The 288358-nt window shown below is 45.2% G+C and overlaps 4 protein-coding genes and 1 pseudogene across 21 annotated transcripts; 3 read left to right on the top strand and 2 right to left on the bottom strand.

Annotated features, from left to right (window-relative positions):
* Positions 1-54192: 54192 nt before the first annotated feature.
* LYZL4 (lysozyme like 4) lies at positions 54193-195050 on the bottom strand. 5 transcript variants are annotated; one of them, XM_064274748.1, is made up of 6 exons: positions 194013-195050; positions 92078-92317; positions 85128-85361; positions 84866-85015; positions 81565-81643; positions 54193-58368 (listed from the first exon to the last, which is right to left on the bottom strand). In XM_064274748.1, exons 3-6 carry the CDS (start codon positions 85294-85296, stop codon positions 58299-58301), a joined length of 468 nt encoding a protein of 155 aa, XP_064130818.1. In that variant the 5' UTR covers positions 85297-85361; positions 92078-92317; positions 194013-195050; the 3' UTR covers positions 54193-58298. The 5 variants fall into 5 exon arrangements, 4 of the variants coding, with proteins under 4 accessions (XP_064130818.1, XP_064130819.1, XP_064130817.1 ...); XM_064274749.1 differs by lacking the exon at positions 92078-92317; XM_064274747.1 differs by lacking the exon at positions 92078-92317 and having other exon boundaries at positions 85128-85234.
* A 200-nt stretch (positions 195051-195250) lies between these two features.
* Positions 195251-237451, top strand: VIPR1 (vasoactive intestinal peptide receptor 1). Of its 5 annotated transcripts, none has more exons than XM_064274738.1 (13): positions 195251-195384; positions 212438-212545; positions 217730-217853; positions 221751-221857; positions 223316-223419; positions 223885-224017; positions 226468-226621; positions 227166-227226; positions 227484-227550; positions 227927-228018; positions 231314-231443; positions 231680-231721; positions 232368-237451. In XM_064274738.1, exons 1-13 carry the CDS (start codon positions 195316-195318, stop codon positions 232557-232559), a joined length of 1383 nt encoding a protein of 460 aa, XP_064130808.1. In that variant the 5' UTR covers positions 195251-195315; the 3' UTR covers positions 232560-237451. The 5 variants fall into 5 exon arrangements, with proteins under 5 accessions (XP_064130808.1, XP_064130807.1, XP_064130810.1 ...); XM_064274737.1 differs by having other exon boundaries at positions 195252-195384; positions 223313-223419; XM_064274740.1 differs by lacking the exon at positions 217730-217853 and adding an exon at positions 206943-207051 and having other exon boundaries at positions 195254-195384; positions 232368-237449.
* A 3112-nt stretch (positions 237452-240563) lies between these two features.
* LOC100666734 (proliferating cell nuclear antigen-like) lies at positions 240564-243373 on the top strand (annotated as a pseudogene).
* Positions 243374-243465: 92 nt separating this feature from the next.
* SEC22C (SEC22 homolog C, vesicle trafficking protein) lies at positions 243466-275460 on the bottom strand. 8 transcript variants are annotated; one of them, XR_010319031.1, is made up of 9 exons: positions 275339-275460; positions 265270-265478; positions 260701-260864; positions 258033-258212; positions 255411-255529; positions 254063-254128; positions 253217-253364; positions 252786-253096; positions 251433-251540 (listed from the first exon to the last, which is right to left on the bottom strand). XR_010319031.1 is itself a non-coding variant. In XM_003409717.4 (7 exons), exons 2-7 carry the CDS (start codon positions 265449-265451, stop codon positions 251340-251342), a joined length of 912 nt encoding a protein of 303 aa, XP_003409765.1. In that variant the 5' UTR covers positions 265452-265478; positions 275339-275460; the 3' UTR covers positions 243466-251339. The 8 variants fall into 8 exon arrangements, 3 of the variants coding, with proteins under 3 accessions (XP_003409765.1, XP_064130812.1, XP_064130814.1); XR_010319029.1 differs by having other exon boundaries at positions 251427-251540; positions 252794-253364; XR_010319030.1 differs by having other exon boundaries at positions 251429-251540; positions 252790-253364.
* Positions 275461-278807: 3347 nt separating this feature from the next.
* SS18L2 (SS18 like 2) lies at positions 278808-284262 on the top strand. Of its 3 annotated transcripts, XM_064274745.1 has the most exons (5): positions 278808-278977; positions 279544-279620; positions 279971-280017; positions 282497-282543; positions 283709-284262. In XM_064274745.1, exons 1-5 carry the CDS (start codon positions 278909-278911, stop codon positions 283832-283834), a joined length of 366 nt encoding a protein of 121 aa, XP_064130815.1. In that variant the 5' UTR covers positions 278808-278908; the 3' UTR covers positions 283835-284262. The 3 variants fall into 3 exon arrangements, with proteins under 3 accessions (XP_064130815.1, XP_064130816.1, XP_003409979.1); XM_064274746.1 differs by lacking the exon at positions 282497-282543; XM_003409931.4 differs by lacking the exons at positions 279971-280017; positions 282497-282543.
* Positions 284263-288358: the final 4096 nt, after the last annotated feature.

The following is a 288358-nucleotide window of genomic DNA, read 5'->3' as shown; positions in this document are numbered from 1 at the left end:
TTTTTTTTTACCTTGCATGACAAAAAATACCAAAGGTAAAGTCAAAAGACAAACAATACCAACAACCGTGCTCGTAGGTATTTACCCAAATGAGATGAAATGAGTGTCCGCATGAGAACCTTCATATGAAAGTTTATGGTAACTTTATTCTAACTGCCAAAAATTGGAAACAACCAAAATGTTCTTCAGTAGGTGAATGGGTAAACTGGTACATTCATACAATGGAGTATTATTCAGCAATAAAATGAATGATCAAGCTACGAAAAGACATGGAGGTACCTTAAATGTATATCACTAAGTGGACAAAGCCAGTCTGAAAAAGCTACATACAGTATGCTTCCAACTATATGATATTCTGGAAAAGGCAATACTACAGAGGCAGTGAAAAGATAAGTGGTTGCCAGGGATTCAGTAGGGAGGGGAGAGATGAATAGATGGAGCACAGGACATTTTTAGGACAATGAAACTTTTCTGTAATCATAGGCACATGACATTATGCATTTGTCAAAACACATAGGACAGTAAAACACAAATTATGAACTCTAATGAAAACTCCGGACTTCACCAAACCGAAGCCAAACTCTTTACCATCAAGTTGACTCCTACTCATATGGACTCTACAGGACAGAGTAGAACTGTCCCATAGGGTTTCCAAGGCTGTAATCTTTACAGAAGCAGACTGCCACATCTTTCTCCCATGGAGTAGCTGGTGGGTTTGAACCGCCGACCTTTCAGTTAGCAACCAAGCACTTAACCACTGCGCCACCAGGGCTCCTTCTATGTTGCCACTGAGTCAATTCCAACTCATAGCAACCCTATAGGACAGAGTAAAACTGCCCCATAAGGTTTCCTGGGCTGTAATCTTTTCGGAAGCAGACTGCAGCATCGTTCTTCTGTGGACCAGTTGGTGGGTTCCAAACTCTGACCTTTTGGTTAGCAGCTGAGCACTTAACCACTGTGGCACAGGGCTCCTTTAGTTAATAATAATGTTTCAATATTGATTTATCAATTTAATAAATGTACTACAATGTAATACAATAGGATACTAGGATTTGCTGTACTTTCTGCACAATTTTTCTATAAACCTAAAACTGCTCTAAAAAAATCTATTAAAAAGAAAAAGGACACGTGACAAACTAGGGAAAAATTATGACAACTTACATCACATGCAAAGGCTAATCTCCCTAATATTTAGAAGTTCTTAAAACCAATAAAAATTTCAAAAGTCTTGACAGAAAAATGGGCAAATGGGAACAGACGGTTCACAAAAAGAAAATGCAAATGGCCTTTAAATAAATGAAAAAGTATGCAGCTTAATTATAAGAAAAAATGCAAATGAAAACTATCTGAGAAGGTGATTGATGTAAGCAAAAATAGCAGAGTAAAGACCTCCAAAATGTCTCTCATCTGTAAAAGCAACAAGAACACTGGGAAAAAATGGTTGGAGTCAACTTTTTTCAGAACTCTGGAAATTAACCAAAGGCTCGCAGCAATCTGGAGAGTGTTTAGACAAGAAAAATGACTGAACCTTGGTAGGATAGTGAGCTTTGCGGCGTTTTAACGTGCCCTGTTTTCATTCCCTCTCCGTAGCCCCGTGAGAGCCTCCACAAACACAGGGAAAACCTGCAGCCTGGCAGCTGCTGGAGGGGCAGACGGGATTGGAGCTCCTTCACAGCCCCATCCTCAGACTTGATCTGTCTGGTGGTTCCACAGAAGACCCTACTCACAAGGGTGTCTTTATTTGGGCTGACTCAGAGCTCACCCAGTGTGAACAGCCTCCCCCGCCTCTCACCCCCACCTCCCGGGACATTTGTTGCAAAGGAACAGAGGCAATTGTCCAATATCCCAGCTTCCTGAGGTGATTGGATAAAAAAAAAAAAAAAAATAGGCTAACCAAAAAGCTTAAAAGGAAGAGCTGAGCAATGAGATGACATATTCCTGGGAAAGCCCTAAACTCTCACCTCTAGCCAACTAACCTTGAGGCTCTGCACACACAGGAAGTGAAGGCTAAAGCAGAGATATAAACTGTCTGACTGAGCATGTTAAAATATTTTCAGCATTTATTGAAAGATATTTACCCAAGATATTCGGTTAAGCAACAAAAATTTTACAGCCTGTGGGACAAATGGCCAATAAGCACATGAGGACATGTTCAGCATCATTAGCCATCACGGAAATGCACATCAAAACTACAGCAATATAGCACCCACTAGGATGGCTATAATTAAAAAGACAGTATCAAGCTATAATTAAGAAGACAGTATCAAGTCTTGGCAAGGGTGTGGAGAAACTGAAACCCTCAAGCCTTGCTGGAGAGAATGTAAAATGGTGCAGACAATTTGGAAAACAATTTGGCAGTTAGGTCCTCACAAATTTAAATATAGAGTTACCATAACCCATTAACCCCTTGCGGTGGAGTCAATTCTGACTCATAGCGACCCTATATGACCCAGCAGTTCCACTCCCAGGTATATAACCAAGAGAAATGAAAACACAGGTCCACACAAAAACTTGTACATGGATGTTCGTAGCCACATTATTCATAAAAGCCAAAAAGTGGAAACGACTCTAATGTCTATTAACTGATGAGTGGATACCCAAACTGTCGTCTGTCTAAACAATAGAATGTCATTCAGCCAGTAAAAAAAAAAAAAAACACAGTACTGATACATGCTACAAAATGGATGAACATTGAAAACATTACACTAAGGGGAAGAAGTCAGACACAAAGAGCCACATATTGTGTGATTCTAAGTATATGAAGGAGCCCTGGTGGTGAAGTGGTTAAGAGCTATGACTGTTAACCAAACGTCAGCGGTTCAAATCTACCAGCCACTCCTTGGGAACCCTATGAGGCAGTTCTACTCCAATAGCAATTGGTTTTAATTATATGAAATGTCCAGAATAGTTAAATCCGTAGAGATAGAAAGTAGATTAGTGTTTGCCAGGGACTGAAAAAAGCGGGGAATGGGAAGTGCCTGCTAACAACTATCAAGTTTCTTTTTGGGGTGATAAAATGTCCTGGAATTACACAGTGGTGATGGTTGCATAACCTTGTGAATATACTTTAAAAGGATCCATTTTATGGTATGTGAATTATATCTCAATTTAAAAAACTACCCTGAGACACTATTTCTCCCCGCTTACATTGGCAAAACCCCAACAGTTCAATTCTACACTATGTTGGCGAGGCCGTGAAAAATATCACTAGAGGAAAAACAAAGAGGTCCAAACTCTATGAAGGGGACTTTGACAGTAGGTGGCATTTTGCACTCTTCTTTTGAGCCAGCAACTCTACTTCAAGACCCATCTCCACAAATATGAAACAATACATGCATAAATTGTTCTCCACAGTCTTATTTATAGTAGCAAAATATTGGAAACGACCCTAATGTCTGTCAGCTGGAAACTGGTTGGATAAACAATGATGCACCCATAAAGTGGAGTGCTATGTAGTTGTAAAAAGGAATGAAGATGACCTCTACATATTGATATGGAGTTAGTGCCACATAAACTATTAAGTGACAAAGCAAACTACCTTTTGTGTAAGAAAGAGGGGGGAATAAGTGTATATGTAATTTTTTGTTCGGTTTTTTGTCTTTTTCTAAAAGGAAATACTGGAAGGAAAAGTCAGAGGCTAATAAAATATGGTTACCTGTAGTGGAGGGGAGAAAGAGGTTGAGCTGATGCAGACAGAAGGGAGATTTTTCTGAGTGCTTTCTGATACACTTTGGGGGTTTAAACTATGTAAATATTTTCTGTATTAAAAAATGAAATAAAAAAGAAAGAAAAGCAAAAAAAGAAAAAAAAATTTTAAAGAAAGACAAGCAAGCCCTAAAATAAAATAACATGGGCAATTTCAAAAAAAAAAAAAAATTTAAGTACCCAGAAAAGAATTACCAAGTGACTTTTGATCACAGTACTCTGACTGTATGTCTTAGTCAGATACATTATAATAACAAAAAAAGACTACGAAGAAATCTTAAGCGTCATTGAATCATTTCATTGCTAATAGTAAAATTAGCCTTATTTTGAAAGTATTTTCTGTAGAGCACCAGGCCTTGAAGTAATGACATCCCAATAGCAATATGATCCTCCTAGCACCCAGATCTTGATTTCTAAATATCGTTCCTCACCAAAAACAACTGAGACTTTCCATAACCTTCCTTTTCTGTATTATCTCTTACTATTACTCATATTAAATAATGGCACTTCTGCATTAACCTCCATTTCTCAATTTTTCTTTCATAATTCATCTTTCAGTCAGATTGTCCTATATTATGGTAGAATTCCTTTATTTCCCAACTCATTAAATCATTTTTTAGCCATGTTTCTACTCTATTCAGCACTTGTATGTGCTACTTTAAAAAAAAAAAAGACTTTTCTAATTGGCTGTTTTTCTTAATAACTTACTCTTGCCTTGTGTGAAATTCTCTTGTTCATCTGAAGTTTTATTTGGTTGATTACCTTTGCTTCCTCGGGTGTTCATTCTTCTGTCTGTTTCATTAGTGCCTCTATTTTATGATCTTCATTTTCTTTGAGTGTTTTGTAAATTTCGGTCGTGTGTTCATTTTTGCATTTGAGTTTTCCTGAAAGCCTGTCTGTGCATCTGGTATTGTTGATTGTAGCTTATCTCCAGTGACACAGGTAAAGGTGACATGCAGGTGTGTGGGGAGTACTCAGGTTCCTGGATGTGAGGTGTCTAGTCATCTAGTACTGCTATAACAAATACAACAAGTGGATGGCTTTAACAAAGAGAAACTTATTCTCTCACAGTCTAGTAGGCTACGAGTCCAAATTCAGAGCACCGGCTCCAGGGGAAGGCTTTCTCTCTGTCAGCCCTGGAGGAAGGTCCTCATCATCAGCCTTCCCTTTGTCTGGGAGCATCTTAGCACAGGAACCTCAGGTTCAAAGGATATGCTCTGCTTCCGGCACATTCTTGGTGGTATGAAGTCCCCCTGTCTCTCTGCTCACTTCCCTCTTTTCTATCTCAAAGAGATTGACTTAAGACACTATCTAATCTTGTACATCTCATCAATATAACTGCCACTAATCCATCTCATTTCATCATAATGGTAAGATTTACAACACATAGGGAAATCACATAAAATGGTGGACAATCACAAAATACTGGCCCAATAATTGCCCAGCTAAGTTGACAGATAATTTTGGGGGACACAGTTCAAACCATCACATGGGGACTGTTGGTTTCTTCTGGAGTCATCATCCATGAATTGCATTTCCCTGTCTCTGAACCTTATCTTCTACACTTATAGTTCTCACCTGACATCACTGTCACCTATTGCTTGGCATAAGCAGGGGAGGATGGAAGCAGGTGCTAACCCACCTGACTGCTTCTCCTGCCATATCCTGGAACCTATTCAGAGCTCTGTGCCTGCCTCTTCCTCACTTACAGCTACCCCTAAAATACCTCCCTCCTTTGTCCTCTCCTTTTCATGTTTTTGGATTTGATTTCCTCCTTCACTCTTTTCCTATTTGCCTTCTGAGTTTCAGGCATCCCTCATAATTCCTGCTAAGGGCATCCTCATTTAATTCTCAAAATAGTTATAATTTTTAAAGATATGTTTTCTTAAATTTCCAGGGATTTGTAGAGAAGACTTCAGCTGATGCCTTGGTTCTCTTGATCCAGGAGATACATATTTTTAAAGTAACTAGGCAATTAGGGTCACTATGAGTCAAAATCAACTCAAAGGAACACAACAACAATAACAGGCAATTAGGCAACATTGATAGGATGTGTCTAGGATGTCCTTGTGTTCCCAGACCAGAGCTATGGACACTGCAAAATTAGGATCTGGACTGTTTCCCGTTAACAATCCTAACACTTAAAAAAAGGCTCTAGAGAATCATTTTTTTTTTTTAGTTAGAGAATCATGGTGTACTTGAATCTCATTCCCATCAAGGTTCATCTATTATCCCTTGTACTAACAATGACTTGGTCATCATTTGGTGATGTTACTGTTGGCTGGACAAACATTCAGATCCATAGTGCTCAGAAGCAAAATCAATCCCATTGATTGCAAGATGACAAATGATCCTTCAGGCCAAATCCATATGCTTGATAATTGCTACTTTATCAAAGGAAGACTTCTTTAAACAAGCTGTAATAAGAATGTTAAATGTTTTGCAGGTAGGAGCTTGAGAATTACAAATAGCAAGCAGTCATCACTGTGGAAAGAATACTAATTTATGTGCAAACTGATACAGAGCTGCATGATACAGCAGAATTGCACATGAAACGTAGTAGAGGTAACAAGACTATCTACACTGTCCTACCTTCCCTAGCTCTCTAAGAAGGAGCAATGGACACCAACCCCTACTAGCTGTGGGTTCCTCCTGCCTGGTTCTTGACCCTACAGAAAGTAAGAGTGGAAGCTTTAGTTCTTGGGAACTCTTGACTTTGCTAGCTGGTAGTGTTGGGTCTGGGTGAGGCCCAGGGACCTGCATGTTCCTAACCCCTGAAACGTTGGGTTAATCCCAAACTTCTCTTGCCAGGGTGGTTCTCCACAGAGTCCCAGGAAACATGAGAAGTTTTCACATAAAGGTGATGCTTTTATCTGGAGCATCAACTTCTAGAAAAGTTCAGAAACACCATTTTATGTAAATGAAGACACATTATGGAGCCAAAGGCAATGTCAACATCAATTTTTAAGATAAAATATGAGATGTCAAAGAAATGCTAGAATTGTGGACAGTGTCTTTAAGGTTTGCCTCCACACCTTTCATAGTATTTATTTGACTCTTTTCTTACCTTGTTTCTTGAAAGTTTCTCTGGAAGAGCTTGGGAAGGCATTCTTATAGATGAGACACTATAGGCAGATTCTCTCAATACCCACATCCCTCTCCCTCTTCAACTTGCCTTCCTGCCCTATAGCTGCCAGAAAGCTAAAAACTACTTTTCCCAGGCTTCTCTGTAGCTAGGGTTCCTAAGTTTTTTGGAGATGATGTTTTCACTTGAGATGATTTAAAACCAAGGACCAAGGATGTCTGATTGATCTTCCTCTTGTCTGTGAAGTCTCAGGCAGTACCATGATGCCCTTCTGCTTAGCTAAGGACCTTATATTCCCCCTGGGAAGACAGTGGAAAGAACATGGATAAAGACCCAGTTCCCAATATGCCACCAAAATCTCTTTTTGGCCTGACCTACCTTCCTGAGCTTATCTCTTGTCATTCAAGGAAATATCCCAAATCTATTCACTTGGAACCATGTAGACTGTGACTCTGTTGTAGGATCCAAACTAGAGATGGTGAGGGTCCTTGTCTTAGGGTGGGTTCTCTAGAGAAGCAAAACCAGTAAAGTATATAAAAACGTATACAGAGAGAGAGATTCATATCAAGGAAATGGCTCACACGGTCGTAGAGGCTGGAATGTCCCAAGTGCCTGGGTCAGGATAGAGGCTTCTCCTGATGCATGTACCCACAGGGGCTGACGAACCCAAGATCAGCATGTCAGAGAGCAGAGCTCTTGTTCACAGACTGTAAAGACAGATGAATCCCAAAGATCGGCAAGCAAGACTGCAGGTAAGCTGCTACCTCAAGTCCCAAGAATGGGAGATCAGATGAACAGGAGCCAGCTACAGGATCCAGAAACAACAAGAACCTACAAGCCTTGCCAGAATATCAACTTATATTCAGTGCAGGCCACATGCCCAAGGAATCTCCCTTTCAACTGATTGACTACTCATAGCAGATTCCAGCATGGAGGTGATCACATAATATCAAATCTCATCATGGAAGGGATCATACCACCACATGACTATCAAATCACTAAGAATCATTGCCCAGCCAAGCTGACACACAACCTTAACCATTACAGTCCTCATGAACGGTAGTTATCAGATTGAAGAAATTGAGTGGGTTCCAGAGGTGCTCAGGAGACAGAATCAACTGATATGGAAACAAGAGGATGAGGGTCAGGGTGACACCAGGGTTTCTGGACTGGCTGATTCTCAAATCAGGTAATACAGGAAGTGGAATGAGTTTGAGAGAAAATAATAAATTCCACACAGGAAATGTCAAATTGATTTTTGTGAGAAAAATTTCATAATAGAGATGCCTAGTACACCATTGATGCCCAGAGTTTGGGGCAGATATTTGGTCTTGAGAGGTGGATTTGAGAATAATAAGCAAGTTGAAATAATAGGTCCCTTCATGAACATGTCAGTGACTTGGTGTGCGTTTCTAATCTTCATTGTTACATTCATTATGAGTGAATGGTGCTCACTTTGGATTTTCAGGACCCTGAGTGAGTTAACTACTCAGCTGTGTGTGTATATTTTTCTCTTTTAAAGGAAAGAACAATGGTTGCAGACTTTAGGCACCTTCTAAATTGGAGGCTTTCCTCAGAAACCACTCTTTTAAAAGTTAAGCCACCAAAGAAGTATTCCATCCAGAACCTGAAAGGAGCAAAGTAGGAAAATGGAAATGAGAAAAACGCTGTTTCCAGGCAATACTCTACACAGTTTTGATACACTCAAAAGGTAAATTATGGGGCCAGAAAGAAGTGAAGAGGAAGGGGATGAGCATTCATTTAATGTGTCCAGTCTTAAGTGTATGTTCTCAAGCAATCCTCCCCATAACCTGATTCTGCATCTACCATCAATCAATCACTTAATCAATCAGCCAATACTCTTTAACCTCTGAGTCAAGTACTTGGCCATACAGTGCAAGACCAGCCCAGACCACAGGAGTAGACCAGGCTTCACCAGAACTGGTGGAAGTGTCAGCTGTGGTTTGGTTGCTCCTGTTCCTTCTCCAAGTCCTAAGACCTTCAGGAGCAGGTGGAACACTCCAGAAGGCTTCCGGCCCCAAGACAAACACTCCATGACATCCCTAGAATTAGACTAATTGAAAGGTGATGGGAAAGGTATGCTCCTCATAGACCAAAAAACCAAACCCATTGCCATCGAGTCGATTCTGACTCATAGCGAACCTACAGGACCCAGTAGAACTACCCTTCAGGGTTTCCAAGGAGCGCCTGGCGGATTCAAACTGCTGACCTTTTGGTTAGCAGCTATAGCTCTTAACCACTGCGCCACCAAGATTTCCTTAAAAGTGTACTGAGGAGCTCCAATTTCTTTAAGGCTGCTCCCTAGTGTATTGGATGTGACTATGTTCTGAGAATGATTAGTGGAGGTGACAAGTAATGTCTTTAGGGGACTTTACCGTCTCCTCCCCATAACTGTCATTAGCCCCTTACCAGGTCATTCCAAACAAACTAAGTGCCCTTAATATGTATCTTAGTTTCCTAGAGCTGCCACAACATAGTATCACTCAGTGGATGGCTTTAAAGAATGGAAACATTGTCTCACAGTTCTGGAGGCTAGAAGTCCAAATCAGGGCATCCACTGTTTCTATTCCTTCTAGAAGTCCAAATCAGGGTATCAACTGTTTCTATTCCTTTGGAATGTTCTGAGAGAGGAATTGTTCCATGTCTCCCTCCTAGCTTCTAGTAGCTGCTGACATCTGGTATGGCCTATTTAACTTTACTGATAACATTTGTTTAAAAAACCAAAACAAAACCTATTTCCCCAAACAAGATCATATTCACAGGTAAAGGGATTAGGACTTCAATTTATCTTTTGGGGAAACACAGTTCAATCCACAACACTGTGAAAACACACTTCACACACATTTTTTAGCTGCATACACTCCTCCTACATCCCCATGCCAACCACATCACTGCCCCTGCGCCCCCTCATGGACAAATTCTGAAACCACAACAGCAAATGGTTGTTAGGTGCCCTCCAGTCGGTTCCGACTCACAGTGACAACAGAATGAAACACTGCGCGGTCCTGCGCCATCCTTACAATCATTGTTACGCTTGAGCTCATTGTTACAGCCACTGTGTCAATCCACCTCATTGAGGGTCTTTCTCTTTTCCACTGACCTTGTACTTTACCGAGCATGATGTCCTTCTCCAGGGACTGATCCCTCCTGAAAACACGTCCAAAGTATGTAAGACACAGTCTCGCCACCCTTGCTTCTAAGGAGCATCCTGGTTGTACTTCTAAGACAGGTTTGTTCGCTCTTTTGGCAGTCAATATTCTTCGCCAACACCACAATTCAAAGGTGTCAGCTCTTCTTTGGTCTTCCTTATTCATTGTCCAGCTTTCACATGCATATGATGCAATTGAAAATACCATGGCTTGGGTCAGGCGCACCTTAGTCTTCAAGGTGACATCTTTGCTCTTCAACACTTTAAAGAGGTCCTTTGCAGCAGATTTACCCAATGCAATGCGTCTTTTGATTTCTTGACTGCTGCTTCCATGGCTGTTGATTGTGGATCCAAGTAAAATGAAATCCTTCACAACTTCAATCTTTTCTCCATTTATCATGATGTTGCTCATTGGTCCAGTTGTGAGGATTTTTGTTTTCTTTATGTTGAGGTGCAGTCCATACTTCATTAGTAAGTGCTTCAAATCTTTTTCACTTTCAGCAAGCAAGGCTGTGTCATCTGCATACTGCAGGTTGTTAATGAGTCTTCCTCCAATCCTGATGCCCCGTTCTTCACCATATAGTCCAGCTTCTCGGGTTATTTGCTCAGCATACAGATTGAATAATGAATAGGCATGGTGAAAGAATACAACCCTGACACACACCCTTCCTGACTTTAAACCAATCAGTATCCCCTTGTTCTGTCCGAACAACTGCATCTTGATCTATGTAAAGGTTCCTCATGAGCACAATCAAGTGTTCTGAAATTCCCATTCTTCACAATGTTATCCATAATTTCTTATGACCCACACAGTTGAATGCCTTTGCATAGTCAATAAAACACAGGTAAACAACCTTCTGATATTCTCTGCTTCCAGCCAGGATCCATCTGACATCAGCAATGATATCCCTGGTTCTACGTCCTCTTCTGAAACCGGCCTGAATTTCTGGCAGTTCCCTGTCGATATACTGCTGCAGCCATTTTTGAATGATCTTCAGCAAAATTTTGCTTGCATATGGTATTAACGATATTGTTCTATAATTTCCATATTTGATTGGATCATCTTTCTTGGGAATAGGCATAAATATGGATCTCTTCCAGTCAGTTGGCCAGGAAGCTGTCTTCCATATTTCTTGGCATAGATGAGTGAGCACCTCCAGCGCTGCATCTGTTTGTTGAAACACCTCAATTGATATTCCGTCAATTCCTGGAGCCTTGTTTTTCGCCAATGCCTTCAGAGCAGCTTGGACTTCGTCCTTCAGTACCTTTGGTTCCCAATCATATGCCACCTCTTGAAATGGTTGAACACTGACTAATTATTTTTGGTGTAATGACTCAGTGTATTCCTTCCATTTTCTTTTGATGCTTCCTGTGTCGCTTAATATTTTCCCCATAGAATCCTTCACTATTGTAACTCAAGGCTTGTATTTTTTCTTCAGTTCTTTCAGCTTGAGAAATGCCGAGCATGTTCTTCCCTTTCGGTTTTCCATCTCCAGCTCTTTGCACATGCCATTATAATATTTTGTCTTCTCGAGCTGCCCTTTGAAATCTTCTGTTCCGTTCTTTTACTTCATCAATTCTTCCTTTTGCTTTAGCTGCTCGACTTTCAAGACCAAGTTTCAGAGTCTCCTCTGACATCCATCTTGGTCTTTTCTTTCTTTCCTGTCTTTTCAATGACCTCTTGCTTTCTTCATAAATGGTGTCCTTGATGTCATTCCACAACTCGTCTGGTCTTTGGTCACTAGTGTTCAGTGCGTCAAATCTGTTCTTCAGATGGTCTCTAAATTCAGGGGGGATATACTCAAGGTCATATTTTGGCTCTTGTGGACTTGCTCTGATTTTCTTCAGTTTAGTTCGAACTCGCATATGAGTAATTGATGGTCTGTTCCACAGTCGGTCCCGGCCTTGTTCTGACCGATGATACTGAGCTTTTCCATCATTTCTTCCCACAGATGTAGTCAGTTTGATTTCTGTGTGTTCCATCTGGTGAGGTCCATGTGTAGAGTCACCATTTATGTTGGTGAAAGAAGCAAACAGCAAACGGTAGTCGTTAGCAAATTGAAACCACTTATGGTTATTTTGGAAACCCTGGTGGCGTAGTGGTTAAGCGCTACGGCCCCTAACCAAAAGGTTGGCAGCTCAAGTCTGCCAGGTGTGCCTTGGAAGCTCTATGGGGCAGTTCTATTCCGTCCTATAAGGTTGTTGAGTTGGAACTGACTTGATGGCAACAGGTTTGGTTTTGGTTTCCATGGTTATTTTAAGGAGCCCTGGTGGTGCAATGGCTAAGCGCTTAGCTATTAACCAAAAGGTTGGTAGTTCAAACCCTCCCAGCAGCTCCGAGGGAGAAAAGACCTGATGACCTGCTCCCATAAAGATTACAGCCTAGGAAACCCTATGGGACAGTTCACTCTGTCACACTGGGGCCACTGTGAGTCAAAATATACTCCATGCCAACAATAGATGGTTATCTTATTGTTCATTTTCACTTTTCATTATGGAAATTTTTAAAAGTATGCAAAAGTATAGAACATAGTATAACAAATCCTCATTATCTGCCACTCAGTTTCAACAGTTTGATAATGGCTGAACTAGGCTAATCTTGTTTCATCCATCCCTTATTTTGAATCAAATTCCAGAGCGCTTATCACTTCATTAGCAGATTGTTCAGTCTAGATCTGTAAAATGTAAGGGTTACATATTAGAAGCATAAACACAATACCCGTTCCACACCTAAAATTCTCAATAGTTATCTAATATTACCAAATATTATTTGTTTATTTTAATAATTGATCATTTCCTACAAAAACAACATTGCCTTTCCATCTACTTTCTCTTCCCTCCCCTGGCCCAGAAGAAACCCCTATTGCCACAGTAAACCACCCCTCCCCCCAGCTAAGGATCATGTCCTCCTTTATATTCTTCTCTGTATGACTCTGGCCCAGAGAGAGTCCCTTATTCCCTTGCTTGAGTTTGTTTATTACATTTATGGGAAATTCTGAGCTGCTTTCCTTACTCTCAAGCTGGAAGGAAAATAATTATAACAAATTTGAAATTCCAGCCTTGACTTCAAGATCCCTCCAGGGTATTCATTATTTTATTTTTGATGTGGACTTTAACCATTGGGTTCTTTACTTAAAAGACACCCTTGGGTTTCATTTTTATCAACAGCCCGACAAGCAGTTCCAAATGCTGAAATACAAACCTAACACAATTTAGAAGAGCTTGTTAGCAAAAGCCTCCTGCTACCAGGCTGGGAAGCCAGTTGAAAAGAAAATTCTACACAGTGGCCTCAGTTCACTCAATTGAAACTTTCACAGGGCATCAGTGACATGTGTACCTGGTACTGTGCAAGGGCTGTGGAGCAAGTAAGTGTGAGGAAAGTACTTTGAGGGACTTTGTGCTCTAGTCAAGAGATAAGCCATTTCCCCAAACCAGATGACTGACACCCAGGAGCAATCTAGGGGCTCAAGGAGGAGCTTAGCTCAGGCTCTGAGGCCCGGGAAGTTCTCTGGAGGAGATGCCATGGAAATTATGCCTGGAAGGATGGGACCCACCCTGGCAGAAAGAGAAGAGTGGGTTAGAACAAATGCAAGGTGGACCTGGGAGAATGAGCAGGCCTGTCTGGCACGAGTAGAGGCAACATGGGGGACAGGGGACCGGGAGGCTGGTAGAAGCGGTGGTTTCAGACTCTTAGTAGCGATGATTCAAGGGGGCATTGGTAGTTCGGTGGTAGAATTTTCGTCTTCCATGCATGAGACCAGGGTTCAATTCCAATGCACCTCGGGCACAGCCTCCACCCATCTATCAGTGGAGTCTTGTGTGTTGCTGTGATGCTGAACAGGTTTCAGCAGAGCTTCCAGACTAAGACAGACTGGGGAGAAAGGCCTGGTGATCTACTTCTGAAAATCAGCCAGTGAAAGCCCTATGGGTCACAACGACCCCATCTGCAAATGATCACGGGGATGATGCAGGACCAGGGAGTGTTTGGCTCTGTTGTGCTTGGGGTTGCCAAGAGTTGGGTGCCAACTTGATGGCAACTAAGAACAGCAGCTGCAGAAACAGTGGGTGAGTTTTGGTGGAGGACAGCAGAGCTGTCTGGCAGAGCAACCAACTGTTTTGGAAGTCAGATGCCATCTGAATGCTGGCACCAGGTCCAAAGCCAGGGCATGTGGAATTTAGCAATTTAAGGAAACTGGGGCCCACATTTGAGGCCAGGTATAGGAGGGAAGAAATACCTCAGGAGAGGTAGATGGAGGTGCAGGTAGAAACTGCCCCCTCACTCTCTACCCTGCCAGGAACACCCTGCCTATGACAGGCAGCTCTCAGCCAAGGACGAAGCTCTTCCAGTCCTTCCTGCTGCCCTTGAGCTCCACCTGGTCCCAAGGCCATTCAATCCACTGCCTGACCTCTGTTGACAGAGACCTTTGTCCAGGTCTGTCGCTCTTTATATTCTAATGTCCTACCCATTGTTCCCCCTTGATGTGCTGGATGCAAAACCTAACTTCCTTAGAGCTTCCCCCACCTCACTCTCCCACCCTTGACTGACCTTGGGCTCCTTCCTTGCCTCCTGAACTTGGACACATTTCCTTTCTCTCTGTGTTTGCCCTTCTTGAGCTTGACCACTGCCTACTGCCTGTAGCCCTACATCTATCTGCCTCAGACCCGCACTTCTTGACAAACCCAAACTGTGTAATTAAATTTAAAAATGCAACTTCAAATCTGCTCAAAGGGAAATTTTAATAAGATGGTGGTATTTGGCTTAATTAAGAAAATGCAATTGTAGAGTGCTGTGAACATGCCAACCCAAGGCGCCTTTCACAACAAGCCGTGTGGCTCTGGGTGCCTGTGCCACCCTACACTTATCTGGAATAAAATAAGAACTGAAATAATAATATGAAATTAATGTAAGACATTTTCTTTCTTATGTGAAATAATGTCATTACTTCACATAAAAAAGAAAATGTCTTATGTTAAACAAACACAAAGAAAAATTTCAAATGAACAGGAAGGAAAATCTTTTTCTTTTTAATTAACTCAGTTTGTAAAATAAGAGCCCCAAACCAGATAATGTCTTAGGTTTCTTGCAGCTTAAAAATTTACGTTTTTGAACTTGGTTTTGTTAAATTGGATAACTTGAATAAATTTCCCGTAGCTTTTTCAGAAACTAGCAGGGTGTTGTTTAACTTTTTTTCCCCAGATGAAATGCCTCATGGCTTTAATGAATTCACTTACTCTCTCTCTAAATGTCTGAGGCATTTTCAAAAAAAAAAAAAGTGGTATAAATTGGAGCAGCCAGCCCCACTGCAACATCAGCCTGTGGTACAGGGTGGCCTGTGACTCCAAGCCCCAGGACACTACCCTTCCAGCCCTGTTCAGCTCTGAGTGAGGAGCAGGCACAGTAGAGACATTTCTCAGGGCCCAGCACACCTATGCAGAGTAGAACACCTCACCCCCACACTGGGGCTTACGTAGCTAATGAGAAAATTCTGAAAGTCCTGTTCCAGAGTAGAGCTGGATTTGAAACCAAAGTACCAAAAAAAAAAAAAAAAAAAAAATCCATTGCCATTGAGTTAATTATGACTCACAGCAACCCAATAGGATAGAGTAGAACTGCTCCATAGGGTTTCCAAGGAGCAGCTGGTGGATTCAAACTGCTGACCTTTTGGTTCACAGCCAAGCTCTTAACCACTGTGCCACCAGGGCTCCTTTAAGAGCTTCATTGAGATATAATTCAATTCACCATACAATACACCATACCAAAAATTAGCCCATTTAAAGTGCACAAGTTAATGGTTTTTAGTATACTCACAGAGCTATGCAATCAACACAGTCAATTTTAGAATATTTTCATCAATTTTATTGATCTGTGTACCTATCCCTATGCCAGTGCCACACTGTCTTGATTATTACAGCTTTGTAATAAGTTTTGAAATAAGGAAATCTAAGTTCTCTATCTTGTTTTTTTTTTTTTCCTCTTTCAAGATTTCTCTTGCTATGCTAGTTCACTTGAGTTTCCATATGAATTTTATGATCTGTTCGTTAATTTCTTCAAAGAAGTCAGCTGAGATTTTGATAAAGGTTGCATTGAATCTGTAAATATCTTTGAGGAGTATTGCCATCTTAACAATATTAAGTCTTCTTGAGTGAATTTTGTAGTTTGTGTGTTTCTAGAAATTTGTCTGTTTCATCTAGGTTACCTAATTTGTTTCATACAATTGTTCATAATATTTCCTTAGGATTTTTTTTTCTTTCTTTTTTTGGTGGGGGAGGTTAAGGCCAATAGTGTCTTACATACTTTGGTCATGTTATCAGGAGGGACCAGTCCCTGAAGAAGGACATCATGCTTGGTAAAATAGAGTGTCAGCACAAAAGAGGAAAACTCAATGAGATGGATTGACACGGTGGCTGCAACAATGGGCTCAAGCATAACAATGATTGTGAGGATGGTGCAGGACCAGGCAATGTTTCGTTCTGTTGTACATAGGGTTGCTTTGAGTCAGAAGCAACTCCACGGACCTAACAACAAGGTCAGTAGTAATGCCCTCTCTTTCTTTCCTGATTTTAGTACTTTGAGTCTTTTTTTTTCTTGGTCAGCCTAGCTAAAGGTTTGTAGGTTTAAAGCTGCCTAGTTCTGCTTTCTTCCAGCATCTGATGTACCTTCGCTGGCGTATTTCTGAAGACAATCCCTATCCCCCACCCCAATCTCCTGTGAGTTTATGGTCCTGAAATTCCACATAGCCTAGCCAGAGAGTTTAGAGGGAAGACAGGCCAGGGGAGGAAGGACTGGAGAGAGGAGGCGGATCTGGTTTCACAGCATGCTGGCCTTGACCTCTGGGGACCGGAAGGATGGCTTTCTGATCTGGGGCCTGGGGCAGCCCAGCTGAGAGCCAAAGCAGGCAGGTAGAGGATAACAACTTCTGCACTACATGTGTTATACTCACTCCATCTCCACATTTTTCCTCACCAGTCTTCCTGAGCAGCCCCGGGCCTATAGGTCAGCAGTCACAACCAAGAGGTTGCATCCCTTGTATCTTTCCTCTCTTGCCCACCTCCTCACCTGTGTGTGACTTAGTTACATTTTATAAAGTGACCCACAGACCTAGAATATCTCAGCTCTCTTGGACTAAAGAAGGAGCCCTGGTGGAGCAGTAGTTAAAGCAATCAACAGCTAACCAAAAGTCAGTGGTTTGAAACCCCTGGCTGCTCCACAGGAGAAAGATGTGGCAGTCTGCTTCTGTAGAGATGTACAGCCTTGGAAACCCTATGGGGTTGCTGTGAGTTGGACTCAATAGCAGTGGGTGTTTATTTCTTGGACTAAATGCCTTTTTGGAGGTCTATGTACAGCTTTACTCTGAGCATAATGTAAAGTGACAGGGGATGATTGTGGAACTGGGGAGATGACCTGATTGGGGCTGATTTGGAGGTGATGGGTAGAGGTTCAGATACTACCTTGGGCTCTAAGAAGAAATCCAGGATCCCCCACTCTCTCTGGCTTGACTCAGGGCTGGGGGACGCCAGAGGATGGGAATCCCAGATCTCAGCTCCAACATGGAGTGCTGGCTTTAGAGCAGCACTGGTGGAGGGAGGTGCCCAGTAGGTGTGACCGGAATGGTGCTCTTGGGCATCCCTAGGCCACAGGTGCCACCAAAAGAGTATGTGGAAGCACAAAGTAGCCTGGAGCTTGATGGAAGAAACCTCATAATGTGGGAGCCTCCTGATCAGGGGCAATGGCAAGGATCACAGTCATCGGCATCAAGCTCTGCTCTGTGCTCCAAGACCAGATGGGAGCTGCCCTAACTTAATAGACACCAGTGCAGGAAAACAAGCAGCTGGGTGGGGTTGAGGGGCAGCTCAGAGGAGATCCACAGGGGCCCTAGATTTTCCTCTCACCAGAAGAATTTGAGCGCAAGATGTGGTCAATTATATATGTACTGACCAATATTCTGTTGTGATCCATAAGGTCTTCACTGGCTAATTTTTAGAAGCATATTGCCAGGTCAACCTCCCTCAATAAAATAGATTGACACAATAGCTGCACCAATGGGCTCCAACACACCAGTGATCGTGAAGATGGTGCAGGACTGGGCAACATTTTGTTCTCTGTGCATAAGGTCACCATGAGTCAGAGCCAATTAGAAAGTAACAGCAACATATATATGTATGTTTGTGTTTGTGTATATATATCCACCACCTATCTATCAGTTTGTTGCACCGTGGTGGTTTGGATGTTGCTAGGATGCTGGAAGCTATGCCACCGGTATTTCAAATACCAGTAGGCTCACCCATGGTGAACAGGTTGCAGTGGAGTTTCCAGATTAAGACAGACTAGGAAGAACGACTTTGTGATCTGCTTCCAAAAATCAACCAATAAATACCTTCTAGCTCACAACAGTGCCTTGTCTGACTCGCTTGCTTTGGACTTGTGGTCAGGAGGGATCAATGAGTAGAGGAGGAATTCACGTTTGGTGAAATGGAGGGCTAAGAAGGGTATGGGAGACCCTCAGTAAAATGGATTGGCACAGTAGTTACAATGATGGACTCAAACGTGCTGACAATTGTGAGGATGATGCAGGACTGGGCAGTGTTTCATTCTGTTGTGCGTAAGGCCGTCATGAGTTGGAGTCAACTCGAAGACAGCTAACAACAACATATGCGTACATGTGTGTGCACACCCATGCATAATAACAGGAAATTACATTTTATGCATATCTGAGTCTTGGTGGTAAATTTTGGTGCCACTATATTTGACACAAATCATATACCAACCATTGATTATTATACTCTCATTCAAATATCTTATTTACAGAGTAAAACAAAACAAAAGAACTAAGACCCAGAGCTGTGAAGGGTCAGAAATTGGAGACAGGCCTGGGTCTCCTGACTCGACCAGCATGCCTCCCACCACACCACACGCCCAGCCTCTGAGTCCTCAGTGTGCACTCTTCCTGGTTTATGGGATGATTTTGATTCATTTCTAATCACAAGGCAGCAAAAGATACAAAATTGCACAGGAATAAAAGCCCCAGAAGATGACAGAAACAGGGCGATGATAAATGCTAACTCTTGTGGAGGAAAATGTTCCCTGTTTTTCCTCTGTGGATAACCAACTCTCACAGGCCATTGCATGAATGTGCTCTCTGTTATGGGCCTCCAGCCTCATGCATAATGAAGACTGTTCAGGGGCAGAAAGCAGGGACTTTGGCTCCTCCAAAGCAAATCAGTGCTCAGATCAACCACCACCTGTTGTTGGCCCCCGGCTTGGAAGACAGTAAAAATAAATCGGTGATAAGATGCAGACTTATCTTCTGAACCTCAGGTACAGAGGTGAGGCTGCAGGTAGAAACCCCACCCTGGGTTATCACCTCACACTCTACAATCCCCAGGGTTTCTTGGCAAAGGGTAAAGCAACTGCTAAGACAGCCCTACTGTATTTTCTTCTTGGACCTTCATAATCCACGTTAGGATCTTAAAGGTTCTGAGAAGTCCTGCACTTAAAGACCCAAACTTGCTTACTTTTATTTAAGCCAGCTTTTCCAGACTTACCTGCCCACAGAGCACAGTTTTTTTACAGAACACTTGTTAATCATTTACCTGATTTGACTTTTCTATTAGAATATGGCTCTCAGTCTCTTGTGCAGGGGGCAGTCACAATTAGTGGTTGGTCCTTGTGTCAGCTTTAGCGAGTGGGCAGGAAGAGAGGAGTGACCCAGCTCTGACTGTTCCCAGGTGGGTCCTCAAACGATCTGAGCAAAGGAGTGTCAGACTGCTCATTGTCAGGATGACTAAACATCTCGGGTTGCCCAAGACAGTCCCAATTTACACCTGTTTTCCAAGCATAATTGTTAATAACCACTTCCACTCTCAAAAGTGTTCCAGTTTGCATGATGAATTATATAGTCTCCTTGTCATTGTAAGCATTGTGAGTGCCTTTCCAAAGGCTGCCTGCTGATTGAGACCTTCAGGCTGGAAGTGAACTAATGGGATCCCTGGGTGGTACACATGATTATTGCCCTTGGCTGCTAACCAAAAGGTTGGAAGTTCGAGTCCACCCAGAGGGACCTTGGAAGAAAACCCTGGCAATCTATTTCTGAAAAATCACTCACTGGAAACCCTATGGAGCACAGTTTTACTGACACACATGGGGTCGCCATGAGTCTGATTCCATGGCAGTTGGTTTTGGTTTGATAAGGTCTAGAAGGTGTGAGCCCAGAAATTAGGGAGGGGAGCTTCGGAGGGGAGCTTCAGAGGGTATCATGTAGCTCTAAGACAAACCAAAAATATCTGGAAGCCTTGGACAGAGACAGGCAGAAGGAAGAGGCCAGGAAACTGGGGTGGCATCTGTAGGTTGCTCCAAGCAGAAAATCCCAGGACGTCTATACTATATTTTGTGGAGCCCTGGTGGCACAGTGGAGTTCTGGTGGCATAGCAGTTAAGAGCTCGGCTGCTAACAAAAAGGTCGGCAGTTCAAATCCACCAGCAACTCCTTGGAAACCTTATGGGGCAGTTCTGCTCTGTCCTCTAGAGTCGCTATGAGTCAGAATTGACTCGACAGCAGCGGGTTTGGTTTAGTTTGCTTATGCAGTGGTTAAATGTTCGGCTGCTAACCAAAAGATTGGCAGTTCGAATCCACCAGCTACTCCTTTGAAACTCTATGGGGCAGTTCTACCCTGTCCTATATAGGTCACTATGAGTTGGAATCGACTCAATGGCAATGGGTATCAGATTTTAGGATCAAAAATCTGTGCTTGGGAACTTCACTAATTTTTCTTATGGTGGTGTTTTGGGAGGTCATTCTCTTTTTCACCTTTGTTTTTAGTAAAATTATAGAAAACGCCAGTCCGCACTGACTGCAGTTTTGTTAAAAGGGAAAGCTGTTATTATTGATTAGAGTGTTCAAAGGCTAGAAAAGAAGTCCTGGGATCTGGAGCTGTGGGGGATGGGGATTGTGTTGAAAAATTCTCAATGGATGGATGGGTGGGTGACAGCTGGGGAGAGAGGCAGGAACAAGTGAAGTTCACAGCCAGAGGCGACAACTGAGCTGGACGTTGGAAGAGTAGGAGGACTTGTGGAGACGGGGGCAGGAAAGGGAAGGGAGGGTGTCCCAGACAGCGGGGACAGCATAAAGCAAAGGCACCCCATTAGTTTCCAATGGCTGCTGTAACAAATTACCACAAACTTGGTGCTTAAAACAACACAAATTTATTATCTGACAGTTCTGGAGGTGAGGAGTCTGGAGCAAGTTTCGGTGGATTAAAATCAAGGCGTTGGAGGGCCGTGCTTCATTGTGAAGCCTCTAGAATCCATTCCCTTGCTGTTTCCAGCCTCGAAAGGCTGCCTGCTTTCCTTGGCTTGAGACCCCCTTCCATCTTCAAAGCCAGCAATGGCTGGTGAAGCCTGTTCGGTTCTGAAAAGGCAACACTTCAGCGGAGATGGTTGATGGAAGCCAGGTCACATGGTGTCCAGAAAGGGCAAGGGTCTCCAGGGAGACATGGGCGAACCCTGACAGCATCACCTAGAGGTGGGTCTGTCGATGGGTCTGGGGACAGCTCAAGTGTCCATTCTGCCCATTTCTCCATCACCATCCACCAGTGGGGCCTCTGAGCAAGGGTCCCCGAGCACTCCAGGTTCATTGCAAAAGCATCCGGCATTCTGCTCTGCGGTCCACTATTTGTAGGGCACCGTGTCATTTTTGGCTGCCTGGCACCCATGGCCCTCACCATAGCACCATGTTTTTCTGTCATAAAATGACTTCTCCCCAATTCTGTAGGGAGAGCAAAGCCCTTTTCTGAATCACTGTCCCTTGGAGTTTTGAAATGTCCATCTCTGTATGATCAAAAGACATCCAAGTAATCTGGCAAGCTTAATTCCAGAAGCAGCTCAGAGGGGCTGGGCCAGCTTTCTGGCAGAACAGGGAGGTGAACTCCATGCCCTCCGGGAAACCAGCTTGAGTTCCATACCAAAAGCCCATCATTACACCAACTAACTGGGCAGGGGTACTTGAAATGATGATTATGGCATGAATGAAAAATAAAAGATCCTTTTGTTTTTATGCTCATTATGCCTCTTTTTGATGACTACACAAAAAAAGCTCCTGTCAGACAATTTGCTTAATTAGTAGATTATATAAGTCAATGATTTTTCTAGTTCCATTCTAGGCCCCAAGCCAAGTGCCCAGCCATTGATCACAGCTCGGTAAGGATGCACTTGTCCTGGCTGCCTTCCTCCTCCCACCCCACCTCTGTTTTCAGGAATGTGGTACTTGGGCTGGCCTCTGCAGACAGAATGGCAGAGAAGTCCCTGACTTAGCTCATGCCCTAGCAGCCTCTTAGTAGGGCTCATTTTGAGTCTGTGGGGCCCAATTCTTGAGCAACCTTACCTCCTCAAGACAGTAGTCTATTTGTTTGCAGGGAGTGAGGATAGGAGGAAGCCAAACTTCCTAGCCTGAAAAATCAAAGTCCAGCCTACCCTCCTGGTGTATAGGCCCTTCCTGCTAGACAGCACCACACTTCTCTGGCATTGCACATTCCAGATCCTACCTATTCCCTGAGGCCTGTGTGGTTTCTCCAGGAGGCCTTCTTTGGTTCTCTTGAGGCCCTTTGTCTACACTCCTCCCATGACACTCATCACTTAATTTTTAATTTGTTTAATTAAAGAGGCAAAAAAATATATATTATTATAAAACATTAAACAATGCACAATTATATAGAATAAAATGTGGAAGTCTCCCACCAATCCCTCCTCCCTTCCGAACCCCTTCCCAGGGGTAATTACTGGAAACAGTTGTTGTTGTTGTCCTTAGGCACTGTCGAGTCAGTTCCGACTCATAGCAACCCTGTGTACCACAGAACGAAACACTACCCGGTCCTGTGCCATCCTTACAATCATTGCTATGTTTGAGCCCATTGTTGCAGCCACCGTGTCAATCCATCTCATTGAGGGTCTTCCTCTTTTCCACTGACCCTGTACTTTACCAAGCATGATATCCTTCTCCAATGACTGATCCCTCCTGACAACATGTCCAAAGTATGTAAGACACAGTCTCACCATCCTTGCTTCTAAGGAGCATTCTGGTTGTACTTCTTCCAAGACAGATATGTTTTCTTTTGGCAGTCCATGGTGTATTCAATATTCTCCTCCAACACCACAATTCAGAGGCATCAGTTCTTCTGTCTTCCGTATTCATTGTCCAGCTTTCACATGCGTATGAGGTGACTGAAAATGCCATGGCCTGGGTCAGGCTCACCCCGATGGGAAACAGTTGAGGACACTCTAAATGTTGTTCAGCATTTGCTTCTTTCACCTAATATAGCTCCTCTTGGAGTGGTTGGCGCACTGTATGATGTGTTACCAGCCCACACCAGACAGTCCTGGGGTTCTGGGGAATGTGTAGTTAATGGGGTTGAAGTGAAGATGTTTAGGAATGAATTTACTTGTTTTCTTCCTCTTCTTCCTCCCCTTTCCCTCCTCCTTCTCCTTCTTCTTTTCTCCCCCTCCTTTTTCTCCTCCTCCTTCCCCTTCTTCTCCTTCTCTTCCTCCTTCTCAATAAAAATTAGAGGAATTTTTCCAGTTTGAAGGGACTCCCACTGGCCAATTTTGGAACACTTTGAGCATCAAAAAGAATAATGACTGCAATTTACTATAAGACACTGAATTGCCAAAAACCCAAGAGTCCAGAACAATATTTTTTTTAAAAAAAAAAGGGGAGAAAAAAGAAAAAAAACTCAATTGCCACCATTGGAAACAACTATTATGCCAAGCTCTTATTGTGAAAATTGATAATTAAATACAAGAAAGACATTTATCTTGCTTTTTTTTATATAAGAACTATAGCTCATCCCAAGCGGATGAGGGGAAGCGCTTCCTTAGAGCAAAATACCATCCAGCAAATAAAGACTGATGGAAAAGCATCACTTTGCAGCCTCCAATGTAATAATCAATTCAGGCAAAGATTATTCTTGGATGCTAAAATCTTTATGTGAATGGCTATTGGAGAACACACATTCACACAGTGTCAAAGTATTAACCCATATGTTACTTACTAATCACAAAGGGGAGAATGTATTTTTACATTGAAGAAATTTGGTCATAAACTTAACCAAGTGATTAAATATAGTATCCCTTACAGGAGACAACTGACATATGTCTCCTGAAAAGGTGCAACGTGACTGATAATAGCATTTCCCCTGAAAGCCAAGAAGGCTTAAAGTGGATCCATTCAAGTATAAGGACATAACTGGAATCTAGAGGAAATCTAAGGAGGTGGAAGAACAAGTCAACTCAGCCTTGAGGAAGCAATCAGACTAATCCCGAATGTGAAATATTTCACAAGATGACTGAACTAGTTTTTTCAAATATCAATGCTATGGGGAAAAAGTAGGGAATTATTCTAGATTAAAATGTAGTAAAGAGCATAGTTGGATGTAACACATGAAATTTGATTGGATTCTAGTTTACATTTGGGGGACAATTGGAAAAATTTGAATTTGGGCCAAATGTTGGATAATATTAGGGATTAAATTTATTTTAGGAGTTATAAGGGCAATGTGTTTATGTATCAAAACATCCCTAATCTTAGGAGATGCATGCTGAAATAATTAGGAGTAAAGTGCCATGATTTCTGCAATTTACTTTCAGAAAAAAAAAATGCATACACAGAAGTAAAGCAAACACAATAAATGTTGACAATTGTTAAATCGATGTGGTGCATATAGGAGTTTTCATAGGATTATTCTTTCAACTTTTCTGTATATTTGAAAATTTTTGTAATAAAGTGTTGGAATGCATGGTCATAAAAATCAATCATTTTCAGTAAAAACTTCATTTCAGAAGAACCAAATAGCCCCAGCTCCTGAGGAAAAGTATACTAGCAGATGTAGGAGTGGTAGACAGAAAAGGACTATTCATCGTTGTTAGAACTATCAGATGAACGGTTAATAGGGAACTGAACATTGGGATAGTGCTGTAGGAACATCACACAGATTGTTCCTAGTGGGGAATTCAGACCATCATTATCCTTACCCAACAGTCACACTTAGGGTCACTCAGAAAAGTACAGGGAAACACCTCTGCCTTGGTGTCATGGTGAAAAAAATATTCATGCCAGCAAAGCTGGAGCCACAGCTAATCTGAGTCTTGGCAGAACAGTTTGTGATTCTCCTGGAACACAAGACGATGTGAGGCTTGTAAGGCTCTGTCATGAGGCCATCTCCCACTCGCCCCTGCTATGTTCCCTGGGAGGAGGCATGAGAGAGTTTCTCGTTGCCTCCTGAGTACTTCCTGCTCCACCCTTTCCCTCCCCATCTCAGAATAGAGCAGCAGACGCTAAAACGATGGACTAGATATGGCTCCTCAGCAACAAGGTGTTCCACAACTTGCATTGCTGTCATCTGGCCCCTTTTGTTTCTGTGTTATCCTTTTTGATGTGGGGGACAAGAATTATGGGGAGCTAGCAGCTTTGGTGTATTCTTCCTTTCTCTGTGGATGCAAGTAATAAACTATCTTATTAGCACAAACGGTTAAGCGCTCGACTACTAGTCAAAAGGTTGGCACCTCGAACTGATACAGAGGCATCTCAGAGGACAGTCCTGGTGATCTGCTTCCAAAAAAGTCATGAGCTTTGAAAATCCTATGGAGCACAGTTCTATTCTGACACATGTGGGGTTGCTATGAGTCAGATTCAACTCAATGGCAGCTAGAATAATAACAACAGGAAGTGCTTCTGAATTGAGGGTCTTCATGTGTGTCTTCCACCTGTCAACACTTTGACCTGACCCACTGGGAATCTACCCTGCAAGTCTCCAAACTTGGAAGCCTCTATCCATTGCCCAGGACTTGGAGAGCAGAGCTGTGATCACTGAGTAGGGCTGGGGCCGTCTTACCAGAACACAACCCCTGAGTAGCAGTAAGGTGGGGAGACACCAAGCAGAAGCTAGGCTGTTGCTGTGCTGAGTCTCTTCCCCTCTCTCCGCCACATGCTTCACTCTTCATGGCTTTGTTCATGCTGCTCCGACTTCTGTGACCCTTCTCCCTCACTGTCCTTCTCTGCTTTCTTCTTCATCACAGCTCAACTCAAGTGTCATTCTCCAGGTGGAATATTCTCTAATACCTCTCAGGCCAAACTGGTCCATTACTTCCTCAGGTGTCTCCCCTCCTCCAGCCGTGGTCTCCAGAGGGCTTTGTTCATGCCTCCATCCCAGCAGCCAAGCCCGACTTATTTTAGAATTCCTGGTGCATGTGTCTGTCTCCCTCACCGAATTCAGGCCTCAGCTACTAACCTTCCTCATTCTAGTTCCTGGGGCAAGATTGTGTTTATATTAAAACAAAACAAAACAAAAAACAACAGCTGCCCTCAAGTCAATTTGATTCATGGTGACCTCATGTTTTTACAAACCAAAAACAAAAACAACAAAAAAAAATTCGTTGCCATGGAGTCGATTCCGACTCATAGCAACCCCATGTGTTACAGAGTAGAACACCTCCATAAGGTTTTCAATGACTGTAATCTTTACAGAGGCAGATCGCCAGGCCCTTTTTCCGTGGTGCTGCTGGGTATATTTGAGTCGCAAACGTTTAGGTTAGTGGTAGAGTGCAAATCATCTGTGCCACCCAGGGACCTGTCCATATGTTTATTAAAAAACGAAAAACCAAACCCATTGCCATCAAGTCTATTCTGACTCATGGCAACCCCATGTGTTACAGAGTAGAGTTGCTCCATAGAGTTTTCTTGGCTGTAATCTTTATGGAAGCAGATCACCAGGTCTTTCTTCACAGCATTTCTGGGTGGGTTTGAATTGCCAACCTTTAGGTTAGCAGCCGATCGCAAACCACTTGCGTCACTCAGACTCCTCCATATGTTTACAGTAGGTGCTTAACCATCATTTGCTGAGTGAACAAGTGAACAGACAACAGCATGTTATGCACAGCTTAGATGTGGATGTGATGGTCTCATAGCCTTAGCTCCTTATGTCATGGGGATCAGCCCCTTCTAGTGAGCTGTTCACTCTCAGAAATAGTCATTGCTTCTCTAATCCGAGGGCTGAAAAGTTGGTTGCTTCTGTGACCCTAAAAGGTGACCCTCCCCACATATATCTCTAGGGAGCACAGTCCCCTACCAGGATCCCTAGGCTTCTAACAGAGGTTGGCTAGGCTGAGGGTTCAATCTTGTTCCCAAGGAATGTAATAAAAATAAATACAAAGCCTTGATATAACACAGTGTTCTTCTCCCCCATGAAGCAAATATTCAGATCAACAGACATTTATTAAGCACCCACTGTATGCCAGGTACTGGGGATAGAAGGATGAAACTCATAGAACTCCTGTTCCAGAAAGCACACAGTCCACTTGGGTGGATGGGGCGAGGGGGTGGTGAGTGGACACAAAGACCGGGTATTCCAAAAGAGTAAAGTAGAGGCCATCTTGGGGGTGTGATATGCAGAATAATGTCCCTAGAACCTGTGAATATGTAACTGTGAGTGGCAAAGGAGAGATTATCTTGGATTATCTGAGTGAGCGTAATACAATCACAAGGATCCTTATATTTTAAAGAGGGAGGCAGAAGAGTCAAAGAGCGGTGCTGTGTGAAAAAAAAAAAAACTTGACCAGCCATTACTGGCTTTGAAGATGGAGGGGAACCACAAGCCAAGATGGTAGAAAAGGCAAGAGAACAGATTCTCCCCTAGAGCCTCCAGAAGGACCGCAGCCCTGCCCATACCTTGGTGTTAGCTCAGTTAGACTCATGACCTCCAGAACTATAAGATAGTAGGTTAGTGTTGTTTTAAGTCACCAAGTTTGTGGCCTTTTCTTACAGCAGCAATAGGAAACTAATACAATGGAGTGGTGGGAGCACAGAGAATGGCCTCCTAAATCATGCAAAACTTGGAAGGGGGGATGAGTCAGGAACAGATTGTGAGAACTAGCCAGACAAAGGAAGGGTGAAGTTGCTCTGGGCAGAGGAGACAGCTCGAGCAGGGTAAAGGCCCCACATCTGTGGTTGGAGAGGAGTCAGCCAAGCCACCTAGCATTTCTAAGAAACAAAATGCCCAGTGGAAATCCTGGTCTCCCCAGGCAGTAGATGAGGGGCTATCTGAGGCATAATTAAGCTTGTCTGCAGAATGGGGAGTGGCTTTGAATGCCTTCTGGGAGAAGTAGTTCTGGTCTTGGGTCCTGTGATGCACAGCAGCCAGGAGGGTGAACTATGAAGCTACACGTTTTCTGGTTTAAAATTAAATAAATTCTTTAAATTATAAAAGTAATACATTGAAGGAAACTGTCAATGAAACGGATTGACACAGTAGTCACAACAAGGGACACAAACATACCAACAATCATGAAGAAGATGCAGGACTGGGCAATGTTTCGTTCTGGTGTACGTAAGGTCACCATGAGTCAGAACTGACGGCAACTGATAACAACAATACATGTTCATTGTCTCACATTGGAAAATCCAGGAAAGAATGAAGAGAAAACAAAAATCACCTACAATCCCTGAGATCATTAGCAATGACTGATATTTATTGAACTAGGCACAGGGCGTTTCACAGGTCTCATAAGAGCTCTGAGAGGTAGGTATTATTATTAGCCCAGTTTTACAGATGAGGAGACTGAAGCACAGGAAAAGGCAACCAATTCACACAGGGTCACTCATTAGCAAATAAGACAGTCCATATTCAAACACACGTGGCCTGGTTCCAGAACTCTCTTTCCTTACCACTATTAACATTTTGGTTTATAACTGTGATTCCCAAACTATGTGCCAAGGTGCCCCAGGGCACTACAGTAAGCTTACAAGTGCGCCACAGGGTATTTTAAATGGAAGCACAGCAACAGCTGTTGAATGCTGTCGGAGCTACGACTGTTAAGTTGTTTGGACCTGACTACTTATTAAACAAAACTCTGGGATATTGTTTTTTGATGGAGACATGGGGTCAGGGGATAGAAGGTAACCTAGGAAAAAAAAAAAAAAAAAAACCTAGGGGGCTCTGTGAAAAAATTACTAAGACACTGAGGGCTCCATGAGCTGAGAAAATTTGAAAACTCTGGTTTATTACATTCCACGCGGATATATACAATTTTTCTTTTTCATTTTACAAAAATGACTCTTAGTGAATATATGCAACTTGCTTTTTTCCTCCCACAATTTTGAGAATACTTTTGCACGTAATTAAATGGTTTTTAAAAAACTCAACTGATATCTTATAGTTTGAGAGATTTTTTTTTCAAATTTCTCTTTATAAATAATGCTGCTGAAAACTTTGTAAATCAGCACACCGTGTTGCTGGGCCAAAAGGTGTGGATATTTTTAAGACTGCCAGATTGCTTCCCAGAAAGGTCTTCTCTAACTGAATTCCAACCAACAGTGTGTTAAAATACCATCCCTTATCCTATGTATTATCATTTTAAAAATGCTTACCATTTAATAAATTTAAAGTGTGTTCTCATTACTGTTTTAATATATTCGCTCTGTTGCTAATGAATTTGGAAAACTTTTCATTAGTTTATTGGCCGTGTGTGGTTCTTTTGTGAATTGCCTATTCAAGTCCTTTGCCCATTTTTTACTTGGAATGTTTATCTATTTCTTATTGATTTGCAAGAGCCTCCATCTAATTTTAAGGAAAAGTTTAAATCCCTGACACAGCTGTCAGAAATGCTGATGGCTGCAGTTCTCTGCTGATCTAATTGTTTTAATAAGTTCCACTAATGACACAGAGGCTAATGAAGGTGTAGATCTGATTGATGGATCTTTTTAAAAAGCCATGTAATTAGAGACTTCCTCTCCCTATCAAAAGAGCCAACTTTATTTATTAATTCAACTTCCTACTTCTTTCCTATTTTGAAAAACACATTTAAATATATCCCATTGGGTCTTGGCAAGGTGGCAGGGAGGGCATTAGAACAGTGTCTAGTCGTTGTATAACTTTCCAATTAATTTAGGCTTTTAGTTCCTCTCTTAGTTTCATATTTTGTCTTTAAAGGGGAAGCTTTGAATCTCTTTGGTTCATTTCTGCCTCGGCTGCCTCCAGAACCAGGATTAAGGATGTCACCTAGCAACCAGGGCTCTGCTTATAGAATGAGAAGCCTTGGCCCTGGCCAGGGGAGGAAAATCACCAGCTGGAATAAGAAGTTTCGCTTTGAACAAGAGAGCAGCCAAACAAAACCTAATGAGATGCGATAGCCAAGTCTATCCTCCCAAAAGAACTCAGGCTGGTGGAGCACCAGATGCGGAGGTGGATGGGGTGGGGGGGCAGGGGCGCTTCATGTACAATCTTAAGAACCTTTGCTTCCCACCCTGAGAGATGATGAGAAGCCAAGTGCTTTAGCCTGGGACCTAGAAAGGAGGTTCTAACTCCCCTATCCGACAACCCCTGGGTGATCTGAGATTGTTGTTAGTTGCCGACAAGTCAGCTCCAACTCATAGCAAACTTATATGTAACATAATGAAACGCTGCCCAGTTCTGTGCCATCTTCATAATTTGAGTTGTTGTTACTGTTAGGTGCTGTTGTTAGTTATTTTCCACTCATAGCAACCCCATACAATAGAGCAGAACTGCTCCGTAGGGTTTTCTTGGCTGTAATCTTTAGGGAACCAGGTCTTTCTCTGAGGAGCCGCTGGGTGGGTTCGAAACACCAATCTTTCCATTAAGAGCCAACCGCTTAACTGTTAGCGCCCTGCTTAACCTTTAGCATCACCAGGGCGCCTTAATGATCTGAGACAGATGGCCTAAGTTCTTAGCTCCCTGGTGCTCCCCGGTCATCAGTACTGGGGGCCACAGGGCTCAAGGCTTCACCCTAGGATTTCAGCACTAAGAAGGCTGCTCCCCAGGAGTTTAACACAAGAGTATGTAAAACCACTCTAGGCTGGGGGGATGGTATTAACAGCTCCAGGGTGTTCTGGACCCATCAAAACAGGCTATTGCACAGCCTGAGGGAGGGAAACTGGAGTTACTAAGGCTCTGAGGAGAAGGGGCTCTAGCTGACTGGCCTCAAGTATTATAACCTCAGTGGCAAACCTGTCCCAATTTATTATTGCAGTGTCATTCCTTAAGACAACTCCTCCCTCCTACGCACATAAACACACCTCCCCCAACTCATTCTCATGGACTCCCCCTTCTTCTTTATTATTTTTCCTTTTTCCTACATGGGGCTTTCTCTGGCCAGTGGAATGTTACTGAGCGTGGTGGAGCAGAAGCCTTAAATGTTCTTCCGTGGTTTGGGTTACTCTCTCGCTTTTCTGCCTTCTGTTACAGAAAGACAAATCCTAGGTAGCCACTGGTCCAAGGAGATTGAGGAGACACATATTGCAGACCTGAACTTAGCTGGAGCCTGAAGTACAGCCGTCTCAGCCAACCCCCAGGCTCACGAACAAGAAAAATGAAATGTTTGTTCTTGTAAGTCACTAAGATTTGGGGACTTTTGTTAAGCAGCTTTATTGCAGCAACGCCTGACTAATACACTGTTCCTTACTCCCTACCACTCTTTCACACTAGGTGTCCCAGTTTCTGTGTTTTCTGAGACCTGGTTGGTCAGCTTTTCCTTCAATTCTGTGAGCTTTACCATATCCTTCTCATAAATTCCTCTCTTTGCTGAAGTTGGTTGGAACTGATTTTTGTTGTCTGTAGCTCAGAAACTCTATGGAGCAGTTCTACTCTGTCCTATAGGGTCGCTATGAGTCAGAATTGACTTGACAGCACTGGGTTTTACTGGGTCTGGGTAGCTCAGAAGTTCCTTATAAATGACTGGTAGAGCCTGTCTAACAAATCTCATCTACCGAATTACCTTCTCGGCTTGAATTCAGAAGCCCCTTCGTATAATCTGAGGGCTTGTTTCTAGCTTTTGCTCCCACTCCCTTTCTCTTTAGGCAGCCTCTGCTGCATCCAACTGAAACACCTTATCCTCAGAACAGGTTCCCCTTGGCCCTGCTTGGAGAACTTTGCACCCATTTGTTTTGCCTGGAACACTTTCTCGTCATCAGTAACTGCTAAAGTCCTGTGCACCATTCAAGGCTACGTTCAAATGACTCCTCCTCCATGAAGCCTTTCCTGATTCTTCCCTGGGATTCCCCTCTCCCCTCTGCAATACTGGAAGCAGTTGCTTGAAAACCCTATGGAGTAGTTCTACTGTGCACACACAGGGTGGCCATCGATCAAAATCGACTCGTCAACAACTGGTTTGGTTTGGTTTTTTATTATCTTGTTTACCTTGTCCAAGGATGAAGTTGGATCTAGGGTCAGCCACAGACCAAGCAATATTGGAAAACATGCAAATGAAGACCCAACACTTAAAAGTCACTCAGCCCTTCCTGCTATATTTGATGGGACCATGTTAGCCTGTGTCTAAAGGTTCAGTTCATGTAACCCATGAAAAGAGACCAGTGTGGGGAAGCTATAAGCCCAGATTGACACAGATAATAAAGCGAAGAGTGGGAATTAGAAGCTAGATCTCCAGATTGTTAGTCCTCCATCCCGTGAAAAAAGCAGACCAGGGAGCCTCCAGGCTGGGTTTTTCCATCAGGTCTTCTTACACAGACTGTTGATGGGGAAGGCATCACCACCCTTGTGCCAACCTCCACAACCACAGAGGCTGCTATTCTATGACCAGGAGGATTCTTAAAATAAGGCTGCTGCCTGCCTCTGTGGGCTGTAGCCAGCTGTCTCGGTACACTTGGTTCCTGAATTACGATTTCCTGCTCTTTCCTTGTAGTGATAATTGGTGTCACAGTAACTGGTCAGCCATTTCTACTTTTCTCCTAATAGCCAGGGCTTCATCAGACAGGTGAGAAGCCCAGAATGGAAGGAATCAGGTGAGAAGCAAGTGATGGGCCAGGCAGGACTTTAGGAGCCAGAAGATCTAGGTTCAAATCCTGACTCTGCCAATTGCTGGCCTGTGGCCCCCATTTTCTCATCTATAAAGTGGGAGTAATAACAGCACCCACCTCAGAGTGCTGATGTGAGGTGAATACAGTGTGCCATGTAATGGGTTTCTCATATATATATGACATTTCTGGCCCTGAGGTTTATAATTCTGCCAAAAATAATTGGTTGGGCCACAGGCTGCCCTGTGATTGATCTATTTTACGTACCTTGCAGGGATTGGACAATTTACCATATAAAGAAGGTGCATAAAACCCTCACGGGGATTGGTGGATTACTATGTAAATAAGGTGACTGTGGCCTACTAAGGGGATTGGTCAGTTTGTGGTCTTTGTGGGAAGAATATATTTACAAAAGGGCCAATCCCAAGAAGTTGAGGGGGACCTCACTACCATCAAGCAGAAGAGCCTGGAGCAGAGCATGTCCTTTGGACCTGGGGTCCCAGCTTACTGGCAGAATAGGGTGCCTGCAGGTACTTGTTGGCAGAGCCAAAAGAACTGTAAGACCTCCCTGGGCAGGGTAGAGGCTCAGCCTGAGAGGGGCCTGGTGGCAATAGGCCCAATGAGAGGCCCAGTGGCAGTAGGCCTGTGATAAGGCCAGGTGGCAGGCATGGCCAAGAGAAGACCATGCAGTGAGCGCTGCCAAGAAGAAGCTGATACCTGTCTTGGTTGAAAGCTGTCTTGACTGAAGAACTGTATCCTATCTCCTGAGTTGTATTCTGTTACCTTCAAGTTGATCCTGATCCTGAGTTGTAGCCTGTTGCTTCCCTAATAAACCACATAATCACAATTACTGTTTTGTGAGTCCTGTGTTGCCACTGCAATGAATTATTAAACCCAGGAGGGAAGTAGAGAGTGCTGGGGGCGGGGGGGGGGGGAACGGCTGGTGTCAGAAATGGTGAAAAAGTTGGAGGGTGGGGGTATATCTGACCTCCACCTCATAGGAATTGGCTTTGTGTTAACAATGATCTTGATTCTCCTCTCCCGTTGTGAATTTAGACAGCATCTGGTACTACATTACACAGTGCCTGACATATAATGCTGGTGTCTTAGTTTCCTAAGCCAAAAAAACCAAACCCAGTGCAGTCGAGTCGATGCTGACTCATAGCGACCCTATAGGACAGAGTAGAACTGCCCCATACAGTTTCCAAGGAGTGCCTGGAGGATTTGAGCTGCCAACCATTTGGTTAGCAGCCATAGCACTTAACCACTACGACACCAGGGTTTCCCTTAGTTTCCTAGGACTGCCATAACAAATTACCCAAACTTGGTGGCTTAAAAAAACAGAAATGTGTTCTTTCATAGTTCCAAAAGCCAGAAGTCCAAAATCAAGGTGTCAGCCACGCTCTTTCTGAAGGCTCTAGGATCAGCATTACTCCAATCTCTGCCTCCGTCTTCACAGGGCCATCTTCTCTCTGTGTCTTTCCATCCTCTCCTCTTCTTATAAGGACAGTAGTCACCGAATTTGAGGTTCACCCTAAAACCAGCATGATATCATCATAAGATTCTCAACTTAATTACATCTCCAAAGACCCTTTTCCAAATAAGATCATATTTACATGTACCAGAGGTTAGCACTGGACATATATTTTGGGGGATACTCTTCAACCCACTACAGGAAGTTAATGAATGTTATCTATTACTAACTACAATAAGAATGAGAACTGTCTTAGGCTGGGCATACCCAGAAGTAGGCTGTCAAAGAGTTGAGTGCAAGGTGTTTACTTGGGAGGTAATTCTAGGAAACATCATTATAAGAGTAGGGAAGTGAGAAAAGGAAGTGAAGACAGCCAGTGTAGGGTGCTTTAATGTGTAGGTTACCCCTATTGGCGAATGGAGTTAGACACACTGGGGACTGTCTTAGTTATCTAGTGCTGCTGTAACAGAAATGTCACAAGTGGATGGCTTTAACAAACAGAAATTTATTCTTTCATAGCCTAGGCGGCTAGAAGTCTGAATTCAGATTGCCAGCCCATGGGGAAGGCTTTCTCTCTCTGTCGGTTCTGGGGGAGGTCACTGCCATCAATCTTTCCTTGGTCTAGGAGCTTCTCAGCACAGGGGCCCCAGGTCCAAAGAACCCACTGCACTTCCGGTGATACTTTCGGGTGGTATGATGTCCCCCTCCTCTCCGCTCACTTCTCTCTTTTATATCTCAAAAGAGATTGACTCAGGGTACAACCTAATCCTGTAGATTGAGTCCTGCCTTATTAACATAACTGCCTCTAATCCTGCCTCATTAATATCATAGAGGTTAGGATTTATAACACACAGGATAATCACATCAGGTCACAAAATCGTGAATAATCACACAGTTTTGAGAATCATGGCCTAGCCAAGTTGACACACATTTTTGGGGGCACAATTCAATTAATAATAGGGAACTTTGGGAGATTGGGTGAAGCATGTCTCAGAGTAGTCCCCCCACAAAGGACTGAGGAAGTTGGAATATTATTCATGCATTCCCATCTGTTATTGATTGAGGGCTGAAGCGGGGTGGGGTTGAATTACCCAGCACAACTTGCTCCTTGTGCCAGGTCAGTGGGCTTAGGCAGCCAGAAGCAGCCTTCAGGCAGCAAGTTGCAGCTGCTGGGAGTCAGCCATCATGGTGCCCACATGCACGAGAATGGTAAGGGTTGAGCACCCACAGCATCTGCTACAAGGGCTCAAAACGCATTTGAAGAAACCAGACCTGTCATATCAGGTTCAAAGGGTGAACTTGGGCAAGAATTAGGACAGAAGTTCAAAAATCTAGAGCTGGTGTAAGCAGTCCTAGAAGGTGGAGAGTCTGTAATTAGACGAGGGCTCCCAGACATTTGCTATGAGTGGTCCTGGAAGCCCTAAGCCCCATGTTCCTGGGTGCTGGCCATAGTGAGTGGCAAGTCACTTTGGGTCAATGGGTAGAGACGTACCAACCCAAGCAGTTCATTGGGGTCATCAGACAAAGGGGAGTCTAGGGCACTTCTGACAGCTTTCTTTCTGTCTGGATGACCTGGAGCAACTTTGGACCCTGTTGAGAGACTCTCACTCCTTTCAAAACAGAAGGTTCCAGTTTCACACTCACCCAGCACGGAGTACAAGCACTTTAGCATCGGCCCTAGTGTGGGAGAGGAGGAGGGTGTTTAAGGTTGCAGGCAGGCCCTGGGAAGAGAACATGGACAATGACCACTTTCTTATTTCAGAGTGGACTGAGCTGAGCAGCCCACTAAGAAATGGGTAACCCAGAAAAAGTGGAGAACTAATTAAGGAGCCTGGTGAGTGAGAAAGGGGCTGAATTCTGTGTGAATCCTTGCATGGCACAGCCTCCCTTTGAGCCCAACAGATAAGCACATTTGGAGATGTCTTACGCTGCATAAGTCAAGTGACAGAAGTTCCAACCGAATTTGAATTTGAATGGATTACTTGAATTCCCTGAATGCATTGCAGATAAAACCCGTTGCTCTCTAGTCTATTCTAAATCATAGCGACCCTATAGGACAGACGAGAATGGCCCCATAGGGTTTCCAAGGAGCTGCTGGTAGATTTGAACTGCCAAGCTTTTGGTTAGCAGCCGAGATCTTAACCGCTGCGCCACCAGGGTTCCTCACTGAAGATAGAACTACCAAAAAAAAAAAAAGCTAAGCTTTGTGACTTCCAAATGTGTAAGTATAACAAAATACCTCACTATTCTTATGGAAAAATTACGTAAGAAAGAACTTTTAGAAGCTGAGTTCCCATTTGAATTTTCCTTGGGGTTTAAAATACACGTGTGGATAATTGCTATTTTAGTTAAGTACCAGTTCTTGAACACCTCCTGTCCACTGGTCATCTTGCTTTTCCCTTTTTATTGCATTGAAACTTCACAACAATTCAAATATTAGGGAAAAAAAGGCACCAAAATTTCATTGCTTTACAAGTTTGCACAGCAGAGAAAGTGGCAGAGCCAGGGTTCAGAACCAGATTTCCCAAGTTCCAAGGCTCGCCGCCCTTTAAATTCCTCATGCCACAGCCCTGTATCTTTTAGCAGTAAAATATCATTCTTGTAAGTATTGAGGTATGTCCCCAATTTGTCTACTCTTCTTTGTAGTCAGAATTTATCAGACCCCACAGCATCACATGGAACTCATGCTTCTGATGCAACTTTTGGATTTGGCGATGGCTCCACGCTAACCAACTGTCAAGGCTGAAAATTTGTAGATGAGATCCAGCATGCAGATCTGCTTAGATTGACCTTGTTGTTGTTAGTTGTCGTCAAGTCGGTTCCAACTCTTGGCGACCTTATGTATAACAGAACGAAACATTTCCCGGTCCTGCATCAGCCTCACAATCTTTTGTATGTTTGAGCCTGTTGTTACAGCTACCATGTCAATCCATTTCATGGAGTGTTTCCCTCATTTTCACTGACGCTCTACCTTACCAAACATGATGTACTTAAAGATGCAATTGGTCTTTCTTTATGACGTGTCCAAAGTGAACAAGACAAAGTGTTGCCATCCTTGCTTCTAAGGAACTTTCTGGCTGTCTTCCTCCAAGACATGTTTGTTCATTCTTCTGATTAAAAAAAAAAAAAAAAGTTGCCATTGATTCCAACCTATAGAGACACTAGAGCCCTAGTGGGGCAGTGGTTAAGTGATACGGCTGTTAATCAAAAGGTCAGCAGTTCAAATCCACCAGCCACTCCTTGGAAACCCGATGGGGCAGTCGTACTCTGTCCTCTAGGTTCACTAAGGTATTCTTCTGGTATTTCCCAGTATATTCAGTATTCTTTGCCAACTGTTTAAAGTTAATTTGAATTACAACTTGGGAGGTTTTATATCAAAATCAAGATTTCCAATTATTTTTGAAAAATCAGAGGCTCAACGGCACTGAGTAGTGGCTTTACCACAGTCCCCACCTGTACTTAGTGCACCCCTGTCATTGGTGCAAGTGACAGGAGCCATTTAACTTCACACTCTGCACTGCATTTTTTCTTGGAAATAAGGCCTTTATTCCTTCCATTGTTTTTTTCACCTTTCTAGCCTGTTTAGGGATTTGAGATTTTGACACTTGACAATTAACTTTCCTCAGGTCAGTTCTTCGGATGTATCGGTATACATGTACACAGTATAGATAGTATAGATACAGCCTGGATTTTATCTTGTCCTCTCCCCTGTGCCCTTATCCTGCTGAGTAAAAAGAGAACCAACTCAATTTCAGACACACCCTTTAAAATCAGCATCTAACACTGCTATTGTGGTTTCAGGCAATGTCCTCAGCTTCTCCAGCCTCTGTTTCCTCATGGGGAAAAGGACTCCATGTCCCTTTACCTAAAGGCACTTAGCCAAAGGCCAAACCAACTGGCTAGTTCACCCAAAACACTGAGAGCCAGTCTGCCAAATGAGCAATTCATCAAATCATTTTATTCCTTGAAGTATTCTATTTTTGTTACCAGTTTTCATCTTGTCTCCATAACAGGATTTTATGGAATGTTCAACTTGTGTCTATCCCAGCTTGGTGCTGCTGCAGCTGGAGATTGGAGGACCCAGAAGGGAAGGCTGAGGAGGAGAAACAAGGAGACAGGGGACTAAAAGGGGGGGGGGGGGCATTAGGAGAATACATTCATGAGAATATGTTCTTCACTATGAAACATGCTTATAAATATGCTGTTCTTATGAATTAAAAAACATGAATAAAGCCCATGAGGATCCTCCATATTAAAGAATATATTATACTTCTTTCCCTCCATTCCCCCCCTCCACTTTCAGGCACCATTGGCAGCAGGAAGTGGGAGCAAGGACACATTGAAAGTTCTTTTAAAATTCTGTTATAAAGACCAAATAAAAATTGGTCAGTTAAAACTAAATCATTAAGCAAAACAAGTAAACTTAACAAATTTGCCATTCAGCCAATTGGGAAATACACTAGTCCTTTCCTCATAGGCTCGTTGTGAGGATTAAATGAGTAATAGTTGTGAGGACTGTAGGGCAGCACTCCATAAACAGTAGCTACTATTATTTTTAGTAACCTGGTGGATCAATCGTTAAGCTGTTGGCTGTTAAAGAAAAGGTGGGAAGTTCAAAGCCACCTAGCAGCTCCACAGGAGAAAGACCTGGCAGTCTGCTCCCATAAAGATTACAGACTAGAAAACCCTATGGAGCAGTTCTACTCTGTCACATGGGGTCGCTATAAGTCAAATAGACTCGGTGGTACCTAAAAACAATAACTAAATTACTCTGCTCAGAACGGTGCTGCCATCCAACCAGACCCCAAATCTAAAATCTGAGTCCACTTTAACCCTTCTCTCCTCCCCAGCCTCAAGTCCAGTCTAAATCAAGAGCCTATCCCAAGAAAGATCCCCAAGAGTGGAAAGGAAAAAACTAAAGATGTCCTGAAAGTTAAGCCATGAAATGAGCTCATAGCAGAATGAGTATGTAAGTGCAGAAACCCATGGACATGCTCCCAGGTCTGCAATGGGGCCGGATTTGATGACAGACTCAACCATTTGGCAGGGAGAATGGGTGCATCTGAATGAGACCAGAAAACATAAAGGAGAGGCAGAGGTCCCTCACTGATGGGATCTGCCCAAGCTCTGCTCGGGGGTGCTGGAACCATTAAAGTTTACATTACCCAGTGATAGCCCCCCATTCCAAGTTCATGTTCACCAAGCCACCATCAGGTATCTTGGCTTCCCAAGAAGCAGTGCCTCTAGGGATAAAATGTGCTCACCTGGAAAATGTGAACATCCAGGCTGCTTGAAGTTAGTGAACTTTCATCCTGGTTTGTTCTTGACTGTTTCATCAGCTCTGTTTATTCAAGCATCCAACAATTTCTGGGACTTAAAAGATTGAATATCTAAGCTTACGTGGCTGAGAAGGGCCAGGCTCTGACAAGTGACTTATTCTCCAAGGTCAACGTCCTCTGATGGGGCTGCTCTGATTCACCAGTGCCTGGACCCAACAGGGGGGTGGGAACCTGGACCCCAGCCTTTACCTCCTGAATGAGACATCATCCCTAAAGCAGCAGGTAGGAAGCAGTGCTGCTGCAAACGAGATTCGAGTTTAAAGTTCCCCATGAGACACCAGCAAATTTTGTTCTCGATTAGAACTTATGGCCTTTTTTAATATTGTTGGAGAAGGAGAAAGAAAAGTCCTCCTCTTCTTAGTCTTAAAACTGAATTGAAGAAAATTCAGTTCCTAGACAATAGCATTTTAAAGTGCTCAGCAAAAGCAAAGGTTTATAAAGAATTGTCCCCGATCTATGGAACTAAGGAAAATAATAAATCTCCCAAGATTTTTAGCCACACTTACTATATCTCATGCTCAGAAATTGCATTAAGCATGTAGATGAGATGGACTGAAGGCCACAGGATTCTGAAGCAAGAGGACAATTTCCATAGCAGTTTGGCCTTTTGTGGTAACAAGTGTGTCCCCAAGCATGCATCCGGGAGAACGGAGGGGCGAATGGAGATGAGGTATGCATTGAACATACCCAGAATCTACTTTGTCCAGGCACCAGGCTGCTTGCTTTGACTCTATCATCTCCTCTAACCCTTCCTGTGTGCTCATGGGGCAGTTCGTTCACTTGTCTTTTTAAATCCATTATATTAAGTTTCCTTGAGTGGCAAGTGAGAAAAGCCCACTCTGACTAGCTTACACGGCAAGCGGTGTTTGTAGGGCAAATACTACTGTACCCTACAGAGTAAAAGAGAAAAGACTCAGCCCACATAGGAAGACTGCCTTGGAAGAAGCAGCCAGAGGGAAGTTTGAGTCCCAAGACTCAAGTCAGCGCCCACAGTTCTTAGGCCCAAAAAGGCATTTCTAAGCAGTCCCCTCAGAAGAGAACATGGAGACCACATTGTAGCATGCTTTGAAAGTTCAGGATTCCCTCTAGGCTGCCTTGCACCAGCCCTATGAGGTAGGAAAGAGAAGATACTCTCATTTTTAGGATATTTAAAAAAAAAAAAAATCACAGCATAGAGAGAGCAAATAGCTTGCCTTATGTAATCAAAGTAGATTCACCAAACTGACATATAGATCATCTGTATAGAAGAGCAATTAAGAGTAAATGTTTTATCAGACAGACTGATTAAATCCCAGCTCAAATTATTTCATCTCGGTTGAATTTCTTAGACTTTTTGAGCCTCCATTTTCTCATCTGTAAAATGGGGATAATCAAATCTACCTCAAAGAATTGTTGGAAGTGTTAACTATATTCTAGCCTCTCAGCATCCTAAGAGAGATTCTTTTCCCCAGCATCTCAGAAAAAATGTTCAGAATTGAATCTCCCTGACTACCTTGGTGCATGGGTCATCTCTATGGCCATGTGGGTGGAACAGTAAAGGACCGTGCCTGCTGGGGTCAACCTACCAAATCATGGAGGGGACTTAGGATGGAGAAGTCAGTGTTCCCCATGGAAACTATGGGTTCTATCATCAGAAGCCGGAGGGCTGGGTGCTGTGATAGCAGAAACAAAACAACCATGTGCACTACAAAGGGCAAGTCATTTACCAGTGAAAAGAGGTAAGAGCCCAGCTGGCGAGGGAGAGTGGGCCTTGAGCAAGCCATTTTTCCTGGGGTTTCACTGTTTTCATTGTACAGTTGGAGACTCAGAATAGTTGATTCTTAAAGTTCTTTCCAGCTCTAAACATTACTGTTGTAATTATCGAGAAGATTCACCCTGTAAACACTCTGCCTTGCCTATTCCAGGCCGTGAGCTCCTTGGCCTTCGGCCTTGCTCTACTTTGTCCTGTTTCTTCTTTTTAGGTTCGTATTTGGCATTGATCCTTCTCATCTCTTTCCTACTCTGGGACCCCGCTACTTGGAAGTAGGTGACAAGCCATCTAAAGACTCTGAGTTCTCACCGGGGCAAGGACCTCATGCAAAGAGGCCAAGGAGATGTTCTGGGGAGGCTCTGGGTTCTGGGTGAACTTTGCTGGGAGGCTTGGCAGAGAGGTAAACTCAAAATGAGAGCAGGCTGAAGAGAACCAGAAAGGTCACATGTACGTCTAGGAAGATAGGTCAGTATTTCAGATGTGCAACTCTATCTTTCTTGACATGCAGCCTAGCTTGGCTCTGAAACCAGACAGTTGTGCTTTCAAATCCCCACAACACCTCAGACACGGGATTGAATCCTGGCTGCCACTTCCTGTCTGGAAGAAAAGTTTCGGTGTCTTCATCTGTAATATGGGGCTAATAGCTCATAGGTATTTGAGAGGATTAAATGAGGTAATAAATGTCACACTGTAATGTATGTCAAAGTGCTTGGCATAGTGCCTGGCGTGGATTAAGCCCTCAGAAAACGCAAACCCTTATTATCATATTTGTCATCGTTATCACATTTTCGCTTTTTCGAAACGGTACCCAACTTATGCAAAAGATCCCGTCCTTTGCGAGTGTTTTGTTAACAGACATGGTCAACCTTTTTGATGTAGGCCATTTCAGAAGGAGATTATGGGGAAACAGTTAACCCCTTATGGTAAGTTCATGTCTCTCTGAACGTTGGTCATGATTCCCTTGCTGTCAGCGTTACACCTAGGGCAAAGGCCCAGCTAGACCCTGAATTTTTAAGACACTCAGCAAATGCTCTGTGGAGGTTGCCCATTCAGCCACAAAGCAGCCTTCGTAACATGCAAAAGAAGCCCCATGTGCTTGCTTGGGGCCCATTTCCGGATGAATTATTTCCAGTCCCAGGAAATGCGAGCACCAGTAAATTTTCATGAGGCAAGCAGTAGCCAAGTCAATGGGGTTCATTTGCAGACCTCACAAGAAATGAAGGAGTCTGGGAAAAGCTTTGCAGACAGTGTCTTGACAAATGGGATAGGAACAGCTAGCCATGTTCTTTTAGGCTGTAAAGAAAATCACCCCCATATTCTTCCTTAAGGTTATCATTGAAGTCTGGAGGTCTGATGCAGGAAGGGGAATTTTCAAATCTCCTATCTGGAGAATTTGTATCACATTAGGAAAAAAATGTAGTTATATGACTGCATTTTCCTCCTTTCGACCACTGAGCAATTTGAAAGTACTAGGAAGTCCTTTACCAGAGGAGCTTCTGAACAGTTTGAAGCTTCATGAGGGCCAGGACCTCAGCTGTCTTGATCATCATTGTGAGCTCTGCACTTAGGAGGCACTCAGTAAAGATTTATTGAATAAGTAGATCATTATAATGGATAGATACATACATACATACAGAGAGATAGATGAATTGTTACGGCAAATTGTCCCCTTAAAGCATTCTGAAACATTTTAGATTTCCTTGATTATCTTTATCTTAATTATTTTCATTGGTCTATTGTTTTTACTGAGTTTATAAATTGCAACAACTCTGAGGTATAGCACTTGGCCCATTCCAAACCAAAAACCCATTGCCATCGAGTTGATTCCAACTCACAACGATCCTATACTTGATCCATTACAAAAAACTGTTGCAGTTCAGTCAATTCATGCTTGATCCATTGGTGGTGGTGTGGATCCATTAGCACAGGAAAAATCCATGGAAAATGGCCCAGGCAAAGCCTACTCTTTGGCCAGTGTTGGGGGAGGGATCTGTGAGTGGCAAGATGCCTCCAATTAAGAAGTTATCGTGATGTTGCAGGGGGACCACCTCCCCTGACCCACCTCTCCTGGAAACTCCTCAGGACTAGCATTCCCATTCTGTCCCAGAGTTATAGGACAACCCTTAATCACTGGACAACTACGTTCATTCATGGTTGGTGTATGCAATTAGCAAACTGTCTGATGAAGGTCTTGGCCACTGTTGACCAGGATTGCCACACAGAGAGGTTCAGATAGATTAAGAAAAACCTGAGTCAGCTGCTGAGTGGCAAATGGGAGGCCCTCCAGGGAAGCGAAGGAGAAGGGTCGCCAGTCCGGCATGGCAGCCACTGCACCCAACCCATCACATGGGCTTGGCTCCCAAGCCACCTACGGCTGCCCAAGCAGACCCTGGGGAGTCCCCCAATGGTGACTTGCTTCTTCACATGGTCCCTCCAGATCCAGGAGGTCTCCTGGGCTCCTATGCCTACTCACCCTTTCTGCCAGGGCAGCCCTGGTCTTGTCTTGCAGAGGGTTTTTTATTTCTTCAAGCATTGTCTTCCACATCTATTGTTTATGGATAAATCTGACGGCCCACTTCTTCTGAGATTTGCTTATGAATTGCAAAAAAACCTATTTCTTTTCCCCTTAAGAAGCCTGGCTCTCGCAAATGCAAAGCTTCGCCTCTACAGCTATTGCCTTTGAAAAATTCTTGAAGAGTCTAAATTGGAAGAGAGAAGATAAACATTGCCTCTTTTTCTTTATTTGCCCTTCTGCTGAAGCAATTCTAATTTTATAGGAGGAACGTTACACTCAAGGAAATAAGAAAACAAAGGTACGCTTAAATGCTTCAAGATAATTGTGTGACTACATCCGAAATGGCTGAACGTGTCATTCTCTCCATGTGCCAGGCATGGCCAAAGGTGAGTGTCACCAATACCTGGAGAGACTGTCTTCCTGCCTTTCTAGATAACCGCCTTCTGCAGCAGCTCTGGAAGGCCTGCCTGGCTGCCTCTGAGCCCACAGCCCCAGCATCACCAAATTGAGCACATTAAGTTTGCCTCTGGGAAAAGCTACCAGTTTTTTATCTGTTTCTCTTTCTGTCACTGACTTACTTTTCCATCTCAGAGTTGATTCTAATTTCTTTCTTTTTAAGTTGAAACAATTTTTTTTTTTATGTGCAGTAACTATATACGTAACAGATCATTTGCCTTTTCAACATTCTTGCCATGTACATTAGTTCTGTTTATCATGTTGTTTAACCATTACCATGATCCATTTCCAATTTTCCCATCACCCTTAATGGAAGCTCAGTGGCCCCTAAGCAGCAAGTCTCCCTTTTCCCCTCCCCCACTCCCATCTACCCTGGCAGCCACTACTGAACTTTGGTCTCTATACATTTGCCTATCCTAGACATTTCATCTAAGGGGAATCATACAATATTTTTCTTTTAATTTCTTCCAAGACAATACTATAATCTGCCTGGTTAGCTGACATAGAGAAAGGCGTAGCTAATATTGAAATTACAATAAATGCTAAATGAAATAATTTTAGAGAGTTTAAAGAAACAAGGAGAGTTTTGAGGCTTTGAGGGGAAAGATGCATATTGGACATACATAATTACTTTAGCTTCCCCCAAGAGGCCCTAAAAACAACAATACAGAAATTTCTTAAAAGCGTAAACTTCCAAGGACAAGCAGAAGAGAACTTGACAGTAAGCTGGGGGTAAGAAAGCAGATGGGTGTGGGGCAACCGACTCAGCAGGCCTAGACAGTGGACCTTCAACCAGCAGCAAAACAGGCAGGTACAGCCTGAGTTACCCTCAGAGCCCTCAAAAGCTCAGGGAAAGACCAGTAGCAATTATGTCTGCAAATGTGTATGTCTTAGTTACTTAGTGCTGCTGTAACACAAATCCCACGAATGATGGCTTTAAAGAAGAGAAATTTATTTTCTCACAGTTCTGGAGGCTGAAAGGTCAAATCAGGATCTTGGTCTTGTCTATTCTTTCCTCAGAGGTAGCCCCAGGTGCTCCTTGGTGTTCCTCGGCTTGTAGACATTCCTCTCATGGTGTCTGTCTTCCCCCATGTGTGTCTCTGTGTCTATTTGGGCCTTTTTATACCTCAGAAGTGATTAGGTTTAGGGCCCACCCTACTCTGGTATGACCTCATTAACATAACAAAAGAACCCCCCCTCATTTCCAAACAGAGTTATATTTACAGGTACAGAGGTTAGGATTTCAACACATACTTTGGGAGCCCACAATTCAATCCATAACAGTGGGTAAAGGTGGAGCAAATGGTTGACAGTCTACTTAAGAAGCAGTTAGACTCCAATAAATTTGGACTTCCTGAGAGGAGAATCGGACGATTGAGGGAAAGTTTGGGGTTGAGTTCCCTATAAGTACATGGGAAACTAGAAGCCCTGGTGGTGCAAAGGTTAACAATTCACTGCTAAACAAAAGGTTTGGCAGTTCAAACGTGCCCAGTGGTTCCATGGGAGAAAGACCTGGCAATCTGCTTCCTTAAAGACTGCAGCCAAGAAAACCCTATGGGTCAGTTGTACTCTGTCACATGGGGCTGCTATGAATCAGAATCAACTCAATGGCACCTAACAACAACACCAACGTCGGAAACTAAGCCAGTAAACAAGCAAAAACAGACCACGATTCACTAACAAGGAAAAAGTGCTATTTAGGAAAGGAGCTTTTTCAAAGTCATGATGAAAACCAAACGTTAATGTAACCCAAATTATGGTTGGATTATGTTGGTAGGATGCAGGCCATGAAGGATGCCTGTGTGGGTTCAGGACAAGGAACCCAGTGGAAGGTAACCCCCTATTGTACACAAACCAAGAAGTAGAATAAAGGCATATTCTTGTGGAAATTGGTAGTAAGTGCTGAAGGCATCAGCTAAAGGAGTTGAAGGTACAGTTTTCTAAGAGAGAGGTGAGAGAGAGAAGGATGAGGGTGTGCTGATTTTCACAGCAAAGCCTATTTGTTTATATTATGAGCTTACGTAATTTGATGCAAAAATTAATAATTAAAAGAAACAATTAAACTGTATTCACTTAAATGTTTTTTATTGCAATAAGTACTTAACAAATTAACCTAATTAAATCAGGCCTCTCTCAGAATGTGTAGGGTCCTTTTTGTCTCTTTTCAAATAAAGGAAGACATAACGTTATTGACTCAGTGCCATGGGACCATAGAGAGCCTGGATTCAAATCCTACTCGGGCCACTTCCTAGCTGTGTGGACTTAATAGGTTACTGAACTTCTCTGAGCCTCAGTTTCCTCATTTGTAAGATATTGATAACACTGCCTACTTGATTTTGAAGAGTTATAATGTAAAATATCTGTACAGTGCCTGGCACAGAGTAAGCACCCAATAATCTCAAAAAAATGTGTTGCTTTGAGGTCGATTCCGACTCATAGCAACCCTATAGGACAGAGTAGGACTGCCCCATAGGGTTTTCAGGGAGTGGCTGCTGGAGTCAAACTGCCAGCCTTCTGGCTGAAGCCGTGGCACTTACCCATTATACCACCAGGGTTCCCCAATAAATAATAGATATTATACAATATTGACTATGAAACCCAGTAAGATTGTATTAGCTTCCCATGACTGCTGTAACAAATCACCACAAACTTAGTGGCTTAAGAAGGACACACATTTATTATCTCAGAGTTCTAGCAGTCAGAAGTTGGCAGGGCTACATTCATTCTGGGTGCTCAAGGAAAGAAACTGTTTTCCTGCCTTAATCAGCTTCTAGAGGCTGCCTGCATCACTTGGCTTATGGCCACATCACTCTGAGCTCTAGTTATATCACCACAACTCCTTCTCTGACTCTCTCACCCCTGCCTCCCTCTTACAAAGACCCCTGTGATGATCCAAGATAATCTCCCCCATCTCAAGATCCTTAATCACATCTGCCAAGTCCCTTTTGCCATGTAAGGTAACATATCCTTAGGTTTTGGGGATAAGGATGTGGACCTTTTGGGGGGACCGTTATTCTACCTACCACTAAGACTAAGTAGATTTTTAGAAAAAAGGAACAAAAAGTTGGATAATTTTTTTTTATTCTCTCTCATTTAAAAATTCATCCTGAAAAATTGGACAATGAAGTGTGTTCATTTTAAGGGTTTGCTGATAATTTTTTAGCTGTGATCAGGATTTTTTTTTTTAAGTCTTTGTTTTTCACAAGCACATACTGAAATATTCACAGATGAAATGCCGTGGTGTCTTGGATTTGCTTTAAAATGATTTTGCACTGAAGTAATAGGCAGAGATGTAGAAACAAAACTGGCCACAAGTTGATAATAGAGGATGCCAAAAAATGGCTACCTGGAGGTTCACTGTGCTTTGTCTCTGTTTACAATTTTCCATAATAAAAAATTTATAAAATTTGTCTTTACATTTGCACCTTGCCAATCTCTACTAACTTCCTTTGCCCCAAGTCTTAATATTACTCTATTCTATCATTTTATTTTACCCCCATTTCATGTTTTATCTAATCATTTCCTCATCTGTGGATAAAAATAAATAATAATATACTATGCAATATTTTACTTAATCATCACAACAGCCTGGTAATGGATTTTTATTATTATCTATTATTATCTCCATTTTGCAGATGAGGGAAATGAGACTTAGCAAGGTTAAGTACCTTGCCCCAGGTCAGGAACTAACCGAAATCAAAACCAAACCCATTGCCGTTGAGTCGATTCCGACTCATTGCGACGCTATAGGGCAGAGTAGCTCTTAACCATCCAAACACCTACTTCATAAGGTTGTAATGGCGGATTTAAGGAGATAATTTACATAGAACACCTAGCATGGGCTTCATACAAACAGAAAAGTCACCACATGTCAGTTCTTACTAGTATAAAAGAGATGAAGAGAAAATAGTAAATGTATTGCTTCGCATTTATTGTAAGAGCGTGAATTCCCAGTTAAAGGAAAATACAGATCTCATATAGAGTCTCCCAAGACACAGTCCCCAGGGTGAGGTGTCCTTTGGTCTTCACACCCATCTTCCCTTGGTGCTTTTCTTCTTCTTCCCCTCCCCACTTCCACTGATTTCCTTTTAGGCAGGTGCTATGAATTGAACCGTGGCCCCCCCAAAATGTAAGTCAACTTGGCTAGGCCATGATTCTCCGTATAGTGTGGCTGTCCACCATTTTGTGATCTGACCTGATTTTCCTATTTGTTATTATTTGTTATTTTCCTATCTGAAGTGATTTGCCTATTTGTTGTAAATCTTACCTCTATGATGTTAATGAGGCAGGATTAGAGGCAGTTATGTTAATGAGGCAGGACTCAATTCTACAGGATTAGGTTGTATATTGAGTCAATCTTTTTTGAATTATAAAAGACAGGATCAAGCAGAGAGGAGAGGGAACTCATTACCACCAAACAAGAAGAACTAGGAGCGGAGCTCCACCTTTGGACTCGGGGTCCCTATGCTGAGAAGTTCCTAGACCTATGGGAAGATTGATGGCAAGGACCTTCCTCTAGAGCCGACAGAGACAGAAAGCCTTCCCCTGGAGCTGGTGCCCTGAATTCAGATTTCTAGCCTCTTAAACTGTGAGTGAATAAACTTCTCTACATTAAAGTCATCCAATTGTGGTATGATTGTTATAGCAGCACTAGATAACTAGGCAACAGGTGTACAGGAGGGAGCTTTCAAAAAGAATCAAGAGAAAACACGAGGAGCATGAAACTTGTCCAGCTTTCCAAGTTCAGTATCTCTACCTCAGCAACTCAGTAACCTTGATCACCTGTCTACCTGCCTTCTAGATCCTCCTGTATCCAGCCAAGACTACTTCTCCCACTCAGCATGGACCCTTTGTTTTATTCACTCCTGATTCCTGCCTAAAGGGTGAAGTCCCTCTCCAGAGGTTGGTGGACTGATCTCACATAGCCAGGGCTGCCTTTCCTGCCTGTTAATCAAGGCTTTCAGATAACAACAATCCCTGCAACGACACAGTCATCACAATCTCTTAAGACTGTGAGCAGGAGAGTAATTCTCACACACAGTCATTTCCTCATTTCTCCATTTATCTCATGTTCATTCGTCATCCAACAAGTGGGACTCCTTTTCCCAGTAGTTCATTCATGAGAGTGAGTTACCAGAAGAAAATAACAAAGGGGGAGTCATATGTGGGAAACAGCGTGTAGAAGGAACACTTGATGGAACGCCACCCACCTAATTGTGCTCATACTTAACAAGGAAAAGACTGTTTCTGGAGTTTCTACCAGGGGTCAGACACTGTACTAGACACCTCCACAGCCTCACAGTAACCATGCAAACTTGGAATTTTGTCCTGATCTTAAAAGTGAAAAACAACAACAAACAAGCAACAAGCTCCAAGAAGATGAACAACTTGGATGAATGCCTACGGCTGCAAAGTGGCAGCATTAGACACAGATCTGTCTGATGACTCAACCATGCTCCTCCCACCAGACTTGGGGGTTATTCGGAGCTCAGTTTCCCAGTTGTGACTTGTTATTCATCATATGTCTCAGGAAGTGGGATGGGACATGCTGAGGACTCCCTCAGAGAGCCACACATTGTGCAGGCCAGCAGAGGTTAACACTTTTTGAGATTCTCAGCACTGAAGTCTTCCAATGAGCCTAGATAAACTGTCATCAGCAAAATTTTTAAAAATTTACTGAAAAATTATCCAAAATTGCTAAGCAAGTTGTACTGAGCCCTTATTTTTAATGGTTGTACATGTAGATGGATGTAAAAGTAATAATCAGCCCTATTGAGGTTATTTTCAAAACTTAAAATTGAAAATTCCATTCTTCTTTGAAATTAATGACGTGTAACTAATAAAAACACTTTGTGATGACAGCTTCCCTGATGGGAAATTTGGGATGGGTTGGGGACTGGGAAGGGAGGAAGTAGGGAAGACAAGGAATGGGAGATGAGATTGGTGAGGCACCCAGGAGCCCCATCAAAGAGGGCTCTCTATGTGTCTAGCTAAAAAGTTTGGCATTTATCTTAGAGCCACTGGGGGACTGAAAGTCACATAATTGTGTCTAGGCAAAACAATCACATTATTCATTTCAAAGTGCAAATGGCCAGAATATCGTCTATTGGCACTCGGCTCTCCTTGCACCTGCTTCTATGGTCTTCCCTGGGTTGTAGGAGCTGGCGGGCTGGGAGGTACCTGTGCCAACAGGATTGTAGATACAATTTAGGTTTCACCTCTGAGATACATTCATGGAGAACTAGAAGGCAGAAGGGACGTAATAGACATTCTTCTCCAGCTGACAGAGGCAGGTAGTATAATCCATAGGGTTTTCATTGGCTGATTTTCAAAAGTAGATTGCCAGGCCTTTCTTCTTAGTCCATCTTGGTCTGGAAGCTACACTGAAACCTGTTCAGCATCATAGCAACACATAAGCCCTTGCTGACTGATGGGTGGTGGCTGTGCTCAAGCTGCATTAGCCGAGAATCAAATCCAGATCTCCCACACAGGAGGCGAGAATTCTACAGCTGAACCACCACTGTCCTCCTACTGTCCTCCTAGCGTGGGTTAATTTCACACTGTCTTGATTGACTGCATGCTTGTCTCTAGAGTAAATGACCTTTGGCCAATGCCATGGAATGAATTAACTAAAGAAAAATGGTCTTCTATACCCATGGGCCTGTGAGTTGCTTTGGAACAAGATGGATCAGCCTGTCAGCATTTTTCAGGAACAATAATTGGATTTATGGTTTTTACCTGGCTTTGGTGGAGCCTGTGAAGGAGATTTCAATGGTTAAGGCTAACCACACAGCTAGAATGTGTTTACATGACCAGCTCACCATGGAAGACCCCCCCCCGACTAGCCTGGTATCAAGGTACTTTGCACTCAACACCAGTGATGGCGTGCAATCTGGAGACAGTGCGATTTGCATGTGACCCAGCAATGAAGACAAAGAAGCCTGTGCCTGAGGTTTACCAGCCTCTTTAAATTCATATCCTTTCCCTGCCGTCGACGTATCATATGTACAGATGTCTGCTAGACAAGTGGAGATAGAGAACAGGCATTTTTATTCGTGAATTTGGCGTTTGGCGAGGAATATATATATATTTGAAAGTTATTATAACATAGTGATGTTATGTAAAGTCATGGGAGTAGGTGAGTTCAGAGAAGAGGCCTGAACCTAGGTCCCTTCAACATTGACCAAGAAGAGGAGGAGATACCAACAAAGAAGGCAAAGGAGTAGTGAATAGTGAAACGGGAAAAACACAAGGAATATGTATGGTGCTTCAGAAGACAAGCAAATTAAGTGTTTCAAGGAAGGAGTGATCAATTGTGTCAAATGCTGCTAAAAGTAAGATGTGGACTGAGAACTGATCATTGGATTTGGCAGCTGGAGATCATTGGTGACCTTAATAAGAGTGTTTTCAACGGATTAGATTCAAGAGAGAATGGAGGGTAAGGTGGAGAAGAGAGAGAATTTAGACAATCCTTTTGAGGAGTTTTGCTATAAATAAGAGCAGAGACATGGTGGGAAAGGCAAGATCGGAAGAGGGATTTTTTTTTTTTAAATGAGAGATATTACAATATGTTTTTATAATGATGTAAGCAATCAAGTAGGGAAGAAAAAGGCAATAATGCATTGTCACTTGTCTCTACTGAAGTCTAAGAGTTGGCCAAAGTGGATGGGATCCAGGACACAAATGGAGAGGCTGGCCTTAGAAAGAGCATCAACAGTTCATCCATAATCGCAGGAAGGAAGGCAGAGAGTGCAGAGGGGACAGATGTGTAGTGGCAGCATAGGGATGGTCTTATCTGAGGGCTTCCATTTCCTCAGCAAAATAGGAAGCAACATTATCAGCTAAGAGGGAGGAGGCATTGAAGATTCAGAGAGAGAGGAGAAAATGTAAAACATTCATTTAAGAGATTGGAAGTGTAAAGGCCCACTTGATGACGGTTGTCAGGAATTTAAAGTGAGATCCAGTCATCTCGGTACATGTTTTTTTTTTTTTTTTTTTTCCCTCCAAACACGAACAGCTACTTGGGTATAAATGCAGAGTAGGTGGAGATTTGCGTTTAACCAGGGTCAAGTTTTAGCCAGGTGGGTATGTGAAAGAGAGAGAGAAAGGCGAAATGAGGTTGTGTGCATGGTATCATTATAATGATGGTTCTGGAATATAAGCCAGGGAAGGAGACAAGAGAGGATTTGAGGGAGGTGAGGGACAGTGCAAGGGTGATATGGTCAATCATTAGAGATCTCTGGGGAGCCCAATAATTGCTGGAGTTAGAGAATGGTTAGAGGGAGTACAATGGAGAGATACAAGGAGGTGTTCAGAGAGTGGGATACTTAGAATTGAGATTTGGGAGGAGATAGAGATGTTAGTAATAAGAAGGCTAAGGTATGGTCATAGTGGTGGCTGAAGTGAGATAGAGGACAAGATCTTTGCAGGTGATGACACTGAGGAACTAAGATACCAGAGTGCTGGTGGCTTGTCTACACAGATACTGAAGCCACTGAGAATAGCAAGTCCAGTAGTGGTAGAAAAACAGTGAGCCAGGAGCCAAACCCTTCAGTGAATGAGGCACAGGGACCAGGAGAAAGCAAACCAGCCAGAGAAGTTTAGGGAGGAAAAGGAAGCAACAATGAAGAGCAGAGACTGCCTGGCTCACCTGGTCCCAGAGGTAGATAGGGTTTGGATCCTACATCTCCAGCATTTGTGGGGAATTCTGGGAAGCAGTATCCAAGGGTGAGCAAGACACAATCTTCTCACCCTGTAACTCACTTGGCCAAGCAGTGCTGCAGGATACACATGGCTCCCAGGCAGCAAGGGCTGCCCTCCCCCACAAGACTCCCCTGATGGCAGATCTATAGCAGCATCTTCACTCATGGAGAAAGCCAGCACGGCTCTGAAAAACAAGTAGAGGGTCCAGGAATCAGAAGATCTCATCACCCCACTGGCCCCACTGCCCTCAACATCACCACTGTGTGACCAGCGCAGTCTGGGTCATTTAGTCCTGTCTGTTGTTGTTGTTACCAAAAAAAAAAAAAAACCAATGATTGTTGTTAGGTGCAATCAAATCAATTTTTGACTCATATCTACCCCATGTGACAGAGTAGAACTACTCCACAGGGTCTTCTAGGCTTCAATCTTTACAGGAGCAGATGGTCAGGTCTTTCTCTCGTAGAGCCACTGGGTGGGCTTGAACCACCAACCTTTCAGTTAGCAGCCAAGTGCTTAACGTCTCCATAACCAGGGCTCCTTTACTACAGATAGGAAAAATGAGGTTCAGAGAGTTAAGTGGCCCAGCAGTAAGTGGCAGAACCAGGAAAATTCCTATGCCGTCTGACTCTTCCCAGCCTCGTGCTCTTTCCGTTAACCAGTTTTTCCCGTTTCCCAAAGAAAAGATCTTCCCAAAGACCTTTTAAAAAGAGTCTCCAATATACCTGGAGACCTTTTTAAAAATACAGATTCCTGAGACCTGTTCTTTGAGATTTGGATTTAGTAGGCCCAGGGTGTAGGCCTGGAATCAGCTGCCACAGGTGATTTTTATCATGATACAAGTTTGGAAACTCTGCAGGTCACCATACTGCCCTCTCTACTGATTATTTCATGTTGTTAAGATTACTTCATCTCTTGGTGCCTCAATTTCCAGCCTTTGAATTGGGCACTATGTCAATGACCCATGTCCTAAGCTAATTGCCTAACAATCTCTTCCAATACAAAGTCCTAGTTTAAAAGCTGGAGATCAAATTTTCCAGGTAATGAATAGAATGGAAAATTAATACCAATTAATTAATTCTATAGAATTAACACTATATTATATAAATCTATGGAATTAATAATATTAATGTTAATAAACAAATAGGATGGAAAATTAATACCAATACAGTACTATGTGGGGGCTATAGGTTTTGAGAAGAAAACTATCCCATCTCCATAACTTAACAGGCTAGAATAAAGCCAAGTTATTTAGCCTCTCCACCTATAATTACAATTTATATCTACCTTACAATGTTTTACAAGGTTTGGAAATATTATACGTAAAGGTCAATATGCAAAATTTATAAAATTGGAGTCAATATGGTTGTTGTGTTGTTGCTGTCGCTAGGTATCGTCGAGTCATTTCCGACTCATAGTGACCTTATGTATAACAGAACAAAACACTGCCCAGTCCTGTGCCATCCTCACAATTGTTGTTATGCTCAAACCCATTGTTGCAGCCACCGTGTCATTCCATCTCATCTTTTTCACTGACCCTCTATTTTGCCAAGCATGGTGTTCTTCTTCAGGGACTGGTCCCTCCTGATAACATGTCTAAAAATACATGAAAGGAAGTCTTGCCATCCTTGCTTCTAAGGAGCATTCTGCCTGTACTTCTTCGAAGACAGACTTGTTCGTTCTTTTGGCAGTCCATGGTATAGTCAATATTCTTTACCAATGCCATAATTCAAAGGTCTCAATTCTTCTTCAGTTTTCTCTATCATTGTCCAGCTTTCACATGCATATGAGGCCACTGAAAATGTCATGGCTTGGATCAGGCGCACTTTAGTCCTTAAAGTCACAGTCAATACGGTAGTTGCTGGTAATAGAAGTAATAATATTAATAGGAGTCATTGTTGTTGAGATTTCCTAATCTAGCTTTGATCATTCAGGGAGATCTGACCCAGAATGATTGCTCATTGTAAGGGCCATTATCAGTGAGTTTGAGAACACAAAGCCAGGAGCTGATATTGGGAAACCTTAGAGAGGATGTTTCAATCAATACACTAACATTTGCTTTATCCTCAAGCCTCATGCCCATGTTGACACAAGTGGCCATTAGACGACAATGAGCCACAGCAGAAGTAATGGGCTGGAAGGAGGCGGCAGCACACTGGGTTTGGCACTTGAGGAGAGTGTTTTAATCAACTGCAGGTTGTCATTAATGTCTGGGTTAAGGTCAGGATAAGGTCAGGGGCATTATTACACCCAGGCCCACCCTTAGAAAGAGAGCAGGGTTCCAGCTCAATAAGGAAGGTGCTCTATGGTCTCAAAACCTTGTCATCGACCTCAATAGCAAGCACCACGCCAGCAGAAATGTTACTGCCCGATTCATGCTGTGGAGTTGGGAAACATCGAACACAATGTTCTTTAGAGAGGAGGGAAAGTAATGCAAACCCAATGAGGGCTGTCCTCTTTCCCTACTTGCTGAATGTGACAACAATTTCTGCCCTGAAATTCTTTCAGCCATTTCTTCCCCTTTCTGAAAAACAACCAAGTTGTAAACATTGCTTTAGGTCCTACCTGCCTTAAAGTGGCCACTGTTCGCTTAACTTGTTTACTTTGTCCCTGGATTAAAAAAAGTAACAGTAAAGGGTTATATACTGTATAGTTTGTCCATGTAATGGGGTACTGTGCAGTCCTTAAAAATGGTGCTGACAACAGAGAACCCCTGAGGGAGCAGGAGATCAGTGGGATGCAGACCCCAAATTCTCATAAAAAGACCAGACTTAATCGTCTGACTGAGACTAGAAGAATCCCGGCGGTCATGGTCCCCAAACCTTCTGTTGGCCCAGGACAGGAACCATTCCCAAAGACAACTCATCAGACATGGAAGGGACTGGACAATGGGTAGAAAAGAGATGCTGATAAAGAGTGAGCTACTTGTATCAGGTGGACACTTGAGACTGTGTTGGCATCTCCTGTCTGGAGGGGAGATAGGAGGGTAGAGAGGGTTAGAAACTGGCAAAATTGTCATGAAAGGAGACTGGAAGGGCTGACTCATTAGGGGGAGAGTAAGTGGGAGTATGGAGTAAGGTGTATATAAGTTTATATGTGACAGACTGACTTGATTTGTAAACATTCACTTAAAGCTCAATAAAAATTATAAAAAAAAAATGGTGCTGAGATTCTTGTCCTAGACCCAGAAATATTAGACCACAAAATATTAAGTAAAAATAGCAAGACACAAAACGGTACATAAAAAGTAGTCCACATTTATAAGGAAAAAACATGTGCACACACACACCCTGAAGTAGGGCAGGACACACACCAAACCATCAACACTAATGATGCCTGGATCGGGGCTCTCTCAACTCTCTCTGCACAGCAGTGATAGAAGCTTCTGCTCTCAGTGGGAGGGATGGGTGATGAATATTTTTAATTTCCTTCTTTGTGACTATCTATACCCTCTAAGTTTTCTTCATTAAATATATACGGTTTGTTTAATTTTAAAAATGTAAAAGATGACAAGAAGGACAATCCCCCAAAAAAGGGCAGTACAGCATTCCCTGTAACGGTTAAAAACAGGCAATACCTCAAAATCTAACAGTAGGGAAAAATTTAAATAAAACATGGTACATTCATATAATGGAACAAGACTGGTACTAAAACCTCATTGTGAAGGTGCAAACCATTAGCATGCTTGGCTGTTAACCAAAACACTAGAGGTTCGAGTTCACCTAGAGTCACCTCAGAAAAAAGCCCTGTCAATCAACTTCTGAAAAATCAGCCATTGAAAACCCTGTGGAGCACAGTTCTACTCTGACACACATGGGGTCACCATGAGTTGGGATCGACTTGACAGCAACTGGTTACTAGTTAATAACATCATGAGGTGGCAGATGTTGCAGACAGACTTGCTTGACATCAGTTCTTTCCTTCCTTGGACAAGGGGATAGAAAGCTAAGGACTATGGTTTTCCAAACTTCTTCATGGCTTGGGTTTCCACAGGTGACCTGGCTTCTGACAAGCAGCTACCTCTATGCCGTTTCCACTCCTGGGTCTCAGGCAGGTGTGTCCTGGAAGTCCAGGCTGACACCTGCTGCTCCATCCCACACAAGGATTCTGTAAGCCACTAAGCTTTAGAAACAAACCCTTTCCCCCTCAAAATTGGAATACATGCAGGTGAAATGTTTATTACCATGGAATTTTTTCTTCCAATAGAAAGCAATGTATAAAGCTCTGTCTATAGCATCATCACAGCACTGTGGAGAGCGAATGAAAAACCCCTACACAGAAAACAGACCAGAAGGAAATGAGACCAAAGTATAACAGCAGTTGTCTTTAGGTGCTGAGACCATGGGAAGACTCTTCTCCTTTTTTACCTTTCTGTGCTTTTCAAAATTTCTCTAATGTGAGTATTGAGTTATGGAAGTCCTAACCCCTGTACCTGTAAATATGACCCTATTGGGAAATAGAGGGCTTTTGTTATGTTAATGAGGTCATACCAGAGTAGGGTGGGTCCTAAACCTAATCACTTCTAGGTGATGTCTTGTAAAAGGAGCAGAATGGACTCAGAGAAGAAGAGACCATGTGAAGATCCATGTACAAGCCAAGAAACCAAGGAACACCCACGGCTACTAACAAGGAAGGACTATCCCCTAGACCTGAGTCCCTAATTTGGACCACTAGCCTCCAAACTGTGGAACAATAAACTCTGTTATTTAAAGCCATCCACTTGCGGTAATTTTTACTTGGCAGAGCTAAAAAACTAAGACAATGTGTTATTTATAATTTTGAAAACGTAACTTTTAAAGCAAAAGAGTACTGTCACTTGGTTCCCTCCATAGAAATGCAAAGATGATTTTGTGTCTGCTCACTTCCACCTGTGTGTCCCAACATAGGACAGTCCCAACCTTGGGCCTGGAGGCCCTGCTGTGCCAGCCTCTCCTCTTCTGATTCCTCTCCTTCTATGGCACCCTGTCTTTCTTTCCCTATTGACATTCATGGGAACATCTTGTTAACCAAATACTTTCCTTCCCTCAAATCTTCTCCACCATCTGAGATTTAATAATAAGTCATGACACTAATGGTAATGAAACAATCATAATATAGTGGCACAAATGGAGACCTTGGGCCCAGGTTGAGTAACTGGTTGATTTATTCTGCATCCCTAGATGAAGCACACTTTTGTCCTTTTCCTTTTGGAGCTGTCAGAAAGTGAGATAACCAACAGGTTTTGGTGAAGGATGCAGAGAGAAAAGCATCTTCATTCAGAAGATGTGACTGGTGAGTGCTGTGGGCCCACGCAGGCAGCTACAGAATGCATCCATCCAACCACCGTGCCAGCGTGTCGGAGTTCTGGCAGTTCAGGGTCCAGGAAGGCCTGTGGAGAGGAAGGTGGGAAGAATGAATGGGAGGGAGCTCCCTACATCAGGATCTCCAGGGCTCCACAGCCTCCACAGCCTCCTCCTGGCCCATTTACACCCTCCTGCGTGGTCACTGGAACAGCTGAGTTTACCACCCCTGCTGTGCACACGCTTCTGAAGGGTTTGTCATCTCGACTTTGTCTCTCTTCCTCTCATTACATCCTGGCATGAATGCTGGTGCTCCCCACCTCCTCATACCCACTCCACACACCTCTTTCCATAAATCTCTCCCCCAACTCTGAAACGTGTGTATTACTAACTTCTCTGCAATGACTTCTGAGAAGTCCTATGACTTGCCCAGAGTCCCACAGCGAGTCCTTGGCAGACCCTAAACTTGAAATCAGAACACTTGTTCCCTGGCCAGGACACCCCCGCTCCCGTTCACTTTTCCATGTGTCTGCTCCACCCATCACCTTTCAAAATTCCTTGTCACTCCTCAACCCTGCCTAGGTCAGCTGGACCAAGTTTCTCTAGCCTTTTCTACTGGTGTCCCTAAAAGTAATCCCCCAATTCCCAGTCCCTATGGCAGCACCTGGACCCCAGGTCCTCCTACCCAGCCTGGAGGCTATAGGAGTCCCAGGCCAGCTTCAGGCCATTAGATAACCTGTTTATCCAGTCCCACCCCTCAACAGGATAAGCAAGGCTCCATGAGTCTTCCAGGGTAGAGGGTCTCACAGTTGAAGAAGGGGCTGTGGTCTCCTGTACTTTCAGAGCTATAGAGAGGCAGGGGAAACACACACACTCATAAATTTTCAGAAACGGAAAACTAAGGCTCTCCAGGGCCCTGGGCAGACACTGCAGAAGGGACTCTGCAAAGCTGCCTGGTCTAAGCTTTGGAAAAGGCCTGGCTGCCTATTAGCTTAACTAGAGCTCACATTACTGAGAATCCTGAGCAAGTAAAAAAAAAAAAAAAAAATCTTGATCAGCCTGGCCCAGCCATGCAATAAAGATGATTTTAGATCATAAGGGTCAGTGAAGCTTCTAAATAAATTGCAAAGCTGAAATGATGTATGAAAAATATTTCAAATATGGTTAACGTTATTAAAGAGACTTCCACTTCAAAAGCTATTAAATTAGTGAGAGGAATGAATTAATTAATATGTGGTGTTGAGACCAGTAACTAGCCATCCATATAATATAAAGGCTGAATCCCTACCTTACTTTTTATACCAAAATAAATCATAACAGGGGCAAAAATTTTAATGTAAAAGCATGAAACCATAAAAACTATATCTTCTAACTGATTTAACAAGAACTTAATTTTATTCCAGGCACAGTTTCAATATAGAGGAAAATATAATTTTTTTTATTTCTCTAACCTTTTAATTTCTTTACTATCTTGGGAGTAGGGAAGACCTTTGTAACAATGAGACTTCATATAAACCCAGAAGCCACAAAAGAAAAGATAGAAAAATTTGATTCCATAAAAACGTAAAACTCCCATACGACAAAAACACCTTAGCAAAGTCAAAACACAAATAACAAATCTGAAAAAATAGTTTACATAGCTACAATGGATGAAAGCTTATTGGTCCTAATTTATAAAAGACACACATAAAAACAATAAGAAGAAAACATCAATCCAATAGAAAAATAGGCTAAGAATATTTCATGGATTGAATTGTGTCCCCCAAAAAACATGTGTATCAATTTGGCTGGGCCATGATTCCCAGTATTGTGTGGTTGTCCTCCATTTTGTGATTGTAATTTTATGTTAAAGAAGATTAAGGTGGATTGTAACACCCTCACTCAAAGTCGCATCCCTGACCCAATGTAAAGGACATTTCCCTGGGGTGTGGCCTGAACGACCTTTCATCTCTCAAGAGGTAAAAACGAAAGGGAAGCAAGCTGGGGGGGGGGGGGCGGGGAGCATACCACCAAGAAAGCAGTGCCAGGAGCAGGGTGTGTCCTTTGGACCCAGGGTCCCTGTTGGGGAAAGATTAATGAGAAGGCTGACAGAGAGAGAAAGCCTTCCCCTGGAGCTGAGGCCCTGAATTTGGACTTTTACCCAACTTTACTGTGAGGAAATAAATTTCTCTTTGTTAAAACCATCCATTTGTGGTATTTCTGTTATAGCAGCACTACATGACTAAGACAGAATATGAATAAGCAGTTCACAGAAAAAAATGGCCAATAAACATACGAAAAAATGTTCAACGTCCTTTGTAGTTTGGAAATGCAGAGCAAAACAAAATGGTATCATTTTCTACCTCTCAATTTCCAAAAACTGCACGAGTTTGTAACAGCCCAGTCTGATGAGCTGAGGGGCCACAGGCCCCATTGTGCAGTGTGGCAGGAGGTATAAAATGGTGCCCCTTTTTCCAAAGGCAATATGGAAACATTTCTCCAAATTTTCAAATGCACCAAATAAACCTGTTACATCGAGTCAATTCCGACTCATAGTGACACTAGACAACAAAGTAGAACTGCCCCCGTGGGGTTTCCAGGGCTGTAAGTCTTTTGAAAGCAGATTGCCACGTCTTTCTCCCATGAAGCAGCTGGTGGGTTCAAACTGCCAACCTTTCAGTTAGCAGCTGAGTGTTTAACCACTACTTCGCCAGGGCTCTTTAGATGCACCGAATAGTCCCAGCAAACCCACAGCAAGGGATTTCCCTAAGGATACACCTGATAGAACACACCAACTTCTAAGAGCAAGATACACATTGTAGAATTGTTTGAAACAACAAGCGCAGCAACAAAAATGAAAACCACCTAAAGGTTCATCAGTAGGGGACTGGCAGGTAAATCGTCCTGCTTCCATACAGTGCAGCACTAAGCAGCTGTTACAGCCAGGGGGAGATCTTTAGGTAGTGATGTGCCAAGGTTCGCAAGTTCTATCAATAAATGAGAAAAAAGCCACCTCCAGGACAGTGCATACACTCTGGTTCCACATGTGTTTTAAAACAATTGTGCATACATTTCCATCTGATTTATAGGACATGTTAACAGTGGTGACATACACAGGGCTGCTGATAGGAAGGAAAAGTTTTTTTTTTTTAATCTTTATTTTCAAGCATGTGTATATTATTTTTATTTTAAAAACAACAAATAATACATTTTATGGATCAAAGACCTAAATATAAAATCTAAAATGATAAAGATCATGGAAGAAAAAATAGGGACAACGCTAACTGAACCCATTGCCATCAAGAGGATTCCAATTCATAGTGGCCCTACTGGACAGGGTAGAACTGCCCCACAGGGTTTCCAAGGAGTGGCTTGTGGATTCGAATTGCCAACCTTTTGGTTAGCAGCCGAGCTCTTAACCACTATGCCACAAACTCCAAGGAACAATGCTAACCCACTAACGCACTGCCGTCTAGGGGCCCTAATGCATGGTATAAATAGTATACAAACCTTAACTAATGATGCACAAACACCGGAAGATAAGCTAAATAGCTGGAGCTCCTAAAAAACCAAACACTTAGGCTCATCAAAATACTTCATCGAAAGAGTAAAAAGAGAACCTACAGACTGGGCCAAAAAAAAAAATTGGCTACAATTAAACTGATAAGGGTCTAATCTCTAAAATCTACAGGATATGGCAACACCTGAGCAACAAAAAGACAAGTAATGCAATTCAAAAATGGGCAAAGGATATGAACACACTTCACCAAAGAAGACATTCAGGTGGCTAACAGGTACATGAGGAAATGTTCGATATCATTAGCCATTAGAGAAATGCAAATCAAAACTACATTGAGATACCATCTCACCCCAACAATACTTGCACTAATCCAAAAAGCACAAAATAACAAATGTTGGAGAGGTTGTGGGGAGATTGGAAATCTTATGCACTGCTGGTGGGAATGTAAAATGGTACAACCACTTTGGAAAATGATATGGTGCTTCCTTAAAAAGCTAGAAATAAAAATACCATATGATCCAGCAATCCTACTCCCAGGAATATATCCTAGAGAAATAAAAGCCATCACACGAATAGATATATGCAAACCCATGTTCGTTACAGCATTATTCACAATAGCAAGAAGATGGAAACAACTTAAATGCTCATTGACAGGTGAATGGATAAACAAAGTATGGTACATACACACAATGGAATACTATGCAACCATAAAGAACAATGATGAATCCATGAAACATCTCAAAATGTGAACGAATCTGGAGGGCATTATGCTGACTGAAATAAGTCAGTCGCAAAAGGACAAGTATTATATGAGATCACTATTATAAGAGCTCAAGAAAACGTTTACACACAGAAAAAAGCATTCTTTGATGGTTATGAGGGTGGGGAGGAAATCACTAACTAAATAGCAGACAAGTGTTAACTTTGGTGAAGGGAAGGACAATGCACAATATAACAGAAGTCAGCACAACTGAACCAAAGCAAAAGCATAGAAATTTTCTAGACACATCCAAACACTTTGAGAGACTGAGTAGCTGGGGCTGGGCCTGGGAACCATAGTCTCAGGAGACATCTAGGTCAACTGGCATAACTATAAAGACTTGTGTTCTACATCCTGCTTCGGTGAGTCAGGTCTGGGGTCTTAAAAGCCTGTGAGTGGCCATCTAAGATACATCTATTAGTCCCATCCCACCCGGAGCAAAGGAGAATGAAGAAAACCAAAGACACAAGGAAAATATTAGCCCAAAGTACTAAAAGACCACATGAACACAGACTCCATCAGCCGGAGACCAGAAGAACTAGATGGTGCTTGGCTACCACCAATGACCACTCTAACAGGGACCAAAACAGAGATCTCTGGACAGAGCAGGAGAAAAATGTAGAACAGAATTCAAATTCATGTAAAAAGACCGGAATTACTGGTCTGACAGAGACTGGAGAAATCTGGAACTATGGCCCCTGACACTTTGCTAATCCAGAACTGAAACCATTCCTGAAGCCCACTTTTCAGACAAAGATTAGACCGGTCTATAAAACAAAAAATAACATGCATGAGGAACGTGCTTCTTAGTTCAACCAAATGGGTAGCTATTGTCCAAAAGCCGGACAAGAAGGCAGGAAGGGACAGGAACTGGACAAATGGACACGGGGAACCTGGAGTGGAAAGGGGGAGCATGCTGTCACATCGTGGGGATTGCAACCAATGTCACAAAACAATATGTGTATAAATTTTTGAATGAGACATTAACTTGAGCTATAAATTTTCACCTAAAATGCACACACACACACAAAATAGCAATAAGCAATACATCTAAAAAATAGAAGTTTTAAAAATAGCTTCTGGGTCGTGCTCCAAACGCAGCCTCAGTTTTCAACAAACATTTATTGTTGTTGTTAGCTGTCACTGAATCAGCTTTGACTCATGATGACCTTACATACAACAGAACAAAATGTTGCCCCATCCTGTGCCATCTTCATGATCTTTGATATGTTTGAGCACATGTTGTGGCTATTGTCAGTCCAGTTCATTGAGGGTTTCCTTCATTTTTGCTGACTCTCTACCAAATATGATGTCCTTTACAACCAAATATGGTGTCCCTTACAAACATATACAGGACACCTATTATGTGCTAGGAACAGAGCTAGATGCTAGAGACGAAGAGGTAAGAAAAACAGACAAAAATTCCTGGTCAAATCTAGCCCCAAGATACCTATGAAGACACAAAATGAGACAAAAAAGCAGCAATGAAAATTCCTGACCTCTGAGGTGGACACATCCCCCATTGCCAGGTTCTGGACAAGGCCTCCACCGTCTACAGGGCCTATGGATTACAGCAAGGGACACCCACCCAGGCTTCTATCAGTGAAAGTGAGCTGACTTACAGGTCTGAAGCTGATTTGTCCCTCCTCCACTGTCCGAACCTGCTCAGAAACCCTCAGTCCACACCACAGGAGAACTGGACCACTGTCCTTTGCTGCCTTCCATAGGCCAAACCACAGGTCTCTCACGCCAACCATTCCCATCTCTTTGAGTAATCTGGTGAAAGTTCAGGCTTGGGAAAACACAGATCCAGGATCAATCCTAGCTCTGTGGGTCTGGGCAAGTTATTCTATCTCTGTGCCTCAGTTTATTCATTTTTAAAATGGTTATAGGAATATTCACTGAAGAGGAGTTTGTGAGGATTAAATAATGACGAGTATGTAAATGTACAAAACCCACACGCTGTCAAGAAACGGTAGCTCTTATTACACTATTTCTTTTATTGTAAGATGCTTCAATGATTTAATAACAGCTTTTGGGAAAGGACACATTAACTGCAAGATAAGCCCTGATTTCAGAAATATTAAAATGTGAAAAATTGTATGATCTGGAACTAAGGAAATATGATGTTGTTTCTAAATTTATCTGAAGACTTATCTGACTTATCTGCCCAGGCAGAAAATTGTGAGATGTGAAATGAGAAAGAAGGAAGGGCAGAGAAGGCAGGGGAAGGTGGAAATCGGTGGTGGTGGAGCGTCCACTGCTTGGTGTAAGCCCACCACAATAAGTGGTATAGACCAAGGTGGTTGCAGTGCATGCTGGGAATGGGCATTTTTCAGAAAAAACTGGTTCAGTCTATCAAAAAGAACCAGCCACCTATACCAGTATAATCTCCAGATTAGAAATCAGGCTAAGAGATGTACACACCAATCTACCTCAAGATGGATATTTAAGAAGGAGGTCTGACTAGCACCCAAGTAAACAGTAAGCAGAGACAAGGAAAAGACATACAACTCATTTATTGGCAAACACTGGGTATGGGTAAATCTTCCCTCATTCCAAAAAGGGTAAAGAGGATAAAGCTAATATGGGGTCTATGGGAAAACATGATAAGGAGATATCATCATGAAATTCAGAGGAATATTCTTCTGAAAATAATATACTGCAAGATCCGGAAGTAAATTTCACAGAACTAACATCCTCAATAAGGTGCAGCCAGACATGACCTCTGGAGAAAGCCACGGGAGAGAACAGAGATAAAAAGACAACAGTTTACATTTAAAAAGGAAATTGAATAAGATAATGCCCAATTGGAAAGAAACTGGAAATGTAATAACTAAAATTCAACACCAATTCATGATTAAAAAAAATAAAAAGAAGCCCTTTAATAAACTAGATATAGAAAGGAACAGTCTCATTAAGAGTATCTCAGAAAACTTACAGAAAATATCACACTTAATAGTAAAATATTGAACTTCTTACCTGTGAGATTGGGAATAAGACAAGGATGCCACTATCACCACTTCTATTCAACATTTAATGGAGATTCCAACCAATGCAATAAGGCAGGAAAAAAAATAAAATGTATTGTAGAGCCAAATGAGAAAGGTTAAATAATAAAACTTTTAGGAAAAAAAAGAACGTTCGACAAATATTTCTTTAAAATAACCAAATAACCATAAAGGGAAACTAATGATAAATTAGAGTATATTAAGACTAAGAACTTCTGTTTATCAAGACACCATTAAGAAGGTGAAAAGATAACCCAAAGAATGAAGGAAGATATTTGTAATACATGTGTCCAACAAAAAAACTTTTACCCAGAATATATAAATAACTCTTAACAAATTAATAAGAAACACACAAAAGAAAATTTGACAAAACGTTTGAGCAGATACTTCACGAAAAAGGGATATCTAAATGGCCAATAAATATTTGGATAGGTGCTCAACCTTATTAGTCATCAGAGAAATGCAAAGTACAACCACAGCACAATACCACTACCCGGCCACAAGAATAGATTAGAAGATACCAAGCATTGGCAAGAATCTGGAGCAACTGAAACCCATAATTGTTGGTGGTAGTGTAAATTGGTAAAATCTCTTTAGAAAACTGTTTGACAGACTATACCGAATCTGAAAATATGCATATCCTGGGGCCAGCAATTCTATTTCTAGGTACAACCAATGGAAATCTGTTTATATATTCACCAAAAGATAAGTATGGGATGTCATAGCAGCACTGAAAAAAAAGAAAGAAAACTACCCATATGCCACCAACAGAAGAACAGATACATAAATGGTGGTGTATCTGTAGGATGGAATACTATACAGCAATGAGAATGAACAAATTACAGTTACACATGGCAATATGAATGAATCTTACAATTCCACTCTAATGTTGAGCAAAAGAAATTACTTGCAAATTTAGACTCCTTTCCTAAGCAAATATCTGATTTAAAAAAAAAAAATCAGAACTTCAGTTATTTTTGGCAACAAATATACAACAGTTAATATATCTAATATGTAAAGAGCTTTTTCAAATCAATATGGTGACCTTAATTTTAAAAATATGGAAAAGATAGGGACAGAAAACATCACCACGAAAGAATATAAATATATAACAAACACAGGGGGGAAACACCCTCGTGAGATATCATAAAATGCAAAAGAAGATAAGACAAATTGTTATTTACCTTTCAAATGGCAAAGGTTTTGTAATAATATTGGTGGGGGTACAGTAAATAGTGATTTTACTAAATTCTTTTTTTTTTTAATTTTCTTGTGCTTTAGGTGAAATTTTATAGCTCAAGTTAGTTTCTCATTCAAAAATTTATACACATATTTTTTTTTTTTTTTTTATTGTGCTTTAAGTGAAAGTTCACAAATCAAGTCAGTCTCTCACACAAGAATTTATATACACCTTGCTATATAATCCTTGGAAACCCTGGTGGCGAAGTGGTTAAGTGCTACGGCTGCTAACCAAAGGGTTGGCAGTTTGAATCCACCAGGTGCTCCTTGGAAACCCTATGGGGCAGTTCTACTCTGTCCTATAGGGTCCCTGAGTCGGAATCGACTCAACGGCACACGGTTTGGTTTGGTTTTTAGTTATATAATCCTAGTTGCTCTCCCCCTAATGAGACAGCACACTCCTTCCCTCCACTATCTATTTTCATGTCCATCTGGCCAGCTTCTGACTCCCTCTACCCTCTCATCTCCGCTCCAGACAAGAGCTGCCCACATAGTCTCATGGGTCTACTTCATCAAGAAGCTCACTCTTCACCAGTATCATTTTCTATCCCATAATCAAGTCCAATCCCCGTCTGAAGAGTTGGCTTTGGGAATGGTTCCTGTCTTGGGCTAACAGAAGGTCTGAGGACCATGACCTTCGGGGTCCTTCTAGTCTCAGTCAGACCATTAAGTCTGGTCTTTTTATGAGAATTTGAGGTCTGCATTCGACTGCTCTCCTGCGCCCTCAGGGGTTCTCTGTTGTGTTCCCTGTCATCGGTTGTAGCCATCTAGTTCTTCTGGTCTCAGGCTGATGTAGTCTCTGGTTTACGTGGCCCTTTCTGTCTCTTGGGCTCATAATTACCTTGTGTCTTTGGTGTTCTTCGTTCTCGTTGCTCCAGGTGGTTTGAGACCAATTGATGCTTCTTAGATGGCTGCTTGCTAGCTTTTAAGACCCCAGGCACCACTCTCCATAGTGGGATGCAAAATGTTTTCTTAATAGATTTTATTATGCCAATTGACTTAGGTGTCCCCTGAAACCATGCTCCCCAAACCCCAACCCCTGCTACGTTGGCCTTTGAACCATTCGGTTTATTCAGGAGACTTCTTTGCTTTTGGTTTAGTTCAGTTGTGCTGAGCTCACCTGTATTGTGTGTTGTCTTTCCCTTCACCTAAAATAGTTTTTATCTACTATCTAATTAGTGAAAACTCCTCTCCCTCCCTCCCTCCCTCCCTGCCCCCTCTTGTAACCATCAAAGAATATTTTCTTCTCTGTTTAAACTATTTTTTGAGTTCTTACAATAGTGGTCTCATACAATATTTGTCTTTTTGCAACTGACTAATTTCACTCAGCATAATGCCTTCCAGATTCCTCCACATTATAAAATGTTTCACGGATTCATCACTGTTCTTTATCGATGCGTACTATTCCATTGTGTGAATATACCACAATTTACTTATCCATTCATCCATTGATGGGCACCTTGGCTGCTTCCATCTTTTTGCTGTTACACATATTGTTTTTGACATTCACTGTAATCCCTACAATGTGACAGCACTCTTCTTTCCACCCTGGGGTTCCCTGTGTCCATTTATGTGGTTCCTGTCCCTTCCTGTCTTCTTGTCTTGCTTTTAGGCAGGAGTTGCACATTTGGTCTAGTGTATTTGATTAAACTAAGAAGCATGTTCCTCATGTGTTATTTTTTGTTTTATAGACCTGTCTAATCTTTATCTGAAAAACGGGCTTTGGGGGTGCTTTCAGTTCTGAGTTTGCAGAATGTTCAGGGGCCATAGCCTTGGGATTCCTCCAGCCTCTGTCAGACCAGTAAATCTGATCCTTTTGTCATGAATTTGAATTTTGTTCTGCATTTTTCTCCTGCTCTGTCCAGGACTCTCTGTCAGAGCAGTCGCTGGTTGTACCGGGCACCAGCTAGTTCCTCTGGGCTCAAGCTGATGGAAGCTCTGTTCATGTGGTCCTTTAGTCTTTTGGCTAATATTTTCCTTTTGTCTTTGGTTCTCTTCATTCTCTTTTGCTCCAGATGGGACGGAACAAAAAGATGTGCCTTAGATGATGGCTCGCAAGCTTTTAAGACCCCAGACACTACTCACTAAAGCAGGATATAGAACGATTTTCTTTATGAGTTATGTTATTATGCCAATTGACTTAGATGTCCCCCAAGACTATGGTCCCCAGACTTCAGCCACAACAGCTGAGTCCCTCAAGGTGTTTGGATGTGTCTAGGAAACTTCTATGACTTTGCCTTGGTCAAGTTGTGCTGACTTCCTCTATATTGTGTGTCGTCTTCACTTCACCAAAGTTAACACTTGTCTTCTATCTAGTTAGTGATTTCCCTTCTCCCTCCCTCCCTACCCTCATAACCATCAAAGAATATTTTATTTTCTGTGTGTAAATCTTTTCTTGAGTTGTCATTACAGTGGTCTCATACAATATTTGTCCTTTTGTGATTGACTTATTCATTCAGCATACTGCCCTCCAGATTCATCCATGTTGTAAGATGCTTCAAGGGTTCTCCATTGTTCTTTATTGTTGTGTAGTATTTCATTGTGTGTATGTACCGTAATTTGTTTATCCATTCATCTGTTAATGGGCACTTAGGTTGTTTCCATCTTTTCGCTATTGTGAATAGTGCTGCAGTAAACATGGATGTGCATATGTCTATTCATGGGACAGCTTTTATTTCTCCTGGATCGTATAGTATTTCTATTTCTACCTTTTTAAGGAGGCACCATATTGTTTTCCAAAGTGGTTATGCCATTTTACATTCCCACCAGCAGTGTGTAAGAGTTCCAATCTACCTGCAACCTTTCCAATATTTGTTATTTTCTGAGTGTTTGTTCATTTTTAATTAATGCCAGCGTTGTAGTAGAGAGACGGTATCTCACTGTAGTTTTTTTTTTTTATTTACTTTTATTAAGCTTCAAGTCAACGTTTACAAATCCAATCAGTCTGTCACATATAAGTTTACATATATCTCACTCCCTACTCCCACTTGCTCTCCCCCTCTTGAGCCAGCCCTTTCAGTCTTTTCTTTCGTGACAATTTTGCCAGCTTCTCTCTCTCTCTATCCTCCCATCCCCCCTCCAGACAAGAGTTGCCAACACAATCTCAAGTGTCCACCTGATATAATTAGCTCACTCTTCATCAGCGTCTCTCTCCCACCCGCTGACCAGTCCCTTTCATGTCTGATGAGTTGTCTTCGGGGATGGTTCCTGTCCTGTGCCAACAGAAGGTCTGAGGACCATGGCCGCCGGGATTCCTCTAGTCTCAGTCAGACCATTAAGTTTGGTCTTTTTATGAGAATTTGGGGTCTGCATCCCACTGATCTCCTGCTCCCTCAGGGGTCCTCTGCTGTGCTCCCTGTCAGGGCAGTCATCGATTGTGGCCGGGCACCGACTAGTTCTTCTGGTCTCAGGATGATGTAGGTCTCTGGTTCATGTGGCCCTTTCTGTCTCTTGGGCTCTTAGTTGTCGTGTGGCCTTGGTGTTCTTCATTTTCCTTTGCTCCAGGTGGGTTGAGACCAATTGGTGCATCTTAGATGGCCGCTTGTTAGCATTTAAGACCCCAGACGCCACATTTCAAAGTGGGATGCAGAATGATTTCATAATAGAATTATTTTGCCAATTGACTTAGAAGACCCCGCAAACCATGTTCCCCAAACCCCCGCGCTTGCTCCGCTGAGCTTTGAAGCATTCATTTTATCCAGGAAACTTCTTTGCTTTTGGTCCAGTCCAATTGAGCTGACCTTCCTTGTATTGAGTGTTGTCTTTCCCTTCACCTAAAGCAGTTCTTATCTACTGATTAATCAATAAAAAACCCTCTCCCACCCTCCCTCCCTCCCCCCCTCATAACCACAAAAGTATGTGTTCTTCTCAGGTTTACTATTACTCAAGATCTTCTAATAGTGGTCTTATACAATATTTGTCCTTTTGCCTCTGACTAATTTTGCTCAGCATAATGCCTTCCAGATTCCTCCATGTTATGAAATGTTTCACAGATTCGTCACTGTTCTTTATCAATGCGTAGTATTCCATTGTGTGAATATACCACAATTTATTTACCCATTCATCCATTGATGGACATCTTGGTTGCTTCCAACTTTTTGCTATTGTAAACAGAGCTGCAATAAACATGGGTGTGCATATATCTGTTTGTATGAAGGCTCTTGTATCTCTAGGGTATACTCCCAGGAGTGGGATTTCTGGGTTGTATGGTAGTTCTATTTCTAACAGTTTAAGATAACGCCAGATAGATTTCCAAAGTGGTTGTACCATTTTACATTCCCACCAGCAGTGTATAAGAGTTCCAATCTCTCCGCAGCCTCTCCAACATTTATTATTTTGTGTTTTTTGGATTAATGCCAGCCTTGCTGGTGTGAGATGGAATCTCATCGTAGTTTTAATTTGCATTTCTCTAATGGCTAATGATCGTGAGCATTTTCTCATGTATCTGTTGGCTGCCTGAATATCTTCTTTAGTGAAATGTGTGTTCATATCCTTTGCCCACTTTTTGATTGGGTTGTTTGTCTTTTTGTGGTTGAGTTTTGACAGAATCATGTAGATTTTAGAGATCAGGCGCTGGTCGGAGATGTCATAGCTGAAAATTCTTTCCCAGTCTGTAGGTGGTCTTTTTACTCTTTTGGTGAAGTCTTTAGATGAGCATAGGTGTTTGATTTTTAGGAGCTCCCAGTTATCGGGTTTCTCTTCATCATTTTTGGTAATGTTTTGTATTCTGTTTATGCCCTGTATTAGGGCTCCTAGGGTTGTCCCAATTTTTTCTTCCATGATCTTTATCGTTTTAGTCTTTATGTTTAGGTCTTTGATCCACTTGGAGTTAGTTTTTGTGCATGGTGTAAGGTATGGGTCCTGTTTCAGTTTTTTGCAAATGAATATCCAGTTATGCCAGCACCATTTGTTAAAAAGGCTTTCTTTTCCCCAATTAATTGACACTGGTCCTTTGTCAAATATCAGCTGCTCATACGTGGATGGATCTATGTCTGGGTTCTCAATTCTGTTCCATTGGTCTATGTGCCTGTTGTTGTACCAGTACCAGGCTGTTTTGACTACTGTAGCTGTATAATAGGTTCTGAAATCAGGTAAAGTGAGGCCTCCCACTTTCTTCTTCTTTTTCAGTAGTGCTTTGCTTATCCAGGGCTTCTTTCCCTTCCATATGAATTGGTGATTTGTTTCTCTATCCCCTTAAAATATGACATTGGACTTTGGATCGGAAGTGCGTTAAATGTGTAGATGGCTTTTGGTAGAATAGACTTTTTTACTATGTTAAGTCTTCCTATCCATGAGCAAGGTATGTTTTTCCACTTAAGTATGTCCTTTTGAATTTCTTGTAGTAGAGCTTTGTAGTTTTCTTTGTATAGGTCTTTTACATCCTTGGTAAGATTTATTCCTAAGTATCTTATCTTCTTGGGGGCTACTGTGAATGGTATTGATTTGGTTATTTCCTCTTCGGTGTTCTTTTTGTTGATGTAGAGGAATCCAAGTGATTTTTGTATGTTTATTTTATAACCTGAGTCTCTTCCAAACTCTTCTATTAGTTTCAGTAGTTTTCTGGAGGATTCCTTAGGGTTTTCTGTGTATATAATCATGTCATCTGCAAATAGTGATAACTTTACTTCTTCCTTGCCAATCCGGATACCTTTTATTTCTTTGTCTAGCCTAATTGCCCTGGCTAGGACTTCCAGCACGATGTTGAATAAGAGCGGTGATAAAGGGCATCCTTGTCTGGTTCCCGTTCTCAAGGGAAATGCTTTCAGGTTCTCTCCATTTAGAGTGATATTGGCTGTTGGCTTTGCATAGATGCCCTTTATTATGTTGAGGAATTTTCCTTCAATTCCTATTTTGGTAAGAGTTTTTATCATAAATGGGTGTTGGACTTTGTCAAATGCCTTTTCTGCATCAATTGATAAGATCATGTGGTTTTTGTCTTTTGTTTTATTTATGTGATGGATTACATTAATGGTTTTTCTGATATTAAACCAGCCTTGCATACCTGGTATAAATCCCACTTGATCAGGGTGAATTATTTTTTTGATGTGCTGTTGGATTCTATTGCCTAGAATTTTGTTGAGGATTTTTGCATCAATGTTCATGAGGGATATAGGTCTATAATTTTCTTTTTTTGTAATGTCTTTACCTGGTTTTGGTATCAGGGAGATGGTGGCTTCATAGAATGAGCTGGGTAGTATTCCGTCATTTTCTATGCTTTGGAATACCTTCAGAAGTAGTGGTGTTAACTCTTCTCTGAAACATTGGTAGAACTCTGCAGTGAAGCCGTCTGGGCCAGGGCTTTTTTTTGTTGGGAGTTTTTTGATTACCGTTTCAATCTCTTTTTTTGTTATGGGTCTATTTAGTTGTTCTACTTCTGAATGTGTTAGTTTAGGTAGGTAGTGTTTTTCCAGGAATTCATCCATTTCTTCTAGGTTTGCAAATTTGTTAGAGTACAATTTTTCATAATAATCTGAAATGATTCTTTTAATTTCATTTGGTTCTGTTGTGATGTGGTCCTTCTCGTTTCTTATTCGGGTTATTTGTTTCCTTTCCTGTATTTCTTTAGTCAGTCTAGCCAATGGTTTATCAATTTTGTTAATTTTTTCAAAGAACCAGCTTTTGGCTTTGTTAATTCTTTCAATTGTTTTTCTGTTCTCTAATTCATTTAGTTCAGCTCTAATTTGTATTATTTGCTTTCTTCTGGTGCCTGATGGATTCTTTTGTTGCTCAGTTTCTATTTGTTCAAGTTGTAGGGACAGTTCTCTGATTTTGGCTCTTTCTTCTTTTTGTATTTGTGCATTTATCGATATAAATTGGCCTCTGAGCACTGCTTTTGCTGTGTCCCAGAGGTTTTGATAGGAAGTATTTTCATTCTCGTTGCTTTCTAAGAATTTCCTTATTCCCTCCTTGATGTCTTCTTTAACCTAGTCTTTTTTCAGGAGGGTATTGTTCATTTTCCAAGTATTTGATTTCTTTTCCCTAGTTTTTCTGTTATTGATCTCTAGTTTTATTGCCTTGTGGTCTGAGAAGATGCTTTGTAATATTTCGATGTTTTGGACTCTGCAAAGGTTTGTTTTATGACCTAATATGTGGTCTATTCTAGAGAATGTTCCATGTGCGCTAGAAAAAAAAGTATATTTTGCAGCAGTTGGGTGGAGAGTTCTGTATAAGTCAATGAGGTCAAGTTGGTTGATTGTTGTAATTAGATCTTCCGTGTCTCTATTGAGCTTCTTACTGGATGTCCTGTCCTTCTCCGAAAGTGGTGTGTTGAAGTCTCCTACTATAAATGTGGAGGTGTCTATCTCACTTTTCAATTCTGTTAAAATTTGATTTATGTATCTTGCAGCCCTGTCATTGGGTGCGTAAATATTTAATATGGTTATGTCTTCCTGATCAATTGTCCCTTTTATCATTATATAGTGTCCTTCTTTATCCTTGTGGTGGATTTAAGTCTAAAGTCTATTTTGTCAGAAATTAATATTGCTACTCCTCTTCTTTTTTGCTTATTGTTTGCTTGATATATTTTTTTCCATCCTTCGAGTTTTAGTTTGTTTGTGTCTCTAAGTCTAAGGTGTGTCTCTTGTAGGCAGCATATAGATGGATCGTGTTTCTTTATCCACTCTGTGACTCTCTGTCTCTTTATTGGTGCATTTAGTCCATTTACATTCAGGGTAATTATAGATAAATAAGTTTTTAGTGCTGTCATTTTGATGCCTTTTTATGTGTGTCGTTGACAATTTCATTTTTCCACATACTTTTTTGTGCTGAGGCGTTTTTCTTAGTAAATTGTGAGATCCTCCTTTTCATAGTGTTTGACTTTATGCTAGTTGAGTCGTTACGTTTTTCTTGGCTTTTATCTTGAGTTATAGAGTTATTATACCTTTTTGGGGTTACCTTATTATTTACTCCTATTTTTCTAAGTAAAAACCTAACTTGTATTGTTCTATATCGCCTTGTATCACTCTCCATATGGCAGTTCAATGCCTCCTGTATTTAGTCCCTCTTTTTGATTATTGTGATCTTTTACGTATTGACTTCTATGATTCCCTGTTATGTGTATTTTTTTTTAATTAATCTTAATTTGTTTGTTTTTGTGATTTCCCTTTTTGAGCTGATATCAGGACGTTCTGTTTTGTGACCTTGTGTTGTGCTGATATCTGATATTATTGGTTCTCTGACCAAACAATATCCTTTAGTATTTCTTGTAGCTTTGGTTTGGTTTTTGCAAATTCTCTAAACTTGTGTTTATCTGTAAATATCTTAATTTCGCCTTCATATTTCAGAGAGAGTTTTGCTGGATATATGATCCTTGGCTGGCAGTTTTCTCCTTCAGTGTTCTGTATATGTCGTCCCATTCCCTTCTTGCCTGCATGGTTTCTGCTGAGTAGTCAGAACATATTCTTATTGATTCTCCCTTGAAGGAAACCTTTCTTTTCTCCCTGGCTGCTTTTAAAATTTTCTGTTTATCTTTGGTTTTGGTGAGTTTGATGATAATATGTCTTGGTGTTTTTCTTTTTGGATCAATCTTAAACGGGGTTCGATGAGCATCTTGGATAGATATCCTTTCGTCTTTCATGATGTCAGGGAAGTTTTCTGTCAGGAGTTCTTCAACTATTTTCTCTGTGTTTTCTGTCCTCTCTCCCTGTTCTGGGACTCCAATCACACGCAAGTTATCCTTCTTGATAGAGTCCCACATGATTCTTAGGGTTTCTTCATTTTTTTAAATTCTTTTATCTGATTTTTTTTCAGCTATGTTGGTGTTGATTCCCTGGTCCTCCAGATGTCCCAGTCTGCATTCTAATTGCTCGAGTCTGCTCCTCTGACTTCCTAGTGCGTTGTCTAATTCTGTAATTTTATTGTTAATCTTTTGGATTTCTACATGCTGTCTCTCTATGGATTCTTGCAACTTATTAATTTTTCCACTATGTTCTTCAATAATCTTTTTGAGTTCTTCAACACTTTTATCAGTGTGTTCCTTGGCTTTTTCTGCAGTTTGCCTGATTTCATTTGTGATGTCTTGAAGCATTCTGTAAATTAGTTTTTTATATTCTGTATCTGATAATTCCAGGATTGTATCTTCATTTGGGAAAGATTTTGATTCTTTTGTTTGGGGGGTTGGAGAACCTGCCATGGTCTGCTTCTTTAAGTGGTTTGATATGGATTGTTGTCTCCGAGCCATCACTGGGAAACTAGTTTTTCCAGAAAATCCGCTAAAAAAAAATGCAGTCAGATCCCTATCAGAGTTCTCCCTCTGGCTCAGGCTATTCGGATGTTAATGAAGCCGCCTGGGGAGGGTGGAGGAGGGAACAGAGAGATAGGAGAGTAGCACCTCAGAATATAGCCAGAGTTGCTTGTCTTGCTTGGAATGACTATTATATCTGAGATTCCTGCGGGGCGCATCGCCTATGTGTGCTGGCTGTGTGGAGATTGCCCCCGGGGGGTCTGGCCCGCTGGAGTCAAGGTCAGATCCTCCGCTTTCAGCCCCACGCCCAGCGTCAAGGCTCCCCTACTGAGACGGTGCACTCTCAACTCCAAAATCAGTCGCTGCCTCCCGGGGACTTCTCGTCCCTCCAGCCGCGTTGCCGTGCCGCCTCCGCTAACCAGTTGGGCCGCCTCCCGGGGTTAGTTCAGGTGGGTGGAGCAGGTCCTCGTGCTTGTGCCGTGACCGAGTGTCCCGGCTGGGATGCTGTTCTCCCCGCTCCAATACCAGTCGCTGCCTCCCAGGGACTTCTCCTACTGTTTGCTTCCCACGCCGCCCGCGCGACCCAACTGGGCCCCCTCCCGGGGTTAGTTCAGGGGGGTGGAGCAGCTCTCCGTGTTTATGCCGTACCTGCGTGCAGTCCAAATCCCAGCGAGACGGTTCCCCGGCTGGGACGCTGCTCTCCCCGTTCCAAGTCCAGTCACTGCCTCCCAGGGACTTCTTCTACCGGGTGCGTCCCACGCCGCCCGCGGAACCGGCTGGTCCCCCTCCTGGGGTTAGCTCGGGTGGGTGGAGCAGCTCTCTGTGCTTGTGCCGTACCTGACTGGTACGCTGGCTCCAGGCTCTGAAAACAATCGCTGCTTCCCCGTATTAGTTCGTTCTCCGTCTCTAAATCTGTGTTTGTTGTTCAGGGTTCGTAGATTGTTATGTGTGTGATCGATTCACTTGTTTTTCTGTGTCTTTGTTGTAAGAGGGATCCGAGGTAGCGTCTGCCTTGTCCGCCATCTTCTCACTGTAGTTTTTATCTGTATTTCTCTAATGGCTAATGATTGTGAGCATTTCCTCATGTGTCTGTTAGCCCCCCAAATGTCTTCGTTGGTGGAGTGTCTGTTTGCCTATTTCTGAATTGGATTAGTAGTCTTTTTGTTGTTGAGGTGTTGAAGTATTTCTTAGATTTGAGAGATTAGGCCCTTGTCAGATATGTCATAGCCAACATTTTTTTCCCAGTTTGTAGGTGCTCTTTTTGCTCTTTTGGTAAAGTCTTTTGATGAGCATAAGTGTTTAATTTTTAGGAACCCCCAGTTATCTAGTTTATCTTCTGGTGTTTGCACATTGTTAACTATGGAATGAGTTTCATTCATGACGTGTATTATGGCACCTAGCACTGTCCCTAATTTTTCCTCTAGGATCTTTATCTTTTCAGGTTTTGTATTTAGATCTTTGATCCACTGTGAGTTAGTTTTTGTGTATGGTGTGAGGTATGGATCTTGTTTCGTTTTTTTTACAGATGAACATCCAGTTATGTTAGCACCATTTATTAAAGAGACTGTCTTTTCCCCATTTAACAGGCTTTGGCCCTTTGTCAAATATCAGCTGCTCAAAGATGGCTGGATTTGCATCTGATTTCTCAATTCTGTTCCACTGGTCTGTGTGTCTGTTGTTGTACCAGTACCAGGCTGTTTTGACTAGTGTGACCAGGCTGTTTTGACTACCGTGGCTATGTAATAGGTTCTAAGATCAGGACATCATACATGAAGAAAGGAAGAGGTCATTAAAAAGACAGGAAAGAAATAAAAGACTAAAATGGATGTCAGAGGAGACTCTGAAACTTGCTCTTGAACATAGAGTAGCTAAAGTGAATGGAAGAAATGATGAAGTGAAAGAGCCAAAAAGAAAATTTCAAAGGGCAGCTCAAGAACACAAAATAAAATATTATAATGAAATGTGCAAAGACCTGAAGTTGGAACACCAAAAGGGAAGAATACACTCAGCGTTTCTTAAGCTGAAAGAGCTGAAGAAAAAATTCAAGCCTCGAGTTGCAATTTTGAAAGATTCTATGGAGCTCTGGTGGTGCAGTGGTTAAGAGCTATGGCTGCTAACCAAAAGTCAGCAGTTCAAACCCACCAGCCACTCCTGGGAAACCCTATGGGGCAATTCTACTATGTCCCATAGGGTCACTATGAGTCAGAATAGACTCGACAGCAATGGATGGACAAAATACTAAATGATGCAGGAAGCATCAAAAGAAGATGGAAGGAATACACAGAGTCACTTTATCAGAAAGTATTGCTTGACACTCAACTATTTCAGGAGGCAGCATATGATCAAGAACCAATGGTACTGAAGGAAGAAGTTCAAGCTGCACTGAAGGCATTGGTGAAAAACAAGGCTCCAGGAACTGACGAAATACCAATTGAGATATTTCAACAAACAGACGCAGTGCTGGAAGTGCTCACTTGCTTATGCCAAGAAATTTGGAAGACAGTTACCTGGCCAACCAACTGGAAGAGATCCATATTTGTGCCCATTCCAAAGAGAGGTGATCCAACAGAATACAGAAATTATCGAACGATATCATTAATATCATGTGCAAGTAAAATTTTGCTGAAGAACATTCAAAAGCAGTTGCGGTAGTACATCAACAGGGAACTGCCAGAAATTCCAGCCGGATTCAGAAAAAGACATGGATCAAGGGGTATTATTGCTGATGTCAGCTGAACCATGGCTGAAAGCAGAGAATACCAGAAAAATGTTTACCTGTGTTTTATTGACTATGCAAAGGCATTCGATTGTGTGGATCATAACAAATTATGGATAACATTGTCAGAAATTGGAATTCCAGCACTTAATTGTGCTCATGAGGAACCTGTATATAGACCAAGAGGCTGTCATCAAACAGAGCAAGGGGATACTGCCTGGTTTAAAATCAAGAAAGGTGTGTGTCAGAGTTGCATCCTTTCACCATACTTATTCAATCTGTATGCTGAGCAAATAATCCAAGAAGCTGGACTATATGAAGAAGAATGTGGCATAAGGATTGGTGGACATCTCATTAACAATCTTCGATATGCAGATGACACAATCTTGCTTGTTGAAAGCAAAGAGGACTTGACGTACTTACTGATGAAGATCAAAGACTACAGTCTTCAGCATGGATTACACCTCAACATAAAGAAAACAAAAATCCTCACAATTGGACCAAAAAGGAACATTGTGATAAATGAAGGAAAGATTGACGTAGTCAAGGATTTCATTTTACTTGGATCCACAGTCAATACCCATGCAAGCGGCAGTAAAGAAATATTGTATTGTATTGGGCAAATCTGCTGCAAAAGGCCTCTTTAAAATGTTAAAAAGCAAAGGTGTCACTTTGAAGACTACGGTGCACCTGACCCGAGTCATGATATTTTCATATGCATGGGAAAGCTAGACAATGAATAAGGAAGACTGAAAAAGAATTGATGCTTTTGAATTACGGTGTTGGCAAAGAATACTGAATATACCATGGACCTCAAGAAGAATGAACAAGTCTATCTTGAAAGAAATACAGCCAGAGTGGTCCCTGGAAATGAGGCTGGCAAGACTTCATCTAGTGTATTTTGAACATGTTATCAGGAGGGATCAGTCTCTGGAAAAGGACATTGTGCTTGGTAAAGTAGATGGTCAGTGAAAAAGAGAAAGACTCTCAATGAGATGGATTGACACAGTAGCTGCAACAATGGGCTTAAACATAACAATGATTGTGAGGGTGGCGCAGGACTGGGCACGGTTTTGATCTGGTCACTATGAGTCAGAACACACACAATGGCACCTAACAACAACAACAAGATCGGGTAGTGTGAGGCCTCCCATTTTGTTCTTCTTCTTCAATAATGCTTTACTTATCCAGGGCCTCTTCACTTTCCATATAAAGAATGGTGTTGGAATTTGGATCAGGATTGCATTGTATCTGTAGATTGTTTTGGTAGTACTGGTATTTTCACAATGTTGAGTCTTTCTATCCATAAGCATGGTATGTTTTTCCACTTATGTAGGCCCCTTTTGGTTTCTTGCAGTTGCGTTCTTTGTTTTTGTACTGTAGATGAAGGCTTACAGAGCAAACTAGCTTCTTATTAAACAATTAATACACATATTGTTTTGTGACATTGGTTGCCAACCCCACAACATGTCAACATTCTTCTCTTCTCAATCTTAGGCTCCTCATTACCAAGTTTCCTGGCCCCTTTGGCCTTCTCTTCCTTGCCCCTGGGCTGATGTACCCATTTAGTCTCATTTTGTTTTATGGGCCTGTCTAATCTTTGGCTGAAGGGTGAACCTCAGGAGTGACTTCATTACTGAGCCATAAGGATGTCCAGGGGTCATACTCTCTGGGTTTCTTCAGTTTCTGTCATACCAATAAGTCTGGTCTCTTTTTTGTTTGTTGGTTGGTTTGTTTTTTTGCGTTAGTAGGAATCTTTTAATGCTAACTAAAACCAAAACTGTTGCTGTCAAGTCGATTCCAACTCTTAGCAACCCTATGGAACAGAGTAGAACTGCCTCATAGAGTTTCCAAGGAGCACCTGGTGGAGTCAAACTGCCACCAGGGTTTCCTTTTAATGTTAAGTGATCCTTAAATCTAAATAGTGGGTGATGAGTAGTAGGGAGAATATGTATATTGCAGTAGCATTTTGTGGTTTTCCTAGTATAGGTCTTACATCTCTGGTTAGATTTATTCCTAAGTATTTCATCTTCTTGGGGGCTATTGTAAATGGTATTGATTTGTAGTTTTCCTTTTCAAAATTCTCTTTGTTGATATAGAGGAATCCAACTGATTTTGGTACATTAATCTTGAATCCTGCTACTTTGTAGAAATCTTCTATTAGTTCCAGTAGCTTTCTTGTGGATTCTTTAGGATTTTATATGTATAAGATCATATCATCTGCTAATAGGGATAGTTTTACCTCTCTCTTACCAATTTGGATGCAGTTTATTTCTTTTTCTTGCTTTATTGCTCTAGCTAGGACTTCTAGCATGATGCTGAATAAGAGTGGTGATAAAGGGCATACTTGTCTCGTTCTTTTTCTCAGAGGGAATGCTTTCAGTCTCTCACCATTGAGAATGATTTTGGCTGTTGGTTTTGTATAAATATCCTTTATTATGGCTAAACTCTTAATAGAAGTATAAATTGGTATAAGTTTCCTAAAGAGGCATTTCACAACATGCATCAAGAACATTAAAAGTATTCAAACCCTTGTAGGAATTTACATAAAAGAAATAATCAGGAAAAAAAAGTCAGATATATGCAAAGACTTATTTATAAGGATGCTCATCCTAGCATATTATCAAGATTTGAAAAAAAATCTTACCTAGCACCCTAAACAAGATTTAAAAAAATAATCCAAATGTTCAACTAAAGGCAATTTTTCTGATAATTATTCTGTTCCTCCATGACCTTGCAGCTGTGGGACTCCATGGCACAACATTGCTTTATTTGGTGGGTAGGACTCCATCAGTTTGAGATTGCATATGTAGAGTGACCAAGATTAAGATAATGGATGAAAGTCTTTAATACGGTTCTTTTGAAGATGGATCACTTACCATGCTCCCATCCCATCTTTTCCTTGTACAATTTTCTTGGCACATTCAATTGTCTTCTTTAAATCTGGATTCAGTAGAGCTGTGAAGAAAATAAAGTGGAACAATACCATGCCACCATGTGACATCTAAGTTACAGAGTGATGTCAGGGAAGGTAGCAGGTGCTGACACCTAGGAAAGCTCCCACATGTTTCCAAGAATAAATCTATATCTATATTTTTCTTAGACCACACCAGGAGGTAACAGGATGTGGTCATCTTTTACTAAATCCATTGCTTTTTTTTTTTTTCTTATAATTCTTACAATCTTTTTTTCATTATAGATATAGAAAAATATATATCCCTCTATAGATATCTATATAATACTTATTCTGTGCTAGGCACTATGAGAAACAGTGGAGATATAAATGACAAACATGATAAACCAGTTCCTGCCCTCACAGAGCCTGCAGCCTGGAAGAGGGTAGAGTCATAACCATTGCCATTGTGTTGATTCCTACTCACAGTGACCCTGTAGGACAGGGTAGAACTGCCTTATAGGGTTTCCAAGGCTGTAATCTTTACAGATGCAGATCACCACATCTTTTTTCCATGGTGCAGCTGGTGGCTTTGAACTGCCAATCTTTCCGTTAGCAGCGAGCACTTAACCACTGCACCACCAGGGCTCCTTGGTAGAGTTGTAGGCAATTATAATACAAGGGATACCTGGAATGATAGGAATGCAGCATGATGTGGCAGCCCTGTGTAGGGGCATCTAATTCAGACTTGAAGGGTCAGGTTGGTGTCAATGGGCCAAGTGACATCTAAGGAATAGATAAGGAAAGGGAGTTGAGGAAGTCACAGGAGGAAAACTGTTCCAGGCTAAGGGAACAGCATGTGAGAGGGCCCGGCGGTACCAGTGAGGAAACCCTATGAGGCAGTTCTTCACCATTCCTCTTCCATTCCCTTGCACTTGGAACTACACTTTCTCCTTATTTATCAACTATCTCTTTATTTGACATTTTGCATTTATGACAATAGTAAAAAACTACTACCTGACTAATTTGCACATTAATGATATATGTCTGGCAGTAATGAACACCAAGGCGCAAGGCAAAAGTAACACTAAAGGTGATGATTAAGGATATGTGTCAACTTGGCTGGGCCATAATTCTCAGCAGTTTGGCAGTTACATAATGATGTAATTTGGCAGTTATGTAATGGTATAGTCATCCTCCATTTTGTGATCTGATGTGATCACCCTCCATTTTCACATAATGCCATTTTGCATAATGACCTGGTCTTTGGAACCTAACCATATTGAAGTGAAGGGAGGGAGTATTGCAATGCCCTCCTTCTTGTCTACACTACAGTCTCTGTCTTCTCTAATCTAGTGTGATGGCTTTTCCTTAAAACATCACTTCAGTGTCCCCTAGTTGCCTGTAAAACAGAACACCAAATCCTTAGCTTAGCCCAGTTTTGCCCCAGCATGCCTTTTCACTTCTACAACCTTAGTTCCCATTGCTTTCCTCCATGAAGCCATCATTCAAGACATGTCAAGAGGTGGGAGACAAAAGCTGTGCCCACCCCAAAGGTAGCACTCCACCCATGATACCCACAGCTTGGGGATCATATGCAATTCCTCCTCTGCAATTTTGTTCATGCTTATCCCCCAAACCGGGTCTGCTCATTCAAACAGTATAGTCATTCAAAATCTGTCACTGACCACCTAGCCCACTGTCCCCTCTCCCTTCTTCTGAATTCTTTTTAGGCCACTTTGATTCAGTACTTATCTATTATTTACATACATACATACATCCTAGTCTCCATTATCTTGCAAACAATTTGAATGAAGGAAAGCTGCATCCATCAAGCACCAGGCAGTAGCAGGTACTGTGCTCAGCACTTTACATACACTGTTGCATGGAAAACTCATAAAAGCCTTATGAAGTAGGTACTATATCCATTTAACAGTTATAAAAACTGAGGCTCAAATCACACAGCTAGTAAAGGTTAGAGCCAAGATTCAGTCTGGCCTCAAACCTGTGGTCTTTCTGCTCCCTCAGCCTACTGGACAGGGGAAGGCATTTTTACACAAGTAACACACACCTTCTATGTTTGTTTGCCAACCTCATCCTCCACCCACAAGTATTTTCTTAAGCATCTTTATGTCCATTTTTTAACACGTTGCTGTAAAAAAAAAAAAAATAGTATATTGTGCTTACAGAAATACCTCACAGGGCAAGGTACAGTTGGCAAACAAATGTAGAAGGTACGCATTATTTGGGTAAAAAAGTGGTTTATGATACCACTGTACTTCCCACAGTACTTAGTACAGGATCTGACACCTCTTGCTCACTTAACAGAGTCTAGCCCTTTTCGTCATGGTGCTTTGCTTCCTTGTGAATTCTATTGCTTGTAGTTACAAATTTTCAGGGAAGACTGTTTTCCTTCTCTACTTAGAATGTCTTCACTCTCTGGATTTTCTAGTTCATCCCTTTCACTGTAGCTTTTGAGGGGTCTCGGCTTTCTGTGGAAGTCTCCAATAAATCTCCCCATCTTGCTCAGGCCCTCCCTGTCTACACAGTGACAATTAAACCTGTGCATTAGGCTACAAGTATCATCTGATGCTCTCAGGACCATTACTGGCTTCAGGCCTCACTTGCTCCTCTTTTTAGCCTCTAGGGGTTTCTCTTCCTTGCCAGGTACTTTCAAAGATGGCAACGTGACAGCATCTGTTGCCCTTGAAGAAGGAAGTGGTGGCCAAGTATGGGTGAAATCAGGCCCGCCAGAACCCTCTGCTCCCACAGTTCAGGCTCAGATGGGTTTGGGTGACTGCAGCCTCCTCCCTGCCTCCTCTCAACATCCCAACACCATCTCTGCCCGTTTGGATGTGGGTTTCTATCGCTCCATTCCCAAGTTATCATGCCTGACTCACTGCAGCCATTTCTCTCTGTCTATCCTGGCAGTGGTGCAAACAGTTAAGCTCTCAACTATTATCCACAGGTACCTCAGAAGACATGCCTGGTGATCTGCTTCTGAAAGGTCACAGTCTTGAAATCCCTATGGAGTAGTTTACTCTGCACACATGGGGTCACCATGAGTTGGAATCAATCCGATGGTAACTAACAACAACAATCCTGGAAATACCGTGCTCAGGCCTCTCAGGGTTGTACCTTGGATGTGGTTCAGCCCAGATCCTACCATCCCCTCCTCCTTCCCCCTCCAAACTTATAGTTACACTCCAGCCTTTGGAAAGGCAGATCTCTGAGCACAACGCCACAGCCCCCAGTTTCCCAACATGGAACAGAGGGAAGGGACCTACCAGAGCATGACACGTGGCAGCGGTTCTTGCCGTGGTCACACCAGTCATTGTTCCGGATCTGGAAGAGGCCATAGCCAGTGTAGTCACCACGCAAGTTGTCATAGACAGCTGAGGGGTTGAACTTGCTCTCAAAGTAAGCCAGGCACACCCCTGAGATGGAACAGGAAGTTCGAGGCTCTAAGGAAAGTTGGAGTTGGGGATGTCTGGGGAGGGGGTGGAGGGAAAGGTGAGGAAAGAAGGAGAGTGGAAGGGCCCCACTCACAGTTTTCAAGGCTGTAGCCATCAAAGTCACTCAGGCCTCCTTCCTGGAGCTTCTTAGCCACCCTGCAGCGCCCTAAGACCCGAGCGTCACTTGGCACCACCAGGTAACTGAGGAGGGAGAGAACCACAGATGCTTTCATCTTCTCAAGGCTCCTCACAGCTGAGGGCATGAGTGGTCAGGTAAGCAGACGGAGTCACAGATAATTCCTACAAGATCACAGGGTCACCGGGTCCTCTGAAGGAAAAGAAGAGGATGAGGTGAGGCATGTGGAATTCAGTGTGTTCAGAAAAATGGTAGTACTGCCTGGCTTGACCATGATACTTCTCATCCTAATTCTTTTCCTGGTGTTGCTGCAAACCTGGGACTCCTGAGACGACTCCTCTCCTCCTCTTCTTGACCTCCTGTTCCCTAAGAACATCGTTCTCATGAAGGTCTACCTCCTTTCTAACAAAACTCAATGGCCTTTTCTTGGTTTGTCTCTCATTCACTTCTCTTTGACATTAGCTATAGATGCTCAATTCTTCTCTTCCCCTCTATTGTGAAGGTATTACTTGTTCATCAGGTACACATGGGAAAACAGAAGAGAAAAATTCTGCCATGGTCCCACCACTGAAGCACACCCACTACTGTCATATTGATTTCCCACCTCAGGCTTTTATCCTGGAATATATTCAACTTGTAGTCTTACTCCCAAATTTTCTACAAGCCAAACTCCACTGAGCTTTTTCCTTGCTGTTCACACAAGGAAACAAACTCAGGTCCAGTCCAGATATACCACTTACTAGGTGGACAACAACCAACAAGTCACTTAGCCTCACAATTGCTCAGTTTCCTCATCTGTGAAATGGGGATAATTCATGGGGTGCTTCAGAAGACTAACTGAGATTCTGCATGTAGAGACTAGAGTCCATCCACTGCAGGGCAGGTGGTAAGTCCTCACTAATGTTAGTCCTTCTATCTTCTACTATATATAACAATTGTTCTTAATGACTGCCTTATATCCCATTGAGTGGTGTATTGAACCAATATCCTTCTCCTGGGCATTTATACTGTTTTCAATTTTTACTAATTTAAGTGATAAACATCATGGCACATCTTTGATTATTTCTTTAAAACAAACTCTAGGAATGGAACCACCACAGCAAGTATTAAAAAACATGAATATTATGGATCCTCTCAATTCATATTGTCAGTCTGCTTTCTAAAAGGTTGACAATAATCTAACATCCCATGGGCACTGGGTAAAAGTGCCCCTCCCAGGGACACTGGCTTGTCACCAATTAGTTTTATCGTTTTTAATCTTTGCTATTTTGGTAGATTATAAAAGACTAATTATACCTCTTGAATACACTGTGCTGGACTTCCCCCACCTCACCAGTGCTCCTCCGCTGCTTCCTTCCTTCATGAGGCCCTCTTTCCCTGGACCAGCCACTTCGGCCATTTATCCATCTGGCCTCACTCTTTTGGAGAGCACATGCTGTGGTTCCAACTCTAGGGGATTCTGCAGCTCCAGCTTCACCCCTGCCATCCCACTTCCCTTCAGCCCAGTGGACACTTCCCCACATGGCTCCCACCAGTTTGCAAGCACAACGTGCCCACCGGATTCCCAGGCCCTGGGCTGGAGGCCAGGTGATTTGGCAGTTGGCCACCAATCTCCTCAACCTGTGGTTCTTAGACAAGTGTCTGAGCTTCCAATTTCCTGATGTGTTAATTTTAAGTCACTGACATCGTGGGGTTGTTCAAGAATAAACTGTACTAATGTTTTTTTTAATGTGTTTGAGCGCCTCTGTGGAATCTGAAGTGCATAAGTGTAAAAGGTTGTAATTCTTCATTTCTGTTAGTATTCTCACTGCTACTCTGAGCATAGAGCTGGGAGAAGAGAGACACTCACATTTCCTCATAGCTTTTTTCTTTTTTTTCTCCATGCTGAGCAAAGTAAAAAGAAAACCAAACTAGTTGCCATGGAGTTGACTCTGATTCACGGCAACTCCATGTGTACTAGGTGGTTGATGAATCCTCACACCCTTGAGCAAAGATTCTATTCTCCCTATTTATCAGATAAGGGAAATTTTAGATTCAGGGAGGTTAATTGAGTTTGCCACCACCCATCTGTCAGTTTGTCGTACTGTGGTGGCTTATGTGCAGCTATGATCCTGGAAGCTACGCTACTGGTATTTCAAATACTAGCAGGGTCACCCATGGTGCACAGGTTTCAGCAGAGCTTCCAGACTAAGACAGACTAGAAGGAAAGGCCTGTTGATCTATTTCTGAAAATTAGTCAATGAAAATACTATGGATCACAACAGAATATTATCCCATATAGCACTTGAAGATGAGCCCCTTAGGTTGCAAGGTACTGAAAATACACAGTGGCCACAACAATGGACTCAAGCATACCAACAATCACGAAGATGGTAGAAGACCGGGCAACATTTCCTTTTGTTAACATGGGGTCGCCGTGGGTTGGAGCCAACTGTGACAACAACTAACAACCACAATAATTAAGTTTAAGCCTCACATCTGGTAAGACATGGAACTGGTATCTAGACTAAACCCTTTCCACACATCCACAAAACCCAGGAACTGTCTAACTCACCTGGATTCCTCATCTTCTTTAGCCAACCCGTCACAACAGCCTCTGAATCCTCCTTTTGAACAGACACTTGAGTTTATCCTTCATCTTCATTTCTGCTGCCACCACCTGCCCCCTCATTACCCCAAGCATGAGTCTGTTCAACCTCCTGGTCCCCATCTCTCCAGACCAGCTCCTTCAGGTGGCATTTTCTACCATGATTGAGGAATGCCCCCAAAGCATATTCAACATGTCACTTTGTGAACACTGCAAATCCTTGTTCCCTACCACAGCAAACCCACACTTGGTTTTCTAAGCTCTCCGTAATCTGGCCTTACCCTTCCCAGCCCCAGACAGGTAGATCTGGTTTAGTTAACTCCAGATTCTCACAAAGGTCCCTGTTGCGGATTGAATTGTGTCCTCCCCAAAATATGCGTCAACTTGTCTAGGCCATGATTTCCAGTATTGTGCAGGTGTCCTCCATTTTGAGATTTGATGTAATTTTCTAATGTGTTGTAAATCGGTATCTCTGCCTGTGGTTAATGAGGCAAGTTTATGTTAAAGAGGATTAGGGTGGGATACAACACCCTAACTCAGGTCACAGCCTGACCCAACGTAAGGGGAGTTTCCCTTGGGGTGTGGCCTGCATCACTTTTTATCTTGCAAGAGATAAAAGGAGAAAGAAGCAAACAGAGAGATGGGGAACTCATGCCACCAAGAAAGAAAAGCCTGGAGCAGAGTGCATCCTTTAGAGTCTGGGTCCCTGTGCTGACAATCTCCTGAACCAGGGGAAGATTGATGACAAGGACCTTTCCCCACAGCCAACAGAGAGAGAAAGCCTTCCCCTGGAGCTGGCACTCTGAATTCAGACTTCTAGCCTCCTAGACTGTGAGAGAATAAATTTTTATTTGTTAAAGCCATCTACTTGTGGTATTTCTGTTATAGCAGCACTAGACAACTAAGCCAGTCCCTCACTGTGCCTCTCTGCACCACCCAATGCCGCTCCACCAGCACCCAGTCACCTACCAATTCTCACCTTGGTACCTTCACACACAGTCCTCCCTCATCCAAGGCCCCTACTGTGCCTTTCCCCACCCTAATGCCATTCCATCTTCAGGATGCTATTTCCCCAGATGCTACTGCCTTGGAGCCTGATGCAATTCTCCACGAATCTTCCCCCCTGACTCTCTACTGCCCTCACAGTCAATTCCATGACTCCTAGCAGGTGATCGTCCTGTTTTATGCTATTTCCAATGTCCCATTCTCCAGACAACAATGTGCAATTGGAAATTACAACACATCTTCTCCTGGCAGGCCCCACAGCCTCTAATACTCCTTCAATTGACCTATTAATTGTAACTCCCTGTTTGTTGCCATTCACAAGTATATGTGTATTCCTTGGCCTATGTTCACCTACACCAGGGGTTGAGAAACACTTGGCACTATTGACATTTTGGGTCAGATAATCTTTGCCCTTGGGAGCTGTCTTGTACATTGTAGATTATTTAGGAGCATTCTTGGCCTCTACCCATTAGATGTCAGTAGCACTTCCCCCACCCCCAACTTGTGGTAACCCAAAATATCTCCAGACATTGCCAAATGTCCCCTGGGGAACAAAATCATTCCCTGTCAAGAACCACTGTCCTATATTAAACAGAGCCCTGGTGGCACAGTGGTTAAGTGTTTGGCTGCTAACTAAAAGGTTGGCAGTTCAAATCCACCAGATGCTTGGAAGCTCTTTGGGGAAATTCTACTCTGATAGAGTCGCTGTGAGTCAGAATCGACTCAACAGCAACAGGTTTGGTTTTTAATGTACATGTATATATATGCATGATGCAGTGGTTTTCAACTGTCAAAGGAAAGCACCAGGGAACCAAAAGGTCGGCAGTTCATATCTACCAGCCTCTCCTTGGAAACTCTGTACGGCAGTTCTACTCTGTCCTATAGGGTCGCTGTGAGTCAGAATTGACTCAATGGCAATGGACTTGGTTTTTTATGTGCGTAATATATATATATAGGTATATACATATGTTGCAATGACTAATTTTCAGCTGTTAAACAAAAGGTCAGCAGTTCGAATCCACTAGGCACTCCTTGGAAACCCTATGGGGCAGTTGTACGCTGTCCTATAGAGTTGCTATGAGTCAGGATCGACTCAACGACAACGGGGTTTGGTTTTGGTTTTCGTTATGTTTGTATATGCAAATATATACGTAAATTCATGAATTAAGAGAATTGCACTTTCAATTATTTGTTTAAAATCTCAAGCTGCAGAATTACAGACATGACCATGACACCAAATACAGTGTCTATGGGAGCCTAGGGAGTCCCTGGGTGGTGAAAATGGTTAACACGCTAGGCTGCTAACCAAAAGGTTGGAAGTTTGAGTCCACCCAGAGGCTCCTTGAAAAGAAGGCCTGTCAACCCACTTCTGAAAAACCAGCCATTGAAAATCCTATAGAGCACACTTCTGCTATGACACACATGGAGTCTTCACGAGTCACACTGACTCAATGGCAACTGGTAATGGTAATGAGAGCCTAAAGTTTGAGAGCTCAGAATTGGGAATCAGATTGCCTGGATCCAAATCACAGCTTTACCCCTGAGTAGCTGTGTCATCTTAGGCAAGTTACTCAACCTCTCTGTGCCTCAGTTTCCTCATCTATAACAGAGATTAAAATAGTGCTTACCGAATTGTGTTGATTTGCAGATTAAACTAGTTAAATATGCAAAGCTCTTAGAATCATGACTGGCACATGATGGGTGCTATAACATTGTGAGTTATAATTACAGGGTATGACACCCAGGGCAAGCACTGTGGAAGTAATGAACAAGAGCAATCTGAGGTGATTCTAAAGAGAACAATGCGTGCAGCTGGCCTGCCTGGGATAGAAGAATATAAGCAGCGAGCTGAAAGGCACAGTGGTGGGTAAGTCAGGAGACCAAGATGAGGGTGGAGGCTGGGAGCTGGGTGACCTATGTAGCCAGCAGGAATAGCAGGTGGTGTGGATTGGCAGCCAGGTAATTCTGGATGCATTCCAGCCTCCACAATCCCTTTGCCATAGGGTTTGATGGGTCCGTGATACTAGAAACAGAAGCCCACCCTCCAGCTTTTACGCCTTGGTGTCTACACTCCTTCCCTGATCTGCCTGCATCCATTCCTTCCACCATCCTCTCCAGGAAGCCCCTCTTCCCTCTTAGGTCCCTTGTGGACAGTCAGTTTTCTCAGCTCTGGTTGTACCCTGCATCCTTAGCTTAATAACTTATTTTCAATGAGTATAGGAAATAATTCATTTTTTAATTTCCCAACAGAGGAAAAAACATTTTCAGGCAATGTCTGCTCCCTGGAAGGCAGGACCCACCTCAACTCATAAAAGGCATCCTTGAGTCCTCTCTCCTTCCCTCTACTCCAGCAGCCAATTCATTGGGAGTGCCTGCCCTCTGATCCTTCAAAGCATATCCACCTCTCACCATCTCCTCTGCACCTTCCTGGTCAGACCACAATCATCTTTTACTTGGACTTCTCTAGACGTTTCTTAACTATCCTCCATACTACTTTCTTGTTCCGCTAAATCTATTCTCCACACATTCTCTAGAGCCCTGGTGGCACAGTGGTTAAGAGCTCGGCTGCTGACCAAAAGGTCGGCAGTTCAAATCCACCAGCTGCTCCTTGGAAACCCTGTGGAACGGTTCTGCTCTGTCCTATAGGGTCGCCAAGAGTCAGAATTGACTCAACAGCCATGGGATCCAGTCACATTACTTACTTCCGGTGGATTCCCCTTGCACTTTAAATAAGTTCCCAACTCTTTGATCTGGCTGACAAGACCCTTGTTGAAGTAGCCCTGCCCACCTCTCCAGTCTGATTTCATACCACTAGCTCCCTGTTTACCTTCGCCCCACCACATTTCCCTTCTTTCCTTTCCTTGAGTGTGTCAATCTCATTCCCACCTCAGGGCTTTGCACCAGTTTTTCCTTCTGCTTGGAACACAATCTCCCCTACCACCACACAACACAGATTTCTCTTTCTTGTCTTGGTTTTCTACTCACAAAAGATTCTCTGGTCACTGCCCTCAAAGCATAAGATAATGTTAGAAATTACTTTGTTCATTCAGTTGCAATAGATAGACCATAGCCTATCTCCCATACCAGAATGTAAGCACCAGGAATGCAGAAACATTGTCTGTCTTGTTCTCTGCTTTATTACAGAGCCTGGCACACAATATGTGCTCAGTAAAACTTTGTTGAATAAACGAATGAACCTACTCTTTCTAACAGAACTGTTATCAGATGTGCCATGAGTTAGTTTGCCGACGAGAGTCTCCTGCAGCTAGCTATCCTCATGCCTGTTTCAGGTCTTGCCTACCATATACCTACTTACCAGTCAACCAGTCCTTCCACAGGCCCTCTGGTCCTCCCCGAGGGGCAGCCACTGCGGCAGCTTCAACTCTTGCTGCAGGAGAGTTGCTCCGCCAACACTCAGCTCCCTGGATTTTTCAGATTCTACTTCCTTAATAACCCGTTTGCCTTCACTCAACAACTTCTAAGCCATTAGTCCTTCTCCATGCCCTGCTCTTCTAGAATCTTTTCTGTGACATCAGTTGCTATGCACCAGAATATTCTGAAACAATGAGAAGACTGTCATCATTACATTTGTATTAGTTTTCCATTGCTGTTGTAACCACTTGCCAAAAACTTAGACTATAAACTTAGTGACTTAAACAACACAAATTTACGATCTTAGAGTTCTGGAGGTCAGAGTCTGACACAGATCTCACCAGGCTAAAACCAAGGTGTCCACAGGGTTGTGTTCCCTTCTGGAGGTTCTAGGGGAGAATCCACTTCCTTGCTCATTCAGGTTGCTACAGAATTTGGTTCCTTGCAGTTGAAGGACTGAGGTCTCCCCATTTCATTGCTGGCTGTCAGCCAAGGGCCATTTCTACCTTCTAGTGGTTGTCTGCATTCCTTGGCTTGTGCCTTCCTTCCTCCATTTTCAAAGCCATCAAGGCCAGGTCAAAAGCCTCTCACGCTTGGTTACAGAGTTACAATACAATTGCAGGGCTTCATGTTTACTTGACATCATCAACTCTATTTCCTAACTTCCTGGGACAATGTTGACTAAAAGTATTCTAGGACAAGCTGTGCAAACATTCTTAGCAAACATCTTTTAACAAACAACTCCCAGTATTTGCTGAAGTTTTGACCCTTGCTCCTTTCTGTGTTACAAACAGTTAAACTTTTATAAGAGGCTGAATGAGGTCTTTTCAGCAAAAGCAGAAGCTTCTAGGGCAGGCTGCAGTTTGATTCAAAATGGAATTTAACTTAGATCTGAGCCAGCCACCTTAGATCATGCTAAGCACCCCAATTTTAAGGTCCACATACACATAACTTTAATCACATTTACAAAGCCCATTTTGCCACATGAAGCCCCTTTTTCTATATAATCACAGGTTCCTGGCATTAGGGCATAGACATTATTGGGGGTCACTATACTGCTCACCACAGCATTCTTTGGGCCCTCACAGGCCCACTTCCTGTATGGAACAGTGGGGAAAGCCCTTATTTATCTTCTCTGCTCGTGATGGGGTCATGGGCAAGAACTTCTTCTCTTGCGCCTGGACAACCTTATTTGTGGTATGAGGGCATCAGGTTTGGTTACTCTTAAGATTTCTTCTAGCTTCAAAAGGTTAAGAGATGTTGAGATGATTGAGAATAAAATTGGCCTTTTGATAGCACAGTAGAAGTCCTCTGGCTGATTCAATTAGGACTGGTAATTAGTTGATTAATTGAAACTCTGATAAAGTGGGAAATCATTAAAAAATGCACCCATATCATAAACACTGAAACTTAAACCCATAAATGCACATTTGCTCAATAGTCTTTAGTGATGGCCTTTTCTTAAATATGGGGACTGGCTAGACTAAGGCCTAAACTTTTTCGTGTGTGACCTTTATACTGTACTAGGAGCCCTGGTGGCACAACCATTAAGCACTTGGCTGTCAACCAAAAGGTTGGTGGTTCAAACCCACCCGTGGCTCTGTGGGAGAAAGACTTGGAAATCTGCTCCCTTAAAGATTACAGCCTAGAAAACCCTATGGGACAGTTCTATTCTGTCAGATGGGGTCACAATGAGTTAAAATTGACTCAATAGCGCCTAACACCAACAATACTGTGCTATATTCTGTTCCTAGTTTATCTTTAAAGTAGTACAAAAACTTAAAGACCCAGGCAAAGAAATGTCACTGAGGAATCCTCCTAGACTGCCAAGATTTTTCTAAATTTTCTTAGTTATTTTGACCACACTTATTCCTACGGTGAAATGCTTTAGTAATTTGCCTTTATCAAGTCTTTCAAAGTACTCAAGTTATTTTTGACTATTACCTTAAGCTAGAGTGATCAACTTATCACCTCTGGGTGGGTTTGAACCACCTAGTAGTCAAGTGTTTAACCATTTATCGCCCCCAGAGACTCCGTTCCGTAACTCTATACACTTTCAAATAGCTTTTTGAAGATAATCTCAGATTGCAATAGTCCTGCTTCAGGTAATTATTAGTTTAAAGGCAAGGCCATCCCTTGTTATTGTATCTTTACACTCCACCATATTTAAAAGTGTCTGACTTACAGAGATCACTCACTAGTGAAGTGAAGTGTCCAATATCCTTTACTTGAGATTGTACACAACCACTTGAAAATACAGCGAACTTTGCAGAGTTGCCATTAGGTTGATCAGGCTACAGAAAGGCTTCCCCTACCTCTGGCGGAAGGCTTTCTCTCTCTTTTGGCTCTAGGGGACAGTCCTTGCCTCTTTTCAGCTTCTGTTCCTTGCCTCCTTAGTGATCTTCCTGTGGCATGGAATCTGTCTTAACCCATGGTGCTTTCTTCTCTATGACTAATTTGCTCTTTTCATATCTCAGCTGTTAATGGTGTGAAACACACCCTACACTGATATGGTTCATTAACATAACAAAGAAAGTCCTGTTCCCAAATGGGATTATATCCACAGGTATAGGGATTAGGATTTACAACACATTTTCCAGGGACACAAGTCAACCCATAACAATTACCTATTCAAAAAATGAAATGAAGTATTTTAAAAGGTTTCCATGGCACAGAAAGAAGTAGACTAACTGCTCTCATACTGGAAGTTTCCCATACGTATGTACACACACACACACACACACACACACACACACACACACACACACACACACAATGCCCCCACCCATTTTTAAGCAACTTTGCATCATGACTCTAATTAAAACTTTCTAGAAATAATTTATTTTCAAAATTAGGAAAAAGTGCTTAGACCTGCCCAAACAATCAAATGATCCACCTGACAAGTTAGACAATGATTGTGGCCGGACCCTACCCCCGCCCCCGCCCCCGCCCCTGCGCCTATCAAACCACGACATCCTACTTGTATGTTTTTCCATAGTCACTCAATCATTAAAAGACCCTTTATTAAGCACAGACTACCTACTGGGTGCACAGTGGGCTCCAGCGAGGAACCAGACACAGTCTCTGCCCTTCAAGAAACTGCAGGGCTCATAGGGAGACAACCACGAAAAACAAGATGGAGTCAGCTGACGGCACAGGGAGGGAAAGCTCCCTTCGCAGGAAACTAACCGAACCAGCCTCAAGGCTGTGAGCCTGAACTCTAGTGTTAAGGGCTAGGATTGTGCCACTTGTTCCGTGTGGAAAACTGTCTTGCATCTCAGGGACAAATTCATCCCTCTCATTACAGGGACCGCTCTCAACCTCTGTGAGGGGGAGCTTCTAGCCTTCCCTCCGTTGCGGGAACTGCCCAGATTTTCCACCTGGACACCCACCTCGCTCTTTCCTGTGGTCTGCAGGGAGCTCGAGCCATTGCTCCCTGGTGGCGCACATGACCAGGCCTAAACCAATCACCACATTGTATTTTCCTGGGCATAGGGATTGGTTCAGGCATGATGAAATGACCTAAGCTGGACCAATCAAAGAGAAGATTAGATTTTGATAGCAACTACTATAAAAGAAGCGTACCCCAGTGACCTGGAACCTCCAAGTAAGGAACTAGAGCTTTTGAGACCGTTGTGTCACCAGGAACGTCAAGTCTGCAGCTGCCAGATGTCACCGTGACAAGCCAGAGAATGAAGCTGTCTCTGCAGCAGGAAGAGCTAAGAGGCAAAGATAAACTGAGCCCTGGTAACATGGTTTTACCTCTGGATCTGGCGGTGTATGAAGCCAGCCCTATCCCTAGGCTATTCTGTCTCTCTTTGCTTCAGCCAGTTTGAGTTGTTTTAAGATCCCTGGCCCATTCACTCTGAGGAAAGCACAGGACTCTGGAGCTTCGCTAATAAGACAACCCGTTAGGACCATCCTTGTTGTCCTTAATTCCCATGAGAGACCAGAGGGTTCTTTGTGTTTATCTTTCTTTAAAAGCTCCTTATTCTGGTGTATCAATATTGCATTTCATTCCTCTTTCAGCTGACATTTAGGGGAGCCACATAACCTTGGTTGCCTTTTAACTTATCCTAAAATAGAAGGCACTTGGATCACTATTGATTTACCTGATGTTCTTCACACACAAAATTCATTCCAAAATCCAGATTGCAATTTATGTCATCTTGAGTTATCCCAACACATGCCTCTGCCATGGCCTTGGGCTGGTGGAGTAAGTGTGTCTTTATCATGGGGAACCCACATTCCTGTTGCCAGGAGACCTCTACCTTCCAGGAGATGAGTGGCACCAGTCATCTCTGTTGCTGGCTTTCCAGGGGGAATTCTGCATTTGGGTCCTGTGGTCCCTGGAAGCTCTGATGGCATATGGCCCCCCTGGGAATGATGGGTCTACTTCTGTTCCTCATTGACCATAACCTAAACCTAACTTGCAAGAGAAGAGGAAGTTGTGGCCTTAGGAATCAACATCATGTGTGCTTCTTATAATCTGGACATTTTGTATGTGTTGGGGATGGAGGAAATGTCTTTGTTCTGAGGAATGTACACTGCTGAAAGACTTCTCTCTGCAGTCCCGGAGCCCCAATTCCCACAAGGTCTTGAGCCACCCAGGCCTGCCTAACACTCCAGGAGGAACCCTCTTTAAAACATCTACCTCAAGCCGGTCCCGGACAGGCGCTCCCTGCTTACCGCTCTCTGCCCCTTGAGCTCTCTGGAAGCCAGAGAAGTTGTTAATGTGGTCCCATCTCCCACTTTTGCGTGGTACAACTGTCATTCAATGGGCTGATATGGGTATGGGAGAGTATCTCCCTTGGCTTTCTCTGAGAGGACCCTTTCCCTGTTTGGGGGCTTGGAAGGGCCTTGGGCTGGACCTCATTCTTGACAAAAACCTGGCTCTCTCAGCCTCAGGGATCTTTCAGAGAACTCAGATGTAGGTGAGGCACAAGAGAAGGGACAGTGCAAAGACAGCTCCAGGTTCTGGAGACTGGTTGACAGAGACCCAAGGTGCTCTTTACAGAAACAGGTTAATCAAGAAACATCCCATCTGCAGAAACTCCCATGTATGAAAAGCCATACTATCAGAAAAGAAACCCTGCCCCCCAACCCCCATCCGCTACAGTAGACTGTTTGCAAAAACAGCCATGATTCTACTGTCTTCTCTGTATCAATGTCTTCTTTGCACTGTGACTTTTAGCTTTTCTCTTTAAGGAATGGAGTCTATTTCTTCATCCCTTGAATCTGGGTTAGCCTTGTGTCTTGTTTTGACCAATACAATGAAGAGGAATAATGGTGTGCCAGTGCTAAGGCTGGGCCTCAAGATGCATTGCAGCTTCTGCTCACTCTGAACCCTGCCACAACCATGTGTACAATCCTGGCCACATCTTCCAGGGGATGAGTGGAACCAGTTACCCCTGTTGCCCCAGTGGACATCCAGTCCACTGCCAGACATGTATATGAGGCCACTCTAGACTGGCCCCTAGCTGACCATAGATGCAAAAGCAATAACAGCCAAGATCAACCAAGTCCAGTCAGGATAAACAGAACTTTCCAGTTGACCCATGGTCTTGTGAGCAATAAGCTACTAAGTTTTTTTTTGGTGGGGGGGAGTGTAGAGTCATAGTGGGGAGTGGCTTATTACACAGCAATAAATAACTGACAAAGCCCTCAGCCTTGTGCTCCAGGTCTCCAGGCAACAATCTGTCTGGGCCCATGGCATATTGGCCATCTGCTCCAGATTCCTATCAACAAACCACCCTATTAACTGCTTTTGTAGAATTGACTGGTCAAGCTGACATCGCAATCGCAAAACCTCCAGCAAGGGTGTAATTCCCAAAGGGATGGGAATTTCCTTTTCTCCCTGATATGATATTTACCTTACAGAAACATTGACCAGGAAGCCCTCATGATAAGGTACCTCCTTCAGGCAAAGGCACCAAAGAGCTTGCTGTCCCCTCATTTCCCCTGTTATTAAATCATTGGGTACAGCTTGATGGAATGGGTTTTAGGTTACACTGGCTGTGTGCACTGGGGAAACTGGTTGGAATTCGCTCTTTCTTGGGCAATGATTAATGGTTCTGTGCAGCGTTCATTCACCTGCAAATATTTATTAGGCCCTACTATGTACTGGAAACCGTGGTGGTATAGTGGTTAAGAGCTACGGCTGCTAACCGAAAGGTTGGCAGTTTGAATCCACCAGGCGCTTCTTGGAAACCGTATAGGGCAGTTCTACTCTGTCCTGTAGGGTCACTATGAGTCGGAATCTACTCAATGGCAGGGGGTTTGGTTTTGGTTTCTTGTACTATGTACTAGAAACCCTATGGAGCAGTTCTACTCTGTCCTATAGGGTTGCTACGAGTCAGAATAAACTTGATGGCAATGAGCTTGGTTTTTGGTCTTGGACTATGTACTAGGGTCCCTGGGTGGCACAAATGATTAGTGCTCAACTTCTACCCTAAAGATTGGTGGTTCTCCCTGAGAGTATGGCCTCTGGACACCCTTTTAACTCAGTACTGAAGTCACTCCTGAGGTTCACCCTTCAGCCAAAGATTAGGCAGGCCCATAAAACAAAACAAGACTAACTGGGCACATCAGCTCAGGGGCAGGAACAAGAAGGCAGGAGGGAACAGGAAAGCTGGTGACAGGGAACCCAAGGTCGAGAAGGGGACAGCGTTGACATGTCATGGGGGTAGCAACCAATGTCACAAAACAATATGTGTATTAATTGTTTAGTGAGAAACTAATTTGCTCTGTAAACCTTCATCTAAAGTACAATTAAAAAAGAAAAAAGGTTGGTGGTTCAAACCCATCCAGTGGCACCACGGAAAGAAGTCCTGGCAATCTGCTTCTATGAAGATTATAGCCAAGAAAGCCTTATGGAGAAGTTCTATTCTGTAACACATGAGATTGCCATGGGCTGAAATCGACTTGGTGGAAGTGGGTTGGTTTGTTTGTCTGTCTTGGGAGAGATCACTATGTGCAAGTAAAATTTTGCTGAAGATCATTCAAAGACAGCCGCAGCAGTGTATTGACAAGGAACTACCAGAAATTCAAGCCAGATTCAGAAGAGGACATGGAACCAGGGATATCATAGCTCGTGTCAGATGGATCCTGGCTGGAAACAGAGAATACCAGAAAGATGTTTACCTATGTTTTATTGACTATACAAAGGCATTCGACTGTGTGGATCATAACAAATTATGGATAACATTGTGAAGAATGGCAATTCCAGAACACTTAATTGTGCTCATAAGGAACCTGTACATAGATCAAGGACAGTTATTCAAACAGAACAAGGGAATACTGCGTGGTTTAAAGTCAGGAAAGGTGCACATCAGGGTTGTATCCTTTCTCCATACTTATTCAACCTGCTTGTTGAGCAAATAATCCAAGAAGCTGGACTATATGAAGAATGGGGCAGCAGGATTGGACGAAGAATCATTAACAGCCTGCTTTATGCAGATGACACATCCTTGCTTGCTGAAAGCGAAGAGGACTTGAAGCACTTACTGATGAAGGTCAAAGACCACAGCCTTCAGTATGGATCATACCTCAACATAAAGAAAACAAAAATCCTCACAACTGGACCAATAAACAACATCATGATAAACAGAGAAAAGACTGACGTTGTCAAGGATTTTATTTTGCTTGTATCCATGGAAACAGCAGTCAAGAAATCAAAATATGTATTGCACTGGGCAATCTACTCCAAAAGACCTCTTTAAAGTGTTGAAAAGTAAGGATGTCACCTTGAGGACTAAGGTACTCCTGACCCAAGCCATGGTGTTTTCAGTCGCCTCATATGCATGCGAAAGCCGGACAATGAATAAGGAAGACCAAAGAATTGATGCCTTTGAATTGTGGTGTTGGCAAAGAATATTGAATATACCATGGACTGTCAAAAGAATGAACAAATCTGTCTTGGAAGAAGTACAACCAGAGTGCTCCTTAGAAGCAAGGAGGGCAAAACTATGTCTCACATACTTTGGACATATTATCAGGAGGGATCGATTCCTGGAGACGGACATCATGCTTGATAAAGTAGAGGGTCAGCAAAAGGGAGGAAGACCCTCAGCAAGATGGATGGACGCAGTGGCTACAACAATGGGCTCAAGCACAACAACGATTGTGAGGGTGGCACAGAGCCAGTCAGTGTTTCGTTCTGTTGTACACAGGGTCCCTATGGGTCAGAAATGACTCAACGGCACCTAACAGCAAAAACACCATGTGCCAGAAACTAGGCCAAGTCCTGGGGACACCAAGATGAGATCATAGCATGATGGGATATTTAAGCAGGTTAAAAAATAATAATAACTGACAGCACTCTAATAAATGCTCTAGTAGAAGTCTATTTGATGTTCTGGGGGAGGGGCAAAGACAGCCCTAACTTTGCATGGAGTAGAGTGGGATGGGGCAAGGAAGGCTGCACTGAGGAAGAAATTTGGAAGCTGAGTCTTGGAGAATGGGTAAGTGGGTCCTCTCAAGATGGGGGGAGTGTGCTTGAGATCAGCCTCTCTTCAACCTCTTCTTGTTTCTATCTCCTACCCACCAGCACCACCATGCTCAAGTGCTTTTTGAAATATTGAAACTTCTACCTCCTCTAAAATAGTAGCTAGCATTTCTTGAGTCCTGGTAATGTGTCAGGCACTGGAACAAAGGAAATAAATAACATGAACTAGGGAACATGAACTAGGTCATTTACACCCTTTAAGTTCATAAAAGAAGCATGGGGACATTGTCAATATTCCAGGAGTCTACATGAGTGGCTCTTCAAATCTGAGATTATGGATTTTACCATTTGGGACATTTCTGTCCCATTTGGGATCAAAAATATAACCAACATATTAGGCTTTTCCATTGCAAGTAATAGGAAATCAGTGCAAACTAGCTTAAGAGAAAAATGATTTGGTTTAGTCCAAAATAGATCTAGCTTCAGGTGTGAGTGGATCCAAGGATTCAAACGTCATGAGAAATCTGTTTGTCCATTTCTCTCTGCTTTCCTTCCAGGCAGCATTATTCTCAGGCATGTTCTCCCTAAGTGGGGGCACATTTGAACACCAGAGGACCCAGGCTGGCATCCCACTCTCATCGGCCAACCTGGGTTTTATGCCCCATAAACTGTTCACTGCTTTAGTTGGCCAAGTCTTGATCAAACAATGTTCACTGTAACTAGAAAATAATAATTCCAGAATTTGCTTTATTTGTTAGCAAATAAAAACTGCAACCCTGAAAATCTCAAAAGGATTCAGGATCACAAAGAATGGAAGGCTGTGATGAACTGTTTTCGTTGAGGAGACTAAAATTTCATCACAGCCAAAGGCAATGTATAAACCTGACTGGATTCTGGATTGAAACAAAAAATGGCTATAAAGGACATGTGTAGGACAACTGAGGACATTTGACTATGGACTGTGCGTTGGATGATGTAACTGAAATAAAGTTGATTTTCTTAGGAATGATAATGGTATTAAGGTTGGGAAGGCAATTGTCCTTGTTCTTGGGAGACTCAGACTGGAGTATTTAGGAGTAAAATGTCATGGTGTTTGCAGCCAACTTCCAGATGGTTTGGCAAAAGAGAAGTGTGTGTACATGTTGAGAGAAGGAGAGATATGGAACAAGAGTGGTAAGACGTTCACAGCCAACAAACTTACCCAAGGGACATAGAGGTGTTTGTTACACTGCTCTTTCAACAAGAAAAATGAGTTAATATTTTTAAGAGGCTAAAAAAAAGAACTGGGGTTTTAAAGTCAGTCCTTGCTCTACCACTTCCTAGCTATGTGAGCTTAAATACATGATTTATCCTCTCTTACTTCAAATTCTTCACCTATAAAATGGGGATAATAACAGAATCTGCCACATAGATTTTTTTGGGAGAGTTAATTCAATAAGACAAATATATGTAAAATGCTTAACACAATGCCTGGCACATAGTAGGTGCTGCCATTGTGTCAACTCCAACCCATGGCAACCTTATGTGCAACAGAACAAAATGTTACCCAGTCCTGCATCACCCTCACGATCACCAGCATGTTCAAGTCCGTTGTTGCAGCTACTTGCCATCTCAGGTTGTGCCATCCTTACTGTCTGTGAACATCTTACCACTCTTGTTCCAAATCTCTCCATTTCACCGAGGGTCTCCTACACCCTCGTTTGCCCTCTGCTTCGCCAAAAATGATGTCCTTCTTTAGAGATGGATCCTTCCTGATGACGGGCACAGAGCAAATGAGTCTGTCAGTGTTCTGTTGTTACCCATAAGGTTTTCATTAGCTGGTTTCCAAAAGTAGATCACTAGGTCCCCCTTCCTAGTCTGTCTTAGTTTGGAAGCTCCACTGAAACCTGACCACCATGAATGACTCTGCTGGTATTTGAAATACCAGTGACATGGCTTCCAGCATCACAGAAACATGTAAGCCTCCATAGTATGACAGACTGACAGATGGGTGGTGGGCTCAACAAATAGTAGCTTTTAAAATCAAAATAAGAAGAAGGAGGAGAAGGGAAAGATTAGATGGAGGAGGAGAAGGAGAAGAGAAAGATGAGGAGGAGGGCAGGAGGAAGAATGAGAAAAAGGAAGAAGAAGGAAGAGAAAAGAGGGGGAAAGAAGTTGGTTCCCTTCCCCCTCTCCAGCCAGTGGCATTCCATAACACCAGTGCATATGACACAATTTGATCAGGGAAAGAAAAAATAAAAAAAGAGGACAATGCTGCCAGGCAAAGTTTCCTATAGGTGGGAAAATCTATTTGGGGAAATGTTTTTTTCTCAAAGCTCTCAAGGTAAGTCAACTAATATCCTAAATTATAAAGGCAAAACATTTAACAAAGCCTTAAATAAATGCAGCTCAATCGCCACAACACCCAGCTCCCAAATCCCAGAGGGCAGCGTACCACCAGCCATGGGACCACTGGTTGCTTGTCCTCCCCTTCCCAGGTCTGGTGACAAAGGGAAGTCATCAATCATTAACCTCCTTGGTCCCAAGTCCACCAGCACAGCTTAGGGGACCCCTCCTCTCACAAACCCGAATATACATGGAAGTTCCCTTTAGCTTCAGAATGCAGAATGTATTCACAAGAGGACCTTGCCAGGTGTTCCACCACTTTGGTTCTTTAGGGGTCATTTGTCAACCAAAATTCGAAAGTGAGATAGATTTGGATGGTTCAAGTACCAAGTCCCTTAAAGGATCCAGGAGCTCTCAACTGGGTGATATGGGACCAACCCTGAACCTCTGAGTCAGGCTTGCCGTCATGGAGATATGCCTTTCAGTTCTCCCCACCCCTAGCTGGACTTCTCCTAAGTCTTCTCTGACAGACGGATCTCCATCTGCTCTGCAGACATCACCAGATACCATGATCTACGACTACATTTGTATCTGTGTCAATATCTGCATCTATATCTGTACAATGTCTGCAAAAATGCTGAGAGCTGAGAAAAGATGCTGGCTGGCCAATCCTGCAGATACTCAGAAATATCTGAGGTCTCTTTGAAATGATCTAGTTTACCTGTTTTCAGAAGTGTTTCTTGCCATGTACACTTTGATGAAAAGCAATCTCATGCAGAAATCCTCACAGCCTACCCCTCCTTCATTGGTGGCCTATAGAGGCCATGGTGAGGTTTGAGGATGAAGCATTCAGTTTTGTACATCATTCAAACATGAGCAAGACAGTATAACAAGATCAGAAGCAGAACTCAGGGTGTCTTAGTTTCCTAGTGCTTCCGTAATAGAAATACCACAAGGGGGTGGTTTTAATGAACCAAAATTTATTTTCCTACAGTTCTGAAAACCAGAAGTCCAAATCAGGATCTGTTGGCTCCTTGTAGGTAGTCCAAGACATTCCTTGGTTACTTTACTTGTAGACAATCCTTGCATGGTGTCTGTCTTCCCCATGGGTGTGTCTCTGTGTCCATTCTGCTCTTTTTGTAACTCAGAAGTGATTAAATTTAGAGCCCATCCTACTGGGGTATGATCTAATTAACATAACAAAGAAAACCCTATTTCCAGAAATACTGGATACAGGCATAGAGGTTAGGATTTCAACAAACATTTTGGGGAGACACAATTCAATCCATAACACAGTGCTTCTGAATCCCAAGAAGGAAGGACTGGGAAATATACTGTTGGTCACACACTCAAAGCAACTTCTCTCTAAAAGAACCCAAACATTGTTTAGGCGTTGGGCAGAGACCTCTTAATTTCAAAGAAGGTGGAATCTGTCCCTAGCTTATGGGAGAGTGTGTGATCCAGTTCTGCTAGTACAACGTAAGGGAAAATATGCCAGGGAAGGGGCTTCTGGAATGATTTCTTCCTTGATAAGAGAGAGAGGCAAGGGAGGAGAGAGTCTTTGTCCTGGGCTACCCTGCTTCCCCTCTTTGAACTCAGCTGTGCTGAACATGATGATTGAAGTTGCTGCTGCCATCTTTTGACATGAGGGATCCTAGATAAAGGCATTCACACCAATTCAGAGCCTGACATGACTGAGCCCTCAATCACTATCAGCAGCCACAACCACCAGACTTCTTCTTATACAAAAATAAGAAAACTTTCTTGAGTCCCTTTAGTCACGAATTGTTACTTGGTGCTGAAAGCATCCCTAACTGATTCAAGGGATTCGTGTAAATCTGACCCACGTTTATTTTCACAGTCTAACTGTTTTTAGCTTTTGTGTTGCTTGCCTAGTTTAAAAATACTCAACTTCATCTAAAACGGCATCGGAAAGAAAACAGCCCTGCTTTTGTGTATTCATTGAACGGTTGTCTGAAGCAAGGTTAAAGAGGGTGGGAAGTGGAGGTGTTTTCTTTTACAAACACTCTTCTTGCTACCACATCAGGACAAAGCCTCCCTGAGCTACCCACAATGCCCTTAAATGGAAGGAGAAAGACATCAGGCTGTGCCGAGAGAAACACTGTGCAGGAAGCAGGCAGCGGATCCATCACAACCCACAAGCACAGGGATGGTGGGACACAAAACACCACTCTTGATCCCGGGAAGCTTTGGAGCCCACATCACAAAGGGGGTGAGAAAAACCAGCAGGAACCACCCCACACCGAAGGGCCCTCCGTGAAGAAAGAAGGCTAAAAAGCAGGAAGATGTCGGATTCAGAAAAGAGACGGAATTGCCTCAAACATATGTGGTTGTGGTGGGATGTCCAACATCCAGGCTTGGCCAAGATTGAGGGGTTTCATGGGACACAGAGCTTCCAATGTTAAAACCTGGCGAGTCCCAGTTGTGGATCCTCTAAAAGGGAGTTAAATGAATGCATGAGATACACACGAGAGACAGGCCCCAGCTCCCCACTCAAACCCACCCCTACCGTGGAACAAGCTTAGCCTATGGTTTGGAGGATTCAGGCTGATTTGTCTCCAGTCACTGCATAGGTTCTGAGTGAACAGAAGGCAACAAATACATGAATGAGTCCAACTGGGTAATTACTCATATTTACATGACAGTTCCATTTCCAACACAATTGTTTTCCATTGATTAAGGTATAAATTCAATCAATTGACAAACACTAGTGAATCCGTTGCCTCCCTATACTAGGCCCATTGGGGCAAAGGAAGCACATGTGAGGCCATGAATCAAAAAATCACATTCACATATATTTAATCCTCATACCTTCCTGCCTGAAGGAACTTGCTGTCCATTTGAAGAGGTGATGTGAGCACAGGAAAAATGAGAAACCATTCAGAAGTGTGTGCCCAATGCCAAAGAAGAAGGGCCCACGGGAAGTGCCATAGAGAAGCCTTGTGGTGCTGAGATGGTGATAACTTTTCCAGGTCCCAGGTACATGGTTTATGCGGTCATCTCACTTTACACTCCCGACGTCCTGACAACTGGGTACTCTTACCACCCCTGCTTTGCAGAGAGGGTACCTGTTTTAGTTATTTAGCACTGCTATTTTTTTTATAATAGAAATACCACAAGTGGATGGCTTTAACAAACACAAATTTATTCTCTCACCGTCCAGGAGGCTGGAAGTTCGAATTCAGGGTGCCAGCTCCAGGGGAAGGCTTTCTCTCTCTGTAAACTCTGGGGGAAATCCTTGCCATCAATCGTCCCCTGGTCTAGGAAGTTCTCAGCACAGGGACCTCAAAGCCCAAAGGACGTACTCCAGTCCCTGTGTTTTTTTCTTGGTGGTATGAGGTCCCTCCCCTCTCTGCTTCGTTCTCTCTTTTATGTATCAAAAGAGATTGACTCAAAATACAACCTAATCCAGTAGATTGAATCCTGCCTCTTTAGAGTAACTGCCTCTAATCCTGCCTCATTAACATCATAAAGCAAAACCCAGTGCCTTGGAGTCAGGTTAGGATTTACAACACATAAGATAATCACACCAGATCAAAAATGGTGGACAACAACACAATACTGGGAATCATGGCCTAGCCAAGTTGACACATTTTTAGGGAACACAATTCAATCCACAAGAGTACCTAATATTTGTAGGATCTAGGTAACCTGCCCAAGGCCATACAAGTAGAAAGTGATGAAGCCACGTCTGTCTGACTTCAGAGGCCATCCTCTTAAACCCACATGCTGCTGCCTCTTGTGCTCCAAGGACAGAAGATCCAACTCTGCTTCTCAATACCTGTGTGACCTCAGACAAGATACTTCACTCCTCCAAGTTTATTTCTCCATGTGCAAAATGGGGATAGAAGTAGCGCTGACCTCACAGGTTGTGTAGAAAATTTCTGGGCCACAATGAGCTCTCCGTGGCTGGCATCAACAAGGAGAAGAAATGTCAGGAGAGCTGTGTGGAGGTGGGTGATCGGGCCAGAGTGGCAGGTGAGGAGGAGCTAGCAGACAGAGACCCAAGGCTGAGAGGGTCAGCCTGGTGGTTCTCAACCCTGGCTGCTCATCAGAATCACCTGGGGAGTCACACTCCAAATCAGGAAAACCTGAGCATCTAGGAGTGGGACCCAGGCATCAGCATTTCTACCATCCTCGAGGAGACTGCAATGCGCAGCCAGGGTTGAAAGCCACTGGCCTAGCCCTTTGCTATTAATGAACCTTGGAGGTGCACTCACATCACTTGGGAGCTTGTTAGAAATGCAGAACCTCTGTAGCTCAACTGGCATAACAGTTTACAAAGAAAATGTTCTACATTCTACTTTGGTGAGTGGCATTTGGGGTCTTAAAAGCCTGTGAGCAGCCATCTAGGATACTCCCCTAGTCTCACCCCCTTTGGGAGTAAGGAAGAATGAAGGAAACTAAAGATACAAGGGAAAGAGTAGTCCAGAGGACTGGTGGACCACATCTACCACTACTGACGGCTCTGACAGGGATCACAATAGAGAGCTCGAGGCAAAGCTGGAGAAAAACGCAGAACAAAATTCTGACTCAAAAAGAAAGACCACAGACTTGCTGGCCTGACAGAGACTGGAGAAACCTGAGAGTATGGCCCCCAGATACCCTTTCAGCTCAGTAATGAAATCACTCCCGAGGTTCACCCTTCAGCCAAAGATCGGACAGGCCCATAAAACAGAACAAGACTGAAGGGGTGCACCAGCCCTGGAGCAGTGACTGGAAGGCAGAAGGGGACGGGAAAACTGGTAATAGGGAACCCAAGGTTGAGAATGGAAAGCGTTGGCATGTCGTGGGGTTGTTAATTGATGTCATAAAACAATATGTGTACTAACTGTTTAATAAGAAACTAGTTCTGTAAACCTTCATCTAAAGTACAAAAAAGAAAAAAAATCATATATGGACCACCCAAAAAAGAAAAAAAAAAAAAGAAGGTAGACCCTCAGGCCCCACCCCAGACCAGCTGAATGGGAATCTGCATTTTAACAAGATCCCGAGAGGGAGATTCATGCTTGTACACATTAAAGTCTGAGCATCACTGAGCTAGCCTGTGGATCATACAGATGAGAAAAGTAAGCAAAATGCCAAGCAGGCTTTGAACTTGATTAAAATCCAAAGTGCAAGTTGGAGGGGGAAATGAGGGGCAACGATTTATAACTATTGCTCACAGCTAATCTCGTATGACAAATGCAGAAGGCGAGAGCCGTCTCAGTAGTGTTTAAAGTTCGATGATTCTCTGATTGTGGACGCTCAGGAAGTCAGGGATTCTGCCGGCTGGCCAATGTTTGTTCCCCCGCCCCTGTATCGGCTGGAGAACCAACATTATCTGGTGTCAACAATGTACACACTGGGCCCTAACCTGGAATTCTCTGAAAAATATCAGCCTGAATGAGGCCTGGAAATCGTTACAAGGCAATAATTCCCAAAGGGCCTTTCCTCACCCAGAATGAGGAGCTCTCTACCCCTGGGCAAACAGAGGCTGCTGAGGCAGGCTCTGAGGAGAGCAGGTGGCAGCCAGCTCCGCAATGGGGGAATAAGCTTGCTTTCTGTGAATGAAGCCAAAGGCTGAATAATACATTCAGAGCTTTATGGGCTCTTAGAGCAGCGGTTCTCAAACCTATATGCCTCAGAAGCCCCAGGAGGCCTTGTTAAAACACAGATGGCTGGGGCCTCCCCCAGAGTTTCTGATTCAGCAAAGCTGGGGGTATGCCCAACAAGATTCCCACCTGCTACCGATTCTGCTGGTCCAGGGACTCACACCCTAAGAACCACACCTGAAGAGAAGCTGCTGGGATTTGACAAGTAAGGGACACCTTCTCCGCTCCCCTGAGAAAGACTGAAGTTGGATGAGAGAGGGAGAGGGGAGGGGACAAGAAGGAACATGCCCCTACTCTCGTGCTGTGCATTTCTATGTGTGTCCTCTCATTTAACAGTCATGCAAAGTAAGTTTAAATATGTGTTGAATCACGCATGTAACTTATGATCACTTTAAAACAAATCAGAAAATACAAATAAGCAAAAACAGAAAATATTGAATTAAAAATTACTCAAAATTCCTGCTGGGCTGAGGGCTGTGGAGGCCATGGTCTCAGGGAACATCTAGTTCAATTGTCATAACATAGTTTATAAAGAAAATGTTCTACATTCTACTCCGGTGAGTAGTGTCTGGGGTCTTAAAAACCTGTGAGTGACCATCTAATATACTCCACTGGTCTCACCACTTCGGGAGCAAGGAAGAATGAAGAAAACTGAAGATACAAGGGAAAGATTAGTCCAAAGGACTATTGGACCACATCTACCACAGCCTCCACCAGACTGAGTCCAGTACAACTAGATGGTGCCCGGCTACCACCACCAACTGCTCTGACAGGGATCTCAATAGAGGGTCCCAGACAGAGCTGGAGAAAAATGTAGAACAAAATTCTAACTCAAAAAGAAAGACCAGACTTGCTGGCCCGACAGAGACTGGAGAAACCCTGAGAGTATGGCTCTCGGACACGCTTTCAGCTCAGCAATGAAGTCACTGCTGAGGTTCACCCTTCAGCCAAAGACTGGACAGGCCCATAAATCAAAACAAGACTAAAGGGGCACACCAGCCCAGGGGCGAGGACTGGAAGGCAGGAGGGGACAGGAAATCTAGTAATAGGGAACCCAAGTTTGAGAAGGGAGAGTGTTAACATGTCGTAGGGCTGTAAACCAATGTTATAAAACAATATGTGTACTAACTGTTTAATGAGAAACTAGTTTGTTCTGTAAACCTTCATCTAAAGTACAATAAAAATAAATAAAGCACAATTAAAAAAAAATTACCCAAGTTTTCACGATTAGAGATAGACAGTAGAGCAGTAGGATCTTTTTTATTAATTTTGTTATTATTGTGCATTAGTGAAAGTTTACAGAGCAAACTAGGTTCCCATTGGATAGTTTGTACATAAAGTGATTGGGCCTCAAAGATATACATGTCATTTTTTTCAGACCACAGAATATTGATTTCCAGCATGCCAGAGCAGGGAGCGTAGGCTGCTAGCCAGGTCCCAGGGTTAGGTGAATCCCCTACAGCCCTCTGAGAAGGGCTGTGCCTTGCAGTGGAGAGCTTGGTCTCTGCAGCCAGGCAAACCTGAGATCAAATCCCAGGTTCTCTACTTGCTAACTCATACCACTACTGAGTGTCCATTTCCCCATCTGTCAACCCAAAAAACCTAACCTATTGTCATCAAGTCAATTCCAACTCATAGCGACCCCACAGGACAGAGAAGAACTGCCCCATAGGGTGTCCAAGGTTGTAAATCTTTACAGAAGTATACTGTTACATCTTTCTCCCAAGGAGCTCCTGGTAGGTTCGAACCACCAACTTTTCAGTTAGCAGCCTAGCACTTTAACCACTGCACCACCAGGGATTCTCCATCTGTCAAAGTGGGCGTATTAACATCTCTCCTGCAAAGCTTGTAAGAGAATTTGAGGGCTCCACCCTCTCTCTGCAGAGTCCCTCTCTCTGCAGAGGCCAGGCTCAGCTCTTTGTCATCCACTAAAGCAACTCCCTAAGAACCAGGGCCACCCCCACAAAAAAAAGCCTGTTGCCATAGAATGGATTTCAACTTTTAGCGACACTATGTGACAGAGACAAACTGCTCCATAGGGTTTTCTTGGCTGTAATCTTTACAGAAGCAGATGGCCAGGCCTCTGCAGTGCTGCTGGGTGGGTTCTAACTGTCAACCTTTAGGCTATCAGTGGAGCATGAACTGTTTGTGTCATCCAGGGCCCTACTACTAGGGTACCTACTAATTATTTTCAAAATCAGGAAGTAGAAAGAATCAAGCATGTACCATGCTCCTCCTGTACACACTGTAACTCAAGGTAACCAAAAAGTTGATGAGGGAGAGTTTCACTTCATAGAAGAATTTTAGGTAATAAATGAAGAAGGAATAATGGAATTAGAACATCACTAGTTTGCAATCCCTAATGGACTAATGAATTTGGGCATTGAGCATTGATGGCTACTCACATCTCAAAAACAGAGACCACCAGACAGTGTGTGTCTCCTAATGGATGAGCACACTACCACCTGTGAAGTGGTCTTGCAAAAACATTGAGCCAGAATTGGATCAAGCCTCTATCACCAATTTTCAAGAAATGCAGGGGACAGAAGAACATGTTATATGTCACCACACAGATGCAATGAACAAAATCCAGACCAAGGGACATTCTACAGGACGAACAACCCAGTTTCTTCAGCATATAAACAAGAAATAAAAGAGATTTAAAGGGCTTGCAATGTGGGGGCCTTATCTGAATCTTAATTAAAACAAATCAACTGTAAAAGAAATTTAGGGCAATCCGAGAAACCTGAATGCTAACTGTACGTGACAAAGAATTATTAAATTTTACATGCAATAATGGTATTTTTGTTATGTTTTTAATCTTTATCCTTTTTGTTATGGACGGAATTGTGTCCCCCCAAAATATGTGTTGTAAATCCTAATCCCTATACCTGTGGTGAGCCCTGTGGCACAGTGGTTAAGGCATTTGGCTGGTAACCAAAATATCAATGGTTCGAACCCACCAGCTGCTCTGAGGGAGAAAGATGTGGCGGTTTGCTTCCATAAAGGGTTTACAGCCTTGGAAACCCTGTGGGGCAGCTCTACTCTGTCTTATAGGGCTGCTATGAGTCAGAATGGACACTGTGGCAGTGGGTTTTATACCAGAGGATGTAATCCCTGTGGGAAATAGGGTTTTCTCAGTTACGTTAATAAGACCATATCTTCAGTGTAGGGTGTGTCTTAAACCAATCATTTTTGAGATACAAAAGAGCAGATTAGGCACAGAAAAAAGCAGAAGCAGGGGGAAGACCAACCCTATCTGAAGAGCACAGAGGCAGACCAGTGTTCAAGCCCAGGAACTCCAAGGATGGCCGGCTAAAGAAGCCGAGACAAGGATTGTCCCTCAGAACCAACAGAGCGCAAGCCTTCCCTTAGAGCCAGTGCCCTGAATTTGGATTTCTAACCTAAACTCTGTGGTGTAGTGGTTAAGAGCTATGTCTTCTAACCAAAAGGATGGCAGCTCAAATCCACCAGGTGCTCCTTGGAAACTCTGTGGGGCAGTTCTACTCTGTCCTATAGGGTCACTGTGAGTCAGAATCGGCTCCAAGGCAAAAGGTTTGGTTTTGGGGGTTTTTTTTAGCCCAAACTGTGAGAAAATAAATTTCTGTTTGTTAAAGCCACCCACTTGTGGTATTTCTGTTATAGCACCACTAAGAAACTAAGATACATACTAAAATGTTTATGGGTAAAATGAAATAATTTCTGGGGCTCCCTTCAAAATAACCTGGGAAGACAGTGGGTTTGGGATAGAGGTGGTATTGATCTTGACCATCGTCGAACATGGTCAGCATCAACTCGTGGTGCATGTGGGTTCATAATATTATTCTCCCAGATTTATATATGTGTTAAATATTCCATGATCAAAAGTTGAAAAACTTCCAAGCACTGGTGAGTAATATAGATTTTATTGAAGATTTGGAAATAGAATGTGATGGCAAAAGTCATTCAAATGTTCTCACTGCCTCACTCAAGTCTTTTCCTCCCCAACTCTTTGCCTCATTGCCTGGTCGGTTCTCCTCTACCCCCAAACCTATCTCCCAGCCTCCCTCTGTGGTTCAGTGTACTCCAGCTCCTCCTCTCAGCTTCTCTGCCCCACTCAGCAAAACCACAGCCTTCTATGGAGCCCAGCAATGAGCCCCTAGCACTTCTCTCAACTGCTCTTTGGAGCTTCCATTCATCCTGCCACCATTTCAAAGGCCTGGCACATGATGGGCATTCTACAAATGGAGGCTCTTCTCACTGGGGTCTAGCCCTACAGATGCAGAATCATCTGGGAGCTTTTAAAAATAAAGGTTCCAGTGTACACGCCCACATGAACACACACACACATGTTCCCATTCCACTGATTCAGTCTTTGTGGTAGGGTAGGGTTACCTGTATTTTCCCAAAGTTCTCCCAAAATTGATTCTGATACAATCAGTCTAGGCTGAGTCCAGTGTTTGGTGAGGTACATACAATTCAGCAACACATATGGAGAGAGAGAGGAAGTGAAATGGTCAATCATCTATCACTTGGGACCATGGGGCACAGACACAAATCAGGTCTCAGAAAATCAATTCAAGGAATGATCGATTCCCCCCAAATTGTGAAGCAAAGCATTTACACTGGGTCTAGGCCACACAAAAGGAACCCTGGTGGCACAGTGGCTAGGCATTTGGCTGCTAACTGAAAGGTCAGTGGTTCAAACCCACCAACCTCTCTGAGGGAAAAAGATATGGCAGTCTGCTTTGGTAAAGATTACCGCCTTGGAAACCCCATGAGGCAGTTCTACTCTGTCTTATAGGGTCACTCTGAGTCAAAATCGACTCTATGGCAAAGGGTTTGGTTTTTGGAAGACAAATAGTGGTAACTTTTCACTGTAGTACCCTTCTGTCCTTCTGTGTATGTGGAGGAGTAAGAGGGTCAGCTTGTGCCCTGCCCTCTGCCTACCAGTCCTCAGGGTTACAGCCAAGGGGTATCGTGGATGTGGGAGCAAAATTTCTCAGGCTGGGCTGTGAGGTGGGTCTCTTCCTCCCTCCCTCCTCCTCTTCTTCCCTTTCTTCCTCCATCCTTCTCTTTCTCCCTTCTGTCCTTTCCTCCCCTCCTTCTCTCTCAAAGACACACACCCACAATGACTGCTGGAACTCAGAGTGGAGAAGTGGTGATACCCACTCCTCTGAAGGACAAGAGAGCAGGACGCTGTGAGTGTTGTATTATCTTGTATGTCCAGGATTGGTATAAACAACAGGAAAGGTTTCTTTTCCAAAACATTTTTAATCCATTTAAAGTGAAGTACAGACCCTAACCTAGACTCTGTGGCAAGACATCTCCACAGAAATGCCCTCCACTCAATTAAAGCATTTTACTACCAGTCTTTAGGGAATTCATTGATGTCAACTTTTCACTCATCTGTAAAATGGCTGTAACAGTAGTACCTACTTCCTTATCTGTCCAGTCACCATCAAGTTGATTCCAACTCATGGTGACTCCACGTGTGTCAGAGTAGAACTGTGCTCCACAGGGTTTTCAATAACTGATTTTTCAGAAGTAGATCACCAGGCCATTCTCCCTAGGTGCCTCTGGGTGGAATCAAACTGCCAGCCTTTCAGTTAACAGCTGAACTCTAACCATTTGCACCAATCACGGATTCCTACCTACTTTCTTAAAAACCTGTTGCCATTGAGCCACTTCCAACCCATAAAGACTTTATAGGACAGAGTAGAACTGCCCTGTAGTATTTCCAGAAGCAGACTGTCACATCTTTCTCCCAGGGAGTGGCTGATGGGTTCAAACCACTGTCATTTTGGTTAGCAACTGTAATGGTTAAGGTTGCGTGTCAACTTGGCTGGGCCATGATTCTCAGTGATCTGATAGTCATATGATGGTGTGATCACTTCCATGATGAGATTTGATATTATGTGATCACCTCCATGATGGGATCATGGGCTTGTGGCCTGCATTGAATATAAGTAGATATTCTGGCAAGACTTTGTGCTTTTTCTAGTTCTGGATCCTGCAGTTGGCTCCTTTTCATCTGATCTCCAGTTTTGGGGACCTGAGCTAGCAGCTTACCTGCAGTTTTGCCTGCTGGTCTTTGGAATTCGTTGATCTTCACAGCCTGTGAACAAGAGCCTTTCTCTCCAACCTGCCGATCTTGGGTTCACCAGTCCCTGTGGCTATGTGTATCAGGAGAAGCCTCTATCCTGACCCAGGGACTTAGGACATTCCAGCCTATACAATCATGTGAGCCATTTCCTTGATATAAATCTCTCTCTCTCTCTATGTATATAATATACATATATAATATGCTTTACTGGTTTTTGTCTCTAGAGAACCCAGCCTAAGACAGCAGCTGAGCACTTAAACACTGTGCCACCAGGGCCTCTTACTTACTTAACCAAAAAAAAACCAAACCCATTGTCGTCGAGTCAATTCTGACTCACAGCGACCTCACTTCCTTAGGCCTCCAAACTTCTCCTTTCTCAGTCCTTATCCTTATTCCCACCTTAACTTTTCTCCATAGCACTTTTCACCATCTAATATATTATGTATTTTGCTTATTTCTAATTATTGTCTCTCTCAACCCACCCACTAGTGTGTAATTTCCACAAGGGTAATGACTTTTCCGTTTTGCTCACTGTCATTTCCCCAACACTTGGCACAGTGCCTGGTACATGGTAGGGCCTACGTACTTGTTGATTGCACGTCAACTGGAGAGCTGTGAGGATGAAATGAGTCAACATTGATAGTTACAAAAGTGGTCGGTACCAGAGAAGCATTTGGTAAAGATTAGCTGTTCTTAATATTATTCTGACAAATTTCATTTTCAGAGACTGGTCATTCCATGAACCAATTTCCAGAGACTTTGACTGTTTTCCATTCCATCTTACCAACTTTTCCCTGAAATAAACACTTCCTGGACCCTAATGAAGGTTTGAATAGTTCTTCACCAAAGGGGCTGTGTGCTTCTTCCAAAGCCAACTATGTTCTTTGTCCCCACCCATCCCACTCACACCACACAAGGGTTGAGTCTTCCTGGGGTTTCCCATATAGATACTCCCAAGACCCCTGGGTCCTACATGGACCTTCCTTATTGAGAAATTTCCTTTACCTCCTTTCTCCCATCCATTTTCTATCACCTATTCCTTTTATGGAAACTCTGGTGGAGTAGTGGTTAAGTGCTATGGCTGCTAACCAAAAGGTCGGCAGTTCAAATCTACCAGGCGATCCTTGGAAACTCTACGGGGCAGCTCTACTCTGTCCTATAGGGTCACTATGAGTCAGAATCGACTCAACAGCAATGCATTTGATATTTTGGTTTATTCCTTTTATTCCTTTCCCAGCTTTTCCCTTCCCCCATTCACTCCTACCTCTCCTCCCTATAGAAAAGTTTTGTCCTTATGACCCCGTCCTCCAGTGGTGAGCAGAAAGCCACAAACGTTAGCTCTGGAAAGGAGAACACTCTAGCCAGATGTCTCCACTCAAGCCACCATTATTCTCTTCCTGTGAAAACATTAATAATCAGCTCCCTCTCTACTGGGCTGCCACGGCTGTGGTGACCACCTCTGTTTGGCACCCCTCCCGAGATACAGCAATTATTTGTGAGTTTCTGGGGGTCCAGACTGTGGTTCCACCCTCTTTGTGGGCCCTGGTAGGAGCTCAAGGATTGTATGCTGAGTGAATGAATGGACACTTGCTGAACAGACCAGATGGTTTTCAATATCTTACCCAAAACCCACGTTCTGTAACCTCACGCTGTACACTTTGTAGCACTCAGCAGGTCTCATTGGTGTCTGTTTCCCTGTTCCCAGTTTCTAGCTAGGGCAACGAAAAGCCTCACTGTTTTGCTAACAGAGAGATCATGGAGAAATGAGACACATTCATGAGTTTCTCTTCAAAAATATTGGGCAACATCAAGGTGAACACAAGAGTGCAATGGCACTGAGCTTTTCTTCCATTATGGGCAAACGCTGTTATCTCAGACTCAATAGCTCTTACAGATAAATAATGGTAACAGGGAAACAAGAATGACTGCCACATGGAGAGAGAAATAACCACAAGGGAATGAACGAAAGCGAGAAAAGCTTGTTTAAAAAAGACAGGCATCAAACTGGGTGGGGGAAGTGGGAGGGGGGCAGAAATCACAGTAACTCTGGGTTTTCTCAGAAAAATGATGTTGCAATTAAAACAAGTAGGAATGGGTTGGAAAAAACAGCTCTGACAGCTAGAACTAAAGTAGAAATAAGAAAAAAAAAACTATTTGACAATCAAAAGATAGAATATGCTTTACCCAAAAGAAAAGCACAAAGTATATATTCCAATCTATTGAGAAGATTCTGAATTTGGCAAGATGGTGGGCTGGGGAGGGAGGTTTCAGGCTGTCCTAGCAGTGGGATTACCCAGGAGGATTCTGATGAGAACCTGTTGTCTTGTAGAGCAAGCAGGAGATCTTCTGAGTAGATTCATGTCAGATCACCTGGGAGATGTCAGTAAAACGTCCACAGGGGACTGTTCTCATCCCTGCCCCTTCACAGAACACTCCTCCACCTCACATCCACCCAGCTGAGAAATTCTACCTGTGTCTCCCCAGTTTGTTCATTGTGAAGCATAGGACCTTGCCATTCTCTTTCAATCTGTTGTTCACTCTCCTTCATATTGAAGCAAAGGATGATAGATAGAATGTGAGGCTTTGGAGAGGGAGGCTTTAAAAGTCATTGTCAATGTACACACAAATCTCCTAGGAAATCTTACTAAATAAAATACAGATTCTGAATTACTGATCAGTAAAATGCAGGTCTGAAATAGGGCCTGAGGTTCTGCATTTTTTCCTTAAGCTTCCAGGTGATGCCAGTGTTGTTAGCCCTAGGACAACACTTAGGGAGCAAGACTCCAGACCTAGCTGTCCAATATGGTAGCCACTAGCTACAGAAAATGGTCTGGGTGTGAAGGTAGGACCAGCTGAACTCCAGAGAGCAATATAATATGGAAGAGACAACTCCTGGTTCCCTTGAAGGCAATCAAATAGAAACCATAGCGGTTTTCATCTAACAAGATGGCTATTTAAATTTAGATTAATTAAAATTAAATCAACATTCAGTTTCTCTGTTACACTAGCCACATTTCAGGTACTCGATAACTACATGTGGCTTGTGGCTGCCATATTGAAGCAGAAAGCTATATTTAACAGCGCTGATAAACCAACAGTCCTCCGTCAGGAAGAAATTGTTCTCCTCCTTATTGAATGGAGATCCCTGTGGTTTCTGTCTGATTACTTCTGAGGAACCCAGGAGTTGTCACTTCCACAGTATGTTGCCCTCTGGTATTCAGTTGGTCTTACCTTCATGCCCAGCTCATTTTCTGTCTTTGCTGCTCACAACCAGTCACTACTTGTCCTGATTATCTGGTTCTGCTATAACAGAAATACCAAAACTGGATGGCTTTAACAAACAGAAATTTATTCTCTCACAGTCTAGGAGGCTAGAGGTTCGAATTCAGGGTGCCAGCTCCAGGGGAAGTCTTCTTCTCTTTCTTGGCTCTGGGGAAATGTCCTTGTCATCAATCTTCCCCTGGTTGAGGAGCTTCTCCATGCAGGGAGCCCAGGTCCAAAGGACATGCTATTCTACTCGCTCTTGTTTCTTGGTGGCAGGAGGTCCCCCTGACTCTCTGCTTCCTTTTCTCTTTTATATCTCAAAAGAGATTGCTTTAAGACACAACCTGATCTTGTAGATTGAGTCCTGCCTCATTAACATAACTGCCTCTAATCCCACCTCATCAACAACATATAGGATTTACAACACACAGGAAAATCACATCAGATGACAAAACGGTGGACAATCACATAATATTGGGAATAATGGCCTAGCCTAGGTAACAGACATTTCTGGGGGATACAATTCAATCCATGACACTCCCATTTTGAAGGGGTAAATGGGTCCCAGACACTCCATATTATCTAATTCTAAATATTCATTCACATAAGGTAATCTCAGCAACAACATGATGAAAAGGGCTAATTTACTGCCTAGTAATTATGAAAGGCTTCCGAACCCTATGTTATTTGATTCATGGCTCTAAAAACCAAGAAATAAGGAGTTCTTGTTTTATGGGCTTTAGTTCAGGAGCCCTGGCAGTGCAGTGGTTAAGAGCTCGGCTGCTGGCCAAAAGGTCAGCAGTTCGAATGCACCAGCCCCTCTCTGGAAACCCTATGGGGCAGTTTACTCTGTTCTATAGGGTCACAATGAGGTGGAATCGACTCGTCAGCAACAGATTTCTAGTCTTTCACTGGGGAAGCTAAAATAAGAATAACCCCTCACTTGCAAATGACACTTGGTAGTTTACAAAGTCCCAGGCAAATGACTGTGTGGGTCCTGGTTTTATGTTCATGTCATGTTCATTGAAGAAGAAGGGCCTTCCCATTTTTTAAGAAGCGTTGTTAGTTGCCACTGAGTCAATTCGGACTCATGCAACCCCATATGTTTCAGAGTAGAACTGCTCCATAGGGTTTTCTTGGCTGTAATCTTAACAGAAACAGGTTGCTGGGTCTTTTCTTCCACAGTCCCATTGGGTGGGTCAGTTCAAACTACCAACCTTTAGGTTCACAGCAGAGAATACGGGCCTTCTTCTAAGAGGTACATAGAAGATGATCAGTCTTATCACACTACAGAGTAACGCCCTGTATGGTCCTTGCTCCTGAAATGATAGGATCTGCATGTTAGGGGCAGGAATCACGTGCACAAATTCAGGTGGCAAGAAATGTAATTTTCTTCACCATTTTATGACTCATTATAATTTCTATGATACATCTTGTGGTAGGCACGGGATGTGCTTTCCAGATCTCCCTTCAGGAATGAAGAACTTATCGCCCCAGCTGCTAGGGGTACTGCTGGTAGGCAACCCTCAGAACTCTTAGGGGATTGTTCAGCCAAAAGGAGCTGCCTCACCAAAGTTATGCTGCCTTTCCCAGTGGCTGCATCCAATGACTGATCAATGCAAGGGTATACAGCGCAGTCCCTTCACCCCCAACTCAGGACAACTCTGTAAGTCCATCGCATGGGCTTGGCTGAGGCCTCCATTATGATTGCGTTGCAGTTGAACTTCCCCTTTGCCCAATCCTGCTTCTTTCCTCTCCCTGCACAGGTGTTGATTTTGACAGCACTCCATAGTAAACTTCCTGCATGCTAAACATCACCTCAGTGTCTGCTTCCCAGCAAACCTGACCTGTGAAAAGGACCATTCTGCTGTCTTGGTAACCGTGCTTAATTTCCAGGGACCTTCCTAAATCTAAGGCATCCAGGGTAAGTGTAGGATGGTAGGGAGGGTGAAGGGAGCAACGGTGTAGTTTTTGCTATCATCTGTCTACACTGGCATCACTGAGATGCCCAACATCCCATCTGGTCCTCAGAGGTCCTTTCACACTAGTCATTGATGAGTCAGTCTTTGATCCTCCCTGCCAGTCTTTGAGGACAATTCATTATGTGTGTTTCCCATGCTGTAAACATATGGGGACCGCTCCTCTGCTCCCCCACCATGCTGGAGCTCAGGGAAGTCTGTATAAAGCCCCATCATTCTGTGTCCACCACTCAGCCATCTTTTCTTGGAGTCTTGCTGTTTCCCCAGGCTCAACCCCAAGAGTGATAACGATACCACAATACTATTTCGGGATTCCTACATTCTTCCTTTTTCACTGTGGCTTGGCGTGGGAGAAGGAGACAGAACAAAGAGCCCTGTGGCATATTAAAAATGGCTACAAATTCTTTGACACTTCTCCTATCAAGAAGTATGATTTATGTTCCACCCCCCTTAAATGTAGACAGACTCTGTGACTGCTTTGAAAAATAGAATACAGCAGAAGTAATGTTGTATCCATTTCTGGGCCCAGGCCTTAAGAATCTAATAGTTCCCTACCTCTGGAAACACTTTCTGTGGAGGCCCTGAGCCACAAAGTAAGCCTGACTACTGTGAGACCCCTCACATTGAAGAGGCTATGTTTAGGTACACAGGTCAACAGTCCCAGCTAAGCCCAACCTTCCAGCCAAGCCATCCACCAGCTGAATACTATTGACAGTCCTAAGTCAATGCCACTTGGAGCAGAAGAATCACCCAGTTGAGCCCTGCCTGGATTCTTAGCCCACAAAATCGTGGGATATAGTGATTGTTGTTTTAAACTACTTCTGCCCTTTCTCAGGGATAGTCAATGGCTCCTTTCTTTCTCGCCATCTCTATTCCTACTTCCCACATCTCATTCAGTGGATCTTTTCTAGTTTCTTCTAGTTTTCACTTCTAGAACCTCTCTACAGCAAAGCTGCACAGAGCAGGAATCTTTGCTTTTACTGGTCGTGTAATCCTTCAAGTTGCTTAGGCCTAAGTTAAGTAAATAAAGGAGTGCTGGTGGTGCAGTGGTTAAAGCACTCAGCTGCTAACCAAAAGGTCAGTGGCTCAACCCCACCAAATACTCCATGGGAGAAAGATGGGGCAGTCTGCTTCCGTAAAGATTTGCAGCCTTGAAACCCTATGGGGCAATCTTACTCTGTCCTGCAGGGTTGCTATGAGTCAGAATGGGTTTGGTTTGTATTTTTTGTTGTTGTTGTTTTTCAAGTTCTTAAGTTCCTCCCACTCCCCACCAAAGGTTTGGCCTCTAGAATTCAAAAGCCAGGAGTCCATCTTATCTACTTCCTGCTATGTCTTCCCTTCCCTGAGGCAAAGAATGATGAAGGGACTTGCTGGCCAAACCAGGAGTAAGAGTGAGAGAGATCATGAAGAGAACCACAGGGGAAACACAAGGTAACATGTAAATACTATCTTGCCATCTTGCCACCCACAGAATTTTACTGACTTTAGAGATCAAGATCCAAACCATTTATTTACAGACCAGACTTAATGGTCTGACTAAGACTGGAGGAACCCTCGAAGCCATGGCCCTGGATGTTCCTTTAACCAAGAACTAAAACCATCCCTGGAGCCCACTCTTCAGACAAACATTAGACTGGCCTATAAAACATAAAATAATACTCATGAAGAGGGTGCTTCTTAGTTCAAACAGATACACAGGACCAAATTGGCAGCTCCTGTTTGGAGGCAGGATGAGAAGGCAAGAGGGGACAGGAGCTAGTTGAACAGACACGAGAAATACAGGGTGGAAAGGGGGAGCATGCTGTCACATTATAGGGATTGCAACTGGTGTCGCATAACAATATGTGTATAAATTTCTGTATGAGAAATTAACTTGAGCTGTAAACTTTCACCTAAAGCACAATAAAAAGAAAAAAGAAACTAAGGCACAGAAAAACGTGGTGATCACTGTAGTATACAGGGTTGGGTGGCAGGGCTAGAACTTCAGACCCAGAATTCTTACTTCCAACCATCTATCTGCTCATCTGACAAGTTGTCCAAAAATGTGAATGCCCAGGCATGTTTACTTGAGGCTGAATTAGTCATCTTAAAAATGTAATTCACTATCACGTGTTGTTGGTAGAAATGTAAACAGATGTGATGACTTTGGATAGCCATTCTACTCCATACTAGGAGAAATTAGTGCCTATCAAAAAAAGATATATAAAAATGTTCATAGCAACTTTATTCATGATAGCCAAATTCTTTGAAACAAGACAAATATCAAATCAACAGAAGAATAGATAAACAGATCATGATATATTCAAACAATGAAATACTACTCAGCAATAAAAAAGAACGAACCGGAGCCACGCGATGATACAGATGAATCTCACAGGCATCATGTTGAGCAAAAAAAACTGGACACAAAAAAAGTAACTACTGTGTGGTTTCATTTATGTGAAGTTCAAGGACAGGCAAAAGTGATCTATCATGGAATTCAAAACAAGGGTTACCTCTGGGGTGGGAGGATTGACTGGAAAGAGACACCAGGGGACATTCTCAGATGACAGAACTGTTCCAATGCATGACCTGGGTGGTGGTTACCTGAGTGTATACATAGATGAGAATTCATCTAGCTTAATGTCTTAAAATTTTTACTGTATATAGCTTATGCCTCAATTACAAAAAACACAAACTAATATATATGTATGTGTATATATATAGCTATGAGTTGAAATCGACTTGATGGCACTGGGATTTGGGTTATATACCATATATGTAATTTTTTTTTTTATGTACGTATGTTTATACGTATATAAAACAAACATTTCCATTTCTAAATCTAACTCAAGAAATTATTCTTTGGCTACTTTTACTTTCTGGCAAGGTTTTGCTTTTCGTTTTCCTCAAAGTTAGTCCCCTTTTCGTCTCTTTATTTATTTATTTATTTTACTTTATTAGTACAGTTCTATTATTTGCAAAAATGTGCTTTGAGTTTATTATGTTTTCTAAAAAGCTGATTCACCAGGGAGCATATATTTCTACTCTCAAAAGCACCAGGGAACAAGCCCATTCTACCTAGACACACCATGCAACCCTCTTATCTTCAAGGTCTTGCTGCCTCCCCAGGATTTGCCAGGAAGTGGGAAAGGTCCCCTTTGCTCTTAGAGCTCCAGGCTGGTTCAGACCTCCATGATTCACACACGCTCTTCCCTCTGCCTGGAAAACCCTTCCTTCTTCTTATATTTGTCTGAATTCTATACATCCTTCAAAACCCAGCCTTCCTTCTAGGGATCCTTGCCTTACCCCCTTCTGCTTTCCACAGTTTTAGGGATTGAATTGTATCCCTTAAAAATGTGTGTCAACTTCACTAGGCCATGATTCCCGGTATCGTGTGGTTGTCCACCATTTTGTGATCCGATGTGATTTTCCTGTGTGTTGTAAATCCACCTCTATGAACCTCTATGATGTTAATGAGGCAGGATTAGAGGCAGTTATGTTGATGAGACAGGACACAATCTACAGGATTAGGTTGTATTTTGAGTCAATCTCTTTTGAGATATAAAAGAGAGAATGAGCAGAGACGAGGGGGACCTCATACCCCCAAGAAAGAGGAGCCGGGAGTGGAGTGTGTCATTTGGACCTGGGGTCCTTGTGCTGAGAAACTCCTAGATCCAGGGGAAAATTGATGACAAGGACCTTCACCCAGAGCCAACAAAGAGAGAAAGCCTTCCCCTTGAACTCACACCCTGAATTTGGGCTTCTAGCCTCCGAGACTGTGAGAGAGTTAATTTCCTTTGTTGAAACCACCCACTTGTAGTAGTTCTGTTACACCAGCACTAGATAGCTGAGACACATGGCTTCCCCTGTGCTTCCATAGAGCCCTGAGGCTACCTCTGTGACAGCATTCTTCCCACTGACCTCTATTTTCACCTCTGCAAATTCCTCCAGCTCAGGGACACATCTCCATGGGCTTCCATCCCCTTCCTACCATAACCCACTGCCATTGAGTCGACTCTGACTCATAGCCACCCTACAGGACAGAATAGAGCTGCCCAATAGAGTTTCCAAGGATCGCCTGGCAGATTCAAACTGCCGACCTCTTGGTTAGCAGCCATAGCACTTAACCACTACGCCACCAGGGCTTCCTCTTCCTACCATAGTGCCCGGCAAAGAGTGGGGGTTCAATCTGTTAGGAGATGGCCCCCAAATGGGTGGATAATCCTTAGATTTGGTTTCAGCACAGCTGTTTTACAGGGATTTCATAAATGAAAAACTCCAACACTGCAGAAATTAACCTGGAGATTGAGGAAATGAAGTGTTCATAAAAATAAAGTGCTGTGAATGCAGCTGTCTGAACGGGAAGCCTCTCCTTTCTATGGCAACTAATTGCCCCCAACAGGCTGACAAAGAATAACAAGCAATGAAGGATGCCAGAATTATTTATAAAGATTTGGCTCCTGTGGCTTTGATAAATTTATCATGAAATGCCCTACAGAACCTCAACCCCAGCGGGAGCCTATTGCTTCTGTGATCACAACTTGAGATGCATTTAAGACTCTGCCTGAGGCTGGGTTTCAGAAATATCAAATGCCTGAATTTTCCTGTGGATGAGAAAAGTCATGGAATCTTTGAAAAAATGGGGAACCAGCTATTAGGAAATGTATCTGATCAAGCACTGCAAGTCTTTTGAATCCCTATTCCGAATCCCTACTCATTTTCCCTCCCTACAACTCCTGGGTATGTTAGAAAGATACAGGCAGACTTGCTTTTGTGGATTTAAATACAGGCATCCCAAGCTAGGCTGAAATCGGGTAAACATCATTGATTCTTAAAGATAGACAGATATGGAGTAAAATCTCAGTTCCGCTCAAGATTTCTGATCCCAGAGATCTCTCCAATCCATTACCCTCAGCCATGCCACCATCTCCAACCCTCCAGGGCTTCCCTTAAATTTATGAAGTATTTTCAGTTCACAAGATCCTGGGTGGGGCAAACAATTTGCACTTGACTACTAACCTAAATGTTGGTGGCTCAAACCCACTTAGCTGCACCATGGAAGAAAGGCCTGGCTTCTGTAAAGATTATAGCCAAGAAAACCCTATGGAGCTTTTTCACCCTATAACACATGGGATCTCCAGGGGACAGAATCAACTCGATGGCAAAGGGCTTGGATTTTTTGCTGTTGTTGTTTTAGTGAGTAAGTTGAGAGAGGAGGGAGAAGGAAGTTGGATGGTGGTTGTTTGGATCTGAGCAGCTCTGGCCCCTTTCCAGGTAGCTGTGAACAGCCAAAGGTATTAACAGGAGCTGAAAGGAACTTCTTTGCATAAATTCATCGCAAACAGCATCTTGTTAGCTTGTAGTTCTATTCTTCTGTTTTAAAAGGTGGAACTCAGCTCTATGAGTGATAAAGTTTCCGATATTTCCAGGCAACAGGTGCAAGATCTTGAGGCCTATTTAATAAGACGTTAAGTGGGGCTCCTCCAGCCTCAGTACAGTGAAGGTTTGCTGTGATAACCATTGCAAAGCCCAGGAAGTGTGAGACAAGGCTCCCTACACACAGACTTACCAAGGAGTGGGAACCTTCTTAGATCAGGAATGTAAAACCAGATCAGAATGTAACAAAGGGGCAGGGCTGGAGGAAGAATTCTTTGAAGGAAGGTGCGCTTTGCAACTTTCTACCGAATTTAACTCCATCTCAGCTCTACCAACTTTGAGTACTAACACCCTGCAAACAAAATGCCCTCTAGCTACCAGGATCCACACCCTACCCTTTAAAAGGCAGGTTAATAATAAGTCTTTCCAGTTGTTACAGCAAGAATGGGGTTTCTCTATGATGAGGCATGAATGGAGAAGAAACCAGGCAAAATTTGACAGCCAACCATGCCAGGAGACCCAAAGTTTACATGGGCAAGAGAAGGCTAGTGAACCACCAGGGAAATGGCAAATCAATGCCACAATGAGATACCACTTCACACCCACTAAGAGTGCTAGAATCAAAAAGTCAGATAATAACAAGGGTTAATGAGGATGTGGAGAAATTAAAACCATTGTGCTTTGTTGCTGGGAATGTAAAATGATGCAGCCACTTTGGAAAGCATTCTGGCAGTTCCTCAAAAGAATTACCATATGACCCAGCAATTCCAGCAAATACCCAAGGAAATGAAAACACATATCTACACAAAAACTTGGACACAAATGTTCCTATCAGCATTATTCATAACAGCCAAATGTGGAAACAACCCAAATGTCCATCAACCTATAAATAGATAGACAAAATGTATTATAGCCATACAGTGGAATACTACCCAGCAATAAAAAGGAATGAAGTACTGATTCGAGTCACAACATGGACAAACTTTGAAAGCATTATGTTTAGTGAAAAAAGCCAGTTACAAAGGACCACAGACTGTGTGATTTCATATATAGGAAATGTCCTGAAGAGACAAATCTATAGAAACAGAAAGTAGATTAGTGGTTGCCCTAGGCCGGGAAAATTTAAGGAGATGGGAAATAACTGCTAATGGGTATGGAGCTTCTTTTTGGGGTGATGAACATGTTCTGAAATCGCCTATGATGATAGATACACAACTCTATGAATATACTAAAAACCATCTAATTGTACAATTTAAATAAGTGAATTGTATAGTGTGTAAATGGTATCTCAATAAAGTTGTTATTTAAAAAAGAGAGACAGAAGGCCAGCGGGGGTGCTTCACAGTCTTTGAGCCAAGCAGTCCCATGGTGAATGCCAGCTCCACCAGTTACAACCATGTGACTTTGAGCCTCAATTTTCTCATCTATAAAATTGGGATGTAAATACCTACTGCACAGGCTTGTTATGAAGATTAAATAAGATTAAGTGAGCGAACTGCTCCCTATGCTTACCAGAGCACAGGCTTTGTTGTTGTTAGCTGCCATGAAGCCAGCTCCGACTCACTGCCACCTTAGCACAGGATATGTACTCAATGAGTGGATGCTAATAATAATATTGGAGACCCTGAGTGGAGCAAACGGCTAAACACTTAACTATTAGCCAAAAGGTTGGCAGTTCGAACCCACCCAGAGACATCTCAGAAGAAAGGTCTGGCAATCTGTTTACAAAAGGTCACACAGTGTTGAAACCCTATGGAGCAGTTCTACTCTGCACACATGGGGTCGCCATGAGTCAAAATCGACTCAACTCGACAGCAGCTAACAACAATAGCAACATTAATAATAGTAATCAAGGATGTGCCTTTCATCCAGAGGTTCTTTTTCATTTATTCCTTGTTGATTGAAGGAATATGTCGAGTGCCCAAGTGTTCGAGGCACTGGGGATACAGCAGTGAACACGAGAGATGAAATCTCTGCTCTTGTTTGTGAAGCTTACATTCCAGGGGGACATGAAATAATAAACAGACATGACAAATATCAGACAGGGACACACGAGAGCCCCCAGCCTCCTCCTCAGAGCAGCTGGCTTTCATGCTTTGCACATGTGGTTTTTATGTAAGGTTTTGTTTGAACTACAATCCTCATGGCTAACCAAGCCTCTGCCCATTCTATATCCAAGAGATTCCACGCCTCACCCTGGGGCAAACATGGCATGTCAGGCGTAAACGTTCTTTCCAAGTTTGATCCTGATGACAGGACTTCAAGCAGGCCCTCTTCCCGAGCCTGACGAAATTGAATTTCCCCTCACTTTCAGTGAAAACTACGCTTCCTAGTAAACGCCGTTCCAACTAGCCATCCAGAGCCATGCCACTTACAAGGCCTCGTGTCTTTCTGATTCAGTTTGGATCTTTTGAAAAATGCCTTGATTAAATTTGGATCTTCCAAAAATGTCAGTGGCTCTGATTTAGGAAGTGTGAGTTCTGGCAAGTTTGCCAAGTGTAGGACGTATCTCTTCGTCACACATTCACTTTCCTCAGTGACTAAGGCCTGAGCTGTACACGAATGGTTCCATTTTTAGCCTGGTGCTTCGGAAAAACACATGCCAGAATTAAATTCTCATTTCCCTTTGTCTCACAGGTTCACTGTACCACGTAGGTAACATCATGCCCCGGATCCCCTTAGTCTGCTGAACACATCTGCAGAGTCCAGGCTTGAAGCGTTCCAAATTTGCTCCACGGCGATGCTCAGTTAGCAAGACATGGCAGCAATAACTGCCAGAAGGTTTGCTTGGCTGCCACAAAGCACTTCTCAGTTTTTAAAAGTCTCTGTAGCCTCCTCTACCTGCTCATCTCAGTCCTGATCACACGGCAGATGGATGGGCTGGGATTCTCCGAGAAGATGCTCTTGGCTTCAGCTGTCAGAACAGATGCAATGATGCCCTCCCCAACCCCGGAAAGTAGCGCAAAGAGCTGATTGCTGTATTTTCTGACAGATGATAAGGGAGGAGGTACACCTGTCCTTTAATGCCTGACAGCTGTAACAACCACCACCCCCATGGTCATGGAAACGAGAGAAAGGATGGGGTTGGGACGGCAGTAATGACAGGACTGTGGGGAGATTTAAAGGAGGCCTTCCATGTGCTGTTGGAGAAGACTGGGAAACAGTAGCTGCATTTGCTTGTGTGTCCTGCCTCTTCCTGAGCCCCCACAGCTAAGGTTTCCTACCATCCGGGACCCAGGGAAAGGTTGTTACAGCAGGGATGGGAGAACAAAAGGGTCAAAAACCTTGGCTTGAGTGGAATGGACAAGAAAAGACAGAGTGGAGGGAAGGAGGGGGCTGTCTCATTAGGGGGAGAGCAATTAGGAGTATATTGGAAGGTGTATATAAATTTTTGTATGAGAGACTGACTTGATTTGTAAACTTTCACTTAAAGCACAATAAAATTTTTTTTTTAAAAATCTTGGCTTGACCTTTAAATTTCAAAACTCAGTTTTGAGTTGTAAGAGCTTAAAGGACTTGGGGCATGAGCTTTGCAGATAATGAAGAAATGCTGAAGAGCTTGTGACAGGTCAGAGCCAGTTCTTCCTGCCCCGGAGGAAAAGATTCCCAGGGCATAGGAAGGGAAAGCAGAGTCATGTCGCAGCAAGGGAAGGGGACACTGGGAAGTTTCCCTGAAAACAGCCAGGCAGATCCCGCAGCGGGAGGGAGCACAATACAGACCCCAGGTGGGAGTGGGAGCCCTAGGGGAAAAGGTCCCTTGCCTAGGGCTGCCATATAAAATACAATATTTGGGACATTATACTAAAAAATTATTCCTTGCTTATCTGAAATTTAAATTTAACTGAGTGCCCTGTACTCTTATTTGCCAAATCTGGCAATGCTACCCACACTTCAGTTCCTGGGGGTGGAGGAGTGGAGCTTAAAAGTCTCCTCACCACAAGTTCAATGAGGAAGCCAAAGACAAGGAAGGGCAGAGGGGGCCTGGAACAGCCTCAGGGCATCCCCACCCCACAGCCTGGGGCAGGAGAAGAAAAACGTTTGCCCTGCCTCCAAGACAGCCCCAAAATCAGTTTCCTGGAAGGTTTCAGAAGTCAGAAGGAGGAGGACACAGTTGCCATCTCCAGGGTTGGAAGGGTGACGTTCTCCTCAGAGAGCACCAGTATGAATGATGGTGTCTGCCCAGGCCAGATTTCACACACACACCACGTGCCTCTGCACAGAAACGATAGAAGCCCAGTTACTGAGCTATTGGGTCCCTGGGTGGTGCAAACGTCTAAGTACTCAACTACTAATCAAAAACTTGGCAGTTCAGACCAGAGGTGCCTTGGAAGAAAGGCCTGGCGATCTACTTTCAAAAAATAACATCCATTGAAAACCCTATGGAGCTGTTCTATTCTGACACACGTGGGGTCATCATGAACTAGAATCAACTCAACGGCAACTGTTTTTTTGTTTGTTTGTTTTTGTTTTGGAAAACAGTTTTATTTGATCAATTAAAAAAAAAAAAAAAAGTTCAGAGGTGAGCAGGCCACAAAGCTCTGAAAAGCTCTTCCAGATTTCCCTCTGCCGTCACCAGGCATCAAACTTGTGGTCCCAGAGGGCTGCTGGGGCCTCAGACATCACCTCTGCATTTCAAGTAGTGGAAGGAAGAAGGAGGAGAACAGGCAAGCTCCCTCCCTTTTAAACTCCTCCAGGAAGTCATGTACCCTACCTTTTAGTCCTATGGCTTCATTTTGCTGTAAAAGAGGCTGGGGTAAGTAAGTAATCTCTTGGCTGGTTGGCAATATGCCCAGCTACGATCAGGGGAAAAAGGAGAAAATGGCCATTTTTAAGAAGCAATAGTAGTCTCTGCTACGCAATCTCTGGAATTGTAAAGTCCCTGGAACTTTGGAAAACCCTGGTGCTGTAGTGGTTAAGAGCTGCAGCTGCTAACCAAAGAGTCGGCAGTTCAAATTCGCCAGACGCTCCTTGGAAACCCTATGGAGCCGTTCTACTCTTGTCCTGTGGGGTTGTTATGAGTCGGAATAGACTTGACAGCAGTGGGTTTAGTAGATTCGCTGCCACCCAGACACCTTCCCCAGGATCCATCATGGGTGGAGCCAACAAAGCAGTGAGTGTGGCTTCCCAAAGCATTCACAAAAAGCTAAGGAGACTGGAGGCTGTGGTGTGGGAAGCGGTGAGGTGAATCTCCCATCCTCACCCCGAAGCAAGCACTGCTCTGATTTTTTTCATCATAGCTTAGTTTTGCATTTTCTAGGACTTTATAAGTGAGGGCCGTGGTGGTTCAGTGGTAGAATTCTCACCTTCCATGTGGGAGACCTGGGTTCAATTCCTGGCAATGCACTTCATCTGCAGCCACCAGCCACCTGTCATTGGAGGATCATACGCTGCTGTGAGGCTGAACAGGTTTCAGCAGAGCTTCCAGACTAAAACTAGGAAGAAAGGCCTGGAGATCTACTTCTAAATATCAACCAATGAAAATCCCAGGGACCACAAAAGTCCCATTTGTAACCAATCGTGGGGATGATGCGGGAGCAGGCAGTGTTTCATTCTGTTGTGCATGTGGTCGCCATGAGTCGGGGGCTGACTGGACAGCAGCTAACAACGACAATGACAACAACAGAACTTCATTTAAATGGAAATATAGAATCATTCAATATGAACTCTTTTGTGTCTGGGTTCTGTCAGTTAGCATTACGTCTGTGAGACTCACCCGTGTAGTGTGTATCAGGAGTTCATCCTTCTGGCTGAGAGCAGTACTCTGTTATGTGAGTGTACAATTTGTTTACCCACTCACTATTGATGAGCACCAAGCCTGTTTCCAGTTTGGAGCTATTATGAATAAAGTTCTCAGAATATTCTCGTATAAGACTTTTTGTTGACGTTGCTTTTTTCATTGCTCTTGGTGAAATACCTAAATGTGGAATTGCTGAAATAGGATAGATGGACATTTAACTTTCTGTGAAGCTGGCGATTTTCCAGAGCAGTGTAGCATTTCACACTCCTTCAGCCAATCTATGAATGTTCCCGTAGCTCCATATGGCAAGTGGTAGGGAGGAGCTCTAAGGGGTGGTACATTGTCCTCTGGTGGCCCAAAGGCCTGGGATGGGCAAGCCCACCACGAGTAGCTTCAGTGTGGGAAGCTATGGAGGAGGTTCTTCTGCAGGGCAACCACAGGGATGCTGAACTAAGGAATTCCAGAGCAAGAAACCACTGCAACCGGCCAGACTCTGTGATGGGAGGCCAGCATTGGGCAAAAGCCTTCCCAGGACCGCGAGATGGCAAGCCTGGTGCAGAAGTATCTCGGGAGTCTCCTGCTGTCCTTCGTTTTGGCACTGGCCTGCCAGGAATGCAGGGGCCCACAAGGATGTGTGAAGGAGGGTTGTTGTTGTTAGCTGCCGTCAAGTTGGCCCCCAACTCATGGTCACTGCATGCACAGTGGCATAGGACTGTTGTGACCCACAGGGTTTTCATTGGCTGATTTTTGCAAGTACATTGCCAGATCCTTCCTTCTAGTCTGTCTTCGTCTGGAAGCTCTGCTGAAACCTGTTCAGCATCATGGCAACACACAAGCCTCCACTGAAAGATGGGTGGTGGTGGAGCATGGGGCATGCTAGCCAAGGATCGAACCTGGTCTTCCACCTGGAAGGCAAGAATTCTACCACTGAACCACCACTGCCCCCAAAGAGGAATTAGCAGATGCATGTTAGACACTCAGGGTGGGCACAAAAGAGGAGTGATGGCCCCAGAAAAGAGAGCCAGCAATGAAATGACTCCCTCACCAGTCCCAACACACTCTACAAAGTCATGCTCTTTCACCTGGAGTAGAAATATCTTGCAGGGATGTTGGAAGCTGTTTTTCTGGATGCAAAAGCCACTGACCTCTTTGAGAAGACCCTCTCAATGGAGTCTTAGGTTCACAGGTCATGAACTCTGGAAAGTTGACATGGATTTGGGGTGGCCTGATAAAGAGGAAATCAAGAAGCATGTGTTTGTTTTTCTTCTGATTTTGCCATCTTCCTTTTTCCTCAGAAAACACTTAGTCTGCCATGGGCTGTGGCTTGTGGTAACGACAGGAGAGTAGACTGTAACACACATTAGTGTTAGATGTGGCATAGCCTAGTAGTTAGGCAAGAGGGTCTCTGAAGCCAGCCTGCCAGGGTTTGAATCCCAGGTCTGTCTTATATTAGCCGTGTGATCTAGGGCAAGTTACTGAACCTCTCTGTGCCTCAGTTGCCTTGTCTAGAAAATGAGGATGATAATAAGATATGCGTCACAGACTTTTTTGAGAAGTAAATGAGTCAATATATGTAAAGATTTTAGAGAAGACCTGAAAGATAGCAAGCCCTCAATAAATTATGATTCTGGGAGATTTGGGCTTAGCTTGAAAGCTGCTGTGTTGACACAATTAGCTCTGACTCTGAAACATCAACAGTGATGGAATTAATATTGTGTAGGTGAGGAAACTGAAACTGAGGCAAAAATTTAGCCCCTTGTCCAAGCACAAAACAGCTAAGTGGCAAAGCAAGGATTCCCATCTCATCTGGGTGGCTCCAAAGCCCAGGCTCCGCTTCTTATACCCCCTTCCTTTTGTTTATATCAAGTAAACTGACTGGGCTGATTGACCTGCTAAAGAGGCTTTAGGAACATGGCATCGCTGCCACCTGGTGGTCGGGATGCCACATAACCCACGGCTGTGGTTCCTGCTGAAGACACCTAGGCAGGGATGGAGACGTCCTTAGACTGAAGGACAACCAGGGGCCACCTGACCAACGGAATACAACAGGTTCCTAAAGCCTGCGTGGCAACATCATCCCTAGAGGGCTTGGTACTCCCATGGTTAAAGTCTCTTCTTTAGGAAAAGGAGCTTTGAAATCAATGATTGGAAGTTTTGTGTGTGTCACTAATACTTCGATATGTTAATCAGGTTAGCCAGTTCTTGTGAAAAAGACAGACGGGTCAAGGAAATGGGACATAGGACAGGTCATTTTTGATGGGAAAGATGTAATTCAGAAGGATCGAAGCATGGCGTATCACCAAGGAGATCAGATGTGGGTGGGGGCACCGACATGAAAGCCTCTTTATAATTTTGTCTCCACTTGGCCGTTTTTTTTATAACTCCCACACTTGGGTGAAATAATGTGGATGGCACTCCTAACTGAGGAATACAAAGCCCTCCATGTTCTGAATCCTCCTGTGTCCAGCCTCCTGTCTCGCTCTGCCTTGCCTCACATTCCAGGACAGTTCCATACATTTGCTGGACAGTTATTACTTGGACTTCCCCCTCTAACTTATTTTCTGGGAAATACCCTTCACTGCCTACCACTAGGGCCTCTCTTTGCTCAACTCCAAGGGTACCATATACATTGTATTCTATGTGAATAGCATCCCTGGGGCACAGTCCTAAACATTACAACATGAATGGTGCCTTTGGGGACTGTGCAACTTTGCAAAGCCTACCACTATCACTACCATCCACACAGGTACAATGGGTGCAACCATCTTTCATGACAGTGACCTGGTCTCCAGACCATAATCGATTGGTCTGGTATATGCTCCAAAACCTAGTGGCTTAATCAGAGAGCTCCCACCCTCGAAATAAGGAATTGATATGAGAGATTCCAAGCTCAGATTGACTGGGATCTCTAATAAAGGGGGTGTATTAGCCTCAGCGCTAAACTGTGTTGTGGATGCCCTGGCCAATTCCCTTTACCAGGGTGGATGTACCCCCTCCCCAGGTGCTTCGATGTTGCCTGCTAACATTCCAAAGCTACCCCTTCTTTATAAAATTTCCCGCTGCCACAGAAAGCTGCCTTCTCTGGGAGATTTTGTACCACCACCTACCCACCTCTCCCCAGACAGCAGTCAGACTGCCTGACACAGAGGTACAAAAGACCAACCCTAAGACGGGATGACTCTGCACCTCCACCACTCCTGGACAAGGCTTAGCCCTTGCTTAGCCCTGCCAGTTTCCTATCATGCTTTCTTCTCTCCATTACAGGTTTCACCTGAGAGCACTACCCCAACAAATCACCAAATCCCTGTCTCAGGCTCGGCTTCTAGAAAAGCCACCTGTCTTTGTTATCTAGTGCTGCTGTAACAGAAATACCACAAGTGGGTGGCTTTAAAAACAGAAGTTTACTCTCTCACAGTTTAGGAAGCTAGAAGTCTGAGTTCAGGACACCAGTTCCCAGGGAAGCCTTTCTCTCTGTCAGCTCTGTGGGAAGATCCTTGTCATCAATCTTCCCCTGGTCTAGCAGCTTCTCAGTGCAGAGACCCTGGGTCCAAAGGACATACTCCGCTCCTGGCTCTTCTTTCTTGGTGATATGAAGTTCCTCTTTCCTCTGTTCATTTCTCTCTTTTATATCTCAAAAAAGAGTGACTCAACATAGAACCTAATTCTTGTAGATTGAGTCCTGCCTCATTAACATAACTGCCTCTAATCCTGCCTCATTAATATCATAGAGGTAGAATTTACAACATATAGAAAAATCACATTAGATCACAAAATGGTGGACAACCACACAATACTGGGAATCATGGCCTAGCCAAGTTGACTTGTGTCTTTGGGGAGAACACAATTCAATCCATAACACCACCAAAGGAGCCGTGTTCTACCACACAGACTAGAAAGCAAAGGAAGCCAGTCAGTGGGGAGGAATGAAGCAACTATGCAATGGGGAGTCAGGGTGGGAAATGGGGCAGACATTGCCAGTACCCAAGTCCCTGCTTCCAGGTCATTCCAAGGCATTGCTTTCCCCCTGCCCTTAGGCTCCAAGAAATACCTTGTGACCTTGTAATAAATCCCAACATCTTGCTTAAGCTAACTCATGCCAGTTACCGTTAAACCAAAACAAACCAAACCTGCTGCTGTCGAGTCGATGCTGACTCATAGCAACCCTATAGGACAGAGTAGAACTGCCCCATAGAGTTTCCAAGGAGTGCCTGGTATATTCAAACAGCCAGCCCTTTGGTTAGAAGCTGTAGCACTTAACCACTTTGGAGCCAGGGTTTCCCCAGTTACCATCAGTTGCAGCTAATTCAGCCTTCCCTGGTACTTCCTCCTCCTAGGCGGGTTAGGGTACCTTTTTCCTCCCTGTAGTCTACCTGGTTTATGCTCACCCATTTTTTAAAGAAACATAAAAATTGGCTCACTACAGAGAGAGAGCAATGTAATGGACCTGGGGAGAAATATATAAGCTCAGGTAGCCTCTGAGAGGCTGTGATGAAGAGAAAGCTTCCTTATTTGTGGTGTCACTCCAACCCTGGTCACAGACCGAGGAAAACTACTAAAAAGGCAAAAACAAATGTATCCAAAAGACAAAAGGAGTGATATCTTTAGTGTAAAGATACCTTAAAGAGAAAAATAAGCAAAAGCAATAAGCCGACAATTCATAAGAGATACAGTGCTAAGCACTGCAAAAGTGAGGAATTGTTACATGAAATAGTAGAAGGCTTTCTAAGCCATACTAAATGCAAAATTTTGGAATCAAATGACAGACAGTGGAACCATTCTGATTCTTAATACCTTTCCCTCTATAGTAAGGGTAGTGTTATCCATCCTCCTAGGTGGTTAACAGACTTAATATATGTAAAGCCTTAGCAAAATCCCTTCCAGTTGGTCAGTGAAAGATCCTTTTGTTGTTGTTTTTAATTAATGGCTGTGATCTTTCAGAAGTAGACCACCAGGCGTTTTTTCTGATGTGGCTCTAGGTGGATTCAAACTGCCAACCGTTCGGTTAGTAGGCATGTGCTTAACCATGTGCACCAGCCAGGGACTCCTTAGTCAATGAGTGGTGATGAGGTGGGGCTGATTTTTTTTCTACTTCTCAAATGACTCCATTATTTCCACACTTCTCAGCGCCCAAGTCCCCAGCCTTATTTCAGTAGCTTATAACCTCTCCCAGCAATTCCAGGCTGGCAACCCTCTAGCCCAATATTCATAACGACCCAGGGAGAGCTTAATATCACCCAAAGGAAATTGTTAAACAACCTTAATTAAATAAAAAAATATTTACTGTTGCATTCCCTGAGTTCAGAGTAGGGGCGGCAGCACTAAGCTTCCTGCACATCCCTGGTGCTGAGCTGGATCCCCAGCCCTTGGGACTCAGACAGAAGCAGGGTCCCCCACCCCCATCCCTGGAAGACCTGTTTGGAATTGATCCATTACCAAACTGTCATCCAGAGAGTGAGCAACTATTTGAACTTCCACCAGAAGTCTTTTAAATATTGCAATCAAGATATTTGAGGGAGGGTGGATTTCTTTTTTTTAATTCTTTAATAAAAAGTGAAACTAATTCCTAACAATGAATCTGCAGGTCTAGATCTGAGGGTGGCAATTAGATGGGCTTACAAAGCCACTAAGCTGTGGTGGTGCAGTGAGAATGAGCTTAGACTTCTGAACCAGGCACACTGGTTTGAATCCTTCTCAGGCACTTACTAGATGTGGGATCTTAACCCCAATTTCTTCTTCATTAAAGCAGGAATTGCTCAATTTGTTATGTATGCAAAAGGCAGATGGAGCCTGACAAAGGACAGTGGGTTATTATCTACTTAACTAGGTGGTCACTCCAATTTGTCTGCTGTCCCAGATGCCTTTTCTTTCCCAGAGCAAATGAGCGCAATCCTTAGCACCTGGTGTGCAGCTGCTTATCTGGTGAATGGTTTGTTCAGCATTTGCACTGGTAAAGACCGAAAGGAGATGTTTTCTTGTAGCCGGCAGGACTATATACCTTATTCCAGGGATGTACGAACTCTCCAGGCCTCTGTCATTGTTTCCTCTGCAGAGACTGATCACTTCTTTTTTTTTTTTTTTTTTTTATAACTTTTATTAAGCTTCAAGTGAACGTTTACAAATCCAATCAGTCTGTCACATATAAGTTTACATACATCTCACTCCCTACTCCCACTTGCTCTCCCCCTCGAGTCAGCCCTTTCAGTCTCTCCTTTCTTGACAATTTTGCCGGCTTCCCTCTCTCTCTATCCTCCCATCCCCCCTCCAGACAAGAGTTGCCAACACACTCTCAAGTGTCCACCTGATATAATTAGTTCACTCTTCATCAGCATCTCTCTCCCCGCCGCTGACCAGTCCCTTTCATGTCTGATGAGCTGTCTTCGGGGATGGTTCCTGTCCTGTGCCAACAGAAGGTCTGGGGAGCATGGCCGCCGGGATTCCTCTAGTCTCAGTCAGATCATTAAGTTTGGTCTTTTTATGAGAATTTGGGGTCTGCATCCCACTGATCTCCTGCTCCCTCAGGAGTTCTCTGTTGTGCTCCCTGTCAGGGCAGTCATCGATTGTGGCCGGGCACCAACTAGTTCTTCTGGTCTCAGGATGATGTAGGTCTCTGGTTCATGTGGCCCTTTCTGTCTCTTGGGCTCTTAGTTGTCGTGTGGCCTTGGTGTTCTTCATTCTCCTTTGATCCAGGTGGGCTGAGACCAATTGAGGCATCTTAGATGGCCGCTTGTTAGCATTTAAGACCCCAGACGCCACATTTCAAAGTGGGATACAGAATGATTTCATAATAGAATTATTTTGCCAATTGACTTAGAAGTCCCCGCAAACCATGTTCCCCAGACCCCCGCGCTTGCTCCGCTGAGCTTTGAAGCATTCATTTTATCCAGGAAACTTCTTTGCTTTTGGTCCAGTCCAATTGAGCTGACCTTCCATGTATTGAGTGTTGTCTTTCCCTTCACCTAAAGCAGTTCTTTTCTACTGATTAATCAATAAAAAACCCTCTCCCACCCTCCCTCCCTCCCCGCCTCGTAACCACAAAAGTATGTGTTCTTCTCAGGTTTACTATTTCTCAAGATCTTATAATAGTGGTCTTATACAATATTTGTCCTTTTGCCTCTGACTAATTTCGCTCAGCATAATGCCTTCCAGGTTCCTCCATGTTATGAAATGTTTCACAGATTCGTCACTGTTCTTTATCGATGCGTAGTATTCCATTGTGTGAATATACCACAATTTATTTACCCATTCATCCGTTGATGGACACCTTGGTTGCTTCCAACTTTTTGCTATTGTATACAGAGCTGCAATAAACATGGGTGTGCATATATCTGTTTGTATGAAGGCTCTTGTATCTCTAGGGTATATTCCCAGGAGTGGGATTTCTGAGTTGTATGGTAGTTCTATTTCTAACTGTTTAAGATAACGCCAGATAGATTTCCAAAGTGGTTGTACCATTTTACATTCCCACCAGCAGTGTATGAGAGTTCCAATCTCTCCGCAGCCTCTCCAACATTTATTATTTTGTGTTTTTTGGATTAATGCCAGCCTTGCTGGTGTGAGATGTAATCTCATCGTAGTTTTAATTTGCATTTCTCTAATGGCTAATGATCGAGAGCATTTTCTCATGTATCTGTTGGCTGCCTGAATATCTTCTTTAGTGAAATGTGTGTTCATATCCTTTGCCCACTTCTTGATTGGATTGTTTGTCTTTTTGTGGTTGAGTTTTGACAGAATCATGTAGATTTTAGAGATCAGGCGCTGGTCGGAGATGTCATAGCTGAAAATTCTTTCCCAATCTGTAGGTGGTCTTTTTACTCTTTTGGAGAAGTCTTTAGATGAGCATAGGTGTTTGATTTTTAGGAGCTCCCAGTTATCGGGTTTCTCTTCATCATTTCTGGTAATGTTTTGTATTCTGTTTATGCCTTGTATTAGGGTTCCTAGGGTTCTCCCAATTTTTTCTTCCATGATCTTTATCGTTTTAGTCTTTATGTTTAGGTCTTTGATCCACTTGGAGTTAGTTTTTGTGCATGGTGTGAGGTATGGGTCCTGTTTCATTTTTTTGCAAATGGATATCCAGTTATGCCAGCACCATTTGTTAAAAAGGCTATCTTTTCCCCAATTAATTGACACTGGTCCTTTGTCAAATATCAGCTGCTCATATGTGGATGGATCTATGTCTGGGTTCTCAATTCTGTTCCATTGGTCTATGTGTCTGTTGTTGTACCAATACCAGGCTGTTTGGACTACTGTGGCTGTAAAATAGGTTCTGAAGTCAGGTAAGGTGAGGCCTCCCACTTTCTTCTTCTTTTTCAGTAGTGCTTTGCTTATCCGGGGCTTCTTTCCCTTCCATATGAAATTGGTGATTTGTTTCTCTATCCCCTTAAAATATGACATTGGAATTTGGATCGGAAGTGCGTTAAATGTATAGATGGCTTTTGGTAGAATAGACATTTTTACTATGTTAAGTCTTCCTATCCATGAGCAGGGTATGTTTTTCCACTTAAGTATGTCCTTTTGAATTTCTTGTAGTAGAGCTTTGTAGTTTTCTTTGTATAGGTCTTTTACATCTTTGGTAAGATTTATTCCTAAGTATCTTATCTTCTTGGGGGCTACTGTGAATGGTATTGATTTGGTTATTTCCTCTTCGGTGTTCTTTTTGTTGATGTAGAGGAATCCAAGTGATTTTTGTATGTTTATTTTATAACCTGAGACTCTGCCAAACTCTTCTATTAGTTTCAGTAGTTTTCTGGAGGATTCCTTAGGGTTTTCTGTGTATATAATCATATCATCTGCAAATAGTGATAACTTTACTTCTTCCTTGCCAATCCGGATACCTTTTATTTCTTTGTCTAGCCTAATTGCCCTGGCTAGGACTTCCAGCACGATGTTGAATAAGAGCGGTGATAAAGGGCATCCTTGTCTGGTTCCCGTTCTCAAGGGAAATGCTTTCAGGTTCTCTCCATTTAGAGTGATATTGGCTGTTGGCTTTGCATAGATGCCCTTTATTATGTTGAGGAATTTTCCTTCGATTCCTATTTTGGTAAGAGTTTTTATCATAAATGGGTGTTGGACTTTGTCAAATGCCTTTTCTGCATCAATTGATAAGATCATGTGGTTTTTGTCTTTTGTTTTATTTATGTGATGGATTACATTAATGGTTTTTCTGATATTAAACCAGCCTTGCATACCTGGTATAAATCCCACTTGATCAGGGTGAATTATTTTTTTGATGTGTTGTTGGATTCTATTGGCTAGAATTTTGTTGAGGATTTTTGCATCAATGTTCATGAGGGATATAGGTCTATAATTTTCTTTTTTTGTAATGTCTTTACCTGGTTTTGGTATCAGGGAGATGGTGGCTTCATAGAATGAGTTGGGTAGTATTCCGTCATTTTCTATGCTTTGGAATACCTTCAGAAGTAGTGGTGTTAACTCTTCTCTGAAAGTTTGGTAGAACTCTGCAGTGAAGCCGTCCGGGCCAGGGCTTTTTTTTGTTGGGAGTTTTTTGATTACCGTTTCAATCTCTTTTTTTGTTATGGGTCTATTTAGTTGTTCTACTTCTGAATGTGTTAGTTTAGGTAGGTAGTGTTTTTCGAGGAATTCATCCATTTCTTCTAGGTTTTCAAATTTGTTAGAGTACAATTTTTCATAATAATCTGAAATGATTCTTTTAATTTCATTTGGTTGTGTTGTGATATGGTCCTTCTCGTTTCTTATTCGGGTTATTTGTTTCCTTTCCTGTATTTCTTTAGTCAGTCTAGCCAATGGTTTATCAATTTTGTTAATTTTTTCAAAGAACCAGCTTTTGGCTTTGTTAATTCTTTCAATTGTTTTTCTGTTCTCTAATTCATTTAGTTCAGCTCTAATTTTTATTATTTGTTTTCTTCTGGTGCCTGATGGATTCTTTTGTTGCTCAGTTTCTATTTGTTCAAGTTGTAGGGACAGTTCTCTGATTTTGGCTCTTTCTTCTTTTTGTATGTGTGCATTTATTGATATAAATTGGCCTCTGAGCACTGCTTTTGCTGTGTCCCAGAGGTTTTGATACGAAGTATTTTCATTCTCGTTGCTTTCTATGAATTTCCTTATTCCCTCCTTGATGTCTTCTTTAACCCAGTCTTTTTTCAGGAGGGTATTGTTCATTTTCCAAGTATTTGATTTCTTCTCCCTAGTTTTTCTGTTATTGATCTCTAGTTTTATTGCCTTGTGGTCTGAGAAGATGCTTTGTAATATTTCGATGTTTTGGACTCTGCAAAGGTTTGTTTTATGACCTAATATGTGGTCTATTCTAGAGAATGATCCATGTGTGCTAGAAAAAAAAGTATATTTTGCAGCAGTTGGGTGGAGAGTTCTGTATAAGTCAATGAGGTCAAGTTGGTTGATTGTTGTAATTAGATCTTCCGTGTCTCTATTGAGCTTCTTACTGGATGTCCTGTCGTTCTCCGAAAGTGGTGTGTTGAAGTCTCCTACTATAATTGTGGAGGTATCTATCTCGCTTTTCAATTCTGTTAACATTTGATTTATGTATCTTGCAGCCCTGTCATTGGGTGCATAAATATTTAATATGGTTATGTCTTCCTGATCAATTGTCCCTTTTATCATTATATAGTGTCCTTCTTTATCCTTTGTGATGGATTTAAGTCTAAAGTCTATTTTGTCAGAAATTAATATTGCTACTCCTCTTCTTTTTTGCTTATTGTTTGCTTGATATACTTTTTTCCATCCTTTGAGTTTTAGTTTGTTTGTGTCTCTAAGTCTAAGGTGTGTCTCTTGTAGGCAGCATATAGATGGATCGTGTTTCTTTATCCAGTCTGTGACTCTCTGTCTCTTTATTGGTGCATTTAGTCCATTTACATTCAGCGTAATTATCGATAAATAAGTTTTTAGTGCTGTCATTTTGATGCCTTTTTATGTGTGTTGTTGACAATTTCATTTTTCCACATACTTTTTTGTGCTGAGGCGTTTTTCTTAGTAAATTGTGAGATCCTCATTTTCACAGTGTTTGACTTTATGCTAGTTGAGTCGTTACGTTTTTCTTGGCTTTTATCTTGAGTTATAGAGTTGTTATACCTTTTTGTGGTTACCTTATTATTTACCCCTATTTTTCTAAGTAAAAACCTAACTTCTTATGTTCTATATCGCCTTGTATCACTCTCCATATGGCAGTTCAATGCCTCCTGTATTTATTCCCTCTTTTTGATTATTGTGATCTTTTACCTATTGAGTTCCATGATTCCCTGTTATGTGTATTTTTTTTTTTAATTAAGCTTAATTTGTTTGTTTTTGTGATTTCCCTATTTGAGTTGATATCAGGACGTTCTGTTTTGTGACCTTGTGTTGTGTTAATATCTGATATTATTGGTTCTCTGACCAAACAATATCCTTCGGTATTTCTTGTAGCTTTGGTTTGGTTTTTGCAAATTCTCTAAACTTGTGTTTGTCTGTAAATATCTTAATTTCGCCTTCATATTTCAGAGAGAGTTTTGCTGGATATATGATCCTTGGCTGGCAGTTTTTCTCCTTCAGTGTTCTGTATATGTCGTCCCATTCCCTTCTTGCCTGCATGGTTTCTGCTGAGTAGTCTGAACTTATTCTTATTGATTCTCCCTTGAAGGAAACCTTTCTTTTCTCCCTGGCTGCTTTTAAAATTTTCTGTTTATCTTTGGTTTTGGTGAGTTTGATGATAATATGTCTTGGTGTTTTTCTTTTTGGATCAATCTTAAATGGGGTTCGATGAGCATCTTGGATAGATATCCTTTTGTCTTTCATGATGTCAGGGAAGTTTTCTGTCAGGAGTTCTTCAACTATTCTCTCTGTGTTTTCTGTTATCCCTCCCTGTTCTGGGACTCCAATCACCCGCAGGTTATCCTTCTTGATAGAGTCCCACATAATTCTTAGGGTTTCTTCATTTTTTTTAATTCTTTTATCTGATTTTTTTTCAGCTATGTTGGTATTGATTCCCTGGTCCTCCAGATGTCCCAGTCTGCATTCTAATTGCTCGAGTCTGCTCCTCTGACTTCCTAGTGCGTTGTCTAATTCTGTTATTTTATTGTTAATCTTTTGGATTTCTACATGTTGTCTCTCTATGGATTCTTGCAACTTATTAATTTTTCCACTATGTTCTTGAAGAATCTTTTTGAGTTCTTCAACAGTTTTATCGGTGTGTTCCTTGGCTTTTTCTGCAGTTATCCTAATTTCATTTGTGATATCTTTAAGCATTCTGTAAATTAGTTTTTTATATTCTGTATCTGATAATTCCAGGATTGTATCTTCATTTGGGAAAGATTTTGATTCTTTTGTTTGGGGGGTTGGAGAAGCTGTCATGGTCTGCTTCTTTAAGTGATTTGATATGGATTGTTGTCTCCGAGCCATCACTGGGAAAGTAGTTTTTCCAGAAAATCCGCTAAAAAAAAATGCAGTCAGATCCCTATCAGAGTTCTCCCTCTGGCTCAGGCTATTCAGATGTTAATGAAGCCGCCTGGGGAGGGTGGGGGAGGGAACAGAGAGATAGGAGAGTAGCACCTCAGAATATAGCCAGAGTTGCTTGTCTTGCTTGGAATGACTATTATATCTGAAATTCCCGCGGGCGCGTCGCCTACGTGTGCTGGCTGTGTGGAGATTGCCCCTGGGGGGTCTGGCCCACTGGAGTCATGGTCAGATCCTCCGCTTCCAGCCGCACGCCCAGCGTCAAGGCTCCCCTACTGGGACGGTGCACTCTCGACTCCAAAATCAGTCGCTGCCTCCCAGGGACTTCTCGTCCCTCCAGCCACGTGACCGTGCCGCCCCCGATAACCAGTTGGGCCGCCTCCCGGGGTTAGTTCAGATGGGTGGAGCAGCTCCCCGTGCTTGTGCCGTGACCGAGTGTCCCGGCTGGGACGCTGATCTCCCCGCTCCAATACCAGTCGCTGCCTCCCGGGGACTTCTCCTATCGGCTGCGTCCCACGCTGCCCGCGGGACCCGGCTGGGGCCCTTCCCGGGGTTAGTTCAGGGGGGTGGAGCAGTTCTCCATGTTTATGCCATACCTGCGTCCAGTCCAAATCCCGGCGGGACGGTTGCCTGGCTGGGACACTGCTCTTCCTGCTCCGAGACCAGTCACTGCCTCCCGGGGACTTCTCCTACCGGCTGCGTCCCACGCCGCCCGCGGAACCGGCTGGTCCCCCTCCTGGGGTTAGTTCATGGGGGTGGAGCAGCTCTCTGTGCTCATGCCGTACCTGACTGGTGCGCTGCCTCCAGGCTCTGGAAACAATCGCTGCTTCCCCGTATTAGTTCGTTCTCTGTCTCTAAATCTGTGTTTGTTGTTCAGGGTTCGTAGATTGTTATGTATGTGATCGATTCACTTGTTTTTCCATGTCTTTGTTGTAAGAGGGATCCGAGGTAGCGTCTGCCTAGTCCGCCATCTTGGCTCCGCCCCCCACTGATCACTTCTTTGTTTCACAAGATACCACACTGGTCTGCTATGATAGTGATGGTATTGTGCTGACTTGGAGCCCTGGTGGCATAGTGGTTAAGAGCTCAGCTGCTAACCAAGAGGTCAACAGTTCAAACCCACCAGCCACTCCTTGGAAATCCTATGGGGCAGTTCTACTCTGTCCACAGGGTCTCTATGAGTCAGAATCGACTCGACAGCAATGGGTTTGATACTGACTTGGACAGGGTAATCAAGAAGTAGCAACAGTTTTAGACACCTTGGTAAGACACATGTGTACCAGCTGATGGGACATAAACCTACTAAAAATCCATAGGTCTGCTACCTTAACGAAATGTCTAGGAGTCCAGGGCCTGGAGTATGGCGATATGTCCTTTCCTATGTGAAGGACAAGTTGTTGCATCTGTTTGCGCCTACACCGAGAAAGAGGCACCAAGCATAGTGGGCCTCTTTGGATTTTGAAGATAGCATGTACATCATTTGGGCTGCTTTGCTGACCCGTTTTCTGAGTAACCCTAACGACTACCAGTTTCGAATGAAGCCCACAACAACGAAAGCTTCAGGAACAGGTCTCAGGTGCAAGCAAGCTGCTCTGTAACTTGTGCTATAAACCCACCAAATGTGATGGTGTTTGATGCGTCTGTGACAGATGGGGATGCTCCATGGAGCCTTTGGCAGGTGAATCACACAACAGACCTTTAGGGTCAAGGAGCCAAGCCATGCCGTCCTCTGCAAATAACTATTCTCCATTTGAAGAGCAGTGTCTGGCTTCCTCCAGCACCCTAGTAGAGACTGAACACTTGATCATGGTTCTCCCAGTTATATATGACCCGAGTTACCCATCATGAATTAGGTGTTTTCTGACCCAACAAACCATAAAGTTGGGTGTGCAGTGCAACATTCCATCACCAAGTGGAAGGGGTCTATATGAAATTGGTCTCAAGTAGGCCCTGAGGCACAAGTAAGTCACATGAGCAAGGTTCCCACGGCCCCTACCCCTACTGCATTGTGTCTTTTGACTCAATCTGCACCTGTGTCTTCATGGAGAGTTCCCTGTGACTAGTTAATTAAGAAAGAGGCTATTGGGCTATTTTATCCATTGTTCTGCATGATATGCTGGCACCACACAAAACTGGACAACTGTAGCACTACAGTTGCATTTAGTGATGGTTCTAAAGGACAATGGTTAAGGAGAACTCTCCCAGGGGGAAAGAGCTTTGAACAGTTCACCTGCATGTTCCTTTTTCTTGCAAAGAGAGTTATAGGTCTATATTGATTTGTGTCTCCAATAACTGCTTCCTGGATACTTTGGGCTCCTCATATCAGTGAGCCAATAAAGCAAAAGGTCATTAAAAAGACAGGAAATAAAAAAACACCAAATGGATGTCAGAAAAGACTCTGAAACTTGCTCTTGAACTTACAGCAGCTAAAGCAAAAGGAAGAAATGATGACGTAAAAGAGCTGATCAGAACATTCCAAAGGGTGGCTCAAGAGGACAAGGTATTATAATGAAAGACTTGGAGTTAGAAAACTAAAAGGGAAGAAAACACTCAGCATTTCTCAAGCTGAAAGAACTGAAGAAAAAAGCATCAAGTTGCAATATTGAAGGATTCTATGGCAAAATATTGAATGATAAGGAAGCATCAAAAGATGACGGAAGGAACACACAAAGTCACTGTACCAAAAAAAAAAAAATGGTCAGCATTCGGTCATTTCAGGAGGTGGCATATGATCAAAAACCGATTATATTGAAGGTAGAACTCTAAGCTGCACTGAAGGCATTGGCAAAAAAAGAGGCTCCAGGCATTGATGGAATGCCAACTGAGATGTTTCAACAAATGGTTGCAGGGCTGGAGGTTCTTGCTCTTCTATGCCGAGAAATTTGGAAGACAGCTACCTAGCCAACCGACTGGAAGAGATCCATATTTGTGTCCATTTCAAAGAAAGGCGATTCAACAGAATGGAGAAATTATTAAACAATATCATTAATATCACACACACATAAAAGTTTGATGGAGATAATTCAAAAGCTGTTGCAGCACTACATAGAAAGGGAGCTGCCAGAAATTCAAGCTGGATTCAGAAGAGGATGTGGAACCAAGGATATCACTACTGATGTGAGATGCATCTTGTCTGAAAGCAGAGAATACCAGAACGATGTTTACCTGTGTTTTACTGACTTTGCAAGGCATTTGACTGTGTGGCTCATAACAAATTATGGATAACATTACAAAGAATGCAAATTCCAGAACACTTAATTGTGCTCATAAGGAACCTGTACATAGACAAAGAAGCAGTCATTGGAACAGAACAACGGGATATTGTGTGGTTTAAAATCAAGAAAGGTATATGTCACGGTTGCATCCTTTCACTGTATTTATTCATACAATAGGTTGCTGGCTCAAAATCCAAGAACCAGAGGTCAGATGATGATGAGCTGGATGCAGGATCCAGAGCAAGAGAACTTTGCCAGAGCATTCATATATACTGGCTGCAAACTATGCCCTCAAGGAACCTCCCCTTGAGCAAGGCTGTGACTTGAATAAGGATAGTAAGTGTGATGACTGAGGTAAGGGTGGTGATTTGAGCAACACCCTCTAGTAAGGTGGTGACTCAAGATACATCCCACCTAATCCTGCCTCATTAATATTACAGACAACTCACCCACAAATAGGACCATAACCACGAGTACATAGGCTAGGATTTACAACACACCACAGAATGCAGGATCATTCCATCAGATCACAAAATGGAGGACAATTACATCAGACGACAAAATGGAGGATGACTATATCATTACATAACTGCCAAATTACATCAGTATATAACTGTTAGACCACTGAAAATCATGGGGCGGTCAATTCAACACCAAACTTTAACCATCACAGGTTTCATACACCTTATTTGTATCAGCAGGAAGCTGCCCAGTCCCCTTAATGAGCCACAAGCACCTTATTTGCAGAGTTGCACCCAATCATTGTGTGGGAGTCACAAAGACTATGGCTAGAAGGGCCATATTAAGTAATTTACCACAACACCCTACAGTAATACTGACTCACTAACATAACAAAGAAAAACCATTCCCAAACGGGGTTATAACCACAGGTATAGGGTTAGGCTTTACAACACACATTTTTAGGGTGGACACAATTCAATCCATAGCACCATCCTTCCAGTTTTCGAGGGAAAAAATCTTGGATTCATCCTCGTCCTCTGTTTCTTTCACACTTCAACCTTCAGTGCCTCAGGGAATTCTGCTGGCTCTGCCTTGAAAATCTGGGACCATCCCTTGCACACACCACTTTTCCAGCCACCACCCCGTCTCAACCATCATTTCTTATCTGATTATGCCCGTAACCTTCCAACATATCTTCCTTCTTATTACATTTGTCCCCTACACCCCAATTCTTTAAAAGCTGTCACATCAGTTTGCTCCTCTGCTCAGAAGCATAAAATGGCTTTGCATTTCACTCAGATTAAAAGTCAGATTCTTTTCAGTTGCCAGGAAGTTGCCCAGAGCATATGCCCACTGACTCCCATCACGTCTCCCAGATTCCTCTACTATTACTCTCCTATATCTCTTTCTGCTCCCGTCGCGCCAGCCCTTGGCTCTTCCTAAAACATATAAGACATCTTTCCATCTTCTGGCTGTTTCCTCTTTCTGGAACAATCTCTTCCCAAAGATCCCTTGGGTAGCTCTTCACATCCCTTAAGTCTTAGCTCAGCTGTTTCTTTTCACTGAAGCCCACTCTGTATAGCCTAATTAGTGCTGGTTCTTGCATCGTTAGCACTGCCATTACTCTCGATCTTGCTCTGCTTTTAATTTTTCCATTGATTTAATGGTGTGTTGTTGATTGCTGAGTCATCAACCCTAGAGTAGGGAGGTGAGTTTCTCAGTGATATAACCCAATTATATAGAAGACTGTCTTACATATTTTAGCTTATCTGATTTTCTGTTTATTCATTTGAAAGTGTGATACTTTTTTTCCCTTACTAAGCAAGGTTTCACTAGCTAATGTTTTCTAAAAGGATTATTTTACTCCTTACTCTAACTTACTAAACCTGTGTTACTTGCTGCCTATCCCCTTCCCATGCTATATTTTTCGTAGAACAAATCACCACTCAACATTATATATTTATATGTATGAATTTAGTCTTCACACCTGAAGAACTTACGATCCATGTTCATCCAGGTATTCCTGTTTTGTTCACTGCTGTGCCTCCTTTGCCAATATGACGTAGGCTCTGTGTCCGTATCACCTAAATCAATTTTAATAAATGAAGGCAGCCACAGTTAAGAGAAGAAGTCTTGTCTGAGACATGGAGCTCCGTGTTCTATGAATTGAAGAAGATGTTTCACTTGTCTCCTCTCCCTGGTATCCAGCAAGGCTCTAGATCATCCATGGTGTTATTGGAGAATAACAGCAAAAGTGTATGCATATAAACAGAAATGTAGTTGTCAGGAATTTAGGCTTCGAAGGCAAATTGACCTGCATTCTGACCCTGGTATAGCAATGTTCCAGGTGGGCAACATTGAGCATATGGTTAATTGACTCAGCAGCTATGAACCATTTGAAATAATATCGTCTAGGAGAGTCATGAGATGTAAGTGAGCTAGCATGCTGAAAACTTTTTGTAAAACCTTCCACAAATCGTAGTTGCTCAATACATGGGGCATTTATCGTTACTATATTGTATAATGAACATTAGAGTTTTTGATGACTTTAAAATATGTAACCTGGCCCACTACAGCGGAGGAGACTTTTGGATTTTGGCTTTAGCTTGAAGTTTGTTGTGACACCTTCATACCAGGATTGATTAGAGATGACATAGACAGCTCACTTCACCTCTTCCCTGATAAGAGGAGTCTTCTTACCCTAAAGCTGCTCTGTTTTAGCGCGCAAAGCGTACTTTAGCAGCCTTTTGTCTCCTCACTACATGAAGAAAATGGGTTCAGGTAGTCATGGTTGTGTGGCTTCCATGGACTGCAAATGTGAAAGAATTTTGGAGTGGAGCTTCTAGAGGGCTGGTGTGTGAGTTTCCTAGGCTTCATGCGCAATTTAACAGGTAAACAATTTGCACTTCAACCTACTTCCAAAATTAATTCTTTTGTGGTTAAAGTTATGTCGAACAAAACACTTGCCACTTCAACAATGTTTACATGTGTAACTTGGTCACATTGATTACGTTTATCATGCAGTGCAGTTGTTACGAAGCGGGAATCGTAACATTTTCTCAGTCAGCAAACCTAAGGGCCTGCTGTTCTTGTTTCTACAACAATGTTTTTTATAACATTAGACTGTGTTTGTGTGAGGGTACATGAGTTTATGTTTGTTGAGGGGAACAGTAACTAACAATTGGTGTACAGTTGCATCAGGTCTCAAAATTTGAGAATTGTAGGGAGAAATGGATTCTCATGTTTCCTGAGTTCTTTTTAACTTTTATTACCTTTGCCTGTCTCTACGAAACAGAGGATGGCAGAACAACTGAGTTTTTGAAAAACCGTTGGCTAACACGTAAAAGTTCATAATTCTCCAAAACAACATTCTTTTCTCAGCAGGTGGACCTGTCACCTCCTGATCTCCTAGAGTTCAAGAAAATATGACCGGCTCAGGGCCGTGGGTTGCCAGTTTGTTTGGGCGGGCCCCTGGACCTCCCATGGCTGTGAGGAGCAAAAGAAAACACTGCCATTCTGCAGCATTTCCCAGTTGTTTATACCTCATCCTGCCTTCACCCTGTGCTTTATGTGTTGTTGAGTGTTCTCGTGGGTCTTATGGAAGGAGGTCTAATTGCTTGTTCACAAGGAACTGACGATCTGAATTAGAGCATTTATCTAATTCCTGCCATTTTCTGCCTGTTCTAGTCCGTAAAGAAAGAGGGATAAAACTGAACTGGTCACATTCAAACTGTGGAGAGATTATTTCAATGTGTAGGAGTCTGAGAGACAGGATGCAGTCAGTGAGGAAGTAAATGTAGCTAATGAAGCTTTGAGGCTGTTGGCCATACCCTAGAGTAGACCTTGTTAGAACACAGAAACTTGTGTCCAATCCCCATGAATTCTCAGTTCTCCGGGACTGTCAACCTCACCCTTTGCTCTTGTACACATTGGAGTACATGGTTTCTTGCTGATTCAGAATGTGTGGGATGTTTTAGGACTCAGTGGTTGTTGAGGATGTGACCATGGTCTTTAGCCAGGGAAAGTGGTCTTTACTAGATCTTGCCCAGAAGAAACTCTACAGAGATGTGATGATGGAAACCTTCAGCAACCTGGCCTCAATAGGCAAGAAAGCATCATTTATTTATTTATTCATTTAGGGATCAAAAATATTTTACTCATCAACTTTGTTCCAGTGGTGGGCTGAGGAAGGTGAATAAATTGTTAAATAAAACAGGCATGGTCCTTTGGTCTGTGGAGTTCACCTCACATATCCTGGCTTCCCCATGAACATAGAGCTCTATGTATAAAAGCGAGTTTCCATTTATCTTGTGATTAAAAGCCCTGAGACACTTTAGGTGTTGTAAGTATAAGCACGTGTTGGTCAGTTTTTCATACTGTGGGGGCTTACATGTTGCTGTGATGCTGGAAGCTATACCACCAGTATTCAAATACCAGGAGGGTCACCCATGGAGTACAGGTTTCAGCTGGGCTTCCGGACTAAGACAGACTAGGAAGAAGGACCCAGCAGTCTACTTCTGAAAAGCATTAGCCAGTGAAAACCTTATGCATAGCAGCAGGACATTGTCTGATACAGTGCTGGAAGATGAGCCCCCCAGGTTGGAAGGCACCCAAAAGATGACTGGGGAAGAGCTGCCTCCTCAAAGTAGAGTTGACCTTAATAAAGTGGATGGAGTAAAGCTTTCGGGACCTTCATTTGCTGATGTGGCATGACTCAAAATGAGAAGAAACAGCTGCAAACATCCATTAATAATCGGAACCTGGAATGTACGAATTATGAATCCAGGAAAACTGGAAATTGTCCAAAATGAAATGGAACACATAAACATTGATATCCTAGGCATTAGTGAGCTGAAATGGACTGGTATTGGCCATTTTGAATCATTCAATAATATAGTCTACTATGCTGGGAATGACAACTTGAAGAGGAATGGTGTTGCATTCATCATCAAAAAGAACATTTCAAGATCTATCCTGAAGTACAATGCTGTCAATGATAGAACAATATCCATATGCCTACAAGGACGACCAGTTAATACGACTATTATTCAAATATACGGACCAACCACTAGGGCCAAAGATGAAGAAGTACAAGATTTTTATCAGCTGCTGCAGTCTGAAATTGATCGAACATGCAATAAAGGTGCATTGATAATTACTGGTGATTGGAATGCAAAAGTTGGAAACACAGAAGAAGGATCAGTAGTTGGAAAATATGGCCTTGGTAATAGAAACAACGCCAGAGATGGAATGATAGAATTTTGCAAGACCAACGACTTCTTCATTGCAAATACCTTCTTTCACCAACATAAACGGCAACTATACACATGGACCTCGCCAGATGGAACACACAGAAATCAAATTGGCTACATCTGTGGAAAGAAACGATGGAAAAGCTCAGTGTCATTAATCAGAACAAGGCCAGGGGCCGACTGTGGAACAGACCATCAATTGCTCATATGCAAGTTCAAGCTGAAACTGAAGAAAATCAGAGCAAGTCCACGAGAGCCAAAATATGACCTTGAGTTTATTCCACCTGAATTTAGAGACCATCTCAAGAATAGATTTGACGCACTGAACACTAGCAACTGAAGACCAGACAAGTTGTGGAATGACATCAAGGACATCATCTATGAAGAAAGCAAGAGGTCATTGCAAAGACAGGAAAGAAAGAAAAGACCAAGACGGATGTCGGAGGAGACTCTGAAACTTGCTCTCGAACGTCGAGCACCTAAAGCAAAACAAAGAATTGATGAAGTAAAAGAACCAAACAGAAGATTTCAAAGGGCGGCTCGAGAAGACAAAGTAAAGTATTATAATGACACGTGCAAAGAGCTGGAGATGGAAAACCAAAAGGGAAGAACATGTTCGGCATCTCTCAAGCTGAAAGAACTGAAGAGAAAATTCTAGCCTCGAGTTGCAATAGTGAAGGATTCCGTGGGGGGAAATATTAAACGACACAGGAAGCATCAAACGAAGATGGAAGGAATACACTGAGTCATTGTACCAAAAATAATTAGTTGATGTTCAACCATTTCAAGAGGTGACGTATGATCAGGAACCGATGGTACTGAAGGAAGAAGTCCAAGCTGCTCTGAAGGCATTGGCAAAAAACAAGGCTCCAGGAATTGATGGAATATCAATTGAGGTGTTTCAACAAACAGATGCAGCGCTGGAGGCGCTCACTCGTCTATGCCAAGAGATATGGAAGACAGCTTCCTAGACAACTGACTGGAAGAGATCCATATTTATGCCCATTCCCCAGAAAGGTGATCCAACTTAATGTGGAAATTATAGAACAATATCATTAATATCACACACAAGCAAAATTTTGCTGAAGATCATTCAAAAACGGCTGCAGCAGTATATCGACAGGGAACTGCCAGAAATTCAGGCTGGTTTCAGAAGAGGATGTGGAACCAGAGATATCATTGCTGACGTCAGACGGATCCTGGCTGAAAGCAGAGAATACCAGAAGGATGTTTACCTGTGTTTTATTGACTATGCAAAGGCATTCAACTGTGTGGATCATAACAAATTATGGATAACATTGGAAGAATGAGAATTCCAGAACACTTAATTGTGCTCATGAGGAATCTTTACATAGATCAAGAGGCAGTTGTTTGGACAGAACAAGGGGATACTGATTGGTTTAAAGTCAGGAAAGATGTGCGTCAGGGTTGTATTCTTTCACCATACATATTCAATCTGTATGCTGAGAAAATAATCCAAGAAGCTGGGCTACATGAAGAAGAATGGGGCATCAGGATTGGAGGAAGACTCATTAACAACCTGCGTTACGCAGATGACACAACCTTGCTTGCTGAAAGCAAAGAGGATTTGAAGCACTCACTTACTAATGAAGATCAAAGACCACAGCCGTCAGTATGGATTGCACCTCAACATAAAGAAAACAAAAATCCTCACAACTGGACCAATGAGCAACATCATGGTAAACAGAGAAAAGATTGAAGTTGTCAAGGATTTAATTTTACTTGGATCCACAATCAACAGCCATGGAAGCAGCAGCCAAGAAATCAAAAGACGCGTTACATTGGGTAAATCTGCTGCAAAGGACCTCTTTAAGGTGTTGAAGAGCAAAGATGTCACCTTGAAGACTAAGGTGCGCCTGATCCAAGCCATGGTATTTTCAATCGCATCATATGCATATGAAAGCTGGACAATGAATAAGGAAGACTGAAGAAGAATGGACGCCTTTGAATTGTGGTATTGGCAAAGAATATTGAACATACCATGGCCTGCCAAAAACACGAACAAATCTGTCTTGGACGAAGTACAACCAGAATGCTCCTTAGAAGCAAGGGTGGTGAGGCTGCATCTTACATACTTTGGACATGTTGTGAGGAGGGATCAGTCCCTGGAGAAGGACATCATGCTTGGCAGAGTCAGGGGAAAAGAGGAAGACTCTCAGTAAGGTGGTTTGACACAGTGGCTGCAACAATGAGCTCAAGCATAACAACGATTTAAGGATGGCTCAGGACTGGGCAGTGTTTTGTTCTGTTGTGCATGGGGTCGCTATGAGTCGAACCGACTTGACAGCACCTAACAACAACAACAGGTGTATACCCAAAGGAATTGAAAGCAGGAACACAAAAAGGTACTTGTACACCAATGTTGATTGCAGCACTATTCACAATAACTAAAAGATGGAAACAGCCTAAGTGTCCATTAACAGATGAATGGACAAACAAGAGGTGGTACCTACATACAATGAAGTATCACTCTGCTATAAAAAGAAATGCCCACACTTTTTGGTTTACGATGTTAGAAGTCCTTTGAGTTTAGGTGGGAAACCCACTTGGCCAATAGAACTGAAAAATGAGTATTTCAATGGAAACCTATCCATCATTTAGAGCATACTGCTCAGGGTGATCGATTTCTGATTCTACAGGAGCTAATTTGCAACTCTCTAAGTTATACATAACTGAGAGCAATGCAAAATACTTCTTACCTAGAGACTTGTAAATAATTCTGTGCAGTGAAGGGACAGCCTCCCTCACCACCCCCTCCCCCGTGGAAAAGTTCAGTTTTACATCGACTTTATACATTTGTACAAATGCATCTGTTCTTTGGATACTTCTTTGAACTGGTTGTAACATTTTTAATCAGTTTTCTCTTTAATGAGCTAAATAAAATCTTTGACAGATGTTCATTTTAATATCTGTTAATATCTGTATGATAGTGATGACCGTACTGTTTGTTTGTTTCATTATCCCTTAATAGAATATTGGAGTCTCTGGTTTTAATTCACATAATAACAGCTACTGTGAGCTGAATGCTGTGTTATGGGTTTTACATTCATTGTTTCATATAAAGTGAAGATGTCATGGCTTTTGTTCACTACTCTATTCCCAAGCCCCTAGAACAGCCCCTGGCATGTAGCAAGTGCTCAAAAAATTATTTGTAACTAAATGAATAAATCTTCAGGAATGCCAGGCAAAACTGCTATTGTTATCACCATTTTTAAAGATTAGAAAGCTGAGACACATAGCTGGCAGAGTGAAATTTTGAACACTTTGGCTTCTCAAACAAAATTGAGTTAGAAAAAAAAAATCTCACTTCCTCTCCTTTTACAGAAGTACGGAAACTGTTCACAGGGGAACTTCCTGTAGACTCCTCCTCGTTTCTCATTGGCCCAAGTTGTGTCACATGTCCATTTGTGAATCAGTCACTAACAAGGAGAATGAAATAAAGCTTAGACCATCTGGCTCACCCTGGACTTGGTAATGGGGTCAAATCCATGGGGAGGGGTTTGAACAAAACAGGACACTGTTTACAACCAACAGTGTCCACTTCAGGCAGTTTTGCCATTGCCTCTGCCCTGACCCCACTGAGTTTGTCAGCTTATAATCCATTTTATTTTTGTCTTGTTAAATTAACTTTTTATTTTGTCATAATTTTTTATAATTTTAGAATTTACTTTAATAAAATACATCCGTTTTCAGTAAATAGTTCAATAAGACTTGACCCGTGTATAAATCCATGAAGGAATCCCTAGGTGGCAAAAACAGTTAAGTGTTCAACTCATAACGAAACATTTAGCAGTTCCAACCCACCCAGAGGTGTCTCAGGAGAAAGGTCTAGCAATCTGCTTCTGAAAGGCCGCAGCCTTAAAAACCCTATGGAGAGCTGTTCTACTCTGATATACTTGGGGTCTCCAGGAGTCGGAATCGACTCAAGTTGGTTTTTTGGTCTGTTTTTATATACCCATGTAACCACCACCCTAAGCAAAATATGGAACATTTACACCCACAAGAAAGGGCCTTTATGCAGCAATCTAGTCACTCCCATCAAGAGGTAGTCACCGTTCTGGTCTCTATCACCGCAGACTGGATTTGCCCATTCTAGAACTTCACGAAAATGGAATCATAATAATATTTATGCCTGAATTCTTCCATTTAACATAATATTTTGAGGATTCATCTGTGTTTTTCCATTTATCAGCTGTATTTTTTTTTTTTTTTTTTTTTTGCCAAGTAGCATTCCATTGCATGAAATACACCACAATTTGTTTATCCAATCCATAAACATTTTGGTTGTTTTCAGTTTGGTTGGGGCTTATGAATAAAGATGCTAAGAACAATGGTATACGAGACATTTCTGAATCAGTTTTTGAGTTGGTTCCACGGTTCAAGGATCCCAGACCATGGGTGAAATTAGTCTGAGCTCAATATATACAACAGCATTGTCCCAGTGACTCCTAAGTGACTCTTTCCACCAGTAGCCATCTCTGGCCCATGTTCATACCCTGATGGCTGAGATTCCATTCCTGCTTATAGTCTCAGACAAGGCCATAATATCCCAGCTTTACGTTCAACTGTATGACACAGTTGTGGAGGGGCTCAACTCCTTTTCCTGAGAAGCGGTTATATACTCCTCCCCTGAGGTATGCATCTAGTCCATTTCCACCCAGCACCTGCCAAAGGATCACACAGCTTCAACTGCAACTCACCACTGAGACCAGGGGTTCTGGGACCTAGAGTTTTTTTTTTTTTTCTTTAAGCTCAGCTACATATTTTTAAATGTTTGGTATCAACTAGAAAAACTTAGATCTGTTCAGTCATTCACTCACTAAATATTTATAAGGTACTTACTATGTGCCAGGCATTGGGGATGTATACCAGTTGCCTTTAAGCCAATTCCAACTCGTGGGAACCCCATGTGTGTCAAAGAGTAGAACTGGGCTCCACAGGGTTTTCAATGGCTGATTTTTTAAAAGTAGATTGTGGGTTGCCAGGCTTTTCTTCCGAGGTGCCACTGGGTGGACTTGAACCTCTAACCTTTTGGTTAGCAGCTGAGTGCATTAATCATTTGCACCACCCAGGGAATCCATTGGGGACATAAACCAAAAAAACAAGCGAAAAAAAAAACCCATTGCCATTAAGCCACCTTCAACTCATAGCGACCCTATAGGACAGAGTAGAACTGCCCCCATAGGGTTTCCAAGGACCGGATGGTAGATTTGAACCGCAGACATTTTGGTTAGCAGCCAAGCTCTTAAACCCTGTGCCACCAGGGCTCCACTGGGGATACAGCAATAAACAAAAAGACAGGGAAAAAAAAAAAAAAAAGCTACCATCCTGCAGCTCACATTCTAGTGAGGGGGAAATAATAAACAAGATAGTATATTGGATACTGAGAAGCAAAGGGGAAAAAAGCAAAAGAGACCATGGAGATATTAGAAGAGTCAGCGGAGAGCTATATCCTGAGGGGAGAGCGTGCCTGGAATGTTTGAGTAATCACGAGGAGACCAGCTTGAGCTGAGTAGACAGATGGAGGAGGAGAGTAATAGATGAGATGAAAGGGAACTGAAGGGCCAAATGAGGTAGTGTTTCACCGATGTTGTAAGGACTTTAATTTCTACTCTAAATGAGATGGGGAGACATGAGAGGATTGTGAGCAGAGACATGAGAGGATTGTGAGCAGAGACATGACACGATCAGTTTTCATTTCCATTGGATGATTCTGGCTCCTGCATTGAGGATAGGCTGAAGAGCAATGGCAGATGCAATGAGGCAGACAATGTCTACTGAAGACCATGCCTCCCAGCCTCCTTGCAGTTGTTTTGGGGTCATATGACTAGTTCTGACCAATGAAATGTGAGCAAAAACGACATGTTAACACTCCTGGGCTGAAGCTGAAGCAATGAAAATCCCATGCACAATTCTCCAGTCTCTTCCCCTAGCCAGCGGACACCAGCTCCAGTTGCAGCAGCTACAAAATGGTGGTGCTTCAGTTAGACTTGGCTCCTAAGTGACAGTGTAGCAGAGTCCCCATTCCCCTCCCCCCACCCCCAGTCCACCACCAGTATGTCCTGGACTTACGCTGTGTTAAATAACAGATTTCGGTGTGGTTGTTTATCCACAGCCTATCCTGACTAATGCAGAAAATTGGTACCAGAAAGAAGTGCTGTTACAGCAAAAAAACTAGAAAAGGTTAATAGGCAGTGGGCGGCAAGGAAATTGATGCATATGGCTGAAAAGATGGTACACCAAGCAATGCAGTGGAAAAATAGTTAGAAAATTACAACTTGCAATAATTTGGCAGGTAGATCATGTGCCTAATAAACTTGTAGCTCTAGAGAAAGCTTAGAAAACAGAACGATAGTAGTATTAGGTATTGGCTGCACTAGTGAAACATTACTAGAAAAAGAAGCTCTCAGGAAATCAATTGCCATCAGGAATAAAACAGAGTAGAAAGAATTCAGAAAGGTGGAGTCTGCATTAGTTTCCTAGGGCTGTCATAACAATTATCACAAACTGGGTGGCTTAAAACAACAGGAATTTATTCTCCCACAGTTCTGAAGACTAGAATTTGGAAATCAAGATGTAAGCAGGGCCATGCTCCCTCTGAAAGCTCTAGGGAAGAATACTTCATTGCCTTTTCCAGCTTCTGGGGTTGCTGTAACCTTGGTGTTCCTTGGCTTGCAGCTGCATCTCTCCAGTTCTGCTTCCATCTCCACATAGCCTTCCTCCCCCTGTATCTGTCTCTGTGTACCCTCTCCTCTTCTTTAAGAACATGGTTGTTTGATTTAGGGACCACCCTAATCTGGCATGGTTTAATTTTAACTAATTACATCCACAAAGACATTATTTTCAATTAAGGTCACATCCTGAGGTGCCAGGTGGACAAATATTTAGGAAAGACTCTATTCAAAAGGCTTCACATAACCGAAAATGCTAACTTCTTGGGGATCTTTATTACCAGATGATAAAATTGAGAAAGTCTTTCAGTACAAAAAATCACTAAGACTTCTGGCAAAGTAGATCTTTCCCACAGAAGCCTGATGGCCTCAAAGTGGCCCTCTTCAGAACAAGAGAGATTGAGAGAAGAAAGGGGGGGAAAAAGCCAAAAAATACGGTGAATCTGAGAACTAGATCTTGGGAAGAACTGTGTTTGTGGATACAGGCACATGGAACTGATTGGAATCAAACAGACAATAAGTCTACTAAGTTTTGCAAGTTTTGCCAAAGAAATGATACGAGACTAAACAAAACCCGGTACACTGACCCCTGCTCCCCCAAACTTCCTTTAGCAGCATGTAGACTGAGAAATCAATGCATCCTCCAAGGAGAATATATTCCCAGCCCCCACATCATATTAGCCAAGAAGGATAAAAAAAAGACCCTTCTAAAGAGCAGAACCAAGGCATAACCAAGGAGAATTCCTAACCCTACAATAGGGGGGTTCACAATATCTACCCAGTGGAATTTTAGAATTACAGCTGAGACAGTTTAGGAGATCATGGAAGAGTCTTGCTGTAGATACAAATTCAGAAGTCACAAGTATATATAGATAGTATTTGATACCGGAAGTCCAGGTGAGATCGACAAGAGAATGAGCATAGATACAGAAGAGAAGAAGTCCAAATAATGAGCCTAGGAACACACCAAGGTTTAGAAGTCAGGGAGATGAGGACAAACCAGCAAAGGAGCCTGAGAAAGAGGATCCAAAGAGATAGGAGGAAACCAAAAGAGCATACAGGTTTAAAAACCAAATGAATAAAGTGTGCAAAAGAATAACTTAGAGACATGTAGTTTGTGCACAGCTGAAAACGTATTCATATACCAGAGACAGCAACCACATATAAATCATCACTCTAAACAAAGGCAAAGACTGGATTTATAAACCAAACTTACCAGAGAGCATGTGGAGCAGATCCTTGAATTTTGTTCTTGGGGAAGATGGTGAGCTGAAAATGCTCAGGGAGGTGCTCCTGAGAAGGCTGTCAGGGCTAGGAAAGGCACTGTGTTCTTTGTGGAGCATCTGAGAAATCCTGGGATCACTCCTCTGGGCGTATGTGGTGCACCTGCCTCAGCCCTGGCAGCCAGTGTCTCTGCTGGTATCTGCACCTTACTTAAACCAGGTCTCTTTATGCCCCTCACTATGATGTCTCACTCTCCCTTTCAGTCAACCTGAGCTCCCAGAAGGCTGAGAAGGCCACAGGACCACAGCTGGAAGGAGCCGTTGTGGTGCAGATGGTTAAGAACTTGGCTGCTAACCAAAAGGCTGGTGGTTAAAACCTACCCAGTGGCTCTATGGGAGAAAGACCTGCCAGTCTGCTTCCATAAAGATTACAGACTAGAAAACCCTATGGGTCAGTTCTACTCTGTCACATGGGGTTGCTATGAGTTAGAATCAACTTGTCAGCACTCAACAAGAACAACACTGTCAGCTGTATGTCACCTTGGGATAACAGCTGTACAGTAACATTTAAGTACTGGGAGATTAGACAGCAGAGTAAGGCAAGAAAAAGAATACTTGCAAATATCATGATAAAAAAGTAAAACCCACTTGATGTGTAGTTTCCTACACCAAGAGAATAGGCCCCGCAGATAAGTTTGGTCAACATTAAATAACCAAGTGTGCTTTTCTCTCAATTGATTAATTGATTGTTTTACTTCTCCTTAAGTGATTGCCCAGAAAGTAGAAGCTGTATTAACTATTGCACAGACTCCCCTTTGACTGACTAGGCAGTAGTCAAAGGCAGTTCTGTTTCCTAGGACTATTTTAACCAATGAATTTATATAGTGTGCTGTATAGTCTGCTGAGCCCTGAACAGATTGTATTACCCTGAATATGTAACAGGCCCTGCTTCATTTATTTGGGTTACATTGTTGTTGTTGTTGTTGTTGTTGTTAGGTGCCGTTGAGTCAGTTCCAACTCATAGCGACACTATGCACAACAGAATGAAACACTGCCTGGTCCTGAGCCATCCTTAAATCGTTGTTACGCTTGAGCTCACTGTTGCAGCCACTGTGTCAAACCACCTCGTTGAGGGTCTTCCTCTTTTCCGCTGACTCTGTGCTCTGCCAAGCATGATGTCCTTCTCCAGGGACTGAACCCTCCTGACAACATGTCCAAAGTATGTAGGATGCAGTCTCACTATCCTTGCTTCTAAGGAGCATTCTGGTTGTACTTCTTCTAAGACAGATTTGTTCGTTCTTTTGGCAGGCCATGGTATGTTCAATATTCTTCACCAACACCACAATTCAAAGGCGTCCATTCTTCTTCAGTCTTCCTTATTCATTGTCCAGCTTTCATATGCATATGATGCGATTGAAAATACCATGGCTTGGATCAGGCGCACCTTAGTCTTCAAGGTGACATCTTTGCTCTTCAACACCTTAAAGAGGTCCTTTGCGGCAGATTTACCCAATGTAACACGTCTTTTGATTTCTTGGCTGCTGCTTCCATGGCTGTTGATTGTGGATCCAAGTAAAATTAAATCCTTGACAACTTCAATCTTTTCTCCATTTATCATGATGTTGCTCATTGGTCCAGTTGTGAGGATTTTTGTTTTCTTTATGTTGAGGTGCAATCCATACTGAAGGCTGTGGTCTTTGATCTTCATTACAGTCAGGAATAACTGATGGATTCACATAAAATTTAGATAATCACTTTTTATTCTCTATAAAATTTTTACAGTTAAGAGACTTTATAATCCAACTTATTGATTACCTTTGGATGTAGGCAAAGATAAACTAATTCATTTGCTCAGAAAATTTTTTACGTGGAAGAGAAACAAGAGGGAGAAAGAACGTGTATTTAAAACATTACGATATGGGAGGGACGTTCTAGACAATCCAAATTCAATGATCTCCTTCTATGATTTTTATTCTACCTAAAATTTTAACTTTTACATGCATTTTTGGTCCTTTTATACAGTTTTAATACAAACCAGGTAATCTTGCTTAGAGAAACTATAGCTCCCTGTTCTCTATGCCTTGTAAGAGCAATTTCAGTTTGTTAATTCTTTAAATATATGTATCAGAACTTGGCTTAGGTGTGTTGATCTTGACGTAGGACCAGTATTTGGCAAGGTCCTTGGATCTGATATTATACCTCGTCCTTGATCCTGGATCTGGACACAGACCTGAACCTTAGAACAGAACCATGAAACTTGGACTAGGACCTTGGTCATGGCCTCTGAATTTCACACTTGGACCTTGGGTGGAAACTTTGAACCTGATCTTGAGTCCAAGTGTAAACTTCAGACCTTTGACCTTGAAATTGAACCATTGCCTTGAAATGTGGAGCTTCTATCTGGACTTGGACATGAGCTTTGCCCTGGATCTTGAGTCTCTGTTGGATCTTGGACCTTAACCTGGATTTTGTACCTAGATTTGGGCCTTAGATGTGGACACTGGACCTTGACCTTGGACCTACATTTGTCTAGAACCTTGAACCTGGCCTTAGACTTGGACCTTCGTATTGGACCTGGCCTGTGAATCAGAACCATAGACCTGGATCTAAATCAAGAGTTGGATCTTAGAAATGGAATTACAGCCATGGATTTGGCCTTCAAACCTGGACCTCAGCATTGGGCCTGTATATTTGACCTTGATCTGGGGCATGGAACTTTGTTCTAGACTTGGACCATGAAACTGGATTTTGGATCTGGATCTGGACCTAAACTTTAGCATTGGTGCTTAACGTTGCACCTAGGCGTTCTGTACCTCAGACCTGGATACGGATTTTGGACCTGGGCCTTGGACCTTGCTTTGAACTCACATTAGATCTGACCTTCAGCCTGGAACTTGGACTTGGATCTTAAATATGGACCTGGACCATTGAACAGGTGTTATGGATTGAATTGTGTCACCCAAAAATATGTGTTGTACATTCTAACCTCTATGACTGTGGTTACAATCCCACTTGCGAATGAGTTGTCTTTGTTATGTGAATGAGGCAGGATTAGCGTAGGGTGTGTCTTGAGTCAATCTCTTTTGAGATGTAAAAGAGATTAAATAAGCAAGCAAGAGAAGCAGAGATGGAGAAAGACACATGCCAAGTCACATGAAGATTGGCCAGGAGCAGAAGTTCAAATAGAGAAGGACTTTCCTCCAGAGCTGACAGAAACAGAAAGCCTTCCCCTAGAACCTACACTATGAATTCAGTCTTCTGGCCTCCTAAACTGTGAGAAAATAAACTTCTGTTTGTTAAAGTCATCCACTTGTGGTATTTCTTTTACAGCAGAATTAGATAACTAAAACAACAGAAATTTGACCTTCATTCAAGATTCGGAAATGGAATTTGGACCTTGGATTGTAGACTTTAGACATATCTCTCCCTATAAACAACAACAAGAAAAACCCACTCCCTATAGCTTTATGGAATAAACCATAATGAGCATAAGTGTTACCTGAGCAAAAATTTGAAAAACACACATTCCTCTCAACTGCACTGACAAATGTTGGCAGTATTTGTGAAAATGAGCTCAGAGTCACACAGAGCTCTCAAAAGTTTCTGTTGCAAGTTAGAGTGAATTAAAGTGAAATCAAACAGTATTTCTGTAAGAAAGCCCATTATCACATGTTATTGTCAAAAATACTCTCTTATTGCAAGCCAGAGCCATTTAAGATGAATCAGAGCATTTTGGGGAAAAGTGATCAGTATAAGTGTAAATAACCTCCATCTCATACATTTGTTCTCAAAAGCATGTACTCTCTTAGAGTTAGACCAAATCAGTGGTACTTGCACGTAAGAAAGAAAGTAACATAGAATCAAAGTCCAAAATTTAGTTCCAACATCAAAGTCCAGGTCCAAGTTCAAAATCAAAGATCTAGGTCCATGTCTAATTTCCATGTCTTAAAGTAAGGTCTGAGATTCAAGGTCCAAGTCCAAGGCTGAGGTCCAGGTCGGAGGTTAGAGTTCCTTATTCAGTGTCCATAACCAAGGTTCAGGTTCAGTGCAAAAGTCCACGTTCTAGGTCCAAGGTCCAAGGCTGTTGTCCAGTTCCTAGTCCAACTTCTAGGTTTAAGGCCCAAGAAATTAGAAAAATCCAGGTCTAAAGACTTGGTCCAAACATCCATGTCAAGGTCAAGTCCAGATGCATTACCTAGGTCAATGTCTGAGGTCCACATTGATGTTAAAGGCCCAAGATCAAGGTCTAGGTCCAATCCAAGTTTAGCTCTAAAGTCACATCCAACTAACTAGAAAAGTCCAGGTTCAAAGTCAGTGCCTAAAATCAGGTCTAGGTCCAGGCCTGACATTAGACATCAGATCCAAAGTCAAGTTCCAAGGTCCAAGGTAAAGTTCCAAGGACCAGGTCCCGGTCCAGATCCAAGGTCCAGTAAAAATTTACACCCAATTTCATGTTCAATGTTGAGGTACAAATTGGGGTCAATGACATAGGTTTAAGGTTGAAGTCTATGTCCAAGGTCAGATTCTGATTCCAGTATTCCAAGTCCAGGTCCAACATCTAGTTCAAGTTCCAAGATCTAAGGTTCAGTTTGAATTTTAAAGTCAGGTCCAAAATCCAGATTCATGGATCAGGTCAAAGTCTGAGGTCCTGGCTCAAGGTCCAGGCCTAAGTTCAAGTTCTAGGAGTGAAGTCTAGGTCCAATGTCCAAATCCAAGCTCAAATAGCCACATTCAGGGCTGTGTGAAAGTTCTGACTAAAGTCTTTGTCATGGATTGAATTGTGTTCCCCAAAAATATCTGTCAACTTGGCTAGGTCATGATTCCCAATATTGTATGATTGTCTACCATTCTGTCATCTGATGTGATTTCCCTATGTGTTGTAAATCCTATCACTATGATGCAATGAGATGGATTAGTGGCATTGGGTTTTTTTTTATATTGGAAACCCTGGTGGTGTAGTGGTTAAGTGCTACGGCTGCTAACCAAAGGGTCGGCAGTTCAAATCCACCAGGCGCTCCTTGGAAACTCTTGTGGGGCAGTTCTACTCTGTCCTATAGGGTCACTATGAGTCGGAATCAACTCAACGGCACTGGGTTTCGTTTTTTGGGGTTTTTTTATATTGATGTGATCTACAAGATTAGTGTCTTAAGCCAATCTCTTTTGAGATATAAAAGAGAGAAGAGAGCAGAGAGACATGGAAGTAGTGCCGGGAGCAGAATGTGTGCTTTGGACCTGAAGTTCCTGTGTGGAGAAACTTCTAGGCCAAGGGAAGATTGATGACATGGACCTTCCTCCAGAGTTGACAGAGAAAGCCTTCCCCTGGAGCTGATGCCCTAAATTTGGACTTGTAGCCTACTAGACTGTGAGAGAATAAATTTCCCTTTGTTAAAGCCATCCACTTGTGGTATTTCTGTTATAGCAGCACTAGGTAACTAAGATAGTCCTAATCTAAGGTTCAGGTTAAGTTTCAGGTTTAAGGTTCAGGTTAAGTTTCAGGTTTAAAGTTCAAGATTGACTTTAAAGGTTCAATCCAATTCCAAATGGAAGGTCCAGATCCAAATGCAAGTCCAGTACAGAAGTATAAGTTCTGGGTCCCTGTCTAAGATCCAGATGCAATGCAGGTTCAAGGTCCATGTCTAGTTCTAATTTTCACATCTAAATTCAGGTCCAATGTTCAGATCAAATCAATGTCTAAAATCAAGACCTAAAGTCCAGGTCCAATATCTATGTCCAAGATCAGTTCAAAGTCCAGGTGTGCATTCCATATCTGAGGTCCTTGTCCAAGGTCCAAGATGCAGTTCCAAGGTCTAGGTCTTAATACGGGTTCAGCTCAAATCCATGTCAGAAATCCAGTTTCATTATCTACAACCACATCAAAGTACAGGGCTAATCTCCAGTCCATAATCTCGGTCCGGAATCGAGTTCCAAAGTCAAAGTCATGTTCAAAGGAATGAGAAATAGAGAAAATGAAACATAGAATAAAATGGCAAATCACCTATTAATGTAAATACATCAGTAAAAAGACGGATAGCAGCAGAGTGGATTTTTAAAATGATGCAACAATATGCTGTCCACAAGAAACTCACCTGAATTGCAAAGACATAAGTAGGCTGAAAGTATAAGGGTGAAAAAGATACAGCATGCAAACATTAATTCAAAAAAGGCAGAAGTGGCTATATTAACATTAGATAAGTAAGACCCTAGGGCAAAGAAAACTGCTAAAGACAAAGAATGACATTACATAATGATAAAAGGATCAATCCACCAGGAAGACATACTAATCCTAAATATACACACACCAAATAACAGTCTTAGCACCCCACTCGCAATAACTGATAGAACTAAAAAAAAACTACCAGACCAAAAATCAGATTTGATTGAAGAACTGAACAACACAATCAAGAGAATCTAATTGACATATTACTGAACATGTTCAACTAATAACAGCAGAATACACATTCTTTCTAAGTGCTCATGGTACATTCACCAAGCTAGCTCATATCCTGGACCATAAAACAAACCTCAATGAATTTAAAAAATTGAAATCATACGGCGTATGTTCTCTGATCATAACGGAATCAAACTAGAAACCAGTAACAGAAAGATAACAGGAAAATCTTCAAACACTTGGAATTTAAATAACACTCTTCTAAATAAACCATGGGTCAAAGAGAAAGTCTCACAGTGAAAAAAAAAAAAATAGAACTGAATTAAAATTGAAATATAACATGTCAAAATATGTAGGACACTACAGGCTTACATTAGAAAAGAGGAAAAGTCTAAAATTAAAATTAATAATTTAAGCACCCATCTCAAGAAACTAGAAAAAGAAGAGCAGAATAAACCTAAAGCAAGCACCAGGTAAGAAATAATAAAGAGCAAAAATAAAAGCAGGAAAACAATAAAGAAAATCAGTAAGACAAAAAGCTGACTCTTTGGGGAAAAAAAATCAATAAAATATATAAACCTCCAGCAAGACTGAAAAAGATAAAAAGAGAGAATACACAAATCACCAGTATCAGGAATGAAATATTATGAACAAATTTATGCTCATAAATTTGACAATTTAGAAGAAATAAACTGATTCCCTGACAACCAACCAAACTACCAAAACTCAACCAAGATAAAATAGATAATCTGAATAATCTTAAAACTATTAAAGAAATTGAATTTATGAATAAAAATTTCCTGAGAAAGAAACCTTCAGGCCTAGGTGGTTTCACTGGAGAATTCTACCAAACAGTTAAAGAGGAATTGACTCTAATTTTACACAATCTTTTTCAGAAAATAAAAGAGGAGGCAATACAATATTTTCCAAGTTATTTTATGAGGCTGGTATTACCCTATACAAAATCCAAACACATCATAAGAAAAGAAAACTACAAAGCAGTATCTATCATGAACTTGGACACAAAAATCCTCAAAATATTAGCAAATCCAGCAATGTATAAAAAGAATTCTATACTATGATCAAATGTGATTTATTCCAAGTAAACAAGGCTGGTTCAGCTTTCAAAAATCAATTAATGTAATCCACCATATCAATAGGTTAAAAAAGAAAAATTTCACGATCATATCAGTTAACACAGAAAAAGCATTTAACAAAACTCGACACCCTTCATGATAAAACTCAGAAAACTAGGAATAAAGGAGAACATATTCAACCTGATAAAGGACATCTACAAAAAGCCTATAGTTAACATCATACTTAATGATGAAAGGTTGAATGCTTTCCCTATAAAATCAGGAATGAGATGAGGATGTCTGCTCCCACCACTGCTATTCACTATAGTACTGGAATTTCAAGCCAATGCAATAAGGCGAGAAAAAAAAAAAAAAAAAAAAAAGCTGTCTTTATTTACAGATGACATGGTTGTCTACATAGAAAATTCTAGAAAATCTTTCAGAAAAAAATCCTCAAAGTAATAAGTGAGTTTAGCAAGTCGCAGAAGACAAGACTAATAACCAAAAATCAGTCAAATTTCTGTACATTAACAGCAAACACGTGGAAACCAAAACACAATACCATTTATAATCACATCAAAGAAAATATTTGTAGATGGAACAAACATGTACGGGATGTATCCCGAAATTTTTTAAATGCTTGTGGCCTGTGATGTCTGCCCCCGAAAGCCTGCAGTGAGTACACCACTCTGTGCCCAGGGGTTAAGTGATCTCAAACAACGGAAAACCCCATCTTGAAGGATCTCCCCCTGAGCCCTAAGAAAAATCCACCATCTCCATGATCAACCAGGCTATTCTTTGTTTGGGGAATTCCTTATTATTTTCCCAGCCACATGACATGCTGAGTGGTTGTTGTTAGGTGCTGTCAAGTTGATTCTGGCTCATAGCAACCCTATGTACAACAGAATGAAACACTCCCCAGTCCTGCACAACTCTCAAAATTGTTGCTGTGTTTGAGCCCATTGTTGCAGCCATTGTGTCCATCCATCTCACTGAGGGTCTTTCTCTTTTTCACTGACCATCTGCTTTACCAAGCGTAATGTCCTTCTCCAGGGACTGATCCCTCCTGATAACATGTCCAAAGTATGTGAGAAAAAACCTGTCATCCTCACTTCTAAGGAGCATTCTGGCTCTACTTCTTCCAAGACAGATTTGTTCATAATTTCATATTTCTTATTTTTTTTTTTAATTCAAACTCACAAATTTTCCTGACTCAAACTCACACACTAAGATGTGTGAGGAGTTTTACATTGGTCAATGTCTTGGGTCAAATTCCCTAGAAGAAGAGTTTATTGAGGAGGACCTTGGGAGGAGAAAAGTGAGGGAAGTCGCTGGGGCAGGGGAGGGAGCTGAGCAAAGTTGTGGTCTCAGTTGGACTGAGCTTTAGCCTGAGCCCACAGAGCACTCTAGAGCATGAAATGCATCACAGAGTTGGTCCCCCTTTGAGGCAAGGAGAAAGCCATTTTTGTCTTTGGCGCTGGGCTGCCCCTACTCCCAGGGTTGGGTGGGGTGGAGGTTGCATGTTAGCCCCATGAATGAAGTGGTTCCTGTTAGTGGAGAGCAATTCTCCCCACAAAGGGGAAGCCGGGAGCCATTAGCAGCCACACTTACACCAACGGAGATGGGTGTGCCACCTGGTGAAGGTTCTGGATGGGGCACTCCATCAACCACTGCAATGAATTTTCAAAGTCCTTTAATCCTGGATCACAAATCCCTGGGAACACAAAGTCCTGTGGATCCAGGGAAAGGTTAAGCCTGAGGCCATTCACCTCTGGACTTCACACACATCCCTATGACCCTACCCACTTGAGGTCAAGCCACTTTCTTGGGTTCTGCTACCCACACCTCTTAAAAACCTTTTATCAGTCAGGGTTCTCCAGTGATACAGAGCCAATAGGAGAGACAGAGAGAGAGATTTTAAGGAATTGGCTCAGGTGATTGTGGTAGTTGGCAAGTCCCAAATCTGTAGGGCAGGCCAGCAGGCTGGAAATTGGGGCAGGATTTCTCTGTTACAGTCTTGAGGCAGAATTCCTTCTGGAAACCTCAACTCTTACGGCCTTCAACTGGTTGGGTGAGGCCCACCCACATTATCAAAGATAATCTCCTTAAAGTCAACCGATTATAAACGTTAATCACATCTACAAAATACCTTCACCAAAACCAAAAAAACCAAACCCATTGCCATCGAATCAATTCCGACTCACAGTGACCCTATAGGACAGAGTAAAACTGTCCCATAGGGTTTCCAAGGAACGACTGGTGGATTCAAGCTGGTGACCTTTTGGTGAGCAGCTGAGTTCTTACCCACTGCACCACCAGGGCTTCACAAAATACCTTCAGCAAAAAAAAAAAAAAAAAAAAACCTGTTGTCATCCAGTCGATTCCGAGCAACATCTAAACAGTGGTTGACCAAACAACTGGGCACCATAGCCTAGCCAAATGGACACATAAAATTAACCATCACATTCCCCAACCCCTTCTTCTCAGACCCCGGGAATTCAACACTTCCGTGGGATGTGGTCCCCATCCCTAATATCATCCCTCAAAGCAAATTTTCTGTCCCTCTTATTCCTGGACAGTCCAGTTTCATCCTATTTCCTCCAGCGGCCTGGTTTCTGTCTCTCCCAGGCAGCCTCCCTTCTCCCATTCTGGAATACAAAGAGCCTGTGGACTCCTTCCTGGCAGTAAGAAGCACCCAAACCTTGGAACTAGGCTCCCTTCCGGTTGGGTCTTTGGCAACAAGAGACAATAATTTATCCTATGACACACCTGAATCAATCCTGTTGCTTCTAGCTTCTAGCCAGTTCCCTCAGGCTCCAAGGAAGAGAAGTTATGCAACTCAAGCCGGGTGTGGGTGTGGGTGAGAGAGAGAGAAGTGGGTGGTGCTGGATGTCAGGGCAGGTTGGGGCATGTGCCCATTGTCCAGTGAGGACAATCCAGGCCTCAGCCTATGGCCCTGGGAGGAGAACAGGAGCTGGCTACTTTCCAACATGTGGGGGGTCCTGGAAGGAGCTACCATGCTTCGCAGGGGAGGAAACAGTCATATTCCAAGAGCTGATGGAAGGCCCTTGGCCACCTCCTCAAACACAGATTAGCCACCTTTCAGGGCAGCAAGATTTTGTGGGGCTCAAGTCCACTTATAGCTTAAGCGATAGCCCCGTTAAGCAGAACATGGGGTCACCCAAAAGCACCCTACTCTGACTTCAGCAGCAGCAGGGAGAGGCCTGCTTGTGGGAGTCAGGGGCAGGTGCGTATGTCCTGGGCTCCTGTACCTCCAGAGAAGCCAGGGAGCAAAGAACCCTGCGTTCTAGTCCAGCCTCACTCTGTGAGCAGTGTGACTTTGGGATCTTCTTTGTCCTCTCTGACTTAAGCTTTCTCAGAGGCAGGCAGACAATTTCTCGGGCTGTCCAATTTGGGGACTGACTCTTAGCTGTAACAGGTATGCCATCTTTTGGCTCCCCAGGCGTCTGCCTCCAAAGGTGGGGGGGGGGTGATTAAACCCCTCCCCCAAACCACTAGGTGACTTCCAGGGACCTGAAGCTCCTAGCCCTCCCCCAAGCACAGATACCTGGCAACTTCCAGGTAACCGCTCCTCTGTCCTGGAGCTGCCCATCTCTCAGCAGCATCCCACTGCCCAAGGATGGTGCAAAAAGGAGACATTCACACGTGGGGCCTGAAGACTGCAACCTCACAGACCGGGAGTGGGATGGGACTGAGCTCCCCCAGGGGTTCAATTGTCCCCGGTGGGAACGGTCTGTCCACACTCACTATGTGACCTTCCCAGGTCCTTTCCCCTCTCCTGGCCTCAGATTCTTTACCAAATATAATGGACACACACACAGCCCAGGGCTTGGCCTAGACCTTCCTCAGCACTCAGTAAGTAACCCCCAGCAGAGGGTCTGAAGGTCACTGCTCTGCCTAAGCTCTGCTTACTCTCATGCCATGGGGAAAACTGGGCCAGCTGCCCACTTCTTGGGAAGTCCTGGAATTCCACCACTAGACCTGGCCCCTTTACCTCTGAAGACCTGGTCCAACAGGAATTGTGCACCCCTATTCTGAGCCAGGGGGATTTGGTGGTTCAGTGGTAGAATTTTCACTTTCTGTGTGGGACTCCTGGGGTTCAATTCCTGGCCAATGCACCTCAACCACAGCTACCACCCATCTGTCAGTAGAGGCTTGCCTGTTACTATGATCCTGGACATGTTTCAATGGAGCTTCTAGACTAAGAGAAACCAGCATGAAAGGCCTGGCAATCTACTTCCCAAAACATTAGCCAATAAAAACCCTATGGATCACAACGTTCCCAGTGGCAGTCAGTCATGGGGATGGCATTTCGTTCCATTGCACGTGAGGTCGCCGTGAGCTGGAGGTGGACTCCACCGCAGCTAACAACTACAACTACATTCTGAGCCAAAAAAAGGGGAATGGGGCTGAGCAGCCCCTGAATAACGACCATTTCCTTCTTTTATCCCAGTGAGCAGAGAGGCTTTGCTGATTATGAAAAATAAACCCCTGCTGTCAGCTGTTACCTCCAGACCCGGTGCAGGTAGCAACCACCTTACTTCATGGGAAGAACCAGGCTCTCAAAAGATTTGCACTCACAACTCCTTCTGAAAAGACATGTGTGTGCCAGTTTCTGAAAACAAATTGATCGATTTCCATTGATCAACCTAAAAAACGCCCAGTCCTTTCTAACATGTCCTCAGAGCTCTACTCTTGGCTCAATACCAAGCCCTGACCCTGCCTCAGAATCAGCCCTACCCTTGCAGAGGCTGAGAACACAAAAGTCTGGACCCGATGACAGAGAGCTACTCACACAAATATTATTGCAGCGGATGATGAGACAAGCACCACATTGGACATGTTGTCGTTGGGTGCCGTAGAGTCAGCCGCCCATTCGTGGCAACCCTACGCACATGGGACTAAAACGCTGCCCAGTCCTGTGCCACCCCCATGACCAGCTGGGACCGGGCCATTGTGATTTCACGGGGTTCTTATCGACTGATTTTCAGGAGCAGGTCAGCAGGCCTTTCTGCCTAGTCTGTCTTAGTTCGGAAGCTCCACTAAAATCTTTTTGGCGTTACAGCAAAACTGACATGTGGGTGGTGGCTACGCATGAGGCTCCTCGACCAGGAATCTACCCAGGTCTCTCACCTGGAAGGTGAGACTTCCACCACTGAACCACCACTGCCCTCATGTTAAACATAAACCAGTTGCCACTGAGTCAGATCGTGTTCCATAGAGTTTTCAATGGCTGACTTTTCAGAAGTAGATCACTAGGCCTTTCTCCCGAGGTACCTCTGGACGGACTCGAACTTTCAAACTCTCAGTTAGGAGCCAAGCACATTAACCATTTGCAGCACCCAGGGACTCCATATTGAACATACAACCTGGGAATTACGGGCGATGGGGGAGAGATTCTTGGAAATGGAAAACTCAATGGGCTGGACTTTATTATTTGTTTTGTTATCCCCAGAAGACAGCCCAAGGGCTGGCATGGAGTAGGTGCTCAGGAAACATTGGGAGGGAGCAAGGAAGCTGGGTCTTGAAATATAGGAAGAGAGCTTTCCAGACAGAAAGAGCAACATGAGCAGAAATAGAGGGTTGGGACCTATGGCCCTATGACTCCTGCTTCCTGGGGTTGACAGCCTTTTGTAGTTCCCTCCTCTTGGGTATGGGCAGGACTGTGACTTGCTTCTAACCAATAGAATACAGCAAAGGGGATGGATGGATGTCTAGCTGGAGTCTCTCAGACCCTTGCTAACTTTGAGAAAGCAAGCTGCCACGTCGGGAAGGCCCACGGGGTACGGAACTGCAGGCAGCCTCTAGTTGCTGAGGGTGGTCTCCACCTGATAACCAGCAGGAAAATGAGGCCTTTAGTCCTACAACCACAAGGATCTTAATCTTGTCAGCAACTCAACCAGCTTGGCTGACACCCTGATTGCAGCCTTGTGAGATCCTGAAGCAGAGGACCCAGTTGAGCCTGACCCACAGAAAATGTGAGGTAATAAATGTGTACTGTTTTAAGCCACCAAGTTTGTGATAATTGTTACACAGTGTTATGGATTGAATAATGCCACCACCCCCCCCCCCCCAAATATATGTTTTGTAAATCCTAGGCTCTATACCTATGGTTCTAATCCCATTTGGGAATGAGTTGTCTTTGTTATGTGAATGAGGCAGGATGAGTGTAGGGTGTATCTTGAGTCAATCACTTTTTAGATATAAAGGAGATTAAACAAGCAAGCAAGCAGAGATGGGGGAAGAGAGATGCCAAGCCACATGAAGATCACCCAGGAGCAAAAGCTCAAAGAGACAAGGGCCTTCCTCCAGAGCCAACAGAGAAAGAAAGCCTTCCGCTAGAGTCAGCTTCCTGAATTGGGACTTCTAGCCTCCTAAACTGTGAAAAAATAAATTTCTGTTTGTTAAAGTCACCCACTTGTGGTATTTCTGTTATAGCAGCTCTAGATAACTAAGACACACTGCAAGAGATAACTAACACAGGGTCACGCTGAGAAGTCTTTATGGAACTTCAGGTCATTGAGATAGTTGAGGGTAGCTGTTTGGAAACCCTGTTTGGTTAAGTGCTATGACTGCTAACCAAAAAGTCTGCAGTTCAAAGCCACTAGGCACTCTTTGGAAACTCTGTGGGGCAGTTCTACTCTGTCCTATAGGGTTGCTATGAGTCAGAATCAACAGAAACAGGGTTTTTTGTTTGTTTGTTTCTCAGGTGACAAAATAGTGGGCATCAGTGGAGGCGGTGGGGGAAGGAGTAGTATGAAGCAGATAATAATGGTCACATTTTACTGGGCATTAGCTGAATGCCAGGCACTACGCTAAGTGATTTACATGTACAAACTTACTTAATCCTCAGAAATGCTAGGATTTAGGCACTTTTATTACCCCCATTTTACAGATGAAGAGATTGAGGTGCAGAGAAATTAAACACACAGCTGATAAGTGATAAAGCTAGAATTCAAGCTAAGAAGCCCAACTGCATTGCCGCCATTTTGAAGTGCTCTGCCGTACATAGCCCTCAAGAGTGAGGGGGCCGGGATGTCCTTTGAGGAACTGTACTCTTCAGGGAATGGCAGTGGGACAGGGGAGTGACGCAATCCATTGTGTGTTTGGAAGGCCATCTTCCACAGCGCAGTGAGGAGAGTGGGGAGCCAGGCTGTGGGGACGCTTGGTGGATGAGGGAGATTGGGGTGTCTGCAGGATGGGTGAGTCAAGGGGAGACCCAAAGGTAGGCACTGGGGGTAGACCGAGGGAGGTAGAGGACCAAGCGGCAGGGCTGAGATGCTGATAAAAAGCCCCCAGGCCAGCAGACATCCCTGGGGTCAGGGCCAGGTTGAAGTGCACTAGTGGGGCCTGAAGCTTGCTGCCACCCCAGTTCTGCTCTGCAGTCCTGAATCCTGTTCCTCTTCCTCCCAGGAAGCAGAGGGGCTGAGGGACACTCAGTTGCCACCCCAGCCAGTCCCTCTGCAGTTGGTCTTCCTTTCCTCCTCCAAGTCCTCCTGGGAAGTACACTCAAAGGCTAATGTTATGCCAGGCGCATAGAGGCCTGATGGGCACAGCCAAAGCCACCACAGAATTCAGACCCCCGCCCTCCCAGGCACAGTACCCACCACTCTATGAGGCTCAGGCTTGTCCAGGGTCCCATTGAGCCCATCTCTCCAGCCTCAGCATCCCCTACCAGAAATTAAACAAAGCCAGGCATTGACTGGGATAAGCCAGGCTTAGGGCAAACGCTGTAATTCATTTTTTAATCTGGAAATTTACAAACCTCTAAGACATCTGGGGTACTGAGCCTCAAAGCAGCTGATCCCACACTAGCTAATGAGGATAGTGGCTTCCAGCTAGAAGGCCTGGCAGCTGGCACTTCTGGGCAGAACCATCCCGAAGCCAAGAAGTGCACTGGTGGCTGGACCGGCTCTTCAGGTGGCCCCACTGGAGGAAATGCCTGAGGGTTCAGCTGAGGGGACTTGGCGTCCCAGCTTTCCTCTCTGCTAAGTCTCCTCCCCCAGGCCCCGGCCACGCTTACGTCTTTATAGAACTGTCCTATACCTGGGCTCTCCAGCCAGCACCTTAGCTCTTTCTGTGCCTCCTGCCAAGAATGTCCTTATTCTCCTCCACCCAAAACAAACCAAACCAGTTGCCTTCGAGTTGATTCCAACTCATGGGGACCTCGTGCATACAGAGTGGAGCTGTGCTCCACAGGGTTTTCAAGGCTGTGCGACCTTTCAGAAGCAGATCGCCAGGACTCACTTCTGAGGCACCTCTGGGTGGGTTTGAACCACCCACCTTTCGGTAAGTAGTCACGCACTTAACTGTGCCAGCCAGGGACTCCTTACTATCCTCCAAACCCATTGCCATCAAGTCGATTTCGACAAAGTAGGACTGCTCCTTAGGGTTTCCAAGGAATGGCTGGTGTATTTGAACTGCTGACCTCTTGGTTAGTAGCCAAGCTCTTTAACCACTTCGCCATCAGGGCTCCTGTAAATCCCACTTTCACAGGCCAGAGTCTCCGCAACACCCTTATGAATCCCAACAGAGATGCCATTTCCCTTCTCTAAGACCCCCAACACTCCTGCCTCCCTCGGGTGCCCTCACAACATTTTGCCTCATATGATAGTATCTGTATGTTCTTTTCATCCTTGACTGAGCCACCTAGGGCCAGGGCTGGATCTGGCTCATCTTTGCACCGCCCGCCATGCAGGCTACAGAGCTCTACTCAGTGACCCCCGCAAAAGCTGGCACAGGAGTGTATGCTGGTGAGTTGAGGCAGCCTTAGAGGAAGCCAGTGCACAGGGGGAGATTTCTAACAAACTAGCAGGTGTTTTTTCCCATTCTTCTCCAACAGCCTGGGAACCTTGTATCCATCACTCGGGGAGGGGGTTTGGAATGGAGTCTGCCCTACCTATATCTTCTTATCACTCACTTCTCCCCACCCCAAGCATACATGAAAACTTTTTACTGCAAGCACCTGCAATTCCCTGCCCGAGAGCTTTTTTTTTTTTACAGAACTGGTGGTGAGCCAACTTGGCCCAAGGATTTTCACCTCCTGGTATTCACACCCTTGTGTAACTGCCTGCACACTCAGGGACAGTTCACGGCATGGGCCAGAAGTGCTGGGGGTTGTCATCTCTGGGAGCAGCCTTCACCCATGAGAGTGGAGTGATGGGCAGATAGCCTAGCATCCTTGACCTACAGATGAGACAATGCTAAGGTGTATTCTACAGTCTCCCAGGGGTCCCTGTTGGGATTGCACCCCAGATGCCCGCAGTGGTAAACTGTATGGCCTCTCTTCCCTGTCTCACTTTCTCACCTTCCTGCCAGTGTTTCCTAGAATCACCTCCCAAATTAATTCTGGTCTTGGGGTCTGTTTCTAGAGGAATCTAGCAGGGGGCAACAGAATAGAAAGCTGAGAAAAGACCGTGTCATTTTGCTCATGGGAGATAATGCCAGATGCCTCTGAGGGAAGTTTCAAGGCTGATGGGGAAGTGTTAACAGCAAAAAAAAAGTTCTTAGAACTCGAGAGCAAAGTGGCCTGGGCCTGTTCCTCAGACAGAGCCCTAGGGAGGTAGAAAGAGCTCAGGGAGGAATGGCCTTTTGGGGTGAGACTGCCTCTCTCCCAGAGATCTGATTCCGAAGGCAGAGCTGGAAGCCCCAGGTAGGTTCCTGACCCCACAGGCACAGCAAGGAAGCAACCAGGAACCCCAGAACCAGACCACCATGGGGACACGTGAATGCCTGGACCTAGACCAGCTCCCAGAGCTTTGACCCAACCCCCCAAAAAGGCAATAATCCTAGAAAACAGCTGTAGCAGAGCAAGGGCTCAGAATCAGAGACGATTTGGGTAACGGAGTATAAAGTACATTTCCTACACACCTGAGTTTAAGGACCCAGCAGTAGCTGCTAGACTAGCATCTCTTCCTCTTCAGGGTCCTCCCCAGGCCTTCTAGGACCACTGAGGACGCTAGGACCCTAATCCACAGAGTGAGGTCTGAAGTCCAGTGAACCACCTTCTACATATCTCCTCTCCCTTTGGGATCTCCTGGGGCTCAGAGTTTCCCTGACACCATGCCCAAGCCAGCCAGGCCCAGAGCCTGTCAGGAAGCAGTCAGAGGCCAAACCTCTCCATCCATGGGGAGAAAAGCTCCTTCTGGGGGTGTATGGGGTTGTGGGGGCGGGGCGGGGACTCTCCAGTTCCTTCTCAGTAGATGCTCAATACCTCCCAGCTCTGCTTTTCTCCCCGTGCCCACCCTGCCCTTGCCTGAGGGCCATAACATCTTGAGGCTGGAGTTCCCCTCCTGTTCCCCAGTGTCTGGATACTGAACATCTGCCCTGGCCATATACACTGACAGGTCCCCCAGCCTTGTTGGCTCAATAGCACCCAGCCCAACAAGAGAGTCTTCAACTGGGACCACGTGGTCAGAAGGCAACAGACCTCACTTAAGGCTCGCAAAGAAAGGGGCTTCTTAATCCTGATTCACTGACCCCTACAGGATACACAGAAACCAGAGTGTCCATGAACGTGGATTGGAAAAAATGGCATCTGGCACTGTGGTTAAGTGCTCGGCTGCTTACCCTAAGGTCAGTAGTTTGAACCCACCAGCTGCTCTGTGGAAGAAAGATGTGGCAGTTTGCTTCCATAAAGATTACAGCCTTGGAAACCCTGTGGGGCAGTTCTACTCTATCTCGTAGGGTCATTCTGAGTCGGAATCAACTTGACAGCAATGGGTTTGGTTTTTTGGTTTTATTTTCATTAACTTTTAATTGAAATTTAGCATTTTTTTTTTCCATTATGAAAGCAGGCAACAAAGCACAGTGAGTGGAGTCCCTGGGTGGCACTCTAGTACTAACCAAAAGGTTGGCAGTTCAAATCCACCAAGAGGCACCTTAGAAGAAAGACCTGGCTATCTGTTTCCGAACAATCAGCTGTTGAATACCCTATGGACCACAGTTCTATTCTGACACACATGGGGTCACCATGAGTCAGAATCAACTCGACAGCAACTGATTTTTTATCACAGGCTCTGCGACTTCGTCTCCAGTAGAAACCTCAGACATTTGCATCTCACGTTACCACTGGTAATGTCTTGAAATGTCATTGACGATCATCACTACTGTAAAATCATGGCAGTTACCTAGCCCACCGCTAGATCTTAATATCTGATGAACAAATAAAGAAACGCATGCTTCACTATGACACAAATTTGTTTTTCATATTGTTTTGATAACTATATTTCAATTGATTTCCTTTGTAATCCTTCAAGTTTTATATCTCTTGCATTTAAAAACTTCATCCTGAGAAGGGTCTACAGGCTTCACCAGGATGCCAATAAAAAGGTAGTAAAAAGGTCTGAACCCCTGCCAAGGGAAGACCCCTGGGAAGGAGGAAAGGGGTAGCATCCAGTTAAGAAGGGTCTTCATTCAGTCTTCAAATAGGTGACCCAGGAGGTCATAGAAAAAAGTATTCTGGGCCAGGCGTGCTGGCAGCCAGACTCTGGAAAACAATAGCCTAGCAAATGGCTTTATTCCATCTTTTCTACTCTTTTTTTTTTTTTTTTTAAACTTGTTGTATTTATAGCTTCAATTTCTGAACTTTGCCATTGTGCCCAGCATGGAGCTTGGCAGGAGGGGGTTCCTGACATGGTGGAGTGAAAAGTAAGGACCTGAGGAGCACCAGTCTGTGGCCCCCTGGATTAGGGGCTGGGTGGTGGCCAGGGGCCCAGGGGTCAGCCCTCAGTTTCTCATTTGGGGGTTAGGAGTGAAAGAGCGTAAGTTCCAGAGGTTTCCTGGAAACAGCTCATGTTGGCTGTCAGTCAGGGCTGGTGAGACAGAGCCAAAAGTGAGCTCCAGGACCCAAACTGGAGTGAATGAACACTAAGAGCCTGCCCTGGGGAGTCACTGGCTGACAGGACCTCCTCAAGCACTTCAGGTAAAGGGAGAGCAACACTGGCAAGCTAGCTGTGGCAGAGATGTTGGGTGGCTCCCCAGTCATTGTCCTCTGCTTTTCCCTTAGGGTAGCAGATGATTTGGGGGCCCATATCTGATTATAACCATGGTGTGGTGGCCAGTTCTGTGCAGGTTCTCAGCATCCCACCTCAAGAGCATATAAGACTCTCCCTTTACCTGCCTCAGGGCTATCTCTGAAACCACAGCCAAGAGTGAATTTGCCGGAGTCTAACCTGTGGATAAATGCTCCAGCCTCCTGCCCTCAGCACAGATGACTCTGGAAGACCTCCAAGGTCTTGCTGAGTGGATCCCCCATTCTCTACAGCAGAGACCTTGATAATACACTCCCTGCTCTCCTCCTCCAGTCCCCAGGAATCACCTCCCAAATTAACTACCTGCCTGGACCCAGACCCTGTCCCAGGCTCCGCTTTCAGGGAGATCCAAACTAAGACACATAGTAATAGAATTTTTAGTTAGGCACATGACCGCCCTGAATAAAGGCTACGTTTTCCAGTCACCTGTTATAGCTAGATGTAACCATGTGACAAAGTCGTGGCAAATGGGATATGAAAACAGGCGACTGCGCAACTTCCAGGTCACTCAGTTAATAGGAAAGGGCGTGCCCTCTCCTTCCCCTTTTGCCTTTCCCACTAGCTGAAATGCAGAAGTGGTGGTGAGCCAACTTGGCCCAAGGATCTTCATCCCCTGGTACTCACACCCTTCTGTGGGCCTCCCACATTAAATCCCACATTGACCTGTGTGACCAATAGAATATGACAGAAGGGACGGTGTGTGACTTCCAAGGCATTGTAGCTTCCATCTTGGTCTCTTGAATCCCTTGTTCTGGGGAAGCCAGTCACCACATCATCAGGACACTCAAACAGCCTACCACAGAGATCCAGGTGGAGAGGAACTGAGGCCTTCTGTCAATAGTCACGTGAGTGAGCCACCTCAAAAGTGGATCCTCCAACACCAGTCAAGCCTTCGGATGACTGCAGCCCTCACTGACAGCTGATTACAAACACATGAAAATCATCAAGCCAAAACAGTCCAGCCAACTTGTTCCCAAATTCCTGAACCACAGAAACTGTGAGAGGTAATAAGTCACTTATTGAAGCCACTAAACTTCAGGATAATTTGTTACACAGCATTAGATAACCGATACAGGGTAATTAACATCCAAAGGATGGTAGAGAAGCAAGGTAGAAGGATTCCAGGCCCTTAACATCACAGTGCGAGCCCCCATACCAACTCTGGCTTCTATGTGAAAAAGAAACTTCTGTCTCATTTAACCCACTGTCTTTTTTTGGTCTCACATTTTTTTTTTTTTATCACGTTAGCTGAAGCTATATCCCAACTAATACAGCATCTGAAACTGCTCCCCACATGTTCTTTCCTGACAGCATTTACATGGAAATGATCTAAAGAAAGAGAGACCCGTGTTGCCAGTAAGATCCTGTGCAGGCTCTCAGCACACACAGACTCTCAGGATTTCTTCTAGATGGCAAACAGATGGCCTTGGGCTAGAGGAGATGCAGAAAGCCAGCTCAAGACACTCCTCACTACGAAAGAGCAGCAAATGCTAGCAGGACTGAAGGGGATGCCTGGGAAAACCACATTGGCTCCAGTCACTATTAGGAGATGGAGCACAGAATCATATTAAGACAAAAAAGAAAAAGCACCAGACCCAGGAGAAGACTCCACAGGTCAGGAGGTTACCATGAAGATTCATAGGACATGCCTCTCCCTGCATGGGTGGTGCGAATGGTTACTGTGCTCACTGTTAAACAAAAGGTTGGAGGTTCAAGTCCACCCAGAGGTGCCTCGAAAGAAAGGCCTGGCAATCTACTGAAAAAATCAGCCACAGAAAACCCTTAACAAGCACAGTTCTACTCTCACACACATGGGGTCACCACGAGTTAGAATCAACTCAAGGGTAACTGGCTTGGTTTTGGTTTTTGGTCCCAGAACTAAAACAAGCCTTTACTCCTTACTCCTTTCTTATTCCTCCTCAATATGGACTCCTGCACTCTGCTGTCCCAAACAACTTGGAGAGAAGGAGTATCACTGGGGACACAGTATTAGGACTCTCTCCATTTCAAGTGACAGAAAGCCGGCATACACTGGCTTAAGCAAAGCAGGGATTTATAGCTCAGAACCTGGAAAGCACATGGGTAGGCTAGCTTTAGGGGTCCCTGGGTGGCACAAACAGTTTGCTCTCAGCTGCTAACCAAAAGGTTGGCAGTTTAAACCCACCCAGCAGTGACATGGAAGAAAGGCCTGGCAATCTGCTTTTGTGAAGATTACAGCCAAAAAAACCCTACGGAGCAGTTCCCACTGTAACAAATGGAGTCGCCATGAGTCAGAATCAACAGCAACTAATGACAACAACATGATGACATGCTTTAGGCCCAGCTGGATCAAGGGGCTCAAGCAATGTCATCAGGAATCTCTCTCTCACCTTCTCTTGAATCTTATTTCTTATGTATTGTCTCAAATCTCAGGCAGGTAAATATGACCACAGCGGTAGGTGGCTTACATTTTCCTGGCATAATAGCAGAAAAGCATGCTTCTTTTCCCATATTTCAGCAAAAGTTTCAGGGTTAATGCTCATTTGCCCAGCTTGGGGCATGTGACCATCGCCCTGACTCTCACTGGCCAGGCCCAGGGCAAGTACACACCACTGGAGCCAGAGTGAAGGATGACCCTCGCCCAACTACTGGACCTCATAAAGAGTTGTAGTTTCCACCCCAAAATCAAGATGGTGTAAGCAGAAGGGTGCTGGATAACAGACACATTCTACACGGGCGTGTTTTCCACACTGACATCTGGAGGACGAGGGAAGTGGCTCTGACAGCTGAGGAGTGGCCAGCATGTGCCAGGCTAGAGCAGACCTGGCCGTGGTAGGATGTGTCCAGCCCATCCCTGGGGCAGGGAGGCTGAGACCCCAGCTTTAGTCTGACCCCAGATGAAGAGAATCTCAGACCCAAGCTGCCCCATGAATTGGCACTTTCCGTAAACTAGGGGTGGGCCATTCCTTTTATGGACACAGTTCTGTACTTTCCTGGGACGCGACCCTCCTCATAGTCCTGCAGTGGTGCCCAATTGCCCTCAATGTGGCCTAGGCTCCAGTCTGCATGACCTCTGCCTCTGCTTCCTCCCCACCCCCACTAGAGGGGACAAGCGTGCGCGTGCGCACACACACACACACACACACACACACACACACACGAGTCCTCTGCTGCAGCCAGTCCAAGACCTCCTCTCTCTTCAGCACACAGTGCTGCACCCCTCCTCTGATCCGCACCGTCAGAAGTGGCTGAGCCTCACCCTGCAGCCCCCACAGACACCCTACCTCACCCCTGCAGAGAATTCTGGTCTCCCCAGCCAGCCTGGGGCTCTCAGGGCAGGGCCTGAGTTTCCTCCTTGTTCCCCCGGCCCTCTTTTCCTCCCCCTTGGGGAGGACAGAGCTAGGTCTAGACTCAAAGGGGAGGATTTATAATCTCCACTTTGGAGCCCCCACGAGGCAAGAGAAACCGACACCAATCTAGGCAGCTTCCTAGAGGTGGTGGCAGGTGTAAGTGTTCTCCTAGGCGCAGCAGAGCTGCTGAGGCTGTCAGTGCACCTGTTCCCATCCCTCTGGGCCCTGTGCCATCCTAGGTGAGATGAGGCCAAGGGGCAGGGACTGCTGGCAAGTGACTAGGGCCTGGGCAGGATCCAGGCTAGGGAGGAAGTGAGAGAGGCTTGAACAGCTGAGGCTATTTTTACCCAGACCTGTGCAAACAGAGGTGTGGGCTGGTCTGGCCGGTTCTTCCCTCCCCAAGTGTCTGGTCTCAGAGCCCCTTACCAGGACAGACCAGGAAGGCAGCACCCGCTGGGTTGGGAGCCCAAGGGAAGGAGTGGGTGGAGGAAGGGCAGGTGTGAGAACAGCCCCCATGTGCCCCAGAGACTCCCAAACTTGAGGCCCTGGTTCCCTTCTCAGGGTGCTAAACTCAAAGAAGGACACTGCCTGCTAGGTGCCAGCCACACTCTCCCACTCCCCAGAGTGATCCTCACCCCTCTCCTGTGCCCTGTGTGGGGCTGGGGCTGTGATCAAGATTAGGGGTCAGCCTGGGCTCAGAGATCAAGCTGGGTAGAGGCCTATGATCAGGGTTAGGGGTCAGACTGGAGTCAGGGGTCAGGCTGGGCTGGGCCAAGGCCTAGGATCAGGATTAAGGGTCAGCTTGGAATCAGAGGGCACTCTGGGAGGAGGCCTGTGATCAGGTTAGAGGTCAGCCTAGGGTTTGGATCAGCCTAGGGGCAGGGGTCAGGCTTGGCCAAGGATTGGAATCAGAGATAAATCAAAGCTGGCAAAGCCTCCTGGAGGAGCTTCACTAACACTGGCTCTGGGCTTGTCATCCCAGCAGTGGCCCCCAGGCGGCCCCCCAGAGTGGGTGACTGACATGGATCAAAGCCCTGAAGCATGACAGAGGCTTCTCTGGGAATGAATGTGGGGGAAGCATCCTGGCAGAAGGAACGGCCCAAGCAAAGGACCCAGGTAGTGCAGAGCCTCCAAGGCCGGGCTAAGGAAGACCCCAAAGGAGTTTCCCGCAGAGCCAGGTGAGAGGACAGCGTCAGAAACCTGGGGCCGAGGGAGGGACAGCATCAGCTTTGGGTTTTAGGACGATTCATTCATTCGTTCATTCCACAAATATGAGTAGAGGCCTTTCCATATGCCAGGCCCCGTTCTCGGGACATGCTATACATTGACGGACCAAACAGCTACAAATTGCTGCCTTTGTGGAACTTATGTTCTACCCGGTTGAGATAGATAATAAACGTAACAAAGTAAACTCACAAAGAATTAAATGACATACAACTTAGAAGGTGATAAGTCCAGAGTAAGGGGACTCAGGAATTTGAGGGGAGGAGGAGTTCACGGCATTAAACGGGGGGGGCTGGGTAGGCTGCCTTGAGGAGAGAGGGAGGGAGCTTTGGGGATACCTGGGGCAGAGCATTCCTGGTAGAGGGCACAGCCAGTGCAAAGATACTAAACAGAAGGGCAAGTTCTAGGAATAGCAAGGAGGTCATTGTGGCTGGAGTAGATGAGAACAGAGGTAAAGGGGAGGTGATGCGGGAATCGCAGACAGGCCCTGAAAACACCTGAGCCTTTCCCACCAGTGAGCAGCACTTTGAACTAAGAAGCAACAGGATCTCACTTATGTTTTAAAATAATCAGACTTAGAGGAATATGTTCAATAGCACCAAATTCACTGCTATCCAGCCCCACGTGTTACAGAGTAGAACTGCTCTGTAATGTTTTCTTGGCTGTAACCTTTAAGGAAGCAGGTTGCCAGGCCTTCTGCAGTGTGATAGGGTGGGTTCAAACCGCCACCCCGGGACGCAGTCAGTAAACTCAGACAGTGGGAAGCTATTGTACAGGACCAATGACCCAGTTTCTTCAAAGAGAACTTGCAAGGAAAACAGAGACACAGGCAGAGAGATGGAGGGGACCTCCATACTAAATTCTAATGTGTGAACCTTATTTAAACAGACAATTGGTTAAAAAAAATTTTTTTTAAGACATTTTTAAGGCAAGGATTGAAAACTAAATAATGACTAAAACAGAACAAAACCCTTGGCCATCTAGTAGATTCCAACTCATGTTGTTGTTTAGGTGCCATCGAGTCAGTTCCGACTCATAGTGACCCTAAGTACTACAGAACAAAACACTGCCCAGTCCTGTGTCATGCCCACAATCGTTGTTATGCTTGAGCCCATTGTTGCAGCCACTATGTCAATCCATCTCGTTCAGGGTGTCCCTCTTCTTCGCTGACCCTGTACTTTACCAAGCATGATGTCCTTCTCCATGATAACATGATAACATGTCCAAAGTATGTAAGACACAGTCTCGCCACCCTTGCTTCTAAGGAGCATCCTGGTTGCACTTCTTCTAAGATAGAATTGTTTGTTCTTTTGGCAGTCCATGGTATATTCAATATTCTTCACCAAAACCACAATTCAAAGGCGTCAATTCTTCTTCAGTCTTCCTTATTCATTGCCCAGCTTTCACATGCATGTGATGCGATTGAAAATACCATGGCTTGTTTCAGGTGCACCTTAGTCTTCAAGGTGACATCTTTGCTTTTCCACACCTTAAAGAGGTCTTTCACAGCAGATTTGCCTAACGCGATGCTTTTTTTGATTTCTTGACTGCTGCTTCCATGGGTGTTGATTGTGGAGCCAAGTAAAATGAAACCCTTGACAACTTCAATCTTTTCTCCATTTATCATGATGTTGCTTATTGGTCCAGTTGTGAGGATTTGCGTTTTCTTTATGTTGCGGTGTAATCCACACTGAGGAAACCCTGGTGGTATAGTGGTTAAGAGCTGCAGCTGCTAACCAAAAAGTCGGCAGTTCGATCCACCAGGCGCTCCTTGGAAACTCTACGGGGCAGTTCTACTCTGTCCTATAGGGTCGCTATGAGTCAGAATTGACTGGACCGCAATGGGTTTAATCCATACTGAAGGCTATGGTCTTTGATCTTCATCAGTAAGTGCTTGAAGTCCTCTTCATTTTCAGCAAGCAAGGTTGTGTCATCTGCATAACATAGGTTGTTAATGAGTCTTCCTCCAATCCTTTTGCCCCATTCTTCATAGAGTCCAACTTGTTGGATTATTTGCTCAGCATACAGATTGAATAGGTACGGTGAAGGGATACAACCCTGACACACTCCTTTCCTGACTTTAACCCATCCAGTATCCCCTTGTTCTGTTTGAACAACTGCCTCTTGATCTACGTAAAGGTTCCTCATGAGCACAATTAAGTGTTCTGGAATTCCCAGTCTTCGCAATGTTATGATCCACACAGTTGAATTCCTTTGCATAGTCAATAAAACACAGGTAAACATCTTTCAGGTATTCTCTGCTTTCAGCCAGGATCCATCTGACATCAGCAATGATATCCCTGGTTCCACGTCCTCCTCTGAATCCAGCCTGAATTTCTGGCAGTTTTCTGTTGATATACTCCTGCAGCTGCTTTTGAATGACCTTCCGCAAAATTTTACTTGCATGTAATATTAATGGTACTGTTTGATAATTTTTGCCTTTGGTTGGATGACCTTTCCTGGTAATAAGCTTAAATACGGATCTCTTCCAGGCAGCTAGCCAGGTAGCTGTCTTCCAAATTTCTTGGCATAGGTGAGTGGGCACTTCCAGCGCTGCATCAGTTTGTTGAAACATCTCCATTGATATTCCGTCTATTCCTGGAGCCTTGTTTTTCACCAATGCTTCGGTGCAGCTTGGACTTCTTCCTTCAGGACCTCTTGAAATGGCTGAATGTCGGCCAATTCTTTTTGGTATAGTGGCTCTGTGTATTCCTTCCATCTTCTTCTGATGCTTCCTACATAGTTTAATATTTTCCCCATGGAATCCTTCACTATTGCAACTCAAGCCTTGAATTTTTTCTTCAGTTCTTTTGGCTTGAGAAATGCTGAGCATGTTCTTCCCTTTTGGTTTTCTATCTCCAGTTCTTTGCACATGTCTTTACTTTGTCTTCTCGAGCCACCCTTTGAAATTTTCTGTTCAGTTCTTTTACTTCATCATTTCTTCTTTTTGCTTTAGCTACTCGAAGTTCAAGACCAAGTTTTAGAGTCTCTTCTGACATCCATTTTGGTCTTTTCTTTCTTGTCTTTTTAATGACCTCTTGATTTCTTCATGGACGATGTCTTTGATGTCATTCCACAACTCATCTGGACAGAATAGAGCTGGCCATAAGGTTTCCAAGGAGCAGCTGGGAGATTCAAACTGCCAACTTTTTGGTTAGCAGCTGAACTCTTAACCACTATGCCACCAAGGCTCAAAGTGATGACCGATTATTTAGTATTATTAAGGAATTTGGCGGGGGGAGGTTTAGGTGTTATGTGATAATGATATTGTGGTTATTATTTTTAAGAGTCCTTCCTTATCCATTAGATGGGACCCTGGTGGCGCAGTGGCTAAGAGTTCAGCTGCTAACCAAAAGATCGGCAGTTCGAATCTACCAACTGCTCCCTAGAAACCCTATGCAGCAGTTTTACTCTTTCCTATAGGGTTGTTACCAGTCAGAATCAACTGGGCAACAGGCTTGATGCTTGGTCTTTATCCTTTAGCTAAGCAGCCCTGCTGATGCAATGGTTAAGCACTCAGCTGCTAACCGAAAAATCGGATGTTCAAATCCACCCAGCAGTGAAATCACCCAGAAACTCTGTGGGAGAAAAGACCTGGTCACCTGCTCCCATAAAGATTACAGCCTTGGAAACCCTAAGGGGTGGTTCAACTCTGGCCTATAATGTCTCTATGAGTCGGAATCGACTTGACGGCACACAACAACAACATCCTTTAAATATGTACTGAAATATTGACAGATAAAACAAAAATCTGTAATTCAATTCAAATTATCGAAGTCAGGTTGGGGGCACAGAAGAAGCAAGCTAAGTATCGGGTAAGTGGGAGTTCATTATATTACTTTATCTACCGTGTATATTTTGAAGTTCTTCTTAATAGATTAAAAAATAATAATAACACTTAACCTGGCTGCTGAGATTGGGAAGTGGGGGCCAAGAGGCAGCCAGGGATTATGAGAAAGGTACAGCAGTGAGAAGGTGAGCAGGCCAGGGAGGAGATGACCACTCCACGGAGACCTGAGACAGGATGCAAAAGATGGGAGGGAGGGGACAGGAAAGGGCTTGCAAGACAAGGCATCCCTTCCCCCTCCTCACCCCAGCACTGGGTTTCCTCCCCTTCCCTTGCTCAGTCCTTTCTCCCGCCCCCCTTTCCTCCCTCTATCCACTCTTCCTTACCCTCCCTTCCTCACTCCTCCTTCTCTACCTCTCCTTCCGAATCCTTCTTCTCCCCTCTTCTTGCATCTTCCAGACCTGCTTCCCTGCCCTGCCCAGATGATCCCTCGCAACCGGCTTTTTCTCTGTAGCTGGGTTGCCAGGCACCTCCAGCTTGATTTCCTTGGTCACAGACCCTCAGCCTCCTTCTGAGGCCTGCTGTCTCCTCTCTAGGCGTTTCCTCCTCCAAATTTCCTTCCAAGGAGGAAAGCACTTCCCTCCTCAGAGCAGGCACCACCTCAGCCTAAGGCAGCTCTGTCCCAGCCTGTTGGGGAGAAGGACAAGCATGGGGTGACCAGTAGGACCCAACTTTTCAAGGAGAACTTAAGGTGGTCTTGGTGGTTCTTCTCCCTGGAAACAATCCCTTTCCTGGGTAGATCTCTCACTGCAAGGGAAGGCTGAGGCTGGGGAGGAAGTAATTTCCTGGTCAGGCCTTTGTCTGGAGGCCCTGCAGGAGGAGGAGGGAGGATTTCCCTGAGGATCCCCCCCGAGACTTCCTCCCTTGGGCAGCACTGGACTCCCTGCCTGTTCCCACCTCAGGTAGGGTTGCAGTGCGCACAAGGAGGCTGGCTACAAGCCCCCCAAATTAATTCGAATTCTAGGAAATAAAGACAAGCCATGTTTCTTGTAGAAACCCTGGTGGCATAGTGGTTAAGAGCTACTGCTGCTAACCAAAAGGTTGGCAGTTTGATTCCACCAGGCACTCCTTGGAAACCCTAGGGGGCAGTTCTACTCTGTCCTATAGGGTCACTATGAGTCGGAATCGACTCGACAGCAGCTTGTTTAGTTTTTAGCTTAGTATGTTTCTTGTACCTCAGAGTTGGTGGACTGAGATTCCCACCCAAGTCAAAAGAAAGGAAGGGAAAGGGCTTCTGGCTCCAGCAGGGCCTGGGCTTGGCTGTACCACAGCCCAGATTGTAGACCATAGCCCGTACCCAGTGGTGGTGCAACAACCCACCTTGCAACTTATAGGCTGCCATCAAGGTCTCTGCCACTCTCTTGAAGGCCTCAAGACCCTAAAATGACCTATCACAACAGGGAGGGTGACACAGATTCCTGGTGGTGTCAGACAGCAGAGCTGGGGTTCTGATAACCACAGTAATATAGATGATAATAAGAAACATTTTAGTGAATATGGCTTGGCCTGACCCAAGCCATAGTATTTTCATTCGCCTCATCTGCCTTCAAAAGCTTGACATGATAAAGACCAAAGGAGAATTGATGCCTTTGAATTATGGTGTTGGCAAAGAATATTGCATATACCATGGACTGCCAGAAGAACAAACAAATCTGTCTTGGAAGAAGTACAGCCAGAATGCTCCTTAGAAGCATGAATGGCGAGACTTTGTCTCACGTACTTGGGAGATGTTATCAAGAGAGACCAGTCCCTGGAGAAGGACATCATGCTTGGTAAAGTAGAGGGTCAGCCAAAAAGAGGAAGACCTTCAACGAGATGGATTGACATAGTGGCTAAAACGATGGGCTCAAGCACAGCAAGAGTTGTGAGGATGGTACAGGACTTGGCACTGTTTCATTGTGCTGTGTATGGGGTCTTTATGAGTTGGAATCGACTCAACAGAACCTAAAACAAGTGAGTATGGCTGTTTGCCTGTGGGCATGCTCAGGCTGGACAAATCCTGGAGACCATTTTGCTGGACATCTGTGGCCAGGATGAGGGACAGAGGAGGGACCAGAGCTAGGCTCTCTCAGTCTAGCACAGGTCTCTTGTTCTCTCTGCCCAGTCTTCAAGTCACAGCCTGGCCCGAGTCCTGGAGCCCACTTGCAGTCCAGAGCATTACACAGTGGCCACTACGATGCCCTCAGGTCAAAGCCTTGGTCCTCCTGATGGGGAAAAAAGAAGTCAGCTGGATGCTCCCACCCTGTCTGCAAGGTCCAGGATAATAACTGTGCCTGGCATTTCCCATGGCTGGGCTGGGCTCTGCCTTCTCCACCCACGGAAGCCCAGACTTCGGGTTCATCTCTTTCTGCAGACATCTGGTTTATCCAGAGCGGCCTCCGTGTTCCCACCCCAGATCCTTGCCTCCAATCTTGACTTCCATCTGGCAGGAGAGACCGGCCTCTGCAGACACATCTCCTAGGCTCAGGTATCCTAACCTCACAGGCAGTGGCTGGCAGTGATATGCCTGAGGCACATCAGCTATGACTACACCTGCCTCAACCCTGCCCCCTTGGAACAGTCATGGTTTGTCTGGATTGTCTTAGTTCAGGTTCAGGAAGTGAGATATCTCTGTAGTTGGTTGACCTTCATTTGTTGTTGCTTAATAATTTTTGCCTTTATGTTCATACATGAACATCCAATTAAATTAATATATAAATTTATTTATTAATACCATTAAATATTATTATGTGGCATTACAATTTTCTTTATTTGTGCTATTCTGGCCTTGTCTCAGCATTACGATATCTCATAGAGTCTGTTGGGAAACATTCCATCTTCTTTGCCAGTCTGGAGAAGTTTGATTACTTAGGGATTATCAACTCCTTAAAAAAAAAAATTTTTTTTTTTTTTTAAGGTTTATAGAATTCTTATATAAAATCATCTGGGCCCAATATCTTTTTTAGGGGTAAATTTAATAACTATATTTCTCTAGAAAAACATCCGTTTCACCTAGATGTTCAAATTATTGCCATGAAGTTGTACATAGTATTCCCTCACACACACACACAGACACCCACAGATATTGCAGTGAGCATTTGACTAAGAGACTGCAGCTGCTATTGGAGAGTAAACAGGGGGGAAGGGTCCTCCCCTCCAAGACTCACCGCACCATGACCCCCCCTTCAAGCTGCATGATGACAGACTTCTGACCCCCCGGACCAAATGGAGCCCTAGGATGGTGAGGAGAGGAATTCCTTCCCAGGCCATTCCTCTCTGTGTCCCGACAAGGGTTCCCAAAGGCAGGACCCAGGTCTCCTATTCCTCTATCCTCTGGAGAAGGAGCTCTCCTACCACCTTCAATCCCAAGGAGCCATTCTCCATGCCTCAGTTTCCCTTCTATGGTAGCCATAAAGGCACACGGCCCTTCAAGAAAGAACATGCCATTCAGTTATCAGGAATACAGTGAGCTAACAGCCTCTTGCTGCAGTGTCTTTGGGGTGCACCACAGCATCTAAGCCCAGGCTGTCCTCCCTGACAGCCTCAGCCACTGACTGAGCACAGTGGGGCTACTAAGCTTTCTGTGTGCTCTGGGGCTCCCTGTTGGGTTGACAGAGACTATCAGATCAACATTGCAGTCTGAGGCTCTTGCTGCCAATCCAGCTTCCTCCCCCTTTATCTTTCACAAGGTCCCTTCACCCTCCACACTCCCGCACTCCCAGCTCCATCTTAACCCACTGGTTTTGATGGATAAAAGACTTAAAGGTCCAAGTCCCTTTAGCTTAAATGCCCAGAGAGGGCAAAGCTTGCCTACAGCCACACAGCAATGTGGGCAGCTCTGGTAGGGGATCCTGAAGCAGTGATGCTCAGGTCAGATCATTTCCTCACCTCCTGACCCTCGCCACACAGGCTGAGGCCACACTGTGGTCCCCAGCCATCCCTCCCACACCACCACAGAACTTAGCACCTTTGCCTTTCCGAGCTGGGAGCCAAGAAGGCGGTAAATGCACGACTCTGGGAGGTGGGTGAAGGGCTGGGGGAAGCGAGGGTGGATGCCACCCCAGGGATGAGGCAGGCAGCCAGGAAGCCAGGCAAGCTCCCAATGAGTAACTGCCGATTTCCTCCTCACCGTGCCTGTCATCATGGGGGATGGCAAGTGGCTCTGCCTCTCTTCCCCTCCACCTCCTACAGCCTCTGCATCCCTGTGATTCCAGAATCTGAAAAGCGGAGATTGGGCCAGAGGCTGGTTCCAGGGATCTAGGAGAGGAGACCCAGAATATAACACCCCAGTGGGGAACCTGTGCAAGAGGGACATGGGGAAACAAAGATCCTTCCCAAGCCTGGACTGGTGAGGCAAAGACAGACTGCAAAGAGTCTCAGGCTTTGGAATGGGGCAGGGGGGGACATGTAACAGAGCTTCTAAGTCCCTGCTTCCCACCCCACCCCACCCCGCACTGGTAGCCTGCCCGCCTTCCACCTCCTGCTCTGACAGCACTCCCCCCTCCCACAAGCCTTCCCAGACCCCTCCCCACCCCAGCAAAGGAGCCCTTTCTTGTCAGATCCCACAGGACTCAAGAGTGGGCCTGTGGTTGACCCCAGGTGCCACAGGACACAGGACAGGGCATGTGAGAGTGATCAGTAGAGACATGTTCAGATTTAGCCTTGGTTGAATTTTTGTAGGTTTTTTGTTTTGTTTGCTTGTTTTTTGTTTTGTTTTTTTCTTGCTTTACTTTTTGCTTCTGATTGTTCTGTGTGTGTGTGTGTGTGTGCCCTTTGATAGATAAGAAAGGGCGGGTTCCCCAAGGGAACAATTCTGAAAGAACAAAGAGTGATTTTCATTGCAAAGAATCTACAGGGAAACTATTCCCCCTGAGTCAGTCATCCACTCCCTTCCTGGGAGCCTGAGGACTGGAAGGCCCTGTCGGCGCTCTCAACCGTCTCCAGCCTGGCCTTCTAGCCCTCAAGCTGAACAGGGGTTTGAGTGTGGACCACTCTCCAGAGCATGGGGAAGGGCAGCCCATGCTCAGCTGGTAGCCCTAAGATTCCCTCCCCCATGAGCCCTCTCAATCCCTCCACAGACCTCCCTGTACATGGCCTGATGGTCACATGGCAAAATGGAGTCTAGCTTCATCCTGCCCTAATCCTCATCCCCTTCAATACGTTCTCAAGTACCCAAGACCCCTGTCCTCAGAGAGAGCAGGAACTTCAACAGGCCAGGGCTAATGGTGGGATTTCAGCATTCTGCAGCTGGCTAGGTGGGGTGTTGTGTGTCTGTGTGTCTGTGTGTATGCATTGTGGGGTACAGGTGACAAGGGTTTACAATAGCCAAAGCCCATGGATTTGCATTTCATATCCAGGGGCTCCTACGACCCAGGCCAGGAGAGGTGACTCCCAGAATGAGGGAGTCAGTGCCCTGCTGGGGAACTGAGACCTGAAAGTGAGTACAGTCAGGGCCACAAGGAGAGGCAAGGACCTCTGGCTCCTGAATCTAACTTTGGTCCCTGGAGTGGGGGTGGCTGAGGAGGTGTCGACCATTCAAACACTCACTCAACTGCAGGACTGGGAAGAAGCCCCTGAAAGGCCCAGGCAGAGGTGCCACCAGCATTCCCTACCTGGGGAGGGGCCTGTGTCCAGGCTCGTTGATTATATCTGGAGGGGATAGAAGTCGTGGGGAGCAGCCATACACCCTCATGTCCCCCTCTGGTAAGGAGTGCAGCCTGTCTTATTCACCTCTGTGCCCCCAGTGCAGAGTACAGGGCCTGGCACACAGCCATAAAAAAAAAAAAAAAAAAAAAAAAAACCCTTTGCCCTAGACTGGATTCTGACTCATGGCAACCTCATGTGTTACAGAGTAGAACTGAGCTCCATAGGGTTTTCTTGGCTGTAATCTTTACGGAAGCAGATCGCCAGGCTTTTCTTTTGTGGTGCCACAGGGTAGGTTCAAACCGACGGCCTTTAGATTAGCAGCCTAGCGCAAACTGTTGCAGAAGGAAGGAGGGAGAGAAAGGAAGAGAGAGAGGAAAGGATGGAGAAAGAGAGGGAGGGAGAGAGGAGAGGATGGAAGGGAAAACGGGGAGAACAGAAAGCACATGCGGGCACTAGAAATAAGCCGGAGTCAAGAAGGGCACCGAGCAGGGCTCTCATCCCTTCCCCGCTACCCCGCTTTCCCCTGACTCCTTCCAGCCCCACCCCATCCCAGAAGGTCCGCAGCCCAAGTTTTCTGCGCTGTAGCCAGCGAAGCCAGCGGTTCCCCTAGAATCTCGCGCACAAGGACCGGTCAGTCAAGGCTGACACTGGATCTCCTGCCAGGGACCGCACATCCAGCTACCCGCCAGGGGACGCGAAGTCGTCTCGGCTTCTCAAGGCACTGAACATCCCCGCCCCCAACACACACACATTACATCCACCTACCTACTCTCCATCCGGGCAACAACCACCGCCTCCTCCAGTCTGGATCTCACCGGCTCGGGGCCTCCAAAAGAGGCTGAGGCAACCACCTTCGTATGGGCCTCAAAAGACGCTCTCTTGGGTGCGGTGCCGGTGAACCTGCGCCCCATTCTAGTGATAAATAAGCCAAGCTCTGGGGATGGAGGGTGGAGGGAGAATGGCCCGACGTTCCCTAGCGGCCGACCTGCGGAACCTCGGAAGCGTGGCATTAGGCGCAGGAGGCCCGGATCTGACCCCTGTCCGAACCTCAGTTTCCCCTGCTGTAAAACAGGAAGACCGGATGTGGAAGCGGTCTCGGGTTCGTTTTAGGTCCGGCGCGCAGAAACTCAGGCCAGCGCGCGGGGGTCAGAGCTTCCCTTTCCGCGCGGGGGCGCTGGAACTTCGGTCCAGCCCTCCCTCGGGAGATACCCTGGCTGAGACGCGCTAGGGCGCGGACGCGCCATCCTCCCGGGAGCGAGGCCCCGGGGACGTCAAGGGAGGGGCGCCCAGACCGTGCGGAGCGCTCCGCGCCAGGACGCCCCAGAGCAGGCCGGAGTCCGGCCTCTGTCTTGCCCTCGCTTGCTCCAGCCCGGCCTCTTTGGCGCGACAAAAGAGTTGGGAACGTTGGGAATCCTCCAGGGTGCCCTACCTACCCCCAGTCGCTTTCAGCCCAGGGCCCTGCGTGAGCCACAACCCGAAGCCTGGGAAGATAAGTGACACTTCCTGTCGCTTAGTCTGGTCGGTGCACAAGACCCCTCCGAGGCGCGGAAGTGGGAAATAGGGAGGCAGGCGAGGAGGCCTCCTGGAGGTGGTGGCTCCGAAGCTAGACGTAAAGGAAGTCCTTGGGTGGGGCTGAGGGGGCGTGCAAGGATGAGAGACTGCTTCCAAACGCTTGGGACAGTCGTGAACCAAGCAGGAAAGGATGGGGCGTGATGGTAGCGCGAAACTCCTGGTAGAGCGGGCAAAGGGCTATGGATGCCTCCAGGTGGAGGGCAGATGGGGTGGGACTGGCTGAGAGAGCGCGGGGACTCCCAGCCCGTTGGGGTGCCCCCTCAGGCCCGCCCCCTACCTGCGCAGCGGCCCCGCCTCCACCGAGCCATTGGCTAGACCCGCCGCCTATCAGACAAGCCCCCGGGGCCCGCCCCAGCCTGGAGCAGTGCTTCTTAGCGCTGGGGCCACCGCCGCAGAGCCACTCAGCCTGGCGCCCGGCCTTTGCCCGCGCGGTGCACAGCCGGCCCGCCCGCCCATTACCCGCGCGGGGCAGCCTGCTGCAGACTCGGGGCGGACCATGAGCCCGCCGCCCACCACCTGGCTATGCGCCCTGGCCGGCACCCTCGCCTGCGCCCTCAGCCCCGCGGTGAGTGCCCTCCGGGCCGCCAAGAGTCTGGTCAGCTGGGGGTGGAGTGGGGGCGGCGGGACCCGGCCGTCTGAACACGTGTCTATGTAAGGGGAATAAGGGGCACGGAGCACCCCGTCTCGATCCCAGCCCCCGCGCCCAACCCTGGACCTGATCCAGCCACCAGAGGTGGGGTCCCTTCCAGCGCAGCGGAGAGCAGGCTCAGCGCAACGACTTCGGAACACAAGGGGGATAGGGCGGGCCCCGGACTTACCTTCCCTGTAGTGGCTGGCCCTATCCCCCCTGTGCGGGCGGGCGTGTGTGGAATGGGGAGCGCCACGGGTGCAGGTCGGGGACTGTGGTGGATTGAGAGGGAGGGTCCGGTAGACGTGGGTGGGAGAGAGACTGTGAGGGTCCTCCTTGTGTGCTGTGCCCATCTGAAGGTGATGGTGGGGCATCGTGTGTATGTGTGGGGGTGACATCTACTCAGAGCACTCAGCACTGGAGCCTCCAGGCCTTGGAAAGGGGTCATTGGGAGCAGGTGGGGGACAGGCAGACCACTCCCTATGTCATCCCACTGAGCAGAATAGAAAGTCGCTGGAGCTCAAGGGGGAAGGTGGTGGGCAGTGAGGTGTTGGGGAGGCGGGTGGTAGCAGCAGAGGCCAGCATGTGCCAGGAGAGAACTGAGCAGGGAGCCAACAGCAAGCAGTGGCCTCGCTCTTCCTCCCACTTCTGCTTCCTCCCGTCCAGGTATGTGTACGCCCCTGACACATGTGTATTGTTTGCTCCATGAGTGAGCATGCCCTTGTGTGTGTCTGTGTGTGTCTGTGTCTGTGGATGGCTCACCTGGGGTGCAGGTGGCAGACCCTGATCAAGACAGAGAATGCATGGATCATCTCCCTCCAAATATAGGGAAGGCCTCGGGGCTCACTGAGTCCATCTATCCTCACTTCACAGATGGGCAAAGTGGGGACCACACACCCAGAGCTCACTCTTCTCCCAGTCAGACCTGAACTGAGGTTGGTTCCCTCCCCACCCGCACCTTAGTCCTTGAAGAATCTGGGGGTACTGTATGGGCAGGGACTAAAACCTTAGGGGGTTCCAGCATGTGGAACCAGCTCCAGGGGATTGGGTGGGAGGGTGGGGGATCTTGGACATCTGTTCTGTCGCATGATCATCTCCCAATCGTCACTTCCACCAGGGCAGGACCCACTGTGTTTCCTCCATCTAGCTGGTGCCTTGCATACCTTGAGGAAAGGGAGTTCATTGTCCTGAGAACAGGCCTTCTGACAACTGACAGAAGCCCTGATAGCCCTGAGACCCACTTCCCGAGCGCTCAAAGCCTGATCAAGCTCTGTCTCTGGGGTCACAGCTCTGCCACCACTCGCAGCCCCTCGGTGTCACAGAGCCCCCAGTTCTGACGAACAGCCCTGGGCCCTGGCCACTCAAACTCTCTTTGAATGAGCCGGGGACTCCGGGACCACGACTGGCATCCCATCCCCCATCCCTGAAGCTTTTTCAGCCCAGGGGCAGAGGGGTTTCAGTGGGGCCTCACTTCACACCAGGCCACATCTGCCGCCATCTCCTGAGACAGCCCAGGTCTGGGCTTCTCCAATGCCCACCCTCCCCTGTCTTTCCACATCTTACTCATTCAGTGTCTAGCTCCATCTCCTTCTCCAGACTGCCTTCTCTGATTGCTCCAACCCACTCTGTCCCCCCACCCCCACTGACCCCAATCTCCAGCCCCGCTTGCCTCCTAACCAGGCTCTTCTGACCATCCCACCGGGTCGAGGGCTAGAGCCCATGTCCCCCACAGCCCAGTGCAGAACTGGGCCCACAGGACAAGAAGGGACTCAGCCAGGACTAGGTGATGGGAGGCTAGAGTGCGTGGGCCCCAATTTCCCTCTCTGCTCCTCCTTCCTCTCCCACCAGCCACCAGTCATTCCCTCCCAGGATGGACACCAGGCATTCCTGCTCCAGCCGGACTCAGTGAGGGGGGTGGGGGCAGACATTATCAGAGTCATAAAATGTCAGCTGCAAAGTTCAGGTTGAAGGCCCAAGGCCTTATCACTCCTGTTTATGGTGCCCTGGCCTCAGCCTGGGAAAGGGAAATCTCTGAACAGGGAAGCAAAAGAGGGAAAGAAAACCTCCAGTGTCTCAGAGGAGGAAGTCTGCCCCAAGGCCACCCGCTGGGCCTTCCACTGCCCCTGGCTCCCCTTCCGCCCCACCTCCCAGGGACTCCTCACCCCTTGCAGAGCTGCCCAGGCCTGGGGCAGGGTGGGGGTGGTCACAGACCCAGGCTCTGCCTGGAAACACCCCCTAGGCTGGTGGGGGAGACCAGACCCAGTGACTCAGGGCGTTGAGATGGAAAGGTAGAAACCTCCAATGGGAGGCTCCCTCTTTCCAGCTTGGCCTCCCGAAAGCCCTGGGTAGGCCTAACCAAGGTCAACACCTCCCTCTGAGAAGAAGAGACCTGGCCCAGCTCCAGCATGTTACCTAAAGCCTCGGGGCAGCCTGCTGGGAGACCGAGGGGGCTTGGATAGCTGTGGACAGCCACTGCAGAGGTTGGAAGCAGGTGGCAGGGGCACGGTGAGGAAGCAAGGTGAGGTCTTCAGGGGCAGGTGGTCAACAACCTGCATTAAAGAGCCAAACCTCCCCCACCTCTTGGGCCATTCCAGCCTTTAGGGGCAGCTGGAGGCGTCCTGAGCCCTCGTGGTACAGTGGTTAAGCACTCAGCTGCTAACCTAAGGGTTGGTCGTTCAAACCCACCAGCTACTCCACGGGAGAAAGCTGGCAGTCTGCTTCCATAAAGAGTTACAGCCTTGGAAACCCTATGGGGCAGTCCTACTCTGTCCTATAGGGTTGCTATGAGTCGGAATCAACTCAATGGCAATGGGTTTGGTTTGGTTTGAAGGCTTCCTAGTCCTTCTGGGGTCAGGCCTGTTGGTCCTGCCAACAGAGGCTGTTTTGTGGTCTAGGGTGAAAAGTCAGCCCAGTTTAGCCAAACTCTCCCAGGTACTGTCCTGCCTCCTCCAGGGAGCCTTCCCTGACTGCTCCTCTCAGCATTTCCTGCCTCGGTCCTTGGAGGCTGCATCCCACACCCACCTGGGTGATTCCTCTTGGGTAAACACACCTTGGAAGTATTTCAGAGGAAGAAAAGGAAACAGCTTATTCTCTCCACCGTATATATGGTGATTTTTTTTTTACTTTTATTATAAAAATTTTCAGTCATATAAAAAAGTAGAGAGAATAATATAATGAACATGGAAATACCCAATTCCTAGGTTTGACCATTGCTACACTTAATAATTACCTTTTACATCATCTGCTTTTTTGACTGAAGTGCTTTAAATAAGTGAATTACAGGACGTTTAACATTTTACCCCAGATTATTTCAAGATGCATCTCGGAAACCAAAGGACATTTTCCTACATCACCATGATACCATCATCGCACCTAATAAAATTAACAATGATTCCTTAATACCTAATATTCAAATATCCACAACCAGCATTTAATCAAGCACCGCAAGGTACCCATGCAGTGCCCCCAGATTCTTCAAGGGCTGGGGTGGTGATGGGGAGGGAACCAACCTTTGTTCAAGTCTAACTGAGAGGAGTGGGCTCTGGGTGTCTCCGGTCCCCACTTTGCCCATCTGTAAGATGGGCATAGACGGATTCAGTGAATTCTGAGGTCTTCCCTATTTTTTGTGGGAGATGATCCATGCATTCTCTGCCTTGATCCAGCGGAGCCCCGCAGCCCAGGTGGGCCACACACACAAACACACACACACTTGGGACACATGACACACATGTGTCAGGGGCATACATATACCCGGGTGGGGAGGAAGAGGGAGGCCACTCCCTTTGGAGAAAGCATAGCAAAGTGATATTATCAGTGGTTTGGGGGCTTTCATGTCCGTGTCCTGATGAGACTGTACAGCAAGCTGGCAGGGTGGGTGAGGAGAAGAACTGGGTACCCTGACAGTGGGCATCAAGCTGGGCTTCACTGGGCTTGGCCCGTTCTTACATGCGGCTGGTGGCACGAGGATTCATATCTCTCAACCAGTGCCTCCCTACTATCTAACTTGAATCCTTCTCACTGAGCTTTAAAAACAAGTTTTCCTGCACAACAGGTTAGCAAAGGAGGAGAAGAGGTCGCCAATCAACCTCTGTGGAGGGAGGACTCGTAGCTTTGTGGCTCCCTGTGCTGGTGCCCAGTCTTCTGCTGGAGGCCCAAATACCAACATCACCCCCAGACTGTGTATTTGTAAACTGAGTGCTCTGTCCTGAAGGCTTCCTGGGATGACCTTCAAGGGGCAGAGGATTTAGGCTGACTGCTTAGCCTGAGTCCCTGCCGCCCCTCCTTTCCTGGCCAGCACCCCAGGGATCCTCTACAAAGACACCTTTAACTGCTTTGTGTCCCAAAGGAAACCTCCCTAGAAGGAGCCTTCAAGGGGACCAGTCTTAACCCTAGGATGAAAGTCTTTGCTTGGATTCTACTGATAACAAGAGCTCACTCTCTCCAGACACCTCTTTGGAATGTCTTGGCACCACTCTGAGCTCTGGAAAGTTCCTTCCTTGCCCCAAACCCATATCTACATTCCTTTGTCTCCCCCACACAACAGTTCTCATTCTGCCCTCTCATTACCAAAGGCTGAGCTCAGCCTACCCCAAGGTGGGGAGTCCTAGGGGTGGGTTGGCAAATATGGATTTGCAGACAGGGGAGGAGTCCTTTATATGTGATCCTCTTCACCACAACCTTGGAAGTAGGAGGTGCTGTTATTCCCATTGAACAGATGAGGATGGGTAGCATGCCCAGGGTCCCCCAGCCCGGAAGTGGCAGGCAGTCAGATTGCAGGACCTGTGGTCTTTATCAGGCTCTGCTGCTGCCCTGGGACCTGAGAGATGAGATTTTTAAATTAGTAAAATGCACCAATCAGAAGTGATGGCTCAGTGAGTTTTACCACATGGACATCTGTGTAGCCACCACCCAGATCAAGCCATGACACATTCCTATCACCCCGGCAGGCCCCTTCCCAATAAGATGAGGTCTTATTTCAACTTCTTTTAGAGCCTTCTGCAAAGCTAAGAGCATGCTTCGCCTCTCTTTTGTGACTTCTGGATTCCATGATCTAGCTTCCTGCCCCCCGACCTGCCCTACTCTCTTTAACCCCCTTGCCTCCTCAGCTACAAAATCTTCATCCTCTTACCAACTCAAAAGCAAAAGCCAAATGAAGAGGGCAGTCTAGAAAGCTGGGTTGTGGTCCTGTATGCCTGCCTTTGATCAAATGCCTTTCCCTCTGGGCCCTCAGTTTTCCGCTGTGAAAGAGTCTTTTGGCTGCCCCATGCATTCATGGGGGGAGGGAGGACTTAAATCCTCCAAGAAGTGCCTTAAATAAATGGAGGGTTTATTTAAGGCTTTCTGGAGTAATGATGGGGGCAGTAAATGGGACCATCCCTCAGCCCTCTTCCCTCTACTGCCCACACCCTCTGTCTCCTACATCCACCCCAGGCAGGAAAAAGAGGACCTCCTTTGATAGACTTCAGGATCACAAATTATTCACAGTGGCTCCCAATGCTTGGCAGTTTGCAGGCAGGAAGTTCTTTCTCCTGTCTCCTCTAATCCAGCCTGATGCATTTAACACCCTTCTCTGAAACCAGCTGCTCCTCAGAGGGGCTCAGGTTCCCAAGAGCCCACATTGTCTCCCTCAGCTCATCCTGCCATTGTTCTCTGGCTCAGACGAGGCTGGGGGTTCTGATTCCAGGGTGGTAGTGGGGGTCTCAGGCTTCCCATTTGGAGATAGGTATAGCCCACACCTGAGTTGAACTCACGCCGACTTTCAGAGCCCCCAGCATCTAATAGCGCTAGCTTCCAGTATCCTCACATCCTGCACAACCCTAGCCTTTGCCCCAGATCTCAGGAGCCCCAAAGCAGGACTTTCTCCCAAGTACCTCACCAATTTCTGTGCTGGGCTGAGCTCCAAGAGGTGAATTTGCCTGCAAGCTTAAAGTCAGCCTGACCCTGTGGTTGGGGCCAGCCTGGACCCCTCACACCTCTAGGATAGCAGTTCCTGGGCCCAGATGAAGGGCCCCAGGCAAGAGCAGACAGTCTGCAGCATCTCCCATTCCGGCTCCTCTTCCGTACCCCACCGTGGTGTTGGCTACATATGGGAGGTGACTGACAGAGAGCTGGCCAGGGAATCCTGAGTCTCTGGTTGGAGGTGGGGATTAGTCAAGTCTTGTTCATTCCACCTGCTCAGTGGGTCCCTTCCTCTCTATTCCCACTGTCCCTGCCTGAACCCAGGCCTCATCAGTTCCTACCTGGACTGGTGCAATAGCCTTCAGCCCTACTGCCTGCAACCTATCCTCCACATGACCCCAAGGGATCCTTGTAGAATGTGTGGCCCCCATGCTCACTCTCCTATTTCAGATCTTTGATGGTTCCCCATGGCCTCTGGATCAAAGCCCACACTTCAAAACCTGCCATTCAAGGCCCTTTCCAATCCCACCCTGCCTACATCTCCTGACTTGTCTTCCAGTTCTCCCAGGCCCCCAGCTTCAGCTACACCAGGCTTTCCCAAAACATGAATGTATTAGGCATTTTCATTATGCTTCTACACGTTGTTCCTACCTTCTAGAATGCTCTTACTGCATCACTATCTAAATCTTACATAACCTCCAAGACCCACCTCTACTATCCCGTTCTCTAAGAAGCCCACACTCCAGCTATATCCCACCCTGGATCCCTTTCCTGGGATCAGTAATAGGCTTGGCTGTATACTGCCCGGGAATTTTCCAACTCTCTCTATGCATCTGGAGTCCAGAGGGATAACGAGGATGTTAGCATGGGGAAGTAAGTGAGAGAGGAAGTCCAAAGTCTGCCTAAATTCCTCAGTGATAAGGGCTGGAGGGAGCTGCCCTGGCACTGGCTCCCAAAGGGCAATGGTTGACCAAATAGCCCAAGGCAAAGTCATGGAGAGAAATTGATGTAGTCCAGACCTGTGGCCAGAGACCTGGGTTCTATCTGGGCTTGGCTTGGGAATTTGCATTTGCTAGGTGACCTTTGTCCTTCACTGCCTCTTTCTGGGCCTCCATTTCCTCTATCCCTCCTCCAGATAGGGCCCAGCACTCAACTAAACTGTGGTGAGAACAGAGCTAATTTTCTAGATCACCCCTACCTTATTTAGAAATACCCCAGCCTTCCAGGTTACTATGTGGGCTCCTCCCCTCTCTCCTAATGGTCTCTCAGGAAGACCTCTGTGGCTGCGCTGGTGGACGAGCAGCATTAGGTAGGGAAGTTGACCCAATACCTGTCTGCCCTCAGACAGTGGCAGGCAGAAGGTGCCAGAAATCTATGGTGCCCACAGTGATTGGGAAAGAAGTATCTCTTGATAAATCACACAGTCACAGCCCTGGCTTAATTGGTCCCAGCAAGTGATGGCATCCACTGTCCTGTTCTCAGAGTACAGGCTAAACTCTTGGGTACTAGGACAGAAAACTCAATTAGCTGAAGCCATTAAAAAAGGTATTGGCTCAGGTTTCTGGAAGCAGATTGGCTTCAGGCACGGCTGCATTCAGGGGCTCAATGTCAAGAGGACTCGGTTTTTCTCCATCTCTCTATTCTGCCTTCAGCTGTGTAGCCTTCATCATTGAGTTCCATTTGCCAACAAGATGAATCCTTTGAGGTTTCCAATCTCCAAAGGGAAAGAACAAATCTACCTGCTGTCTTAGTTACTTAGTGCTGCCTTAACAGAAATACCACAAGCGGATGGCTTTAACAAAGAAGAGTTTATTTTCTCACAGCAAAGTAGGCTAAAAGTCCAAATTCAGGGTGTCAGCTCCAGAGGAAGGCTTTCTCTCTCTGTCAGCCTTCTCATCAGTCTTCCGCCCAGAGTAGGAGTTTCTCTGCGTAGTGACCCCAGATCCAAAGGACACGCTGTGCTCCCGGCGCTGCTTTCCTGGTGGTATGAGATCCCCCTGTCCCTCTGTTCATTTCTTTCTTTTATATCTCAAGAGATTGCCTCAAGACACAATCCAATCTTGTAGACTGAGTCCTGCCTCACTAACACAACTGCCACCCACCTTCCCTCATTAACATCATAAAGGCCGGATTTACAATGTATAGGAAGATCACACAATACTGGGAATCATGGCCCAGACAAACTGATATACACATTTTTGGCAGGACATAATTCACTCCATGACACTTGCCTAATTGCTTAATTCAAAGTCCCAGGAGTGAGTCTCCTGGCTCTGAGTAGCCTTACTTAGACCATGTGCCAAGCACTGTGGCCAAGAATGGTCTGACTGGCTCAAGTCTTGATTACTTGTAAATCCCCTGGAAAAGGGTTTATTAAAAATCCATGAAGTAAGAGTGAGGAAGGGGGTGTTTTCCCAGATAGAAAAAAGGACATGGGCACCAGAGGAAGGTAAGGGATTCTGGAAAGTAGAAACAACAGATGTCCACTACTATCCCTCCTGCTTTGACACTGCAGTGTGATAGGAGGTAACAATGGACAGGAGAAGAAGGTGAGGCTGAGAAGGGGCCAGAGGACAGGACAGACCCTGTTGGATAACAGGAAGGCGCCATGGGAAGAAGCATGCTCCAAAACAGGCCAATGGTGGGCCACAAGCTGGGGGTGGCCAGCCCCTTAGCTTTTCTCCCAGAGGCCACCTGTAGGATCTAACTGGCCACCTCTCTTCCCATACCTGAGCAGGATAAGCCATCCATAGATTCCTGAAGACAGGGCATCTCAAGCATTTCAGCCTGAGTAACCCTTATAAGGGAGGGAGGGAAGCACATGACCCCAAAAAGGAACCACGGAGTCTTAGTTATCTAGTGCTCCTTTAACAGATATACCACAAGTGGATGGCTTTAACAAGCAGAAATTTATTTTATCACAGTTTCAAAAAACCCGCTGCTGCCGAGTCGATTCTGACTCAAAGTGACCCTATATGACAGAGTAAAAGTGCCCGATAGGGTTTCCAAGGAGCAGTTGGTGGATTTAAACTGCCTACCTTTTGGTTAGCAGCCAAATGCTTAACCACTGCACCACCAGGGCCCTCTCACAGTTTAGGAGGCTAGAAGTCTGAATTTAGGGCGCCAGCTCTTGGGGAGGCTTTCTCTCTCTGTCGGCTCTGGGGGAAGGTCCTTGTCTCTTCAGCTTCTATTCTTTGGCTCCTTGGTGATCTTTCTGCAGTGTGGCATCTCTCTTCCCCCATCTCTGTTCCCTCACTTGCTCGTTTAATCTCTTTTATATCTCGAAAGAGGTTGATTTAAGATGCACCCTACACTAATACTGTCTCATTAACATAAAAAAGAAAACCCATTCCCAAATGGGATTATAACCGCAGGTGTACGGGTTAGGATTTACAACACTGTTTGGGGGGGACACAGTTCAATCATAACACATAGGGACAAGTTTCCTTTAAATCTTATATTTTTTCTTTTAAACAGTCATACAAATTCTGCATCCTGTTCCATAATAGATCTGTGTTCCTTCCAATATGCCAAGTTTTAATGAGTTACCAGCTAATGTCTTACCCCAATTGGCTGATAAAGTTGACAGCCCAATGGAGCCTGGTATTCATTGTGTGACTTCCAGGCCCATGGTACTGGGAGAGTGAGAGCTGGATGCTGGGGCATTCTGGAAGGCATCCTGGACAAGGAGTCCTGCCCTGAGGCCTGGACTGGGTCAGCCTTGGCACTTAGATACAGATGGGAAAGTTGGACTTTGGTGACTTCTTTGACAATAAGCCCCACCAAGGCTCCCAGGAAGGGATAAGGGGGCTAGTGGGGGAGAAGGGACTCAGTTGTGTGGCCGGCCTCTTGGGCACTGAGTTGTCCAGCCTAAGCTTGGATACCACCCTCCCACAGCATGGAGAGCTCACTGCCACTGGGATGCATATCCCTCAATGGAGTCGATTTACTTAAAACAATGGTCAAAGTCACCAGCTTGTACCCACAGGCCAGGCAGGGACCCCCTTAAAGGAAGGAAATAGGGGAAGCCCCCCACCTGTGATCTCCCCATAGCCCCACTGCGGGAAGCCTTTTAAGTCAGCAGGGGAGGTAGTTGAGGCCCATTAGACCTACAGGGAAACTGAGGCCCAAGGAGGTAGGACTTTGTCCTGGGGTGGGAGGAGCAAGTTGGGGGAGACTCTGAGAATCTCTGATTCTGGGTGGTCTTGCTAGACCCTCCCCACAGTCCTCTTGGGAACTGTGGCATTTTCCTACCTAAACTGGCATGAGGTTGCCAGGGACAGCAGCCACTTCCCTAAAACAAAAGACCCAGGCAGAAGCTCCCAGCAGCCCAGTGGTTCTTCTATGGAGGCTTCTGCCTGCCCCTCCCCACCCAACAGTTCCCAAAACTGTTTTTTTCTGGCTGTCTCTAGACAGCCATCACCCCTACTCACATGTCTGCTCCAATGCCAACTTTCCCTGGCACACCTGGTATGGCCCCACCCCGATCCCTGGCCGGGGCACAGGGGAGGGAAGGGAGAACCCTGGGCCTTCCTATCCTTTCTACCCACCTCCTGGAGGCAGAGGTGCCCTGGTGATCCTGGACAGGCCTCTTTGACTTCCTTCAACCTACTGCTGCCCCATTAGACCTAGTATACCTTGAATTATTCAGAAGCTAAGGAGGAAGCAGGTGAGGTCTGGGCACGAAGGACCAGAGGGGTGAGTCCTCTTCCCAGCCTGGTGACCCAGGGGACCCAACATAGGCTTCTGGAATGGGGACAGAGTGTATAAAATACAGCTAGACTCCTGGACTCCTCCTAAGCCTTGCCCTAGGAACTGGAGGATTGGGTCCAGCTCCTTATAACAAGGTAGCACTAACTGCGCCCCACACATCCAAGGAGACAGAGGTGGGATGGAGGACTCCCAACCCAAGCTAGAGAGAGTAGTAGACTCCAGAGGGCCAGCTCTGGGCTCTAAGGAGATGCCCTCTTACCTCTGTCCAGGGTCTCACCACCAATAAAGAGACAAAGTTGTTACAGCCACAGTACTGTTGGGTGAGCCATCTGGTTTTCCCAATTTCCCCCAGCATTTGTTGGGTCAACAAGCCATGACAGAGTCCTCAAGGCATACTCAGCCTTGAGGACAAGTTTTGGGTCAGAACTTGGTCAGGGTCAAGGCTCACTCTGGGGCTAGGATTAGGATTCAGTCCGGGGTTGGGATTGGGACTCAGTCTGGGGGTGGGGTTGGGACTCAGTCTGAGGTTAGGTTTGGGACTCAGTCTGAGGGTAGGGTTGTGGCTCAGTCTGAGGTTGAGATTGGAACTCAGTCTGGGGGTGGGGTTGAGGCTCAGTCTGAGGTTGAGATTGGGACTCAGCCTGGGGGTGGGGTTGGGACTCAGCCTGAGAATGGGGTTGGGGCTCAGTCTGAGGTTGAGATTGAGACTCAGTCTGGGGGTGGGTTTGGAACTCCGTCTGAGTTTGAGGGCAGGGTTCAGTCTAGGGCCAGGATGGTGGCTCAGTTGGAACTTGGAACCTGCTTGACCCCATGCTTCTGGAGTCTGTGTACAAGAGGCAGGCCCTGAAGGAGACTGACAGGTCCCCTCCCATCTCTGTACCCAGGGTGGCCAGGCAGCTGGGCTACAGCGAAAGGAGTGCATGTTTCTGCAGAAGATCGAGATGGACCACAAGCAGTGCCTACAGGAGGCCCAGCTGGAGAATGAGACAGCAGGTGATGCCCCCAAGCTGCAGGAGCTGCAGGCCCCCATTTTTCCTCACATTATGGAACCAGATCCAAGTCACATTCATTCCACATTTGTTGGATGGGGGCCACAGGGAGGGGAGCACTTGGGTGATGAGGAGAGGATGCTGGGAGAAATGGGGAAAGCCAGATGGAATAAGAAAGGGCTTAACATGTTTCCATATTCCCATGACCTATCCCAGATCTGGGGAGCTCTTAGCCATTAGCTAAAGGAAGCATAATAAATTGGGGTTCTGAGAAGTGACTGGAGCCAACTCTGCCTTGGGGGATCCCTATCCTCTTGTCCAGGAAAAGTGGAAATAATGTCCAAGTCTGCCAGCCCACCCAGGGTAGGAAGGCTTAGGGTGCTAGATGGTGGGGGTCTATGGACAATAAAGGCAGTTCACAGAGGAGTTGGGGCAGCTCACTCGTAGGAACACTTCTGGGCCAGCTTTCTCAGCCCCTAAGCTTGGCTGGAGCTGAGGTGGGAAGAACTGGCCTTAAGCCACCACATTCTGGAATTAGACCATTGCACTGTGTTAGGATCTCGGAGGGGAAGCAGGGGACATTTGGTGACAGCATGTGACCCCATGAGGACCACATGGAAGCTCAGAACCATCTTGGAGTCTAGAGAGATTGGACACCAAACTAGTTGGCACAGGTCTGGAATACTTATCACCATGGGGAAGCAAACCTAATCCTTCATCCTAACCTGAGGCTCTGCCAACTACTATGACCCCAGAGAACTGGTTGTGACAACCAAACACACAGGCAGCTAGGACACAGGCATGCACACAGCTTCCCCATCCCAATACATCCTCAGCAGGCAGATGAGCCGTCAGCCCATGATCCTGCTAAATAGACAAGCCAAGGTCAGACCCAGAAGCTGAGCACGTGGAAGCCTGGGGAGGTCTGGGAGAGCTCCCACCTGGCTGTGTGAAGGGTGTGCCAGGGCATCCTGAGGTTATGGCTGCCCATCGGCTCAGACCTGGTGGGGCCATCAGGCCAGGACACCCTCTACTCTTCAGTCCCCACGCCCTACCCCATGTGCCCAGCACCTTGCTCAGCAGCCCTGAAGTAAAAATAGGAGCAATTACAGAGGACTTCCTTCCACAGGTGGTGCTTGAGCCAGACTTGGAAGGATGAGCAGGGTTTGGAGAGGCAGAGAGGCTGGAAAGGTGGGGGGACCAAGACAGGTTGCATGGGAGGGAGGGGTGTCAGGTTCAGGGCTCACTAAGGGGAAGGGGCGGAGCTGACACATAGGGCTGGAGGCTGTGAAGTGGCTGTGCTGGCTCTGGGCCTCCCTCCCAGGTCATCTCCCCAGGCTCTAAGATCAAGTTATGCAACAGCCTCACTCTTCCCAGGAGCGTCTTTGTGTCATCCCCACCCCTCCACCCCATTTTCTGAGACTGACATTTATGTAACCCCTCCTTTTTGGCCCCTTGGCAACCAGTCTCTCTGCCTTCTGCCCCTTAAGTGTTTGTGTGTAGCCTCACGGACAGCTTTTGCCCCCCAGGTCTCAAGGAGGGACGGCCCCCTGACTCCTGGGGCCCTGAAACTGAGGCCTGGGCCAAGGGGTAACCGACCTGCCTGTTGCATGTGCACCCCACCCCCACCCCAGCAAGGCAGAGAGGCAGGGCCAGGCTGCAGGCAGGGCCGGCAGCCCAGGGAGGCCTAGACCCCAGACTCTAGGCCCCAGAGGAGCACCTCCCAGGCCAGGAGCGCAGGCCACCCTCGTGATCCTGGTGAGGTCATTGCTGGCGCAGGGCTCCTGTTGGATGCCAACACAATGTCACCAGACAGCCAACCTGGGATCCAGGGGAGGGCAGGTCTCTGGGCTATGGGCCTGCCCAGGACCTTGATAGGGCTCTGTGTGTGTTCACGTACAGCCAGGTGTGTGCTCCTGGTCCCTGTCTGTCTGGCGTTGTGTCTGTGCCTCTGGGGTCTGTAGCTCTGTGTCTGACTCTGGGTGTCTCTGTGTGTCTGGATGTGTGCTTCTGTCTAAGCCTGGACATGCCTTGGTGTGTGGTGAGCCTGTGTGTGTGTGTGTGTATATGTGTCAGGGGGAATGTCTGTGTCTGTCTGTGCATACCCAGACGTGTCTGTCTGTATGTCTATGAGTTGTGTGTCTCTCTGTGCCTGTGTTGCTGGGGACCGTGACCTTTTCTTGCCAGGTAAGTGTACCTGTATGCATGTGTTAATATGTGTCTAAGGTTCTTTGTGCCTGGGAGTGCTTGTCAGTGTGTGCATCTCTGGGTACACACAAGTCCATAAAATGACACAGCGGAGCCCCCCCCCGGCCTCCCCGCCCCAGGTTCTGTCCAGGTTGGGCTTTCCTGCTGTGGGGTCGCTGCCCCAATGGGCACACAAATCAGCCTGGGCGCTGTGATTCTGTGGGCCTGCTGACACTTGTGATGGGGCCTGCGGGGCCTCCCTGGACAGGCACACAGGGAATACTCCCAGGGCCAAGCCTAGGACAACACACCCTCCAGGTGCCAAGAACTTCCAGGGCTGTCACCCCCTCCTCAGCTTCCTGCTGCCTTGGCAAACCAGCCCCATCTGGCCTCCTGTATGGGGCTTCCCTGACTGCTGGCTCCTATACTGACCACTCTCCCTGGCTCTCTGCCCTGCTTGCTGCCCTGTGGTCCAGCAGCTGCTCAGTTGCACTGAGTCCCAAGAGTAGGGTCGGTCTCCCTCTCCTCTTTCCTACCTCTAGCGAAGCTGAGCTCAGACCCGGAGACCCATTTCCAAATCTAGCCCCTGGCCTGTGCTCACAACTAGAGGTTCACAGAGAGCCCAGAGTCTACAGGGACCAGACACAGTAGCTGGGCCACAAAGCAGGGTGTGCCCCACTCTGTCAGAGAGGGGTAAACAAAGTCCAGCAGCAAAGTTCCCAGAGAAATAAAACAGCCCTTCAGAGCAGGAAGAGTGGGAAAGGCTTGCTGGGGAGGGAGTGTGTGAACAGGCTGTACACTCACCAGCGAAGTGGCCATGGGGCAAGTCACCTGACCTCTCCATGCCTCAGTTTCCTCATCTGTAAAACGAGAGGGTTAAATAAGTGATTTGTTTAAAGAGGTTAGAACAGTGCCTGACACAAGGGCTACATACCAGGGCTACGTAAGTGTTTGCTGAACCCTGAGCAGATTCAACTGACCTGAAGGGCCCCTGCATGGCCTCCACTGAGGCTGGCACAGGAATGAGGGGGCACTGACACCAGTGAGGCCATAGGAGTCCTCAGGACAAGTTGGGGCAAAAGAGGTTGGCGTCCTGGAGGAAAGGAGTCTGTGCTCTCTGGCTGGGCCCCAGGCATCCAGCCTTCAAGCCCCAGCTCCCACCTGGCTGCTGCAATCCTGGAAGGTACCCTCCCTGCTGCTAGCCCACCCCCCACTTAGAGTCCTGTGGCTCTTCCCCACGTGGGGACATCCCTCCACCTCCTCTTCCCAGGCCCTCTTCTTGGGAACTCGTGAACCTTCGGACCTGGGCTGGGCTGGGCTGGGCCGGGCCGGCTGGCGTTGACTTTGGCTCAGGGGTTGGGTTTTCTGAGCAAACCTATGGGACTGGCAGGATTGCAAAGAGACAATTAAACCTCCCTCAGGAGAGCCCAAAATAGCTCTAGTCCCTCAAGGGCACCTGGCCCCTGAACAGGCAGAACCAGGGCGTTTGCATCTGCCTATGAAAGCAGACCCCTAAGACCCGACACGCACCCTTTGCCAGCCAGGCCACTGCAGGGCTGATAGGTGCTTGGAAGAGAAGGCAGCCTGCGATGAGGGGGCACCCCTGAACTCACTCCCTGACACTCTTCCCAAATCACAATTCACAGTTTAACTGAGTTGGGGTACCTGGTGCTTTGTGAGTTTTACAAAGATTCCTCCAGAACTAGCCCAACCTCAGTATACCCATCGCCCCATATACTCAACACCCCTTTTTTATAACAAATATTTTCTAACGCCTCCTTTACTATCCTAAAATAAAACTCAGGATATACACATTCATTTTTTAAAAAAGAAGTTGTTCTACTGTAACATAAAAAAAAAATAAAAAGAAAGCAATTTATAATAAAATACTATGTACATGTCAGGCACAATTGCAATAGAAGATAAGACATAGTCTGAAGGTTGTACCTATAACTACAGACTGGGAAGGTGAGAGCTGTAAAGGTAAATTAAGATATACGGGTAGTTGTTGCATCGGTGACTCAAATATCACAGGCAGTATAGCTACTGGTAACATGATGTTCCAAAACATTGATCAATGTTTATAAAGTTCAGAACAAAACAAAGTATGGTCTCCTCCACCTTTACTCGGTAGTTGTATTCCTGGAAAACTTCATGTCTGTTAAGTCTGTGCGATAGGTACCTTGTGTTATACGTAAAGGTTCCTGGGTGGCGCACACAGTTTGTACTTGATTACTAACCTAAAGGTTGGTGGTTTGAAGCTGTCCAGCTGTGCCATGGAAGAAAGGACTGGTGATCTGCTTCCATAAAAACCAAACCCATTGCCATCAAGTTGATCCCGACTCATAGTGACCCTATAGGACAGAGTAGAACTGCCCACATAGAGTGACCCTATAGGACAGAGTAGAACTGCCCACATAGAGTGACCCTATAGGCAGAGTAGAACTGCCCACATAGAGTTTATAAGGAGTGCCTGGTGGATTCAAACTGCTGACCTTTTGGTTAGCAGCTGTAGCTCTTAACCGCTATGCCACCAAGGTTTCTGCTTCTGTAAAGATTAACCAAAAATCAAGCCTGTTGCCATCAAGTCAATGCCAGCTCATAGCGACTGTAAAGATTATAGCCAAGAAAATCCTGTTGAGCAGTTCTACTCTGTAACACATGGGGTTACTATGAGTTGGCATTGACTCAATGGCAACAGGTTTAGCTTTTTGGGGTTTTGGTTATATGTAAAATGGAGTAAAGAGTCTAGGCTCTGGCCATTACAAAAGGGTTTCACCTACACAAATGTCTGGTGGTTCATTTGAAAGTCATTCGGAACATGAGACAATTCATCATTGTGCAAGACTACCCAGGACGTCTACCTGGCATCCCTGGTGCATGCCCATCAAATGCCAGGTGAGGCCCCCCAATCACTGCAACAAACAAAACACCAACACTGCTTGCAACACCCCTAGGGGGCAGTCTGTCCCTCACTGAGGATCAGGGAGCTAGAGCCATGCCTTCCCTGTTAAGCTAGGGCTGTGCCCCCCCACCACCCCATCCCCCACCTCCCCCCCCCCCCACCTCAGACTGGAGGCTCCTCTAGGTGGGATGTTGGATTTCCCCAGCCTGGCAGGAGAAGAAGGAGAGTGAGTGGCCTCACCAGGCTGGAGGCACCTGGTGATCATGCTGACCCATGTGTCCTCTGCATCACTCCACAGGCTGCAGCAAGATGTGGGATAACCTCACCTGTTGGCCGGCCACCCCTCGGGGCCAGGTGGTCGTCTTGGGCTGTCCCCTCATCTTCACTCTCTTCTCTTCTAGTCGAGGTAAGAGCAATGGGTTGAAGGGAGGGAGCAGGGGTGGTGTGAGTGAGGCCACTGAGGGGTGCGGTGTACTTAGCTCTCAAGGGAATGGGATGGCAAAGGAGCATGGCCAACGGGGGTTGGAGCAATCAGGGGGTACCCTGGTAGAGGCAGTGATAGCATTGGGTCTTTGAAGAACTTGTGGGATTTGATTAGCTCTTCAGGTAGAGATAAGGGCGTGGGAAAGGCTCACTAAATATTTGCTCAGCAATTGATAACTGATTGACTGGCAGGTACTTGATGAAATTATGGCTCCCATGTTCCCATTGTCTTGGACTGGTCGTGATTCCGTATTTGCTGCCTGGAGCTGATGACCTTTTGGCTTCTGTGAAACTGTCACAGGCCTTTGCTTACACACCTTGCCATGTTCTGCTTAAACGAATGTCCACATATAAGACAGAAAAAAGGTGAAGCCTCTTTACAAAGTGGGTTTTCTTGCTCTTGAGTAATTATGGAGGCTTACCGATAACATGTATTCAGTCCTCCTTTCATTTAGTGGGAGCCCTGATGGCATAGTGGTTAAGAGCTCAGCTGCTAACCATAAAGGCCAGCAGTTCAAATCCACCAGCCTCTCCTTGTGTGATAGTCGGAGTTGACTCGAAGGCAACGGGTTTTGGTTCATTTAGTGAGTATTTATTGAGCACCTACTAGTCCGCCGGACGCTAGTAGATAAAGCACTGTAGAGGTGGGGGACAAAACACTCCCCACCCACCACCTGTCTGCCCTCAAGGAGCTGACGTTTTAGTTGAAGAGACGTTTAGCAAGAAAACAAGCAGATACATTATCATAAACAGTAAGAAGTGCTGGGAGGGAGAATAATGGGGGACTATGTAAGTAACACAGGCGTTCATGAACAATCTCTCTGAGGAAGTGGCATTGAGCTGCAATCTGAAGACCTGGGGGTGAGAAGGAGCCATGATCCCAGGGCTCCCCAAAGATGGGGAAGGGGATTGAGAGAGGGTACCAATGACCCACAAATTAGTCATTCAGGGAAACTCAAGGCTGGTGTGGCTGGAGCAGAGAGAGCTGAGGGGTTGGGTGAGGAAGAAACGGGTGGGCAGAAGCTAGACCATGGAGAGGCTTGAGGACAGAGGTGAAGACTTGGGTTCTTTCTAATCTCCGTGAGAAGCTACTGGGGGTTTAAGCAGGGAAACTGATACAGTCTGATTTAGGTTTTTAACTGATAACTCTGGTTTCTGTGAGAAGGATTCTAGGAGTACAAACAGGAAGCCCCGATCACAAGGCAGGTAGGAGATGTTGATGACTGAACTAAGATGTGGACTGTGGTGGAAGAGAGAAGTGGGAGGCTTGCCTATGGAGTGGGTGTGGGGTGAGCCGGGGAAGGGAGGAATACGGCATGCCCCCCACCCAGGTCTTGGTGTAATGAGCTGGGGAAAAGGAAGGAGCAGGATTGGGGTGGAGAGGACTGAGGGAGAAGAATGGGTGAGGAGGACAGATGGGAGCAGGATGGGTACAGAGCACTAGGGAAAAGGTGGACCGGTGGTGAGGACTTAGGGAAGAACAAGGCTTGTGGGGAGGACTAATGAGGAGCAGACATGGGATACAGAAAATTGAGGGAGGAGCAGGAATGGGTGGGGAGGACAGCTGAGGAGCAGAACAGATGGGGGTCATGATGAGGAGCAAGGCCTGAATGAGGATTCAGAGGGTGGGCAGAGGACCATCAAAAAGACTGTTGGGCCTCACTCTAAGTGGCCTTCCCTTTCTGGACCTCAGTCTCCCTGTTTTTTAAGTGGGGGTGGGAGGTAGACCAAATTCTTTGTTTAGGGTGGGCAGTTTTGTTCCCCAGCGCTGTGACCTGAGCCCTGAAGGAAAGACCTAAATGCCCTCCCTGAGGCTTGCCATATTCCAGGCCAGTGTCCCCCTAGCCCCGCCCTCCTCCAGGGGAGCCTAGCAGGCAGGAGATGAGTCAGTCAGGCAAGTCTCGTGACGCGCCCCATTGGCAGAGCCGGACAACCAGCCTTCTCCCAGATCCCAGGGGAAAGAAGACAGGGGAAAGCACCTGTTAATTGCATTCCTCTCTTGCACTCTTCTAATTGGATTCCTCCCTGATGGTTCTTCCTTCTGTCCCTGCTGGAATGTCGCTGCTGGAAGTTTCTTCACTTGAGAACCTGGACTCCAGGCCACCATCTGGCTAACCCAGAGACTGCTGGCCAGAGCCCCTTAAGGAATGGGGATGGGCGATTAGACCAGGATGCTTGAACTGCAGCAGGGCCCGCTCAGGTCAGATTGGGCTCCAGCTGGACCAAACCTGACCTCTCCATTTCTAGGATGTTGGAGTTGTAACGGGGCATGGCAAGCCCATAAGTTGCCTTTATGCAGATGTGAAAAAATGCCCCTTTAGTTAGGGCTGCAATAGATGGACCCTGATAGAATGGGAGAAAAATGTGGAACAGAATCTCAAATTCCTAAAAAGAAAAAACAACCAGATCTACTGGACTAGTTGAAACTGGAGGACTTCCCAAGACTATTGCCCTGAGATACTCTTTGAACCTTGAACCGAAACTAACCCCCGAGGATAAAAAATTGGCTAAAAAAATAATGAATATCACCAGTAAGTACTGTTCTCCTTTAAAAAAAAAATCACTTATTGGCATCTGGGGTCTTAAATGCTAGCAAGCGGCCATCTAAGATTCATCAACTAGTCTCAACTCACCTGGAGCAAAGGAGAATGAAGAACGCCAAAGACACAAGGTAATTATGAGCCCAAGAGACAGAAAGGGCCACATAAACCAGATACTACTTCAGCGTAGAACTAGATGGTGCCCAGCTACAACCAATGACTGCCCTGACAGGGAACACAACAGAGAACCCCTGAGGCAGCAGGAGAGCAGTGGGATGCAGACCTCAAATTCTCGTAAAAAGACCAGACTTAATGGTCTGACTGAAACTAGAAGCACCCCGGTGGTCATGGTCCCCAGACCTTCTGTTAGCCCAAGACGGGAAACATTCCCAAAGCCAACTCTTCAGACGGGCATTGGACTGGACAATGGGATAGAAAATGATATTGGTGAAGAATGAGCTTCTTGGATCAAGTAGACACATGAAACTATGGTGGCATCTCCTGTCCGGAGGGAGATAAGGGGGCAGAGGGGGTCAGATGCTGGCCGAATGGACACGAAAAGAGAGAGTGGAAGGAAGGAGTGTGCTGTCTCATTAGGGTGAGAGCAATTAGGAGTATATAGCAAGGTGTATATAAATTTTTGTATGAGAGACTGACTTTATTTGTAAACTTTCACTTCAAGCACAATAAAAAAAAAATCACTTATATGAGACCAATTGTTCAACAATTACTTTAAAACAAAAATGAGAATGTAAGGCAGGGCAGGGAAACTAGATTAATGGAAATGGAACAACCAGAACAGAAATAATGAAAACATTCACATTGTGAAGAATGTAATCAGTGTTGCTGAATAACTTGTATAGAAATTGTCAAATGGGAATCTAAACTGCTGTGTAAATCTTCACTGAAAACACAATAAAGTATTTAAAAAAAAAAAAGTGCCCCTTCCTCAGGTGAAGTCGACCCCTCACCAGAGCCCACCTAGTGACAACCTGACTGCAAGCTGGATCTCAGCCCCCATGGTCCATGAAGCAGGTCCCTTTGCAGTGAACAACTCCCACGGCCATACTTGGTGACCCTAATCTCTGAAAATGATACAGAGAAACAGGAAGCTGTGGGTCAGGGGCTGGAGACATGGAGGAAAGAGGGTGTGTTCCATGGCCAACTAGATAAGGAAGATGTAAGCAACGGACCTTAAGTTCCAAAGAGGAAAGTTTGCAAGTGAGGGAAGTGCAGGGTAGGAATGAAGCCAACCCAACCCCTGCCCCTTTGGGTAGCAAGACTGGAGAAGGCATGTTGTCTCCGGACACTGGAGGGATTGAGAGAATCAGGAGGGACCTGATTCTTCGGAGAAAGCTTGAAGAAGATAAAGACTCATGGAGGGCTACAAAGAAGTCATCTACCAGACTGGGTAAAATACCTGGGTCAGAATAAGGTGATGGGGCGGGGGGTCTGGGATTGCTCATCATGGTACCAAAATGTTCGTGGCAGCCATTCCTTCAATTCATGGACTGCATATCATTCATTTGTGGTATTTTTACCTTCAAATATTTAAACAGACTTTTTTTTTTTAAAGAATAAAAAAATAGGATAGCTATTTTCATTGGGTAAACTCAACATGGCTTATGCCATGAGTTGGAATCAATTCCAAGGCAACTAACAACAACAAACTCAACATATAGTCTATGTTAACCATGTCTGTGGAGTGTATGAGACACCCCCACCCCTGCCACCTGCATCATGAAGCCATAAATAAGAAAGTCTTAATGTCAGCTCAACAAGTTTGGTCCCCTTGCTGATGGGGCCAGGATACCTTTGACAGGATTTCAGCAGAAGAACACCATTATCAGGTCTGGGTTTCAGAACACGCCCTTCTGCTCTCTTGGGGTAGGGAGTGGGCAGGAAAGCAAGGGAGATCCATCAGGAGGCTCCTACCTAATCCAGGGAAGATGAGATGGTGGCCCAGTCTAGGAAGGTATTGCTGAGGAAAAAGAGGCTGGGACAGGACTCGTGACTGGTAAGGAGATAACAACAACAAAAACAAAACCAAACCTGTTGCCGTCAAGTAAGCGACCCTATAGGACAGAATAGAACTGCCCCATATGATTTCCAAGGAGCGGCTGATGGATTCGAACTGCTAACCTTTTGGTTAGCTCTTAGCCACTGTGCCACCAGAACTTTGGTAGTGGGAGAAGGGGGGATAAAATGACCCCTACTCTGATTTCTGGCTCCAGTCACTATGTGGTGCCATTCAGGCAATGGAGAACCCTGGGAGGAATGGGGGAGTTGACTTCTTTTTGAGACATGGTGAGTGGGAGGAAACTGGGAGAATGTGGGACAAAGTTACTTGCCCGAATCCCCGTCTACACATACAAGGCTTGCTGATGCCCAGACCCAGGCTGGGAAGAGGCTCTTGGCTGCTTCTGAGGGGCCCATGGCTACCACCTTTGAAATCTCCTTGAGAGCAGTTTCCTCTGAGGCCTAGGCCACAGTCCCAGGGCTCTTCAAAGAGGCTGTACAACCCTCTAAAGATGACCTGTTATTTCCTCCTTTCCCCCACCATCCAGGGGGACGAGGGGCTCCAGGCAACAGAGTGCCCCTTCAGTCACTGCTGGGAGCCCAAAAAGATCTGGAGTCAGGCTGACCAGGATCTGCATACCAAGTCTGCTGCTTCCTTGCTTGTAACCACCGGCAAGTCACTTACCCTCTCTTAGCCTTCAGATCCACATCTTTTAGTGGGAGTAACGAAATTCTTCATCCCTAGCCTAATGCATTAATGTTTGCACACCCCACATAAGGTGTGTGAAGTTGCTGTGTAGACACTGATGACCCAGGGTCACTAGCAAAGTTCATGTGGTTGTTGTTTTGTGCCATTGAGTCAATTTCAACTTATAGCCAGCTCCATGTAACAGAGAGGAACTGCCCCATAGGGTTTTCTAGGCTGTAATCTTTACGGAATCAGATCACCAGGTCTTTCTGCTGTGGAGCTGCTAGGTTTCTGGGTGGACTCAAACTGCCAACCTTTCAATTAGCAGCCAACTGCTTAACTGTGGCACAACCAGGGCTCCTTAGCAGAATTTATAGTGATATCAAAAACCAGTTGTGGTAGAGTCAATTCCAACTCATAGCAACCCATGTGTGTCAGAGTAGAATTGTGCTCCATAGGGCTTCAGTGGCTGTTTTTTCAGAAGTAGGTCTCTAGGCCTTCCTTCCAAGGTGCCCCTGGGTGGACTTGAACCCCCAGTCTTTCAATTAGCAGCCAAGCATGTTAACAGTTTATACCACTCAAGGACTCCATAAAGATACTAGGTGCCCACTTTGTCTGTGGGCCTGACCTCATCAAGTCCTGGTTCCTCTGGTGAGTTGGGGGCTCAAAGCTTAAGGCTTTAGTTTCCCAGCTTCAAGGCTGGTTATTTTGGCTTTGCCCCCAGTTTCCTACTCACCCTATCCTGGTGGGGGCAGGTTCCCAAAAAGAATAAGATGCTGAGGGTGGGCGTGGCCTCAGAGTAAGCTAAGTGAACTCCTTTGAACTGAGGATGAGGCAGGGCCTGTAGTTTGGTGAAGGGTGGGTTGAAAGCTCAAGGCCAGGCCCACATTTGGCTGCAACGGTGGGAAGCCAAGGGGGCAGAGTAGGGGAGGCTAAAGACTTTGCACCTAGCAGCATCTTGCAGCAGTATGGTTAGGAGGTGTGGGCAGAGAAGGAGCTGCCAAGGAAGGAAACCAGTGCAGCCCAGTGCCCCTTCCTGCCCTCCTCTGGGGCCACGCAGTGGAAAGAGACCCAGCCCAGGGTCAGATCTCTGTACTGCTCCTTCCTGGCTGTCCCTCCCTCTCCTCCCAACTGTCCCTCAATTCCTCATCCATAAAGTGGGGTGACAAGAACTTCTTTCAAAGGTCACCAGGAGGATTTACGGAAATAATGAACATGGAACCACCTGGTATATTCCAGGTGGCAAAGTTTGGAAACTATTAAATACACATGCACAGTGACCCTCTCTGAGCTCTGCACCTGAACACCTGAAACAAGTCCTCAGGTCACCTCAGTGCAAATGAGGGCCAAGGTTACCGGGGAAGACTCTGGGGACCAGATCTGCTCTACCCTGTCCTCTCTGTGTGGTTTTGGGCAAGTGACTAACCTCTTGGAGCCTCCATTTCTCAACTGTGACATGGGGTTACCTTTGCATTGGGTGGTTGTTGTTGTTAGGTGTCGTCGAGTCAGTTCCAGCTCATAGTGACCCTATGTACAACAGAATGAAACACTGCCCGGTCCTGCGCCATTCTCACAATCCTTGTTATGCTTGAACCCATTGTTGCAGCCACTGTGTCAATCCATCTCGTTGAGGGTCTTACTCTTTTTCACTGACCCTCTACTTTACCAGGCATGATGTCCATCTCCAGGGACTGATCCCTTCTGATAACATGTCCAAAGTGTGTGAGACATAGTCTCACCATCTTTAGTTCTAAGGAGCTGGTTGTTCTTCCAGGACAGATTTGTTTGTTTTTTGGCAGTCCATGGTATATTCAATATTCTTCACCAACACAATTTAAAGGCATCAATTCTTCTTCAGTCTTCCTTATTCCTCGTCCAGGTTTTGCATGCATATGAGGCGACTGAAAACACCATGGCTTTTGTCAGGCACACCTTAGTCTTCAAGGTAACATCTTTGCTTTTCAACACTTCAGAGAGGTCTTTTGTAGAGGATTGGCCTAATGCAATGAGTCTTTTGATTTCTTGACTGCTGCTTCCATGGGTGTTGATTGTGGCTTCAATTTTTTCTCTGTCTATCATGATATTGCTTATTTGTCCAGTCGTGAGGATTTTTGTTTTCTTTATGTTGAGGTGCAATCCATACTGAAGGCTGTGGCCTTTGATCTTCATCAGTAAGTGCTTCAAAGTCCTCTTCACTTTCAGCAACCAATGTTGTGTCATCTGCATAACACAGGTTGTTAATGAGTCTTCCTCCAATGCTGATGCCTCCTACTTCTTCATATAGTCCAGCTTCTGGGATTATTTGCTCAGCATACAAACTGAATAGGTATGGTGAAAGGATACAACCCTGACACACACCTTTCCTGACTTTAAACCATGCGGTATCCCCTTGTTCTGTTCAAACGACTGCCTGTTGATCTATGTACAGGTTCTTCATGAGCGTAATTAAGTGATCTGGAATTCCCATTCTTTGCAATGTTATCCATAACTTGTTATGACCCATACAGTTGAATGCCTTTGGATAGTAGAGGAAATTAAATAAGATAATGTGCATAAAGTGCTTTGTACAGCAGTGACTCATAGAAAGTTCTCGAAACTTGCCTTTGATGAAACTGATAATGATGGTGATGATGGTGATGACGAGTATAGCAGTGATGATGATAATAGTGATGACGGTGGTGCCTGTGAGAGAGGGACTAGAAGGCAGGGCTGTTAGGACCCATCTCCTTCCTCCTTTCTTCCTCATCTCCTCTCTTTCCCTACCTTTCTCTCCCTCTCACTACTTATTCCTCCATTTCCTTCTCTCCTCCTCCTGTCTTCTCCTCCCTCCTGCCCCTTTCCTCCCACTCCTTTCTTTCCCCTTCCTTCCTTCCTTCTGCCTCCCCTCCACACCAGCAAGCCTGGAGGCCATCTTTCTCCTGGACATCTTTCTCCTGCCTCTTTAATGAGTCCTGGGATGGGGGAAGGAAGTTCTTCTCTGGCTCACCGTTGTCCATTCAACCCCTCCTCTCCCTTCAGGGGAGACGACATCTCCCCAGGGCTGGAGAATGGGGGCCTCAGTAGTACCCGTCACCGCACGTACCCCCTTAGCAGTCCTACCCCCTTGCTAGCTCTGCTGTAGAACTGCAGGGAGCATAGCTGCCCTGGAGCCTCAAATAATTTCTTCCCCAGGATTCTGCAGTGCTCTGCAGCTTGACTCCCTTTGCACGCGGTGCCAGGAACCCCCTGCTTCTCCACTGATGAAGATTTCAGATCTGTGCCCTTATCAGGTGGCCTCCCCCACCTGCATCATTCGTTCCTCTCCAGCAACACCTCTGAGCTCCACTGGGTATGGGAGGCAACCCAGGTCCAAGGCCCCAGGCAGGCTGCCCAAGGAGGACTGGGCAGGCCCAGGCTTCACACCACAGTCAAAGGGCTACAGACTGTACTCACAGGACAAAGTAACCCATCTAGGCATCCCATGGCCTGGGTATCTGAGGCCAGGGTCCAGCCCCCATCTGTGACAAGGGTCAGCATTCAGCTAGAGTGTCGGGGTCATTCTGTGACAAGGATCCAGTCTGGGTCTGTGACAAGGGTCAGAATTTATATTGCACCCGGGGTCAGGTTTGGACCGTAACAAGGGGCAGGACTGAACTGAGGAATGTGCTCTGACTCTGTCATCTGTGTCGATGGGTCCCCTCGTGGCCCTGGAGGGACTATGATGCCCTGGTTGTCTGGGTCAGTGCAGCTGGAGCCTGACAGCACCAGGGGTTGGCGGGAGTGGGGCGGAGTTCCCTGACCTGTGTCAAGCAGAGACAGCCAGACCCATGACCTACTCCACAGGCTGGCCCTGCTTCCCATCCCAACCTCTCTCAACCCTTCCTACCCTTGCCCTCCCCCAGGCCTCAACGTGAGCCGAAGCTGCACTGAAGAGGGCTGGACACACCTGGAGCCTGGCCCCTACTCTGTTGCCTGTGGCTTGGATGACCAGGAATTGAGTTTGGATGAGGTGGGCCTCAGCATACCCCCACCTCACCCCCAGAGCATCCTAGCCTGCTAGATTCCTTTCACCCATCTACACGAAGGGATGAGGTTGCTCTCTATGTGGGAGCCAGGATTCCTGGGGTCTGTCTTTCCCAAGGCTCCTCCCTCTCCAGGACTGTGTATCTGGAGGCTTATCCCCTGGCTACTTCCAACAGGGTGTCAGAGGTGGCATTCATAAAGATGACAGACATGTAGAATGGGGTCCCCAGAGCAGAAAAAGCTAAAGCAGCAGCCCCAGGCTGGGCCACCTTGCTGCCTCGTGGGAGCCTCGCTCTAACCTGGAGGTAGCAGGGCAGACAGATTCCATCATGCTGGTAACATCCAGAGGCGACACCTGGGTGCAGATCTTGGAAGGAACCAGCCTCCATTCCCCAAGAACCAGTCAGAGTCAGGGACAGGAATAAGACCCGTTGTCCTCAGTCTCAGGAAGGGATCTGCCCCCAGGGCAGGTGCAGCATAACGGGTCTCTGTAAGGATTTGAGCCCAGGGGCCAGGTAGCGATCTTGATGGGAGGCTGGAGTATAATTGGAGTTCTCAGCGAGGTGCCCCCTCATTGCTCTGGTGTGCAAATGCATGTGTCTGCCTGCCTGTCTGTAATGGCATCTGCCCCACCCTCAGACAGCCTTTTCAGATGGGGCTTCCACTCCTCCCAAGGGGGCAGCAATTTCCTCAGAGGCCTTTGAAGCCCACTGGTGCCTCAGGCCCACATTCCCCTAGAGCCCTCTTAACCACTGGCCTCCAATCAGGCAGGGGTGGGAATTGGAGAGGAGGGAGGGGCTTTGCCCAGTGACTGTCCTCTACTTAAGACCATGAGGAGGGTACCGGGCAAAGGAGTCCAACAAGAGGTCTGTTGGGGCCCAGATTTGTCTGCCTTCCCTGGAAAGGCCAGATTGCCCCCATTCTGCTGCCCTAGCCCCTAAGAGCCCAAAATGGGAAATTACCCCCATGGTGTCTTCTTTAGGCTTTTGCATTCACTGCCTGCGTCTCCTGGCTATACAGCATGAGGACGTTGTGTGGGGGTCTGCAGGGCAAGCAGTCGGTCCCCTAGGCTGCTGAGCCCAGAGCTGGGCACAGAATGGGTAGCTGACTGGAGAATGAATGAATGAATGAACAAATGGAACACCTGAGGTCTTCACTCTTTCTCTCACTGACATATCCCTCCCAAAGGAGCAGTAAGAGGAAGTTGAATTCAATCCCTGCCCCCACCCTGGGAAGCCCCCTGTCCTGTCTATGGACTCTGGGGGGTTAAGTATCAGGGGACTGAAGAGGGCCCCTCAGCTGCTCCTGGGAGACCGGGTCCTCAGCCTCCTTATCTACCCAAGGCACGGATGGGAAGGCAGGGTGTATAGCGCACCCCACCCCTGCCAACACCCCCTAAGGGGGCCCAGCCCCACCAAAGATCCTCACCCCCTCCCTCTAGCAGCAGCAGACCAGGTTCTATAGTTCAGTGAAGACTGGCTACACCATCGGCTACAGCCTGTCCCTTGCAGCCCTTCTGATCGCCATGGCTGTCTTGAGCTTGTTCAGGTGAGGACCAGCCAGAGCAACACGTCTCAAAGCAGATCTGCCCCACGTCACTCTCACCATGGAGCCAGCCTGCCCTGGACATGCTCTGCTCGCTCCACTGTCACCCATCAGACATTACACAGTCCCTGCCACAGCCCCCTGCCAGGCCAGCCACCCCTGGACATGGTAGGGGGCTCTAGAGGTGCCTGCAGCCTAGTCCCCCCCAGGAACAGCCCTGCACGTGCGACGGGGCACTTGGGGGCGGAGCCCACACTGGGGATAAGGCACCAGAGGGTAGTGCTGCACACTGGGATGGAGAACCTGGGGGTGGGGCCCGCATTCTGGGCTGGGACCCCCTTCAGGTGGGGCTTGCTCATGGAGCCTACATCCTGCCCCACCCCACCCTTGCCGAGAGCTCCAGACAGCGTTAGTTGGGGCGGGGGCCCAAGGCCCCTTCAGCCTCCCAGACCTTCCCGCCCCACACAGGAAGCTTCACTGCACAAGGAACTACATCCACATGCACCTCTTCATGTCCTTCATCCTGAGAGCCACCGCTGTCTTCATCAAAGACTTGGCCCTGTTCAACAGTGAGGAGTCAGACCACTGCTCTGCAGGCTCGGTGAGGATCCCGCCTGGCCCACCTCTCTTGGTCTCGGCTTCTTTCACCCCAATCTCCTCTTCTCTCTGTCTCTCCCTCTCCCCTTCTGTCTCCTTTTCTCCCTTTGTCCCTCTCTCCCTCCCTCCCTTTTCCCCCCTCTTCCTTCCTCCCCTTTTCCCGTTTTCTCTCTTTACTCCTTCTTCCTTCCCCCAAGGGTGGCCAAACCCCCACTGACCCCTCCTGGCAGCTTCTCAAATTCCACTCCCTCCCTAGTGGCAGGAGATGCTGCCCAGCCATCAGGGAGCCCACAGGCCTGCCCCTACCGATTTCTCTGCTGGTGGCAAATGGAGTCATGGCCACAGCACAGAGCCCCCGCCCCACCTCTGTTGCTAAATTCCTATGTGACCTTGGAGGACTCCCTGACTCAGCTCCCGCAACTGTGCAAAGACTTCTGAGATTCCATCCAACCCTGCCCTCTGCCATTTGCATACCCAGGGCTCTGCTCACCCTGTCACCATTCCTGCCCCTCCTCCTTTCCGCTTGCCCTCTGGAGTCGTTAAACACACACACAGACCCACATATACAGCCCTCCTCTGTTATTCACCTGCAGTAAGTCCAGTGTGGGCCTTCCCAGGAAAGGGAGATTAAGGGAACTTCTAATGAATTCACTCCCTGTCACTAAGGGGTCCATCTCCAAGTGATTCTGAGCTCATTGAGTGCCCCCAGGTTCCAGCTCCCATACCGAACTAAGGCCAGAGACCAGCCCTGGCTCCCACTCATTCCTTGTGTTCAGTGACTCATTGACCATCCCCAGTAACCCCAGAGGCAGTGCATTGTTTCGGGAGTCAACAGTACCTTCTTCCAAAAGAATGAACCTATGATGGTGGAACCTTAAGCATCTTAACAAGGAGGAGAGGGAACCCAGCAAAGCAACCTTGGCCGTTCCCACAGCTCCTCAGAGGATTCAGCCCAGGATCTGTGAGCCAAATCAGAAGGTGGGGTGTGAGCCCCGGAGCCTAGAAGCAGCCTCCAGCCTCCAGTGCACTTTGATAAGGATAATTCTGGAGATTGGCTTCCTGATTCATTAGCATCTCTGTGAAGATTTTCTAAGGCAAGGAGAAAGCACAGATAATTGGCCTGTTAAAGAGCAGAGTTATTCCTTGTGAAGCAAATGGGGGGAGGGGGAAGGCAAAAAAAAAAAAAAAAAAAAAAGCCTGTATCTGGAGGGACTGAAGTGCAGCCTGAGGAAGGCCTTTCCAGTCACAAGGAGGGTAGAGCAGGCTGCTCTCTGAGGATGTCTCAAAGCCAAGGGCAGTAGAAGTAAGGGTAGGAACCCATGTTCTGGGTACAGGAAGGAGTGGAAGCTAGAAGCTTCCTGGGAGGAGGGTAACTTTAAGCCCTGGCTCACAAGCATCTGAGTTTGATGCAAAATGGAAGACTGTTTCTGAGAGGGCACAAAAGGACCCAGAAGAACTTCTAAGCATTCCAGGTGGGCCACCCAGAGCCCCTAGATTGCTCAGGGTCTCCCTGACTTCTCTATCATCCTCATCTACTCTTCTACTCCTCTGGCGCCTGGGGGGAATGGCCACCCTTCTCTCTCCTTCCCTCCCTCCTTTCCACTTCCCCTTCCCAGTCCCTCTTCTCAGTCCGTCTCTCCTCAACACTTACATCTGGCTCCACTCCAGAGTCCCACACATTCAGGGAACTCTTGGAAACTTGAGCAAGAATTCTCCCTCATACCTCTTCCAGATACCTTCAATTCTAATTGGAATAAGATGAATGACTAGGTGGGCTGGGGGGATGGTTAAGTGGATGGGTAGGTAGGTGGATGGCTGAATAAATGGGTACATGGATGGCTGAATAGGTGGAAGGATAAATGGATAAAGTAAAGAAGATTGTACAGATGATGGGTATAGGTGTAGGTGGGTAGACTGGTGGATGGATGGATGAATGAGTAGACTGATCGGTGGGTGGATAGATGAATGGATGACGAATGGTTAGGTGGGTGGTTGCAAGTATGTGTCTAGTAGATGGGTAAGTAGATGAATAGGGAGATAGGTGGGTGGGTGGATGGATTGATAGATGGGAAGATGAATATATGATGGATGGATGCATGGATGGCAGATGGATAAATAGATGAGTTGGTTGTGGATGTCTGGTGGGTGGGTGGGTAGATAAATGTATAGATGGGTGGATGGGTAGGTGGGTAGACGGACAGATAGATGGGAAGGTGAATAGATGATGAATGGATGGTTGGATAATTAAAATCATCAGCTTATCCCAAAGCATCAGATGATCTAAAATCAGGGATAATGGGAAAACCACTGAGGCATTTTAAAGGAGATAATGTAAAACAACAAAGAGATTAAGATGGCTGTACCAAGATGGTATGTGTCCCCTCAGAGAGAAGTGTGAGCACGCAGGGACCCCAGCTAACCCCAGTGAACCCCTCCTTGCTCCTCTCCCTGCAGGTGGGCTGTAAGGCAGCTGTGGTCTTATTCCAGTACTGTGTCATGGCCAACTTCTTCTGGCTGCTGGTAGAGGGACTCTACCTACACACCCTGCTCGCCATCTCCTTCTTCTCCGAGCGGAAGTACTTCTGGGGGTACATACTCATCGGCTGGGGTATGGTACCAGGGAGGGCTGCCAGGCTGGGGAATAAGGGGGCAGGGCCTGGGGAGCTCACCTGGGGAAGGGTACCAACTCAGCCTGCAGACTAAGTGTCTTGCTGGACTGTAGGTCTTGCCTCTAAGCCTCTCAGCCAATGGTTGATAAAGTCCCCAAATGTCTGAGCCCTGGGCAGGTGCCCTCAGGCTACTGCTGCACCTAGGGCAGATCTGTGGGACAGGCAGGTTCTGTAAGCATCCTTTCATTTCCCCTCAGCCCCTGAAACAAAAGGGGCCATTGCTTGTCTGTAAGGTGCCTTTGTCAAAATTAGAAAGAAAGACTCTCCCTCTAGGTAGACACAGTCCCTCAGGGATACAGCTTTACCCCTCAGCAGAGCATCTCTGCACAACAAACAACCTATGCAGCCATAGGTGGCAGCCCTGGAAACCCACCCTTTTCTCCCTCCTTGTCTCTGGCTCTGTCTTTCTCTTAAATCCCTCACTCCCTCTGTCCCTGCCTCCTGTGCCCTCTCCTCTTTTTCTCTCTCCTTTGGCCCTGACAGGGGTACCCAGCACCTTCACCATGGTGTGGACCATCATCAGGATCCATTTTGAGGATGATGGGTAAGCTGTCACCCCACCCCCTCTCCCCTGGGTAGGATGATAATGCCACACAGGCTTGGCAGGTGGACGAACCACAGCACTTATTCCACGGGGGAGGGCTGCAGCTGAAGGGTGACCTGGGGAACAGCAGACTCTGGGCCCACGGTCTCTGAGGAACTTGGGGCAGAGCTGGGACAATTGGGAGGACTCCTGTCCTGCTGATGCTCTCTCTGGCTGTGGACAACCTCTTTCATTCTCCCCCACCATCCCCTGCCCAGGTGCTGGGACACCATCAACTCCTCATTATGGTGGATCATAAAGGCCCCCATCCTCACCTCCATCTTGGTAAGGCCTCCTCCTACCACTTAGAGATGGGGAAACTGAGACCCACACTAGGGAAGCAACTTACCTCAGGTCATACAGGAAACTAGTGTCTAAGGTCTGAACTAAAACCTAGGCTTCCCAATGCCCATTTCAGGGTTCTCTCCATTCCCTCCCCAACCAGTTCTTCCTCGAGAGGAGAAAAAAACAGGTGGGGAGGCACAGATGTGAGGGAAGTGAATTAGGGTTCCTGGCTGGCTGCCCAGAGAGGGCAGAACCTGGGGGGAGAGATAAGACAGAGGGGCAGCAGGGACCTGAGAAAGGAAACAGGCCATTATCAGCCCAGGGGGCTGGATACTCATCTCCTCTCTGACCTCCTGACCACGGCCCCACCCACCAGGTAAACTTCATCCTGTTCATTTGCATCATCCGAATCCTGGTTCAGAAACTGCGGCCCCCAGATGTCAGGAAGAGTGATAGCAGCCCATACATGTGAGTGTGGGCCCAGCGCCCTGGCTCCCCAGTCCCCGACTCCCAGTCCTCTAATCATGCCGCATACCCTTAAGGCTCCCTACACCAAAACTTCAGAGTGACCAGATTGCCACATTGCTGTTACCCACCTCCACGCCCCCTGACCTGGATAAGCCCAGAAGTGTCCCCTGCCTGGACCCCACCCTCACCAGATTGCCTCAGAGCCCCAAGTTTGCTTCTTCTTGACTCACCTAGCAGGTGATCTGACCCAAGAATGCCACTGCTGCCAGGCTAGGGAGCTTCAGAAAACAGTAGATAACCCGTGTCTTGTTCACACCATGTCCCCAGTGCCTGGCATGGGCCTGGCACAGAGAAAGTACAATAAATCCACAGTGGATGAAGGCCCTGGCGGAGTCCCCAGTCTACCAAAGAGACAGCCATGCTCAGGACTCAGTACTCCTCAGTCATAATAATGATATCTACAGTTGACTGGTGCCAGGCATGGGCTAAGGGGTCTCCACATATCATCTCATTTCACCCACATAATCCCCCTGTTAAAAAAGGAAAAAAAAAACAAACCATTTTACAGATGAGGAAACCGACACACACTTCCTCTTCCTCAACTGACAAAGCCTGCCCACTCTCCATTCCCCATGGGTGGTAGGGGGTGGAAAGGTATAGTGTCCGTGGGACAGTGATCAGGACTCCTTGCTTGGAAAGGTGTGAGTGCTGTTCCCTGTGCTTGGGAGGACTAGAGAAAAAAGTGGGTTTTCATGGGCGCAACAAGGCTTGCAGGGAGAACTAAAAAAACGGAACACAAAAATGTGGAAAGGGTGGTGGCTGTGGGCAGGCGAGTAAGCAGGGCCAGATTACCCAATAAGCAAGGTACACATGGGCCAAATGTGCCTTCCCAACGATCTGCAGCGTACAATTTCACCTGTCCCCTATCACGTCAAATATGTAGTAAAACCCATGTGAAATTACTTACCACAGATTAGCAAGTAAATACAATTAAACCCGTGGGTACCTTGCTCAATGCAAACCAGCGCATACTGTGCATACTGGTTAATCCACCCCTGCCAGTAGGGGTTTGCACGCCCACAGATGGAAACAGGGGCTGATTGACAGGGGTGGCTTATCCAATAAGCAAAGTAAGCACGGGTTTACTTGTGCTTACTAATCTGTAGTGAACAATTTCTCATGGGTTTCACCACATCTTTGACTCTTGTTACAGTTTGCTACTCTGCACCCCTGGGAATCCAGTCTTTACCAAGGCTTACATCTTTGATGTGGTGAAACCCATGTGAAATTGTTCACTACAGATTAGTAAGTAAGCACAAGTAAGCCCGTGCTTACCTTGTTTTCTGGGTCATCCACCTGTCAGCGATTATAAATTTGAAAAAAGGTTTTGATTCTGTAGGAAAGTGCTATGAGGCTGGGAGAGAGACCGATGCCAGCCATACCTAGAAGCAGAATCTTTGATGTGGTAAAAAAAAAAAAAAGACAAAAATGAAAGTGTTCACTACAGATGATCTAGTAAGCAAGATAATCACCGTGCTTACCTTGCCTATTGGATAGTCCACCCCTGCTGACTGATCATCAGGGCTGTGCAGATAAGACAGGCCTGGGGTATCCCACAAGGGCCTTCTAGTCCTGGGATTCTAGAATGTTCTTCTGGGCCTGACTTCTCATTTGGGGAGTTTGTGCTGTGGTTCTAAGATTCCGGGCTAGAATGTCACGAGCTGCTGGATTTAGGATTCTATTCTAGAATCCTGTGATTCTCTCAGATGATACTAAGACTCACGTTCCTGGTGTCACAGAATTCTCTCCTGCTGGATGAGTAGGCGGACCTTCACTTCCTGTTTGAGAAGGGAAGGCCCTGTAGGGGTCTGCTATATACTGAGGGGCAACACACTGGGCTTGCACACTCATCCTTTACTTTGCCTGTCGGACCTTGTTTCCCCCAATGTACAACCACTTGAAAGAGCTTGCATCTGAGGCAGAGGAAGCTGGTCATCGCCAGGTCTGCGTGGGTGAGATGGAAATTGAACAGCTGTCAGCAGGCAGAAGGGGCGGGGGGAGTAGGAGATGGAGCTCCCCGCGGAGGGGGTGTCAGCTCCCACTTTCCACCTCCCTATAAGCATTCAATTTAAAGAAAGCCTCCATCTGTCAGCCTCAGCCATGAGAGACAGGCTTGCAACTGGGGAGGGTTGGGCAGTGCTGGGGATCTTGGTATGGCTGGGAGCCATGTTCAGGATGCAGAGGAGGGCAAGGCCAGCTCCTCTGGCCCCAGCTTATTGTGGGACCTCAGGCCTAGGGCTCAGCCTCCCTGGGCAGACTGCCAAAGCAGGAGAGAAAGAGGCAGAGACACCTTACCCCAGGCCTCTACCAGCAGGAAACCATGGGCTCACACTGCCTGGACCAGCTATGAGGTCAGGTGGGTGGGAGGTCTGAACCATGGTGATCCCTGCTCCACAGGAGAGGGGTGAGTCATTTGGAGTAAATTTGGACTCTGCTGGGCACACAGGCTGGTGAAGGAGGAGCTGGTCCTTTAGAGCATGTTGGGAGTGTGTGTATTGGTATGTGGGAGGGTGCAATCCTGGAGAAGGTAGTAGCCCCTAGAGAAGTGAACACAGCAGAAAAGACAAAGACAGAGGGCTGGACCCTGAATCATCCCTAGTGACCAAGCACCAGGTGGGTACCCACCACCCTCCCAAGTGGCCTTGGGCATATGTAGTCAGCACCCCCGTTAGAAAGGCTTCCTTCTCAGAAGTTCTCATTCCCTGTAGGGAACTGGTGTCTCATGGATACACTGTACTGTACAGCAGTCAAAGCACTAGGGTTTTCAGTGGGCCTTCAATTCTACAGAAATGAAGAAATGACCATGTTAAGTATACATTTACCCCATTATACAGATGGGGCAACCGAGACCAGAGGAAGAGGGACCAGGCTCTCCTGTTGCCTGAGACCATCTACTCAGTAGCTGCTGCAGAGTCAAAAGTCCCACTACTAGGCATCATTTTCAGAGTTCATTACTGGCCTCTACACTCTCTCCTCCAGAGGGGTGAGAATAGAAGTTTCTTTCTCATGCCTCCTTCCAGACCAGGAGGGCCAGCAGGGAACATAAGGGCTGAGTCACTGCAGATACAGCAGAGCAGGCATAGTGTTTCCTGGAGGTAACAGTCTGTCCTCACATGTCCTCCTCATGTCACTGTCTCCATCTTCTAGGCCCCCAGCCGCCCCCCCTACAGCAGGCCCAATCTTATCTGCACATGTGGACACACATACCCACTGACTGCCCCTTCCCTGTCCCTAGGAGGCTGGCCAAGTCCACGCTCCTGCTGATTCCCCTGTTTGGAGTCCACTACATCATGTTTGCCTTCTTCCCTGACAACTTTAAGGCTGAAGTGAAAATGGCCTTTGAGCTCGTCCTGGGGTCTTTCCAGGTATGTACTGTTGGCTTAAGGCTACATTCTTCTTTGGCCATTAAGGGAATTCAACCTGGGGCTTTGGCCCCTTGTTACTGGATTCTAACCTTTTCATTGCAAAAGCATTGATTGAGCACGTATGGTGGGCTGGGCCCTATGCTTAACCGCTTAACCAGAGGAACACAGGGGCTGGGGCAGGGCTGGGAGTTCCTGGGGTCTGTCTACTCCACCTTTCTTGCCCCCTTTCTCCCCAGGGTTTTGTGGTGGCCATCCTCTACTGCTTCCTCAATGGCGAGGTAAGCCCCTCCCAGACCCTGGAGGCCAGGGAACACAGAGCTCCAGTAGACCCAAGGCCCAGAAACCCAGATGGACACATGCAGAGCAAGCCTGGTTAAACCTTGCTACTCCACGAGTGATCCTCAGGCTAGCAGCATCTGCATCACTTAGGATAGTGCTAAAAATGCAGATTTCTGGACCCACCCCAGACCTGCTGACTCAGAATCTGAAATTTAACAAAACCCCCAAGGGATATGTGTGCCTAGTGAGTAGGGAGGGGAGGGCCAGTGAGCAAAAGTTGAGTTGCAGTGCAGACCTGGTTACAAGGCACAAAAATTCAGTTGGATGATGAGCTCAAGTGAGCTGGAGGGTAGAGATTTGAAGAATGGGGGTACAAATACCCCTAGGCAGCATCTTACTTCCACCCTGGACTGCATTCTCTGGTCCTCTCTGCCTTTAGCCTCCCACCAACCCCCACTCCAAGGCCGTGATCTGCCCCTTTCCCTAACCTGGTCCCAACTCTAATTCTCAGTGCAGCATCTGGGTCTCTCAGTTTAGATTCCCAAAGGAGGATATGATTGGCTGGCTCAGTGCCCTAGTCAAGAGCAGCCCAGTCAGCAGCAGAGTAGGCTCTAGGGTGGGCCTGACCACCCTCTCCTCTTCCAGGTGCAGGCTGAGCTGCGAAGGAAATGGCGGCGCTGGCACCAGCAGGGCGTCCTGGGCTCAAACCCCAAATACCAGCACCCTTCTGGAGTCATTAACTGTGCCACGAGCAGCACTCAGGTCTCCATGCTGAGCCGCATCAGCCCAGATGCACGCCGCTCCTCCAGCTTCCAAGCTGAAGTCTCCCTGGTGTGACTGCTGGGCACCCAGGGCGGCCCTTCTGCCCCCACCCCCCCCCAGGTGGCACGGGAAACAGAGGCCTGCCTGGACGCGGCTAGCCCCAGCTGTGGGCATAGAACGTGCTCCGGCCCCCAAGTCACTGTCTGGACTTCCTTGGGGAGTGCAGCCCTTGTGCTTGCCTGGGAAATAGGAGGGTGCATACCTGGGAGAGCCAAAGAAGAGGTGGGAGTGCTTCCCCTGCAGGATGTAGGGTGGAAATCAGTCATCAGACTCCTCCCACAAAGCCCCCCTCTGCCAATCAAGAGCAGGAAATCTGACTTTGACCCCTGATAGCTCTCCTGATCAATCAGAGGAAGGCAGCCCCTCCTCCAACGCTGTTGGTGTGATCTGAGAGGACAATGGTCATGCCCAGAAAGGTCACCCACCCGCCACCAGCCACCACCTCAACGGTGCCTGAAATTCCATCATTACTGTCACATTCCTTTGGGTTAAGCATTGCCACTCACACATCTCTCTGAAGATGCATTTCCCCCTCCCCCAGGGCCTGCTCTGAGCTGCCAGTTCGATACGTGAGTGAGTTTCTCTGCCTCAGGCAGCTGCGGTTGTGATGTTGGGTTTGGGGGGCACAGCTACCTCTGCAGTCCCCTCTGAGATGGAGCTAGGGGCTCCAAGGGCCCTCTCAGACCATGGCTGTGGCTGGAACCATGCACCCTGAGGACCTGAGAACCCTGAAGCTTCTGGGGAGCCTACCCACTCTCCAACCCTGGCAGCTCTACATCCAGCCAAGAGGAAACAGTTCTATTCTTAGGTCAATATGAAGCAGCTGACAGAGCTGCTGGAGGTCCCAGAAATGGTTAAGTATGAGCCTTCCAAAGGCTGAAGTCATTCCAGCAGAGAAGGAATAGATGGAGTGTGAGATGACCATGTCACCCTTGCCTAGGGTTCAGTCAAGAGGAGGTAGATAGAAGAGAGCACAGATGTCACCAAAACAAGTAAACAGAGGCAGTATGACTAATAGAAAAGTTTAGAAACAGGTAGTAGGGTGAAGTAGATGATGTCAGTCAGAAAGAGATGTCTCCATAGTCATTGCCCAAGCTGAGATCTGAGAATTGGAGGGGCTCCTTCTCCAGAGATGAGCTGAGGTGGTAGAAGAGGGGCAGGGAAGGAAGAGAAGCAGAAGCCAGAGGAGCCAACAGATCCTAGAAGCAGGGTGTTTGTAGAGAGGAGGGCAGCACCTTGCCTTCCACTTCCTGTAAACTTGCAAGGAGGCTGTCTTGCTGCCGGAGCAGGAGAGAGATGCCAAGCTGTTAAGAAGAGACCAGAGAGGGCTGGTAAAAGCTCAGATCTACCCACAAAGCTCTTTCAAAGTCTTGTTCTGCTCACTACCATCCCATGACCCATCACCAAATGACAGCCCCAGCCCAGCATCCTGCAGAGGATATGTGTGACTGTGAGCCTGAGGCAGGGGCAGCCCCAGGTAAATACCCTTTCATCAGTTGTCCAGTAGTAGCTAACACCTTCCATCTACATTCATAAACACACCATGCCCTGCCCTGTGCATGGTCAGCTGTACGACAGAGGAGGTGGTACTCCCAGCTTTGGCCTCAAGTACTCCCAGGCCTGCTGGAGAGAGCATTCTCAGCTCCCCCACCCCCAGGCCAACAGTGTCTGCTGACTTCCAGTGAGAGACCTCCAGTTCCAGGAAGGTGCTGATGGTGAAGAGCTGGGCTGGGGACTTGGGGGACCAGGGACTTCCATTCTTCCTGGAGGGTCTCACACTCCTGCTACTCCCAAGGCATGAGGGATAAGAGGAAACAGGCAATGTGTCCATGTGCCTCTCACCCAGCTGGGCATGGCACTCACCCTCTCTGATTTCCCTCCTTCTCTTCCTCCCTCCCTACTCTGTGCTTCCCCAAACTGGTTCCTTGTTCACTCCCATACTTCTCAGAAAGGTCCAGAAGACAGAGCCCAAGTTGTTTAGTCCTGATTCTGCTTCACATTTGTTCTGAGACCATAAGCAGGTCGTGATCTCTGGACCTCAGTTTCTCTATCTGTACAATAGAGGGTGTTGTGTGGGGAGTTCTTCACGTCCTCCTGGCCAAGGCTTTGGTGGCTAACAAGAAGAGGGCTGCCCAGAGCCCTCAGCCACCTGCTCTGCCCTCTGAGCTCAGAAAAGGAGGACAGCAGCTGAAGGGGAAACCTCAAATACTCTGGGGGCCAAGGGCATACACAGAGGATGGAGCCTGTGCAGAGAACTCGGTTTGAGAATTGGAGGGGCTCTTCTAGAGATGAGCTGAGGTGGTAAAGAGGGGCAAGGAAGGAAGGGAAGCAGAAACCAGAGAAGCCAACAGATCCTAGAAGCAGGGTGTATGTAGAGGAAAGGGCAGCACCCTATCTTCCAGATCAGGGATCTCACAGGCTGCCTGAGGTATGTGAAGGCCAAGTGCGGCCCCCAGACCAAGCTGAAGCTGGTCCGTCCACCACAGTGCCTGAAATCCCAACATCAGTGTCATGGCTTCAGGGAAAGGCAGAGAGCCCTGCGTAAGGGAGCAGAGTTACCAGGCAAGAGGGTGTAGAGTGAATGAAACGCATAGAGACTGAAGATACGGGCAACAAAAGGCAGGACAGCTGAGGCCCTCTGACCAGGGAGGGGACAAGAGGTGAAAAGCCCAGTGAAGCCAAAACACAGATGCAGACCAGCAGAGGCTGTAACTGGGCATCCCGACCTGGAAACAGACATGGAGTAGGGGTGACCACGAGCAGCACTCCTCCTCCTTCCCCTCTACCCCCCAGGTCCCAGGGTCCCTATCCTGCTTTGCAGGACACTTGTCAGTCAAGGCCAGTTCATCTCTGTCGCCACCTGGTGGGTGCTTCAAGGATTTCACCAAGGTTAGCTGTAGTGCCCCAAAGACCAGGTTGCGGGCCCCTGCCCAGGAGGCCTAGTGACACAGGGCAGGTCTCTCTCAGCTGCATTTCAGAGTGACAGACAAGAGGGAGGTGGTGAGGCACAGGACTGGTGACCCCAGGGTCAGCCTGGGGATAAGGAAACCCAGGGCCTGGGCCCCATACCCAGGACCCCTGATCTTGGTGAACCCTGGGATCTGTGCCTCAGATCCAGCTGTGACACCTGGCAGAGCCTGCCTCTGGTTAACCACAGGCTAGGCCTTGGCCCGTGTCCAGATTGAAACCTGGCCCCTGGCCCCTGACCCCAGATCCCAGTCTCTGAGGCCAAAGCCCAGTTAACCCAGGTTAGCACCTCCTCGGACGACAAAGACAAGGAAACCTCCCTCCCCAGCACTGAGATCCACCAGTGTGTAGATGTCAGAGCAACCATGTAAATGATTCCTGCCAAGCAGGGACACGGGCTGCCCAAGGACGTTGGCCAGTCTGTCTGCAGTCAGGATAGCGAGCAGCTTCTCAGGTGAGGTAACATCGGGCTGGTCTCTGAGGACTAGGTGGGCTCCCTGGGCCCCACAGGAGCAGGATGAGTAATAGGGACACCTGAAACCAAGTGACTGGCTCCTGGAGCCCTTTCCAGCAGGAACACAGGGGAGGCTTCTTAAATGAGGCCAAAGGGGTGGGGATGGCTACTCTGGCTGCTGTGAAGGGCCCCAGGGGCAGGTCTGGGAGAAGTGGCCAGTCCATTATCCAGGTGAGGGAGGAGGAAGAGCAGGTTTGGGAGATGATGACCTGGTTTTGCACATGCTGAATGCAATGTCTGTGGGACACCTGGTGAGAAGCCCCAAAGCTGTTGGAAATAGGACCTAAAGTGACAGGGCCCAGGCAGGGGCCGAGGAGACCAGGACAGCCCCTGGGTGTGGGAGAGGGGTGCACAGGGAGTCTTTAGCCCAAGGCACCTCCATACGATGTGCTGGGCAGAGGAGGGGTATGGAGTCAGCATCAGCCCCTCTGTTCTCACCCCTCACCAGGGCCTGTTTTAATGAGCAGTGACCCAGCCTCTCCCCACAACCCCCCCCCCCATGTGGGAACAGGAACTGGTCTTATCTCTCCCGGGGGAGGGGGCTGGAGCCACAGCTGGCAGTCATTAAACACCCTCATCACGCCAGGGATGGCCGAGATATTAATAGCCAGGAGCCGATGGCCCTGGAGACAGACACAGGCTCCCAGGAAGAGGGACAGTAACCTCACAGGCCATGGGGATGAAGGGGACGGGTCAGGAAGCCATCCCAGCAATGCCCCAGCCTCCTCCACGCAGGACAGAGAGGGAAACCAATGTCCAGAGAAGGGAAGGAATTGCTCAGGGTCTCCAGCAAGTCACTGACAGAGCCCAGCCTTGAACTGAGTTCTCCAAATTCAAAGCCCTGCTCCGCCCAGTGTGTGGATTGTCACAGGAGAGACTGATTGGGAGTGCCCTGTGGGAGGACACAGGAGGAGCAGACCAGGTTGGGGCTGCTGATCTTGTCTTTACTACTTTTTTAAAAATTGAGGTCAAATTCACATAACAGAAAATTTACCATTTTGAAGTGAACAATTCAGGGGCATTTTGTGCATTCACAGTGTTGTGCAACCACCTCTGTCTAGTTCCAGAACATTTTCATCAGCCCACAAGGAAACCCCATACCTGCTAAGCAGTTGCTCCCATTGCCCCCTCCTCCCCACTCCTGGTAACCACCGATCTGCATCCTGTCTCTATGGGTTTACCTCTTCTGGGTATTTCATATAAACAGAATCGTACAATATGTGACCTTTCACATCTGGCTTCTTTCACTTAGCATAATGTTTTCGAAGTTTATCCACATCGTAGCATGTATCAGTACACTTTAAATTTTTGATATTTTGTTCATTATGTATTTTTGCATTACTTTTGATTTTTTTTAATATTGCATTAAAATATTATTTATCTTGCTTACTGAGTTTTCTGGTGCCCTCTTGTATTTTGCACCTCACCCTGGTTCCAGCTCACCTGGGATTCACCTCACCCTAAACCCTCGTGGCGTAGTGGTTAAGAGCTATGGCTGCTAACCAAAAGGCCACCAGTTCGAATCCACCAGGCGCTCCTTGGAAACCCTACAGGGCAGTTCTGCTCTGTCCTATAGGGTTGCTGAGTTGGAATCAACTCAACGGCAACGGGTTTTTGGTTTAGTCTCAGCTGCTCCCAGAGCCCCAGCACACTTGAGTCCCAGGATGTTGGAACTGGAAAAGACTCTGGAGAACTCTGGACCAGGCTCCATGTTGCTCAGAGGGAAAGGGATAGTGTCAAGATGATAATGTCTATAGGAAATAGGCAGCTCCAGGATTAATTCGGTGGTTCAACAACGTCATCATAGACCTAGGTGTTTTCTACCTGTCCACTCTGCAATCTTCAGTATGTTGAATTTCTTCCTCAAACTTAACTCCTCATGATTGCCAGACGGCTGCCACTGCCCCAAGTTTCATATTCTCACAGAACCCCAACCACTGGCGGGGGAATTTCTCATCATACGTCTCCTTTTATCAGGGAAGATAACCCATCCCAGAACCTATCTCCCTGCATACTTCCCTCAGGTTCCTTGGCCAGGATTAGGTCACATGCCCAAGCCCTAGCTTCAAGAGAAGCCAGGCTTGTATAAGGGAAGTTGATCTGCCAAGAAGAAATGGGGGATGGCTGCTGAGTAAGCAACCAAGAAAGTCTGACTCCCAGTCTGGTTTTGGGATGCTTCTTTGAGTAAATGTGTGGCCTTTCTGTTTCTTTCCATCTAAGCCTGTGGTGTAGCATACAGTGGAGGTATGGGGGTGGGGGGAAATGCAAATTAGTCACGGTTCAGTACAGGGAAGAGAAGACACTTTAGGTATTTCATGCAGAAAGAGAGTTCAAGTAGGAAATTTAATTTAATGGAAGTTAGGACCCACCTCTCCCTTTCATGGTCACACCACCACAGCCGTTACCTTTCAGGAAATTATTGTTAACGTCTCGATGTCGGACTCGAAAGTGGAAGGAACATAATGTCTTGGTGTTGCAAAAACTCGTGCCTGCCAGATTCTACTCATCAACCACCACACCAAGGAAGAATGGCCTTCACCCCGCTTTTGCCTTCCAACTCTGTCATGAGTACAACTCTCTAGCAGAACCTAAGTTGCATCCACATCTCTAGCAGCAAGGGAGTCTGGAAAGGAGGTCTTTAGCCTTCCATTCCCTGCAACACAGAAGAATATGGAACGGGCTTGAGAGGGGTGCCAAGTGCCGAAGTTCCCCAGAAAGCAGAGACTGAGATAAGAGCCTGCAACAGGGAAACAGGAATGGGGAACAGAGAAGAGTGAAACAAGGAAGTAGGGAAAGCCAATATAAGAGTATTGTTGAACTGGTCACTACCGTGGCAACAGGGACTCATTTCCACTAGGACCGTCTGAGGAGCTGGCCTCAGAATTATCCTTCCAAGGGACTGAAGAGGGAGTTTTAACCACTGGCTCCCATTCCCCATAGCTCAAGGTTTTCCCATGTCAACTCCCTCAGACTTCCAGTCTTGGGCATGCATAAGTGCCAAGCGGGTCCCTACGGGCGCTCACACATGGTGTCAGAGGAACTGGGGGCTATGATAGATATGGGTACAATGGGGGTGATGAGCTGTCAGGTTACTCCTGTAGGAACCTGGCAAAGGCAAGTCAATAGGGCATGAGGCATGGGTGGTCTCCTGGTGGCAGAGAAGAGGAGCCTCACACAAAGGTCTTATGCTGCCTTTGCATGAGGGTCTTCATGGGCATTCACTGTACCTGCTGTTGAAGTCTGCGGTTGGCGGACTTGTAGCCTGTTCTCTTGGCTGAGTCGCCAGAGTCTGCCCCACCTTGGCTCACTCTGGTCCCTCAGGTCTCAGCCATGCTTCTATCCAACCTTGGGTGGGAGCCGCCCACAGCATGGCTTCTGTGGCAGGCTCACCTCACCATTCACCATGGCAGCACCACAACAGGGCCACCAGTCCAGCTCAGCACCTTCCTCATGCCATGGAGCACGCAGGAACTTCTGGATCCCTTCCAGGCCTCTGGGAATGGAAGGAGGCTTGGGGTGCTCACTCAGGCCTTCTTGTCCTCAAATCCATAGCCCCACTGTTTTTAACCAGCAAGGCCACCCCCAGTGGGCACAGGCTATCTTCCAAATGCAGAGTGGGACACACACCCAACTCTATTTTCAGCTTTCCGTTCTTTTCCCTCAAGATTTCATCGTGCAGGATTACACCAGAACACATATGTTTGACAGATTCTCCCCCTTCTTTCCACCATTCACTAGCTATGAGGGTGGGCTTCCCTCCCTCCCTCTAATTCCTATCCTCCTCCTTCCTGAAATGACATTCACCCTTCCCAGCCCTTCCCTGGGGTCATAATGGTGGAATGGCTTCACATCATTTCATCAATGAGGGGATGAGAAATACATCCTTTTAATATTTTCAAAGTATTAACATCCTTAAATTCATTCGCCAAATATTTCTGGGGCACTTCCTACGAGCCAGGCACAGTTGTGGGCACGGAGGATACAGTGGTGAACAGGCAGAGTTCCTGCCTTTGTGGTGCTGAACCTCCAAAGGTGGAGACAGATCATAAATCAGGAAAATTATAAAAGAAACAAGCAGGTGAAGAGCGAGTCGGGGTGGTCAGAGGAGGCCTCCCCAACAGAGTGACGGTTATGCAGGAGGAACTTGTTCTCCTGTTTCGATCATCAGAGGGTTTTAAGCCATATGCATCAGAGCTGGGCCCCAGAGACCTTGATCCCAAGTCAAAACACCCAGCCCTCTGCCTCTCCAGAGACAGCCTTAGATGGCTCCCTGCACCTTCACTGGGTAGGGACCCAGACACCCACTGCTGGCCAAGTGATTGGGAGGGGGTGCCTGGCTGGACCTAGAGAAATTGAGGCATGATTCTCAGGCCCATAGATTCCATCTGGGCGTGGGGACCAAGAGGTCCCCCCCCGCCAGGCTCAGTGTCCTCGGTGCCGAGTGACAGAGAACAGGCAGCTCTTAAGAAGACTAATATTTACTCTTCAAATGAGAGCTGGCACAGCCTATTTCCTGCAACTGGTGTCCAACACACCCCATGGGATGGACACAACAGGAGCCACTCCGGGAGTCAGACAAATGTCCCCGCAGACACCAGCACCCAGGACAAGACAATGCCTGCAAGATGGGGACAGTATGTTCCAAGGCCCCATCTACCATGTCTTGTCTTGGCTTGCACACCTCTGTGCTGGAGAGCTCACTACCTCTCCATCCTGGTTGGACTGCTCTGTGAGAGAGTTCATTCTAATGATGGCCCTGTGTCCCCTGCCCTTTGCTCTTGCTCTGATCCCCCGGGCCTCAGAAAATGTGCATAGGACAACCTCTCAGGGCAATGGTGGTTCTGGTCACCTTCTCCCCTCCCATTCCCCACCCCCGCTTTACTTCCTTTAGCTCACACTTTGTGGTCAGAACAGGCTATTCCGGGGTAGGAGGAAGGACTTGCCTTGGGGGCACCTCTGTCCCCCTGCAGCTGTGTTCCTTGTCCTTGTAGAGCCCTTCAGCTGAGTGGCTTGTGTGGGAAAGTCTCTGCCAGGAAACTGCTGGTCAGACAGCCTGAATCTGGGAAGGACAGTCCCTGGGCTCCCATCCTCCCACCTTCCCCTCTGGAGTCCCCTCCTCTCTGTCTCCCCTTCATGGTCCCCCTATGACTTCCAGAAGGCCTCTCTGACCACTGAAGCCCTGACCTCTGCTTTGTTCACCACCCCCAACTCCCCCCAGCCACCAGGTCAGCCCTGGGTGTTCAAACACTCTGGCAGCAGGTGGGGATTTGGAGCTCCCCAAAGGCAGACTTCCCAGCCCCCTGAGTCCAGGGCTGGGCATACCCAAGGTGGAATCTCCCCCAGAGCAAAGTAGGCCCACCTGTTTCTCCCAGGACTCAGACCTGACTGCTGACTCTAGCAAGCCCTCTTTTCTTTTTTTAATAATTCCTTATTGCATCAATTGGTCTCGACCCACCTGGAGCAAAGGAGAATGAAAAACACCAAAGACACAAGGAAATTATGAGCCCAAGAGACAGCAAGGGCCACATAAACCAGAGACTAGATCAGCCTGAGACCAGAAGAACCAGATGGTGCCCGGCTACAACCAATGACTGCCCTGACAGGGAACACAAGAGAGAACTCCTGAGGGAGCAGGCGAGCAGTGGGATGCAGACCTCAGATTCTCGTAAAAAGACCAGAGTTAATGGTCTGAGACTAGAAGGACCGGAGGTCATGGTCCCCAGGCCTTCTGCTGGCCCAAGACAAGAACCATTCCCAAAGCCAACTTTTCAGACAGGGATTGGACTGGACTATGGGATAGAAAATGATACCGGTGAAGAGTGAGCTTCTTGGATCAAGTAGACACATGAGACTATGTGGGCGGCTCCTGTCTGGAGGGGAGATGAGCAGGCAAAAGGGGTCAGAAGCTGGCCAAACAGACATTAAAAATAGAGTGGAGGGAAGGAGTGTGCTGTCTCATTATGGGGAGAGCAGCTAGGAGTATATAGCAAGGTGTATATAAATTTTTGTATAAGAGACTTGATTTGTAAACTTTCACTTAAAGCATAATAAAAATTAAAAAATAATTCCTTATTAACCCTACAGAGTCCCTGCGTGGTATAAATAGTTAAGGTGCTCGTTCGGCTGCTAGCTAAAAGATTGAAGGTTTGAGTCCCCCAGGCATGCCTTGGAAGAAAGGTGATCTACTGAAAAATCAGACACTGAAGACCTTGTGGAGATTAAACAGTTGCAGACACAGCAGACAGGTTGTGGTCCTTCTTGGTCTCAAGCTTTGATGCCACTTGCTCTGATCTTTGTGAGGCCTCGACTGGCTGATCTTCCTCCTTCCCACCTGCCTATAGCACCGTTGTCATGAGTCCACCTCTGTGTTTGAGGCACGCCTGGTCCAGGGCTCCATCCTGAAGAAAGTGCTAGAGGCGCTCAACAATGAGGCCTGCTGGGACATCAGCTGGAGCACTGTGAACCTCCAGAGTATGGACTGGTCCCATGGCTCCTTGGTGCAGCTCACCCTGTGCTGCAAGGACTTCAACGCCTACCACCATGACTGTAAGCTGGCCAAGAGTGTGAATCTCACCAGCATGTCCAAAATACTAAAACCTGCTAGCAACGAAGATGTCACTACACTAAGGGCTGAAGATAATGCGGACCCCTTGGCACTAGTATTTGAAGCACCAAACCAAGAAAAGGTTTCAGACTATGAAATGAAGTTAATGGATTTAGATGTTGAACAACTTGGAATTAGATGCCTTCTAGTGAGTTTGCACTTTTATGCTGAGATCTCAGTCATATTGGACACGCTGTTGTCACTTCCTGTGCAAAAAGATGGAGTGACATTTTCTGCAAGTGGACAACTTGGAAGTGGAAACATTAAATTGTCACAAACATGTACAAGCGATGTTGATGAAGAGGAGGAGGCTGTTCCTGTAGAGGTAAATGAGCCAGCTGGGCTAACTTTTGCACTTAGGCACGTGAACTTCTTTACAAAAGCCACTCCACTGTCTCCTGCAGAAACACTCAGTGTGTCCGCAGATGTACCCTTGTAATAGAGTATAAACTTGCCAGTATGGGACACTTGATGTACTATCTGGCTCCCAAGATCAAGGACGAAGGAGGGTCTTAGGCACACTTAAAATCCAAGAAACTAAAACAAAGCTCTTTTGAGAACTGCTCCTGAGATGGCAGCATGTACTTGTCTTTCTGCTACCAAACTGGCACCTGAGTATATACGCAGATATTGTTTTCTGTAAATAACCTATTTTTTCTCCATTCTCTACAATTTGTTTAAAGAAAAAAGTCCAAAGTCAAATCTGCGCTTGTGAACCTAGAAATACTTCTGCCTTACCTAGAAATACTCTTTATGCTTTTTCTAAAAGGGTCTTCACTCTAAATACAGTTTTAAGAATTTGTTTTCAATGTAAATAAAGTTAAATTGAATTTCAAAAAAAAAAAAAAAACCTTAAGGAGCACAGTTCTATTCTACTCGGACATAGGTGGGGATGCCATGAGTCGGACTCGCTCGACGGCAACCAATTTTATTATCCCTGCACCCCCTGGCCCCTAGTAGGAAACTGTTCTGGATTGAATTGTGTCCCCCAAAAGTGTCTGTCAACTTGGCTAGGCCATGATTCCCAGCATTGTGTGACTGTCCACCATTTTGTCATCAGGTGTGATTATCCTGAGTGTTTCAAAATCCTACCTCTGTGATGTTAATGAGGCAGGATTAGAGGCAGTTACGTTAATGAGGCAGGGCTCAGTCTACACGATTAGATTGTATTTTGAGTCAATCTCAAGATATAAGAGAGAGAAGTGATCAGAGAGACAGGGGGACCTCATTACCATCAAGCAAGAAGGGCCAGGAGTGCGCATCCTTTGGACCTTGGGTCCCTGTGCTGAGACACTCCTAGACCAGGGGGAAGATTGATGACAAGGACTTTTTCCCAGAGCCAACAGAGAGGGAGGCTTCCCCTGGAGCTGGCACCCTGAAATCAGACCTCTAGCCTCCTAAACCATGAGAGAATAAATTTCTGTTTGTAAAAGCCATCCATTTGTGGTATTTCTGTTATAGCAGCACTAGAGAACTAAGACAGAAACCATTCTTGCAAAATATTTTATTATTTTGTGTCCATATATTTTTCATCATATAAATGTTTCTCTCTCAGCTCTATGCTTTGAAGATCTATCTATGTTCTAAATCAGGGTCTCCTGCCTGCTGCATTGTGCTGCAGGGTGAGTGTGCTTACTGTATCTGTCCCCACTGGACACACAGGCTGCCTTCAGCTCTCCACCAACACAAAGAATGTTTCAGGGGATGTCTATCTTCATGCGTGTAAAGAATCTCCCTGGGACTCATGCCCAGGAGTGAATTTCTGCATCATTAAGGTGTGCACACACTTAATATGGGTAGGGAGCGTTGTGCTCCAGATTGGCGGTGCCTGTCTATACTCTCCCAGCAGTGAGCAAGGTCCTGTGTCCCCGCTTATCCTCCGACAGTGTCATCAGCTAAGTTTTGCCAAATGAATAGATAAGGTGACATCTTACTACTGTTTTAGTATGCCTTTCTCATGATTTTAAGTATCTTCATATGCTTACAAGCTTTTGGGGGTTTCTCTTCTGTAAATTGCCCGCTCATTTTTCTACGGGAATTGCTTTCTTGGTGATTTGCAGGAATTGCTTGTATATTAATCCCTTGGTTTCAGACATGGCAAATAACTTTCCCCATTCTTTTAACTTTACCCATGAAATCCTTATTTGCATATATTCAAATTAATCAATCATTATGCCTTAAGGGTTATGCTCGTGCTGTTTTTGTGTTTGTTTTGTTTAAAAAGCATTTTTCCACCCTTAGGTCACAAAGGTATTCTCCTTCATGTTCTTGGATAAACTTTATAGTGTTTGCCTCCCTCATTTGATCCAGTGACATCTGGGAGCCGTCTCAGAGCCATCTCAGCAGAGCCAGGCAGCGCCTCCCAGGCAGCTGCACTCTGATGGCGCCTTCCTCTCTGGCCCCTCCACCGGCACTGCGAGAAGACGCTTGGCTGTGGTCAGGTAGCACTTCTGCTACCTGGGCCCCTTCAGGGGGCTGCAGTTCCAGTTGCCTTTGAGTTGATTCCGTCTCATGGAGATCTCATGTGTTACAGAGTAGAACTGTGCCCCAGAGGGTGTTCAAGGCTATGACCTTTCAGAAGTAGATCGTCAGACCCTTTTTCCCAGGTGACTCTGGGTAAGTTCCCACTGCCGAACTTTCAGTTAATAGTTCAGCACTTAACCATCTGCATCACGTAGGGACCCCCTTCAGCGGGTAAGGCTCAGAAAAAGAGAAGGCAATTCATCAGCCTGAACTTCTCCCTCAGTTCTCCTGGCATAGAAAGGACAGCCTTCATGAGCCAAGGACCCCCTTCACTCTTTGTGGGTACTGCCCAGTGGTGGATAACTCCTTGTACCCAGCCCAGGCAACAGAGCTCTGGACTATACTGTCACTGGCTCCTGGCACAGGCCTCAGTTTCCCCACCTGAGCAATAAGGAGGCTGAACCAGATGCTCTCTGAAGGCTCTGTCAACTCCCAAATCCCAGAACCTAATAACTCGGATGTTTATTTTGGAAGCCTCTGCCTTCCTCCAAAAGATTTCTGACTCGGGACAGATGGCGTAGAGAAGCTTGGAGAGCGCGTTCCCCGATGTGTTCGAGGTGGTCAGGAGGCTGCTATGTTTGTTTCCTTTCTGGGAATTTGATCAGCTGCTGCAGGAACAGCCTCTGCAAAGGGGTGCAGTCCCCTGGGCTGGGAACCCGATGATGTGACTGGCAGCTGCGCCTCCTGGTGGCCATTCCATGACCAGGCTGGTCCTGGGAGATGAAAGTTTCATCACCCTCACAGTACAGACAGGAGTCCAGAACCTGGCACAGGGAAGATGCCTGCCCAGGGGCAAGCAGTGGGTCAGGAGCAGAACCTGGAAGAGAAGGCAGGCCTCCCTGCACCCAGGGAAGCAATGGGACTGCCATTTTGACTTTTCCAAGGTCTTTCCAGGACCCTTGATTGCATTCCAGAATCTGAGAGTTGTTTGCTAGAGAATATTTGAGCCCTTGCACTTAACTTGACTTCACTGGACAAGAGCACTTGAATTTCATTGTCTTGGCACCTCGACCTCCAGCATGCCAGGCCCACATCACATTGTCTAGGGAAAGGGGCCTGCAACTCAGAATTTTTCACACAAGCACAAACACACATGTTAATAAACACCTCAGGTTTATTCTTCCCCCCACTTCTGAAGCCACCTCATTCAACTTATATATACATAGTATATAAACAGCTACACGACATTCTTTACACACATTAACACAAGTTTAGGTTTTACTACTGTGTGAAAGTTTATTAAAACGTACCACCATCTCCTCAAAATAGATCTTTCTTATAACATGAAAAAATAAGTATGTGTAACTGGGACAGCAAGCACTCAAAATGAATACATGGAATGAGTGGACTGACACTGGCTAAATCAGCCTCAATCTTTTTTGCTCTTAGTAGAAAAGTCCTCTAAACAAAATAGAACTCTAAACAAAATCAACTCAGATGAATAACTTACTAAATATTTCTAAACCAACCCTCGAACCATATAAATATATGGGTTAAAGAAGGTCATATGGACCAAGCACAGGTTGAAGGAACAGGAAGGATTCGATCAGTTTGCCTGAAATACAAGGCATTTGTGGGCAACAGCTCTGCCACCGATACACACGGCAGATGTTTCCACATCTGCCCAGGACTAGATTTTACCGATGAGCCGTTCTCCACGGGCTCCCTGCCAATGAGGTTTCCCCAGCAACAGAAGTTTGACATCACTGCTCCCCAATGGGACAATCAGAGATCTCATTTTGGTCAGTGAAGAACCATGACGTTTGTCCTACCAGGAGAACGTGCCTCCTGGAGCCTGGCGCAGACCCTACGGGCAATTCTACTGTCACGTGGGGTCGCTATGAGTCAGAATCGACTCAATGGCATTCAACAACAAAACCCAAACCCATTGCCATCGACTTGATTTTGATTCATAGTGACCCTGTAAGACAGAGAACTGCCCCACAGGGTTTCCAAGGCTGTCATCTTTATGGAAGCAGACTGCCACATCTTTCGACTGCAGAATGGCTGGTGTGTTCGAACCACCGACCTTTCCTTAGCAGCCACCCAGGGCTCCTTTTCAAAAACAACAACATCATCATAAAATACTTGTTTTTAAAAGGCCAGAAGACACAGCCGTGCTGCCTGAAGCATGCTGAAGAACCTCACGTTTCTCCTCCTGCGAACAATGAATGGACACACCCTGCACTTCCCCTGCTTCTGATCTTCAGGGCAGCCTGCCAGGGGGCAGGTAGGTTTTATTACCATATTTTCCACGTGAGGACACTGAGGCCAGAGGGGCAGTGACCCTGACCACTGTCATGCAGGACTTCGTGAAGGAGCCAAGCCTATCTCCAGGTCTTCTGACCGCCTGACCCGTGACCCCTTCCTGCCTCATGGCTCAAGAGCACATCTCCTGTCTCTCCTTCTGCCATTATCAACACAGAGAGCACACAGGCAGAGCTTCCCTGCATCCATGCAGGGCTCTGTGTAGGAACATGTGGAATGTGAGGAATGTCAGGGGGCGTTTACTGGGCACAGCTGGTCGCCGCAAACACCCCCATCCCTGCGTGGCCTCACTTGCACTGCCCTGTGCAAACAGCAGGTTCTCTGAAGGCCACCTGTTCTGCACATTACAATGAGTGGCGACTCCTTCGAGGAACCGCAAACAGCAGCCCTGGCTAAAGGTTTGGCATGTAGCCCCAAGAGCCAAGGAGCAGCTCTGTCTTCTAGCAGCCAGAGAACGCCAGCTCTGCACCTACTTTCTGGGCCCCACAAGCTAGCCTTGCTGCTAGCTGTCATCTGTGATTCTGAGCAGTGCTGGCAACCAAAGTGCTGCTCCCCCCTAGACCCAACTGACAGGTACGCACTGGGGGCTCAGTGCAATCTGCTCCCCCTCTGGAGCTCCTGTACCCACCCTGTCAACTACAGGGTGGCTTTACAGTCTCCCCAGATTCCAGTTTCAGCCTCTGTCCCCAGGGCTGGAGTGTGTGGAAGAGGAGGAGAGGCAGAGAAGACCTGAGGAGCAGGGGCACCTAGGAAGGAACAGAGGGGCTCAGCGAGGTTGAGAAACGATGGTTAAATATTTTCAGTTCAGCACTCCTCCAGATAGCCTTTTCCCACCTCTTAAAGAACTTTAAGACGTTGGACTTTGGTTCACGATGCATGTGAGCAGAGTTCACAAGTAACAGAGGTACGAATCCCAGAAGTAAAACCAGGCACATACCTCCCTCTGCAGGCAGTGAGGCGCTAGCACGACAGGGAATACCACTCCCAATGTACCCCAGCAGGCTCTACCCAGGAATGGTCCTCGTCACAGTAAGCTAGCTTAGGGAAGAGAAGGCCAGGTTCTACATGGTCTCTTCATGAGGGGACCTGGGGAAGGGGAAACCCTTTGGGCTTTGGCCCCTGGTTGGGAAAGCCTGCCCAAGGGCACTGAGCCATAGCCCCGTTCCACTTTGATGGACAAAACATTCAGATGCTCAATGATCTTGCAGCATCTGATACCAGAAGGCACTTTTAAGCTTTTTTTCCCAACATTATTCCTTCTACTCCCAGGTCTAGCCCTGTGAGGTCAGTTGGGCAGGTAGTACTTAACCACTGGGAAAGCAGAGGTGCTAGAACAGCAAGAAGTCCATGGTGCAGCAAGGGTAAGTCCAGAGATTCGGAGCCAACTTTCCAACATCAAGGATCACAGAAGGAACTACAAACCTCCAAGCCTAGACCAAGTCAACCCTGAGCCTGGAATTTCCCGTGGAAGAAATCTCCAAAATGTATTCCCTATCTTCAGCTGCTTCTTCTAGTTAGCTGAGGCTTCTTCGTAGCTGGACTTCGGTTAAACGATGTGTTTGCAGTCATCGTTCTGTACTGTTTTTCTAGTGCATATTTTCCCTTTTACAAAAGTGAATCTCAAACCCCACTTAGATGTTAACTGATTAAGATCACATTCAGTCAAATGTGGGTAACACCTCCTCGTGGGCAGGAAGAATTCAGCAGGAGGCATCGGTCTTCAAGTCCTGTTCTTTACCGCTTGCTGAGTGTGGATCGTAGGCTCAGGCTCCAGAGCATCTGGGCCTACATGGGCACCCAGCAAAACCAATACCACAGGGGCTTGAAAACAACCCATTTTGGAGCTGTTCTGATAAAGCTTTTTAAAGTGCTTTGTTTTGTTTTTGTGTGTACGTGTGCTGCCAACTTAAAAAGCTTTTTCCTCCCTCCTTGGCTTCTCATTCTAACTTACTACCTCTTCAAAATTATTTCCCAGAAAGACTTCAAATTCAACCTGCTGCAGAAAATTATACAAATGCAAACTCAATGGAGAGACAGCTCTGATATTTACATCTGAGGATACTGCCAATATAATTTTCATATCCAGATACTTCATGCGTGATTAAAAATAGAAAATTCCATTTATAAGAAAATAAAATTACTATGGCAACAGTTCCCCAACACAGTTCCCAGGCACATACACTTGTTTTTCTTAAAGTAACACCACGGTAGCTCAAGAACAATACACCACCAGTAACGACCAAGTACAACTGAATTCCCTAAAGCTACAATCTTGCTTTCCACACCTACTCCATAATTCTGACAATGATTTTCAACTTTTAAAAACTATCAAAATAGAATGTGTTATTATCAAGACCACATAATTCAACCCAGAATATTCCACGCAACAATGGTTGAGCTATTCAGGTTCCAGACTTCCATCAAGAACAATCCAAAGGGGGAACTCTTTAAATGGCCTCCTGAGTACCAGGCAACCCAGCGTGAAATTTCTGGAGACCTAAGGGGTCTCAGGTTCATGTTTTGAAGGGTGATGATCAATTAATTTTTTAACAACAGAAGAAAGAAGAGTAACTTTCTGGAGCACAGGGTCAAAAATATTGTTATAACGCTAAAAAGAATAGTTAATACCAACTTACTGCTTGCTCATAAAAAGCCCTTGATCTAATTAAGATTATTAAGAAAGATTAGGGGTAGAGGAATAATTAATTTGGGAGGCTCTATGTGTTTTTTTATGTGTACAGGGGTACCACTGGTGGCACAGTGGTTAAGAGCTCAGGCTGCTAACCGAAAGGTTGGTGGTTCGAACCCACCAACCACTCCATGGGAAAAAGATTACAGCCACAAAGATTACAGCCTTGGAAACTCTGTGGGGCAGGTATACTCCGTCCTATTGGGTCACTATGAGTTGGAATAGACTTGACGACAACAGGTTTGGCTTGGTTTGGTTTCTGTGTACGAGTACTGCGCTCAAGTATTCATCATCATTAAAACAGCAGACACTTGGTTGCTATTTAAAAGGCTGGTATTAGCTGCCTGTCTGAGTCTATAGAATGTGCTAATGAATCCATGCCATTGATTAACTCCAGTTTGTGGCCAATTGCAAGGAATCCTGAAACTCTCATTTCTGCTCATGCTTATAAATTTATGACCCCTGTAGTACTGGTTACTCAATTAATTTTTAAAAATTTCAGACACGCCCCGCAAATAAATATCCAACGTTTCTGTACCCACTATCTTTAGTGCACATTCTCACCACCATAAAAGGCTGTATATAAATTAACTAAACTCAGCTTTCTTAACCATTTTCTCAGCTTAAGTTTGTTTTTACCTTAATGAAGATAAAGTTCCATGTATATCCAAAATATATTTAAATATTCCAATGATATCACATTAGACCTAAGTTATCAAAAAATATCAACAATATTTACCTAGCTTATATTTTTAAGTTTTTAAGTCACCCTGCGCCAACCCTCTTAAACAAACTAACAAGCCACATTTAGACTTAAAAGCTGCTGTGGATTTTAAAGTGATTCCCGGGGGACAATTGCCCATTACCAAAACTAGCGGAATTGAATCTAGTGGTTTATTGCATCATTCAATCTAAAAGACCAAAACCATCCCATTCTGATCTCCCAGTGATGCTCTTTCTGAAGGGCCCCAGGTCCTGCTGTCCTAAGTCAGGTGCTGAGCCAGGGACCCTGCAGGACACTCAGCACAAAACAAGGGCTGGCATAGAGGGGCCTCCTCATGCCTTCAACCGCACCTGTGAAAATGCCCAAATCCTCGACTTGTTAGTCCAGCCTGGTTGAGTGGTGCTTCAAGGATGGAAACGTGAGGTGAAGTTGAGAAGCAGGAAGGGAAACAGATTGATCCTCAAAAGAAAATCCAAGGATCCGTTCCTCCCACAGTGGCATCATCGTCACACTCCACAGTCAGACTGCTTCTCTTGCAGCTGCCTTGTCAGTATCTGATGCGAAGACAGAAAAGCCACTCCTATGTGGAAAAGGATTTGCCAAAGGTTCCTCAGCCCGTGCAGGTACATGTTGCCCAGGCAAATAAAGAGCAGCATCAGCACCACCTTCACAGTCCTGGCTGGACTGTAGAACAGGTACAAATAACACTGCAAGGGACCACAACAGATCTGATCAGAGGCAGTAAAGGGGCCACAAGGTCTCACCTCCCACACCGACCACCCACAGTGTCATTCTCTGCACACATTAGCTTGTCCAATAGTGTTGACTACGGTGATGCTTGGGCCCCCTGGGAGGTTGCTGTTAGTCATTGGACAAGAGACAACAGGGGGTTTGGAAGAGAGAAGCAAAGTGAAATGGTGTCATGGGATGAACTGGTGCAAGGCACTCTTGAAAGAAATTTAACAAATAAAGAGAAATGCCCAGGCTGAGGGCCATGGAGAAAGAAAAGATGGAGGTGAGGGGCAGACAGCCAGGCCAGGATCCCTAACAAGATCGACTGGCCTCCAAATGAAGTCTTCCCTCAGGGAGCAGCAGAGCTGGGGAAACTCTAGCCGTGACAGGCAAGATGGTGGTGAGGGAAAGCTGTGCTTTTACTATTTTGGTTTCTCCTGAGCCACAACTACACTGAGTATCACTGTTGCCTAGATACCCTCCTTAAAAAAAAAAAAACCTTAGCACCTCTTTAAAAGCATCTCTGAGTCAGGGAAAGGTCTCACAGCAGGGAGAGCAACTTGTATTTTACATTGGGGTATCACATAGAAAAAGGACCTTGATGGTGCAATGCTTAAGTGCTTGGCTGCTAACCAAAAGGTTGGTGGTTCAAACCCACCCAGCAGCTTCGTGGGAGAAAGTCCTAGATATCTGCTCCTGTAAAGATTACTGCCTAGAAAAAACCCTATGGGGCAGTTCCACTCTGTTGCATGGGGTCACTATGAGTCAAAGTCAACTCGATGGCACCTAACAAAAACAACACATAGTAAAGGGGTCATTTTTGTTCTGCAAAAGGGGTGGAAACAGCTTTTTGGTCCAATGTAAAAAAATAACTACATACATACATTCTCAAAGCACAAGCAATCTGACAAAGGCTCAAGCTATGGTGGGAGGGAGAGTCTTCCATGGAAGGAGCTATCCAAGTAGGAATAGAGTTGAAGGAATGAAGGCGGGACGGTAAGATTCCTGCAGCCCTGAAATGCCTAAAATGTAGGCTCTAGGAAACTTCCACCGGCAAAGCCCAAGCTTTTGGAGCTTTGTTTTCTGAAAAGTGAATGCATTTTCAATCTTCGGGTAAAAATTTCTCTTTTTACACAATCATGTAATTCTTAAAAAATAAACCATTCTAGGACATACGGTTGATCCTAATTATTCATGGATTTCATCATTTCCAAATTTACCTACTCACTAAAATTTGTTTGTAACTCCAAAGTCAACACTCGTGTCACCGTCGGGGTCCTTTGCGCACACGCGCAGGGTGGCGATAAATCTCAGTCGCCCAACACACACATTCCCAACTGAGGATGAACGAGGAGACGCTCTGCCTTCTTGTTGCAGCTCTCATAAACAAGTGTCCTTTTTGCAGTCATTTGGTGCCACATTTTTCACATTTCTGTGATTTTTGTTGGTAATTTCACTGTTCAAAATGGGCTCCAAGCATAGTCCTTAAGTGCTGTCTATTGTTCCTAAGCACAAGAAGGCTGAGATGTGCCTTATGGAGAAAATACGTGGGTTATGTGAACTTTGTTCAGGCATGAGTTATAGAGCTGCAGGCTGTGAGTTCAGTGTTAACGAATCAACAATATATAATAAATAAAAAAACCAACCAAACCTGTTGCAATTGAGTCAATTCCAACTCATGGCAACCCCACATGTTACAGACTAGAACTTGCTCAGTGGGGTCTTCTTCGCTGTAATCTTTAGGGAAATCCATCAGGCCTTTCTTCCTCAGTGCTGCTGGGTGGGTTCGAACTGCCAACCTTTAGGTTAATAGACAAGTGCAAACTGTTTGCACCATCTGGGGACCTCATATAATAAATAAGGAATGTTTAAACAGAAACACAAATAAAACAAGATTATCTATTGATCAGGTGATGAAAATGTTGTGACTAGAGGCTCACAGGACCCTAACCCTGTATTTCTCCTAGGGGCAATGCTTCAGCATTTGCTAGTTCAGTGTCTGCTGCAACTTTACAGAACAGAACCACCCCAAATAACAAGAATCAACTGTGTATGCAAGAGAATGGGAGTGCCCTGAGAACAGGAATTAAAAAAACAAAACTTAAGCACGCAGAGAAAGTATTAACATCCTAGTCCACGTGGAGGATGAGGAAAGAGAATTAGAGTCGGGTTTTAATTACAATTAATTCTGCCTACAGGGAATTCAAAAGATCCTTTCTACCCTGCCCCCTAAGTATTCAGCTTATTTGAAAATGACTAAATAACAATCAAAGCCCTCTACTTAGTGTTCTAATTTTTGCTTTGTTTCCTTTTCTCAGCTCAGAGACCCCTCCTTTGTAAAATGAGTTGCCTGGGCAGCGTGGGCCTAAGGTCCTTCCACTAAGGGCTTGATATAGTCCACGACTTGAACCAAAACTGGGGTGGAACAAAAACAGATCCAGAAACTTGCTGATGCTTCCAACAGAAGAACTCACCAGAGGATCAATGTTTCACCCACCTGGAAAATGCAGGCTACAAAAGGAATAAGAAAAGCGACAATGTTTCCAATTTCCTCCTGGGCAACCTAAAACAGGCATGAGGAACACAGGAAAGGGATATTTAGATGAATGGAAACGCTATGACAGGAAGTACTTTACTCCTCATTAGGTATGGCTGACTGTGCAAAAGCCCTTTTATGTGCCAGATTAACCAGCTGGCAAGCAGCTATTTTCAATGGCCTGGACACACCATGCCCTTTCCTGTCTCCATGCATCTGTGCTAAGCTCTCAATCCCACCACCTCTCAAAATCCTACTCATCTTTCAATAGCAAGCTTTCCTTAACCCCACCCCAACCTCGACGCACTACCCCCTCCTCAGTACCACTGCCATGCTCTGCTTTGTGCCACGAAATCCTCTAGGAAGCAGGGTATGTCTTAGTCATCTTGCTGGCCAAGTACCTGTTCTACTGGATACAATGGACACTTGGCAGGTAACTGGTTAAGGAGCTAATGGGTGGTTCAAAACAATAAGAATGGAAACCGCACCATACATTGGCCAGATAAGATGTGCTAACAGGCAGTTATCATGCTTATAACACAGGCCAGCGGCCATTCTCCACATAGGTCAGTCTACGTTAGCTCCCTGAGGTTCAACATCAGCCATGCTTCGGACCTTCAGCACACATGTGAATGAGCATTATGCTTCTATCTTTAAAGGTACAAATCTATCTGTTTATGCTTATAATGGTTCTATGCTTTTTCAAAGTGTTTGAGATACTTCAAATTTTTAATAAACTGTTTTTTAAAAAGAGTTGAAATGCAAAAGTTGCTTTGAGATGAGCAGGCCAGGGAATACACTTCTCAGTGATATAATTCTTTGACAAAAACATAGTGAAGACCTATATATCCACATTATATACGACATACTGTAGATATACTGTATATGTTTATCTACATATATATCTACATTACATAAGCCAGATAATGAGACAACCTTCTCCCAGGGAAAGAAAAGAGCCTGAATCTTTAAGTCTGAGAATCCACCTTTGCCCTGGGTGAGCAATCCAGGCCCTGGAGGGAGTCCTGGGGTCCCAAGGGCCCTGGGGCGGTCTGACATCCTTGTAGCACATTGTCTGTTTCTCACCAATACACCAGCAGGCCCCTCTGCCTACTTAGGACAATGGACACAAAAGAGCTACCTCCATATTTGTTCAACTTACTACAAGGATTAAAATTAAAAATAAAAACTTTATTTGAATTTTTAAAATTTTCAAACCTTGGTGCAGAATAATCTTATGAATAAAATGTATCTCAATCAGGTTCTTCTATCACATGTCCAGCCATTTAAACGGTAAAGATGAGGCTACCTGCAAAGAATGTTCTGCAAGGTGAATTCCACGAATGAGGTTCAGGGCAGCACACATGATGTTGAGAATTAGGGAGAGGACGCCCAGGGCTGTCACTGGTTCCATTCGGAAATTGGGAGCTTCATGATTAAAAAAGAAAAAAAAAAAGTATCTAGTGAAAATAATTTCTATACGAAAGGAAAAATAAATAAAAACATTAATAACTAGACCTCCACTAATGCTAGGTTCATTATGTTAAACACAGAATTACAAACACATTAATTGCAAAAGGAGTAGAAGAGGCGGACACAAGGCAAGAAATGAAGGACAGAATGGAACTGGCAACTCTAGGTTGAGTTTCTTCCAGAAACAGCCCCCTCCACTCTGGGCAAGCACAGGTTTTTTAAGTGCTTTATTTCCATTTAAAGCAGTGGTTCTCAATCAGGGGCAATTTGGCGCCCCAGGGAACACCTGGCAATATAAGGAGGCATTTTTGGTTGTCACAGTAGGAGAGGGTATCACTGGCATCTAGCGGGTAGAGGCCAGGGTTGCAGCTACAACCCTACGGTGCACAGGACAGCCCCCACGACAAAGAATCATCCAGCCCAAATGTCAACACGGCTGAGGTTGAGAAACTCTGATTCAAAGCAATTTCTCAGGCTACCAGAAAGGACCGTGGCTTTGTGTGCAAATTAGCTGTCAAATTCTGAAAGCATTTCTGTCTACACCTCAACCCTCGGCTTGTAAAACGCTCCACACCTTTTCTGACAAGGACAACATTCAGTGTCATCTGTGCTTCCGCAGCAAGTCATGGCAAATGCAACTCCTTAAATTCTAAAATAATTTGGAAGAGGAAAACATTGATTATTTAAGCTACCAGCTGTGTCTAGAACTCTAATTACAACAATTGATCATTGTCTCTTTAAAGATAATCGGTGAAACGGATTCTGGGTCATGCAATTAAATGGTGTCCCGCCCCACTGTCCTGCTACGCTCTTTGTAAATCACCCTTTCTTGTCCTTATGTTCTTCAAGCACATACACACAAATACCAGCCACAATCCAATTTACGCCAATGGTTAGTGTGTTAGAGTTTCCACTGGCAATCCAAAGTTCCCGTTAGAACAGAACATGCTACCTGTAAAGATTCGAGCCTTGGGACAATAGGGTGAATTAAACCACAGTAAGACTTCCTAGAAAGATGGGCAAGTTGACTGGATTTTTTTTTCCTCTTCTCTAGTATTTGAAAAACAGAACATATATTACAAAATTAACCCTATCTTCATATATGGCAAGGGAAAAGCTTCGTACTCATTTACTCAATCTTCCTTCTACAAAAGTTAACCTTACTCCCAATATAAATTAGAACAGCTTATCGATTGGCATGAGAGCCAACACAGGAATTTACTGGTTGAAACAGATTAAATAAAAGTAGAAAGTTAAGGCAAAAACATTAACATTTTTAACACATCACTTTTAAAAACTCAAACAATGAGCTTAGTATAAACAGTTAAAACAGAGTAATTAGACTATATTACAGTGTAGGGGCCTTGGTGGTGCAGTGGTTAAATACTCAACTACTAACCAAAAGGTCAGCAGTTCGAACCCACCAGCCACTCCACAGGAGAAAGATGTGGCAGTCTGCTTCAGTGAAGATACAGCCTTGGAAACCCTATGGGCCATTCTACTCTGTCCTATACAGTCACTACGAATCAGAGCAGTATAGCCAGGATTTGGCTTTTACACCATTTCAGAATTCTGAGACTATAAATATCCACTATTATTGGTTTAATTGTGTAAACAGGGAATGCAAAAAAATTATGCTTCAGTATGTGCTAAGCAACTGAGTGGTTAATGGTGTTAATGCCAGACTAAGTCACAGAAAGCCACAGCCCTGTGATCACGTCCATCAGGACTTCCTTCTTCAGATAAGGACTCAAACCCACAGGGACAGAGGGATGTCCCCAGACAGTGAGAGCCCTAGAAGCCCTGACTTTCACCCCACAGCTTCCCTCCAACAAGGAAGGCAGGGGCTTCTCAGTGCAGATCTGGGCTGAGAAACCACAGTGGTTCACTCAGCGATGCGATAAGGACTCACTGTCAGAGAAAAAATGTATACAGAATGCTAATCTGGACAGTTCAATGAGGGACTTCCAGCAAAAGAGAACGGATCTCCTTTACAGGGTTTACATTTGTGAAGCTCCATCCTAGTTAAGAAAACAGCCTGTCAGTCGCTCTTCAACTCCTGAATTTCATTCTAAGAGCAGCCTCCCCCCAGACAAACCCACTGTCATAATAACTCATTGCAGTTGAACTGATTCCAACTCATAGTGATGCTACAGGACAGAATACAACTGCCTCATAGAGTTTCCAAGGAGCAGCTGGCGGATTTGAACTGCCAACCTCTTGGTTAGCAGCCAAGCTCTTAATCACTGCACCACCAGGGCTCCACTGTCATAATGGTCAAGGGTTTTATTACCACAACCCGGTAAATGAATCAGTTCATATTTCCCCCCATGTATTTTAATACACCATCCCCACGATCCCCCAAAACAACAGCCATCCTAGTGAAAACTCAATGCCCATTTGAAATGCATACCACAAGCTCATCTTCACTTACATCAGAGAGAAGGAGGTGACTTACCAGGCTCCAGATGCACCTGTGTGTGACCGTTCATCATCCCATTTGCCACATCTGTGTCCTCCAGCGTGAGGGCCACAGGCGGCTGGAACTCAAGTTCCTCCTGAATTTTTTCCAAGTTGCTCTCCATCTGTGAGGATTTTACATAGTTAAAGTGCCACTTCACTTTCTGTATGACGCTGTCTGTAAAAAAAGAGCAAGCCAATTGAGTATTTTCATTAGGATAGGTGTTATACGTCAACATGCATGCAATGAAGCTCTCCTTTCTAAGAAAGCTACTGTCAGCTAGATTCTGTGGAGTGTCAAGTTATGCCCAAAAGTCACATGATTAGTACATATCAACCCTACCCTGATCAGTCTCTCCAAGCAGAAAAATTAGAATGTGATTTTGTGTCTACACAAAAGGCAACAAAACATAACAGAAACCTCAGTGAAGAGGAATTAGGCCTACAATGGACTATTACTCAGCTGGAAAGATAAATGAAGCCCTAACGCATGCCACAACATGGATGAACCTTGAAAACATTATGTTGCGTGAAGTCAGTCACAAAAGGACATATACTGTATGATCTTACTGTATATGAAATGATCAACTATATGGAAACCAAAGATTATTAGTGGTTACCCGAGGGAAGGGGAGTTTTTACTTAGAATGTATTGAGTTCATTATTAATGGTGGTAGAATAATTTGGAAAAGGATAGTGACAATGGTTGGGTAACATGAAGGCTATAATCAATGTCACAGAATTATAGAAATTACCAAATTGGTGAATGTTTTGTTGTGTGTCACCACAATAAAGGAAAAAAAGGGAGGGGGAGTAAGAATGATAGGGCCTTAAATCTTAGCTCAACCACTTCTGACAGTACTATCCTAGGCAATTCACAGAATCGTCTCTAAGTTTTGAAAATCAGTCATTATCTCAAAAAAAGGTTTGTGAGAAAAAATCACAAACATATGTTGAGCAAACGGAGGCTACATATTTGAAGAGTATTGGTTTTCTTTCTTTTTTTTTTAATTTTAGCATTAATCCATTGTCCAGTCTTCACAAGTGTTTGAAGTTTCATACCTACTGGCTGGCAAAGCAAAATCATGTATAATTCTAATATCGATGTACTTAAACTCTCCTCCCGCTTCATGAGGAAGCCTGATGCTGGGGAAGTCTTCTGTGCAGAGGCCTATCTAAGACCTGGCAGGTAGGGTGCTTGCCCTGGGCACTTTTTTTTTTTTAGGGAGGGTGCCAACATGGGACGCAGTGCTGAGCAGTTTCTATTGGCCATTACAGGTTTCCATCACCAGCTGTGAGAGACCACTCACCAATTTAAAACTAATTGCCACAGGTGCTATTTTCCGTAGCTATGCTGCTGCCTGTCAGAGCAAACACACCACTTTGGAAGGAAGGCATTCGCAGAGATGAGGGGAGAGAAGAGCACAAGCCCAGCCAGCTCCAAACCAACAGAGAGCCAAGAGGTGTCACAGCTATGATCTCTTTGGGGGAGCACAGCCCCTTCACAGGAAGATGTGGGCTGAGAGCAGTGGTTTGATTAAGGCCTCACAAGGAGCCTGGGCAGAACACCCAGTCTGTATCACAGGTTTTCCAGGCCGGGGCCTGTGTACCTGGGAGTTCCCTAGCACCTTCAGATGACACCCGAAGAGGGTGCTGACCCCATTCCTGATGAGCCAGCCTGTAGGTCCCATAAGGAAACATGAAGGCTATGGCAGTAGTTGCCAGAAAGCATATGTGGCAACACTTCCTTGCGGGCCCTGCACCTGACCATCTGTACCACATGCTGCCGCCCCTCGTTCCAGACATCACAGAGGCAGTGGCTGCTTACACAAAGACCACAGAATGCCCCCCAACTCTCACCTCTACCCCCATCATCCCAGGAGCTCAAAGTGGCTTAAATCCCACCTGAGATACACAGCAGGCTACAGCTAACAAGCTGTATTCCACAGCCCCGGGGCCTCTACAGGTCTCTCAGGAGCCTCCTGGAGAAGAAGGCGCCTTCCCTTGAGCTATGCTTCTCAAACCTCTGAGGAAAGTCCAGGTTTTTCTCACTTCCAAACTGTTGGAAACTGATCCTTGCATAAAATACAATTAGAAATACCACAACAATGTCAAATTACTATAGGAATTTCTAAACACTTGGTATTTTCGCTTCAGTACTCATTATGGAAGGACCAGTTCACATACTCCTTTGGGTAGTTCTGCTCTAGCTTTATTTTAAAGCACCAGATAGTAAATATTTTAGGCTTGGGGGACATAATGGTCTCTGTCACAACTATGTACTCAGCTCTGTCACTGTAGGGCAAAAGTAGCCACAGACAATATATGCGTGTGGCTATGTTCCACTTTACTTACAAAAACAGGCGGCTGGCCTGTGGGCCACCGTTTGCTGGCCCCTGCTCCAGAAGGCTGTGGTGAACAGTCTCTACAGCTTTCACTCTCCCTCTGCCCTGCCCTCATGCTCTGGAGGGATGAACAGCCAGAGTATTAAACCTTGACACTTTCCAGGCCACTCATCACTGTGAAATCTCACAGTCCAAGGCTGTTCTTCAGTGACAGGTTACTGCACTTCCAATGCTTTTCCCTGATGGCCAAAGCCAAACTCCACTCTGAGTCCTACATATACAATGCTGGAGGAGAGAACGATAAATGTGAGAGTTACGAACCAAATTCGAGAAAGGCGTATGGCCTGGAGGCTAAGCCAATGCAGGTGGTGTCATAGGAAGCTGTGAATTCCCACCACAGGGTCTCCAGGAAGCAGAAGGCCATGGCTGCTGAACACCGGCGGGAGCAGATAGCCATGCAGGCCACATCCCCTGAAGAAGAAAAACTGAAACAGAAGGGTGACACCTACATTACTGGGAACCAAAACCATAAAGCCAGGTGCCATGCAGTAGATTCCCACACCTGGCGACCCCATGTGCCGCAGAGTAGAACTGCTCCATAAGGTTTTCAAGCTTGTGACCTTTTGGAAGCAGATCATCAAGCCTGTCTGCCGGGGCACCTCTGGGTGGGTATGAACCACCAACCTTTCGGGCAGCAGTCGAGTGCTTAACTGTTTGTGCCACCGAGGGGCTCCTACTGGGAGCTGGACCCAATGTATTGCCATCCCACACCCAGACACAACCTTGTAGCAGTTTGCTGCATATATACTATATCTTCAGCTAGACCTATTCCTGAGACTGTGCCTTTCTTACACTGTTTCTAAAATGTCTAGCTGTATCAGCCATTGACAGTGTGTGACTATGCTTATTTATTCATGCACGAGGGATGCACATTCCATCACTGAGAACCATCCTCAGACTTCTTCGCACCTTTTGAGAAAAATGTTTTTCTTCTTTAATCTACATCAGTAGATATTTTAATGTTAAATCATTCTGACATCCTGAAATCAACTCTTTTTGGTTGTGAATTTATACATATTCATACACATATGACTGCTAGATTTAGTTGCTAACGTTTTATTGAGAACTTTTGTGTCTACACTAAGTAATATCAGCCTAGAACTTCCCTTCCTTGTATTGTCTTCATCTGGTTGTGGTATTATTCTGGTCTGATAAAATGAATATAGGGATTTTCTTCTTTTTCGGCTTCTTTCAGACTGTTACGTGATTGTTATGGATTGAATTATACCCTCCAAAATTGTGTGTCAACTTGCCTAGGCCCCGATTCCCAGTATTGTGTGGTTGTCCTCCATTTTGTGATCAGATGTAATCATCCTGTGTGTTGTAACCCTAATCTCTACCTGTGGTTAATGAGGCAAGATTAGGTTATGTTAACAAGGATTAGGGTAGGATGCAATACCCTTACTCATATCACAGCCCTGATCCAATTGTAAGGGGAGTTTCCCAGGCGTATAGCCTGCATTGCCTTTTATCTTCAAGAGATATGAGGAGAGAGAAGGAAGCAGAGAGAGGGGGACCTCATACCACCAAGAAAGAAGCTCCAAGACTGGAGTGCATCCTTTGGATCCTGGGTCCCTGAGCTGAGAAGGTCCCAGACCAGGGGAAGATTGATAACAAGGACCCTCCCCTAGAGCCAATAGAGAGAAAGCCTGCCCCTGGAACTGGCACCCTGAATTTGGACTTCTAGCCTCTTAAACTATGAGAGAATAAATTTCTGTTTGTTAAAGCCATCCACTTGTGGTATTTCGTTATAGGGATACTAGATAACTATGACAGCTATCATTTCAAGTTTTGGAGGCCCTAGGTCTTCTATCTGCAGTGTCTACTGACTCCCACTCATGGAATATTTCCTTTGTGCTTTCACATTTTCTCCTGAGAGTTCATCACTGTGAGAGTCTTTATTTCTCTAAGAGTCCCTCAAGGCCTGAGTTGTGGCACATTTCTTCCACAGTGGTTCAGTATTTGCTTTGGCCAACTACCCCCAGGAGTGTCATCAGACTGGGACCAATACTGATGCTGAACCTCGGCTTGGGGATTCCTGGACCTCAGGGTGTATAAACTCACAGTCTAACCCTATTATGAGGCACAGGATCAGGGTCTCAATTATTCAGATGAGATCTTATTTTTCCTTCCCATCCAAAGCCATGGAGATGAATACCCTGTGTCAGTGAGTAGACTACTCCTCATCTAGCATCATTTCACTAGGGTTGTAGCTGACAAGAATCCTCCCCTTTATACATGGGTCTGAGTTCCGATACTCTATCCTACATAGGCCCAAAGGCCTCTCTTCTCGTGGGTTCTAAAACTCAAGCCCCAAGTTAGCTAAGATGATAACCCCAGTGCCACGGCATTACACATTTTCCTATCTTGATATTCTACTCCCCTTTCATTTCTGGCACCTGGGGGTTTCTTTCTTGCAAGCTCAGCTATACATTTACAATATTTTTTTTTAAACCAAGATTTAAAGTTTATTTGATTAACAGCTTAACTGATAACTGTATCTATCCATGCACAGGTATTGAGAACAAATCATTTCTGATACATTAGTATTTTTCTCTTTAGACGTTCAGATTTGATTCTAACTAATTTGGGATTAATTTAATACATTAAATTTAAATTTAATACATTAAGTTTTCTTTCATGCTGGTCTTTTAAAGTCAAACAACACAGAACATATTTGAAAAGCAGAGAGCTGGGAGTTGTGACATAAGCCAGGGCAGAAATATAAAAAAGCATAGCTAGAGTAATATACCTAGACACACCACTGGGAGAAAGCCAAAGGCGAGGGCTAAAGCATGGCGTTCATGAAGCCCTCTTCAGGTACTGATACCAGGTGTGGTCCCCGAGCCTTGCCAGGGGACTTTCAGTTCCCCATGAGCAAATTTCTTGAGGTGTTTGCAGAAGTAAACTGTTTTGTTGTTGGCACTGCTTTTTTCAGCAGGGCTTAGGGGCTTTCCAAACCCTGACCTAGAGCCCATGGCTACCTAAGGGGTGGGCTTGGGGCTGGGCTGAGCCCCGCACCCCTCAAAACCCCCAGGTGTTACATTTACAATAAATTTTTATATATATTTACCCACATTTCTGGGTGTTTCTGGCAGGAAGATTTTTAGGTTATATCAATCTACCACCTTTTTGTAACTAGAAAGTCTGTATTTAAAAACTTTTTCAATTAAAAAAAAGAGGATGACCCCCCTTCTTATAAAAAGAATCCTCCAGAAGGATCTACGCCTCTCTAGGCTAGTGACGTTCCTATACGAAAGAGAAGCCCTTAACTATAAAATAAGCTACAGAACTGCTCACCTGTAAAAAAGGAAAGCCTCAGCTATCCACTGTGAAAATAATGGTGAGTATTTCATTCAAAATACAAGTGAGGAGAAAATCTCTTCTGTGAAAAACAGCCCTTGACAGAGGTTTCCTATCTGAGGTGCAGCACAAAGACCCCACAGGACGTTCATCACAGCATAATGAGGAAAGGATCGCCAAGAAAAACGGCTTCAGACCCCCAGAGCTGTGTGACAGCTGCCTGTACCTGCTGCCAGGTCGCCAGCAGGCCACAGCCCTGCTCATCAGACAATGCTGCAGGGCCTGACTGATGTCTGGCCTAGACTTCTCCTTTTGGTTTTATGATTCTGAGACTTAGTTTCCTTAAAAGGACCCCAACTTATCAAGTCAACTAAATAGTTACTGCACAAGAAGAGCAAAAGAGAGACTTGGTAAAAAGTGCCTAAACACTGGAAAACAAAGATATAAAATCTGTAACAAGCCATTTTGATATTTTAAAGCCTGCCTTGTCCCCAGTCCTGCCATAAAATGACCTGCTTCTTACTCTGAGTTATCTTAGAACAGGAAACGATATAACACAGATCTTGGGGCCTGTTTCCAAAAATCCAAACCACTGCTGTCGAGTCGCTCTACCGCTTCTAACAGTATAACCATAGGTAAGTCACTCAACCTCAGTTCCCTCCCCTATAAAACAGGTGTAATATTATTTAATACTATTACCTACCTCATAAGCTACATAATGCACTTAGAGTAGTGCCCGACACACAGAAAGCACTCAACAGTATTAGCTAATATTATGATCATTATTGTAAACACTTGATTCCTATTTCTACGAGAGTACTTTTCCTACTGTATTACATTCAGTTATGTATTTCCCTTGTTATTTCACTAGGCGTTCTTTGAGAAGAGAAACCCTGCCTCATTCATTTTGTACTCCACAGTTCCTGTCACATAGTAAGTGCTGAAAAAACTAAATAGCAAAAACTTCTGGGGTCCAGCGACCCGTGCATTTCAGGTCACCCAGGGAGATGGGGCGCTGAGCAGTTTGGTGGCTATATCCTCACTTACAGAGAGATGGAGGAGGGTGGATGCTCATGGCAAGGAGAGCAGAAGGCAAACACGGAACTGACAGAGAACGTCCTCCTGACTAAGAGCTGTAAGAAAGGTCTTTTTTTCCTATTTTCTTTGCTTTCTCATTCTCATCCTTTTCTCTTCCCTATATTACAATCCAATTATCTCTTCTCTCCTCATGTTTTTCTCCTCCCCCGCATCTAAGTGGGGAAAACAAGCAAACTAAAGGCATGAAAATTGCTTCAACTTGGGCGTCCTAATGCTCACGGGTAGGAGCCAAAGCAGCAACGCACGAGGCTCCAGGAAACCCGCTTCTCCCTTGATTCTGTTGTTGTCAACACCCACAACCTCAGACCACTGTCTGATGCCAGATCTACTTTTACCACACCATGTGATAAGCATAAAGTTACCTCAACCTGTGGTTAAAAGTAAGGCAAATATTGCTCATGTTCAGAGAAAGTGAATATGCTTGCTTACTGTATGTTGAGGCCACGTCCTTCTGCAGAACCTCGACCTGGGTACTGGGCCAGTCGCAAGGCTAATGTCTTGAGCTGTCTCCTGCATTCCACAAAGTCCTGGGTGTGGTAAAAGTCAGTGGAGGCCGAGAGGGGCAGTCCATCCCTCACCCGTACCACACATGCAAAAAGGATTATGGACATGGTCCGCAAGAGAAGTCATGAGGACACCTGAGGGAAAGAAAGACACCTTATTACTGAGGGCCAGGTGATAGTGCCATAGGCACCCCCCAAAAAGTCCACTCTGTGTTGTCCAACCACCACACCCACTGTAATTGCAAATGCTGCTTTTATTATTTCCCGGTCCTCTACTGCTGTGTCACTCCCATTTTCTTCCCCTCATTATCCTTCCTAATGGTCTCTTCTCCATTCCTCTCTAATGAACCTCTTCCTGTCTGGAATTCAGCCAACTAAGATGAAGGAGAAAGTAAGAGAGAAGCAAGGGAAGCAGGACCAGGAGGGCTCAGGAGCAAGAGCAGTAATGAAGTAGAAGGGACACTAGTAGCAACATGGCCCTAAAGTGACAGGAAGCACCTTACACTGAAGCAAGGGCTTGAGTCCAGCTACCTGTTTGGTGGCCATGTCCTCACTTGCAGGGAGATGGAGGAGGGATTCTGATCGTCTAACTGAATGCTGGTGGCAACGGGAGCAGAAGGCAAAGACAGAACTGATAGAGGACGTCCTCCTGAATTTCTGCAACTGTTGGATACAGATCCAGTCTTCAAAATGATGACTGAGTTCCTACAGATGGCTAAAGGGAGCTGTTCAGCAAATTGTATTACACAAATATACTAAGTATTTGCCCATGTTATGTGAGCACCATTAAAAAACAAAAGGAAGCAAACTGGCTCCATGATGCCTTGGCAAATTAGAACATGGTGCCTCTCTGGATTGCCACAGCCCCACACAAGCTCAGCTGGTACAGCACTGGCTGGGTTTCAGCCCCATCTGTTAATTTCACAGGGCGCTTGCGCAGGGCATAACGTGCACATCTGTACACAGCAGCCCTGTGACCAGGGATTAGTGAAGTGGCCATTTTCAGCTCTAATGGGTCTTTCCATACATCCACACTTTTGTTTCACAGATCCTATCTACTAGGCCCTCTACTTGATAGGATGTTAAAAGGCTGACCATCAGTGTATACTTCCAAAGAACTCTATGGATGTAACCTTATTTATCATCTCAACTCTTTGGAGCAGTAGGAAAGGGCAGCCCCCGGGACACACACTACTTTCTTTGTCTCTGTGCCTCTGCGTATTCTTCACCTGTCTGCAGTGCCATTCCCCTCACCTCCCCGTATCCATATCCTAGCTCTATCCACAAGGACTGCCTCAAACCCATCCTCTCCATGAAACCTTCCCAGACTTGGCCAGCTGGAAATACTTTCTCCTTCTCTTAATAACTTCCCAGAGAATCTGCCTCTTTGTTCTCTATTTACTGATTTAGTATTTCTATTAAATCAAAAATCAAACCCGTTGCTGTGGCGTCAATTCCAACTCATAGCGACCCTATAAGACAGAATAGAACTGCCCTACAGGGTTTCCAAGGAGCGGCTGGTGGATTCAAAATGCCAACCTTTTGGTTAGCTGCTGAGCTCTTAACCACTGTGCCACCAGGGCTCTAGTATTTCCACTACCTAAGTGTAAGTCCTGAGGATAAAGAGCATATCTGGACTAAATGAATGAATGATTGTTCCCATTAGACAGACACATGCAGAAACTGCCATATTATAAGAACACAGAGAAGGTAAAAAGAAAAGTTAATCTACCAGCCAACAGACCCCACACAGTCCATTTGTCCCATTCCCCCCCCCCCACCTTTCTTTGGGGAGTAAAATTGAGAAAAGCCCTAAAAAATACAGAAACATTCTGATTGCTTCTAACCGTGCACACGCATCTTCTGGTTTCCACCACTCCTAGCTACGATAAAAATGTTTCCTAAAAGTTTTTATTCCCGTTTCCAAAAGCCATTATACTTTATGAGCCACCCAAAGCATATGTTATATATTTTTAAATTCCAAACTAACAAAGTGGCTTGAAAAATATTCAGGTCATTTTTTAGAAAATCACATTCCAATTTCCCTTAAATTTTACATCTTCCCTGCAAAGTGGGAACCTGCTGAGATGCTCATGTTCCAGGGTAGGCCACTCCTCCTGGCTTCTTTGAGACTCAGCTCAATTATCACCTTAGGTGAGTCAACCTGACGGTTTCAAAGACCTTATCCCTCCATCATGTGTTCTGATGGCACCATGTCCCTCTCTTTCACAGGCCTTACATGGCTATACTATTACATTTGATAATTATTCATTTGTGTCTGTCTCCCTCAGTGGCCTGAAACTCCATGAGGCCCGGGACCATGCTTATCACTATATGCTCTAACACTCAGCACGATGCCTGGCATGTAGTGGTACTCAGACTCTCAGTGAATGAAAGAATAAACTGTTTTAGAAAAGCAGACACAATGGTGTCTGCAGGTGGAGTCAACAAAATTCCCCCTGTTGCTGTCGAATCTATTCCAACTCATAGCGACACTATAGGACAGAGCAGAACTGCCCCATAGGGTTTCCTGGACTGTGATCTTTACGAGAGCAAATCTCCAGGTCTTTTCTCCCATAGAACAACTAGTATGTTTGAACCAGACCAACACAATTGGCCCGACTTTTGTATTCCCAACCACACTCTTGCCATCCCATCAACACTGCCCCCAAGGATGCCTTCCTCACTGAGCTTATTTCCCTCTTGTAGGCCCACTCCCTTATACTCATGTACACGCAAGTGCACATCCATACACAAAAACTGCTAAGTTCCCGGCACCACTGGCAGGGCTGGGCCCACTGCCAGAGGCACTGTGGGTTCTACACCAGCCACCCAGTCAACAGTAAGACTTCTAGCACCAGAAAGGGACTTGGGTGCTGGAAATATGGGGGTCAATAGCACTACCTTACATATTTTTGTTACTTTCTAAGATATATAATTTAAAAACAATTTTTTGAAGAGTTACAGGGGACAAAGCCCTGACAGACAGGTGGAGACTACAAGATCAATTTGAGACCAAGGCTTGGAGTCTAAACGGTAAGTCTACAAAAGCCTTAAACCAAGACATACAGACACTAAGGCCAAAAGAAAAAGACAGTGAAACAACGAGATACTCCGAGAATCAGAGACTGGACGGAAACACCTCAAGGCAAAATAAGATATCTGGGGGAGGCGGAGGGCCAGAGTAAATAGTATGCTCTGTTAAGAAAAAAAAAAAAAAAAAGACCAAACTCACCGCCGTCAAGTTGATTCCGACTCATAGCGACCCTACGGGACAGAGTAGAACTGCCCCATAGAGTTTCTAAGGAGCCCCTGGTGGATTCGAACTGCCGATCTTTTGATCAGCAGCCACAGCACTTAACCACTGTACCACCAGGAACGAAGGAAGGCAGGCATTTATTCCAAGTGTCAACCCCAAAACGTCCTCGACTGGCTGACGATCCAGTTCCTGAAGGAGCACATGACTCTATTGCTGTTTTAATGGAGCATCTGTTATGTGCTAAGTATAGTGGTGCAGTGGTTAAAGGGCTCAGCTGCTAACTGAAAGGTCAGCAGTTCGAAACATACCATCTAGCTGCTCTGCACGAGAAGGATGTGGCAGTCTGCTTCCATAAAGATTTACAGCCTTGGAAGCCCTATGGGGCAGTTCTACTGTATCCTACAGGGTAGCTATGAGTCAAGTGGGTTTGGTTTTTTTGTTGTTGTTGTTGTTGTGTTAAACCAATAAAAAGGAAAGTGGTAATGTTCCCAAGTGACAGTAATGGTTAGAACCAGTTCTGCTACTCTCTGAAGGACCTAGAAGTCCCTTCCAGGCTTTCTACTTCATCCATCACACCCTTTGGTAATCAAACCTGCTTTTCCTCAAACAATTGCATTCTAGATTAGTAAAACTCTTACTATTTTCAGTTCTATCAAGTTACTAGTACTGAAAACTAGTGAAACCCACATCTGTTTAAAAAATATTTGGTTACAATCCACCCAATATGAAAAAAATAATTTAAATAATCCTATAACTAAACTTCCTTAATTATGAACTAAATTTTATAACATAAAAAACTTCCAAGAAGGGAGCCCAGATTATTTCACTGGGGAAATCTACCAAACATTTTTAAAAAAAGAATTAACGCCAATTCTACATAATCCCTTTCAGATAATAAGAGAGGAAGGAGAAGCTACTACTATCCTGATACCGAAACCAGACAAAGACAGTACAAAAAAAGAAAACTGTGGACCAACATCCCTCGCGAACTTACATGCAAAAATCTTTAAGCATTAACAAATAGAATTCAGCAGTATAATAAAAAGACTTAGACACCATGACCTAGTGAAATTTATTCCAGAGATGGAACACCGATCCAATATTCTAAAAAATCAATCAATATAACCCACCACATTAACAGGCCAAAGAAGAATAATCTCATGATCACATCAATTGATGCAGAAAATGCACCTGACAAAATTCACACCCATTCATGATAAAAACCCTCAGCAAAACGAGAATAGAGGGAACTTCCACAACTTGATAAACAGTATCTACAACAAGTCCACAGCTGTCTCAGTCATCTAGTGCTGCCATAACAGAAATACCACAAGTGGATGGCTTTAACAAAGAGAAATTTATTTTCTCACAGTCTAGCAGGTTACAAGTCCAAATTCAGGGTGTCGGCTCCAGGGAAAGGCTTTCCCTCTCTGTGGGCTTTGGAGGAAGGCTACCCCTGGTCCAGGAGCTTCTCAGGCGCAGGGACCCCATGTGCAAAGGAGACACTCTGCTCCTGGTGCTGCTTTCTTGGTGGTATGAGGTCCCCAGCTCTCTGCCTGCTTCCCTTTCCTTTTATCTCTTGAGAGATAAAAGGTGGTGCAGGCCACACCCAGGGAAACTCCCTTTACCTTGGATCAGGGAGGTGACCTGAGTACGGGTAGTGTTACAATCCCACCCTAATCCTCTCAACATAAAATTTTACAATCACAAAATGGAGGACAACCACACAATACTGGGAATCATGGCCTAACCAAATTGATACACACATTTTTGGGGGGACATTCAATCCATGACAACAGCTAACATCATACTTAACAGTGAAAGACTGAATGCTTTCCCTCTAAAATCAGGAACAAGGCAAGGATGTCTGCTCTCACCACTGCTATTCAACACAACACTGGAAGTTCTAGCCAACTCAATAAAGCAAGAAAAGGAAATAAAAGGCACAGAGACAGGAAAGGAAGAATAAAACTGTTTCTATTTTCAGATGACATGATTGTCTACAGAGATAATCTTAAAGAGCCTATAAAAAAAATTTTTTAAAAAAAAACCTCCTATAACCAATAACAGGTTCAAAAAAGTCAAAGAAAACAAGATTAACATACAAAAATCAACTGTATTTCTATATACGAGCAATGAATATGTGGAGACCAAAATTAAACATACAATACCATTCACAATTGCTTTAAAAAATGATGTCAATAAAGCTGTTATTCTAAAAAAACTAAATACTTGCATATATATATCTAACAAAACTTGCATGATGAAAACTTTAAAACACTGTTGAAAGAAATCAAAGACCTAAATAAGTGGGGAGATAGAACATGTTCATGGATTGGAAGACTCAACATAGTAAAGATGTCAATTCTCCCAAAACTGATAAACAGTTTTAATGCAATTCCCATCAAAATATCAGGAAGATATATTGTAGATACAGATGTGATTTTATAAAATTTATACGGAAAGGCAAAGGAAGTTAAATAGCTACAACAATTAAAAAAAATAATAAAGTGGGAAGAATCACTCTAATTTTAAGACTTATTATATAGCTTCAGTAATCAATCTCATGTGGTATTGGCAGAGGGATAAACACATAGATCAATGGAACAGAACAGAGAACCCAGAAATCAACCTACTCAAGTACAGCCAAATGACTTTTGGCAGAAGTGCAAAAAGCAAATCAGTGAAGAATAAGTTTTTTTTTTAAAACAAATGGTGCTTGAGCAACCAGATAAACACAGGCAAAAAAAAAAAAACTTGTCCTAAATCTCACACGTCATATGAAAATTAACTCAAAATGCATCATGAATTTAAATGTAAAAAGTAAAATTATAAAGCTTTTAGAAGAAAACAAAAGAGAAATCTTCAGGACCTGGTGACTGGTGAAGGGTTCTTAAGACATGATGATACCAGAAGCATAATCCATAAAAGAAGTAAATCAGTAAGTTGGACCTCATTAAAATTAAAAACTTTTGCTCTGCAAAGTCCATGTGAAGAGGATGAAAACACAGCTACAGAGTGGGAGAAAATATTTGCAAACCACATATCTGATAAGGGATTCATATCTAGAACTTACAAAGAACTCTCAAAACTCTACCCCCCAAAAAATTAACAAACAATTCAGTTAGAAAATAGGCAAAAGACATGAGATATTTTACTGAAGAGGACATATAAATAGCAAATAAGCAAATGAAAAGATGTTCAACATCACTAGCTATTAGGGAAATGCAAATTAAGAGCACAATATTACTACACATCTATCGGAAGAGCTGAAATTAAAAACAGTGACAATATCAAATGCTGGCAAGCATGTGGAGAAACTGGACCTCTAATACATTACTGGCGGGACATGTAAAATGGTACAGCCACTGTGAAAAACAGTTTGTCAGTTTCTTAAACTAAATATGCACTTATCATACGATCTATCAATAACACTCCTGGGCATTTATCTCAAAAAAATGAAAACGTATGTCCACACAAAAGCCTGTGCACAATTGTTCACAGACGCTTTAACAGTACAAGTAGTGAATGGTTAAACAAACTGTGGTACATCCATACGATACAACAATACAAAGGAACAGACTACTGATACACGCAACCACTTGGCTGGATCTCAAGGGCATCACACTGAGTAAAAAAGGTAAACTCAAAACTTAACATACTGTGTGGTTCCATTTATATGATAGTCTCCAAATGACAAAATAATAGAGATGAAAAACAGATTTCTGATTGGGGGAGTGGTTAGGGATAGTGGAGGGGATGAGCATGGGTGTGGCTATAAAGATCACCGTGGTGATAGAATCGTTCTGTATCTTGATTCTGGTGGCAGTAACAGTCATCTACTACCCATGTGATAACTATTGAACTGCATACGCTTTATACCCGTGTCAATTTTTTTTTCAATTTCCTATTTTTGATATTGTGCTAATAGTTATATAAGATAAAACCAATGGGGGAAACGGGGTGAAGGGTACACAAGTCCTCTCTATACTATCTTTGAGACTTCCTGTGAATCTGTAACTGTTTTAAAAGTTGAAAAGCTCCATGTCTAAATTATGCTCACACTTGCTTTTTACGTTTAAATGTCATATTTTAATATCTCCACTAGCAGAACAGTAATAATCTTACATGGTAATTACTGAATTATGCATGAATGTTGAAGGGCATGCTGTAGAGTGAGCATCTCCATAACTACATGACATTTCCAAACTGGAAGGTGCTCTAATCTCAGGGTTCATTAGAAAGAAGCTGCAGGCAGATTAAAAAAAAAAAAATCAAACCCACTACTGTTGAGTCAGTTCTGATAGCAGTTCCAATAGCAACCCTAAAGGACAGCAGAACTGCCCCACAGGGTTTCCAAGGAGCGCCTGGTGGATTCGAACCGCTGACCTTTTGGTTAGCAGCCATAGCTCTTAACCACTACACCACCAGCGAGTGTTTAATTTAAAAAAGGAAAGCAGTGGCATGAATCTGGAAAACTGTCACATTTATAGGAAAAAACATTATCAATTTCACAAGGACAAAGGCAGCCCCAGAGTGCTCAGAGAGAGGCACTGTTGTGTCTTCTAGGACTTTCCAGCTTCTTCCACAGGCCACTGCACTTTGTAACCTAGCACCACGTCTGGCACATGTTAGGAAGCACACAATAAAAACTGGCAAATGAATGTATGAATGACCTAAGAGCTGCCTTATTTTTACTCACTGAAACAAGAAGTGTAGGTTTCCAGATCCCTTGCCATAATTCTGATCTACATGTTGAATACTTTTCTACAATAAATCTCTACTTGGAGAGAAAGAGGTTTGTTTAGATGGAATTTTTAAAGTAGAACGTAAAAGTAGCAATCAAAAACACAGCACCCGTGTTACTAAACTCTATAAAATATATTTTAATCTGCTCCTACCCCCCCCCTCCACTGCCACCATTTCCTAAATCCTCTTCCCAGCATCTGGTTTTATACTGCTAATGCCATACATTATCCCTATTCTACCAGCAAACACTTGGTGTCTATGCTGGAGGCCACTCTCATTCCTATTGCTTCCCCCGCTTTATCATAAAGTCTCCAAATTCCCACCACATATACTTCTTCCCCTTCCAAAAAGTGAAACAGAAAACAACATTAAATGACCAAACCAAAATTCAAACATGTTGCCATCCAATCGATTCCAACTCATGGCAACCCCGTGTGTTACAAAGGAGAACTGCTCCATAGGGTTTTCTTGGCTTTACTCTTAACAAAAGCAGATCACCAGGCCTTTCTTTAGCAAGCCACTGGTGGGTTCAAACTGCCAACCTTTAGGTTAGTAGTCAAGTGCAAACCATTTGTACTATCCAGGGACCTCCATTAGGGCTTGCAAAGTAAGCTTAATTTAGAACGTAAATATTTAGACACAAGCGTTCACTACAACGTACACTGCCCACTCCTAAAACACGGAAGATAAAACTGAGGTCTGCCACCCTTACTGAATTCACTGTCAGCCACAGGACTTGGAAACTGGCTACCTAAATTTGTAGATCATGTAAGCTCCTTGTTCCACATTGTCTGGGGATGGGATCAAGAAGAGGGTGAAAGTCAACTCTGTCACTTGTTAGGAGCTGAGAAGTGTAGGGGGTTGAATTTAATGGGAACTAATATATTTTTTTAAATATATGTGCCAGGCACTGTACTAGGAATTTTTCCATTCATCATGTTATTCATACACAAAACTAACCAAAGATCTGTTAGTAGGGGAAGGAGCCCAGGCCTAGAGTTATGCTTGTTACAGTTGCTCCTTATTCTCTGGATTACCTTGAATAAATCCAGTTTTTTTCTCAGTAAGCTGCTGGATGCAGTAGCTGATCTCTGAGGCTCCTTCTAAGAATAAAAAACACTGGAACCCCAAAATGTCCTCTGTGTTGTAAATACAAACACTTTAATACGAGTGGGAACCGACTCGATGGCAGTGGGTTTCGTTTTGGTTTGATGCCAACATTGTCTAAAATACATTTCCAGAGCAAACTCTATTGAGCCAATTTAATTCTATATAGCATTGCTAAGCCATTTCCAATTATTTATGTTTTACTAAAACTATCAATTCGTTTCTGTGTGAAATTGAATGAAGATTTACCCCATCCATTGGTTCTCAGTTTTTTCTTTTTCTGATCATGTCACAAATTTCACCTATTACTTTCCACCACTGAGAATGTTCTTCTGTGGCTTTATCTCTTTTGATTCCAATTTTTTCCCCAAGCGCTTTAGAATTTTTCTGGCGGTCTATATGTAAACCTATAAGGGACACAAATATCCACCACCTCCTAGAGTTGATGTTCAGGAAGTTGGTCCAGTGCATCTAGCACTTGGTAAACCAGGTCTATAATATCTACACGCTATGAGAAGTTTGATGATAAAATTAAACAATTCTCTGATTTGAGCTCCGAGGACAATTAGACAATCGCCTTGTCACTTCTTGGACACACCCAGGCTCCTCCCACTGGGGGCAGCGCTCAGCTCGCAGCTGTCAGCCGAGCCTCCCGGCAGGCACACTCCTCGGGTAGTTCCGGGTCCAGAGAGCAGCCGGCGGGAGAAAAGGGGAAAGAGGACGCCGAGAAGCCCCACGAAGCCCTGCGAGGCTAAATCGGTGCTGGGGGCGGGGCGGATCCGGTGCCGCCACTACTTTCAGGCCCGCCCCGCGCCACACCCGACCCCGCCTGCTCCCGGCTAACGGGCCGCGGCGCCCGCCTCCGCGCGCCAGGCCTCACCTCGCCCCGACGGCGGCCTCCGGGAGTCGATGCCCGCCCGCCGCGCTACCTGCCGCCTCCCCGGCAACCTTAGCCAACCGGGCGGACCCGGCTCCGGTCACCGGCGGCCCAGGCGCAGGTAGGCGGTGGTGCGCAAGCGCGAACCTTGCGAAGCCATTGGCTGCTGCTAAGCGACACCCACATCCTGAATCCACCAATCCTGGAGCACTTCTACAGCCCGGTTCCCGGCAGGGTCGTGAATAGAATGGTTCTTAAAGGGCTGCGACCCAAAAGTAGAGGGGCGTGGCTGGGCGTGCCCCTTCCAGCTCCCTGTCCACCTCCCGGCTCTCACCTGCGTGGGTTTGAGGTACAAGTCCGCAAGACCCACGTCCGGAGGTGAGAGGAGGCTTCGCTGTCTAATCTTGATTCCTGCCGGTGCAGTGAGCTGGGCTGACGTTCGCGGGCCGGGAGGCTCCGCGTGACGGTGCGGCACGGCTAGGGCGTGAGTTCCGCGGTCTGCGAGGCTGGGCTCGAGGCCCGAGATAGACAAAAACAGCACGGTCTCCTGCCAACCTGGACGCGGAGCCAAAGTCCGACCCCGAAGGAACCACGCCCCAGGCTTGAGGCGGAGGCACCCACAGACTGATGGCCGGCTAGCGGTAGACTGAGAGGCAGAATTTGTCTATATTCATTGAACGAGTATTGAATACCTACTGTGTGCAAGGCACTGTGCCAGATGCTGGGAACACAGCAAGGAACTCCTGACACTAAAAGCTACGTTAAGAGAGGACAGCGTGAGAGCACCCATCAAACAATTAGCAAAAACGTGTTTAAACACAAACTGAGGTACACGTTCTTCAGAGAACAACAGGGTTTTGGAGGGCATTTACAGGAGCTTCTGGCCTGTAACGGGGTTCAGGGGAGGTTTCCCTGACAATGTTATCCTGGCTAAGTAGCAGCTGACCAGGCAAAGGGGAGAGAAAGAGTGTTTCAGACAGAAGAAACAGCATGTATAAAGAACCCTGTGTAGAAGGCAGCAAGGCTTCTTTGCATTTTATAAAAATCACTTTGGCTGTTGAATGAAAGATCAAACTGGAAAGGGCACAGAGTAGGTGTGGTGAGACCAGCCCAGAAGCCAATTCGTCTGGGCAAGAGAGGATGGAGCTGTGCTCGGAACTGGGACGATGGTGAAGAGGAAGAGAACTAGGCAGGCTGGAGAGAGATGTAGGAGCAACATCATCAGGACTTGGTGAAGAACTGGATGTAAAGGGGTGAGGAAGAAGCAGTCAAGGATGATGCCACTGTTCTGATAAATAAATGAGAGTGGAGGGATTTACAGATAATGAGAACACTGGAAGAGGATCTGATTTGGGAAAGAAGATTGATCACTAGTTTCATCATAGAAAAGTTGAATTTGAGGTGCCTTTGAGACTTCTGGTTGGGATGTCAACATAGGCAATTGGATATACAGGTTGCAGTTTAATGCAGATGTCTGAGTTGGACATAGACTTTTGAAAGTCATCAGCACATGGGTGGAAATCGAAGACAAGGGTAGGGCTTGCATGGGCAAAGAAAAACAACATAAATAAGAAGAGAGTTGTGATGGAATCCAAGGTGGTCACCAAGGATCCTCACTTCCGGGTATTCACACCCTTGTATAGTCCCTCCCACACTGAGTCAAAGCTGGCCTGTGGGACTAATAGAATACTATGGAAGCAGCATTGAGACTAGGTTATAAAAGACATTGCTGTGGACTCGTGGATTGCTTGCTCCAAGGGATGCTCTGAGGAAATTCAAGCAGTTCCACAAAGAGACCCACAGGGAAAGAAACTGAGTCCTCCTCTCCCCCGTAGCCAGTACCAACTTGCCAGCAATGTGATTGAGCCACCCTAGAAGGAGATCATCCAGCTCAAGTTAAGCCCTCAGTTGGCTGCAGCCCCAGCTAACACCTGACTACAACCTCATGAGAGGCTCTGAGCCAGAACTATCTGGCCAAACTGCTGCCGAATTCCTGACCCACAAAAACTGAGAGAAGATAAGTGATTGTTGTTTAAAGCCACTGATTTTTTTTTGGGTGATTTTGTCATGTGGCATTAATTAATTCATATAAGAGCCTAGGATTGAACCTTGAAAATCTCCATTTATTAGCTGGGAGAGAAGGAAGAGCCTACAGAGAACACAGAGGAGAACAACCAGGAGACTTGGGGTTGGTAAAGGAGTTGGAAAACCCTGCAGTTTATGGGCTGGGAAAGGACTAGGATTCACTCTCTAAGTACATTCACACTAACTGTTCTTCCTATTACAGGTTGCGAAATAAAAGGCTCTGGTCTAGGCAGTAAAGCCCTGGTGGCTAGTGGTTAAGTGCTACAGCTGCTAACCAAAAGGTTGGCATTTTGAATCCGCCAGGCACTCCTTGGAAACTCTACGGGGCAGTTCTACTCTGTCCTGTAGGGTCGCTATGAGTCGGAATCAACTCGACGGCAGTGGGTTTTTAGTGGGGGCCTAGGGGGAGAGGGAAACATTGGCGCTAGAGCTGTTAGACTCCAGAGCTTTTAAATATGGAGGCCTGACCTCTCAGAATCTAGGATGTGCTTTAGAATAGGGTCTAGCACCACCTGACTGGAGCACTTGGTGTGGCCTGGGCACCACGGTAGATTGAGCAGCAGGGGTGATCTGAGGTACCTTAAGTACTAGCCCTCCTCTCTAATCACTTTGGCTCCAGGCTCACAATTGTCTTCAGAGATCTTCTCTTGCAGGACTCTTCAGCTCCCCACCCTCGCCACCCCACATACACACACTCCCAGGAGTCACACCCTAGACCTCTGCATCACTACAGAACAGCTCCATATCTGAAGTTATAAATGCAGACACCTGCTGACTTATCCTTCAGCTCACCCACTCAATTCCTCCTCTTTAGATGTCCACAACTGAACTTATCACCCTCACTTCCAGTCCAGCTTTTACCCTACTGTTCCCGACCTCCATAAATGGCATCATCAGTCTCTTAGTTGTCCAAGTCAGAACCCCTGGGGTCATCCCTAATTCCTCTCTCTCCCTTCCTCCCCCAGGCAGTCACCAAGGTTTGGCAGAAGGCAATGCCCGGAGTTCAGGTTCCAAACGCAGGGCTGGAGACACCAGAGTGATGTCAAAAGAGCTCTGGACTTGGAGTTAGAAATCTGGGTGCCAGCTACGAGTCCCGTGTGATCCTGGGCAACCTGCCTTTGAAAATAATTGTACACAGCACCTAAAATGCGAGGAGCCAACGCCGGGCAGGTTATCAGCTGTCCCGGCCCCGCCCCCGAGGGAGCGTCCCAGAGTCCGCAGGCGCAAAGCGGTCCTGGCGGGCCCCGCCCTCTGGGGGCGTGGCCCGAGACGAACGCTGCGCGGGGTTCTTGCGCGTCTCATCACCGATGACGTCCCTTCCGTTCACCGCCCTCTAAGCGGGAGAACCCAATCAACGTCAAGAGCGTGAGCCCTACGTACGGTGGGTTTCTACGGCGGTAGTATTGCGGCTGGGTCTGCGGGTTGGTTCTGGGCGAGGCGCGGTCCTTACCGTGGGGCCTGAGGCACGATTCCGCCAGGGCTCCCGGGATGTCGGTGGCCTTCGTACCGGACTGGCTGCGGGGCAAGGCGGAAGTGAACCAAGAGACTATCCAGCGGGTGAGCGTCGACGCGGGCATAGGGAAACCAAAACCAAACCCGTTGCCCTCGAGTCGATTACGACTCATAGCGACTCTACAGGACAGAGTAGCACTGCCGTATAGGGTTTCCAAGGAGTGCCTGGTGGATTCGAAACTGTAGCCTTAACTGTTAACAACACCACCAGGGTTTCCTAGGCATGGAGACCAAACAAACCCACTGCCGTCGAGTCAATTCCGACTCATAGCCACCCTATAGGACAGAGTAGAACTGCCCCGTTTCCAAGGAGCGCCTGGCGAATTCGAACTGCCTACCTCTTGGTTAACAGCCGTAGCATTTAGCCACTATGCCACCACAGTTTCCAGGCATAGAGAAGGGGTTCCTTAATAGAGTTCCCGAGGGGCTGCGGGTTGCTGGAAGCTACCTGAAGTGATTGGCGTCCCAGCTGAGACTTGTATAGGGCGTTCACATGCAGGGGTACGGGGTGAGATGGGGGTGGAGTCAGCAAAGACTCCGGGGCAACACAGCATGGCGTGGGGCGTGCAGTCATCCCGCCAACCTGACGTCGGTGTTCTCTGGTCTTTCAGCTCCTGGAGGAAAATGACCAGCTGATTCGCTGTATCGTGGAGTATCAGAACAAAGGCCGGGCAAACGAGTGCGTCCAGTAAGTCCTCCCGCCCTTGCTCTTGGGTAGAGGGGATGTCCTGAATTAAGACCTGTGAACTAAGGCCTCATTTTACAGTGGAGGAAAGGCAGGCTCAGAGGGGTTTCTTACCTGCCCAACACAGCCAGTACATTGTGGAACCTGGAGCCAGACCTGGCTGCTGCTTCAAAACTTTTTTCTTTGGATAATGGCACTTAGCAAACACAGTGGCTATCCCAATTACTAGGAGAATTTAGGATGAACCATATATGACAAATGGTGCTGTCAAATCCTCTTACTTGATAGCATGTATGAAATGGGTTGCATCAGCTTGGCTATGTAAAGGATAAAATTCCTTTCTGTCTTTGCAGTCTGTTTACTGGATTTCTTGTGATACGGACCACATTCTGGCTTAAAAGTGAGTCACCTACCATGCCTGTTTCCACCTAAGGTTGAACAAGGTGGTGACGCTCTGCTTCTTTGTTTCAGGTCTCATACTGTAAGCAAGTGTCCTTTTTACAGTCCATTCAGTGCCACTTTCCTGCATTTTTGTGCTTTTAATTGATTTTACTGCTTAACATGTCCCCCAAACACAGTGCTGAGGTGCTTTATAGTGTTCCTAAGTGCTAAAAGTCTGTGATGTGCCTTATGAAGAAACTATCTGATAAGCTTTGTTGAGGCTTAAGCGTAGTACTGTTGGCTCTGAATTCAATGTAAATGAATCAACAATGTGGATTAAATAATTCGTCTTTAAAAAGAAACACACATCCATCAACAGATGAATGGATAAACAAAATGCCATAGACATACAATGGAATGCTACTCAGACAGTAGGAGAAAAGAAATCTTGATACATACTACAATATGGATGGAGCTGGAAGACATTATGCTGAGTGAAATAAGTCAATCACAAAGGGACAAATATTGTATGGCTTCACGTATATAAAAAGACAAACGTATAGAAAGCAAAGTTTATTAGTGGTTACCAGGGGCAGGAGGAAATGGGGGAGCAAAGAGTGATGGAAATACCATGTTGATGAAGGGTAGGGTTGCACAGCTGATCATTGTTAAGTGCTGTAAATAAGTTGTACATCCGTAAAAAGTTGTGTGGTAGATATATTTACAACAATGACAAGAAAAGACAGAGTAGCTGCTTAGGCTGATCATGTATAGCCAGAAACCTTATGGGATTTGGTTTCCTGGTTTGGAGGTTTAGGGTCATGGTTTCATGGGACATCCCAGTTAATTGGCCTAATAACATGTTTAGTGTTTCTTTTCTACCTCCTAGTTAGATGTGTGGTGTCTGGGGTCTTAAAACTTGCAAGTGGCCATCCAAGGCACAGCATTTTGTCTATTTACTTAGAACAACAGGGGAAGGAGAGTCAGGGATAAGAGGAGGATATGGAATGTGTGGCTAACTGCCTCCATGAATAAGTGCCTCCTTTGCCATGAGACCAGAAAAACTGGATAGTGCCCCGCTACCATTACTGAACATTTTGGTCAGAGTCCATAGCAAAAGGGAGAAAATGCAGAACAGATTTCCAAATTCTCATGGAATCCAGACTTCCTAAAGCCATGAAGGTTGGATGAACCCCTGAATCTATTGCCCTAGGGTATAATCTTTAAATCTTAAACCAAAAATATCCCTTGAAGTCTTCTTAAAACCAAACAACAGTTCAGCTTAACTAGTAAAAAATATCTGCCTTGAGCATTTTGCTCTTTTAATAATTATCTGTAGGAAGAAATTGACAACAGCAACTCGAAAGATTAGATAGGAACCTTAGGGGACAATGAATTTGTTAACGTGCAAGGAGCAACTCAGAAAAGGAGGGTGAGAATGGTAACAACTTGAAGAATGTAATCAGTGTCACTAAATTGTACATGTAGAAACTATTGAATTGGTATGTTTTGCTGTGTGTATTCTCAGTAACGAAATAAATAAAATTATATCTATATAAAAAAGAGAGAAACACATGTAAGACTAGGTTATGTATTGATCAGTTGATGAAAACATTGTGACCAGAGACTTACAGGAACCTAACCCTGTACTCCCCCAGAGCAGTTGTTCAGTATTTGCTAACACAGTGTTCACAGCAGCTTTATAGAACATAACTACCATGAATGATGAGGATCAACTATATATTGTTGACTGAAAGCCATGTGTTTAGGAACACTAAACAGGACTTCAGCACTACACTTGGGAGCTATTTTTAAGCAGTGAAATCACCAACAAAAATGCAAAAAATACTGTACTAAATAGACCATGAAAGGACACTTGTTTACAGTTTGAGACCTGAAACATGAAGGCAGAGTGTCACTGTGTTTGACAGCTAGGAACATGCATGTCAGGCAGTTCAGATTTTTTGCTGCTTTGCGCATGTCCATGAGTGACTGTGAAAGCACCGGGAGTATTGATTGTGGATTACAAATAAATTTTAGGAAGTAGGCAAATTCACAATTTGGGATTCACGGTAATGAGAATCGACTGTATATGATATCATTGTTACTGAAGAAATAGAAGCCCTGGTGGTGCAGTGGTTAAGCACTTGGCTGCCAACTGAAAGGTCAGCGGTTTGAACCCGTCAGCTGCTCTGCTGGAGAAAAGACCTGGCGATGGGCTTCCATAAAGATTTCAGCCTAAGAATCCCTATGGGGCAGTTCTAGTCTGTCCTGTAAGGTCACTATGAGTCGGAATCCACAGCACACAACAGTTGAAGAAATGTTTAAGAAAGCCATCCTTCCTCCACTCAAATAAAGTACAAAATCACATATAATCCCTCGTTGGAATACAGTAGAGTACCTACTCTGGGTAAGTCTTTACATTTGACTCTGGCGTTTGGTATTTTGGTTTTTCACTTAGAGTTTATAGTAAACACTTTCTCATTTTTTACATATAGGAAATAGTTGCAAACATTCTGTTCAGTGCAGTGATTCTCAACCTGAGGTAAGAACATTATCAAAATCTCCTAGTGTGCTTTTTCACGTTTCCCAGGCCATTCTCCCTGACCCCTACTCTACCCACCTGGTTGAGAATCGCTGTTGTAGTAAGCGCATGTTGATCATGCAATAGTCTTGTCCCCTTAAGTTTGTTCAACAGATACAAGTACTACTGAGTACCAGATACTTTTTCAGGTACTGATTAGTAGCAAAACAGATACCAGTTCTTCTTTCATGGAACTTACATTCTAGACTCTAGAAGTTAAAGGGAAGAAACTATGTTTTTTTGTACATAATAATAAACGCTTGGCATAAAAATGAAGCAAGAAGATGAGGCGGTGCTATTTTATACACGATGTCTCTGATAAGGGTACTTTTGAGCAGAGATATGAGATGAGCCAGGCAGCTACGCAAGATAGAGATGCAACAGGTGGAAAGGCCCCCAGGCAGGAGCATGCTGGGTATCTTCAAGCCACAGCCAGGAGGCCACTGTGACCAAACCTCAGCAAACAAAGGGAAGCAGCAGGAGATGGGATCAGAGAGGTAATGAGGCCCTGGTCGCATAGAGCCTTGTAGGCCACGAGATGGCTCGGCTTTACTCTGAGTAAGATGGAAGCTGTTGGAGGGTTTTGAACAGAGGAATGGCATGATCTTGACTTATATTGTGCAATGATCATTCAGGCTGCTGTGTGGAGAATAGACAAAGGGTGTAAAGTTAGAGCAGGGAGACCAATTAGAAGACTATTACAATAGTTCAAGCAAGAAATGACAGTGACGTGGACTAGAGTGGTGGCTGTGGAAATGATAAGTGAGACTGGGTGAGATTCTGGATCTGTTTTCCATGAATGTGTAAAACAAGCAGGTTGACAACACTGACCTCATAGACGAGCCATTCCCTAGAGTGGGTAAGTTGTTTTCCAGTGTTTTATTCACGCTTCCAAAAAAAACCAGCTGCTGTCAGGTTGGTTCTGACTCAAGGCTTCATAGGGTTTTCAATGGCTGATTTTTCAGAACTAGATTGCCTGGCTTTTCTTCTGGGCGCCTCTGGATGGATTCAAACTGCCAACCTTTCAGTTAGTGGCCAAGCACTTAACTGTTTGCACCACCATTTTTGTTCATGGTAGGAGTTGGTAAAAACAAACTGCTAATTTTTGTCTGCTTTTCATCCATAGGTACCAGCACGTGTTACACAGAAATCTCATTTATCTGGCTACCATTGCAGATGCCAGCCCAACCAGCACTGCAAAATCAATGGAACAGTCTTCCAGTTGGCTGTCATGAGGAGTAATGGAATGTAACCTACCTCCTGGGAAGCGGAGACAGGATTGTTACCAACTGAGCTGCTTAAAATGTGAATGAAACCTCTGGGGCTCTTTTAAAAACGTGAAAATGTGAGGAAAGCTACTAAATTAATGTTATTCACAATACATGTATTTCACAACTTAGCACACCACCTCACTGTTGACCCAGGGTGTCCTCTTTCCTGAAATGAGAGTGTGTTTGGGTAACGAACACTTCATGGGCACCTTCAAGCTGACCGTTTTAGTTTCAACCTAAAACGGAAACTGGGTTGGTGTTGGGCAGTTAGCGGAATTAGGGAGCCTTTCAAGTGAGACTTTGCCAAATGGACACGTAAGTGTGCCCCCTACCAGCAGTTTGTAGTTGTGGTGTCTCTGACTGCTCTTTTTGGGCTGCTTTGAAATAAAGCTTGCCTTTCTACAAAGGACAGATATGGAGGTGTAAAAGTTTCTGTGTAATAGCATTCCATCGAGAAAAAAGAAGGAATTAAAGAGGTATGTAACAACAGTAGCATTATCAAACTCTACAAAATTAATAGTGCAGTAAAACCTGTGTAAGGCAGAAATCTGTCAGAGAAGGAAAACTCCAATATTTTCCACTAAAACAAGCAATAGACAAGTGGTAAGACTGCACCTTGTCAAAGGCAAAAAATTTGAGAGACCCTGAAAAACAAGGCAGTCCCATTGAGTTCTGGCTCTTACAGGTTTCACTGTAATTCTTAGAACATCTAATACTAGTAGATGTTCAGTTTTCCTCAGTTGTCCCAAATGTCTTTCTGTTGGCTTATCTGAATCAGGATCCAGACAAGATTCAGACATTGCATTTAGTTATGTCTCTCAAATCTCTAAAAATATTGCACAGCTCCCCTTTCTGTTTCCATGCCATTTATTTGCTTAAAAACTAGGTCATTTCTCAGGTTCCGAATTTGTCTCTTAGTGTCCCTCTGGTGGTGTTAAACGTGTCCCACTGTAACCCACTTTTCCTGTAAATTGGTAGATTGAGAGGCTCAGTCAGATTCAAGTTCTAATATTTTTGGCAAGAATGTGTCATAGGAGCTGAGTTCTTGCTTTTGCATCACCTCAGGAAGTGACCTGATTTTTAGTAGTATTAAGACTGAGAAATGGGTTCATGTGATCTATTATCAAGTTCCCAGCCACCTTTCACTAAATCTTGCTAGCCTCAATCCGTTATTCGTTAGGGATTGCGTGGTGGTGCTTTTCTGTCATTCCTTTTGCCTTTATTAGACGTGTTTCCTCTGTAACAAGCTTTTCCTCTGTAAGACTTACCTGTAAAATGAGGCAGAGAGATTCTGGGAAGTGAACCTAACATGAAAACCCTAGTTTCCTGGCTCCTTTTGTTAGAGTCAAGGGTTATAACCCCAGGAGGTTGTGATGTGTAAATAGTGAAGGAGACCTCAATTTGAATCCCAGCTCTATCACTTAACCTATGAGAACTCCATTCTCTCACCTCCGAATTGGAGATAATGAGAATAATATGTGCCTTCTGCAAGAGAAAGACCTGGAGATCTGTTTCCTTTGGGGCAATTCTACTCCTGTCACATAGGGTCACTGTGAGTTGAAATTGATTCAAAGGCACCTAACAACAAAAACCCGAGGTTATAAGATTGAAATAATGTGGTTGGGAGTTGAGTACCTGATAAGCCCTCAACGTATGTTACCTGTAATGTGTTACCAGAGGGCCCTGGCCCTTTATAGGCTTTCTCAAATCTGGGAGGTAGCCTGTTCCTTTGCTCCTTCAACCACTCTGCCCTCCTTAGGCTTCTAGCCCATTAGTGGGCTCCTCCCTCCTTCACTGCTCATAGGCCTGGTCTTGCAGCAGATGTGTTTTGGGGCTGTACAATGTTTGTACAGTTTTGAGATAGTTGCAAGCATTTAAAAATAAGAGGATTTTCTGTTAAAGCCTGGATTTCTGGCAATGCTGGGCTTGCACATGCACATGGCAACCATCAGCTGGAGTGGGATGGCAGCTGCCCCCCCTTTACCTGGGCAGCTAAACTTGTTTGCATAAGGCCTGGCACCCATGGACTCTTGAGTGGAGCCGTCAGAATAGCCCCAGCTGGAATGTGAGCACAGGCTGATATTTCAATTTGGGGCTCCCTAAAAGCAGAACCAGTGTGATAAAATGAGTTTCTTTATGTGGGCTTTTGCCTCGGTTCTGTGAAAGAAAGAAAAAGAAAACAGCTTGAGAGATTTTCTCCCTGTGCCTTGAGGAATCGTTACAGTGGCCCTAGTCCTTTGGAGAAGCTTGTTATTTTTGCCCAGGGAAGAAGCCAGTCCTTGCCAGCAGAAAATGTCATCTATCATGCAAATAGCTGGAGTTTGCGAGAGAATTGGTCAGTTATTACGCAAATAGGGTATGTAAAATCCATCCAATAGGAATTGAGCCACTTTCTTATATAAGCACCCATCCCACAGAGGTTGAGGAGGGCCTCGCTATTACCATGAAGAAGAGCCTGGAGCGGAACATGTCCTTTGGACCCAGGATCCCTGTGCTGAGAACCTCCTAGACCCAGGAGACAAAGAGCTGGAATACTGGAGTGGGAACAGCAGAACCAGAAGACTGGTGCAAGATAGAGTGTTGGGCTCCCTGACCCATAGAGCGAGGTAGCTACAGTGGGCTTGCTAACACTCTCTGGGCAAGAAGATTGCTGGAAGTGTAGGGTGCCCCTGGGCACTTGAAGCTGAAAAGCCTTACCATTTCTGCAAGCATAGTGGAGACCAGGCTCAAGAGGGGGCTAAGATCAGCCTGTCCTCAGGGGGCCTAGAGGAGGCCTGCATGGCTGGCTGAGAGAGCTGTCCTACATCAAAGGGGGGCAGGTTGTGTTTACTTTGAGGGAGCCTTCCAGACCTTGCCTGTGTGCTTCCTGACATTGATCCTGTTCCCGTTATTTCCAAATTAATCTTGATCCCATGTTACTCCCCTAATAAACCATATAAATGTGAGTGTACTCTGTGAGTTGTGTGTGGCCACTGCAACGAATTATTAAACGTAGCAGAGAATTAGAGAGTGTCATGGGGTGGACAGGTGGTGTCAGAATTGGTAAAAAGGATGAAGAGTGGAGGTACGTTTGACCTCTGCCTCATAGGAGTCAACTTTGGGCTGATGCTGGTGCTGATTCGAATTCTCCTGGAAGTTAGATGAGGTCCAAAGCTACCATTGCAACCAGAGACAAGGCCTTGGGTGGAGATAGTTTATTTGGAAGTTTATTTTCTCCAGAAGCAGGAGTAAGGCAGGAAGAGAGAGAGAGAGGGAAGGGGGAAATACCACCGTAAGAGTGTGTTATAAAGGCCACTGTGGTAGGTGATAGGGGCTCAGTTCTGCAGTAACCTTTGAAAAAACATGCAGAATGTCGCAGAATTATCCCCCGGCAGACTGGTTGGGCGTTGCCTCCAGGGAGTTAGCTCCCCTGTGCTAACAAACTGGCCAAGTGGGTTCCCATATGTCAGACGAGGCAGAAGAAAGCAGAAAACTGCAAAGCCGGCCCGTGAGGTAGGCTACTGCAGGCGCAAGGTGAATCTGACCTCGCAAGAACAAGCTGCTACTGGCTGCGACCCATATCCGAGGTGGATGAGAGGCTCTGACAGCATCAGACGCTCCTCTGGCAAGGAGTGTGGGCTCAGTGAGCAAGCCAGTCAAGCGCAGCTTCCTGCGTGGGGGTGGGGGATAGGGCAGCCGGAAGATAAAGCTCAGCTGACCCCGGAGGAAAGGGGGTTTGTGACCTGCTGTGTTACCTTCCCTTTGTCTCTTGGGAGGATGTTTCAGTCCCCAATCAGAGGACTGAGTCAGGAATGTCTGAGAACAGCTGTGGCTGTTTAGTCATAGCCCACCCCACACTCCAGAGGACCTCTTCCTGGGAGATTGCCTAGAGAAGCTGGTGCAGCCCAGCTAGCTGTCACAGTCTGTGTTCCAGCACATCTCTACCTACTTCCTTCAAAGGAAGTCTGCAGCACAAGCACCTGCCATCACTTTTGAAGGTCCCAGGACTCGAAATAGTTGTGAAAAATGATTAAAAAACTAAACAGCAACTGTGACCAGATTATGTTAACCACCGCTCCCTCTTAGAGGATCCCCTGCTTCAAGAGTTGAGCCTCCCACTCAGCCTTTGAGCCCTTCCCCAACTCTCAGGGTCAAGCTGATCTCCCAATATCCACAGGGGGTCCAAACCTATGTCTTAGGGATTTTGCCACAGTGGTGACTTCTGTCACTGCCACACTCTCCTGGGATAAGGATATGACTGAAAACAGGGCATATCGTCAGAGGACAGGTTGTATCCCTGGGTGCTGCAAATGGTTAAAGCTCTCCAACCAAAAGGTTGAAGGTTTGAGTCCACCTAGAGACACCTTAGAAAAGCCTGACATCTACTTCTGAAAAATCAGCCATTGAAAACCCTACGGAGCACAGTTCTACTCTGACACACATGAGGTTGACATGAGTCAGAATCGACTTGAAGGCAACTGCTTTGTATCCCATAATATGTTAAGCTACTTTTCTACTTCCTCTAG

The sequence above is a fragment of the Loxodonta africana genome, chromosome 22, assembly GCF_030014295.1.
Source record: "Loxodonta africana isolate mLoxAfr1 chromosome 22, mLoxAfr1.hap2, whole genome shotgun sequence".
Taxonomy (NCBI): Eukaryota; Metazoa; Chordata; class Mammalia; order Proboscidea; family Elephantidae; genus Loxodonta; species Loxodonta africana.
Note: the sequence above shows the minus strand (reverse complement) of the source record. Positions and strands in the feature narration are given on the sequence as shown.

What these genes read in the sequence shown, in the direction of transcription:
- VIPR1 (XM_064274737.1), top strand. Translation starts at nt 195,316, where the DNA reads ATGAGCCCGCCGCCCACCACCTGGCTATGCGCCCTGGCCGGCACCCTC. An exon ending in AGTGATAGCAGCCCATACAT is followed by an intron (nt 228,019 to 231,313) that starts GTGAGTGTGGGC and finishes CCCTGTCCCTAG; the next exon opens with GAGGCTGGCCAAGTCCACGC. An exon ending in TCGTCCTGGGGTCTTTCCAG is followed by an intron (nt 231,444 to 231,679) that starts GTATGTACTGTT and finishes CTTTCTCCCCAG; the next exon opens with GGTTTTGTGGTGGCCATCCT.
- SS18L2 (XM_064274745.1), top strand. Translation starts at nt 278,909, where the DNA reads ATGTCGGTGGCCTTCGTACCGGACTGGCTGCGGGGCAAGGCGGAAGTG. An exon ending in CGGGCAAACGAGTGCGTCCA is followed by an intron (nt 279,621 to 279,970) that starts GTAAGTCCTCCC and finishes CTGTCTTTGCAG; the next exon opens with TCTGTTTACTGGATTTCTTG. An exon ending in GCAGTGATTCTCAACCTGAG is followed by an intron (nt 282,544 to 283,708) that starts GTAAGAACATTA and finishes TTTCATCCATAG; the next exon opens with GTACCAGCACGTGTTACACA.
- LYZL4 (XM_064274747.1), bottom strand. Translation starts at nt 194,257, where the DNA reads ATGCCACGCTTCCGAGGTTCCGCAGGTCGGCCGCTAGGGAACGTCGGG. An exon ending in CTGCCACGTGTCATGCTCTG is followed by an intron (nt 81,644 to 84,865) that starts GTAGGTCCCTTC and finishes TTTTCTTCACAG; the next exon opens with CTCTACTGAATCCAGATTTA. An exon ending in AAAGATGGGATGGGAGCATG is followed by an intron (nt 58,369 to 81,564) that starts GTAAGTGATCCA and finishes TCCTCTCCACAG; the next exon opens with GCCTTCCTGGACCCTGAACT.
- SEC22C (XM_003409717.4), bottom strand. Translation starts at nt 265,451, where the DNA reads ATGTCCATAATCCTTTTTGCATGTGTGGTACGGGTGAGGGATGGACTG. An exon ending in ACAGGTGCATCTGGAGCCTG is followed by an intron (nt 255,530 to 258,032) that starts GTAAGTCACCTC and finishes TTAATCATGAAG; the next exon opens with CTCCCAATTTCCGAATGGAA. An exon ending in TTGTAGCCTGCATTTTCCAG is followed by an intron (nt 251,541 to 254,062) that starts GTGGGTGAAACA and finishes GGTCCCTTGCAG; the next exon opens with TGTTATTTGTACCTGTTCTA.